Source organism: Aotus nancymaae, unplaced genomic scaffold (genome assembly GCF_030222135.1).
Source record: "Aotus nancymaae isolate 86718 unplaced genomic scaffold, 86718_ANA_hifiasm-v0.15.2.pri h1tg000058l, whole genome shotgun sequence".
Classification (NCBI taxonomy): Eukaryota; Metazoa; Chordata; class Mammalia; order Primates; family Aotidae; genus Aotus; species Aotus nancymaae.
Window position 1 is genome coordinate 9,407,791 of NW_026988472.1, and position 288,358 is coordinate 9,696,148.

Here is a 288,358-nt window from a genome sequence, read left to right on the forward strand (position 1 = left end):
CATGAAAATGTCTGCAGATACAACAACCTCCCCATACATCACCCCACTTTAATCTACAGGGTAACTTCAGAGGGTTTCCCACAGAAGACATTCTAATCCCAATATACCATAAAGAGGATACTAAGAATCCTAATATTCATGGGAGGACTGTTTGGATATCCTCCTCCTTGTACAAAGTAGCTGTAGGCAAGAGGCCTGTCAAAGCCCATGACCTTACATCATTAAGAGCTCAAAGAAAGAGAAAAATACAGCTCCCAGCTAATTTTCACATCATCAGGAAAGTATCACCAATGTATGAGACAGGAACAGTTAAGTAGCCATAATGAATGAGGTATCTGGGTATCTGGAACATCTCCAAAAATGCAAGCTGCCTCTCCTTTGCCTCCTTATGGTAAAGAGTATTACTGAGTCTGTAAATGTGAAAATAAGTATTTAATAAATCTTTTTAAGCAGTGGGCGTGTCAGTAGGGGTTTGCGGTTGTGTTTTATGCTACTGTCCACTGAGCCTTCCACTCTGCCTCTGTGGTTTTCTGATGAGAAATCAATAGCTACCAAGTTTAGGGTCTTTAGAAACACACCAGACACCAGGGTGGATAAGGCTGTGCTTTATTACATGCATAATTACAAATCTGTGCTAAGTGAAAATGTATAAAGCAATGGCGACCTGGGTTTAAGCCACACAGAGAAAGGGCTGGACGATCCATTAACCCTTCTGCCAATGTCCATTCCATTGCCTTTAACATGATTGTTTCCACTTCTTACAATTTGCATAGCACTTACTTGTCAAAGTTCTTTCAATTCATTGTCTCAGTTTATCCTCACAACAACCCTGTGAGGTAGGTAGGGCAATTAACACTATCCCCATTTGCAGATGGGAACACTGAGGCACAGAGCGGTTAAGATCTCGAGGCTAGTTAGTAGAAGCATAGGGAATAGAAACCAGGTCTCCCATCTCCCCAGTCCACATCTTCCTTTTTAGACTATGTTGTTCCGCATGACTAGGGAGTAGAATAAAGTGAGCAGTGAGCCATAGCTCTGGTTCAGGCTATGCCTAATAACAGGCGAGAATAAAGCTAAGAAAGCATGGCTAAGGGCTGGCAACACTCAGATACATAACTGCTCTGGACAGCTCAGCACCAAACTTCCTGTGGAAACTTGGGCTCTGTTAGCTTTGGTTGAAGCTATTTTCTGGATGCCTAGTTACTGCTGAACTTTCACCAACTCTCAGGCATTAAAATGTCGAGTCAGACAGGTTTTCTTTGGCTGCTGCAGTTGGAGCCAGCCCTACAAATGAGCTTACTACAGAGAGATTCAAATAGTGGCCCATGGGCTGGAACCCGGCCCCTCTGATCTTCCTGGTCTCATTGGCTCACCCAATGGGTGGTAGTTTTCCCACAGCCAGAAATGAATGGGCAGAGGTAACAGCAGGAGGCTGGCCTTGGTCAAATGAAGAAGTCTCACCCATGTGACATCACTGTCCTCTTAGTTCACATGACCAAGGTATTAACAGGGCCACCTCCTTTCTGGCCTGTACCTGGTTAGCAGCATAGCTTCAAAAGACAGTTTAAGAGAACAAAATATGAAACACAGCATTTTAAAATCTTGAATGGAATAAATTCTTAATCATCACATAGTCCTAAAGGACCAAATATATAATAAAAAAGTAAATACATACATATATAAAAAGCTGAGTGCTAAAAAGGCAGGACAATGGGAGAGAAAGGAAGAAGAGGGGACAAAGTGAAATGGAGGAAGGAAAAGGAACACACTGGAAGGACCATGTATTTTGAGGTACCCTTAATGTGATAGTGAGGCTGAACATTCCCCTCTCAGGCCACACCCTCTTCTTGATTTTGCCAGATGGCATTTCACTCAGTAAATCTTAGACTGCTTCTGAATTCCAACAGATTTGGACTAGTAGATAATACAGTTTAGCAGTAAATACTTCATATGTCTGCCTTGAGATGCTAAAGCCCTCAACACCCCCGACAAGTATCAATGACTTTGGCCCTCACAGAGATGCAAAGCCCTGTTGGTCCCATCAACTCAGAAGTATCTTCCATTTTCTGGTCTCAGAACAATCCTCTCCCTCCCTCAAAGTCCACATTCAAAACAACATGCCTATAAAAAAACAAAGAGAAATTTGAATTCAGGGCATGGTGGGGAGAGGGAAAGAGAACGAGACAGAGAGCAAGGTGGGACAAGGGAGAGGGAGGAGAGGCAGAGATCTTTTTTCTTTTTTAACTCTCATATTTTTATATTATCACATGCTGTTTTTCTTCAAAAGCCCAAACTTTAGGCAAAGCATTCATTCAATGAGTGTACACACAGAGGCTGAAGGCCTTTTGGCAGGAACTAAGAGGTAGGAATTTATGACTGCAAGATTGGGCTGGGTGACCTGATAGGTCCCATCCAAGAAATGCAAACCGTCATATACTTTCTTTCTTGGGTGATTTGGCAAAATCAGACTACACCATAGAAAAAGTAATTTTGTTCCCTACATCTATTGAAACCTTTACCCAGCTCCAGGTGTTTAGAAATGAGAATGTGGCCAGTAAACATTTGGGGAGTAACTTCAAGTTGCTAACACCCATTGTTCTCAGAACTTCTCTTCTTGGAGCAAGCAACTGAAATTTGAAACAAACCAAAGTCAGTGATCACCCCAGGACCACTACACCAGTTGAACTTCAAATTGACACAGCTCCTGAGCTCTGATCTGAGGATCTCTCACTTTATCTTTTGATATATAATAAGGACATACTAGAAGGCAAAAATATACATTTTTAAAAATTTGCTATCAAAATTCAAGAATATCTAAACCATATAGTTTAGGAAATGGCAACAGATGCCACATTTCTTCATGAGCAGATGTCTTGGGTCGGCCCTATCCATGAAACTAGACTACCCTTGAGACAAACATTGCTTTGAACCACTCATTTGCTTAGAAAATCTGGTCTTTGGAGGATTACTTAACTTTTTCTGCCCTTGAGGCACATGATCAAGCAGTTTATAAATGCCAGAATATATGTTACAGGGGTGTGGGATGGTTTTCCTTCCACCATCTTACACCATTCAAATATTTTCTTAGCAGGGCTTTTTCCACGGCCTGGAGAATAAACTCTTAGTTTATTCTCCAAAGGGAACCCAGGAAATCCCAGAGGTGGCTAAAAAAAATCAAGATTTGGGTGGGCACAGTGGCTCACGCCCGTAATCCCAGCACTTTGGGAGGCTGAGGCGGGTGGATCACGAGATCAGGAGATCAAGACCATCCCGGCCAACATGGTAAAATCTTGTCTCTACTAAAAATACAAAAGTTAGCCGGTGTGGTGGCGGGTGCCTGTAGTCCCAGCTACTTGGGAGGCTGAGGCAGGGGATTGCTTGAATCCAGGAGGCAGAGGTTGCAGTGAGCTGAGACTACAGCACTGCACTCCAGTCTGGTGACAGAGTGAGAGTCTGTCTCCAAAAAAAAAAAAAGAAAGAAAGAAAGAAAGAAAGAAAGAAAGAAAGAAAGAAGGAAAGAAAGAAAAAAAAAATCAAGACTTTAGGACATTTAAGTTCAGACCACATATTTAGACATCTAATTTCTTTTTAAAAAAGGATTCAATATTCTGCCTCCCACTTACTTTCTAAATTCCTAATTTTTCTCAGGGTTTTTAAGAGCTCAATGTTCTATGGACCACCCAAAACATGTTCTCTTGCTTTCTCTGAACTGATGGGTGGCCTGCAGTTGGCTCTGATCCAGTGTAGGGGACCCAGTTCTTCACAAGACAGTGTGGTCAGTCATTAGTAAGTACTTTGGCAATATAAAATATGCTGGCTGTTTCAAGTTCTCACCATTGTCTTCACTATCATTATTAAAAACATAATTTCAAAGATTGCACTGCTCATTTTTTTAAAAACAAAAACAAGAGATACTGTGGGATAACACGTACATCTTCCTATCCATCACCTAACAAAATAAATGAAAATCAAGATCGAACCGCAACACGTGATTGAACTACTTAAAACATAAGGCAGTGGTTAATTTCTATAATGGACTCCATTGCATACTACGTTTTTGAAAACATATTTGCCCCCCTCACACCTCAATGGTTTCACAAGATCTTGGTTGTGAATTACTTCACGGTCTTAGAGCTCACTAAGCCCCGGTTACTTTATCACTCTTACGTTCAAACAGAATTGAAGATCTGCTAGGAGATGTACACTATGCTCTGCTCTTCCTGTAAAGGGTTTAGATTCAGCCTTTGGTGCAAAAACAATTCAACTGTTTTTCAGTTCAATCACAAATTAATCGTTTGCTCCACCAGCTGGCAAATTCAAAGTATCATCAATGTCAGCTTATCTACCAGAGGATATCTGTTCTGTGGATCTTACCACTTCCACTCAACAGCTGGGCTGAGCCAGGATGCTGTGGCCAGAGAAAGAGGAGAGCATCGGAATATGTTTCTAACCAAACATCCAAGTAGAAATGATTTTTAAACTTGCCATTATTTTGTATTATCAGTCCCCTGCTTTTTACCCCCAATATAATGAATCATGCATTTTAACTATTTCAGGTTCTTTAAATTATTTAAATTGAAGATCTGAAGACACAAAATATAGCAGTTTGACTTTTACAAATCTATAGACTCTCATTCCTTTTATGGCTGGATGTCTACTAGCTACTCTTCCTTGGAAAATCCTAAGTCTGTTGAAGCACTAATAGGCATTCTTTTGTAAACCCTTCCCTTGTGTCAGACAATTTTCTCATTTAATACCAAAATAGTCTCATCTCATTAATTTTTAAATCCCAAACCATCTAGTGTTTTGCCATTGAGGTATGTGGCCATTTGACGCTGCTGACAGTCCTCCCTATACTGGCTGTGTTTGTTGCTGAAGCATGTCCAACTGTTAGAGTGGCAATGGCAGAAAAAACATTTTCCTTTTCCTCAAGACAAGAAACTTAGAGTGCCAAGGTGCTGAGCTAGCAGTCTAGTAGAGAGCTCTAGCTGCAATTAGCCAACCTTTGAGCCAAACCATAGGATTGGACATATAGTAGATACCATATACTATAGCTACTTCTAGCGTACAAGCTACAAGGATTCCTGAGAAGCTGAGGTTAATGAATGAGATGGATCAGGAGTGAGGTAACAAAGGGATATTGTCATTCTCTGGAGGGCCAATCGGTGCTTAGCATCTACAAAGTATACCTTGGCACAGTGTTATCTGATTTCTCGAATTTATTCTCTGAAGTAGCACCTTAACACTGGCTCATCTGTCTAAAATTAAGAACAGAGCCTAGAAGAAAAACAAAGACAAACTTAAGACACCCTCCTTATCGCTACTGCACTATGAAATACAACCAAACCTTTCATTGTCATTAAATACCAGAAATAGTAACATTTTCTGTTTTGCAAACTTTAATGGGGAAGGACAACTAATAAGACAGGTATTGGACCAGAAATGTACAGATAAGAGCTTTGATTTCTACACAATATACAGAGTAGTCAGGCAAAGAGTCTCATATGAAGGAATCAGTGGCATGGAAAGGACAAAATATGTGGTTACTGAGCCATGACTATGATATAATGTACCCCAGAGAGTTTTTTTCTTTTTCATTAAAATGCTAAAGTGATATACTCACAAGGAGAAACTCTAGTGACTCACTTGATTATTTTAAACATAAAAATAAAATAAAAAATGGCTACCCAGTTCTGAGCAAAAAAAAATAATTTCAGATTTTGGAAAGTTAAGAACTAGGGGTAAAAACATCCTAGATTCAGGGATCAGCAACTCTTAAAATGAGGTACAGTGAAGTGTTTGGGGGTAGAGGGTTGGTGGGACTATGCAGAATGACCGCTGATTCTGGGCTGCAAGGATGGTGGGAAGGGCTAGGAACAGAGATATAAAATGATCCAGGTTGAATTCTTACCCCGGCAGTGAAATCTCACTGCCATAGGCATCCAGTGTGGAAATGGAGGCATGGCAGCAGCAACTGGGCCACATGGCAAAGAAAATAGCTGTGTGTCACCTTTGGTTCATGTGTTGTGAGACTGATGAGCCTTGGTTTACAATTTAACTAGCCCTAGGAGTTATTTTTTTGCAGTAGTAATGATTAACTAGGAGCAGCGCTCGATCCCAAACAGAGGATTCAGTACTAAGGAGTAAGAAGGGGAACAGAATGGAGGGAGAGTAATTGCTCATAGGTAAAACTACAGAAAATGAAGTAGTGGTTGGAATGATGATGGTGGCTCTGTAATTCCACTGTGTCCCTAGAGTGTGATTTTCTTTTTAACTGCAATAAAGGTGGTATGAAATGGAGACAGGCACCTTTTCAATTGGATACAAGCACCTTTGGTGTCACCAGGCCTTGTCCATACCGCTGGCTCTTAGGATGGCTCTGCATTTTATTTAGAATTCTAAGAACTCTTGAGGGAGTCACAGCTGCCTATCCTGTTCCAACGCCTTGAATATATCTGCAAGTATTATCCCAAGCCTAATTCATGTTCATGGGGACAACACACTGGCCTGTTATATGTACTTATCGCTGTGAGGTGCAACGAGTGTCCAGTTATTTTAGTACTGGTGGTCTCTACAAAGGAATGCATGAGGATGCAGATGCAGTTCTGAATCTTCCCTGGTTTACCAGTATGCAGTCTAGACTTGGTTCCCTTTACTGTTCTTACATATTCCAGAAGCCTAAAGCACCATCATTCATGGAGGCAGCATCTGGGTAAGAGAATTAGTTAGGACCTCACCAAAAATGTGAAACTCCTAGTCATTGACTTTGCTTAGAAGTTTACTAATTATTCATTTCAAGGAAGCTGGAGGAAATCATTCCCTGCTACTAACAAATTCTTGGCAAAGTCCTTGTCTACCAGCTAACAAATACTACCTGGAAAATTACCCTTTTTGCAGACAAGGAGAAAGCTCTGTAACTTATCTTTGTGCACTTCAAAAGAGTACCAGGAACAAGCAAGCTATAAAAGTCAATCTCTCTACATTCTTTAGAAGAGATTAACCAAAGCAGCATTGTCTTATGATCAGAAATTAAAATAAACATAAACATACACACATAACAAACTAATAATGCTAAATATTGTAACAGGAACAAGGATAACATTTGAACTGAATCTTCACAGTCTAGAAAATACCATTACTCTTTTCCTTCTGGCTTTCCTTTCTCTGGTTTGAAAAGCAAAGCCCCTTAGTTTACACTTCTCTTCCAGTAATAACAGATCCCAAAAGAGTGACTTTTTCATCAGTTTCCTACAAGCTATAGGTCAGGACAGTTGCAATTTTTCTTGCATAGTTTTCAGTGATTGCATATTGGCTAACTACTTTTTAAGTTAAAAAAATCTTTAAAAAAAACAAATATAATTAAACCATAGCAATCTTAATTATTCTTTCATGAAATCTTCCTAATGTAACATCACGGAAGCCTAACTGTAATTTCTCCTAAAGAGAAAATTAATTTCCAGAGATTATGTAGTGCAATTGGTTAACTTGTAGGAAAGAGACAACACACTAACATGACTTCACCATCCAAATATGGAAAACGTGTTTTCGGTACCCCATTAATAAAACATATCCATGGTCTGTCTTCCTGCTTTACATCCAAAACCCTATGTCTGTGATTCTAGTTGAAGAGAATGGAATCAGGATCTTGGTTCGCCATCTGTGCTATATGCTTTAACACATCCTTTTTGGTAATGATTCCAAGCAATCGCCTAAAAGACAAACACAATACAACAAAACAAAAGAATATCTGTAGTTAAAATAGCATTGCCAAAGGTGATACTTGTCCTCCTAAGTCCTTTTCAACTTTGTCTTTGATCACTAGCTGCCCTTTCAGTATGAGATCACAGGAGCAGGACATGTGCCCCAGGCAAACAGGATGATGTGTGGGTTCCACAAGTGTTCCTACCTCTAGGTCTCCGACCCTGCAATTTCCTCTGGTTTAAATATTCTTTGCTACATATCTGAATCTTATCTACTGCAACCCAGTTCAAACACCCCTATTCCAGAGCACCTTCCCTGATTCTATGAGCCAGCAGGAATTCTGCCCTCCTCACAGCAACAGCATACACATTCTGGGCAGGCCTCCTCAATGGCACTTGTCTTCTTTGCTATAACCACTGCTAGTTTCTTGCCTTCCCTAAAACACTACACGTTCCTTGAGGGCACAGAAGGGTCTTATTCATTTTTGTGTCTCCCTGGAATCCAGTGGAATACCCTCTTACATGGAGCAGGGATTCAGTAGATGCTGAATGAACCAGTTAGGGAAAGTCCCCTTACTGATTTAAATCATGCAAGGTATCTGTTACACCATTTAGAAATTTCAGAGGTGAAATTCTTATATAATTGCTGGATTAATGTAGCATGTTGGGGAAAAAATCCACCCCTCTCCTCAACCTCCCTTCTTTTCCAATAAAAATAGAAGGGTTCCCTTTACTTGATAAAAACTATCCCAGGAAGGAAAGAGCCTTGGGCTTGCGAGTTAGAAGACTTGTGTTTAAAGACTTTCTCTACTATTTATTAGCTGGGGAACCTTGTATAAATCTCGCCTCACTGAAACTTGGTTTTCTCATCCTCAAGTAATAACAACAAGGAGACTGTAGGGGCCAAACACCACAAATATACTACTACCTGAAGTTATTATAATTTCAGTGCTGCCTGTGTACAAAACACAGCTGCTTCCTTTGTGAGGGAGGAACTGAGCTATTTATAATGTGCAATCTAGCAGTTCACATCTCTCAAACATGTGTTCTTTCTAAAACTCCTCTTATATTAATTATGATTTAAAAACCTATCCACTTTCATCTCAGAGCTTCAAAAAGTCCTAAAAGTGCCACTAATGTTCATTTAAACTAGGCTCTCCTTCTTTCTCTCTCTGCATTCTCTTTTCTCCCACAATCCAATTTGCTTTCACTCAAGACTTCTTACCCGTTGTGTGTAACCAGGCACTGCCGCAGTCCCAGCTTTCGGAAAATATCCACTACGATCTCCATGGGTGTAAGGTCAGTCACAGTGAAGGGGCTGAGATCCAGAATGTTCCGAAGCTTTAGAGTGGGTGGAGTGTATGGTGGCAATGGAGGAGAATGCTCCGTGAAATAAATGATGGAAGTGCTAACAACCCCATCCTGTTTCTTTCGAGCATTTTCTATTAGAATAGAAGGAAAAAGAAAATTGAAGATGGAAGTGCTAGTTCTATCCTTCTGGCTCCTAACCAGTCCCCTCTTCCCTGTCTTCCCTCATTTCATGCAAATGTATTGAGTTACACAGTAGATTCCACTATCCCCTTTCTGAAATCCTTACCAATTGAAATGATGAGATCTCTTCGGAGGACAAAGCCCACAAGTCTTTGGGACTCCCGGGATACCACCACTGGGAAGCCACTGTAAGTGGTTTCACTGATTATGGTCTCCACATCTTCCACAGTCATACTGTCCTGAGTAAGGACAGTCAACAAAGGATCATTTCTCCGGGGTTTCATCACATCCATTGCCAGGGTCTTATGAGCAAACTCTTCTTTGGCTTCAAGAAAGGGGTACCCATTGAGACGGATGTGGGCATCATAGATACCCTCCCGCCCAAGAGCATCTGCCACCCACTTGCTTGTCATGGCTGCAGCCATCAGTGGTACGATGTATTCTAAGCCACCAGTCAGTTCAAACATTATGACAACAAGAGAAACAGTCATACGAGTCACCCCACCTGCAAAGAAATAGACACAGTCTACTGAGGCAGGCAAAATACAGGATTCTTGCAATTATGGGCCCTTCCAGGAAAAGCTGACCTACCAGAAACAATGAGGTCTCACCTACAACTGTGCAGACCCCAGAGATTTCAAGAAAGCAAGGTTACAATGGACAAGATTCAGAGTTCTCAAAATACATTCACAAGATGCCTTCTGCTTTTCTTTTTCTTTTTTTTTTGAGATGGGTTTTGTGCTCTGTCACCCAGGCTAGAGTGCACTGACATTATCACTGCTAACTGCAACCTCCATCTCCCAGGCTCAAGTGATCCTCCCACCTCAATCTCCTGAGTAGCTGAGACTACAGGCACATGTCACCACACCTGGCTAAATTTTTATGTTTTGTCGAGTTGGGGTTTCGCTACTTTGCCCAGGCTGGCCTCAAACTCCTAACCTCAAGCGATTCTCCCTCCTCTGCCTCCTAAGTAGCTAGAATTACAGGTATGAGCTACCGTGTCCAGCCCAAGATGCCTTCTTGATTCTTTGTTCTTTCATTTTTCTGTTGCTTCTTTTCCCTAATTTGAGAATACATGCCCAGTGTGGAAAATCCAGAAAATATAAACGTTATTATCTATTAGCTCACTGCTGATAAATAAGCACAGTAAAAATTTTGAGTAACTTTTCAAGTTTCTTTCTATGCAAAAACGTATGTTCTTAAATAAGTGAGCTCACATTATATGTTTAATTTTCTGCCACGTTTCCCCCTCTACTTTATGTTGGGAACATTTTGCATATTACTACAAATTTATGTAACATTATATTTAAAGGCTGCATTGTATAACATCATATGGATGTACCAAAATATTTAACTGTCCCTCATGTGCAAATTCAGGTTGATTCTAATTTTTTGCTTATACTATGATACACATTCTTGTGCAGATATCTTTGTCCAAATTTCTGATTATTTCCCCAGTATGAGAGAGCGGAATTCACATTCTTTTTTATTATGATTTTTACTTGTTTTTTTTAGTTTCCTCATCTGTATACTAGATGCTTTCTTAATGTGCTTGGAGAATGGCAAACCTAACTGGAAAGGGATGGGCATTTAAATTTTCCTGCAGCCAATTGTGTTTAACCAGGCACTGCTGCAGTCCCAGCTTTCGGAAAATATTCATTACGATCTCCATAGGTATAAGGTCATAACCATGCTCATAACCAACTCTTCTGTTGCTTGTCACCTGGGTAGCAACTTCTTTGAAATTAAAGCAAATACTACTCACCTAAGCAGGCTGCAGCCCCAACCATTGCATAAAGGCCAGGGGTGATGCAGTCAGCTCCCTGACTACACCAGCTATTGAAGATGGTCCATTCCTGGTGGTAATAAGCCAGTTGTTCCATTCCTACTCCTAGAAGTCGACCTGCTATAGCACCAACAGCCATGCTAGGGATAAAGAGGCCAGAAGGGATCTGCAAAGAGAAAGCAATAGATGGTTAGTGAGAAATGATGCAACTGCTTGGTACATGGTAAGGGCTGGAGGACTGACCCTCTGCAAAGCAAACAGGCCAATTACAATTTAACTATGCACTATGCTAGCAAGTGGCTGTAAAGATCTGTGTAACACTACAGGGACTAGAGGTTCTCTGGGATGTGCAGGCAAGGATGACTGCAAAGAAGCTTACCCTGATTCGGGGTCCATCAGGCAAGAGCCTGAACTCTCAAGACCAACACAGAACTGGAGGCAGAAATTAGGCCTTTCCCAAAGAAAAAGGAAAATAGATGGAGTTTCTCATATATGCAGACATTTCCACCAATTTTGAATTCTTATCAACAAGGACTACCGTTTATTGAGTACCTACCATGTTCTATGCTGGATGCTCTACATGCAAGATTCATGGGTTCTTTACAACCCCAGGAGGTAGGCATTATTATTCCCAAATGCCACCTAAGGTTCAGAGAGGTTAAGTAACCCACCAAAGGTCAAGATATAGTAAAGACTGGTGATGGGATTTAAATGCAACACTCATAACCATGCTCATATATTGAATCTTAGCCCACTGCTCACACAAAAAGGATGGCACATAAGGTTTCAGTCTATTTTATAACAGTATCAAGAAAGATTAAACAATTAAAATTTTTAAATGAGATGACTACGGTTACATGATTAACCAAAAAAGTAAAGGTCATCTATTTCCCCACTCTTTTTCTTGACTCCTAGGATATTATAGTAAATTATTAATATTCTGTACTGAGAGAAGGAAATGATGATAAGGATAACAAAACAGCAGATTCTTTTTAAATAGCCTGTGTTTGATTTTGGAATGCATTTGAAGCTGGTGTTCTGATGGTTTACACATTCCCTTTAAGTGAAGGAATGCAGGCATGAGGTGAAAATTAACTCAAGAAGCACTGCAAAACTTCCCAGGGTCTCCATCCCATCCCAGTATTGAAGGGATGAATGGTGTCATCTTAGAGATTATAGTATTGCCTAAACTGAATTGCTATCTCTTCTTTTCTGGCTTGAATCTCCATTTCTCTAGAGAATAGAGGAAAATTACTTGGTACTTAGGGCGCTAAAGAAAAGAAACAACCAACCAAAACCTAGAGAGGAGGAGGAAAATACCTTAACAAATTTTCTTGTCTGGCTTCTTCTGAAACATGGAAATGGTAACAGGTACCGAAAGTAAAACATGCCAGCCTGATATCCGCTTTTGATAGCTTAAATATTAACTAAGGTTCACCTGTGAAGTGGATCCCACTTATTGACAACTGAACATTGATACGAACTGTAAAAAATATATTTAGCTATATATTGGGTTGAACCACAGGAAATTGCCATTTTAGCAGTCAAAATGGTTGAATCCCAGGAATTTCTTTGATTCAATCAATATTGTGCTTTATTGGTAAACTCTAAAGCCACCCCATACGGACTAACACTGTGCTAGTCAGATATCGTTTTAATATAAAATGTACTGGAATAAATACCTCACCATCCTTTTTGAGGGGCAAAATATGTTTTCCAGAGAAAAGGAGAAAACATTCTTCCTAAAATTTCATCACTGAGGCTGGCATTTGGGCAACTCAAGGCTTGGACAATTTGAGATAGAAGTACAATTGTCTAACAAGTTACGAGAACATGTGGGGTAAAAGGAGTTTTGGGGGTAAGGGAATAATGTGAGGGGGATTTGAAAGCACCATATGAGCTATCAGGATTGTATGATACCTGAGCTTTGCCCTCCAAAACCCACAGGCACGCATGCAGCCACTGAGTCCTAAAAGAATTCCTCACCTTCATGCCAAAGGTGAATATAGTAATAACAATTTTCAGTATGAGTGTTAAAGCCAGCTGCCACATTGCACTGTAGACTCCCACGCCAGCCGGTCTGTCAGGCAGTTCACCCCCCTTGCTTGTGTTGAAACGGTTCTCATAATCACAGAGCTTGGAGGAGTCCAGAAGGCCACAGTCATTAAACAGCTCAGAAATGAGCTCACTTGTGCTCATCCGAGTGTATTCATTGGGGAAAGCCAGGACGGCAGTGATGGCTGTCACGACGAGTACCTCTATAACAGGATACTTGCCCAACTGGGTGGTCTTTCGCTTCCGACACCAGGCAATGTTTGTGCGGATAAACAGCGCTCCCCAAAGACCACCAAATATTCCCAGCAGAATGAATGGCACGAGCTCAAAGAGATGCCATGGGGTGTGAAACTCCACATAAAATAGAACCAGGCGGCTGTTCCCAAATGGATTGATGGAGCGTAGAGTAAATGCTGCCACCAAGGCAGCAAAAAAAGAACGCCACAACGTTTTAAGGGGAAAATAGTAGCTGACCTAGAAGAAAGAAGGTGAGAAAGTAAACTCAGTCAATATGCACAAACTCTTTCAGGTGAAAAGCTGTGCTTCAGGCATTAGAGTCAACTCAAGAATGAAAACTGCCCAGGGAATTTTAGTCGCATGGTAAAGCACCAAGTTGGGGAGAGCACTCAGGGACTGTGATAAACACAGATATTGTACATGATGTACAAAATTATTGTGCTGCAAGGTACAAAATTCCTGACACAAAAGCATGCACATGGTATACAATGAAAAGTTGTTACCTCTTCAAGGCTGAATAATACTCCACCTATAGGTGCTCCAAAGGCTACAGATACACCAGCTGCTGCTGCAGCTGACAAGACCTACAATCCAAAACTCAGAATTAGTGATAGAATAATGGTGCTCTCCTCCACTCAATCACATTTTTAGAATGAATGTTAGTGGTTACAGAACATTAAAAAAAACCTTCACATGCTCCATATCATCAAAAACAAAGTTCAAACACTGTGTCCTGAATTTTGAATACACATGCATAGTTCACATGCTTGACCAGGTAAGAGGGCCTTTCCTTTGTAATTCATTTAGCCATGTGCTTTATTCTAAATTATGCCCCCATCTCCCATACTCTCAATTCAGTAACTGCATTTGAGTTTCTAGACCTATTTGTTCACCATCTAAATGGTGTACTTACAGTGATGTATTTATTTATATAGCACTTTGTAAAGGAATGCTTTTTAAATGACATGTTCAAGAAGGCTCTAATGACATAAAACTGAAGTCACAATCGGTTCACAGCTATTCAGCAGCTGAAAGTATTCATGCAATAGGTATTCAGAGTTTCCTGTACCCTGTGTCCTACTCTATGCCCAATATACCTATGGACATAGAAATAAGGGGGCAACTAGATTTTTAAGAGAAGACTTAAGGTACGGCAAGGAAAGGGATTAGAGGAGAGTGGGAGAGGAAGAATGAGCCAAAGGAAAAAAGCGATAAAGAGAGAAAGAGACTAGTGATACTCAGAGAGCTCCAGCTCTGTGTAGGCGTGTGTGTACATGTAAAATGTACATGACAAACACTAGTAATGGCAAACAAACCAAAATTAACAGATGGACCAAGTCCTTTCATTGGATTCTGGTTGCTATGGAGAGAGAGATGATTTGGAGAAGTAAAGAAATATTTTAGAGAAAGTTGAACAAAATTATGAGTTTTAAGGAATAAAAAGGTCCTTGGCAAAATACATATAGGATCCTCTGGGAGAGTAGGATGGCTCAGGAAAGTGATGGGGAGGAAAGAGTGGAGTCTCTGGTGCTAGCTGTAAGGGGTTTGAAATTCCTAGCTACACTGGCTTTCATTTAAGAAAGATGAGGACAGCCAACATGCAATTTGAGAAAGGGGATTTCAGTGACTACGTTTAGGAAGAATTAACAGAGAGAAAGAATCAGGGTGGCTAGTTTAATTTTATTAGAGTGGAGTCTGTCTACACCCTTCTTTCTCAAGTCTGTTTTACTCTCAACCATCTGACCACTTTGACAAGGCCATCAGACAAAAAAAGGTTGCCACTGATGATGAAAACAACAGGAAAAAAATAACTGGAAAGTCTAAATAAGTACTAGAAAGTAAATTTAAGATTCAAATACTGGGTGGTTGTGTTAGCTCATGCCTGTAATCTTAGCACTTTGGGAGGCTGAGGCAGGAGGATCACTTGAGCCCAGGAATTCAACACTAGCCTGGGCCACATGGCAAAAGCCAGTGTCCACAAATTCTAAAAATTAGCTGGGTATAATGGCATGTGCCTGTAGTCTTAGCTACTTGAGAGGGTGAGGTAGGAGGATTGCTCAAGCCTGGGAGACGGAGGTTGCAGTGAACCGAGATCACACTACTGCATTCCAGCCAGGCCAACAGACTGAGACCCTGTCTCAAAAAAAAAAAAAAAAAAAAAAAAAAAGATTCAAATAGTGTTACGTACCATATAACAATGTTTCAGTCAATGATGGACCACATACAACATGATGGTCACATAAAATTATAATATTATATTTTTACTGAACTTTTTCTATGTTTAGATGCACAGATATTTACCATTGTGTTGCAATTGCTCATAGTATTCAGTATAGTCACATGCTGTACAGGTTTGTAGCCTAGGAGCAATAAGCTATATCATAAAAATAAAACCTAGGTGCATAGCAGGTTAGACCATCTCAGTCTGTGTAAGTCCAATCTATAATGTTTGCACACTGATGAAATCTCCTAACAATGCATTTCTCATAACGTATCCCTGTCAATAAGTGAGACATTACTATATTCATATGAGTCTAGCTGGAGAAATACATGGCATCTGTACAGAAAAACAGCCAAATCAAATTCCTCTCTTATTTTATTAGAAACTATTTGAACAAAAATGCTAATTGTATAATATGAAAGTCCCCAGCAATCTGTAGTTTCAAACTCACCTTCATCCATGCAAAACCAGCAACAATTACCACTTCACTCTTACTCATTAAAATATTTTTTCAAAAAAAAATTTAAACACAGAAAAGGTGAAAGAGTAGCACAAAGAATTCCTATATATCCTTTATGTAGATTCTGCAGTTGCTACCATTACTGCATTTGTTTCACAATTCTCTATTTTTTTTTCTGAAGAATTGAAATTTCACTCAGAAAAGTCAGTTGCACATATAAGGCTCATGTACCCTGAAATGCTTCAGTGCATTTAGGGTATAAATACTTTTATGTCTGAAAAGCAAAGACAGTCTCTTCCATGGAATCACAGTTCAATGATCAAAATAGGAAATTTACACCAACAACTGTTATTTGATCTATAAATCTCATTCAAATTTCATAAATGTTCTAAAAAAGTATTTCTAGAAAAAAAATGTTTTTTCAACTCTTCCCTTTTGTTGAACCCATTTAACAACCTCACCAATTTAACACTGCCTTTAAGTCCCTTTACCGCATGACAGGTAGCTAAACAATCTACTCATATTTCCCTATCTTCTCTCCTGCTAGTTTTCCTCTCCTTTCTAACTGTGCCAGGAACTTTCTCCCTTGAACCATCAAAGTTTATTCTACATTTGAAATCTCAATCTCTTTGAGTTTCCTTCTGGGTCTTATGGTTAATTTTTTTCGTTTGTTTTCCTAAGAAATCATTAGGTTCCTGTTTTGTGAAAAATCCTTTTTAATGAAATGACCTTGCTCTTGACCCATTCCGTATGTAATGTCTTTGTAATTTAAAGAAAATAAAGTAAGAGCCATTATTTTCTTAAGCCCTTAATTATAGCAAGAAAAACAGTAAACCAATGACTTGGAACTTAAAAAAAAAATGTCCTTCCTCCTCAAAACAGCATACATTAACAACTGCATAAACATGACAACCACCACAGAGTTGCTGTGGCGGGACTAACTGAGTTGGGCTGAAACAAAAGGCAGAGAGAGGTCCAATACAGAGAGAAACTAATTCAAATATAGTGCTGGATAGAAAGAGAAGGTGAAAAAACTGACATCTGAAACATACACTGCACTTAGATGTGCTATGCCATAGGAATAAATAACGTCTTTTAAAATCTTTCTGTAACTTACTTTGTAAGAGAAGCAACATATACTTGAATACAATTATATAAAATAGTTAAAATCCTTACATCTTCTTCACTACCACCTCACTCTCCAACTCACCATAGATAAACATTTTTAACAGTTTGGCATAGGCCAGGCATGGTGTCTCACGCCTGTAATCCCAGCAGTTTGGGAGACTGAGGCAGGATTGCTTGAGCGCAGGAATTTGAGAACAGCCTGGGCAACATAGTGAAACCCCGTCTCTACAAAAAATACGAAAATTAGCTGGGTGTGGTGGTGCGCACCTGTAGTTTCAGCTACTCGGAAGGCTAAGGTGGGAGGATCACCTGAGCTGGGGGAGGTCGAGGCTGCAGTGAGCCGTGATCATGCCACTGCACTGCAGTCTGGGTGACAGAGTGAAACTGTCTCAAAAAAAAAAAAAAAAAAAAAAGTAAAACCAGTTTAGGGTAAAACCACTTTCCAGACATTTTCTATTAATAAGTGCATATACACTTTCAAAAAATATGAACTATATGTATTATTCAAAAACTGACTTTCAAAATCTAATGGTGTTTCATAGTCAGAATTCCAAGTCAATATATATAAGGTTATCTCATTTAATGGTTACAAAGTATTCTACAGTATGAACAGAATAGTATTTATTCAATTAGTTCCCCATTCATGGACATTTTTGTTGCTTCAGGTTTTCACTACGTTGACAGACGAGGCACTATCCTTATATGCCTTTGTGCACATATATGCTAGGATGTCTGTAGGATAAATGCCTAGAAGTGGAATTGCTGGGTCGAAGGGTGTTTGCATTAACATTGGTAGAACCCCCAAATTCTCACCCCCTAAGATTGTGTCATTTATGCTCACAACCAAAAAGAGACTATTAAGGCCATTTGTTATTACCTCTCTGCGCTTGGCTTCATTCTTCCTGTATTTGTTGAAGCAGTGGCACAGGATGTTCCCACAGCAGCAAGCCACGTGCACTAGAGGGCCCTCTTTGCCCAGGCTCAAGCCAGACGACACTGCCAGTACCAAGGTGATGGTTTTGATAACCAGAGTCCACTTACCCAAATAGCCCCTAATAATGAAACCACTCAAGATAGTTTTTATCTGCAGGTCAAACACAGAAAGATTGAATATAGACTAAGGAAGTCAACAAGGCTAAGAAGCAAAAATCTGGACCTCATTAGAGAAACTGCATCTTTTGAATAAGTAACATATAAATGCTTGACCTACAGTGATCCCTGTTTGGAAGGGAGCCCAGGAGCCCCAGAAAGCAAGAACTGTTCTTTAAGCCTTCATGTTCCCCCTCTTTTAGGGGGAGGGGAGTGACAGCTGGGCAAGGATGTATTGTAAGTATGAGAGTGTGCATATATGAAGGAGGAGCTGGAGAGGGAGGGATAGGTGTTTTCCTCAAGTTAAAACATGGTAGCCCAAGAGGCACATTCTGAGAGGACAAGGCTAATGTCCCTGAAACAACCTTAAAGGTTAGGTATAGTCTTGATTCCCTGGCAAAAAAAAAAAATAAAAAAGAAAAGAAAAAAAAAATTGCGACTTATTACCTGGTCAGGAAACAGGAAGGGGCAAAGTCATCCTGGTAACCTAAGTCTCAGTGTCTTCAGTCACTGTCAAGCAATCTAAGCCAAAAGTAGTTAGTAACAGGGTTTTAACCACCCCATGTAACCTGAATCATATTGTGGGAAATGGACCAAGTGGTTTTCTTTCTTTTGCTCTGAAAAAGCTGACAATAACACTGCTTTTTCAGGTCAGAATCTTGGGATTTACTCTGGGAGCTTTTTGGAGAGGGAACAGGGGAGTTTTTCCAGAGCCTGACTCAACAGGAACCCTTAGGAGGCTAAGAATCAACTCCCTTTAATTTCCAGGTAGCCCAGGCTGAGAGGGACTTGTGGAAAGACCTAGGCCTTAGATGGCCTCAGGATCAAATCCTGCCTAACATTCATCAAATTGTGGTATGTGCTGGAATACATATTAAGAGATTTTAACCAAAAAAGATTCATATTGTAACCATATATAAACCATTTTAACAGACTCACCTCAGGGATTCCGGAGCCACAGGCATAAGGCGCAAACACCTTGACAAGAGATACGGCAAGGAAGGCAAATAGGAGAGCCCAGAGGACGTACATGAAATAATTGACTATGTAGGCAAAGGCTCCCTGGAACAGGGGAAAAAAGAAGCTTGTTTTAGCCTAGACAGCTTCAGTGAGGCATGCAGCTCTTCTAAGTAATGGTTTTTCAGGAAAGAAGGTCCAGAAAAAACGACCAAGAATAAATTGTTCAAGATGTTTCTTCCTGAATTGTCAACTACTGAAACACTGTCAGGCCACTTAGTACTGAAATGACATGCTTTGCTACACCCAAAGGAAATTTACCATGAATTCTAAGGACAGACAAGGAGAAGAGCAAACTAAAAACCTTGAAACCAAATTCTTTTTATATATGAGTGCTTTGATGGGTTTTGTAGTCAAATATACATGATTCCATGTCATTTTACCGAGAGTCTTAACAGCACCCTCCCTTTTATTTTGGAATGGCTGAACCTTGGCTTTACATTTGAAGTGAAGAGTGGATCTCAAGTTCCAACTAAATTTACCTTTGGCTACTTACCTTGGTGTCAAATTCTCATAGATTATAGTAACAAAATTTCTGGGTGTTTTTTTTCTTTTATTCTTTATTGTATATATTTAAGGTATACAACATGATGTTTCATATACATAGTGAAATGGTTACTACATTCAAATAAACTTACAAGCATATTACCTTACATAGTTACCTTTCTATGTGTGGTAAGAGCTTCTAAAATCTACTCTTAGCAAATTTTTAGTATACAGCATTACTGACTCTAGTCCTCACGCTGTAAATTAGCTCTCTAGACTTATTCACCCTACCTCACTGCAAACCTGTACCCTTTGGCCCACTTCTCCCTATTTCCTCCTCCTCCACGCCCCAAGTAACCATCAGTCTGCTCTCTGGTTCTGTTTACTCAACTTTCTTTTTCAGAGTCCACAAAAGAAAATTTTGGTACCACAGACTCAGCAACAACCATATAAATAGAAAGTTTCAGGCCCTGGTCATACCAGATATAAATAAATAAAATGGAAACAATTATTTTTAAAATGGAAAGAATATACATTTTGAAACTATTCCCCTGTGATAAATGAAGCATGCCACAAAAGAAATCTAGTTTTGACCAGCAGTAAAGATTCATCCATATTAAAGGGACTGCAAATAGTCATGTCTTACAAAAAAGCAATTTTGATTAGGAAGTTATGCTTGCTGGTAGAAATATTAGGAGTTGCAACTCAGTCAACTTACATAAAATACAAAACTCAATAGACTTTTGAGTTTTCAAAACATGGAACACTATTAAAGTAATTCACTGACCTAGACAAAGAGAACCAGAATATGCTCAGGTTTTTTCTGAGTTGTAAATTTGACACAGGTTTTCCATTATCTTAGGCCCTCAGAGGAACACATGATTGCTATTTCTTTGCCTTTCCAATGTAGCTAAGGAGGAAGAAGACTGCAGAGGTAGGAAACAAAGAGGGTAAGGGAGTGAATGGAAAAGTACCTCAAACTGGCCAAAGGCAGAGACCAGGAGGTCAAATTCCTGGCATTTGCAGAAGGCTTCTTAAAACCTAGAGGACTCTTTTCCCAGGGAAGGATTTCACTCATAAAAAGAAGAGCCAGAGAAATTTGTCTCTAGAGCAAATCTCAAGCTCTAGTTTGAAAGTAATTGTTGGAAGTCTTACACACACACAGCTATGAAGGGGCAGTATGAGAAAGCCCTGCAGTGATAGTACAGTTCTAAATCTTGACTGTGGTGGTGGTTAAACAAATGTCCACATGGGATAAAACTGCAATGAACTACATGCGTGTGCCCATATACACACAAATACGTACATACACACATACATACATACATACATAAATCAGTGTGTGTAAAACTGGAGATATAAAGCCTGTGGATTGTACCTATGTCAATTACCTGGTTTTGTTATGGCATTACAGTTATGCAAGCTGTTGCCATTGAGGGAGGGAAGGCTGGGGGCAGGGTACTGAGGACCTTCTTATACATTGTTTTGCAACTTCCTATGAATCTGTAATTACTTTTGTGTGTGTGTGACAGGATCTCACTCCATTGCCCAGGCTGGCGTGCAGTGGCACTATCATTGCTCACTACAGCCTAGATCTCCTGGGTTCAGGGAATCCTCCCACCTTACCTTCCAAGTAGCTGGGAACTACAGGTGGTTGCTATCACCTATATTTTTTTAGACACAGGGGTCTCGCTATATTGTCTAGGCTGGTCTCAAACTCCCGGCCCCAAGGGATTCTCCCTCCTCAGCCTCCCAAACTGCTGGGACTACAGGCATGAGGTACATCTCACTCAGCCCTTGGAGGAGAGGATTTTTGTTTTTTTTTTGAGATGGAGTCTCGCTCTGTTGCCCAGGCTGGAGTGCAGTGACGTGATCTCGGCTCACTGCAACCTCCGCCTCCCGGGTTCAAGCAATTCTCCTGCCTCAGCCTCCCGAGTAGCTGGGATTACAGGCACCTGACACCATGCCCGGCTAATTTTTGTACAGTTTTTAGAAGAGACGGGGTTTTACCATGTTGGCCAGGCTGGTCTTGAACTCCTGACCTCAGGTGACTCACTCACCTCGGCCTTCCAAAGTGCTGGGATTACAGGCATGAGCCACCTCACTTGGCTAATTACTTTTAAAATAAAAGAATCCCCCCAAAAGCAAGGGAAATTCTCTCTCTCTCTCCCTAAGTTGCAGGACTTCCCGAACTTTTCTACCCAAGTTCTCCTAATCTAGGAGAGAGTAAACAGAGGCATCAGAGTATGGGACAGCGTACCAGGAGCAGAGCTGAAACAGTTTTTTTTTTTCTTAACAAGTATGAAATTTTGCATTCCATTTTTAAATAATTATTTACACATAATTTTTGAAAAACATTTTCCTAATATTCAGGAAAAAGTAATGCTCTGGGAAGGCATATAATGTTTGTCCTGTAGTTTCACCTACCCTCTGGCATGCTGACCTTACCCTAGTTTGAGAAGCATAGACCTAACCCTCTCAAACATACAGCACGTATGTACTCCTTTTATTGAACCCTTTACCTAAGCCAATACGCATGGTCGTATATGCATATAAACACTCCTATTTCTATCTTTATTCTTTTCCTAGCCTCCTTTTCCCTGGACTGTTTGTATTTGTGTATGTGCCTGCACATGCCACCTCAAACTGTTTTAGACCATGGTGGGTAATATAAATGTTGGCAGAAGTCAGGGTAGAATTGGGAGTCGAGACTTTTTTGTTTTGTGTGATTTTGTTTTCAGTGGGAGAGATCAAACATATAACTGAGTGGTAAAAGAAAGGTAAGTAACTGAAAAATAAGCAAAGTTACCCTGGCATCAAAAAACATATGCTAGGCCAAGCACAGTGGCTCATGCCTGTAATCTCAGCACTTTGGAAGGCCAAGGCAGGAGGATAACTTGAGCCCCGGAGTTCGACACCAGCTTAGGCACACAGTAAGACTCCATTTTTACAAAAAACAAACAAACAAACAAACAAAAAATTATCTAGGTGTGGTGACAGACACCACACCATAGTCCCAGCTGCTCCATAGGAGGACTGGTGAGAGGATTGCCTGAGTCTAGGAGGTTGAGGCTGCAGCAGTGAGCTATGGTCGTGTCACTGTACTCCAGCCTGGGTGACAGGGAAAGACCCTGTCTCAAGAAAAAAAAAAAAAAAAGTGCTAGAAGAGAAGGGCAAATGAAAATATTGATTTGATTGCAAAATGGGATGATAGGCAATTTTATTCTTGGGTTTCTATTATTTTGACATGGAATGCATTGTAATTTTTTCAATGTTCTAATGCAATGCTCAGGGAAAATCACTTTTCCAATCTATATGCATAAACACATTTTTAACCCACTCTATCCTTCATTAGAAATTATAGCTCACCTGTTGGCTGCCTCTGACATTTCTTTTGAAATTATTAGAAAACGAGAAATTCAGTCACACTATGTATTAGTGTCTAAGAAGAAACATCAGGCTTATTAAAGCAAACAAAAAACCATTTTAAACATAAGCGTCAAATGACTCCACACATCAGCAGAGATGGAAATAGAGCTGCACTTAAACCACAGAGAAAGGCAGCTGGTACTGGTTCCCCTTTCTGTGAAAAGGAAAATAAAGGAAGATTCCACAATTGCTGTGAGTACAGTATAAGAAATAAAATAAGTAAGAATAAAAGTCAATGGCTCATAAAACATCACTACATGTTACCTCATCTGTGCTGATGATAAGCTGGGACCAGCTATTCCACTCTGGGCATTTGTCTCTCTCTTCAAAGGTGACATGCTCAGAGTTCCAGCAACAATGTTCATGGTTAAACCAGAATCCCCCTGTGCATATACCTTCTTTTAAATCTGTCATCCAATGAGCAGAGATGTCTATCAAACCAGCTAACGAACCTGATTTGTGGGAAGGGAGGGAAAGGCCAAAGTTAAATTGAATCTTGAAACTGTTCTTTGGTCATCAGAATAAGCTTTGTCAGAGAAAATGAGGGGAAGGGAATCAAAGTAAGGGATGAGCACATACTTCCCCATTCCACCTGCAACCTCTGATTGTGCGTCTGCTTGATTTTCACTTATTATCTCTGCACTAAACATTGGCATTGGTAGAATTTCTATATAGAAGGGAGTTAGGGAAAACAAAATGGTTGAGTGGGAGCAAGGGGCTAGTAGACCTATCTTTAAGCTGAACTAACAGAGCAAAAACACTGTTTTGAGTTCAACTTTATGAATTTGATCAATAAAGAGTCAAGTTTATTAAATATTATTTTATTCTCACCTATATATATATGCAAGATTCAGAAAATGTGAATTGCCCAACATTGAGGAATATTCTATGATGTTTATTTGAGATTGGTTAGAGAGGAGAGCTGACGAAGATTATGGGGAGAAGGGCTAAGCCTTGATAGCAGGATTGTGCTCCGTGGACAAGGGAATTTGAACAATGGCAGGAAGGCATTCTAGGCTAAAGGAGCTGAATTTATCAAAGCATAAGCTGTGATGTGCATGGAAGGTGAGATGAAGCTTTAGACATGTTGAAGCCTCCTGAACCTAGGACATGAACATACTAAAGTTTTCTTGCTGAGAAAGAGCAAATAGGATCATACACAGAATATTCGCCACAGAAAATGATGAGGAAATGGAATCGTGAACTGGGGACTTATACACTGTGGCTAATAGACTGATAGGGTTAAGACAGTTATAGTACTTTAGATTCTGGCCTTCTCATCATTTCTGTCATCCAGATGAAGAAACTCTGGCATAAAGAAATTAAATGGCCCAGAATCATGCTTTAGGGAAATAGTAAAGCCATCATAAAATTCACAGCCCCTGAATTCCCAGACTGTTCCAGCATTCAGACACACTGCTTCTATTGTTGCTCTCCAATGCTTAAAAACAAAATACCCTGTGTGTACAAGGAAAGAAAAATATTCACTGACCACCTAGTGACAAGAAATACATTAAAAAGTTGAGGATATTATGCCTACATTCCAACAGGCGGGAAGCCATGTCATGTGTGTGTTTTGGTAGGTGCTAAAAGTGTTAACACAGGTTATTTACATACTCAAAGAACCTAGTCAAATCTAACACACTGTTTGACACCTATTCTTGCCTACTCCGGCCCACAATCTTCTCTGCCTTTTAGAGTTTGGCTTATTCTCTGGTTGTTTCATATGTGCATGTCTTATTTCACCTAATACTGGTACCCTCCATCATGTCTTCTCCTTCTAGCTCTCCTCCTCCCCAGAGTCAGTTCTTTCTTCTCTGGTTACAAATTTTATTAGGTTCCCCCTACCCTGAAGAATAAAATGTTGTCCCTTGTCCTTGTTATCATTTCAAGCCTTTGCCCTTCCTCTCTTCTCCTATGACTATGAAAACTTCTACAGTGGTTGCCTTCCCTTGAAATCTATTAGGTCGGTGCAAAAACAATTGCGGTTTTTCACCATTAAAAGTAATGCTGTTACTTTTGCACTAACCGAATACATTTAGCTCCTAATATTTTTCTGAGATGGCTTTTCAAGGTCATTGCTGTGCTCCTAACTGCTATGTCATATAACCTTTTCTCAGCCATCTTCCTTCTCCTCAGCATCTCTGCAATACTTAGCATTACAGACCACCCAGTCTATTATTAGGCAGCTCCAAACAGCCAGACCATGTTCTCTCTCCTGTAAGAGCCAGAAGGGGCAGAGTTAACACCCTAGGCCATGGGTTAGCAAACTATAGCCCAAGGGCCAAATCTTGCCTGCCTCCTATTTTTGCAAATAAAGTTTTTCTGGTCACAGCTAGGTTCGTTTGTTTACCTATGGTCTATGGCTGCTTTCGTGCCACATCAGCAGAATGGAGTGGGTGCTATAGAGACCACTTGGCCCACAAATCCTAAAATATTTACTATCTGGCTCCTTTACAGCAGAAGTTTGCCAATCCCTGCCCTAGACAATTTTCAAAAACCCAGCTATAGATAAGCCATTCCTCATTTGCTACAGTCACATTCTACTCCATGGTTCATGAATTATTCTCTCTTGGTAACAGCAGCCGCAGCAGCAGCAGCATTAACAACTGGCTGCTGTGCTAATGAGTGCTATTATGTGCTGTATCTCATTTAATCCTCACAGCAAACTTCTAACATTCAAACTTTGATTATCACCATTTTACAGATCAGTAAACTAAAGCTTCCAGGGATCAAGAAACTTGCTCAAAGCCACAAAACTAGTGGGGCTTGGATTCAAATCCAGGCAGCCTAAAACTAGAGCCTCTGCTTGCTGTTAACTACCACTGTATACCCTCCATCTCCAGGTTTCTACCTAACTTCTTTTCAGCTCAAGATTCCAGATTTTCCTAGGCTGTATCTTTAATGCCATGAGGACACACCTCTTACCATCTCTACCTAGTGTCCTTGGTACTCTGCTTCCCCGGCCTGGTGAGAAGCCTTCTTGGGAACTTGGTTGAAAGCTGTATTTGTACAGCAAGTATACCATTTTTAGGGAGACTATATATCATTTGGAGTGGCGGGGAGGTTGATGGAGTTTATAAGGCAAGGTGGCACCATTCCACCCCCAGCCACTGTGAAATAATGAGATCATAAGCTTCTTGAGAGTATGAGCCATATCTTACATGCTTTTCTGCATCACCAAATGAGAGAGTAGATGTTTAAGAAACACCCACAAAATGTCTCAGGAAGTCCTCTTCCATATCTTCTCTCCTAAAACCCATGCAGCACATATTTCTTTAAATAAACTGTCTCCAACAGAAGGGCTCTTCCTCAAAACAAGCACCAAAGGGCTAACATCATCTTAAAATGGATACAGTATTTTATAGTGTACAAAATGCATTTAATGCATTTCCTCATTTATTTAAGGTAAGAATTGCAGGTATTAGTACCCTGTACAGATGAGGACATCAAGCTTCTAAAAGGTTCACCAGCAGTTCATTAAAGGTAGGAAATAGGAAAGCACAGTACCTGACTCAGCTCATGACTTGGGGGAGGAACATACCACAATTTTGGGAGATTTGTTTTGAATACTAATATTTTACCATACCTGATAAAAGCCCAATAAGGAGCATCAACAACCAGCCGGAGAAAGCATCACTCACGCTGTGAATTAAGGCCCATGTTGACTCTTTGCTTTTATTGGTAATCTAGGGGAAAATTAGAAAACATTGGTACACTCTACACACACCCTTTTTTCACCTCAAAACTGTTCAACAAAGAAATACAAAGACAAATCATTGGAGAATAGACCAATTTAGAGCTACCTCTCACATCATCTTTAGCTGAACCAGTTTCACTAACAATTTTGAGGTTTACTGAAACCCCACCTTCATCTACAGTATTGTAATACCCACAAGTCCCTTATTCAGGGCTTCCTCCCAAGCTGCTCATTTCTTATAGCATCAATGTGTCTTGCTAATTGCAGTGGTCTCTTTCTGTCCTGGACATCAGATATTCCAAGGGCAATCTCTTGACTCACAGCAAATAGTTTCAATGTTTTTCACAGAATAAACAAACACAGGCTTATTTGAGTGATAAAAGTACAAATTGAGGCTTTACTACCTGGGGCTATAGTTCAGGTCAGGCAAATTCCCAGACTTAATCCCACAAACCCCTAATTGTACAGTGGTCACAGATACTAAGTGATAGCAACAATGTATCTCTTTCATTTTCAAAAACCTGCAGGTAACATCAAGGCTATCAGGAGGTGCAGAAAGTTTTATTTTTTAAGTCCTAGCCTTGACAATTTAACCCTTCAGGGCCCACATTTTAAAAATCAACATTCTGACAGTTTTGTGTGGGTACCTCCCCTTTCTCTGTATCTCTATTTCTTATCTTTGAAATGGCAACTTAGCTACCCCACTTTATCTACAGTAATGTCACAAACAATAAATTATTCTGAAAATTTCAAAAGCATTTTAAAAAACAGTTTTGACCTATGACTTTAAGTTTCCAAGTGCTGAAAAGGAATGAAGTTACATTTTTCCCTATGACATTGTTTCCCTTCTGATAATGAACAGTTAATACCAAAAAAAAAAAAAAAAAAAAAAAAAAAAAAGCCCCCTTGGGCTAGTTGATAAACACACTTTAAGTGGTTTTGGATTACTAATTGGCATCATTTGCCTCAGATGCAACCATTAATATAAAAGGAAGTGGGGAAGAGAAGATGGCCGATTAGGAGGAAGTCGGGATCGCAGCTCCGAAAGAAGGCGCAGAGGGTGAGTGGACGCCGCATTTCCAGACAGATTTTTACTGACCACAGACCAGGGGATTAACAGGAGGAAGAGCCACACGGGTCACCAGCGCCGCTGGTTTGAGCGGAGCGGCGCGCCGCTCGGCCTACGCCCTGAGGTGGGGGGCGGCGGATCCACGTACAGAGCGAGAGAGACTGAATCACCTCTGAGCCAGCAAGGGGAGCTGAAGCAGGGATTCAAGCCAGGACACTCCCGGGAAAGGGCGCACCACGAATCTCAGAGCCGCTGCTTTGACTGATGCAGCGGCTCACAGGGCAGTGGATTTTTACTGCCCACAGACCAGGAGATTCACAGGTGGCGAAGGTCCACGGGTTGCCAGCGCCGTTGGTTGGACTGGCGCGGCTGCTCTGCCTGCACCCGAGGCAGGGAGCAGCGGCCCCTTGTGCAGAGTGAGCGAGACCGGATCCCCTCTGGGCAAGCAAGGGGAGCTGAGGCAGGGACTCAACCCAAGAGTTTCCTGGGCAAAGAGGACGCCTCCGGAAACACGGCTGAACACGGGACGGTCCAGCTCTGTGGAGGAGGGGCGTCACCCACCAGGAAACACCCTGCAGTTCCCAGGACAATTTGCCCACAGCAGCTCAACGAAGCCTCTGCAGGCTGAGTGTGACTAGGCTGCCACCTTGTGGGCAGGGAAAACCATTGCAACAGCGGAAAATCATAACGCCCTAAATCCCCGGGACAGACCACCTAGGGGGAAGAAAAGGGGGTTTATGAGTTCAGCTACTACAGACTTAAAATTACCAAAATCAGAAAGACAGCAACTACAAAGTCGATAGGTGGATAAATCCACAAAGATGGGAAGAAACCAGCGCAAAAAGGATGAAAACACCCAAAACCAGAACACCTCTCCTCCTACAAGGGAGCACAACTCCTCACCAGCAAGGGAACAAGACTGGATGGAGAATGAGCGTGATGAAATGACAGAATCAGCTTTCCGAAAGTGGATAATAAGAAACTTCCGTGAGCTAAAAGAACATGTTCTAACCCAATGCAAAGAAACTAAGAACCTTGAAAAAAGACTTGACGAAATGTTAACGAGAATGGACAACTTAGAGAGGAATATGAGCGAATTGATGGAGCTGAAAAACACAACACGAGAACTTCGTGAAGCATGCACAAGTTTCAACAGCCGAATTGACCAAGCAGAAGAAAGGATATCAGAGGTCGAAGATCAACTCAATGAAATAAAACGAGAAGGCAAGATTAGAGAAAACAGGGTAAAAAGGAATGAACAGAGTCAACAAGAAATATGGGACTATGTGAAAAGACCTAATCTACGTTTGATAGGTGTACCTGAATGTGATGAAGAGAATGCATCCAAGCTGGAAAATACTCTTCAGGATATTATCCAGGAAAACTTCCCCAACCTAGCAAGGCAGGCCAATATTCAAGTCCAGGAAATACAGAGAACACCACAAAGATATTCCTCTAGAAGAGCAACCCCAAGGCACATAATCGTCAGATTCGCCAGGGTTGAAATGAAGGAGAAAATACTAAGGGCAGCCAGAGAGAAAGGTCGGGTTACCCACAAAGGGAAGCCCATCAGACTTACAGCAGATCTCTCAGCAGAAACCCTACAGGCCAGAAGGGAGTGGGGGCCGATATTCAACATCCTTAAAGAAAAGAACTTTCAACCCAGAATTTCATATCCAGCCAAACTAAGCTTCATAAGTGAAGGAAAAATAAAATCCTTTGAGAACAAGCAAGCACTCAGAGATTTCATCACCACCAGACCAGCTTTACAAGAGCTCCTGAAGGAGGCACTACACATAGAAAAAAACAACCAGTACCAGCCACTCCAAAAATGCACGAAATGGTAAAGAACATCAACACAATGAAGAATCTGCATCAACCAATGGGAAAAACAGCCAGCTAGCATCAAAATGACAGGATCAAATTCACACATAACAATATTAACCCTAAATGTAAACGGACTAAATGCCCCAATCAAAAGACACAGATTGGCAAATTGGATAAAAAGCCAAAACCCATCAGTGTGCTGTATCCAGGAAACCCACCTCACAAGCAAGGATACACAAAGGCTCAAAATAAAGGGATGGAGGAAGATTTACCAAGCAAATGGAGAGCAAAAAAAAGCAGGAGTTGCAATTCTCATCTCTGATAAAATAGACTTTAAAGCAACAAAGATCAAAAGAGACAAAGAAGGACATTACATAATGGTAAAAGGATCAATGCAACAAGAAGAGCTAACGATCCTAAATATATATGCACCCAATACAGGAGCACCCAGATACATAAGGCAAGTTCTTAAAGACTTACAAAGAGACCTTGACTCCCACACAATAATAGTGGGAGACTTCAACACCCCATTGTCAATATTAGACAGATCAACAAGACAGAAAATTAACAAGGATATCCAGGATTTGAACTCAGACCTGGACCAAGCAAACCTAATAGACATTTGCAGAACTCTCTACCCCAAATCCACAGAATATACATTCTTCTCAGCACCACATCACACCTACTCTAAAATTGACCACATAATTGGAAGTAAATCACTCCTCAGCAAATGCAAAAGAACGGAAACCATAACAAACAGTCTCTCAGACCACAGTGCAATCAAGTTAGAACTCAGAATTCAGAAGCCAACCCAGAACCGCACATCCTCATGGAAATTGAACAACTTTCTCCTGAATGTTGACTGGATAAACACTGAAATGAAGGCAGAAATAAAGATGTTCTTTGAAACCAACGAGAACGAAGACACCACATACCAGAATCTCTGGGACACATTTAAAGCAGTCTCTAGAGGAAAATATATAGCAATAGGTGCCCACATGAGAAGAAAGGAGAGATCTAAAATTGACACTCTATCGTCAAAATTGAAAGAGCTAGAGGAGCAAGATCAAAAAAATTCAAAACCTAGCAGAAGACAAGAAATAACTAAGATCAAAGCAGAATTGAAGGAGATAGAGACACGAAAAACCCTACAAAAAATCAATAAATCCAGGAGCTGGTTTTTTGAAAAGATCAACAAAATAGACAGACCACTAGCCAGACTAATAAAAAAGAAAAGAGAGAATAACCAAATAGATGCAGTAAAAAATGATAAAGGGGATATCACCACAGATGCCAGAGAAATTCAAACCATCATCAGAGATTATTACAAACAACTCTATGCACATAAACTAGAAAACCTGGAAGAAATGGATAAATTCCTGGACAGTTGCCTCCTCCCAAGCCTAAACCAGGAAGAAGTCGAAACCCTGAATAGACCAATAACAAGGTCTGAAGTCGAGGCAGCAATAAAGAGCCTACCACCCAAAAAAAGCCCAGGTCCAGATGGGTTCACAGCCGAATTCTACCAGACATACAAAGAGGAACTGATACCATTCCTACTGAAACTATTTCAAATAATCCAAAAAGAGGGAATCCTTCCCAAATCATTTTATGAGACCAACATCATCCTAATACCAAAACCCGGCAGAGACTCAACAAGAAAAGAAAATTACAGGCCAATATCCATGATGAACATAGATGCAAAAATCTTCAATAAAATACTGGCAAGCCGATTGCAACAGCACATCAAAAAGCTTATCCACCATGATCAAGTAGGATTCATCCCGGGGATGCAAGGCTGGTTCAATATACGCAAGTCTATAAATGTAATTCACCACATAAACAGAACCAAAGACAAAAACCACATGATTATCTCAATTGATGCAGAGAAGGCCTTCGACAAAATTCAACAGCCCTTTATGCTAAAAACTCTCAATAAACTAGGTATCGACGGAACGTACCTCAAAATAATAAAAGCTATTTATGACAAACCAACAGCCAATATCATACTGAATGGGCAAAAACTGGAAGCATTCCCTTTGAAATCGGGCACTAGACAAGGATGCCCTCTCTCACCACTCCTGTTCAATATAGTACTGGAAGTTCTAGCCAGAGCAATCAGACAAGAAAAAGAAATAAAGGGTATTCAATTAGGAAAGGAGGAAGTCAAATTGTCTCTATTTGCAGATGACATGATTGTATATCTAGAAGACCCTATCATCTCAGCCCAAAATCTCCTGAAACTGATAAGCAACTTCAGCAAAGTCTCAGGATACAAAATCAATGTGCAAAAATCACAAGCATTTCTATACACCAATAATAGACTTAAAGAGAGCCAAATCAAGAACGAACTGCCATTCACAATTGCTACAAAGAGAATAAAATACCTAGGAATACAACTAACAAGGAACGTAAAGGACCTCTTCAAGGAGAACTACAAACCACTGCTCAACGAAATAAGAGAGGACACAAACAGATGGAGAAACATTCCATGTTCATGGTTAGGAAGAATTAATATCGTGAAAATGGCCATACTGCCCAAAGTAATTTACAGATTCAACGCTATCCCCATCAAGCTACCAATGACCTTCTTCACAGAACTGGAAAAAACCACCTTAAACTTCATATGGAACCAAAAGAGAGCCCGCATAGCCAAGTCAATTCTAAGCAAAAAGAACAAAGCAGGAGGCATCACACTACCGGACTTCAAACTCTACTACAAGGCTACGGTAATCAAAACAGCATGGTACTGGTACCAAAACAGAGATATAGACCAATGGAACAGAACAGAGGCATCGGAGGCGACACAACATATCTACAACCACCCGATCTTTGACAAACCTGATAAAAACAAGCAATGGGGAAAGGATTCCCTGTTCAATAAGTGGTGTTGGGAAAACTGGCTAACCATATGCAGAAAGCAGAAACTCGACCCCTTCCTGACACCTTACACTAAAATTGACTCCAGATGGATTAAAGACTTAAACATAAGGCCTAACACCATAAAAACACTAGAAGGAAACCTAGGCAAAACCATTCAGGACATAGGCGTAGGCAAGGACTTTATGACCAAAACACCAAAAGCATTGGCAACAAAAGCCAAAATAGACAAATGGGACCTAATCAAACTCCACAGCTTCTGCACGGCAAAAGAAACAGTCAATAGAGTGAATCGGCAACCAACAGAATGGGAAAAAATTTTTGCAGCCTACCCATCTGACAAAGGGCTGATATCCAGAATTTACAACGAGCTAAAAAAGATTTACAAGAAAAAAACAAACAAGCCCATTCAAAAATGGGCGAAGGATATGAACAGATACTTTACAAAAGAAGACATACAAGAGGCCAACAAACATATGAAAAAATGCTCATCATCACTGGTCATTAGAGAAATGCAAATCAAAACTACATTGAGATACCATCTCACACCAGTTAGAATGGCGATCATTAAAAAATCTGGAGAAAATAGATGCTGGAGAGGATGTGGAGAAATAGGAACACTTTTACACTGTTGGTGGGAGTGTAAATTAGTTCAACCACTGTGGAAAACAGTGTGGCGATTCCTCAAGGACCTAGAAATAGAAATTCCATTTGACCCAGCAATCCCATTACTGGGCATATATCCAAAGGATTATAAATCGTTCTACTATAAGGACACATGCACACGAATGTTCATTGCAGCACAGTTTACAATAGCAAAGACCTGGAACCAGCCCAAATGCCCATCGATGATAGACTGGACAGGAAAAATGTGGCACATATACACCATGGAATATTATGCAGCCATTAAAAATGAGGAGTTCGCGTCCTTTGTAGGGACATGGATGAACCTGGAAACCATCATTCTCAGCAAACTGACACAAGAACACAAAACCAAACACCACATGTTCTCACTCATAGGAGGGTGTTGAACAAGGAGAACACATGGACACAGGGAGGGGAGCACTGTACACGGGGGTCTGTTGTGGGGGAGTGGGGGGGGGACAGCGGGGAGGGGAGTTGGGGAGGGATAGCATGGGGAGAAATGCCAGATATGGGTGAGGGGGAGGGAGGCAGCAAATCACACTGCCATGAATGCACCTATGCAACAACTTTGCATGTTTTTCACATGTACCCCAAAACCTAAAATGCAATAAAAAAAAAAGAAAAAAAAAAAGAAAAAAAAGAAAAAAAAAAAAAAAAAAAAAATATAAAAGGAAGTGTGGGCTTGTCATATCACAGGTGACTCTCATAATCTGGATAACATGTTGAATATGTAACTGATGACAAACTGCCAAATTACAGACGGCAGAAATTCTAAAGCCTGCCTGATGAATTGATATATACATACGATAGAAAGAATATGTGTATACGTTCCCAAATGGCAGAAATCTTATGAAAAACATGAAATGTTTTATAGTGATCAACTTTTTGAGTTGTGACAAGAAAACTCAGTGGAATCACCAAATATCCCAGGATTAAGAAGGAATTTCTCAAAACCTGTACTTGGGACAACCTGACTCCTGGGTTCAGGTGGTCGTGAGAAAACCAGTCAGGAGCTGGAAAGGATTAAGAATGAAAAGCAACCTCCACCTGACTACTCAGGAGATTTGTTTGACTCTAAGAGGAGGAAATTAACTTGGGAGAGAATGGGGCAGCTTAAAAAAAATCACATTTCAAATCTAGAGTCCAAGCAAAAAGAGTAAGAAAGAAAAAAAATAATACCTATTGTGGGTTGAAGAAGTGACTCACCAGATGACCATCTACTGGGAATCTCTGGGATTGGACACCTATTTTTTAAATAAGCTTTCTATGTGGCGCTCATACAAACCAGAAATTGCGATTCCCTAATTTAAATGATACACAGCAACAAGTTAAAGGCAAATGACCTTGGCAGGTCTCTCTGAGAAGTTTTCACAGTACTTCAAAAATAGAAAAGTGGGGAAAGTATCTTGCTAAATTCAAAAGAACCTATACCATAGCCATAAGTGCCATCATTTACCTATTACATTAAGTTAATCTCCCTAATTTGAATTTGATTGGTCTTGTGCTTTTATTGGGAGTTGAAAGCATAAGTTTACTTTGGTTTTATGGTTGCACAAGACCAATAATCACAAGGAGTTTATTTTGTATGCTTTAGTAAACACTAAGGCTCTGAGATTTCTTTCTTTTATTCCTTTAACAGAAGACCATTTACTTTACTTAGTTATGAATATCCTGCATTGAGGGAAAAACCATAAAAGAGGGATGAGATGGGAAAGGAAGATCTTTGACATTTATTTTGCCACCTTCCTCCAAGTTTGTTTTCACCTCTCTTCAGAGGCATTTATATCCATTTCGCTGTAAAGATCCTTTTCAACTATTTACTATAGGAAGACAAATCATTAAATGCAATTTAAAATTTTTAGGATAAACATTATGTCCAAGATGTCTTTAAAAATAAATTTAAAAAACGAAACCCTATATTGCCAACAGAAACCGATTCAGTCACATCCAGGGCTGAAAAAAGGAAATAACAGAAAAAACAGATATCTTCAATTTCTTCCCCTGTATTTCCTAACAATTATGTGTCATCTTTTGTCTTACCTCTCGGTGCCTATCCCGGTCTCGAGACTTCTCTCTCACCCAATCAATTGTATTGAAATCATCATAGGTGCCTACACCAGGGATTGGCTCCTCCAAGAAGTCCATGATCCTATTTGAAGAACCTATTCCTCCACCATTGTACGACTTGTCCTCTGTATTGAACAGGAAACAGACATTAGTACTTCAGACACTGTTAACATTTTTAATACCTTCTTTTTGGGTTCCAAAAGGTGAGCCCTTAAACTATTAGATGACTACAGTTGGGGCTGATAAAGAAATAGTCACCTGGTATGAACATCCATCCCATTCAGAGGTTTCTGTGGTGTAGGCACAAAATGATGAGTGGCTAAAAGCAGTGTCAATGGAAAGCAACAGATGAGAGTGACAGTACAAAGAGAAAAATGATAGGAGTTGATGTGCAATGGAAAGCATTTATGAAACAAAAGACAAGAAGGAGGATGGAGAAGCTTAGGTATTACAGTTTATGGAAGGGAGACGAAAGGGTCAAAGGCACTTGCAGCCATATCACATCAAGAACCATTTTACATTTATAAGGCAGTAATGCAATCCTATAAGGTGGTTTTTGCCTGACTGGGGACTCCAAATGAAGTGTATGGGCCTCTTCACAATTTAAGTTGGCTGGAATGTACAAATTTCCCTTCAATAGGTATAAGACTTGATCCCTGACATAATGGGCTTGTAGAAACTCTAAGTATGTCAGCACAGTCTAAGATTTACAAGCAGAGATTTAAAGAACAGTGCATGATTCAGTGATGAAATGTCCCTCCCTGATCATTCAACTGGAAGAAACATATCCACCTGCCCACCCATCATAGTCCCTTATCTACTTTGCTTTGGGTACTTCCATTACAATTACTTATATGCATGCTTTCTCTTCCTTTCTAGACTAGAAGCTTTTTGCTGGTAGCCCAATATCTGATTCATCGTTGCTTTCTCCACAGTGTCTAGCACATATCCAAGAATCCGTAAATATCACCTGAACTAAAATTTGTTTGATGAATGGTGGGAATGGGGGAGAAAGTTTTAAACTCACAAGCTATCTCACACAAGGCTTAAACTTGATCAAAATATTTCTGCAACATTGTTTGATGGAATAAGATTTTGCTATTAAACAAAAAATACAAAGCAGTACTGAGGAATCTATGCAAATGCACACTGGGGAAAAGTGCAGAGTAATGCCATCATTTAATTCACCCAGCCAGAGCTCACATTTGCAGTACCAACCTTGGCAGGGACAAGGCTTCCTCCAGACTGTTTGGTAATACATCCCTCTGCAGAGGAGGCCCAAGTGGGCCTGAGCTGACTCCCTCTCTTTCCATCTGCATCCACATCTTTACTGTAAACTCCAAACACACAACTTTAGCACTCATATGGGGTAAGTCTGAAGGAACACTCCAAGCTGTACTTACAATTGGTTTACCAATTGTAAGTCTTCTGAATACCTAAGTCAGCATGCCTTTCACAGGCAAGGTGCACATTTGAAAGAAAAAGCTCTGCAGAGTCCAAATCATCTGTAGGGTGGGGGTGGGGTGGGGGTGGAGTGGAGAAGGTGAACAAGTTAATCTTAAAACCCCAAACCAAAGTCCTTTCCATATCTTCATTCGTATCTTGCTGTAAAATGGATGGCTGCTGAATCACCAGCCCATCATTTCCTATCATGTCAGTGTCATATTGATAAAGATGAAAGCTGGTGTGTTTCTTGAGAGCTTAGAGGGAAAAAGCCAGCTAGGAAATGAGGGCAGAAAGAGGATAAAGTATGTGTGTGTGGAGGTGGGGGAGGGCAAGCTGTTTCAATTCTCAAGTCCAATGCTGATATGAACATCAGGACACCAAACAACCAGATATTTACTTTTTAAGGCAGGTTAATGCCCCAATTGAATTTACTCTGGTTTAAGAGTTCTCCTTTCAAAAGGGAAAAACAGGATTTTGTGAAACTAATTTTAAAAATCATCTGATAGCTATCTAATGTTAAACTATATATTAAATGAGGCCCCCACCTTTAAGGATATTAAGGCAAAATGAAGATCTGCAACAGCTTCTAGCAGGAAAGAAAGAATTCTATTACATCACTAGGTAACATGAGCACTGCATCATCCTCCTTTGTAGTCCGGTTTCCTTAGAAACGCAATTGTCAGGCCCCTCTCAAAGAGCAGGCAGTGATTAGAATCCTACAACAGACTGCTTGCGATTCTCCAGATCCCCTGCTCCCGGGGGGGCATGCTTCAGTCCTTAGTTGGGCTCAAGTCTGCTTACCTTCAATCACAGTTTTCTCTTTTTCTGCCTCAAGGAAGAAATAACCTTGGCAGCCCGCATTTGGTCATTTAGGTTGGGGAGCTTTTACAAAAGAAGCCCCAGTCTGAAGTGCTTTAGAAGGGCACTTGCTGCATTCTCTGCCTTTCACGGCAACAAACGCCACCTAAAGAACCACCAGTGTTCCCTGGCGGTCAGAATGTGATGTCACTGTTGGAGTCATGTGACCAGACCTTTGGACCAGCCTGGGAGAAAGGAAGATTTTTAACTGGGCACGGAAGCCTTAAAGATGTAGTCTCATCTAAACAAATGCCATCAAACCGGTGGCAGTCGGGTCAGCTCAGGAAACCTGGGTCCAGACAAGTCTTAATCTTCATTTAGCAGAAAGTACGAGAAGGTAAAGTAGAAATAGCCAAAAGAATTTAGAGTTACAGAGGTCCTAAGTACAAAAGGGAGAAAGGCAAATATAAAAAAGGCTTTTTAAAAAATGCACTGGATAGCAACAACGTAGGTAAAGTCTCACAAACCTAATGCTGAGTGAAAAATACCAGACACAAAAATGCACATAACATTCATTACGATTCTATGCCTCTAAGTTCAAAAACAGGCAAGCCTAACTTATATCATTTTACAACAGAAATGTAAGTGATTACATTTCAAAGAGAAGCAAGGAAATAACAAAAGTAAAGACAGAAGCTACCCAGAGAAGAGGGCTGTCATGTGGGAGGGGCACATGGCAAGGGCTTCTGGAATCCTGGTCATTTTTCTTGATCTGGGACGTGGTTTACCTGAGTGCTCATTTTACAATTATTCTTTGAACTGTATACATGTTTTATGCTTCTTTATGTACAAATCATAATTAAAGAAAAATGTAAAAAACTGAGCTGCATATAAACTTACTATACAAGGTCAGTTCTTTAAAAGCACCTCGTCACTTAAAAACCCCAGAGTACAGTCAAGAAAATGAGTTGTTTCTGAGTAGTAGTGCTCTACGCAGAAAGCAACAACTCTGATACTCATTAATCCAACCTGGATGAAAGTAGCTGTTTCAGCCTGACAATAAATTCACTATGATGTTTCCATGGTTTTAAAGGGTTGTGAAGGCTATTTTAAAGCAGGTCTTAATTAATTGTGCAATTTGGCCAGTCCAGTAAAGAGTAAAATTGCTATCTCCCAACTCTCTACATTGGGAGGATTTCCTAAGGAAATCTGAAGGACAGCCACTGTTAAACATTAACCCAGTCATATTGTGCTCTAATAACTGGTGTGTGTAGGGCTTTGAAAGGGTATTACTCTCATCAATTCTTAAGGTTCAATACACCCTGAAATGTTAATACAATAAAACCTTATGAAATGTGAGGCACTGCATGGGACCCGTATGCTTTCAGTTCATCCTTGCTATATTATCTCACTCACTTGATGAACTAGTCTAGCATTAATGAGGAGGATTGAAAAGGTAGTGGCAACTGACTGTATTAAGTGGCCATGAGCTACATTGCTATAGCCATGAGCTACCACATTTGTGGTCCAACTGTGAGTGTCTTATTCGATTAAACTTTTAGAAAAGTATGTGTACCTCATTCAAAAAGGGTAACGTGCCCAACCTCTTAAGCCTCCTTCCAAGTTGTTCTTTAGTAAACACAATTTTACCTGTAATTGTATCTGAAGACCACTACAGAATTCACTTATATTATCTAGTATGATTTACATTATCTATTAGATTATTTCACACATTAGCAGCTATATTATTTAGCAGTCACTAATTATATATTATTATATATACCAAAAAAGATAGATAGTATCTATCTTTTTTGGTATATAAAAATGTATAATTCAAAGGATTGCATAGCTGGTGCCATAACTTTTAATGAAAGTTCACGTGTTTTTCAAATGCTTTATCAAGACTTCTAAGGGAGGGGCTTCTTTTTATTCCATTCACAGTTACTTCCTTTGAGAACCAGAGGGCTGGTAGCTATGATGAAGTCCTCATACTAAAACAAGATTTAATTAGAATTTAGATTAAGAAATGAGGCACCAGTATCAGAGTTTGACATGCTTTATTTCTTTTATTCTTTTCTACTCTCCATTCTCTTCTCTGGCAAACTTGTCATCTTTCGAGTGTGTTCGTTATACAGACTGCCCAGTGTAGGTCAACTGATACTACTGTAAAAATAAGACAAATAAATTCTTACCAATTTTTAATGCATCCTATGATAAAAACACAATAATAGAATATTTTGAGATAAACAGAATTCTTTCTGAAACACTGATCTGACCAGATAATATCCCAATTTTTACTATGCCAGTGGCTCCTATAGCAATATTTTGAAAACTTTTAGCCCATGAAGACCTCTAAATGGTTATTTGACACAAGAGTGGACTGTGAATTTAAAAATATTCATCATACTTTTTAGAATAGGAAAAACAATATATTTTAAAATGTATAATAATAATGACAGCCATTGCTGCTATTTTAGGTTTCATCAATGAAAAGGTTTAACTTGTTCACACTCTTTCATCAAGGTATCTATAGCTGACTTGATGACAAACAGCTTAAGTCAATGGTCATATTCCACATCTAACTGGTTTCTTTTCTTAGCTTTTTGAGATGGAGCTTTGCTCTTGTTGCTTAGGCTGGAGTGCAGTGGCATGATCACAGCTCACTGCAACCTCCACCTCCTGGGTTCAAGCAATTCTCCTGTTTCAGCCACCCAAGTAGCTGGGATTATGGGCACCTGCCATGCCTGGCTAATTTTTTGTATTTTTAGTAGAGATAGGGTTTCTACATGTTGGGCAGGCTGGTCTCAAACTCCTGACCTCAGGTGATCCACCCGCCTCGGCCTTCCAAAGTGTTGGGATTACAGGCATTAGCCACCACGCTCGGCCTTTTCTTAGCATTTTTTAGTAGAAATTGGAGAGATAGCATGGGGAGAAATGCCACATATAGGTGAAGGGGAGGAAGGCAGCAAATCACACTGCCACATATACACCTATGCAACAATCTTGCATGTTCTTCACATGTACCCCAAAACCTAAAATGCAATTTAAAAAAAAAGAAATTTAGTAAATTTAGAAGAAAGAAAATAAATATTTAAAATTTAGCTGTCAAGAAAGGCAGTAGAAATGATCTACCCATTAACTAATGAAACACAAAGTAACAAAATGCAAAAGGCTTTTCAAAAAACAATGTATTCAGAGTTAAGCTTCTGGTGTGTAAATATGCTGCCAAGAAAGGCAGAGCAAAATTGAACGATGAGCCTACATGTCAGGTTGAAGTATTTAGGTGAGTGTAGATTTTTTTGCCTCTAAAAGAAAAAAAAGTAATACTTCTCTCAAATTTTGAAGGCATAGTGAATGTTGTATATTAAAAAACTTAATGCCCTAACAGAAAAATTATTCGAGTTAAAGTACAATTAGACCTCAACTTAAATGGCAGAACAAAAAGCCCCCAAAAGGCTAATGTGCACTGCCTGAGTCCAGGAAAAACATACAGTAAATCAGTCAGAGAAAAAAGTCAACATTGAAACAGCTTTCCCGTAGGGTTACACTCGGGTCTAAAGACTTAACAACAGGTCTTTAGAAACACAGTGCTTGAATGAGGAGGCATATAAATGAATGTATTTAACTCAGTTCCCATCATGGAAACTACTTTCTAATTTTTTTTCTAAAAAATCACATGATGTTTAAAACTAGAAAACCCCTTAAAATACAAGAAAAAAAAAACCTGATTTGAGAATAATGTTTATTTAAATCCCTAACCAATGTGCCATTAGAAATTTACCTTGGGGGCTGAACAGTAACTGATTAAGTGAACTAGTTAAACACTAACAAAAACACAAGGGGAAAAAGGATAGGAAGAAATCTCATACACAGACCTTGAAGAACTGCTTTAGTAATATCACAGCTGCATGAGGGCTCACTAATTGGCAACAGCCTAAAGAAATAAATAAGCATTCAAAGAAATGGGGCAGGGCTATTGCTATATATCACAGGACTTGAAAACAGTCCCTTTTAAAAATATTATTTCAGTTTTACAGGGATATATTATATTTTTGCAAGGCTGGAACCATAGGTACAAAAAATTCAACATTATGCCTAACACACATCAGCAGATACTCATCCTGTGGTCATTTAAACTTTACTTGCATTAAACAGCAAATACTAAGAGCCTATTATATATGCCACTTCTTACTTCCATACTTGCACCCCGCTTCCCTTCTTGTACTGGTTCATCCATTCTAGATCTCCCAGTAAGTCACATAAACTCTTTCACATCCCATTTCATCTATTTGTCTGATAGTACATTACAGCAGAAGCCCTGATAATTAATCAATATTTGTAGGAAGTTTCTATCTAGCAACTTGTGCCTTCATTTTGCTACTATTTTGTTTTCCCACTTAACTAAATCCAGTGACCAAAAAGCAAATGTTGTTGGAGTAGCCCTCCCATCTAAGTCCTGAATAGACATTACGCTTTAGTATACTCTTAGTTTGAGCCCGGGGACACTTATTCAGGGCAGCTATTCTGTTGGTATGCATCTGTATGCCATACCAGTTTGCTAAATACTGAAATACTTCAGTAGCTACAGATAAATAACCACTTTTTCCTGAGGACCCTCCTCCCCCACCTCACCCTACCCTAGAAACTCCTGAACTTACCCATGATCCAGCAGCTGGAATACCAGGAGGCTCCAGGACACTGCCCCAGTGCTATGTCTGACAGACAATCTGATTGGGCTGTGCCTGTATTGTTTTGAATCTCATCCCTGCACTCATTTCATTTAGCGATCCACTGCTTTGGTTCCTGTTCACAGCAGGTTAAAACTTCAAAGTGCCTAACATGCAGGAAGGACAACAAAGAAGAAACTCTATCCTGACTCTGCTGACAGCTAGACAATAAAACGGATGATGAAGGATGTGGGAAATGGAACTGTAAGAACCCCAACAAATCTATGATATTGAAATGAAGTTTGACAGTTATGAGAGAAATACAGAAAGGTTAGGCATGGCAAAAAGGGATAGGGAAAGCTGTAGAGACAAGCATGAATTGAGGTTCTAACACCTTCTTCTGACTCTTTATTTCCATTGGATATAGCTCTATCTTCACTGGGTTGGAGATACTTGCTTGAGGAGTATCTCTTGTAGTCCTCTCATTCCCAGCATCTGCTCAACTCTGGAAGTTCCTGACTCAACCCACTTTCATGACCAATGGAACCAGGGTGCTAATTGCCAGAGTTATCAAAGTAACCAAAACAGAATGAGGACTTCGGCTTGGTATCTGCAGGCTCCTACTGGACTAAGATGTCACAGAAAGTAATGTAGCAGTGAAGTAAAGGGGCTAGATTTGACAAAATTGCTGAGAGGGCTCTCCATAAAAAGCAAACAGCACTCCACTCCCTTACTTGCTCTTCCTTCCTTCCTTCTCAATTGTACACATTTATGGGACTGACAAGAGAATGGGGACTGTGATGGGTAGGGAGACACTGCCCTAAAATGCACATTACATACCACAGTGTTGGGAAATCCTTTGGGTAGCATGATCCTAATAACTTCTAATTATTGTTTTAGAAGCAGCAATTATCCAGTTCTTCTGTCCTAAGTCTACATTGGTTTCTCTCTATTAATTTCCAAAAGGAAACTGGGCACACAAGACTAGCAATTACTCTTTAGCGGGGGAAAAATTTCAAGAGAGAATATACCAATTGTGAGATTCTCCTTGGATTAATAGGAATTGTGTGATGCCATGAACAGAAAAATAAGTTTTAAAAAAGCATATATATATAGTGAGAATTACCTTAAAGACAGAGTTGCACCTGTGTACACCAGTGTATCTATGTTATTAATTGCAGCACTGTTTGTAGTAGCAAAAACCCAGAAACAATAAAAGTGTCTAGTAATAGGGAAATAGTGCAAGGAAAGAAGTAGACTGATGTGTACTGAAATAGAAAACTATTCCAGACATATTACGTGAAAAATCAAGTCACAAAATAAGCAGAATATGTCTTTTTTTTCATATGTGTCTGGATAGAGAAAGAACTGCAAAGATCATACTGAATTATTTTTGGTGGTTGTCTCTGGAGTGGGACGAACAGAGTAGACTTTCACATTTTAAAAACATGTGTATTGTTTGAATCTTTTATAGTGAGGCATATTTATGTGTTATATAAGTGATTTTGAAAAGAAAAAAATAATAGCAATGTAACTGGAAGAGTAGAGACAGGACATTGCAAAGAGCAGACCTATGTTCTGGGAGGCAGATTACTGGCATACTTGTGGACAAAGTAGGTGATAGCTTCTGGTGAACACCAAGAGGGAAAGCCTGGAGAGGAAGATGGCTTATTTGGTTTTTAAATAAAAGTTAATAGGAACAAAATGTACTCAGACCCATTGTCCTGCAGGGAGAAGATGTGGATTCCAATCCTAGCTCCATAATTCACTAGTTGTGTCACCTTGGGCAACTGCCTTAATCTCTGTGGGTTTACAGGTTTGCCATCTGTAACATGAGGAGGTATTAGCAAGTATAATGTTAAGGTCCCTTCCAAATTCATACTCTATCATTTTAGTGATGATTTTTTTACTTGGTCATTCTTATATTGGATTGAATGAATGACTTCTGAGAGGTCTTTATCTTTGAGGAATTCCAAATGATAATTTGATTGCACAGTTAACTGAGAATGCTCTACTGGCAAGATCATAAAATCGTGCTTCCAGTCCTTAGAAAAGAAAGGTAAGACTCAGTTCATCAGTGAAGTATAGGACAATCTAGTATTTCACTGAGACCCAACATTTCTGACATATGGGTAACTACACAGAGCTTACCCATACGGCTACAGTATCTCTGGATTGCCTGGTAATCCAGATTTTAGAAACATGCAGCACATACCCCCTGAAGCATTACAGTAACCCCTTCCTCTACCACGTGTCATAAGTTGGAACAAAATGGAGCTGAAAATATATTCCTTCAAGAAGGGACCAAAGTGGTTTTATTAAATGAAAACGGGGAACATCTGGATTCAGCTCCTGCAAGCAAAGAGCTTAGAAGTTATTACTCTCATCCTTACAACAAGAAAAGGTTGGATAAACTGAAAAAAAAAATCAGTGATCTTTCTTGGACCCACTGGAGAACTGAGGTTGCAGAGGAAACTGCCACCACAAAATCTGAAGAGACAAGCTTATTTAAAGAGACACAGCTAAGATCTGCTTACCTGGTGTAGAAATGGCTGGAGCTGGTAGAAACACAAATGGCAACTTGAACAAGTTGCTGAAGGCTGAATGTGGACTAGCATGAGTACAAGAAACTCCTGGGGACTACAGTGTTAGGTGAGCTCCCACATCAAAGCTCTACCTCCACGAACCCCACCAAATTCTCACAGTGAAGATCTAAGAAAGAATCCCTCCTAGCTCTGACAAGGGGAGGGAAAGAGAAATCATTGCGAAATTTGTCCAGAGATTTCTCCATAACAAAGGCCTCAGGGGAAAATACTTTGCCTGAGCCTTATCCCAGTTGAGAGAAGAGCATTCCTCCCACTCCAACCCCCTCTAGCCTTCTTATCTCACCTAAAGCAGGGGAACAAACTCAACAGGGTGTAGGGCTTCAAGTAAACACATTGGGAATGCTGCAGTCAAAGAAGAGAGTGGAGGGCAGGGAGGACAAAAAGCTATACTACTGGAGAAAAATGTGAATGTCATAGCCACCAAACACAGTTCCATGAAACAGTGATATTTAATCAGAGGACTATAAAATTACTACCTCCCCCATATTTTACCACCACCCCAACAGGGCTACAGTATAATAATAGGGGATCACAGTTGAAAAGCAGTAAGACACAGACTCTCTAGAGGAGTTGTCCTCAGGGAAACTCACAATCAAGAGGAAAGACAACAAGGACACTAGAGGAATTTGAACCCTCTGGTGCCTGGTTACACCAAACATGAAATACAGCCTAAGTCCTAGCCAGTTTGCCATAAATCCTAACACAATGGAATCGAACTGTTAATAGAAGCCAATAACAGAAAAATAGCTGGAAAATCCTCAAATACCTGGAAATTAAACAACACATTTCCAAATAACCCATGGGTCAAAAAAGTCTCAAGACAAATTTAAAAATATTTTGAAATAAATGAAAATATAATACATGTGGGACGTAACATTGAGGGATGCAGCAAAAGCAATGCTTAGAGGGAAATTTTTTTTTTATTGCATTTTAGGTTTTGGGGTACATGTGAAAAACATGCAAGATTGTTGCATAGGTGCATACGTGGCAGTGTGATTTGCTGCCTTCCTCCCCTTCACCTATATGTGGCATTTCTCCCCATGCTATCTCTCCCCAACTCCCCACTCCCTGCTGTTCCCCCCTCACTCCCCCCCCCAACAGACCCCAGTGTGTAGTGCTCCTTAGAGGGAAATTTATAGGATTAAATGTATATATTAAAAAAGAAGATCTAAAATCAATAACCTAAGCGTTCATCTTAGGGAACTAAGAGGAAAAGAGAACAATATAAGCCTAAAGCAAACTGAAGACTTTTCTTTACAAAAAGAAATTTAGAACAGAAATAAATGAAATTGAAAAAACAGAAAAATCAACAAAAAGCAAGTTACTTGAAAGGATCAACAAAACTGACAGACTGCTATCCAAGCTAACCAAGAAAAAAAAGAGAGGAGACACAAATTACCAATATCAGAAACGAAGAAGAAGTCATGACTCCTGATCCTACAGACATTAAAAGGATAATAAAGAAATACTATGAACACAAATTTTCTAACTTAGGTGAAATGGACCAACTACTTGAAAGACACAAACTACCAAAACATACACAGGAGAAACAGAAAATCTGAACTACCCCATATCTATTATTATTTTTTCACTGATTAACTGAACATAATTGACATTTATCAACTTCTTCATCCAACAGTAGAATACACAGTCTTCTCAAGTTTATACATATTTTCTAAGATAGATCACATCCGGGGCCACAAAACACATTTTTTAAAAAATTAAAAGATTAGGAATCATACAAATTATGGTCTCTTACCAAACTGGAATTAATGTTTGTCTCTCTATATAAAAACCAAATAGAGGCATTACAAGAAAGGAAAAGTACAGCTTAATATCTTTCATGAACACAGATGTAAAAATCCTTTAAATATATTAGAAAATTGAGTTCAGTGTTGTATAATACTAATTATCTCCAACCAAGTGGAATACCAACCAAGTGAAATTTGTTCCAGGTATGCAAAGCTGGAGCAATATTTCAAAAATCAATGTAATCTACCATAACAATAGGCTAAAAAGTCATATGATCATATCAATTGACAACAAAAAGGCATTTGACATAATTCAATATCCATTCATGATTAAAACTCTCAGCAAGGTCAGGCCCAGTGGCTCACGGTTGTAATCCCAGCACTTTGGGAGGCCAAGGCGGGCGGATCATGAGGTCAAGAGTTCAAGACCAGACTGGCCAACATGGTGAAACCCTGTCTCTACTAAAAAATACAAAAATTAGCTGGGCATGGTGGCTTGTGCCTGTAATCCCAGCTGCTTGGGAGGCTGAGGTAGGAGAAGTGCTTGAACTGGGACCCAGGAGGTAGAGATTGCAGTGAGCCAAGATCGCGCCACTGCACTCCAGCCTGGGCTACGGAGAGAGACTCCATCTCAAAAACAAAACAAAACAAAACAAAAAAAACTCTCAGTAAAGTAGGAATAATTTCTTCAACTTAATAAAGAACATCTCCAAAAAAAGCCCTACAGCTAATACCACACTTAACAGTGAGAAACTAGACTCTTTTCCCCTAAGAGCAGGAACAAGGTTCTCTATTCTGTTCTCTTGGTCTATGCATAATAGACCAACAGATTAATAGGCTGTCTTCTCTTACCACTCATCTATTAAATATCTTTGCTAGTGAAATGAGACAACAAAAGGAATTAAAAAGTATATAGGTCAGAAAGAAAGAAAGAAAACTGTCTTCATTCACAGGTGACATAACTGTCTATGAAGAAAATCCCAAATAATCCTAATGAAATCCTCAAGGGGAAAAAAACCCAACCTCCTGGAACTAAACAACACAGTAAGACTGTAGGATATAAAGTCAATACACAAAAGTCAATTGCTTTCCTTATACCAGTAATGAACTAGAACTGCAAATTTTAAAAAGCAATTACTATTTACAAGGGCCTCCCCCCCAACTCCAAATTAAATACTTAAAGGTCTAAATCTAAGAAAATACATACAAGATCTATATGCAGAAAACTACAAAACACTGATTAAAAGAAATTAAAGATCTGAATAAACACCCTATGTTCATGGGATGTAAAACTCAGTACTATTGAGATGTCAATTCTTCCCAACTTGATGCATAGATTCAACACAATCCCAATCAAAACCCAAGCAAGTCATTTTGCAGCTACAATAAACTGATTCTAAAGCTTCTATGGAAAAGCAAAACATCTAGAATATCCAATACAATACTGAAGCTGAACAATTGGTAGCTGAACACTACCTCATTTCAATATTTACCATAAAGCCATAGTAATCAGGACAGTATGATACTGTCAAAAGAAAAGATGCATAGACCAAGAGATCAGAATAGAGCCCCAAAATAGACCCACACAAATACAGTCAACTAATCTTTAAAGAAGGTACAAAGGCAATTCAGTGGAGAAAGGACAGTGTTTTTAACAACCAGTGCTGCAATGACTAGGCATAAGTATGTAAAAAAGAGAATCTAAACAAAGACTTTCCTCCTTTTATAAAAATTAACACAAAATACACCATTGACCTAAATGTAAAATGAAAAACTGTAAAACTTCTGGAAGATAACATAGGAGAAAATCTACATGATTTTGAATTCAGTGATGACTTTTTAGATATAACACAAATAGCATAATCCAGCAAAGAAAAAAAAATAAGTTACTCTTCATTAAAATTAAAAATTCCTGCTTTGCAATAGCTATTGTAAAGAGAATAAAAAGACAAGCCACAGACTAGGATAAGACATTTACAAAATATATATCTGATAAAGGATTGGTATCCAAAATGCAAAGAACTCAAATTCAACAATAAAAAAAAAATCCCAATTTAAAAATAGGCAAAAAACCTGAACCTCACCAAAGAAAGATGTACATATGGCAAATACCATGTAAAAAGATGCTCAACTTCATTTGTCATTAGAGAAATGTAAATTAAAACAATGAGATACCACTACATATCTATTAGAATGGCTAAAATCCAAAACACTGACAATACCAAGGATGCAGACTAACAAGAACTCTCATTCATAGCTGGTAGGAATGCAAAATGGTATAGCCACTTTGGGAAACAGTTTGGCACTTTTTCTTTTTTTTAACAAAACAAAACATAGTCTTACCATATGACCCAACAATCACACCCCTAAATACTTACTTGATTTGAAAATTTATATCCACATAAAAACCTGCACACAGATGTTTGTAACAACTTCATTCATAATTGCCCCCAACAGGAAGTAACCAAGATGTTCTTCAGTAGGTGAATGGATAAACAAACAGTAGTATATACAGACAATGGAATACCATTCAGCAATAAGAAGGAATGAACAATAAATCCACACAAAGACATGGATGCATCTTAAATGCATATTGGTAAGTGAAAGAAGCTAGTCTGAAAAGGTTATATTCTGCATGATTTCTTTTATGTGGTATTATGGGAAAGGCAAATTTATGGAGACAATAAACAGGTCAGTTGTTTCCAGGGCTCAGAGAAAAAGGGATTGAATAGGTAATGCACAGGGGATTTGTTAAGGCAGTGAAACTATTCTACATGATACTGTAATAGTGGATACACTATACATTTATCAAAACCTATAGAACTTCACAGCACAAAGAATGAACCCTAATGTATGCAAATTTTAAAAAATCATTTAGGAGACTGAAGATCCCAGGATAGAATGAAGCACGTGAAAAAAGAATCTATATCTTATGAAACAGCCTCACTGAAAGGGATAAGGGTGGGAAAGTGCTGACCCACAAAACTGTGGAAATGAATAAAATTTGTAACACTAAAGCAAAAGGAATGATGCATAAACACTACTCTTTATTTTATTTCTTTTTTTTATTGCATTTTAGGTTTTGGGGTACATGTGAAAAACATGCAAGATTGTTGCATAGGTGCATACGTGGCAGTATGATTTGTTGCCTCCTTCTCCTTCACCTATATCTGGCATTTCTCCCCATGCTATCCCTCCCCAACTCCCCATCCCCCCGCTGTCCCCCCCACTCCCCCCCAACAGACCCCCGTGTATAGTGCTCCCCTCTCTGTGTCCATGTGTTCTCCTTGTTCAACACCCGCCTATGAGTGAGAACATGTGGTGTTTGATTTTGTGTTCTTGTGTCAGTTTGCTGAGAATGATGGTTTCCAGGTTCATCCATGTCCCTACAAAGGATGCGAACTCCTCGTTTTTAATGGCTGCATAATATTCCATGGTGTATATGTGCCACATTTTTCCTGTCCAGTCTACCATCGATGGGCATTTGGGTTGGTTCCAGGTCTTTGCTATTGTAAACTGTGCTGCAATGAACATTCGTGTGCATGTGTCCTTATAGTAGAACGATTTATAATCCTTTGGATATATATCCAGTAATGGGATTGCTGGGTCAAATGGAATCTCTATTTCTAGGTCCTTGAGGAATCACCACACTGTTTTCCACAGTGGTTGAACTAATTTACACTCCCACCTACTCTTGATAAAGTTGTCTCTTATGGAGAGTAAGAGTTAACAATTCTGAAACCACTATACATGTACAGTAATGCATTGCTTAATGATGGGGATACATTCTGAGAAATGTGTTGTTAGGTAATTTCATCATCATGCAAACATCATAGAGCATACTTACATAAACCTAGATGGTCTAGCCTACTACACACCTAGACTGTATGGTATAGCCTATTGCTCCTAGGCTAGAAACCCGTATAGCATGTTACTGTACTGAATACTGTCGTCAACTGTAACATAATGATAAGTACGTGTCTAAACATAGAAAAAGTACAGTTAAAATTTGGTACTATTTATACTACAAATTATTAAAATGTGGTATCATATATGTAGTCTGTAGTTGACCAAAATGTCATTATGCAGCATGTGACTGTATACCAAAAGTGAACAGTTAAGTAACAGATGGTGAGTGGTAGGAACCAGGTTTCTCACTGTTGGAGTAGGAGGTTACAGACAAGCAAAGGGAGGAGGCTAGAGTGATCCATGTGGTAAGAGATTAGAATCAGAGACATCAGTATGATCTCATATTTAGCTTACTGTAGATGTAGGTGGTTACATATAGATATATTCATAGATATGTGTGGATGTGTATATATATATGTATGGGTCAGTACACACGTATTTCCTTATTGCATTGGCTAACGGGGCCTAGGAGCAACAAATGCCTCAGTAGAAAGGAGCGTACCTAGTGCCAATATCATGGTTTCTAATACCATTCTCCAATAAAAGGAACCAGGGTTCCTTGGAGAAATAGCTGATTCTAGCACTGGGGCAGGAAATATATAATAGGAGCCTAGAGCATATTGTAGTGCCAAAAAAATAAGGATATGCTCAAAAAAGACTCCACAATGATAGGAGTTTGTCAAAGGGAAATGGAGCTCCCAACAGCCAAAGCTGGAACAATTTGAGCAACAAAATGAAGTAGTAATGGATTATAACTCAAAGTACAAAATAAATAAGCCATACCGATATAAATGATTTAATAAATAGGAGAGAAAAGACAAATCTCCCATGCAGAATTCCAAATAATTTCTGTAGATATTTCACTCAGATGGAGGTGAAACATAATTTCCTAGTCCTACGTGTGATCTAAACCAGGGGGTCCCCAACCCCTGGGCCCTGGACTGATACCAGTCTGTGGCCTATTAGTAATCAGTCCACACAGCAGGAGGGGAGTGGAGGGCAAGCAAGCATTACTGCCTGAGCTCTGCCTCCTGTCAGATCAGTGGCAGCATTAGATTCTCAGAGGAGCATTAACCCTATTTGTGAAATGCGCATGCAAGGGATTTAGGTTTCACACTCCTTTTGAGAACTAATGCCTGATGATCTGAGGTGGAACAGTTTCATCTCAAAACTATCCTCACCCCCCAACTGCTGGTTTCACTGAAGATGAAATTGTCTTCCATGAAACCGATCCCTGTCCCTGGTGCCAAAAATGTTGGGGACTGCTGGTCTACACAGTGACTTCCTTCTGAAGAGTCCAGTATGGAAAGGGAAAAAAATAGCTTTACAGTGGATAAACCTGGCAAACGTTACACCTCAGCCAGGTAATCGAGGTCAACATCAACAGTGATAAGTCATAATGATGGTACATACTCCTTAATAAGACATAATGAGAAAGACATTTCAACTCTGTGGTCTTCCTCTCCAAAATTCCAGTGTAATCATGAGAAAAACATCAGATAAATCTCAATTGAGAGACATTCTATGAAATACCTGACCAGTACCCTTCAAAACTGTTAAGGTCATCAAAAACAAGGGAAGTCTGAGAAACTGTCACAGCCAAGAGGAGACCTTAGGCTCCTTAGAGACATGATAAATATGTAATATAGTACCCTGGATACGACATTTAGGTAAAAACTAAGTAAATCTGAAGAAATTATGTCCTTTAGCTAATAAAAAACACAAAAGTAAGTGGAGGAAAGATTAGAGGATATCAATTCTAAAATTTGGCCATTTTCCTAATTAAGTAACCTAAATGAACCCTTTAAAGCCTGTGGACATCATCATAGGTTTCATTTTAAAGATTCAGCATATTAAACTGATGTGGTTTATAGCCCCACAGAGCTTTCCATATAGGCCATTTTTTTTTTAAGTTCAAAAAGCAGCAATAATTATTGCCATTCTTCCAGGCTAAAGTGTTTAGGGAAGTTCAAGTGTTATAAGAATGATTAATTTCAAAATACCTTTTCTTTTCCTCCCCACACAATCCACACAGTTGCTCTAGTCAGATAGCTTTGGGGAAGCCTAACTAAGGTGATGATAGTAAATTTCTCCATGAGCTGGAACCCAAGACATTTTAGTTTGTTTTCAGTTTCTCTCTGGAGGAAAAGTATGCCATTTTTTTACAGTGTGGCAAAACAAATAGAAATGTTTTGCAATTTACTTCATAAATTTCAAATACCCTCAGGTTTCTTATTCTATCACATTTGAATATTAAGTTTTTTTTCTTCTCTGGGATTTTGGTAGGTTATGTTGAAACTCATCAGATGGTATGGGGGAACACAGCCTACCCAATATGATGCTTTGGCTTTGAAGTCATCCCTGACTCTTTTCTATTTTATTTCCCATATCTAATTGATCTTATCGATTCCCCCTCTGAAATTTGTCCAGAACTTATTTCTTCCTCTACATTCTTGCTGTCTTCATTTAGGCCTTGTGATCTTTTGCCTAGATTCTAATAAAACAAGTTTCACTGACTGGTCTTTCCATCTCCAACCTACACTTTCCCTCAAGCCACCTTCCACACTGCCAAAAATTCTCTAAAACTCAAATGTGATCATATCATTCCTCTGCTTTTAAGTCATTTGATGGTGCTTTGGTTACAAATGAGGTCGAAAAGTACACAATCTGGACCCCACCTAGATTTCTAACTAGATCTCCTCCTACCCTAGCCCCTGCAGTCTTCCTTCTTGCTCCAACTGCCACCACCCTTCCAACCCCAGGAGCCTTAGACCTCAGATACACACACTCTGCTTCTTGAATATAAAAGGCTCTCTGACACTGCTGTACTTTTACCTGTGTTGCTCTCTCTGCCAGGAATGTCTCCTCATTCAACAGTTAGGGAGTAGCAAGGCACACTAGGTAGAAAGACAAGGAGGTGAGGAAAAAAAGGGAATCAAAGAACATTACTAAAACAGCACAGTGCTAGGCTCATATCTGGGTGTTCCATAAACATCAAATGAATAAATGAATGAATGAATGCACTGCTGACCATAAGGTAAAGGCTGCAGAGGTAGGCAAATGAGAACGGATGGACTATGAGAACAGCTCTCCGTGTTTTTCTGTTACTCAAACTCTTTTTCTATTCCCTCCACCTTCTTTCAGGTCTCCATGTTTATGTTTCTTCTAATTTACAGACTACTATAACACTACCTCAGATGCATTTAACCATGCCATGCATAATTTATTCATTCATTCCTCATAAATCAAGCCCTCTAGCCATCTGGAAAACAAGAACCACTTTTACTGCCTTTCAAGCCCCTTCTCACTAATCTTTTTAGTACGTGCTATTGTGCCTGGTACAAAATGTAGAATTTTATGCAGTTTCACCACTGAGTATCAAGGACATTGTGACCTTTTTGTTGTTGTCTTTATTAAGAGATCCCACGTGAAAACATTAAATAAAGTAAGAGCAATTAGAAAGCAAAGCAAGAAAGTTATATGACTGCAGAGTGGGCTGTAAGTGGGCCGACTTTCATGTGTGGCTCATGAAAAGCAGCCTCATTTTATGGTTAGATCTTGTAAACTAGAAGCAGTAATTCTCCTGTAAAGGCTAAAGTGATGAAGGACTATTCATGTGAAAATACATTAGACAATCATAGGTCATGTCAAAATCTCATTCTGCTTCAGTTTTCTAGTCTATGAAATGGAAATAACATATAGTAACTTGCTCCAATCATCTACTGAGAGCAACATGAACACACAAAAATATTTTGCAGTTATAGATGATGGATGATACCATTTTCTATTAGAAGCAACAATGATAACTAACTACTCTGGTTCAACCAGAGGCTTTAAGTAGAGGTAGCTGATGTAAGCTTATGGATCTCCCTAACTGACCACTTCACTAAAGTCAGCGGGTATAACTGACTCAATATGGTTATAACTACACATAAGTGGAAGCAATATGCTAACACAGCTCTCTTTTGTATAAGTAGGTAGATGACCACTAAATACAACACCATGAGTACCTTTCCTTTATGAACTTTAAATTCAGGGACCTTCTCCTACTGTCGCTTTCCTGACATATCTTTCTTCCCAAGGCAAATTCCTTGTTTTTCTTTTTAACCTGTGGCTTTTATATTGGTATGTTCATTCCAAATTAGTCACCTCCTCAGAGAAACCTTCCCTGACCTTCCTAACTAAAGTGTTATTCCTTAATTATCATCCACTGTCATTCTGTATATTTTCATCCTGGTACTTATCATGATGAGTAATTAACAAAGTAACTATTTACTCATTTACTGTCCTCCCCAACTAGATCTACATTCCGGGTCAATATTTGTCTTAATCCCACCACTGTATCCCCTGTGCCTACAATAGTGCCTGGTTCACAGCAGGTGCTCTAAAACTATTTGATGAATGAAATGATGAAGGAGTTTCATTCTCACAGTGACAATAAGGTTAATTCAAACTTATTAGCACATTCAAGGCCCCAACTAAGCTATCTGGACTTATAATCTGCCTTTTTATACCTCCATATATTATGCCTGTTGATATCTCTGTAAAAGCATGCTTTCTGCCTAAAGTGTTCTTGCTACCAAATAACTAATCTTTCAAGATCTTGCTTCAAAACACCTTTTCTTTCTTTTTTTTTTTTTTAATGATCAAGTTTCCTTTTATTATTTCAAAATCAGTGGTCAATGAAAATCCTCAAGTTTCTGTTTTAATGTACAATCTGTTACCCTAGCATTAGTTTCACATCATCAATGCCATATAATATCTATAAAATATACACTCCAAGCTACATGAAAATTTTTTTATCAGAACACATAACTAATAGGGACATGTTGGTTCTGTAACCCTTGGTGCTAGTCTGTGCAAAATTACAGTGGTAGATTTTCACTGTACTAGTTCTAAATCATCATATACAAATTAACGGAAAAATACACTCTACTAAACATGTTGCACCTATTCAGTTTAACAATAAAACTAACAGAATCAAAGGCTATTGTTTTTCCTAAAATGACTGGTTTTGAGTCTGCTCAACACGTTTTTCTAAAACAAATGAGACGCTGAGGAAGAAATTGAGTAGTGCAAGGCTTGGCAACCTCACCACCATCATCACCACTTTTTCAAAGGGAGCTCCTGACTTCTAAGCTTCATCTCACACTAAAGCTTTCCGTTAACATGATTTCACAGCTGAAAGATACCACGTTTACATTCAGGAGGTGTGCATCAATGCCAAATTTTCATGAATGTGTAGCTAGATCAGTTAATTACCATGACAACCAAGAACATATTACTTCAAATACTTGGCTAGCAAATGTCCACGTGATTTTTCAAATACTGTATTTTTATACAGCTGAGATAAACAGTATTCTGTACAATAAAACAAATGCTGATGCCTGTAAATGGTCTAACAGTAACCTCCTGAGAGGTTGCCATGATTCTTTTTTTTTTAATTGCATTTTAGGTTTTGGGGTACATGTGAAGAACATGCAAGATTGTTGCATAGGTGCATACGTGGCAGTGTGATTTGCTGCCTTCCTCCCCCTCACCCATATCTGGCATTTCTCCCCATGCTATCCCTCCCCAACTCCCCCAACTGCTGTCCCTCCCCTATTTCCCCCTAACAGACCCCAGTGTGTAGTGCTCCCCTCCCTGTGTCCATGTGTTCCCATTGTTCAACACCTGCCTATGAGTGAGAACATGCGATGTTTGATTTCGTGTTCTTGTGTCAGTTTGCTGAGAATGATGGTTTCCAGGTTCATCCATGTCCCTACAAAGGATGCGAACTCATCATTTTTGATGGCTGCATAATATTCCATGGTGTATATGTGCCACATTTTCCCTGTCCAGTCTATCATCGATGGGCATTTGGGTTGGTTCCAGGTCTTTGCTATTGTAAACTGTGCTGCAATGAACATTCGTGTGCATGTGTCCTTATAGTAGAAGGATTTATAATCCTTTGGATATATACCCAGTAATGGGATTGCTGGGTCAAATGGAATTTCTATTTCTAGGTCCTTGAGGAATCACCACACTGTCTTCCACAATGGTTGAACTAGTTTACACTCCCACCAACAGTGTGAAAGTGTTCTTATTTCTCCATTTCCTCTCCAGCATCTGCTGTCTCCAGATTTTTTAATGATCGCCATTCTAACTGGCTTTTCTATGAAATCTCCAGTCCTTCACAGACATATACAAACATACACACACACACACACACACACACACAAAATGCTTATTCTGCTAAATTCCTTTTTTTTTTTGAGATGGAGTCTCACTGTGTCACCAGGCTGGAGAGCAGTGGCATGGTCTCGGCTCACTGCAACCTCCGCCTCCCAGGTTCAAGTGATTCTTCTGCCTCAGCCTCCCGAGTAGCTGGGACTACAGGCGTGCACCACCACGCTCAGCTATTTTTGTATTTTTAGTAGCGACGGGGTTTCACTATGTTGGCCAGGATGGTTTTGATCTCTTGATCTGCTCGCCTTGGCCTCCCAAAGCACTGGGATTACAGGCATGAGCCACTGCACCTACCGGCTATTCTGCTAAATTCCTATAAAAGCTATAGCACTCATGATACAGGGTTGTAGCAATAATAATAATAAATGATACCAAACATGTTACTGAGCACTTAACTCTATGCCAGGTATAGTTATGTGCACTATATATGTATTATCTCATTTAATCCTGAAAACAACTCTAAGGAATAGGTACTATCATATGTATTTATGTGGCTATTTAGCTAACTATAATCAACTTCATGAAGGCAGGGATGGTGTCTTCAAGCCTTGCTAATTTCCAGAGCTCAGCAAAGTGTCTACAGTGTCATATGTACTTAATATGAATTTGCTAAATAATGAATTTGACAGCAGTTTCTTGTCCTCTGTCTACTTTGAGAATGGCAATCCCAGTTAAAGAATCAGATGGTAGTTTTAAAGTAATTATACAAATTAATCTTAAAGTGATACTGTCCTTTTTAAGTATAATAAGGAATTCAGAAATCATAAAGGAAAGGGGCAATATACCTGGTTAAATAAACATTTTAAATGTATGTAAATTTAAAAAGCCAAAGTTAAAAAAGACAAACTAGAAGTGGATAAAATATATTAAACCTATATCAGACAAAAGAGTAATAATAGTATTTCAAAGACTCTAATAAATAAGAAGAAATAATCAGCCCGTTAGAAAAATAGGAACATCACATGAACAGGAAACTTCCAGAGAAAGAAATTGAAATGGTCTGTAAACATATAAAAATATGCCCAACCTCATTAATTAAAAAATGAAAATTGAAATAATGAGAATTATTTATTTATCCTATCATATTGTAAAGGTGAAAAAAGAATGATAATGTCAGCACTGGTAAGGTTGTGAGGAAATAAGCACTCTCATACACTCATGTGACAAAAATGCTCTCAAATGCTTAGAAGAGATAGATACAAGGTTGTTTGTTGCAGCATTGTTTGTAATAGCAAAAGATCAGAAACAACTGAAATGTGCATCAATAGAAGCTTGGTTAAATAAACCATGGCACAAACATACCATGAAATTGTATGCAGCCATTGAAAAGAATATGTAGCTAGGTAACAGATAACCAAGGAGGGGGATTTTAATTTTACAAATGTATTCCAGTTAATAAAAAATCAAATTATAGAAAGAGGAAAGGATTTCAACATACACTTCATCAAACATATATAAGGTGGGTAAATATGCACATGAAATGCTATTTCACATAATTGGCCATTAAGGAAACTAAATTGAGACCATGTTGAAATAACACTACATACCTATTATAATAGGATGGCTAAAATATCAAGTGCTGTTAAGGATGCAGAGCAAGCGGAACTCTCATACATAGCTAGTTCAGATGCAAAATGGTACTGGCACTCTGGAAAATGGTTTGTGAGTTTCTTGTAAGTTAAACATATTTACCATACGACTCAGTGATCCTACTCCTGGGTATACTACTACTCAGCAAGAAAAAGAAATCAAAAACTTAGATAAATCTCCAAGGCATTCATCTGAGTGAAAGTCAGTCTCAAGAAGTGACATACTATGTGACTCCATGTATATGACATCACTGAAAAGAAAAAACTATAGAAACAGAGAAAAAGATCACTGGTACCAGGGGTTAGGGAGGAAGGAGGGCTGACTGCAAAGGAGTAGCAAGAGGGAATTCTTTAGGGAGTTGAACTGTTCTGTATCCTGTCAGTGGTAATTATAAGAATCTAGCCATGTGTTAAAAGCTCACAGGACTGTGTGCCAGAAAATGAATAAATTTTACTGTACATAAATTTTTTAAAAATTAAGGTAAATTATCATCACTAGTAATTATACCTTCTACTTCTCGGTCTAAGGGAGGAACATCATCTCTCATGGAGAAATCCATAGCAGTCCCTGGAATGTCCATCAAGTCTTCATCACTGGAGCTGTTCTGGAAGCTACTAAAACTCCCTTGCTGAAAGCCTCTGTTATCCATGGCACCTGTGCAGAAAGAAAAATAGGAGGCTTATAACAATGAACTTCAAGTCCCTTTGAACCATTTTGAAGTATACAATTCCGTAGCACTGAGTATACTTACAATGTGCAACCATCACCACTATCCATTTCCAGAACTCTTTCAACATCCCAAACAGAAACTCTGTACCCAGCAAACAGTAACTCCCCACCCCCCAGGCCCTGATAACCTTTATTATATTTTTTGTCTCTAGAGATTTGCTGATTCTGGATATTTCATATAAATGAAATCACACAATATGTGACACTTTTTGTCTGGTTTCTTTCACTTAGCATAGTATTTTCAACATCCATCCATGTTACAGCATGTATCAGCACTTATGGCTAAATATTATTTCATTGTATGGATAGATCACATTTTGTTTATCTATTCATCAGTTGATAGACATCTGGGTAATTTTCACCTTTTGGGTTGGCATTTAGTCTTATGTCTTCTTTCATGCTCTTACATGAATATATTCATGTAAACTAAATATATTCAGTTACCCTCTAGATATAATGTACCTCTAGCATTACCATGTAGTTGATGGCAATTTTTTGAGAACCATTCAAATGAGCATAAAACCAAATGAAGGCATGTGTACAAATATAATGGTAGTTCACAGGTAATCAACTGAAATAAAAACTAGACATCGCTATTGAGAAATGTGCTGGTCATTTAGGAATGGAAAAAAAATTATCTTTTTATTGCATTTTAGGTTTGGGGGTACATGTGAAGAACATGTAAGATTGTTGCATAGGTACACACATGGCAGTATGGTTTGCTGCCTTCCTCCTCATCGCCTGTATCTGTCATTTCTCCCCATGTTATCGCTCCCCAACTCCCCACCCCCTGCTGTCCCTCCCCTATTTCCCCCCAACAGACCCCAGTGTGTAGTGCTCCCCTCCCTGTGTCCATGTGTTCTCATTGTTCAACACCCACCTATGAGTGAGAACATGCGGTGTTTGATTTTCTGTTCTTGTGTCAGTTTGCTGAGAATGATGGTTTCCAGGTTCATCTATGTCCCTACAGAGGACACAAACTCATCGTTTTTTATGGCTGCACAGTATTCCATGGTGTGTATGTGCCACATTTTCCCTGTCCAGTCTATCATCGATGGACATTTGGGTTGGTTTCAAGTCTTTGCTATTGTAAACAGTGCTGCAATGAACATTCATGTGCCTGTGTCCTTATAATAGAATAATTTATAATCCTTTGGATATATACCCAGTAATGGGATTGCTGGGTCAAATGGAATTTCTATTTCTAGGTCCTATTCCTCTGACTCTCCCAGACCTCTTAATGCAGTGTACGTACACAGAAATACTAGTTGACCGACATGGGGAAAAGAAACATAGTGTGCCATTCAATGCTGTTCTTAAGAATTTAATATTAAAGGTGAAAAATTTTCTTCATCCCAAGTGTAATCCTGCAGATTATAAATTTTAATGGCCAGGTGCGGCAGCTCATACCTGTAATCCCAGCACTTTGGGAGGCTGAGGCGGGTGGATCATTTGAGGTCAGGAGTTCAAGACCAGCCTGACCAACATGGTGAAACCCCATCTCTACTATAAATAAATATGAATTAGCCAGGTGTGGTGGCACATGCCTATAGTCCCAGTTACTTGGGAGGCAGGAGAATCACTTGAACCCGGGAGGTGGAGGTTGCAGTGAGCTGAGATTGTGCCATTGCACTCCAGCCTGGGCAACAAGAGCAAAACTCCATCTCAAAAAAAAAAATTTACTTAAAAGTATTAGTGTACTGATTTTTTTTTTTTTTGAAAGCATTATGGCCAACCTTATGCAGGCCCACCCGCCCTATTTTTTAAATGAAATCTTAGTCAAAAATCATGGCCAGCAAAGTTCTATTGAATTACACAAATATTATGTGTTTTAAAGTTTCCAACTCTTTTAACAAACTTCTTGTCCTAGGTTGTCAGAACTAAGTGTGATAAATGTGGTAAAAAACAAATAGGATAAATTAAATAAGAGGTCTTAAATATTTAGCATAAAGGAGAAAGAGCCAACATTTACCAGGTACCTGTCAATTTCTAGGCACTGGGGCTATGTGCTTAAAATGAATTATTTCCTTTAATTTTCCCTACATTCCTATGCTATGGCATTATCACTCCTAGTACAGGTAAAGAAACAGAAAGCTGAGAGAGGCTAACTTGCCCAGTTAGTGTTTTCTTTTTTTTTTTTTTAAGTTAAGGTCCAAATCATGTATTCAATTTCATAATACCTCATTTGTGATAAAGAGACCAGCTTGATTGAAGTGTGAGTGACATTTATGAACACCTATTATTATGAATCATTGTGGGATAGTGGGCCAGATAGAAAAATGATGCTGAATAGGCCAGATGAGATGACGACTGAGAGGCGAAGACTTGGGCGTTAACAACATCAAGGTGATGATTGAAACTAAGAGAACAGATAATCCAAGGGAAATTTCCTGTATATATGTTTGAGGTGATGGATATGCTAATTACTCTGATTGGATCATTACACAAAGTATACATGCATTGAAACATCACACTGTACCCCATGAATATGTACAATTACATGTCAATTAAAAATAAAATTAAAAAAGGTAATCTCAATGTTCTTCTTTAGTATGCACAAATAACTTGAAATCTGTGTAAATGTGAACTGAATAACAGGTTATACTGGAACACTACCATGCATATATGATAATATATGGTCAGGTAGGGAAGGATACAAAGTTACCCCAAGATACTAATAATGTACAAAATTATTGACCATAAAACCATTTCCTCAACTACAAAATCTAACCTTGATATGTGGATCAAATGGGTGCTGGGATACTAAAAAGCCATGTTTTACAGCCTCAGCCAAGCTCCCCTGCTGCTTACCAATCCAACCTTGCTGGACTTTTCTGCCTTTCATTATCCTGGTTTCTTCAATCCCTTTCTCCTGAGAGGACTCTCTCAGTAAAGCACTCACACAAAATCCTGTCTCTGCTTCTGCTTCTAGGGAACAAGGCCTATTACAGGATTGTTAGCAGGTTTTTTTCTATTACCAATAACTCAAGCGAAATCGACTCTGTCTTTCTTCCCTCCTGTCATTCAGGAAGAAGTGCCTTTACTTTTTATTTAAGAAAAAAATCAGCTGGGCACAGTGGATTATGCCTATAATCTCAGCACTTAGGGAGGCCGAGGTGGACAGATCATGAGGTCAGGAGTTTGAGACCAGGCTGATCAACATGGTGAAACCCAATCTCTACTAAAAATACAAAAGTTAGTCAGGCATGGTGGCCCCCACCTGTAATCCCAGCTACTCAGGAGGCTGAGGCAGGAGAATCGCTTGAACCCGGGAGGCAGAGGTTGCAGTGAGCCGAGATCTCACCACTGCACTCCAGCCTGCGCAACAGAACGAGACTCCGTCTCAAGAAAAAAATAAAAAAAGAAAAAGAAAAAAAAATCTTTCATTCTGTGTTTATGTTGGTCAGATTAAGAGTACATCCAAAAGCATCTTTAGTTTGGGCTTTTGGGCACATGCCGGCTCATATAAGTTCATTTTCTTTTTTAATGATGAAAATATTTTGTCTGCTTTATAAATAACTGTATCTTATAGTGAATATTGGAACACACAACAGGTATAAGATCAGTAAACATTGTTGGGTAATATTTAAACATTTGGATCTCCTAAGCAAGGTTAAACAGCACCACACAGAATCACGTGACAAAACTGCCAATATAAGGGCCTATTTCTCTTCTGAAGCTTGTTATTTCTTGGAACACCACTTATAAGATCTATATAAAGTATACTATGCATATAAACATATTACTATTGATCTTTTTGGGGGTTTTTTGGTTTGTTTTTGAGACAGGGTCTTGCTCTGTCACCCAGGCTGGAGTGTGGTGGTGCCACTACTGCTCACTGCAGCCTTGGTCTTCCAGGCTCCAGCAATCCTGCCACCTCAGTCTCTTAAGTAGCTGGGACTACAGGTATGCATCACTGTACCCAGTTAATGTTTTTTATTTCTTTGTAGAGATAGGATCTCACTATGTTGGCCAGGCTGGTCTTGAACTCCTGGGCTCAAGCTATGCTCCCACCTCAACCTCCCAAAGTGTTGGGATTACAGGCGTGAGACACTGCACCCTGCCTACTATTTATCTCATTGGCAAGAATGACTCACTGTTAGCAGCAGACAGGACCATGGACATACACATACAACACGTAACACCTATAACCAAGGTTAACTGATTAAAGGTTAAGTGATCATGAGGTCAGGAGTTAGAGACCAGCCTGACCAACCTGGTGAAACCCTGTCTCTACTAAAAATACAAAAATTAGCTGGGCGTGATGGTGCCTGGCTAACTTTAAATCATGACTTTCTCTCTTATAAGCCCCTGGACCTCTTCCTGGAAATGTTGACAACCTTCGACTCTATGCATCGATGTTTTCTGCTTTTAATGTAACATCAGCAGATTCCTTCAAACCAGTAACATTTCTATGTTGATTGCTAATTTGCTCCCACTTTCCCAATTTGTCAACTGACTTTTGGGGAGAATCAAAATTTGTAAAAACATAAACTTCCTGAAAAGTGCTTCAAGGAATACCCTCATGAAATTGCTACTTGGAACAGATCCTGTTCCAGGATTATGAGGTTCATGATCTTGACACTTTTGAGGACTACAGGCCAATTATTTTGCAGACGATATCTCAATTTGGGTTTGTTTGATGTTTCCTCACAAATAGACTCAGGTTATACATCTTTGGCAATAATATCAGAGAAGTGACGCTGTGTTCTTCTATTTGCATCCTGTTAGAGGACACATGCTTTTTATTTGGCCCACTAATGATGATACTTACTTGATCACTTGATAAAAGTGATATCTTTCAGGTCTTTACATTGTTAATATATTATTTGTCTCTTTGTAACAGTGATTATTTTATGATGAGGTACTTTGACACTAAGTCGATAAACCATTTCTTATAAAACATTTCATTCATTCAATCATTTATGTATAAATAAATCCTAATTTTTTCAATGGGTTATAATCCATTGCTATTGTTTTCATATTCAAATTTCCAAAACTTGTCCAATGGGAGCCTCTTCAAGCTAGTTTCTATGTTCTTTTGACATATCTCCATCATGCTTTGAGAATTTCCTTAATTTCTGTCACAAAAGACATTCTAGACTCATCTTGTATTTTCATGCTCCATCTCCAAAATGAGCCACTGCTTCCAGGAACTCTGAGTCCTTTTAGTTAAGGGTGGTATTTAAAAGACATGATCTGGGTGCTCATTGTTACTCAGGTTGCTGCTCTCCAATGGTCATAGGTAGGGAACGCACACACACTTTCACATATATTTTCATATCTACCTATGTATATTGACAACATATATTTTACATATATGAATATTTATACATATAAAAAACATAAGTTTTCACTTAAATCTCTGATTCCAATCCAACATGACAAGGCTCAATCTAGTCTTTTCCTCTATATGTACCTTCCCATTCATTAACAATGAAAAATCTTTTAATGGTTTTACTTTCTTGAACAATCCCCCTGTATATAACCAGTCTCCCATCTTTTCTTCAACTCTTCTCTTCACGGTTGCTCTCCTCATACCTGTGAGGTTGACTCACACAACTGACTACTACTCCATGTAGATTCCTTCTTCACCCTGCTCAGCCTCTGACACCCACAGCAGGCCATATATCCATGTGGCAGTCCAGACATCATCTTCAATGTATTTAAGTTCTAGTGTTCAAGCCAACCATCTGAGTGGGTGCCCTTCACATATCACTTGGGCTCTGACTCCATAAGCAAGGCCACCTACATGCACAGATGTCCTCTTTAAACAGACAAAAGAAAAAGAAAACAAATAGTCCCTCCACTTTGCTCTGGATCTTAGCTCCTACATGACTCAGATAACAGATATTTCCCAGATTTAATCTGATTTATTTTATTAAGGAAACCTACTACTTCTAGCTCTCATTTCTCCCTCAAGCTACAGTCCTGAATTACCGGGAACTCCATTTGACACTTATTGCTACTTTAACCTTAATAGAAGGAAAAGGGAAAAAATAGTGAAAATAATATTAACCTAAACACAAATAATAAAATCCAAACAAGACATATTCCTTCCCCTCACCCCCAAATCAACTTTCCTTTATAAATGCAGGCAGCATCAGAGTCAATATTTATGGTTAATGTTTGTCTAACTCTGAGATTTACATTTGACAAACCTACAAAAAGCACTCAACCTCCTAAGTAGGCACTCAAGGTTTCCAGAAATCTTAGCTAAATACAGTAACTATTTTAGCTGATGAGAAGAACTGAAGCTAAGAGAGTAGCACAACTCAAGAAGTTTTATTTTAGTGTAAATTTATTAAATGCACATGAGTCCCATATGGTGACTAGCACAGAAAGAAAAAGCAAGAAAATTTGCAAAGTAATGCAGAATTCCCTTCCCTCTCTCTCCCCCCGCTGGTTATGTGTTTCACTCAGGAAGTGATTTAAAATACATGGTTCCAGCAACTCTATATTAGCCAAACAAATCATAGGAAGTAAAAGTGCAGGGAGTCCAAAAATAATTTATCTCTGGCTTTGGAATGTGTCCTGTAGTCATAGTTTCAGATGGGCGTATCTATTGTTCTGGGAATTCATTAAAATGAAATAATGATGCTATAACATGAAGACCCAACAAAGGACAAGCTGGAAAACTTTTGTTTCCTCATAGAGACCTTATGAACTTCTTCTTGTAACCCACTGACACAGAACAATCCACCTAAATTAAGCTGCCTCACTTCAAACATTTCCTGGAGCAGCTATCTGGTTCACTGTTTGGGTTATAAAGTGTCCCCTTAATAAATGCAGAGAAAGAAAAAGGCTCAACAAAAGAAAATTAGAAGAAGCAAGTAAATCAAACAAAACAGATGTTATGAATACAATCAGTAAAAGTGAAAGTGGTATTTGCCCACGGTGAAAGTGATATTGCCCATTTTGATACAGTCTTTAGAATGTTCGAGAGAAAAAATTAAAGCTGCAGAACAATGAGAAACCAATTCAATGTTCCTTAGACTTGAGATTTGAACCCATATCTAGTTGAACTCCAAGCCCAGTGCTCTTTCCATAACACACTGGGGCTTTGCTATGACATGTCAGTCCAGAGAATGCACATCTGGAAGAAATTAAACTTCTAGATGTCCACAAGTCTGAGGTCAGCCAGAATTTGGGGCAGGCCAAGAACAAATGTAATGGGATTTGATTTATTTTCCCAGCTAGAGGATTACAGATAGGACTTGTCATGCAATTGAGAACTAGGGAGGAGAACAATCAGGGGAAATTGTTGTTTGTTTGATAATTGTGGTACAAAGCTGACATGCCCTTTGTCACTTTCTTGCTTAAAATTATAAGCAGGTTCCCCATTTCCTATAGAGTTAAGTTTAAACTTCTTTGCATGGCATTCAGGGCCCTGTCAAATCTGGATCCCATCTACACCAACACTTATCTCCTGCCACAAATTTGCTATACCCTACCTAGGCCACGTACTTTCAGGGCTCCATGCCTGTGCTCAGGCAGGCTGCTCTACGTGGAATCACACCCACCCCCACCTCCATTCTTTTTTCAGTATGGTAAAAATCCTATTCAACATACCTAGGGCCAGCTCAAATAGGCTTTCCTCTCAACATTCCCTTTGTTCATATATCTATGTTGACTGCATAAACTCTTCTACTTGAGTCTTGTGACTACACTATGTCCTTCTCACTTCCGTTGTTCTAGCAACACCAGTTTTGTCTCAGAGTAGGTGTTCAATAAATGCTTACTGAGGAGTATTCCAGTTGGGGAGGAAGGGTTAACAGGTAATCAACATATTTATATGGCTGACACTCAATAAATCTTTACCTTGCCCTATGAGGGAAGGGAATTAGGGATATAAAAATAGTTTATTACTTTATCATTAGTCTCAAGGAATTTATGATCTAATTGGGGAGAAAACCTTCACACCATGCAATTACACAGCAGCTAGGTGTTAAATTGTTAGAATAAAAATACAACTGGCATTCAGAAAATGGAATGGGAGATTGTAAGCTAGAGACTTCATAGAGGAGAGAGGGTATTCCAGGCCCAGGAAACAAAATGGCCAAAGACTTGAAGAAATGAAGAATGAAGAAAAAAGAATGAAGGCGGCATTTGTGCTTGGCTAGAAGACCAAGAAGGTGTCTATGAACAAATGGATAGAGACAGGTCATGAAGGACCTGGGAAGTCAATGGAGTCACTGAGATTTTTGAGGAGCAACATGATAAAAACATCATTTTAGGAGGTAAGTGTGGCAGCAATAGGCTGGAAGAGAAGAGGAGGAGAGAGCTGATAAGGCAGTTTGCTATTTCCAATTTCAATGTAGGTGATTTAGGTTGGAAGAGAAAGACGGGAAAGGAAAGGAAAAGTACACATTCCCAATAATCGTATTAAGATCAAGACAAGAGCCCTTGATGGGGGTGGATGGGATGGTGCTAGTTTGTGGTACGGCTTACTGGCATCCTGTTTTACTAGTGACATTGACATGTATTGGTTCAAATAAATTAGTACCGTCTCAACTAACCCATTTGGCAAAAACAAATGTATAAAACAACAGGTGAGCTGAAACACATGACCCCGCAAATGAAAATATAAAGCATGTCACATATTCCAATGGTAGCAAGCACAGAGAAGCAATAAACTTTTCTCTTTCTTTTTTTTTTTTTTTTTGCTCCACAAAAGTATCTGTTGACCTATACATGGCATTCTGGGTAAGTAATATATGCCAGATACTGCAAAACATAGAAAAGCAAGAATGCAAGATGAAGAAGGGGATAAGAGATGCATTATACAATTAACCAAGATACCAGTATTGTCATATAATTTAAAATTAAAAAATAAAAATAAAAATAAAACATTAAGACAATCTGAAGTATAACAGTGAAAGCAATAGGAACTGGCACACACATAAAATCACCTTCTTTCTACCCACTATACTTTGAGCTACTCAAGGACAGAGTTACTTAAATCTGTGCTCCCAAGTGCCTGACAAAAAGAGAGGGCTCAGAAAATAATCTAGCTTATACATTTCCAGTTTTAGTTACTTTATTTTGAGAAATGGAAATGAAATACAAATCTTGCATGTTAATCTCTGAGTGCCATAGAACGTGCTTATTTCAGAGGCTTGGACTAATTCTTAACCCACAGCATTTTCTCTACCTGTTAGAATTTCAGATATTTCTGGCTAGAATTCCAGGAAGAAATAATAGTGCTTCTTCTTACAGGTAGTCTTCATCCGGGAGCCATCCTTACAGATGAGTAGGGGTTATGAGAAAAAGATAAGGACTCTGAACAGGCAATACCAGAGCAGCAGTTCTCAAACTTTTTGTTCTCAGGATCCTTTTAGTCCTCACAATTACTAAGGACCCTTAAAGAGCTTTTATTTATATGGATTAAACTATAGGTATTTATTGTATATGAAATTAACAGAAAAATGTTTAAAATATATAATGATTTATTTAAATGTCACAACACTCAATGTGTGGGTTAAGAGAGGGTTGCTGGATTCTACTTAACATACTGTATTAGATCTCAGAGCAATGACATCTTCATTTATACTGCAGTCTCCAGAAAAATCCCACTGTATATTCACGAGAAAATAAGTAAAAAAGGCAAATAATATATTAATATGAAAATAGTTTTTACCTTAAAGACCCCCTAAAAGGGTCTCAAGAACTCACAGACTATACTGTGAGAATGTCTGAAGTAGAGAAAGAATTCAGCATGGACAAATTGTACTTGGGCAACACCCACAGCTGATGAGAAAGAGGACAAACCAGTCAGAAGAGACCATGTGGACAGCTGGGAAAATGAAGCAAATGACCAAAGTAATATTTCCTGTAAATTCTCCCAAAGGACTAACAACCTATAGAAAGAGATTGTTTAAATCATTAAAATTGGATTCTAACAGATGAATAGGCGAAAGACATTGGTAGATAATTTGTTTTTTAATGGCTTTAAAAATTCAGGTAAATTAAAATTAAAACAATAATATGCTATCTTCCCTTAGCAAATCAGCTTTCCTTTGGTGTTATCTTAGAGATTCTTCAGATATGATAACAAATACCCTGTTATACAGGCTTTCAAGAGTGTGATAAATGGGAAGTGTAGAGAAGCACCCTGGAGGATCAAGGACAAGGGTCTACCAGGCCTGACGAAGACAACATTAGAAATGTACAGATCACTTTCACTTTGGAACATACATGTAAAACTCCTAAAAAAAACTCTAACAAACTAAATAAAGCATCAACTTGAAAGATTTGCCTGCTATATATAAAAAGGAATTATTCCAGGAATGCAAGACCAGTATCACATGGGAAACTACCAACATAAGTTATCAGATTAACAGATAAAACTTTAAAATCCATAATTACCTCAACAGATGTCAAGAATTGATTTTCAAATCTACAGTCATTCTGTATTTAAAATTTAAAATGTTCCATGTAGACGATTTCTTTTTTGACATGATATAGAACATCTAAATTTAAAAACCAAGAAGCAAAATGCCATTGCCCTTAATACAGGAAGGCAATGATACCTCTTGTTGCCAATCATATTTAATGTGGTACAAGAAAAGCTTTAAAAGGACAAAAATGAGGAATGCATACAGAAAAGGAAGATATATGGTATTCCAGTTTGGATTATATGAATGCATACCTATACAACTCTAAAAATACCAACTAAAAATGGCAAAAAGTAATATACGAACTCAGAATTATAAGGTAAATATACAAAAAACTGCATTCCTACATATTACCATAGAACTAGAAAATATAATGATAAAAGAATTCATATGTCATAGAGACATAAACCTGAAACACGATATTACTTTAAAATTTATAAAAAGCCAAATAAAAATGAAAAGAGGAAGATATAAATCAACAGAGATACAGTATGCTCTTGGTTGGAAAGTCTAAATATACCGAGAATGAAACAGACTCTAATATGAATTATGTTACATCTGTATATTAATTTAAAGTCCCCATGGCATCCTTTATATAACTTGACAGATTGGTAGTGATATTCATCTAGAAGAATAAGTAGGCATAGATACTAGTATATGTATTTTCTTAAATATAAATATGGCAAATTTATCCTGTAGATTTTGTTCTTTTACAAAGAAGCAATCATCAAAACCTTATGGCACTGGGTTAAGAACAGGAAGTTTGGCAATGGATCCAAACTATTTGAACTTAACAGTTGATAAACCAGAAGCAACACAAATATAAGGAATGAATCACTTTTTAGTAAATAGTTGAGAAACCACTCGGTATCAAAATGGAGAATGCAGAATTAAAACATATACCACAGTACAAACATTCCAGATGGGTTTTTAAAAAGTTGATTTAAAAAAAGAAAAAACACAGAATAGTATATTTGTCCGAGGTGAAGAACAGACAAAATTAGTTCTGATCTAGAAAGATATAAAATTAATTCATATATACTAAAATAAAGAAATAACTTCTTGCATCAGGGAATGTATGCAATAAAATGAAGTGAAAGGAACAGAAAAAGGACATATCTGCATCAACACTGACACAGGCTAAAGAAAAGGTGGATGCGAATAGCCAAGTAAAAATCAAAGGAAGACTTCTAGTTTCCTGTCCAGTGTATAAGGAGCTTGGAAGTCATCATTTCCATCCCCACAATAAAAAAAAAAAAAAAAAGACAAAAAAGTTGAACAAAATGAAAATCAACAACTCTTCTTAGCTCCATCAGAGAACTGAGATTACAGGGCAAACTGCTGCCCCCCAAATTAGAGAAACAGACAAAAAGATACAGAGAACCATAACTTACGTGAACAGAAACTTCCATAGGAACACGAACAGAAACTTACAGTTATGTTCTCTGGGATAGAAAAACTTAAACTTTAACTGAAAAATAAATAGCTAGAGGCTGAGTGTGGATAAGTTCAAGAGTTTAAAAACCCCAGGGGGGCCAGTCTTAGGAGGACATCACACTTTCAAGAGTTTTACCTCCAAGAGCCCTAAAACATTCTTGTTCTTACAGTGAAGATCAGAAAACAATCTCTTCCTGCTTCCAGCAGGGGGAGGGGAAACAGTCATTTTGCAATTACAACCAGAGCATTTGGTTCATAAGGCATATATCTTCATGAGCAACTATTTTACCAGAGCCTAACCAACTTGGGAGAAAGCCAATATCTAACTCTATCTCCCACCAGCATTCCTATCTCACCTAAGTGGGGAAAAAACAAAACAAACAAAACAAAATGGAGAAGCATTTGTCAAAGTCATAACTGAGGGCAGAGGCTCACTAAAAAACTGAAACCTAATCACATGATTATAGACTGCTTCCACTAACATTTTATCACTACTTCTATAGAGATCCTGTATTATAACGGGAATGTGACTGAAAGAATTGTACATTTTAAACCTTAGTTAAGAAGTCTCTAGGGAAATGGAAACCCAAATACACAAGAGACAAAAACAGACAAAACAGACACTAGTGGAAATCTTAGCCTCTGACACATGAAGTTACAGCAAATAGTAAACACAGCCTAACTCCTATTCAGATAAACATAAACCTTACACTAAAGGCCTATTTACCTCAGTCACTTTTATTCAGTATATCGTGTCTAGCTTTCAACAAAAAAATACAAAGTATATTAAAGGACAAAAAAAGAAAAAAAAACACTGCATGAAAATAAAGAGTCAGATATGGAAGTAATGTTGGAATAATTATAACAGCAATTTAAAATATCTATGTTTAATATGCTAAAGGCCCTAATGGAAAAAGTGGACAACATGCAAGAGTAGATGAGCAATGTAAGCAGGGAGATGGAAATCCTAAGAAAGAATCAAAAGAAAATGCTAGAAATCGAAACCACCATAACGGAAATATAGAATGTCTTTCATAGGCTCATCAATAAATTGGACACAGCAGAGAAAGAATGAGCAAGCTTGAAGAAATGGCAACAAAAACTTCCAAAACTGAAATTTTAAGAGAAAAAAATGAAAAAGGAACAGAATGTCCAAGGACTGTGGAACAATTACAAAACACATATAACGAGAATACCAAAAGGAAAAAAAATAAATAGAAGAAATACATAAAGTAATAATGACTAAAGATTTCTCCAAATTAATAATAGATACCAAACCACAGGCCCAGGAAGCTCAGAGAAAACTGAGGAGGATGAATACAAAAAAAAATCTACACCTAGGCATATCATATCCAAACTGCAGAAAATCAAAGGAAAAAAATCTTGAAAGTTGATGGGGTAAAACAAATACCTTATCTTTTACCTACAGAGAAGCAAGGACAGAGACATCTTCAGAAATTTTCTCTTCAAGGAGACAAAAAGATATAACATGCTACTACTAGTCAAAACAAATGTGGAGTAGGTATATTAATTTCAGACAGAGCAGACTTCACAGCAAGGAAAATTATCAGAGATTAAGAGAAGTACTGCATAATGATAAAGGGGTCAATACTCTAAAAACACATAATACTCTAATAAACATGCACCTAACAACAGTGTCAACATATGAAGCAAAAACTGATAGAGATACAAGGAGAAACAGATGAATGTACTATTATAGTTGGAGACTTCACCACACTTGTATTAGTAATTGACAGATACAGCAGACAGAAGATCAGTAAAGACATAGTTAAACTGAACAGCACTATCAGCCAACTAGATCAAGTTGATGTCTATAAAATACTTCACTTAACAATAGCAGAATAAATATTCTTCTCAATATCACATAGAACATTTACTAAGACAGACAATATTTGGGCCATAAAATATACCTTAACAAATTTAAAAGAACAAAAATCATGCAAAATATGCTTTCAGACAACAATGGAATTAGACTAGAAATCAGTAAGATGAAGCTGAAAAACTCTCAAATATTTGGAGATTAAACACACTTCTAAATATCACATTAAAAAAACATTTTGAACTAAGTGAAAATGAAAAAAACCACTTATCAAAATTTGTGGGATACAGTGAAACCAGTGCTTAGAGAGATGAATGTACATATTAGTAAAGAAGAAAGATCTATAATCAATAATCTAAGCCTCCACCTTAGGTAATTAAAAAAAAATAAAAGAATTGAATCCAAAGTAAGCAGATAAGAAGAAATAATAAAGATTAAAGCAGAGAGCAGAAATCAATAAAACTGAAAACAGGACATCAATAAAGTCAACAAAACCAAAAGCTGGTTCTTTGAAAAGATCTAACAAAATTGATAAACCTCTAGCCAGGTTAACTAAGCATTAAAGAGGGAAGGCACAAATTACTTATATCAAAAATAAAATAATGCCCTGATCTGACTGGTATAAATTGTATGTATTAAAATATCACTGTGTATCCCACAAATATGTATAATTATATGTCAATTTAAAAACAATTAAGGAAAAAATAAAATAGAGACCATCACTATCGATCACATGGACACAAAAAAGATAATAAAAGAATATTAACAATTTGATGCCCACAAATTTGGTAATTCAGATGAAATGGATCAATTCTCCTTGAAATACACAATCTACGAAAACTCATGCAAGGAGAAACAGATCATGTGAAAAGGCATGTATCTATTAAAGAAACTGAACTACTAATAAATAAACTTCCAAGACAGAAAGCCCTAGACCCAAATGGATTCACTAGTGTATTCTACCAAACATTTAAAGAAGAAATTGTACCAGTTCTCTACAATCTCTTTCAGAAGAGAGAAGCAAAGGGAACATTTCTTAATTCATTCTACAAGGCCAGCATTACCCTAATACCAAAACTGAATGGAGAAATTACAAGAAAACTAAATTACAGACCAATATTTCCCATGAACATAAATGCAAAAGTCCTGAACATATTAGCAAATTGAACACAACAATATATAGAAAGAATTACATATACATCATGACCAAGTGGGATTTATTTCAGTTATGGAAGGCTAGTTCAACATTCAAAGATAAATTAGCATAATCTAGCATATTAACAGACTTAAGAAGAAAAATCACATGATCATACAAATTGACATAGAAAACACATCTGACAATACCCAACACCCATTTGTGATAAAAACTAATTATTAAACTAGGAATAGAGGGGAACTTCTTCAACTTGATAAAGAACATCTACAAAAACCTACAGCTAACATTTAATTGTACAAGACTCAAGGTGTTTCTAATAATATTAGGAACAAAGCAAGGATATACCTTCTCACCAACCCATTTCAACATCTTATTGAAAGACCTAGCTAATGCAAAAAGACAAAGAAGGGAAGTAAAAGATATACAGAGTGGGAAGAAAGAAATATAACTTTTTGTTCATTGATGACATGATTGTCTATGTAGAAAATCTAAAGAGTCCACAAAAAACTCCTGAAACAAATGAGCAACTATAGCAAGGTTGCAGAATACAAGGTTAATATACAAAAATCAACTGCTTTCTCATACACTAGCAATGATAAACTAGAATGTGAAAATTAGAACACAATGTTATTTACATTAGTTCCAAAAATAAAATAATTAAGTATAAAACTAACCAAAATATGTACAAGACCTACATAAGGAAAACTGCAAAACTCAGATGAAACAAATCAAAGATTTAATAAATAGATATTCCATAAACATGGATAGGAAAACTCAATACTGTCAAGAAGTAAGTTTTTCTCAACTTGATCTACAGGTTCAGTGCAATTCCAATCAAAATTCCAGCAAGTTATTTTGTGGGTATCAACAAATTGTTTCTAAAGTTTATCCAGAAAGACAAATGACCCAGAATAGCCAACACAATTTTGAAAGAGAAGAACAAAGTTAGAGGACTGACACTATCCAACTTCAAGGCTTACTATAAAGCTACAATAATCAAGACAGTATGATAATGGCATACGAATATAAATAGATGGAACAGAACAAGTCCAGAAATATACCCACAAAAATATAGGGATCTTTGACAAATGAGCAAAGGCAAAACAATGACATAAATATATTTTTTTCAATAAATAGTACTGAAACAACTGGATATGCACATGCCAAAAAAATGAATCTAGAGATGGGTATTCAACTTTCACAAAAATTAAATCAAAACAGATCACAGACCTAAATGTAAAACACAGAACTATAAAACTCCTAGAAAAATAATATAGGCTAAAATCTAACTGACCTTAGGTTTGATGGTGACTTTTCAGATACAACACCAAAAGTATGATCCATGAAAAGAAAAAATTGATAGACTGCACTTCATTATAATTAAAAACTTCTGATCTGCAAAAGCCACTGTTAATTGAATGAAAAAGCAAATCACACATGGAAAAAAATATTTGCAAAATACAGATTTGAGAAAGGGATTGTATCCAAAATATGTAAGAAACTCTTTAAGTTCAAAAATAAGAATACATACCTATTAGATGCCTAAAATCTGAAACACTAAGAAAACCAAATGCTGATGAGGATATGGAGTAACAGGAACTTTCATTCACTGCTGATGGAAATGCAAAATGGTATAGCCACTCTGGAGGACAGTTTGGTGGTTTCTTACAAAACTAAACATAGTCTTACCATATGATCCAGCAACACTTCCTGATATTTACCCAAGTGAGTTGAGAACTTATGTCCATACAAGATCCTGCACACAAACACTTATAGCAGCTCTACTCATAATTGCCAAAATGTAGAAGCAACCAAGCTGCCCTTCAGTGGGCGAATATATAAATAAACTTTGGTACCTCTGGACAATGGAATGTTATGCAGTGATACAAAGAAATAATCTGGTTACTATATGGGAAAATGGGGAAAAAATGAAAGACAAGAAATGAGCTATCAAGCCATGAAAATATATGAGGAGCCTTAAACGCATAGTGCTAAGTAAAAATAAGCCATTCTGAAAAGGCTGTATAATGTGTGATTCTTAACTATATGACATTCTGGAAAAGGCAAAACTATGGAGACAGTAAAATCATCAGTGGTTGCCAGGGTTTTAGGGTGGAGGAGGAGGGATAAATAGGCAGAACTCAGAGGAATTTTTGGGCAGTGAAACTATTCTGTATAATACTATAATGGTCATACACGCTTTTATATACTTGTCAAAACCCATAGCATGTATAACACAAAGAGGAAACTCAAATGTAAACTATGGACTTTTATTAATAATAATGTTTCAACACTGGTCCATCAATTTTAACAAGTGTACAACACTCATGCAAGATGTTGATAGCGGAAACTGGAATGGAGAATATATGACAACTCTGTACTTTCCATTCAATCTTTATGTAAACCTAAAACTGCTTAAAAAAAAAGTCTATTAAGTTTTAAAAATCAAAGGAAACTGAAAGAACAATTTACACATAAGAAAGTTTTGATGCTAAAAATCATCCTGTGTAACACAGGCATCTCCCTAGTAACTACAGAACAGAAATTTTAAGTCTTTTAAACCAATGGTTCTCAAACTTTAGTATGCATCATAATCACCTGGATTATGTTAAAACAGATTGCTAGGCTCCACCCCTGACTTTCTGATTACCTAGGTCTGAGGTGAGGCCTGAGAGTTTACTTCTAACAAGTTCCTGGAGGGCATCAAGAGAGATGTAAAGTCTGAGAAAATAAGACTAAGGCTGAGCAGTAACCAAAATGAGATTTTAGAGTATGTGAAAGATAAGGAGCACATATTAAATAACCTGAATCTTTACTGCAGATTAGATTGGGAGAATCTGGGAGAAAAGAAGCACCAAGGATCAGAATCTACAAGTCCCACCTGTTTAAGAACTTGAGAAGGACTGAAATGGAGTGTCTGTCTCTTTCTGTCTCTGTCACCACTATTTATAATACCATATTGCTACATTGATCTGAACATCACAAATTTGCAATGGGCAATAGGCAAAAGTGCTAAGAAGGGTAGGAATGAATAGATTAGCTTCACTAAGTAGAGAGTAAAAACTGAAGAATACTGCTGAAGTCACAGTAGAAAGCACTCAGGCTCAGGCACTAAGGATGGGAGGAGGGGAGTGAATCAGATCATGGGCACCTGTACTCCCTAGGTGAGAGACAGACAGAAAAACTGTCTGTCAGAGAGAGGGACAGACTGAAACAAAGACATATATAGTCCATTTCTATGTGACTAGAGTAAGGTAATATAAAGATATAGGCTTTTCTCATTTTCATATTGTGTGATGTGCATATAAGAGTCTGTTGCTCTTCATCCCCTCTCTAATTCAAGAGGAGTCTGTAGTAGGCATCTAAAGGCAGATCATAGTTCTGCCTGCATGTCCTGGAAGATAAGGGGCAGCTTAAAAGCTCAAACTCCTATACATCTGTAAGTGTACAGCTTCATGAATGTGTGTATCTCCCTGTCCTCAGAAGGGATGGAGTTGGGGAAAGAGGAAGACTCTCTCTTTGGCCCCCCATCTTTGGGCCCACCTGTCTGAAGTTCATTCTCCTAAAGCTGACCATCCACATCCCGTGATTTTGTCTCTCTTGTTCATCACTGCATCCTTAACACTAAAAAGAGTACCTGTTATACTCTAGAAACTCAAGACATACTCAGGAAGGCAAGAAAAGAGATATATATGCACTCGGTCCATATATATACATATAGGTAGGCAAGGCTCCCTCTCATTGAATCCTTGACTTAATACTTGAGACAGTACTCACATCTAGGTTGGAAGGAAGTGAGGGAGCTAATCTGAAGACTCTGGTTCCTGCCTACCACCCTGTGTGTAGAAAGCAGATGGGGAACACAGAGATACCTGCACACACGGACATTATTTAATAAAGACATTTATTGTAACACACAGACAAGCCCACCAGAGCACCTGAAGTCCCTAACTATTCTGTTCTGTGCTTCCCCAACGCACACTCGTCACTCAAAAACTATGACAGGGGAGAGAGGAAAGGGTGATGTCTAGGCTCTCTGTCCTTGGTACAGTCAAGCTCTCCCTCTCTGAATCCTTGCCCAGGTGCATTGCATTGAGACAGCACTAGCACCCAGATAGCAAGGATTAGAGAGGGGGAGCAGGGAAGAAGGCTTGGGCACCTGCTATGCTCGAAGCAGAGAAGGTTCCCTGTTACACAGATCTGTGTGGGAACAGGAATAAGAGTCTTGCATTGTGTATGTGTTGGGAGAGGGTGTCAATAACAAGTCCCATTTTGTGGCTCACACAAACTCAGCACATGCAGGAACACTAGGTGACAAAAAGTCAATTCTCCTACACATATTCTTTGAGGCAAGAACCAAGTCCATCTTGTGTGCTACCATATGCCCACTACCCTGGCAGCACAGTGTCAGCATTTACTAAGTGCTCAATACTCATGAAAGGGAGGTAGAGGGGAAAGAGAGGGAGGAGGAAGTGGTGACTCACAGGCACTTTGTCTGTCTACAGGCAGAAAAGGACCCCTCTGAGAGTCCTGGAATAGGTGCTGCACTGAGACAGCATGCACATCTAGGTGCCAAGGATATAAGGGCAAGCAGAGCAGCAGGTTGAGGATACGCACACAACACGCATTTGCACGGGGTACCCACGTCTGTGTGAGGGGGATAAAGAGCAGCCTGATTTCTGGCACCCTGAGCCCATGTATCCACAGGAAGTTGGATGACATAAGGATGTTTATTCTCCATGAGCCTAGTCTGCTAGACAGTAAGGTCAGCATCTCTAATAGGTTAGTCTACTGTGGCATTCCCAAACAGCAGGAACTGAGTAACTTTGTTAAAGGGATGAATAAATGAATGGACCAAAACTATGCACACACAAATGACTGACTGAAAGAATGAGGAAAGGAAAGAGAAGGGATGGACAGGCTGTGTCCTACACATAGGCAAGGCTCACAAGCTGGTATCCTTGCACAAGCCCATTGCCCTGCTAAGACAGCACTTGTGCCTAGGCTGCAACACTAGGAGAGGGCAAGCAAAAATCAAAATCCAGGCAGCTGCACACCACGCATGCATCTGAGTGTGTGTGGCAAGGAATTTCACACTCCTGCAGGCAAGTATAGATAATAAGAAGGCTCCTTCCTTTCAGCTTTGTACAGAAATGTTTCTACACTTACACGTGTGCACATGCATTCACAGTGCATGCATGTGTATTGATAAGAGAATGAGAATGCTCAATTCCTGACACACCAGCGTGTCTGCTGTCTAGGTCTAGGAAAGTCTAGGTACTTAACACCTCCACTAGATAGGAAGTCTTGTAGAGAGACACTGTCCGTTATTCAGCAGGGTACTCCCAGCACAGCTCATGGCACATCAAAAGTGATCAATAAACACAGGCTGCTTGAATTGTTCGGCAGAAGATTCACGACGACAGGGCTCACCCTCCTGTAATCCATGCACACAGGAGGTGTTTTGAGAATTCACAACTCCGATATGCAATGGGTATGGGAGAAGGAGCAGTTCATTCTTCTGCTGCACATGGGGAGGAGGGGGGCGGGGAGGAAGCGGGGGGAGAGAGGGGGGGAGGGAGAGAGAGTGAGTTTGTTGTGTGTTCACTTAGCCTCATGTGTTCACTGCTCACTGAATGTGTGGTTATGGAGGAGGTGGAGAGAGTAATGAAATGAGGACCTCCTTGCCACAGTCTGCACAGACTCAACATTGGGAACATACATGAGCAATGCAGGATCTCATTCTCTTCCACCATTCACCTGACAAGCTTATCGCTGTCCCTAGCATTTACACTAAATCAGTCATTCTCAAACTTAAGTGAACATCAGAATCAACTGGAAGCCTTGGTAAAGTACAGATTTCCATGGTTTATGACGTAGTAGGTCAGGGACAGGGCCCAAGAATTGGCATTCTGAACAAGTTCCCAGGTGATACAGATGTTGCTGGTCCAGGACCCACACTGAGAACCACAAGCACTACTCTAAATGTACCTTAAGGAAATGAAGAATGGGATATAGAGGGGTGATATAAAGACTCTATGCCTTTAAACATGGATGAAATTCCCTCTCTGAATTATTGTACAGGCAATGGACTGGAATAACATTTGTACCCAACTACCAAGAATGAAAGAGAGTGACAACCTGAACAGAAGACTCAAGCATCTTCAGATCTATAAGAGTCTTCAGATCTATTGTGTTTGTGTGTGTGTGTACAAAAGAAACAGCACTCCCTGGCTCATGGGTGATTTGCCTATGACCATACAAAGGTAAAGTGTCTTTTCTTCATATGCATATGTGAGATGAGTGACAAGTAGGGCCACTTTCCTTCAAGCTCTGGTTGCGTAAGGAGCAAGTAGAAAGCCTACTGCCTTGCACACCAGACATGAGTGAGAAGATGCTGTTAATGACACTCATTATCCTATGCACACTGTGGCTGCAGCTCTGTGTACAGAGGGGACACACCTTTTGTGGTTCTCTACCTGAGCAATGTTGGGGGGTTAGGGAGGGGATGATGGGAAGACTCATTCTCTGGCACATGCGTATGCATGAACAATGTGGGCGACGGAAGTTCCTTCTCTTAAACATACTCACTAGGCACGTGAGGATGAGTTTAGTGTCTTTCTTAGATACTTTGTCTCTCCATGTCTGGTGCATGATAGGAGCTCCCCCTCTGCTTGTTAAAGGCATGAATGAAGGATGGGGATTATGAACAGGTGTTCTTTGCTTTAGGCAGAAAAGGCTTAGCCTTGGAATGCTTGCCCGGGTGCACCGCATTGACACAGCACTTGCATCCAGGTACCAGGATTCAAGAGGGGGAGCAGAGCTGAAGGCCCAAGCAGTCACACAGACTACGCGTGTGCACATGTGTGTGTGCACACGCATGTGTTCACATGAGTTTACAGGGAAGGCTCACTGCATATAGTGTGTTCATATGTGACTGTACAAAAAAGTAATGAAAAGGGTCTCTCCCATACACAGCAGCAGCAAGAAGGAAAGTAGCAGTAAGATGACTTCCCTTATTTAATCTCTATTTATGGGAGAGCAAAAGAAGCTCACTGGCTTGCATGCTGGGAATGGGAGAGAGGAGAGCACGACAGGCTCCATCTCCTGCCGTTTCAGTATGTGGGGTTGTCTGCATGCAGGGCCGTGTGTCTGAGTGTGTCTAGGTGTACAAAGAGGGGGGACATTTGAGAATTTCACTCGAGCAGAACCTGAACATGCTTGTGCATGCAGACTGGGTAACAAGGAACATACAGATCGAGTTCATTCTTTTGAACAGTGGCCTATTCATCCAAAACATTCATGTATAGTGTGTTTATGAGCCCCTACCAGAATGTAGGGTAGCAACCTGTCCATTTTGATCTTTGTTATATCTTCGGTGATGAACATAATACCTGCTGTCTAGTAGACACTTGAACATCTGTGGACGGAAGGGAAAGGAAGAAGGAGAGTTGATGTGCAAAAGCTCTGTCCTTTTAAATGTAGACAAGGTTTCTTCCCTTGGAGTTCTTGAACAGGGACAGTGAGTCAAGGCTGGCACATAGGCTGAAAGAATGTGGGTGATGTACCAGGTCAGAGGGCCCACTCTGTGAGGACATGTCTCTGTATGTCTCTGTGTGCATAACCAAGTCGGCCACCTTCTCTTGCACACAGTGTATTTATGTGTGATTGTACTGAGGTTTACCAGATTCTCCAACAAGTAACTGAGTGACACCAGGTAGTGTATATGTGTGTGTGTGTGTGTGTGTGTGTGTGTGTGTGTGTGTGTTCGGAGGTGCTCAACAAGTCCCAATCTGCACCCCACCCACCCTCAGGACATGCAGGCATAATGAATGAGAAGGAGTCCATTCTCCTCCCTGGACTGTACACTCCATGAAGGTAGGGAAACAGATGTGACTCATTCTCTCGTGGGCCAACTGCCCAAGACAGCACCTGCAATAGAGTAGGTAGGTACTCAACAGATAGTCGTAGAAAGGATGGAAGGAGGAGGTAGAAGTGCTCTGTCCTATGGGAATATGACACTCCCTCTTGCAGAATCCTTCCCTGGGTGCATTGCATTCAAAAAGCACTCTTACCCAGGGACAAAGGATTAGAGAGGAAGAGCAGAGCAGAAGGCTGAGGCACCTGCACCCTGCATGTATATCTCTGTGTATACTTCACTTTCATAGTCCGATCCCTGCAAAGTATCTCTGTGTGCATTAGCTAAGACAGATGCCTCTCCCCAGGGATAGCATATGTATTCATCCCCATGCACAAGGCCACATGGACATGCTCTCTCAGACAACACCTTGGACTAGAATAAAAGATGCGAGTGGCATCTTTTTCAGATCACACTTGAGGGTCTGCATGTGCTGGATGTATTTGGGGCCTAGCCAGGAGGCTGGGGCAAACTGTGTATGTACATGCACATGTTGGAAGATGGTACAGAAAATGGGGATACTTTATTTCCTTCTGTTCCTCTGGTAAACTATAAGCTTGTTGAGAGCAAAGACTGGCTGTGCAAGTCTCATCATCCAATGTGTGTTTCCCCCTTACAGTATCTGACACTTAGTAAGCTGGGAGTAAACAGAAAGAGGTGCAAGCTTGTCCAGGGCAATGATGAAGTTCATTCTCCCACAGGTGCCCTCTACAGAGCCCAGGGACCTTAGCTGTCTTATTTACCATTGTATCTCCACCACCCAGTGCAGGATCTGGCACCTCACCACAAACACGAACATGTGAAAGAAGGGGACAGGTTGTTGGTCCTTCTACATGCAGACAAGGCTCAACCTCTTTGAATCCTTGAATAGGTGTGTTGCATTGAAATAGCACTCACACCTAGGTTCCAAGGATTCGAGAGGGGAAGCAGACAAGAAGGCTCTGGCACCTGCCCTTCATGTGTGTTTGTATGTATGCATGTATAGCTACAACCAAGTCTCACTCTCATGTATATACAGTGTTATTTACTAGGGACTGTACACAAAGGCAGAGAATCTTTTCTCCTGCAGAGTTCCATGTGAGATCAGAGAAGATTCATGTTTTGTGTATGTTTATGGGTGACAGTGGTAATGAGAAGTCCACTTTGTGGCCCACCCACTCTCAGGGCATGTAGGTATAATGCCTTATGAGGAATTCCATTCTTCTTCCTCAACTGTAGCTCCACGAGGGTAGGGACCAGGTATGTCTTGTTAGCAACTGTATGCTCATTGTCCAACTTAGTATCCAGGAAGGCAGAGGCCAAGTCTGTACAGAAAAGGTAGTCAATAAATACTTGTGGAGTAGATGATAGGAGGATAGAAAGGCACTCCATCCTACATGAAGATGAAGCTCTCGCTCTCAGAATCCTTGCCCAGGTGCATTGCATTCAGACAGCACTCTCACCCAGGTAGCAAGGATTAGAGAGGGGGAGCAGAGCACAAAGCCCTGCCAGGGTTCAGCGAGAGGGCTCGTTCTTCTTCACACAAGGTACTTACTTGTGATGATACAGAAGTAAAGAGAACAGTTCTTGAGCTTTGCATTAAAGATGTCTAGTTGAACACATATTTTGTCTGTTCTCTCAGATAACAACAAAAGAGTATAAACCTACAAAGACAAAGAGACTGGGAGGAGAGAGAAGTGTGAGAGGGAGGAAAGAGAGAATGAATGTAACACCAAAGCTCATGACCCCGCAAATGCTTTGTGTGGCTATGCAACAAGAGGGCAATACAGTTTAGCACAGTTGTTCAACATGCACCAGAATCACCTGAGGACCTGGGTAATATACAGGTTACAGAAGGTTCTGATTTGGTAGGTCTGGGGTGAGACCCAAGAAATTGCATTTCTTGTCTCAGGTGACGCTGATGCTACTGGTCCAGGGACTACACTGGGAGAATCACTAATGTAGTGGGAAAACCATGCACTGTGGTATCTACGAACCTTGGCACACTCTACCACATATTAGCTTAGAGAATCGACCTGATTTTCCCAAGGTAAAGTTAAACACTTTTGAATAATGAGGGCAATTTAAAGCCTACCTCTTAAATGGTGTCAAGAAAATGAAATAAAGTATAGTACCTGGCACACAGCTGTCACTACTTTTACCTCTTACTCTCTATTTTAATGTACATATGTGTTTGAATGAATGTGCATTTTTTTTTTTTTTTTTTTTTTTTTGAGACGGAGTTTCGCTCTTGTTATCCAGGCTGGAGCGCAATGGCGCGATCTCGGCTCACCGCAATCTCCGCCTCCTGGGTTCAGGCAATTCTCCTGCCTCAGCCTCCTGAGTAGCTGGGATTACAGGCACGCGCCACCGTGCCCAGCTAATTTTTTGTATTAGTAGAGACGGGGTTTCACCATGTTGACCAGGATGGTCTCGATCTCTTGACCTCGTGATCCACCCGCCTCGGCCTCCCAAAGTGCTGGGATTACAGGCTTGAGCCACCGCGCCCGGCCAATGAATGTGCATTTTTAAGGGGGATGGTGAAACTCCTGCATGCAAGGGACATGTGAGAGAGAAGAGGTCTGAATATCTGTGACTGTGAGTACCTGCCAAGGGGGATAAACAGATTCATCCTCTTGAATTCCTCATGTGTGGGTTGATGAGGTTCTCCTTCAATCCCCCTAGGTCAATAAAGTTCATGCCCCTTCACATAACGGATATGATGGAAAACATCAGAAGTTTCACTCTTTGACTGTGTGTGTGTGTGTGTGTGTGTGTGTGTGTGTGTGTGTGTCTGTGTGTGTGTGTGAGAGAGAGAGAGAGAGAGAGAGAGAAAATGAGTAAAGATGGGGGCATCTGGCCCTGTGAGTATAAAACAAAAAGAGAGACAGAGAGAGATAAGACCATCTGGCCCTGTGAGTATAAAACAAAAATGCTCCTGTCTCTCCTGTCCCTGTATGCTCACATGTCTGTGTATGCCGGGCACCCACCCTTGCATGCTCATTCTCCTGTCTGCCTTGCTTGTGCACATGTGCATATATGAGCATTTGTGTATCTGTGTATGTGGGAGAAAGCATTAACAAGCAAGTGCCTCTTCATTCCACGCTGCTTAAGGGAAGAATGCCGAGACAGCTCACTGCCCTTTCTGGGAGGACAAAGAGAGCAGAGTTAGGGCAGGAAGGACCCATCCACCACATACCTGATCAGTGGGACTGTGTGTATATAGGTCTACATCACCAGATGTCTATCCATCCTGGGTGACAAGGTGGGGTGCTTGGGGAGTGGAAAGTAAAGTAAATTCATTCTCCATTATCCCCAGCATGTGTGCACACCTACACGGTGGGTACAAATGAGCTTTATCCTCCTATATGTGCTAGCTAGGCAGTACACTCAGGGGACCGTGGCTGTCCTGTTCTCTTCTGGCTCCCTACAGGAAGTAAACAATACTGGCAGGCAGCAGGAGAGGAAGGCGATGTACAGGGACTCTGTCCCTCCATCTGCAGATAAGGCTCACCGCATCTGAATCCTTGCCAAGGTGCACTGCATGTAGATAGCACTAGCACCAGTATCAAGGATTAAAAAGAAGGAGCAAATGAGAAGGTTCAGGCACCTGCACCCCAAGGATAGCATGGCAGGAAGGAAAGAAAAAGCTCCCCTTTTCCAGCCCCTTGAACACATGAAGGCAGGCTGAATGCGAATGAAGAACTGTGTTCTCTGGTACAAGCTCACCCCACAGTAAACCCAGGGTCCCTGATGCTCTTCCCACTATTGGATCCCCAAATCCAAGAGGCATTCAAAAAGCTCTCTGAAAGGAACTAGGAGAGGTGACAAGCACTCTCTGCTCTCTGCATAACATACCATCTGTGAGTCCTTGCCCAGGTGTACTGCACTGGGACAGCATTTGCATCCGGATGCTACAGATGAAAGAGGCAGTGTCAGCGTATGTACCCAAATCACATGTTACAAAGAGGGAAGAAAGGGCTCAGTCTTCCACTCCTCTATCTCTCACACTTCACATGTAATGTATCAGTAAACTCAACTGGCTGTAACTATAAAATATATCCACATCTGACCACTTTTTACTACCTTCACCATGACCACCCAGATGCAGGCCTCCATCCATGTCTCAACTGAATTATTTCAATGGCCTCCAAATTGGTCTCCCAGTTTCTTCACTTTCTCCTTTTATTTGCCACACACTAGTCAGAACCATATTTGTGAAGCAAAGACCCAGAAAACTGTAATCCTGATTTTGAATTAGGAGTATAATTGAATCATGATGTATTTATCTAGAAACAAGAAAACACAACAACAAAACTTTTTTCTGTTCTTATCATTGGAAAAGCCTAAATACAGTGACCAATCCAGAGGCAAATACGGTCTTTGAATATCATGTCTAACTAAAAGAAGCCAGGGCTTCTTGAAGACATGGCAGATTCCAGACCTGGGGAAGGTATCTGCAATGAGCTTTGTACAATTTTTCATATCTGAAAGCAGAGAAGCTATCAGATAACCATGGAAGCCATGTCAAAAGGCCTGAGGAATCAATTTAAAGAAGCTCCTACTGGCTAAAGATGGGGCATTGGAGCTTCAGTGAAGAACTGCAATGGATTAAAAGTCCAAATATATTTAAATCTATGAGTTTATTATAACAGTTTTTTAAAGTCCTCTTTAGAGTAAGTTAGTGAACCAACTCATTATTCTGAGTACTGTTAAATAAAGAGAATCAAACATTTATCCTCTTTCCTATAAAGACTGCAACACTAGGTGATCAAATAGCAGATGAAGGGAAGTTTTTCTTTATAGAAGTATTCCAGCTAATAAACAAGAGAGAATAACGGGATTAGAATATCATCATTTTGGAACCCCTAATGAAATAATGGCTCTATGAATTGAGGCATCTGTGGCAACTAACAATCACAGAAAGATGACCATCAGTCATTGTGTGCCTCTTAATGGAAGCAGTTCTGCTCCCCCTTCCTCAAAATTAAGGCTGAATTTGATCAGGCTTCCAGATGCAACTATCAATTTACAGGAAGTACAAACAAGGAAAAGGAAAATGTAAACTATATCACAGGGATCTGATCACAAAATTCCAGAGTATGGAAAACTGTGTAGGATGAATGGCCCACTTTCTTCCAACAAATAAATTATAAGAAAAGGAAAAAAAATGTAGATGGAAGGGAAAGATATAATTCAAAGGGACTTAAGATACATATCAACCAAATGCAATGCATGGACCTTACCTGGATCCTAATTTATGATATTTCTGAGACAAGCGGAAGTGTGAACAATAGATATGTGATGATATTAAGAAATTATTCGTCATTCTTTTTTTGAGACGAAGTCTTGCTCTTGTTGCCCAGACTGGAGTGCAATGGCACCATTTCAGCTCACTGCAACCTCTGCCTCCCAGGTTGAAGCGATTCTCTTACCTCAGCCTCCTGAGTAGCTGGGATTACAGACTATACATCATGCCCCATGTATAGGAGTCCTGAGAAGGTTCTCTCTCCTTCTCTAGTACCCTGCCACCACACTCAACTAATTTTTGTATTTTTAGTAGAGACGGGGTTTCATCATGTTGGCCAGACTGGTCTCGAACTCCTGACCTCAGGTGATCCATCTGCCTCAGCCTCCCAAAGTGCTGGGATTACAGGTGTGAACCACCATGCTCAGCTGGTAATTATTTTTAGCTGTGATAATGGTATGATTTTTTTTTAAAGAGGCCTTACATTTTAGAGACACATACTAATCATCAGCTTTCCCTCTTTTCCATTGTATCTTACTACTTCCCAGCCCTATGCTTCTGCCACAATGGCTCTTTGTTGTTCCTAGAACACAGTAGCCCTTTCCTGACTACCCTATTTGATTCTGAAACTCTTCTACCACCATCTCTGCTGTAACTGCCCCCACCCACCCTTGTCCCCTTTTCCTGCCTTATTATTCTCCAAAGCACTTATCACCAATTGACACACTATATATTTTTCTTACTTATTTGTTCACTGCCTGCCTCCCCCAACTAGGGCAGAGATTCTTCTCTTGTGATCACTGTTGTATCCCTGGTGCATAGGGGAGTACCCAACACATAGTAGATGTTCAATAAATATTTGCTGAATTAATGAGTGGATAACCAGATGAATAAGCTGCAAATCCTGGGTTTGGGGAGATAACAGAGAAAACTCACACTCTGACTCATAGCTACAAAAGTGTCTAAGAAGGGAGATCTTCATACATACTGTCTTGTGCAAATAAGTGTGCATATGGAAAGGCATGGCATAGTGAGTGGATTCTACTTCCTGAACCCTAAATATGTGTGTATATTGCACCCTTGCATATGGTTATGGTATAGACACAATTTTCCTCACAAACTGAGTTTGTGAGCATTAGCTAGAAGGCTCCCTTTTCACCATGCCCCATGTATAGGAGTCCTGAGAAGGTTCTCTCTCCATCTCTAGGTGCTGGCAAGACAGAACCAGGTCAAAAAGACTCCCCTTCCTTGTGGGCTGTCCCTTCCTTGTAGGCTATCCCTGAGTATGAGGGGCTGGACCATGTACAAGAGAAAGCTAAGAGAAGTCTCCCTCTCTTGCAGGATCTGTGTAAGACTGAGATGGGAGAAACGACACGGCTGAGAGTCATTCTCCTTCCCACCACCTGGGTGCCTGTTTCTCTTTGGATGAAGGGATGTGTATGTGTATGTGCACATGCACAAGAGAGCAAGGAAAGCTGAGGCTCACCATCCTGCAAACCCTGCATGTGGGAGGGGTTTTCAGAAAGCTCACCCTCCACCATGCAAGGGATGTGAGAGAGGGAGCAGGGAAGGGCTCACTCTCTTGGCATGATGTATGGGTATGCTCTAGGAAACAAGAGGCACCATCCTGGGGGTGCAAGTGGGCAGCAAGATAGCCACAGGAGGAGTGCTGATGAGTGAACCAGGAGTGCTGGCCACAGAAGCAGGACAGTCATCCAGATGGGATGGTTGGTAACAGTGTACCCCACACACAGGGCACATGAGAAAGGGCTACATCCCTTTAGTGTACCTGTCCATGTGCTCATGCCTATGCACTGGAGAGGGAAGAGAAGGCTCGCTCTTCTGCAAGCCTTGGGTGTGGGAGGGTAATTAAGATGCCAACGGTCCTACACTCAAGGCATGGAGGAGAGAAAGCAAGTCGGGAGGTTTGCTCTCCTGTACACTGTATGTACGTGTGTCCCAGATGCCTTGGACTTCTATGATTGTGCCCCAGACATGCTGTAATGAGAAGGTGTGTTTGTGTACATTCACATATGTACCTTCAGAAATGTTCACTATCAACAACATATTTGTTTTCCTTCCTTCTTTCTTTTCCTTTATTTTTATTCCTAACACCAGTATAGTATTTACATTTGCAGAGTACTGTTTTAAGTGCTTTTCACATATAGCTCATTTATTCTCATAAAATATCCATGAGGTGGTAATCATTATCCCTGTTTTACAGATGGAATAACACCAGACCACACATACAAGAACAGATGGTAAGAAAGCTTAGAATCTGGCATGCAGGTCATTAGAAAGAGGACTCAACAAAGAAGGCTCAAGTCCTCAGCCACCAACCACTTTGTGTTCACACACACACACACACACACGAGAGAGAGAGAGACAGAGAGAGACAGACAGACAGGCAGAGAGAGAGACAGAGAGAGAGGCACGAGATAGAGAGAGAGAGTTGCACTTATCAGCCCAGGGAAAAGCTAGGCTAGGGTGGAAATAATAGAGGAAGTGAGAAGTATAAGAAGTGGCTGTGTGGTCAGATTAGGCATGGATTTTGAAAGTAGAGCCAACAAGACTTGATAACGGTTTGTATTTGGAGAATGGAGGGAAAAAAGTGTCAAAGATGAATTCAAAACCTTTAGTGTATTTAAACTCTCCATATTCCTGGCCTATGCAATTGGGTAATGATGTTTGCTGAGTTGGAGAACACGGAAGGAGGAGTAGGGCTTTTGGAGAGAGGAGGAGGAAAACCAGAACCTCAGCTTTGGATGGGTTAAAGTTTTGACATACTTATTAGACATCCAGGGGCAGATGTCCGGTACATAGACATCCAGGGGCAGATGCCAGTTGGACACAGGCATCTGGAATTCAGAAGAGAAGTCCTGACTGGAAATATAAACACAGAAATCATCCAATTAAATGGTACTTAGAGATGCAAGACAAGATGAGAACAGCTGAGGACTAATGAGAAGAAAAAGAAAAGCCCAAAGACTAAGGCCTATATATCTTTAATACTTAGAATTCAGGAAGAGGAGGAGAAACCAGCAAGAGACTGAGAAACAGAGGCTTGTGAGGTAAGAAGACAACCTCATGAGTGTGGAATCCTGGAAATTAGGCAGAGTCTTCAAGGCAGAGGAAGTGATTAACTGTGTGCTGATCTGTCAAGTATGATGACAACATTGCCTAGTAAATTGGGGAGATGTGAAAGACACTGGGGACGTTGACCAGGGTCATTTGTTTAGGTTACAGTTTTACATGGAGAGTGTTTAAGAGTGGATGGAAGAACTAGAAGTGGAGATGAAATAGAGTCAGCTCCTTCAAAGAGGTTTTTTTTTTTTTTTTTCCTGTAAAGAGGAACAGAAAAATGAGTAGAAACCAGAGGAACTTTTTGGGTAGAGAAGGTAGTGCTTTTTAATTTTTAAAATTATTTTTAGATGGGAAATGTGGTAGCACATTTAAATATGGGTACAAACACTCCAGAATACAGAAAACAGTTGATGATGCAGTAAGGAGAGGGGGATCAATTGCAGGAGCAGTGTCACTGAATAGGTGACAGGGGTTGGAATCTAGTACACAAATGGAGGAACTGGTCCTGGCTACACGTGCCAGTAATTTATCTACCATAATGGGGAGGAGCTCACATTTAGGGACATGTGCAGGTAATGGAGGAGAGGTCAGGGGAACTTTGGAGGGTCCCTTCTGATGGCTTCCATTTTCTCAGGGAAGGAGAAAGCAAAGTCAGCAACTGAGAGTGAGGAGGAAGGAAGGGAGGTGACACTGCAGATCTGAGGACAGGAAAAGATTATGAAACAGTCATCCAAGGCAGTACTGCCCAAACATTTTCAAACAGTGGGACCAAGCAGCTTAGGTGTGAGTTTTCTTCTATTGAGAATGAGTTGCTCCAGGCAAAGCATGTGGATTAAGGAAGTTTATTACGTGTTACTCTCAATACATGCATCGCCTCCTTCAGTGCTTATTATAAACCTATATGGTTGGCACAATTAGTTACCCCATTTACATATTGTGAAAATTGAGACACAAGATAAGTAACTTGTCTAGGATTGCAAAGCTAGTTACAGATCAAGCCAGGAATTCTACCACAGGTAATCTGACTGTCAAGACAGTGGGCCTAACCAGTGAACCCTAAAGTTGTGTGTACCCACATGTGTATGAGAACTGAAAATGATAAGGACCAACTTTCTGGCACATCCTGGGCACACATATGTGGGAAGAGGAAGGAAAAGAAAGAGAGAAAGAGTGAGGATGGAGAATAAAGAGGCTCAAGCTCCTGTCATAAATGTGTGTAGGGGCATGCACAGAAAAGGAGTAATAAGGCAGCTGACACTGTGGCCCAGCCAGTGTGTGCACTGGGAGGTTGTAATAACCTCCCAATTGGCAGGTCAGTTTTATTTTAAGTTAAGCCATGTGTGGGGTAAGAGAGTGGCAGCAATAGAAGGCTCACAGTCCTGTGATGCTGGATGCAATGGGGCAGTTCATGTGTCTCCCTTACATGCATACCATGCATGTGTGCACATGAGAGAAAGATAAAAGCAGGATTAGAGACAGAGGCTGCAAGCAGGAGGGGGATGGGGAAACCCACAGTCCAACAGGTTTGGGGAAGCATATTTAAAATAAAAAGCTCACTGTAGTCCTGCATGGTCAAGGTGGGATGGGACAGCTTGAGAAGCCTGTACCCCTGTATGGGGCAGGAGAGCTGGGGTAGTGGAGAGCAGAGGCAGAGACAGGGTAGATATAGGAAGAATGTTCACTGATGAATCCTAGTAAACTTTTTAAATATCATAAATTTCATACCATTTTACCAATGTAAATAATTATCATTTAAACAATGCTCCACAACCTTTAAAACAACTAAAAACAAACAAGGGGCTTTTAGTGTACAGACTAAGAAAGAAAATGTATTCATTGTAGCATAATTCTCATATTCTATTCCTCAGGTATCAGCTGCCTGACAACACTAACTATAGTGAAAAGAGCCAAATATGTGTTCACCTTGACACTTTTTCTTTCATCTTTAAACTTGCTGGCCAACAGAGTATAGCTTAGAAGCTGCCCACCATCCTTAACGGATCAACTGCCATTTCTGATCTTATTTTTCCCCTAAGCTAAAACAGGCAGATTATTTTTTTTAATTCCTCAACATATCTACCATACAAAGCAAACAGTAACAGGCTGAAGGATTCTCCTCCCTCATGGTGTACATGCGTGTGTACACACATGAAGGTACATGTGCCTGTAGTCAGAGCCAGTATTTTTTAAGTCCACTATCCTTCAAACCCTTCAACTCAGAAAGTTAAAAAAAAAAAAAAACAACAAAACAAAAAGCAAAGTCCACTCTCTAATAATGCACGCTTGTGGGAAGGGCACTAAGAAGGCCTGCTGGGTTTAAGAGGCAGGGCACAGCTCAGAAAGCTTGCACATCTGTAAACCTCATGAGTGGGAGGGAACCGAGACAGCTCACACCCCAATGTGTGAGGCATGTGAGACAAACAGGTAAGGAGTCACCTCCTCTCTCCCTCAGAGAGGATGTACACAGATATAGGCCTATCTTCTTGTATTCCTGTGTGCATCATCTGTGTTGGGGATGGGGAGGGTGTCACCATAATAAAGCTCACTTTTGACCACAAGGTCTGTAAGAAAGGCACTAAGCAATCTTGGCCCTGGATGCTGGGTGAAAAAAAAGGGGCACACAGCCTATGCGGGGTGGCACTAGAAAGTTCACTCTCCTGTAAGCTGTGTTTATGAGTGTGGAATTGAAAAAGCTGACATGCCACCATTCAAGGTAAATGGGATGATGAACAAATCAGATGTCTCAGACTGTGTGTGTGAGGGTGTGTCTGTGTGTGTGTGTGTAAGGCTCAAGCCAGCAAACCCTGTGCAGTGATATGCATGTATGAAGGAGGAAAATAATAAGAAAGCAAGACAGCTCGCTCTCTGGCAGACCCCACAGCTAGGAGTGGGATCAGGAAAGCTCTCTCTCCTACAGTCAAGGCATACAGATGGATAATGGGATCAGCAGGTTCTTCTTTCTGACACTCTGAGTGTGAGAGGGAGGAAAGGAGAGAGGGAGGGAGGGAAGTGGAGAAGGCACATTAAGGTTCACTTGCCTGTAAACTTAAAGCGTGGGAGGGGGATTGTAAAAATCCACCCTCTGACACTTTGGGTCCGAGAAGTACCAAGCAGGTTAGAAAGCAGGCGTGCTGCAGGTCTGAGGTAGAAGGCTTGTTTATCTGCATTTTGTGTCAATCTGCTCAAAAGGAGGCTCACTCTGCAGCACTACATCTATGTGGGTGCCCAAGAAATGGCAGGAGCAGAGGGGGTGGTGAGACAGTAAGTGAGAAGGGTCCAGTGACTACACCCCATAAATATATATTCCTGCACATGTATAAGCAGGAATACACAAGCAGCAAATGTGGCTCAGGCCCCCACACACCTCCTACACTTCTGTCATTTGAGCAATACAGTGCATTCTCAGTTTTGGAATGCCTGGTTCTGCCATTAACAGCTGTGCCTAATCTCCCCACTGCATTTCATCATCTGTAAACTGGGGAGGGCAGGGAGTCCCTGATTCTTAGGGTTGTTGCAAAGATTAACTAGGACACTATGACGAGTGCCAAGCTCAGTGTCTGGACGCTGCGAGTGCCAAATGTTAACTATCATTGTTAGTATCAGCAACAGGAAAATGGGCCTCTCTTGGGAAATGTCACTCAAAGATCCCCATGAGTGTCCCTGACTCCAGCTGTTTAGCTTCTCCCTTATCTGGGGCCAGAAAGGAACTGATAAAGAGTAGTGAGTTCCAGACTTTATGTTCAACAACTTGGGGCTAAGGGCAAAAGAAAGAGAGAACTAGGGAGACAGACACAGATGGGATCTTCAACAAAAAAATGTTTATCATTGGCCAGGCATAGTGTCTCATGCCTGTAATCCCAGCACTTTGGGAGGCTGAGGCAAGATGATCACTTGAGCTAGGAGTTCGAGTCCAGCCTGGGCAACATAGTGAGACCCCTGTCTCTACAAAAAAAAAAATAATAATTAGCTGGGCATGGTAGCACATGTCTGTAGTGTCAGCTACTCAGGAGGCTGAAGTAGGAGGATGACCTGGGCCCAGGAGTTCAAGGCTACAGTGAGCTATGATTGCACCACTGCACTCCAGCCTGGGCAACAGAGTGAGACCCTGTCTCAAAAAAAGAGTTTATTATTATTATTTGGAAGTAAAGGAGAAGACAACAAAATGGATTGAAAACTGGGAAGGCCGTATGTATGAGTTCTGGAGGTGAGGAGGCATTGAGGTAAGGTGTGGAGGGTGGGGACTTACAACATGGACAAGTGGGAGGCAAGATAATAAAGGTAAGACTTTGAAATCTCTGGTGGAAACACTGTTGATCAGCAGAATGAGCTAGATAAATAAATAACTCCTGTAAAATCCTGAGATAACGGCATAATCAATTACTTCTGGAGTCAGAAAAACCTTAAAAGGGAGACACGCATTTGGGGCTTGATAGGAATAATGTCATTGCTGTCCTCAAGGAGCTTAAAGGGTCTACATCAAGTAAGAGTCCTATGAAAAGTTCTCTGAGATACATCTTAACTCCGACACTTTATGATACAATAAGGACAGAATTAGGCCAGATAAAATGAAATGCTGAACTAGTGATACAAGGCAGTAGATGCAAAACGCAAGAATTTAGAGAGGGGGAGGCACTGCTAAAGATCAGATGGGTTGGAGTGAAGAGTGACTGAAGGGAATGGGAAACACCAACACAGATCAGGAGGAAGAGGAGGTAGAGAAAGGTATTTCAGAAGCTAAGGAGGAGAATATGTAAAGTTACTACCTAAGGAGGACACAAAGAAACCAGTTTGGCTGGAGTGGAGAGTTCTGCCAGAGAGAAGAGGGTGAATAAGGTCAGGGCCATGCTGTGGTCCTTAAATGCTGCAAAAATAATAATGAGGTGGACTATCAGTGCAGTGAGCAAACTTTTAGGGGAGGGAATTTTAGGTGGCTCACCAATGTTATTCCTTTTAATGTGTCCATTTGACTGTGAAGAGGAATAAACTAAAACTAAACCTGACTCATGTTTGCATATTGCTTGCAATGAAGCTACATGTTTTAATATTTAAAATGAGCTGATTTAAAAGAAGATAACAAGTCCAGATGGACATGAAGACTGTGAAGACAGTATGAAAATGCAAATGATGGGGCTCACTGCTGCAAAATAGAGCTACAGGCAATGGGCAGTTACCAGAGTTTTATAAGTTGGAGAGTAAAATGCTTCTTCAGGAAGTTTAGTCTAGCAGCAAGTGGAAATATGGATTTGCACCAGGGAGATCAATTTAAAAGCTCAGCTCTCACAACCAACAGATGAGAGAGTTCAGGAGGGCCTGAACCAGGCTGAGTAGAGGTGAGAACAGAAAGGAAGTGATGGGGTGTGGAGTGAGGAGTGATTCAATAGATTTCAAGAGCAGAAACTGGCAACTCATCCTATGTGGTGTTTTATGAAGATGAATCTTACACAATCTTCAGCACAAGGGTTGAATGAGGATGACAGCTGAGCCAACAGATGAGATAAACACAAGGGACACTTTGAACAATCTACAGAACTTGAGTAATCAAGCTTGGGCATGATTATGTCAGAAAATGCCAAGGATTCCAGCATTAACAGAGAGACAGATAATGACTTAGGCCAAGATTTAGGTATCTGGAGTCTTAGCACCCTTCACTGAAATGGTCACACTGTATTGCAAAGCACTAAACAACAGAATGCCATATGCTACATGGATAACAAGGCATTTATTTTGCTACTCTTCAGCCTGGGCAAGCTACCTATCCTGTGCCGGTGCTCCTAATATGAAACACTCATATTTCCCTCATTTCCCAACCCCTCCAGCTCTAAAGCCAGTACATAACACATGATAAAACTGGCAGCTGAGTGAATTTTATTTTATTGCTCAAGGGAAATTTAAACAAAAATGACAACTTGGAAGGACTTTACTCATGAGCTCAGGTCTTCTGTAAAAATAGACACAGTTACACTATTCATCTGGTACATAAACTTATTACGTCTTACCACTTGGTGGATTGGCAGAATGAATAGATTCATTATCTCTTCACTGATGCTTTTCTTAGGAGCTGTCAAGCCCTTCCACTCTACATTTCCTCCAAGAACCCATTCTAAGAATGTCTCTGCTATGACTTGCTCACATAGCACTTAGACACATCCTGCCTTGCATTCCAGTTACTTGCACTGTGCTTTATGTCTCCCCAAGGGAAGAGACTGACTTCACCCTTGCTCTGAGGCCTCAGATACAAGGTAGAAACTCTGTAACTATTTGTGAAAGAATTCTGTTTGCTCACTTGAGTACAGCTGCTCCCTTTCTCTTTGAAGTATTACCATTTCACGGGCCCAAAAATGTCTTATCAGCAGCTATTCAAATTACTTCCTCTCTGCCATTATTGTGCAAGAATACATGGATAAAATGACTTACTAACTCAGGAACATTTCAGGGTGTGTCAGGTTTAGAGACACACGCTCCATCCTTCAGTCACTGTTCTGTCCAACCACCCACCCAAGGTGTGGTGACTACTAGAATGACAAATGCCACCTACATCTTACTCTGTAATTGTAAACTGTAAGCTTAGGAATAAGTCTTGATCTGAATTTAGGTCCAGGAGACAAGATATATTAAATTGAAGGTTATCTTTATTCTCTCAATGTGCTAAAGAAAAAAAACAAATTAGACAATCTGGGGAACCGGATTCTAGTTCCAACCCCATTTCACTGACTTGAGCTGAGCCTTCAGAGCGAGACACTAATGCTTCTGCATCTTAGTTGCATCATACCAAAGTTGATGTGAACAAATATTTGTTTGGAGGGGTAAAAAGCCTGCTGAAACTTAGTGGAAGAATTCACCCAATCATGTTTAACTGCTGTGACCTGCTGTATATCTTTTAAGAAAATACGCATAAACTTCTATCTTATGCTGTCCCTAGGGTTTATGCAGCAGAACAGAGTCATGGATAAGATGCTTCCAGGAATATCTACCCTCTTGGAATGGAGCACAAGACTGAACAGGAGTGTATCAAATTCTGTACTATTGTAGGTTGTGTTATAATTAGATTCTAACTTTGCAAGGCAAAGGGGCTTAATATACACTAGACTCTAATACAGCTAAAAGGATTTTTAACTTCCTATTCTCAATTTCTTCTTTGGCATCTGACATATAAGGTGACTCCCTAATTCCTGAAATGCCCTCATTTCAGCTTACATTATATGGTACAATATTGCAGTTCTCCTACTACCTCTCTGATCCTTCCTTCTTTTCAATATTTGTTGTCACCTCTTCCTTCCTCAAGGTTCCTACTGTGTCCAGCCCCCCACTACCACTCTACCTTGCCCCACCATACATCTGTTTAATCACCTTTCTCTGAATTCTATTATGGGTTACAGACATCATTATTCTCAAACTTCCAAATTCTAAAAATCTATTCCTGCTCTCCCATTCAAGCCATAGCATATTTTAAATAATTACCACCAAATAAAAAGTTTGACACTTGAAAAACACACCTAAAGCTAAACTCATTACTGCTCCCCAAAGTAGATTTCTTTCTCTGCAAATTCTCTGCAGTCACAATTGCTATTTTGATGTCACCTACTTAGAATGTTGATTCTCTTTTGCTCCCTCCTCTTTTAACCCCTGTATTTAATTTGTTACCAGGTCCAAACTTTGCTTGCAATATTTTGTATTTATTCCTTTACTTTCTATCCCCATTTTTCTCACTGATATCCTGGCCTTTTCCTTAGGTTATTACTCTCTAAGGCCATTCCCTGCTGTTGGCCACATTCCATCTCTAACTCCCCTGACCTGCCTACCAGCTGCCCCACAGATCTCTTCTCAAGTCAAGCCAATTTCCTCACGGTCAGCCTCTGCACCCACCTCTAACCAGACTTGTGTTACTGGGTGAGACTGAGTTGCCATCCTTCCTTTCTACATGCCCAAATATTAACTGTCTTTAAAGGCTAGCTCAAGTCTCACTTCTTTCATATTTTCCCTTTCCTAAACTCCCTTAGGACAATGCCACTCACTACTTTATTGTATTCTCATTCTCTACCTCTCCCCATTGCTTCCTGAATAATAAGCACAAGGGAAGAAAGAGTCAAGCAAATTTACTCAGATCCTCCTTCACAGTGCTAGATACACAATAGTTGCTCAAGAAATGCTTTTGGATTACATGACAATTACCATTCAAACTACATTCTTTATTTTAAAACCTCTGCGCTTATTTCTCTCCCTAGTGATTACATGTTGAATCCGAGCCCATTAGAGTCAGGACACTCTGGACCCCTCCTCCCCACTCCTGTCCTGGCTTTGGAATTTAGCACATGAAAAACACATATCACAGGATACTAAAAGTCCACAATTTTAGAACTTTAGTAACAAAGGACCACAAAATCCAGATAGATACTTCCCTTATATGTGGAAAAAATGTTTCTTTCCCCTTGCATTCAGATTTAAACAAAGCCCTTAAATTAAAAAGCAAGGACAACCGGAAACCCTTCCTCTCCAGGTCTCTTGAGAGATGCTGCTCTGAGGCTGACCTTGGTGGTGGAGAAGGTGGGTGTGGGGAGGAAACCTGAAACGTCTAGAATCCACAGCTCAAGTCAAGGAAAAAAAGAGACCCAAATCCACTGGGGCCAGCACATCTCTGTCTAACGCCAGAAATTCACAGGAGCCTCACTTCCTAACTAGTCCTGCTGCATTATTAAATCTGTTTAAACTCTTATATTCCTTAACCCATCACCCAGCCACCAAATAACAAGTCCTCCCTAGTTACCTCAAGGAAAGACAGCACACCAGTCACATACCCTACTGTACTCTGCCTAACAGAAACTACAACAGTTAGATTTTTGTGAGTCAGCAGAACTTTATAAACTACTTTATAAACCAAGGAAAAATTACAGCTCTACATATATGCAAACCTTTATCATTGCAGTATATCCCTTAATTAATCAAATGGGTAAGCAAATTACTTGCATTAAAAGCAACATAAAAAAGTTTTTGGCTTGCCTTAAGGTTAATAGAGCATTAAGAAATTATTGCTAGGGGGAAGAAAATGAAGAAAACAACATGCAGAACACTCAGCATATTGTCCTAACGAAGTGTTAGTTAAGCTGCAATAGACTTTAGCAGTGTAATCATTTTTCTCCTTGACATAAACCTAAGTACAATATTTAAGTATTTCTTCTCTTCTTCCTTTTTTATTCCTAAACTTTGGTTTGGAGATTCTGCAAGTGATGCACCTGGACAGTCGTTGGGAATTTTAACAGGGGTAATGATAAAAATGTTAACCCTACAAACCACATAGGGCCTTTAAGGAGAAAACAGGCAGGTTTTCTAGCCACAGGTACTTTATAAGAGTTGTGTTTAATCCTAGGGTAGGACATGAAATTGCATGACAGAATTCATCCTTTGAAAGCTCAAGAAAGCAGTAATGGTGGGGAAATGGGGAGCTGGGAACATTTTTGCTATTTTTCCAAGCTGAAATTTGGAAGGCAAGAAAAAGAGAAAAAGAGAGAGAGAAAGACCCCAAGAGAGAGACCTGGGACCCTTTTGCAGATTCTATGGCACAAGTCAAGAAGATGTAGCCAGCCAGCTCATAAATTTACTACTAACCACAACTAAATATAATTCAAAACACCTGGAAAGCTTTAAAAAAAAATAAATGAACTGAAAGACCCTATAGATTTGGGCAGTTGTCAGAATTTGTGCTGCCAGACAGATGGCGTCAATGCTCTCAGGACAATGAGACAAGTCAAAGGCTTAATTCATTCAACTGAGCAGCACCTCTGCACATGGATTACTATTTACACTTCATAACATACACTCCCACTAATGCCATATGTTTAAGAAGCCATCATTGGGGCTGTGAAAGAAAGGAAAAGAAAGTTCCCAGTGAAATTCTCACCATCCTTGGTTACATGGGTGTCTTCACTTTGTGGTAAATCATTGAGCTGTAACTCTGGATTTGTATACTATTTTGTAGGTATGTTATATGTTAGTAGAAAAGTTTAAAAACTTCCTGACATCCTTTGGCTAAACTTGTAGCATTATTAAACACCTTGTCAGAAAAACTCTTCTAGACAATGGCTTAGGCAAAGAGTTCACGACCAAGAACTCAAGAGTAAATGCAACAAGAACAAATATAAATAGATGGCACTTAATTAAACTAAAAAGCTTCTACACAGCAAAAGAAATAATCAGCAGAGTAAACAGACAACCCAGAGAGTGGGAGAAAAATTTTCATAAATATGCATCTGACAAGGGACTAATATCTGAAATCTGCATGGAACTCAAATAAATCAACAAGAAAAAAAATAATTCCCTCAAAAAGTGAGCTAAGGACATGAACAGACAGTTCTCAAAAGAAAATATACAAATGACCAACAAATATATGAAAAAATTCTCAACACCACTAATCATCAGGAAAAACAAATCAAAACCAGCATGTGATACCATCTTACTCCAGCAAGAATGGCCATAATTAAAAAATCAAAAAATAACAGATGTTGGCGTGGATACAGTGGCAAGGGAACACTTCTACACTGCTGGTGGGAATGTAAACTAGTACAACCATTATGGAAAACAGTATGGAGATTCCTTACAGAACTAAAAGTAGATCTACCATTTAATCCAGCAACCCCACTACTGGGTATATACCCAAAGAAAAAGAATTCATTATATCAAAAAGACACTTGCACACGCATGTTTATAGCAGCACAAATTTTCAATAATATGAAACCAGCCCAAATGCCCATCAATCAACAAGTAGATAAAGAAAATCTGGTATATACATACCATGAAATACTACTCAGCCATAAAAAGGAACGAAATAATGGCATTTGCAGCAACCTGGATGGAGTTGGAGACAATTATTTTAAGTAAAGTTACTCAGGAATGGAAAGTCAAACATTATATAGTCTCACTTATAAATGGGAGCTAAGCTATGAGGATGCAAAGGCATAAGAATGATACAATGGCTGGGTGTGGTGGCTCACAGCTGTAATCCCAGCACTTTGGGAGCCCAGGCAGGCAGATCACTTGAGGTAAGGAGTTCGAGACCAGCCTGGCCAAAATGGTGAATCCTTGTATCTACTAAAAATACAAAAATTAGCCGTGTGTGGTGGTGGATGCCTGTAAGCCCAGGTACTTGGGAGGCTGAGCCAGGAGAATTGCTTGAACCTGGGAGATGGAGGTTGCAGTAAGGCAAGAACACATCATAGTACTCCAGCCTGGGTGACAGAGCCAAGACTCCATCTAAGAAGAAGAAGAAAGAAGAAGAGGAGGAGGAGGAGGAGAAGAAGAAGAAGAAAGGGAGGAGGAGTGGGAGTGGGAGTGGGAGGAGTGGGAGGAGTGGGAGGAGGGGGAGGAGGAGGAGGAGGAGGATACAATGGGCTTTGGTGACTTGGGGGAAAGGTGGGAGGGGAATGAGGGATAAAAGACTACACATTGGATACAGTGTACACTGCTCAGGTGATAAGTGTACCAAAATCTCAGAAATCACCATTAAAGAACTTATCCATGTAACCAAATACCATCTGTTTCCCAAAAACTATTGGAAAAAAAATATATAAATAAATAAAGGGGGAAAATGCCCACTTTGCCATATAAATGTTTATTCCAGTAATTTGGAATAAACTCACTGGTTGAGATAGAAACACCACTGCTTATAGACTACTGACCCTGCAACTAAGTACATAAGGGAAAAATTATTCATTGATCAAAAGAGGGTGCGGACTGGACCACTTAAGCTGAAACAGGTTAATTCAGCAATTTCCAAATTTTGGGCAACTGTAATACTCTCTTAAAGGTTCCTCTAACCTCTAAGGGGGAAAAAAAAACAATGCATGGTGTGTGAATATGAATGCTAATAGAAATTGGCTAAACAGAAAACAATTTTTAAAGTTTCACAACATTCTCAACATGTAACACACCATGGAATCATAAAATCAGATCTGGTAATAACTATGAAAGGCACTAAACCAAAACCTATACAGTAGCCAAAAGGTTATGCCACAGGGCAATGTTGGAAAGTGAGTGCTCTGTATGTTCCCAGATTATAACCAATCAACTGAATATACTTCTTAAATAAATGTTTTAATGAAGTACCTACGATGTATTATAGAAGACACATTTTTTGGAGGAGAGAAATTATTTTCATTGGATAGAAGATTCATTTATTCATTTAACCAATATGTGTCAAAGGACTTATAAGGCTAGGTGTTAGGATACAGTATTTTTGTGGGGGAAGGAAATACACTTTATACCCTTTAGTATCTCAGGCTACTTGTAAAGGCATTGAGTGGGTGGGACTAACAGAGAAGGAACAATTATAGAAAAATAAAAATATGAGCCTGGGCAACATAGGGAGACCTTGTCCCTGTGAACATTTTTAAAAATTAGCCAGGTGTGGCAGTACATGCCTGCGGTCCCAGCTTCTCAGGAGGCTGAGGCAGGAGGATTGCTTGAGCCCAGGAGTTCCAGGCTGCAGTGAGCCACGATCATGCCACTGCGCATATATATATATATATATATATATATATGTGTGTGTATGTATGTATGTATGCATGCACGCATGCAGTGGCATATATGGTGTATAATCAGGCACTAAGAGGTATGATATTAAATGCAAGTAGAGCAGCAGGAGTTCAAGGAAGGGGTCTATTAAGTATAAGTTTGCATAGTTGCAGGGTGAACTCGCCTGAGGCTCTGTAGCATGGGCAGGTGAGGTTGCTGAAAAAGACAGGGCATTCCAGGCTAGGACAGGGAGAGTCCAAACAAATGGCAAGGCAGTGAGGAGGTACAGCTCAAGGACAGGTGCCAGCCCCCACACTCCTTATTATCAGTGTTTACAGAGATAAGGAAAGAAATTAATAAGCATTTATATTATAGCAATTTGATAGAGTAATCATGAATCTAATAAAAATGAAGCTTACATTTTATATGGCTTTATAATTTTATTCTTCTAATGACTTTTATTGTATTTTGCAGAAGTATCAATCTATGATGGTTTACAGTTAAAATTTAAAAGAGCAGGTCTTTCAGCACAGCAGTGGTGATATGTGTCATTCGAGGGGCTAGGCTGTGTATAGAGAGCCGGGGGAGGTAAGGATGGATAAATGAGGTGAAGCAAGATTACCAAGGCCTTGAAATCCAAGCACACAGAAGAATTTATACTGGAGCCAATAAGCACTGGAAAGTCACCCTACATTCATAAATAAGCAAGTGACACAAAGAATGCAGTTATTTTATAGGGCAGAGTCTGGCAGCAGCTTCTTGGGTTTGATTGGAAGGGAGAACAATCTCTCAGGAACCAAAGGGATTAGAGTAACTTGGAAATAGTAGTGAGGAGGCTGAACCCCTGGCCTGGGTGATGGACAATATAGCATTGGAGAACAAGAGGCAAAAGCTTAGATACGCTGACTTTCCAGGAGTAAAACAGGACATAGAAAGACCTTGCTTCTCTAAAAGAAAAAGTTAAGCCTTGACAGAGAATGACAAGTAAAGACAGACTAATGAGGAATGCAGGGGACTCAAAACACTGAATTACTTGGAGGATGGAGGAGCTTTTCTGCAGCAGCGGGAGGCCTAGGGGTATGGCCATAGAAAGCAGGAAAGGGCTTAACAGTATCACTTTAAACACTGAAACTCAAGTCTGTATAATCTGCAAATGAATCTATCACATTTCTACCCTGGGATTCCTTTGCACCGTAATGAGTATATTAAAATGGCCACTTGCACAGTACCATGGTTGCAGGAGGGCCTTTCTGTAAAGGTCTAAACAGCAATGCTTCCCTGGGCCTTCCTTTCACAGGTGCCGGCAACAGAAATGTTACCCAAGTTTTAATACAGTCTAATTAAGACGCCCCCTCTGTTCAGGGGACTTCCAGGAAGAATGTTTTATCACGCCTTGAAAACACCATCAATATAAAGTTTACAATTACAACACCAGTCATCTGTGAACATTCAGTTTATGGCACTTCCAAGGGCATCTTACATGAAGGACAATGGTTTTCCCCCTTGCCATACTTGTACCTGTCAGAGGTTGATGCTTAGGAATTTAATAAGCAGTATTTAATAGACTTGTTATACAAGTGTGTTGCTGTTAGTAATTTTCTAAAAGTACATACAGACAAACTTCTCCCCAAATCTGATTGAGAGAAGGTCTTACTGGATAAGATACCTTGTATGAGAAATGCACTGTTTACTCTCCAAAGGGTTTATCTTGACCTAAAGGTGGAGGGACTACTAACAACTTTGGACAAGTATAGAAGATAGCAAAAAACTATGCGGCTGCAGTCTCCTAAAAAGAGGTCATACTTCTAGAAATTTCAATAAACAGGTAATATCAATGGACTTTGGCCAGTGAAATATTTTAGCAATTGGGATGGGAGTACCTATGAGAATAAGAATATGTCATTTAAAAAAATGTGTTGGGCAATATAAGCTAATTCCCTCATCAGCATTCTGATGCTTTGGGCTTTTGGTTTATTCCACACCTGTGTTAATTGTTCCTGAACATGCCATGCATTTTTCCTTATTACATAATCTTCTGTTTTTGAAGATTATCAAGTTTAGCAGCCTCTTCTAAATAAAAGCAAGTATATATTACTTACACCAGCATTTTCTAAACTGTGAATTATGTAACACTTGGTTCGATGAGAGGTTTCTTTGTGTTCCTTAAAAAAAATGAAGTATGACTGTCCCATGGTCAAGAAAAAACTGGGGAAACATACAAACAGATTAAAAGCCATGAAAAGTCCCACAGTAAAGAAACATTGAATTTTTCATTTAACTCATCATTTTGGAAATAATCTGCTAGTGGAAAGAGGAAGGTAGATTCCTAAGCATTTTCTTCAATAACTAACTTTTTTGTAAATTAAAAATGAGAAAGGATGGAAAATTAAACCATAAATACAAGGGGAAACTCTTAATCATCTGAAAGTTTTACCACATATGAATGTGCTAAACATCGTATCTGCTAACATAAAGATTAAAAGACTTAAAGGATTTTAAAAACTTAAACATACAAATAAATCTTTATGTATGTTTAGCTAAGAAACAACCAACTTATTTTCATGTCACTAAAAGAAAATTCCATGTAGGTGTTTTAAAAACATGTTAATTGCTAACAAATAAAGAAAATGATTAAATAAAGTAGTACAAGAAGCCAGACATCTGAGCATATGGTAAACCAACGACACCTCTGCAATTAAATATACACCATTTTTTTAAATCTGGAAGAATAACAAGGATTATTAAATAAAAATAATCAAGATAGGACTCAGTTACTATAATTGTTTAAGAAGTAAGCCAGGTCCAATTTTCAAAGCTTTACAATACTAGAAGTAGATAAGCAAAGTCACCATGATAGAGTGAAGAGAGCATCAATTAAGATAACATAAGAAAGATCACAAGAAAAACAAACAGAATAAGATGGACAGCCTCACAAGTATATAAGAAAGACTACAGTTCTGTTCTATGGCAAATAACCAATACAAATAAAAGAATTGTTGCACACAGCAATAAAAGAAATTAAAGCAACAAGACAAATTAAGGAATTAAGGCTATCTTTTCATAACACTAAATCATCCCTCAAATCTACTGGAGTATAAATTTAAAAAGAAAAGTTCACTGCTAAGTTAAAAATATAAGAGAAATAATATAATACTAAATTTTATGCATTAAATATTAAAATAATTAAAAATTGGATTAATAAAATCTGGCTCTAGTTATAAAAATACATGTTTAAAATGGTTACTCTCTCCTTGAACTCTAGGTATTTGAAAAGTAAATAAATAAATGAATGAATTAAATGGTTACTCCCTTCAAGTTTCCTAATGCAAATAAAAAGAGCAAGACATTAGTCATAGACTCTGAAAAAAAAGCACATCTTAAACCAAAACACAAGGACACTATAAAACGATAAACAAAGGAAATAGGAAATGATCTTTTAAATACTCAGTAAATTTTGTAAAATCTAATAATTTTTTTTAAAACAAAAAACTGATCAATTCAACATGACAAACATAATCCTAGTTAGAGAATTATTCCATTATCTGAATGAGGAATCAAATTAGCAACAAAAACAACAATGAAAGAATTCAGTATATCTAAACAAGACAATACAATCATAGGCTTATATAAGTCACGTAAAAATTTTTGGGAAAATGTTCTTTTTCACAATAATTTGTCATCTACTCAAACACAAAGACATTCTAAATATGATATGGCAGAATTTCTACACAGCACAAGGCAGTAAGATAGGAAATGGGACATAAGAACACAATCCAACCATACAGAAATCATAAAAATATCTTTCTTAAATGGCAACTGAATAAAGAACTAATTAAAATACAAACAAGGAATCAAAATGTATCCATAGCTCTACAAGCCTGTCTTAAGGGGAAGTTTGAAAAAAACTAACGAAATTGATAAACTGCTACTACAGTTAAACAAAGGAGAAAAGCAGACAAATTATTGACTTTAAAGATATATTTTAGTTATACTTAATAAAAAAAACTTTTTAAATTATTAGGGAATTCAATATGTAAATATGCTACAAATCACAAAAAGGAATAAGTTTCTCAAACAAACAAACAAAAAAACAGCCCAAGTACCCAAAATGAGAGAAAGAATCTAAATAGACCAAAGAAATAAGTGATATTGCCAGGCACAGTGGCTCACACCTGTAATCCCAGCACTTTGAGAAGCCAAGGTGTGAGGGTATTTTGAGGCCAGGAGTTCGAGACCAGCCTGGGCAACATAGTGAGATCCTGTCTCTACAAAAAAAAATTCTAAAAATAGTTGAGTATGGTGGTGCACACCTATTGTCCTAGCTACTCAGGAGGCTGAGGTGGGAGGATCGCTTGAGCCCCAATATTTGAGACAACAGCAAGTTATGATTGCATCACTGCCTACTGCACTCCAGTCTGGGCAACAGAGTGAGACCCTGTAGAAAGAAAAAGAAAAAGAAAAAGGAGAGAAGAGAAGAGAAAGAGGGAAAAAAAAGAAATAAGCAATATTATCAACACACTTCAAAAGAAACAAAAAAGACACAAGTGGTTCAAATATTAAATAAATAATAATCTTATAATACAAATGGTTCCTAAAAGTGCTCTATCAAACTTATTTTCATGAGACTAAGGGCAGCTTGATTACTAAACCTGACCTGCAGCTAAAATCTCACAAGGAAAATTATAATTGATTGTTCCTATCTCTGGACACTGATGCAAAATTCTAAATACAATATTAGCAAGCTATACATCAACACTTGAAAAGAATTGTTTGTCATGATCAGTTGGATTTTAGTTTGAGGTTGCAAGGCTCATTTTAAATAAAGACAACGATTCATAAGAAAAATAGTAAAAATACAAATAAGTTAATAAATGAGGTAAAAAATCTAAAAATTCAACATGTTTCTAATTTTAAAAGTAGGATTTTCTTTTATTATCACAAATATGATATGTCTCAAAGAAGTCAACATTATTCTTAAGGGAGACACATTAGAAGTAGTCACCTAAAACAAAGAAGAAAAACCTCACAAAGATATCCAGTCATCATTCCTAATTAACTATGTTAGAAAATGTGGATCATTGTAATCCAGTAAGAAAAATAAACGAGTAATATAAGATAAAATAAAAGCAACAATATTTTCACAATATAATTACATAACCTAAAAGACCAAGATGTTTGAGAAACAAAATTAAAAATAATGAGTTCAACAAAGGCGAAAATTATAAGATAAAACCACAAAAATCTATTGCATTCCCACTCCAATAATAGATATCTACCGAATACAATTAAAAGGACAAAAATCTCTTTTACCACAGCAATAACCATCGACATTTTACATTTTTAATATGTATTAAATACATATGTCTATAAATATATTAATACATGTTTTATTATATTAATGCATTATTTAAAATTTAATATATATACATTATATATAAAATATATATTAATATACATTTTAATATATCTTATATTTTACCTGTATACATACACATTGTTGGGATTAAGCATGGCAAAGACGACAATAGTTTAGGCCTTCCTTTCCACCTGGACACTTGCCGAATCCTGTCAATGTTACCTCTGTAATATGACAATATGACACACAAAAAGCTTGCCATCTAAATACAAAGTTAATGCCAGTTCCTCAGAACAAGAGGTTAGAAGCAGATGGTTTGTGTAAAAGAAATGAATGAAACGAAGCACAAGTAAATGAGTATGAAGTACCATATTCACCCATTATGTTAGTAAAAAAAGATTAAACCAAATAACTGTGGGGCTACATGGATAATGAAGACACTCAAGAAACTGTTTACACTATGGCATATATCAACTGTACTGTTCTGAGCCAGTACTCCCAGTTCAGAGAACAGGTGTCCCCCAAAATAGACCTCTCATATTCCATCTAAAAGAGTGCTTTGTTCAAAAAATGTTCCTCATAGCTGTATTCATGATTTATTTTTAAAATCCCAGAGATGTGATTGAACCAACTCTGGTATAGCATTTATTCCCCTCACTCACTAATCATTCATTTTAAGTGATTTGCACCTGAACAAAACATGCAGTCTCTGCACCAAATTGTAATGTTAATTACATGCAGTTTTTTGTATACCAGTTATACCACAATAAAGCTGGAGGAAAAACATACAGTCTCTGATCTCAAGGAATCTATGTGATATTATTTAATTTAGCTATTAAAATAAGTATTTGTAGATATTAAAGATATTATTTAATTTATACTATTAAAATAAGTATTTGTAGCACATTAATACATGGAAATTAATGTACAAAATAACATTAGTTAGAAAAATCTATAACAAAAAAACTGCATACCCATGATAAAAACAATGTGAAGAGATTTTCTCTCTCTACACACACCAATAAAAACAAAGGAGAAAGACAAGAATTTGTAAGAGATAGACAATAATATAAATAGTTGTCATTTTAAATGTGTAGAATAGTTTTCAATACATGCACACAAGCTTTCACTGCATCTTTTAGAATGCTTTCAATAGCAATGTTTGGCATTATTTAGCTGCTTCTATTCTAGAGCTGTACCTCTTAGAGGGGGCCAGCCTTTATGTATATGTAACTCAGTATATTCCTCTTTTTCTCTCTCCCGTGTTTCTCTTTTAAATGCCAGTAACACAAAACTTAAGTACTTCTTGTAAATTACTTGCTGCATTTACTGAAAAGGGGGTTTTATGTTCTCTTTTCCCAATTTTAAAACCTGATGAATTGAACACGTTCTATTTCTTTACTTTGTAACAGTTGCTTTTTTCCCTCTCACCACCCTTAATTGAATTCTTTCAGTGGCCCTTGATTGAATTTTAAGAAAAAAAAAAAAGTTCTTCAATCTGGTTTTATATGATGCTGTTTGTTGGACTATAAAAAGAAATCCTGAAAGCAGACATTACAAGTCTCCCATCAGGGGCAGGAGGCTCCTCTACATTTATGCTACCCTGGGCCCTTCAAGTCATTCAAAGACATTTTATAATATTTATTCTCAAAACTGCCAACTGTCTTTTTTTTTTTGCCCCTAAATGCCACCTGCATTAAAAGCAATGTTTTGTCTCTGTGCTGCTTTGCAAAACAGCACAAAATTAGCAGGGCAAAACAGAGAAAGAAACGGCAGTAAAAGGGAAAAGAGAAACTGCCACTAAAGCCAGGATAATCACCCCCAGATCCCCTCCAATATAGGCTGACTGGCTCTAGTTGGAGACATTACGAAGTTCTAAGACTCAGAGGCAAAAGTACACTGGATCCGAAGGCTTAAACTGATTTCCTTAATGATGCACTACGAGTTTGGTGAACTGAATCTTGAGAACATTTATTACATTGGTTTCAGCTCATACTTAGCTTATACACAATTAATTGTAGTCCAAATACATTATTCTCTGAGTTCTTTCACTTTTCTCTCTCAAAAAAAAGTTCAACAGCTGCTGCTGTCTGGCTGCTAGTAATAGAAAGGAATAAATTTAGTAATATTTGGATTTAAACCCTGAATCTTGAAAGACTTGACTTTTGTACTTTAAAACTTAATTGAAAAAATATGTAAATAGGAATTAAAAACCTGCTAAGACTGAGATGTTAAAGCTGAGTCATGGAAAAATGAAAGAAAATATCCATGGTATTTTCTGATGCAATTTCAACATGTAGTTTTGTTTGTTTGTTTGATCATCATTTCGTGGTCGGGTTGTAGTATAAGAGTTGAGTTTCCAGTTTAAAAAGTAGAGAAATACATGTGTAAGGCTCAGAGACAGAGGAATGCATTAACCATGAAATCAGAAATTAGAATAGGATTCAAGCAACTTCAGCTGTGTGGGAGAATGGATGCTGGAAAAAGAATTCACAGAAACTTTTTGGATTATAGTGTAGAGAAATGATGGCTCATTGGGGAAAAAACTTTTAACAAATGTTATTGGGGAAACAATTAAAATTCATTCCAGATGAGTCAAGGATTCAAGCTTTTTTTAATTATGAAAAACTGTAAGAAAATGCAATGGTGCACTTACACTCAACATGCAAGAGAATTTTATTAATACCAAAGCAAAAAAATGAAATGGTCACCTATGCGTGATAAATATGACTACATAAGTACATTTTGCAATTATAGAGGCAGTACAAAATAAGTTCATTTTAAAATTGAAAAGTTTTAAAAAAAAGCAATATAGATAGAAGTAGCCATAATTTTGATGGAGAAATAACTTAATATAGAAAATAATAAAGTTCTGATACACCCTTATGGTTAATACTGCTTTCCCCTAGGTAAGTGGTTAAATATATAAAAATATTACACCAACAAGAAAGTAACACTAGAAAATGGTCAGCCTTATCAGCAATGAAAGCTCTGCAAAGCTATTAGCTTCCTAAAACTAAATGGTATATCATATTTTACTCTCCTGAAAAGCAATACCAGTTATTAAGGATACAGTACTCTATTAGCTCTGGATGAATTGGTCAAAGAAACAAATGCTGGAGAAAAATCCATACTTTCAGTCTTTGGTATTTTATATACTGGTCATTTCCATGCACCACTATGACAGTTTTGTAACTTTCAATGCATACTTTCAGCAGTTCAGATTCTTTCAGATTTTTTCTAAATTTCAGATTCATTTTTAGTAATCTATTTTTTAGGCAATCTTTCATACATTTTTCTCCATTTTATTTCAGCCATTAAGTGAAACTGCTTTTGGAAATTTGGCTGACATTAATGTTTCCAATTACAAGTCCATTTATCCATAAATAGTTTTTATATACTTTGTTATTTTACAGAATCTAAAACCCACTTTTTAAAAAGCATTTTGGGCTCTTTTAAATTATTTTGCTTCACTAAAGCCTGTATTCTAAAGAGCAACAGCTTTCAACAGGGTTGAGGGAATGACTGAATTTTTTGTTAGGTATTCCTAAAAGTAGCATTTGATTGTAGGTACTATGTTAACACTGTAATGTAAAATTAAGGGAGCCATATACAGACATATAATTAATTCAGCATTCCAATAATCATAGGAATATTTATATATTTAACCCTAAATACATTAGACAGTACTAGAACTTTAACATGACTAGTTAGTATTTATAAAAGTAAAGTTGCTTCATTATAAAAGAATTATAGAAAAAATAAAGTAGAGAAAGCAGAGCTAAAGAGGTAAAGTCAGCAAGGCAGCAGAATTTTTTTTTTTTTTGAATCATGTTGGTCAAAGGATACAAAATTTCAGTTAGGGGAAATAGGTTCAAGAATCTATTGTACAATAATGGTGACTACAGTTTTTAGCTATTCCACAATGTACACGTTTCAAAGCATCATAGTACATGATAAATATATACAATTTTTATTTCTCAATTAAAATGAATCACCTGAAAGTTTACCTAATATTGGAGGAAAATTTTAAATTTTAGGAAGACACTGACAAACACATTGAGTTGGCTGTCAGAAAATAAATTATATTTTGTTAATTAGGAAGAATGAACAGAAATGAATCAAAGCAGGTAAAAAGCTTCAGAACTACCCTGTGATACACAGAAATGAGCAATACATGAGAATTATAGACAAGTTCATTCAAACAAATCATCTGCTTCTCAAATGTTTTCTAATTGATCAGTAATTAAATAAACTCTGGCATATTTGTGAAGTACTAAACTCTCATCATCAAAAGTGAAAAATGATCAATGTGTGGCATATGGTGGGGAGTGTGGGAGAGGTGGGCTGTATGCAAGACTTTACTAAAATAAAGGGAGAAAAGAAACATCTTTTTCAGTAAAGATGACAAGGATACAAAGAGATTACAGAGTTGTATAAATAGTAGGTTCTTTGTAGGGAAGATATTGCCTTCTTTCTTTCAAGGTATTTCAGCCTACGTTTAAAAAATCATGGTATCTTCAAACTATTTTTGCTTGTTTCAGAGGAGGAAATTCCCCTTATCCTCTCTAAAGCTGGCCCCCTGTCCTGTGTTTTGATTATCTTCCTCCTCACCTTTGTGGAGGTTGTGCTTCAACTGTACCCACCAGATCTCTACACCTCCAGTGACGAATTTAAAATAAGACAACACCCCTTTAATCATGCTTTTCCCTCTCGCAATCCCCCACCCTTCCACACATACTTTGCTCCTACCTTTGTCTTCCACACTGGTTTTTAAAAAGTCCACCCTCTTGGGAGAGTCTACCTACCCTCTCTCAACATTACACTCACTAAATAAAAGGCACACTTAAAATAGGTTAAATAGAGGTTAAAATCATTCTGCAAGGATTTTCAAAAAGAGATTTTAAGATTAGCAGGCAGCAGCTACAAGCAGAGACAATTAATGTGGACATGTTTTTTTTTTAAAAAAAATCAAGACTATAAAGAAAGGAAATGAAGCCTTACATTATGTTTATATCCAAAGTGTTTTCCTATTGGTTAGGGTCAAGGAAACATTTTAGGTACATTGTATTTTTAGAAGTAATCTTAGACATGCTCTAATATAACACTTTCATTTTATAGATGAAGACACTGATGCCCATGGCTGTGTTAATGCTGGCTACCTTCAACTGAGCCCATGCTCTATGCCAAGCCAGTGCTTTACATGCATCCTCTCATGTAAGTCTCAGGACAATCCCCATTCAATAGTTCAGGAAACTGACTCAGAGCAGTTATTTCCCAAAAGTAGTATGGGACAAGCTATATAATCTGTGGGGCCCAGTGCAAAATGAAACTGGAAGGTCCCTTACTCAAAAACTATTAAGAATTTCAAGACGGTGATAGCAGAGGATTAAACCCTGCACATGCAGGCCCTTCCAAGTGCCTGGCCCTGTGAGACTGCACAGGTTGCATGCCCATGAAGTCCACCCTGGGTATACCATTAGTAAATGTGGTAGAGCTGGAGCTTAAACCTACTTTCCTCAGATCTCAGAGTCCTTATCTGTACTCACTACTTTATTCTGCCTCCTGGGGAATTTAAGAGATCGGCTTAACCAAGGTCATACCAACAGAGATAAAATCTGAATGCAGGAAGCTAGATTCCAGTTTGCCTGTGGCCACAAAAGACCCTTTTGCGCCCTGTCCTTCTCCCAGGTGATTGAGATCAGCTAGTTATGGGCAACTGGGGAGGAGCAGCTGTCACCATCACAGCTGAATCGGCTTGCTGCTGCTGGCTGGCCTGGCCCAGCCCTGCCCGCCACCTGCTCTACAACTCTAAAATCAGCCTGTGTATAGCCTGGGCTTCTACAGGGAAAAAGAAAAGACACTAGGAGATGAGAGGGTGAGTGTTCTTTTATTATTTTTTTCTCCCTCCAGAGGTCCTCTATGGGGGAAATCTGGACACAGATACTTCGAAAAACTCCCCTTATGGTCCTCATATACAACCTTGGGTAATGACTACTGATTTAGTCTAGTAAGAGGAGAAATGAAGGAGTCTCAGATACCTCTAAAAATGTGACAACATATGGCAACTGTGTCACTGCAGAAGTTTCACTAGATTTGGAGGGAAACATACCAGGGTTTAGAATTCCCACTCTGACACTTATTTGATGTCAGACTTTGGCCACATTGTTTCACTTCTTTGAGCCTCAATTTCTTCATTTATAAATTGCATATACAACATCTATTTCCCTGGCTTGTGAAGTGTGCACTAAATTCACTGCACTGTGCTTGACACATATATATTCATGAAATATTTAAAAGACTGTGAAAAAGTCCTGTATGCACAATAACTTTTTTTCAAGGGTATATTCAATGTTAGGGAGCACTGCCCTAATATATTCATTTTATAAGAGAAACATCCCTAACCTCAGTGCCTGTTTCAATTCCCCCTCCCTCAAAATAGATATACTCTAAAATCCCTCCCTGCTCTTCAACTCCACTCACTAAACAGCTTCTTTAGGAAATAATCCAATCCAAAGGAACAATCCAAATAAAATCTAGGGAACCACAGGGTTCTGAGATACCACTTTGGATATCTACTATTTATAATGCAAGCTTATTCTGATAAGAGACGTTTTCTTCCACAATGTCTTATCTGTGTCCTTGCTTCCTTAATGAGGCTTAAGAAACATTTCTTTCCTGGAGGGATTTTTATTGTTTTCTTCTCAAGTAAGCAAAATTAGCCTACGTGCATCTGCCTTGCTTTTCCTAGAACCTCAAATTCCACCAAACAAGCCTCCCCCCAAACAGAACAAACTAACAATGGGCTCAAGTTTATCTTTGCTGCCATATCAAAATGCTGTCTCCTGCTGTCGTAACCTTTGAAAACGCCTTGGTATTTACTGTAACAGCAGAACACTCCACTGTAAAAATAGTTATGTACACAGACAAAGTCTGAAATAAAACACAAAAATAATGAGAGCTGCTGTTTTAGAAGGATGTTAGTCCTGGCATGCTATTCCCACATGCCTGACATTAAATAGAAATTTTAAAGGTAGTTCTTTTGCATAGATGACTACAAATTAAAAGTTTTCAGCACCCTCTCCTTGCACAAACCCATCACTTTGTAACATCACCCTTACCTCCTTCCATTTCAGGAGTCTTAACTATTAGTGGCCGTCTCTTCTCCCTTTGCCTGTTCTCATATCTAGCAATATTTGATACCAATGATCACTTCACCCTGGAAATCATCACCTCCTGTGGATTTTTCTGACATTATCCCTCAACCATTTCTATGCTGGCTTCTCTCAGGGTTCTGATGCTGGCCTTGTTACCAACCAGATTTTTCACTTTAGGAGTGGTTCTCAAACTTCAGCCTGGGTCATAATCCCCTGGAGGATTTGTTAAAGTATTGGGCCCCATTCCCAGAGTTTCCCCTTCAGGGATTTTGGGGTAGGACTCTAGAATTTTCCTAACAATTCCCAGGTAATGCTGCCACAGCTGTGGGCCACACTTTGAGAATAACTGCTTTAGGTAAGAGAGAACTGAACAAGATTAGACCAGGATTTCTCGACCTCAATACTACTAACTTTGTTGTCAGGGACTGTCCTGTGCACTGTAGGATGGTTAGTGTCATCCTTGGGCTGCACCCACCAGATGCTAGTAAATACCCCCAGCCAATTTTGACAATGAAAAACATCTCCAGACATTATCAAATGTTCTCTGGAAAAGCAAAATCACTCCTGGTTAAGAACCACCAAGTTAGACTAATGATCGAGCTCTCTTTCCATGAAGCGATGAAGCCTCTTCTGCTTGTTCAAAGGATGCAGGTCTTTCTCATGATTTGGTCCTTTTTGTCTAATCATTCATGCATCCATCTTACTATGTGTCAGTCACTGTGGGGATACTTGGATTGATGAACATGTCCCAACTCTTAAGAGTACTCACAATTAATACATGAGAGAGTGTGATCAAGTAGGCCCAAGAGACTATGGGGACATGGAACACAGGGTGATGGTAAGTTTTCTGAAAAATGATAATAAAGATAGGAAGAGTTGGCTAGACAAAAGGGGTGGGAGATGAGAACTCTAGGAAGAGGACAGGGCGTATGCAAAGATGATGAGCAGAAGTTGAGAGTCAGAAAACTGCCAGCTATTCCATATGGCTGCAGGCAATCCTATTTTCTTCCCTTGTAGCAAGAGGGTAAGTGGAGGAAAATATTATCAACTCTTTACTTTCCTATGAATCACTTTTAAATCTTTTTATCTCCTATATCCATCTCTGGTAATTCTATGCCCTCATTTGTACTGTAAGCTATGGCTACTTTGAATTCTTTCTGCTAGCCTTAGAGCCTTGAAGAATCACTTTCACCAGATGCTTGAATTAACCCACTTATACCTAGTGTTCCATTATTGGAACACTAAGCATGTGGGAGTTATTTATATCCTACTGCTCAAGGTCATTGCCAAGATCTGATTTTTCACTCATGCAAAAAATTCAAAAAATTGCAAACTATGGCATAATGGGTTAAATCCTCCTCCTCTCCTATCATAGCACCCATCATGCTTGATGATCATTGTTTTCGTCTCTCTGCCCTACTAAGACCACAAGTTCCATTAGGGTGGTGACCATGGCTATCTTGTTCTTCAATGTATCTCCAGCATCCTCTACTGTGCCTCATATAGAGAAGCCAAGCTGAATGAATTATGCCCTTAAATTCCATTTGTCCAAAACTGAACACTCACCAACCCTGTTCTTCCCCAAACCAGGTTCTACCTTTGTATTCAATATCTCAGTTATGGTAATCTACCATCCTTCCACCTCTTGCACAACCCATTCCCATAGGCTCATCAAAATCCTGGCATTATTTTTCACTCCGTTTTCTTACTTCACACATCCATCTTTGATGTCTCAAGTGAGAAGCAAGATATGTCCTCTGAACTTCAATAAGCACTTCATCTAGGAGACAGCCTATGGAAAAAGCTTTGGAATCAGATAGAGATGCGCTTCTCTCACTTCTGCCTCTTAATTGCTGGGTAACTTTGAATAAGTTAGTTACACTCTCAGAGCCTTATTTTCCTCATCTTTAAATGAGTTTAATAACACCAACCTCATAAGGTTATTAGAGTTAAATGTGCACTTCGACATTACTCAATAAATGTTTCCTTTCTCCAGAGCATCCCTGGCAGGAGTAAGAAGTGGGCAGGAAAACAGGCAAAAAGACCAGTAAAGAGTTAAATAGGAAAGTCAAAAAAATGGAACAGAGTGAGAGGAATAACATGGAAGGTGGCTAACTCTATCCCCTCCAAGAGCCACGCTTACTTTTCTATTGTTTTTCTTTCAAAATTTAACACATGGCATTTATGCTAATCTAGGAACATAGTTCTACCCAAGATAAATGAAAGCGTATGTCCACCAAAAGACTCATACACAAATGTTCACACAAAATAATAGCAAAAAAGTGGAAACAACACAAATGCCCATCAACTGGTGAATGGATAAACAAAATGCAGTCTATCCATACAATGGGATATTATTAGGCAATAAAAAGGAATGAAGTACTGATACATGCTATAACATAGATGAACCTTGAAGATACTACGCTCAGTGAAAGAAGTGAGACACGAAAGAACACATGGCGTATGATTGCATTTATATGAAATATTCAAAATAGTCAAATCTATAGAAACAAAGTAAACTGATGGTTGGCAGAGCTGTGTGTGTGGGGGGGAGGTGGTGACTACTGATGGGAAGGGAATTTATTTTTGGTAAGACACAAATATTATGAAATTATGTGAATCAGATGCTCCTCAATTTATGATGGGGTTACGTCCCAATAAACCCACAGTAAGCTGACAATATTTAAGTAGAAAATGCATGGCTAACTAGAAGCTGCGGCTGGCTGCCACCAGCCAGCACTGCAAGAAGAGTACTGTTTCTACTGATTGCTATTGCTTTCACACCATCATAAAGTCAAAAAACAGTAAGCTGAGCCATCATAGGTCAGGGACCATCTGTATACTTATGATCATTGAATTATACACTTTAAATGGGTGAGTTGTATAACACGCGAATTATATCTCAATAAAGCAGTTAAGAAAGAAAGATACAGAGAATAAAAGACAGAAAAATGGCAAAAAAAATTCTAATTATTTTCTTCCTATATTCTACTACCTTGTATATTCCACCCTGAAGACTGCTGATTTTAACCACTGAGAAATCATCTGGCTGTAGATAAAGTCTCTCTGATACTAGCCATGACAAGAATTCATGAGCATTGCCAGAGAGATGGGTGAGGGGACAATGAGAGCCAGGTTTTTGTAGAAGTGAAGAGTAGGTGTTCTAGAGAAGTGCTTCTCCAACTTTAGTGCATATGCATTACCTTGGGGTCTTGTTTTCACCAGGTTATTGTGGCTCTAAAATGAAAGAATGAATTACAATGCACTCTAATCAGTAAAGCGCCATATAAAGGTTGTTAAGCAGAGAAGTCAAATATTTCTGAGGATGTATGGGGGGTATAATTTTGAGAGAAGGAAGATAACTGACAGTAAAGTTTCCTTTTTCCTACTGTGCTTAAGGGAGGGTTTAAGGATGATGACCACTTAACCTCACTGAACCACGATGTCTTCAATGCTGTATGTTGGAAGCATCCAGCACAGTTTTTATTATATGATCTTAAGTTGCCTTAAAACTCATAAAGTAGAAAAGTCGCATGTAGACAGCTGAGAGCTTACTCACCAAGGTAATTTAGTATGGAAAGAGTACAGACTCTGGGGTCAAAAGTCCTGGGGTTGAGGCCCAGATCTAACACTTGTTAATAAAAGTTTGTATCTTTAGTAAATTCCTTAGTGTTTCTTCATATGTGATATGAGTAGGGAAAATAAATCTTGCCTGTGTCACATGGTGATAGCAGATTCAGCTGAGCTGATACAATGAAAGCATTTTGTCAACTTCTGGATTGGTTGCTTCATAATTATTTTATTGCACATGTCTGTCAGTAGAAAAACATTTCAGCATTTACTCCCATGTATGTACCATTGCACTAATATTATATACAATATAAAACTTATACAAAAACAGAGGGAGGAAGGATGCTAAAAATAATTTGAAGATTAGAATTTCTACAGTAGAGAAGACAAATAATCAATGTTAAATTTACTGAAATTGATAACTGTACTATCGTTATATAGGAAAATGTCTCTACTCCTAATAAATACAAACTCAACTATTTGGGGTGAAAGGGCCATGAAGTATGTACCTTTATCCCCAAGTGTGTCAGAAATATGTACACACACACACCCCCCAGAGAATGCATATGATAAAGCAAATAGGGTGAAATGGTAACAATGGGTGAATCTGAAATCTGAGTACAGGGTGTAATAGTGTTCTTTGTACTTTTTTGAGCAAATTTTTTTGTAAGTTTGAAATTGTTTCAAAATACATTTTTAAAAATTAATGCTAATAGTTGACTGAGAGTTGCAGAATGGAAGAATAAGGAACTTGGCAGATTCTCTCCCTAAAAGCAACAATTTAACTGTCAAAAAATATTTTTTAAAGCAATCATTTAAAGTTTCTGGAAATTATCCTGAGGGCATACGGCAAACATACATTCAAGAAAATCTACTAAATCTTAGCACGAACCATAGAGCAGGTGGTATCTGAGCATCTACCTACTTCCTTACCACTTCCTCCAGCTCTTGGTTACAGAAGCTCCTCCATGGGTAGCCAAGAAAATGGAAGTTCCTCCCCTCAATCTCCACTGCAGGCACAGCAGGCCAAGGACACTAGGTCTTGATCACCTTCATCCCAGTTCACTCCCAGGGCAGAGGGTGCAATATCCTTTCTTGATAAAATCATTAAATAAAGTAGGAATAGAAGAGAACTTCTTCAAACTGATTAAAGACCATCTCTGGAAAACCCAGATCTAGTGTAATAATTAATGATGAAAAACTGAATGCTTTCCACCTAAAATCAGGAACAAGACAAAGTATGTAATCTCACACCTTCTATTCAATATTGTTCTAGCCAGGGCAATTAGTCAGGAAAAAGAAAGAAAAGGCATCCAAATTGGAAAGTAAGTAAAAACTATTTCTAAATACATACAACATGATTCTCCCCCTATATATATAATCCAAAAGAATTCACTAAAATACTACTAGAACTAATAAATGAGTTCAGCAAGGCTGAAGGATACAAGGTCAGTATACCAAAAAAATCCATGCATTTTTATATACTATCAATGAATAATGTAAAATGATATTAAGAAAACAACTGCATTTATAATACCAGCAAAATAATATAATATTCAGGAATAAATTTAGCAGAAGTACAAAATTTATACTCTAAAAACTCCAGAACATTGTTAAAAGAAATTAAAGACCTAAATAAATGGAAAGATATTTCATGACAGACAATAAGAAGTGTTGGCAAGGATGCGGAGAAATTGGAACCCTCATGCATTGCTGGTGGAAATGTAAAATACCACAGCTGCTTTAGAAAGCAGCTTGGCAGTTCCTCAAAATATTAAACACAGAGTTATCAAATGACCCAGAAATTCCAGTCTTAGGTATATAGCCAAAAGAAATGAAAATATATGTCCACCCAAAAACATATGTGTGAATGTTCATAGTAGCATTATTCATAATAGCCAAAAAGTGGAAACAAACCCAGATATCCATCAACTGATGAATGAATTTTTTAAATGTAGCATATATCCACACAATGGAATATTATTCAGCTCTAACATAGCTACATGTTACAACACAGATGAAGCTCTGAAAAAATTATGCAGAGACCACATACTGTATGATTTCATTTATAAGAAATTTGCAGAACAGGCAAATCCACAGAGATAAGAAGTAGATTACTGGTGGTAGAGTGCTCAGGTATGGGTACGAGGAGTAGGGACTGACTCCTAACGGGTATAGTGTTTCAAGATGATGGAAATGTTTTATTTTTTCTTTTTTATTTTTTTATTTTTTGAGACGGAGTTTCGCTCTTGTTACCCAGGCTGGAGTGCAATGGCGCGATCTCGGCTCACTGCAACCTCCGCCTCCTGGGTTCAGGCAATTCTCCTGCCTCAGCCTCCTGAGTAGCTGGGATTACAGGCACGCGCCACCATGCCCAGCTAATTTTTTGTATTTTTAGTAGAGACGGGGTTTCACCATGTTGACCAGGATGGTCTCGATCTCCTGACCTCGTGATCCACCCGCCTCGGCCTCCCAAAGTGCTGGGATTACAGGCTTGAGCCACCACGCCCAGCAGGAAATGTTTTAAAATTAGATTGTGGTGATGGCTGCCCAACTTTATGATAAAAACCATTAAATTGTACACCTTAAATGGGTGAATTGTATAATATGCAAATTATATCTAAATAAAGCTATTTTGAAGTATAAATGGTATAAACGTTTATACAATTAATGGAAGAAATCTATAGAGTAGATTTAGAAAGCAAGAACATATTAACTACATGTTGCCTACAAAACACCTAATTTAAATATAATGACACAAATAGGTTAAAAGTAAAAATCTAGGAGAGGATATATCACACTAACACTAATCAAAAGAAAGCTGAAATGTCTTTATAATACTGGAGAAAGAAGATTTTAGACCAAAGATTATTACCATGAATAAAAAAGGTCATTTCATGGTATTAGAAGGAGCAATTCATAAAAGTACATAGTGATCCTAAACATGCATGCACCTAACAACCAAGCTTCAAATATATGAAGCAAAAACAGAACAAGTAGAAATAGATAAGTCCATAATCACAGACAGATTTCAACACCACTCTCTCAATAATTGATAGAATGAACAAAAAGAAAATCAGGATATAGAAGACTTTTAAAAATACTAAAAATTTGGCCGGGCGCGGTGGCTCACACCTGTAATCCCAGCACTTTGGGAGGCCGAGGTGGGTGGATCACGAGGTCAAGAGATCGAGACCATCCTGGTCAACATGGTGAAACCCCGTCTCTACTAATACAAAAAATTAGCTGGGCATGGTGGTGCGTGCCTGTAATCCCAGCTACTCAGGAGGCTGAGGCAGGAGAATTGCCTGAACCCAGGAGGCGGAGGTTGCGGTGAGCTGAGATCACGCCATTGCACTCCAGCCTGGGTAACAAGAGCGAAACTCCGCCTCAAAAAAAAAAAAATACTAAAAATTTGACCCTACTGACATTTCTAGAACACACTACCCAACAACTGCACAAGCCACATTGTTTTCAAGTGCACACAGAACAATTTACTAATATAGACCATATTCTGGGCCATAAAACAAGTCTGAACGAATTTAAAAGAACCCAAAAGATACATAGTCTGTTCTCAGGTGGCAATGAAATTAAATAAACCAATAACAGAAAGATAACTGCAAAAGCCACTAATGTTTGGAAACCATTAACAGGCTTCTTAATGACCCATGAATCAAAGAAGTAAGCAAAAGGAAAATTAGAAACTATTTTGCACTGAAAGAAAATGAAAACATACCATATCAAAAATAGGGATGCTGTCTAAGCAGTACTTGAGGGGAAATTTACACCATTATTGAAAAGAAGTAAGGTTTCAGGCTAGATGCAAGGGCTCATGCCTGTAATCCCAGCACTTTGGGAGGCTGAGGCAGGCAGATCACCTGAGTTCAGGAGTTCGAGACCAGCCTGGGCAACATGGCAAAACGCTGTCTCTACTAAAAGTACAAAAATCAGCTGGGCGAAGTGGTGTGCACCTGTAATCCTAGGTATTCAGGAGACTGAAGGACGAGAATTGCTTGAACCCAGGAGGTGGAGGTTGCAGTAAGCTAAGATCATGCCAGTGTACTATAGCCTGGGCAACAGAGCAAGACTCCGTCAAAAGAAAGAAAAGAAAAAAGAAAGAAAAGAAAAGAAGGGAAAGAGAGAGAGGAAGGAAGAAAAGAAGGAAGGAAGAAAGGGAGGGAAGGAGGGAGGGAAGTTAGGTCTCAAATCAATGCCTCAGTTTGCACCTGAAGAAACAGAGATGGAAAGCAAAGGAAACTCAAAGTAAGAAAAAATAAGAAAATATTAAAGATCAAAGATATAAAAATCAATGATAGAAAACATTTAAAAAGGAAACATAAAAGTAAGAGAAAAATTAAGGAAATGCTTAGCTAGTCCTTTGAGAAGATCCGTAAAATTTATCATCCCCTAACAAGACAGAACAGACTAAAAACAGAGACTACGCAAGTTACCACTATCAGGAATGAGAGGGGACATCTCTACAGACTCTACAAATTTTAAACATGTAAGAAAATACTGTGAAGAATTTTATCACAAATTTTAAAACATAGATGAAATGTACAAATTCTGTGAAACACACAAACTACCAAAGTAGACTTAAGTAAAGAAGTAGATATCTTGAATATACTACATCTATTAAAAAATTGAATCTGTAGTCAAAAAAACATTCCCCTAAATAAAACTCCAAGTCCAGATGGCTTCACTAGGGAATTCTACCAAACACTGAAGGAAGAGATATACTAGTTCTAGTGAGAGAGTTGTTCTCTACCCATTCTATGAGACCAATATTACTCTGATACCGAAAGCAGGCAAAGATGCCTTGAGAAAAGAAAACTGAAGACCAGTATCACTAATAAGCATACATGTAAACATTCTTAACAGAATTTTAGCAAATCAAACAATATATAAAGCTTATAATCAAGACCCAGTGGGGTTCATCTCAGGAAGGCAAGGTTAACTTTGAAAACCAATGTAACTCACCATATTAGAATACTATTAACAAACCATATGATCACCGCAATAGATACAGAAAAACCATTTGAGAAAATCTAACATTTGTTTCTAATAAAAAAAAAAAAAAACTCTCAGTAAACTAGGAATTGAAGGGAACTTCCTCCAGCGGATAAAGGGCAACTTAAAAAAAAAAAAAAAAACCTTCAGCAAATATCATTCTTGAAGATGAAAGACCGGATGCTCTCCCTCTAAGATCAGGAACAAGGCAAGTTTCTCACCACTTCTTTTCAACATTGTATTGGAGATTCTAGCCAGTGCAATTAGGCGAGACAAAAAAATAAAAGCATCCAGATTGGAAAGGAGCACCTAAAACTCATATTAACAGGAGACAAAATCATCTATGTATTGACCCTACAAAAACCATAGTTACTAAAATTGCTAAGTGAGTTCAGCACGTTGCAAAATATAAGGTTATAATGTAAAAAATAAATTCTATTTCTATATACTAGCAACAATCGAAAATTGAAATTAAAAATGCCATTTTAAATAGCATCAAAACCATGAAATACGGATAAGTCTCACAGAAGATACTCAAGACCTGTATGTACACTGGAAACTACAAAATATCACTGAGATAAATGAAATACAACCTGCATAAAGATATCTGGGTATACTGTATATCATTATAGCTCAATAAAGCTGATAAAAACTGATAAAAATCACATATTCTCAAGGTGGAACAGAATCTCACAAATCATCAGACTCACCTTCAGCCCCTTTGTTTCTCTGATGCTCCTGATTTTAAGCTGAGGAGGAGTAAGCTGAAGTGACTTCATCTGTTCACCTTCCAAATGGAATGAGCTACACAAAACTGTTGACTGACCTATTTTGATCCTGCTGGGTGCCCTAGGAACACATATATTTTGTTGTACATGACACAGTTTTCAGTCATTGTACATATTGATATAGTTCAAGAAAGGTTTTCCCCTGAACTTTGGAGACTTGGTCACTAACAGATTGAGGCAGAATCAAGGTGTCCCATGTGCGGTCTGTAGGAGTCTGCTGTTGAAGGAACAATGGAAAAGAGAGGACTTGTGGAACTGAAAAGTGTGATGGCAGAAAAGAATGAGCTTCAGAGAGAAGTACCTGGTACATAGTAAGTGCTCTGAAAAATTAGCTTCAATAATATCTAAAAATAAAGATAAATTAAAAATAAATACAATTCAGAATCTGCCATAATGATTAGAACTAGGTAGAAAAAGATCTTTATACAGGGATAAAGGAGTTTGATAAACACATTAATAGCATAGACAAGACTTCAGGGGGCATGATAAATCCACTTAATTAACCTTATGGGCCACTTGGAAAGAACCTATTTGCAGCTCAGTATAGGTTGCACAGACTGTGGAAATAGACTGTCTGCATTCAAATCCTAACATGACAACTTAATAGCCATATAACCCTGGGCAAGATATTAAATCTCTATGTGACTCAGTTTCTTCATCTATACAATGTAGGTAAAAATAGTATCGGACTCATAAGGTGGTTATGAGGGTTTATGAGTTAATATTTGTTTTGTTTTTGTTTTTGAGATAGAGTCTTGCTCTGTCACCGAGGCTGGAGTGCAGTGGTGTGATCTAGGCTCACTGCAACCTCCACTTCCCCGATTCAATCAATTTCCCTGCCTCAGCCTCCTGAGTAGCTGCGATTACAGGTGCATGCTACCACGCCTGGCTAATTTTTTTGTATTTTTAGTAGAGATGGGGTTTCACCATGTTAGCCAGACTGGTCTCGAACTCCTGACCTCAAACAATCCACCCGCCTCAGCCTCCCACAGTGCTGGGATTATAGGCATGAGCTACATGAGTTAATATTTGTAAAGTGCTTAGAATAAAGCCTGGTACACAGTTCATCCTATTTAAGTAAAATATAAATAATTAAATTGCTACTTATTCATTACAGCTGTAACTCACAAAAATCTATTTCAAGCTATACTTTTCACTAACATGCAGTGCCTTTACTTATAATTGTATAGAGTTAAGTTTTTTTTTTACTGAAAGTAATCTCTTACTACACCTCCTGTGACAACTATTTCTGAAGAACATATCTTAGAAGTAGTTTACTGTTCCTATTTGAACAAAAGTTCAATTTTTCTCAACATCGTTCGATATTTTCTGGCACATGGTTGGTGCTCAATAAATGGTTACTGGACAAACATCCTTCCAGGCCAAAGCAAATGTACCTACTTAATATTGTTATTTATATAGTCAGAGTTTTAAAATGCAACATGCATTACATCCAAATCGGAAATGAAGAGGCAGAGTTACCACCTAACTGGTTAACCACCTTCAATGAATTTGCCCAAGATAAGAAAGGTGCTAATGTACTTCAAAAGCAGCAGAATTAAAGTTTTAGTTTCTGTCAAAATGACGATGCAATGCAGGCATTCCTTAGCACTCCTTAGTGATAACAAGAAAAAAAGACAGACTTAAACCTGGTCCACAAACAGGAAGAACATAAACTTACTATATCCTAAATGGCCTCAGTAGAAAACAGCACAGGTCTTCAGAATAATTCTGACATGGAACTCACTGGTCGTCCTTCTTTTGCAGGAAATACTGATTTGTAATATTTATCCTGATATGGCCTTCTAAGGAGGAAAATCAAATTCCCTTTTTCCAAATGTAAAGCCAGAATTAAGAAGGAGAAAATATCTTCTCGCTCTGAGTAGTCAAGATGAGCAGAAGTTAAAGACATCTTCTCTCCAGATAACAAGTAAAGTACTTTCAAAAGAAGCTGCCTGGTTTATATACACATATGTACTATATATCGATTAGGGCTTTTCAGCACAGGACATGCTCTAAGTTATAAATGGTTACCACCCTGTCCCAGATACTGCTAGATATGTCTATTCCTCCTCTTTTCTAGACTAGTTTTCTATGACTATGATGCCCACCTGTTTTAATAGTCTCTCCTGAAATCCTAATCAGCTTCTTCCTGACCCTCAAACCATATACTTCCCAGAAAAGATAGATGAACAAATGTAAAATTTCTTGCTCTTCGCCTCTCCAGTCTCAAAGGAAGGGCTATTGTTCCAACATGACTTGTTCGTTCTCACACCCATCCTTTTACACAAGTCATCATAATCTGCCCAGTCACTTGTTCTTACCTCTCTACCCTACTTCAACTCAAACACTTCCTTCAAAATATGTTTCAAGCCAATTTATGTCTCTCACTTCCTTCATCTTTCAGCTCCTTCTAGAGTCACCGGCTGCTCATTAAGTCTGTACCCCTTTTACCACCATGTATAGGACTGACCCAGGTATGTCAATTCCCTATTATCATTCTAACACTGGATTGTTAGCTCATGCTACAGCCCCTAGGCTAAGATGGCACCATATTAGTCTGTTATTATCACCATATCTGGACTGAGCCAAGAAGTGGGTGGGGGCTTTCATTTTCATGACAGAAAATACGGGACTGGGCCAGGCTTGTAACTAAATAGGTCAAATTTTCATTTGGGGGAAGCTCAAGGTGAGAATGACATTCAAAGCCTAATCAACTAAAGACCACCAAGGACAAGCCTGTAGTTTGACAGAGTCCGATCTGTTCACTCTTAAATAAGGACAACGCTCCAGAGGAATCACGGAATGTGTTCAACAAGAGGGAGGAGAAAGCTTCTTGTGGGTTCCTGGTGAAGGATTCTGAGGAAGGCCTAAGAAAAGCAGGGATTAGTTCTGGATTGGTTATGATTTCTGAGGCAGGAACAGTAGAAGCAGGAATAAACTAGGGATTCCCTGCTGTTATGGGCAAGGGCAGCTCAGCAAATGGGAATCCCCAGTAATGCATGGGAAGAGTCAAGTGGGTTTGGAGGCATCATTGATAAGAAAGCAGTAGTCACTGAAAGAGGGTGTCTTCATGGCATTTTCCAGTTGCTGCATGATGTTGGGAGAAACAGTGTTTTCTGTTAACCTTGCAATTTTTTCAGCCCCATTTACACCAGGAGATGCCTTTTTATTTTTCAGTCCCAGTTGGATCCTTATGTCATGGACCTTTTTGACTCTTTCAATAAAATAGACGTGGATGCTATACGTCTTCCAGTTTATTTTTATTCCTGCAAATGTTTAGATCTGGGAACAAATCACATAACCAAGAAGGACCTGTACTGTATCTCTACTGACTTTGAAAGCTTAGGTAGAAAACTGAAGACTTAAAGGGCACAGAGAAGCTTTTCACTGCTTCTTCCTGTTGAAGGTCATGACTTTTCACTAGGAAAGAAGACATGGGAAATGAATATCTTGTTACTTAGATGATGTCAAAGAATAGGATGTAGTTTTCTGGAGAACCACTTAAGATCTCAGAATGATGGACTTCTGGCCAGGGATGGAGGAAATTTCACAAAGAGCAGGAAGAAATTATTTTACTGTAGATTCACTAACATGATAAATATGGACTGAAAGGGAAATGTTAAGAGAAGGAAAAAATACCACCAACTGTGACAAAGAAAAACCATAGTGGAAGGGATATTCACTGCTCCTCAAGAGAAAACAGGGCAAAAAAGCTCGAAATCATACCTAGGACTAGAGGAGTCTATATATTGATTTAAGAGTACTAGTAACAAAGTTATTAGGGTGCTTGAAACAGTGAAAAGCAAAACTAATCTCACAGTTAAGATCATCAAGAGCTGGTAAGATGGCATCTGGCACTCGATCATAGAAGGCAATAGTGTAATGGTTAAGGAAGGTGTTTTCAAGCCAGGCTGACCAAGGTTCAACTCTCTTTGTTGCCTCTTACTTGTCATGTGATCTTGATCAAGACATTTGCCCTCTCTGAACCTTAAGTGGCCCATGGGTCAATTGGGTATTGGAATACTTACTTCACTGAGCTGTTAATGAAGATTAAAGTTTAGAATGTATTAAAATATCTATCACAGTGTATGTCACACAGTAGGTGACACTATCATCATAATCATCTGTAATGAAAAGGTAGCACTTCCTTGCAGAATTTAGCAAACCAGAAGGTAAAAACATTTGTCAATAACAAAAGCAAAGAGAAAGAATTAATGTGTTACTGGATCACACTATGAACTACCCTGGAATAGAAAAAAAGATGTAGTATCGAATTCTGTACCTCCTGCTTCATACTTCTTTTCTCATCTGAACAGGCCTGGGCAACCTGGTATGCGTGCACACAAACATCTTCCCTCCTCTGTTTTTTGTGTCTTGGGACACATAATCCACCTAATCTGAATGTGGAAGTCATGCTGACCTGTGAGAGGTCAGTTTTTAGTAGAGGAAAGGGTACAGATGCCAGATTTCATGAGCTGAAGACTGAAAGATAAGGAAGTATAGATGGCTCTTTTAACATACTTTGAAATAAAGGGAAAGAAAAAGATATCCCATTAGCCTGTGGGGGTTGTAGGATTAAAAAGAAGATTTTGGGGGAGGAAATGAAAGGGTGATTCTTGGATATGTCTGCAGGCAGAAGAAAAAGCTCTTTGAGAAAAACCCTAAAGATACGAGAGAGAGAGAGAGAGAGAGAGAGAGAGACAGAGAGAGAAGATACATGATTAATGGAACAGAATATCTTAAAGGATGCATCAGGGGATAGGTAAAAAGGAAAATAAGGTTAGCTTTGAAAAAGATGATATTAAAAGAATGATGATAAAAGTAGCCATGGAGATAAATGTTTGGGGGAAAGAGACAGTTTGTGACCAATGGACTCTCTCTTTTCTCCAGCTCCCCTCAGCAGGTAATCTGTGTAACTAGATTACCTGCTGAGGGGAAGCTGGGGATAGAGAGGACTAAGTTAGGAGGCCTGAGGGACGTGGTAAGAAAATGGAACAGTTGCTGTGGGAAACTGGAAAAGAAACCAACTAGGAATGTGTAAAAAAGGATTAGTGAACAGCCGTTGAGGATCCAGCTGTGGTTAGAAATCACAGTTTGGCCATGGATATAATCAGCATGGTGAGGCAATTTTCCCTACTACTTACTCAGCAGCCTGGGAACAGGTCAGAAAAAAAACAGATGCTGAAGTCCATCTAGGTTTGGAGATTGGCAGGGCAGGTGCAGCGGAACAAGAGGGACATGAGGGAATTGAGGATACTGTGGGAATTAATATCAAATGGTTGGCAGGGTCAAGTGGGGGTGGGAAATGGTTGCTGGATGGGAAAGAACACAGAAGCAGGAGAAGGCTGTAAGTCTTCCTGGGAGAAAGGGGAAGGAACTAGATGCACTGATGATGTCAAAGACATTCTGTGAGAGTCAGGGAATAGATGTGAAAAGCTGGAGGTTTTAGTCAAAAAACAACTTCAGAGTTTGAAGTATCAGAAGTAGAACAGTTCCAGATGGTGACATGATTAATAAGTATCCCCATATAAAGAGGTTGCTGAAGCAGAGTGAAAATGGAGGTCATATTATCATAGGTCAAGGAAGTATCATGCTGGGACATCTGATGATGCATCAGGGAGGCCACTGGCATGGTCTGAGATGGTGTAAGGAGTCAGAGGAGCACAGAAGACTAAGCTAGGTTCCAGAGGCCTCATAGAATGAGAGCAAGTAACCTAGAGATTGGTCTGTGCCAATGAAAAGAATAGGCATAATAACTGACAGCATGCACCTCAAAGAATAAGGGAAAAGGAAAGTTGTTGAGCAACATTCTGGCACCAGAAGCTAGCTTGACATTGAGGAATGATCAGCAAATGAGCAGGCTCCATTTAAGATGGTTGTGGAGAAAAGTGTCATTAAGGGAAAGAGTTCCGGAAAAAAAAATGGCTGTGAATATACAGACATGCTTGACCAAGGAACAAGAGTTCTGTGGGGCACAGGAGATCTGAGAAGGGAATGTCAGCCAGGAAATAACATGCTTATGAAAGGGGAAGGTCTGTATTAAATTTATAAAATGAAAATTCCATCCTTTAGGATCCTGAAGAAGCAATGAGAGGAACTACAAACTTTGTAACTAAGTTTGACCAAGAAAGAAGAACTGATTGGTAAAAGTAGAAGTGAAAGAAACTTTAGGAAATATAGCCATGTCATTTTAAGTATTGTTGGCTAATGACCACAAACAAACAAACAAATAAAAACAACAGGGAATGAAGGTATTCCCCAGATATTGAGAACAAGAATTTCTACAAGAGACCACAGTGACCCTTAAGTGGACTAATGTGTAAGAGGAATAAAATATTTGGGAGAATAGGTCTCATAATATTATCAATCTTCCATGATCTTAAAAAGAAGGAAAAAAAAGGAGAAGTGACTAAAGAACACAACATAAGCTACACAGAAATCATGCTTTTAGGCTACAGGAACTAATGTAACTATAGCAGGTGCAGATTTTTCAAAGTAAGATCATGTACCATAAGTAGAAGATATATGTGAACAGGTGACATAGCAAGTGAGCAAGCAAGTAGAATGACTCAGTTCCTATTTTTATTTCATCTTAAATGATAAGAATAATTTTTCAAACTGGAAACAGTAACACAGATGTGAATAAGAGTTCATCACAGTCCAACTGATGCAGAGATAGTGAGAGGAGCAAGCAGTTTCAAACGAACTTGGACCTGTGGACCCAGATAAAGTATATCCTGTAGTATTGAGATAACCTACATTCCTGATTGAGAGGCCACTGCTGGTAATCTCTGAAAAAAATCATAGCAGACTAGAAAAATTGTGCTGTTACTTGTAAAACTAAAAAGCAAGGACATTTCTGAAACAGCTCAGAAAACAAAGACTACTAATCTCAATGTGGAAAAAATCAGTTTATAATGAAGCAGTAAACAGATGGCTATGAATAATGATCAGGTGATGAGAATCATAGATTGAGGTAATGGTATGAAGTGTTTTTGAGTTTCAGTAAGTCACTGAAGACATTTTTTTCCCTATAGAATATGTTCATATGAGACAGGTATGTCTTGAACAAGTAGGTTGATTTATTATTAATCAAATAAGCTTACTCAACAAGAACGCTACTGGAACAAACTATTGCTAAATGCAACAACTGGGATGAATCTCAAATAAATTATGCTGAGTGAAAAAAAACTAATCTCAAAAGGATATATACTGCACAATCCCATTTATGTGACATTTGTGAAATAATAGAATTATAGAAATAGAGAACAGATTAGTGGTTGCCAGGGATTAGGGATGAGGAAGAAAAAAAGATGCAGCTATATAAAGAGATAGCACAAGGAAGTCTTGTAGTGATAGTAAAGTTAAGTCTCTTGATCATAGTGGGGATGATTACACAAAGGTACATGTGATAAAACTGCATGGAGTCTCTCTTGTTTCTCTCTCTCCCTCCCTCCCTCCCTCCATTCCCCTTCTCTCTCTCTCCCTCTCCACCTCTCTATCAATAAGCCCTGTGGATTTTATCAATGTCAATTTCTTAGTTTTAATATTGTACTATAGTCATGTATCATGCTATCACTGGAGGAATCTGGAGGAAGGGTACATGGGACTTCCATGTACATTTGTTTGCAGTAACCATAATTATCTGAATCAATAATTGTTTTTAAGTAAAAAGAGTTTTTAAAGAATACCAATTAATGGATCAATGTCAACCTCACAAAAGGAGATCAAGTTGCATGCTTCAGGGCTCTGTACTTGGCAATACTGAAATACCACTTTTAACCCAAGGTTAGAAAAGACAGTAGAAGCATAATCATAAAACTCATGAATGATATAAAACATGGAGACACAGCTAATTGTTTCAAACAGAACTAAAATCCAAAAATATCAACAGGCGAGGCTAGAAACTGAAAGGTAATGGAGATAAAGGTAGAACTCACCATTATATCCCCAGCATGCAACACAGTGCCTGGCACAAAGAAGACTCAAAAATTATCCAGTGAAAAAATAAGTGGATGCAAATTTTAAAATGGTTAAAAAAGGTTTAATGGGACTTCATCTAGAAAAGCTTTTCAGTCAACAGAATGATAATATTCCCTCAAACCGACAGAACATTCCACTTCATTAACAAGGTATGTTTTTTTTTTTTTAATTTTTTTTTCTTTTATAGAGACAGGGTCTCACCCCGTTGCCCAGGCTGGAGTGCAGTGGCACGATCTTGGCTCAATGCAGCCTCCACCTCCCAGGTTGAAGCAATTCTCATGCCTCAGCCTTTCGAGTAGCTGAGATTACAGGCGCGCACCACTACGCCCAGCTAATTTTTTGCATTTTTAGTAGAGACGGGGTTTCGCCATGTTATCCAGGCTAGTCTCAAACTCCTTACCTCAAGTGATCCACCTGCCTTGGCCTCCCAAAGTGCTGGATTACTGGCATGAGCCACCACATCCAGCCATAAGGTATGTATTTTTTAAGAGAGGGAAGAAGTAAACATTATATTATTGTTGTACTCTGCACTAGTTCAATTTCCTATAAAGGACCAAGTCAATTCCTGAGTGCCACATTTTAATGGAGACATGAATGAACTTGAGTGTATCCCAAATAAGGCAACTAAGATGGTTAAATATCTGGAAACAGTGTTATATAAAGAACACTAGAAGGAATGCAAGATATGTAATCTGAAAAAGATAAGATGTGGCACATAGAAAGGACAAGTTAGATAATAATTATAATGTAGGCTATAATCTAATGATAATATTAAATACCTTGTTGCAGATAACATATCACTTTACAGCTTACAATGTGCTTTCATACTTGTGTCCTAAACTGTCCCACATCTGAAAGGCTAGCAAGTGGGGAAAGGGTTATACTTTCTTCTGTGCAGCCACAGTCATTAGAGATAAGAGAGACAGGTTTCAGCTCAATATAAGGAAGGATTTTCAAACATTCCAATCTCCATGACAACAGAATCGGTAGTCTAGTAGACATTAGTACTATACATTGATTAGCTGATTCAATCATCCCAACAGTCCTGTGAGGCAGATACTATTATCCCCATTTTACAGATGAGAAAACTAAAGCACAGAGGGGTAAAATGTGGCTATAACCACAGCTAGTCAAGTGTCAGAGCTAGAATTCAAATTCAAGCAGACCCACTCCAGAATCACTGCTTGTGGGGTAGCTGGAACAATTACCTGCTAAGGCCACTGCAGGGTGAGTGGCATACCAGCCTTAGTCAGAGGCTGCACTAGATCAAAGGTAAGATAATAGGATTTTAGGAATCTTGGAAGATTTGGTCTGTTTGGATTCAAAACTCAGCGTGCAACCCTTCTGGAAGTGGCATGGCTCCAGTCTAAGGCTAATATTAGCTCTAAGGCCTAAAGCAGATTGTTTAGAGTGAAGGCAAGAGCATCAGGCTCAAAGAATTAAGACAGGCCTTTGGAATAGTGATACAGTTCTATACATATTGGGATCGGTTTTTGACTTTCCCAGAATTTGCCAATTTGAAGATCCATTAGAAGATCAGTCTCATCATAACCAAATCACAAAAATATCTGTATACTATTTACTATTCCAACCCCTGCCCCCATCAACTGATGCAACATATATTAAAATAGCAAAATTCACAACAGTTTGACAGTTTTAATTAACAAGTTCTCCCAGCTCAAACAACATAAATTGAGCTTTCTACCTCTGGGGAAATAGAGCAGTAGGGTTTTCCTTCATTAAAGATTAAAAAAAGAAAGAAAACTGACATGTTGAAAGTCAATTTAATAGTTGCTAGGTTAAACTGTCTTTGGAGTACACAGTAAGTACATCATTAAAAGTAAAGACAGAATATAAAATACTGAGTCAAATCTAGATGAATGTCAGAAAAATAAATTGAACAGTGGAAAACACACTAAGGTCATTGTAATAAACAAGTATTCAAAAGCAGTCAAATTAACTCAGACTTTTAACAGTGGCCATGCTTATGGTACCTCATGGGGGAGTCATGGGCTTGGGGGTAACTAAACAGCTAACCAGAAGCTGAAAAAAAAAAAATGCCAACTCTGTAAAACACAAATACTTTGTTGGGTGTCTACAGATATGTATATTCCCATACTTGGGGTTCTAGTTGGAGCTTAAGGGGTACAGGTTACAACTAAGGGCCATAGAATTTTGACTGTTTTAGAAACAGAGGCAACAGTCAGTCCACAAGACGAGGCAGGAGGCTGAGGTTGACACTGCCTACAATGGGCATAACCTGGAAAATGCAGCTAGTTGGGTGGAATGGTGGTGGCACAGGGATGGGTGGTGGGTAGGATTCTCTTATTTACTTAGAGACTCTGAGAGGTTAAGTGACCTGTCCTGTATAACACATGAAAGGTGAGTTAGTAACAGATCTCAGAGTTAAACCCACCCAGCTGCCCTAAAAAAAAAAAAGATCACTAGTCTATCAGTCATAAGAAACAGCTCTGCCACTAACCAGTCCAGTGGCTCAGGATCAATTATAGCCTAAGGCTCAGCTTCCCCATCTACAAAAGAAGAAGGGTGGCATTAGGGGGAAAAGTTCATTTTTTGATCTCATCTTATCCCAAAGGAAACGCCACAAAGATTCAATCTTTAACTGTAACTAAAATTATAACTATGACTATGAGAAATAGGTCCATTCCTAATATTTACAAGGCCAGGGGCAAGAATATAAATATAGGCTCTTAATTCTCCTTCCTTCTATCCACTACCCTACTCCTTTTTAAACAGCTAGGAGCCTTGGCCACAGTAGACCACTCAGTCCACACAGCCAAGCTCCATCCATACATTTCTACCACCAAACAAGCACCCCTTGGACCTAGAAGAACTCACACATGTGGCACAGTCTCTTCTTGAGAGGACAGAATCAGGGCAGAGGCCCTCACAAGCACTGGAAGCAGATTGAATAGAGATTCCTCAGCTTCCAAGTACCTAGTATGGTCTAGAACAGGGATGTCCAATCTTTTGCTTCCCTGGGCCACACTGGAAGAAGAATTGTCTTGGGCCAGACATAAAATACACTAGCCATAGCTGATGAGAAAAAAAAAAAAAAAAACCTTAAAATCTCATAACGTTTTAAGAAAGTTTATGAATTTGTATTGAGCCACATTCAAAGCTGTACTGGGCTGCATGTGGCCCTAGGACCGCGGGTTGCACAAGCTTGGTCTAGAAGAAACAAGCATAGAAACAAGCATGAGTTATGGGTGAGCACATCTCCTTGGCCCTTAGAATTCCTTGCTCTGTGGTGTGATATATGTAAAGTACAAACCATAGAGGAAAAGGCTGATACATTTGACTATATAAAAGTGGAAAACTCATAGACATTAAAAATAAGTCAATTACAAAGCAAATATCAAAACCGAGAGGAAACCTGTGCAAATTATGAGAATTATGATCCTTAAAAATAACTTATAAATTAAAAAGTGACTACCCAATAAAGAACTGTTAATAATATAAGCATATGAAGAAAGTCCAACATTGTCGTACTTAAAGGAATACACTACAACAAAAAGGCCTTTTTGACTTACCAAACTGACAAGGATTTTCCAAATGAGAATACACAGAATTGGCAAGAGTTCAGTTAACGACTGCTATACATTGATCAATCTTTACCCTCCTATCTATCTAATTCTTCCTTTTAGAATTTATACTAAAGAAGCATTAACTATATACAGAAAGATTTAAGTATGAGGACGTTTACTGTAGCACAGGTAATGATAGTGAACACTGTAAACAACTTAAATATCCAATAACAGTGGATTAATTAAATAACTTGTGGTACATCAATAAAATGGAGTAGTCAAGTGTTATTGTAGGCTGGGTGCAGTGGCTCACACCTATAACCCCAATGCTTTGGGAGGCCAAGGTGGGAAGGTAGCTTAAGTTCAGGAGTTCAAGACCAGCCTGGGCAACACACTGAGAAATCGTATCTACAAATAATTACAACATTAGCTGGCCATAGTGGCCTGCACCTATGGTCCCAGCTACTTAGGAGTCTGAGGTAGGAGGATAGCCTGACCCCAGGTGGTCAAGGCTGCAATGAGCTATAATCACACCACTACACTCTAGCCTGGATGAAAGAGTGAGACCTTGTCTCAAACAAAACAAAACAAAATCACAAACATGTTACTGTAGACGAAGAGGTGACAATATAGAAACATATCTACAATGTAAAGATGAAGAAGATACTTTACAAAATGATGTAATCCATCTTTTATTAAAGTTACACACACATATGGTCGGGCACAGTGGCTCACACCTGTAATACCAACACTTTGTGGGGCTGAGGCAGGCAGATCACCTGAGGTCAGAAGTTCGGGACCAGCCTGTTGGTACACGCAGAAACCCCATCTCTACTAAAAATACAAAATTAGCCAGGCATAGTGGCACATGCCTGTAATCCCAGCTACTTGGGAGGCTGAGGCAGGAGAATTGCTTGAACCTGGGAGGTGGAGGTTGTGGTGAGCCGAGATTGCACCATTGCACTCCAGCCTGGCCAACAAGAGTGAAACTCCATCTCAAAAAAAATAAAAAACAGTTACACATACACGATCTAGAAGTCTATATGCATGGGTGTTAATGGTTCTTTCTCTTTTTAAATCTGGGATGTTGAAATTTTTTGTTTCTTATTTATATGTTCTAATCTTTAAAACTAGTTATAATAATAACATATTACACTTATTTTTAATTTTTTAAAGAGAAGAGATACATTACCATTTTTGACTAAGGGACTCAGCTACTGTAACATTCTACAAGAGTATTCATTTGTAGCTTTAACATTTTAGAATTCTATAAAAGGAAAAGCCAACTAACTATAGAAGTGTCCTTTGGAGAGCAAGAAGGAGTCATTAAAGCATATTCTGTTAACGGGACAAAACTCTATTAGCACAAAACAAACAATGGAAAAAAAAAAGAAAACCCCACCTGGAAGATAAAGTCTGCCCGTCTGCAAATATAGACTGAAGAGTTCCTCCTACTTAAGGGCATAGGTTCTTTTCTTTCCAGGTTTTATCTTGAAAATGATATTCTTTTATTTCCCAATTTTTTTGGTAATGCCAAATGACCTCCATACACAACCAAACCAATCCATTTGATATACAATTGGTAGCTGGAAGGAAAGGCTGATTTGAACATAGTGGTATTGGTGGAGTGAAGAGAGTAGTATTTTTTCCCCCACTTTTCCCACTTCAAGGTAGAGAAACTTCTGTTAGAGCAATATTCCCAGACTCTTTCTGTCCCTTTCTTTATTCTTCCCCATGGTAGGAGCTACAATTATTTGCCCGAGAGATTCGACAAGAGAAATTCAAGTTAAATCTAAATTTCAAGGTGGGGCCATTTTAACTACAGTTTAAAAACGATTTATCTGCCTACCCATTAATCTATGCATAACTAGAAACATATGCGCAGGCATGAGCTCTATGTTTCATCACTTGCTGCCTGGCTGATCCAGGATGTCAGAAACCAAAACTTAGATAAGCAGTGTATTCTATGATTGGAAGTTTCTATGTATATGCAAGACAGGGGTCTGATGAGGAAGGCATATCAACACAAACTGGCCCTTAAAAAACCCACATGTCAAGGTATCTGACCTCTCTCCATTTTGTACTGCACAGAGTTTCCACTTGGTGAAGAGAAAAGCATGTCAGCTCAGTGACCTGTCACCTAGTTCTGCATGTTCCTCTGAGTATAGAGGGGACCTCTACTAAAATCCTACCCATCTTTCTCCAACCAGCTCAAATGTCACCTCCTTCCTAAACCTTCCCTCCTCATCCTAGCTGCAAATAACCTCTTTTTCTCTTAAGATTCTAAGCCTTTGTTTCTACCACTCCACTATATATGATATTATGTACAGTTGTGTGTGTAAATGTTCTTTTACTAGATTAAAAGCTCCTTGATGGCAAGCTCTAAGTCACTGATTTTTATATGAGCCACAGTATGGACACAGTACCTTGCACAGTTATTCAATAGGTGTGTATGGACTAAAACTCTAGAACGTACCTAAGTTTAAAAGCTTCCTTGTTCCTTATCCCTTAATAATGCAAACATTAGGGAACAGGCCTAATGTCACCTCAGAAACTTAACAGCTACAGCAGCAAACTTTAGTCCAATGTATTTAATTTTTTGGCTTCTTCAGCTTTTAATCTCATGTGCATGATATAAGGATGAGATATCACCCTCCTCCAGGAGCTAGATGAAACTCTCCAGAACAGTGCTGTCTAACAGAAATATAAAAATGTGAGCCACATATGTAATTTAAAATTTTCTGGATGCTACCTTAAGAAAAGCACAAATAAATGGGTAAAATTAACTTTAATACTCTATTTTATTTGATGCAATATATCCAAAATATTATTTCAATGAACATGGAGAGTAGAAGGATGGTTACCAGAGGCTGGGAAGGGTAGTTGAGGACTGTGGGGGAGGTAGGGTTGGTTAATGGGTATGGGTACCAAAAATAGAATGAATAAGACCTACTATTTGATAGCACAATAGGGTAACAATAATAATTTAACTGTACATTTTTAAATAACTAAAAGTATAATTGGATTGTTTGTAACACAAAGGATAAATGCTTGAAGGGACAGATACCCCATTCTCCATGATGTGATTATTATGCATTACATGCCTGTATCAAAACATTTCATGTACCCCATAAATATATACACCTACTATGTACCCACAAAAATTTAAAATAAATTAAAAAAACAAAAGCAAAGTATTATCATTATAACATGTAATCGATACAGAACATTGTGGAGATATTTTACATTTTTTATCACACTGTCTTTGAAATCTGGTATGTATTTTACACTTACAGTATATCTCAATTCATACCAGGAACTACTTATCAGCTGTGAAAGCTAGTTACTTAATTTCTCTTTGCCTCAGTTCCTCAACTTTGAAAGGGTGGTAATAATAGTATTTACCTTACAGAACTATATTGAGGTTTAATAATATAATATGTGGAAAGGGCTTGGCACCTGGTAAATTGTAAGGATTTGATAAATATTAACTACCATAATCCTCTACCATAACATCCACTTATGAAAAACCTTGAGCTAAAAAACCAAGTGTATTTCCCAATTTTATAAAGCAAATCAAATGCTGGTTCTATTCCCTGTCTTTCACATAGTTGTCTATTAAACCATGCAGGGCAGCTGGGAGCAATGGAAAATCCTATTTTTTACCCATTTAAAATTCCCAAGTGCTAGCCAGATGGAATTTGGGAGTCAGTCCAAACAGTAACATTCTTCAAAATGGTAGCTTAGAGAAAAGCCATCCAGCTGTGTTATACTAATGGTCCTTTCACCCTACCACTTCCTTTAAGCTCTGTCCTCATTTGCTATAATATTTCATCCATGTTACTAAGTGAAAAAGTAACATAACTTCTTGTGTTTTACTCAGCGTTATTTTGGGTTATTTTGTTGCTTTTTTAAGATAACTGATAATATTGAATATTCTTGCATAAATGTGCAAAATGTCCAGCACCTAAGATCATCCAATCTTCGACATACTTGATTATGATCATCAGGAGATTCAAAGCAGAAAAGATGTTATACAGATGCAATAGCCAAATAGAAGGAATAATGGCCTGGGAATCAAGGAATCTGATTTCTGGCCTTGGGTCTATGAATAAATCACTACATCACCTTAGGCAACCCATTTACACTTCTCAGCTATATCTCAGTTTAAGATACATTCACATACAGTATTTAGAACTAAGTATTAACATGCAATAACGCAACATAAAATCTTATCAAGTCTTAGCATTCTTGTTTGTCGCTCTTTAAATGTTCTGTCGGTAAGTTCCCCTTAAAAAAATCAGCATTAACAAAGTCTGGGGATAATTTACTTCAATATTCAAATAACTAGAACCTATAAAAGCAAATCAATGGTCCATCTATCTGATATGTATGCTGTTACTAAAAGCCAAACAATTGTCATATCCTCTAGCTTTCAACTAGGTAGCAAGGTTAAGAATTATAGGACATCAGCATTAATACAAAGAGGCATCAATGGTCACCTCCATGGATCTCCTGCCATACCCCAAATTCCCTGCATCAAGATTTCTCAACTTCAGCATTACTGACATCTTGGGTCAGATAATTCTTTGTGGTAGGGGATCGGCCTGTGCATTGTAGGATGTTTATCAGTTTCCCTGGCCTGTTACCACTAGAAGCCAGTAACGCCTCCCCACAATTGTGCCAAACAAAAATGTCTCCAGAAGTTACTAATCGTCCCTAGGGAGTAAAATTGCCCACAGTTGAGAACCACTACTATGGATCCTCTCCGTGATTACCCTAAATTTCTTTGGAATTAAGCTTTTACAGAGACTGGCAATTTTCAGTGTGTAATTACTTATGTGACACAGCCTCATTAATATAACATGCAATGATATACTCTCATTGGCAATCTTTCCAATTAATTTGCATTTAATACACATATAGTAGAATATACTTTTGCAAAATGACCCATTACACTACAGAGATTATCCATGTATCTTTTTCAGAGCCAAAACAATGTTTTTACATAATGGTGATTTTGGTAGCTAATTTTAGATTAAGATATTTATATTTTAGAACCCATTAATATTTATTTAATGTTAGTACCCTGGCTTTAATTTACTGACCAAAGTTTTCAATATACTACCCATCTACCACCCCATTTTCCTCTATCAAGTCCCCATACTTCCTGTTACCCACTGAACTGCTCATGTGTTCTGGTTCCCAATGATTAGTCCCTATACTCAGCCACCCAGTTTTTCATCTAAAGTACTGACAGAGGGTTATTTTATTTCCTTGGGTCTATGCATATAAGTAAATTGGGAAGGAGTACTAATGAGAGCTTATCAGCCGCAAAATAACAGAATCAACCAAACATGTAAGGAATGTCTACTGTCTAATGTTATGGAGACACAAAAAAAAATAAATATAAGACATGAAAGAACCACAAAATAAAAAAAATAAAAAAAAAAGAACCACATCAACCACATGCCCAAAGTCATTCAGCTAGCTGATTTTATATGCTGATAGAGGAACATCCAAGTAAGGGTATCCTGATTGCAGCTATAGATGAAAACTAGAGTTTAGAGCTACCTTTATAGACTTGAGACTCAATACCTGAAGAAAGAACACCAACCCGATAATGGTGGTTACCTCTGAGGAGGAGGTTGAAGGGGCATTTTCACTTTTTACTCTAGATGCTTCTATATTATTTAATAGGAACATGTAATTGTGTGTTAGTTCTATGATTTAAAAAAAGGTAAAGTTAGGAGTGTAGATGAAATATCTGAGGCAGTGAATATAAAGAGAGAATAGGCAAAGAACTTAACACCCCTGAATATGGACATAATTAGGAGGCAGAAAGAAACAAAAGCAATGGAGAAGCAGTGGCAGAGGCTGGCAGAAAAGGAACTAGAGGAGTATAACTCTGTGGCCAAGGGAGGGAAGTTTCAAAAAGGAACTGAACAAGTCAACACAACCCAGAACGGGAAAAGGTAGAGAAATAAGATAGCAGAAAAGAATTTAGATCTAAAAGAGCCTTCTTAAAAATCATAACCTCCTCCCTATATCATGTCCCTCAATCTTTGAGGAAATTGAGGCCCAGAAAGATTCAATGGCTAACTAGATAGGTATTGGTAGCTAGAAGACACAGCAAAGAAAGACCAGAACATGTTTATGGATGATAGCAAATGGGTCCAGTGGAAAGGAAGAGAAGAAGAAACCAGAAGAAAGGATGTATAATTGAATAAGTAGTAACTACAATAAACAAAGGTGGAACTGAAGCAGAAGTAGGCAAAATAATACAACTTTTCCTCTGAGGCTAGATAACTTGTTTCCTTTTGGTTTGTGTTGCTATATAAGAAGGCAAGGGAAATCCCTCAGAGTACCTGGATTTCCCCCAGAATTCTACCCTTGGCACCTTTCCCCTCTCAAAGTATACTAATATCCTAGGCTTCATATACCATCTATACATGAAGGACCCCAAATCTCTACTCAAGCCCAGACCCTCTATACCCCAGACCCAGGGGAAGTGAACATCTCTATGTGGATATCTGATAGGCACCCAAATTCAAATCATCTCAACTTTGCTCCCACTCCAGCACTCTGTCTCAGTGGAAGATCCCACACAATGAATGACTTCAGGCAAATTACTGAACATCATCTCTCATTACATCTTTGTGAGCAGATGAAAAAGAAAAAACATTTGCTGGATGACAGCAAAGTTAGAGTCACAGCTGGATGACAGCAAAGTTAGAGTCACAGCCTTACCCAGTGAGTGTTCATTGATGGATAACAGTAAGTTATAAAGTCTTCAATTAGCCTGATTCAGAGCTAAGCCAAAAATAGCAGACAGACCATTATCTGACCCTCAATGATGCCCACCTCCTGGTGTTCATGTCCTTGTTTAATCCCCTTTCCTTGAGTATGGTTGGGACCTGTAACTAGATTCTAACCAACAGAATATGGTAAGGGTAATGGGAAGCCACTCCCATGGCTAGGTATGTATGTGTATATTACTGATTACTTCTTGGGATCATGAGAGACAAACTGAGACTTTATCCCTCACTGGCCTTGAAAAAACAAGGTGTTGTTACATGAACTGCCTATGGAAAGACAACGTGGCAGGGAATTGCAGGCAGCCCCTGGTATCTGAGGGCCTCAATCCCACAACCACAAAAAACTGAATTCTGCCAACAATCACATGAGCTTGGAAGAGAACCCTGAGCTGAGATGAGACCACAGGCCCTGCCAACACCTTGATTGCAGCCTGTGAGACCCAGAGCAGAGGATCAAGTTGAGCCATGACACACTCCTGACCCGTGGAAACTACAAGATAATAAATGTTTGTTGTTCTGACCAACGAAGTTTGTGGTAACTCATTATGCAGCAACAGAAAACGAATATAGCAAACAATATTTTATTAATTACTTGGATAAAGATATTTATGAAATATATGTGATAATAAAGCTAAAACAAACAAAAGGAACAATAAATAAAAAATTTAATTCCATTAATATTTAACTTTGTCATTTCTTCCTTTGTACTTTGTGATATCTCTTATATTTATCACTTCCTTTAAATTACAAAAGTCACTATCTTATATACAGGTCCTTAGAATTTCTACATGAATCTTATTCAGCAGTCTTTTAACTCATCACCCTAATTCCAGTCTCTCCTTTCCATCTGTCCTTAATAGTTCTGACCATGATAGTTCTCTGTCCAAAGCCCTTCAATTGCATCCCACTGTATATGGAATGAAGTATGAATCTTTTAGTTTTGAAGCCAGAATTGGATTCAAATCCTCGCTCCACTAATTCCTAGCTGTGTGATGTGTGGCCTCATTTTCTAACGTGTTAAATGGGATTAATAATAACTGCCTCACAGGTCCTGGTTTTCCTAGGCCCATTTATTCCTATTCCATCTGACTAGTACTGCACTCTCAAAAGTGTCCTGGTTTTGACAATTAAATCATTCGGTCAATAAAGGGTTGTTACGAAGAGTTAATGAGACAATGCATATAAATGTAACAGGCCTGGCAGGACACTTTCAAGTTCCCTCAAATGTACCTGGTACTTTGCTGGCTAAAATCATATCTCTGACACCTCCAACTACAGAAGAAACTACCCATACTGCATGGTCTTCCTCAGATGCCACCTCCCACCTTTGTCGAACTTCTGTGGTAGTCCACAACTCTCTAACCAGGTCTCTAACATGAGCTTGGGTTATGGTTATTAGTACACATGTTTTAATTTCCTCAGAGACTAGCTTTTGGAAGAACAGTGTCTGCTTCTGAATCTTCTCAGTCCCACACATAATACCTAATAGTGTCTTCCCCACAGAAAACACAAAATCGCTTATTTAAATTTAGAAAGAATACAGAATTTTGGCTACAGAATTGTATTTCACTTACCCACAGGCTTTATTCAAGCCTCTACTTTCTTACTCCCTTGAAAACATCTCACTTGCTCATTAGGGCCACAGCAAGAGTACTCTAATAGGAAATTTCCTTCTTTCACAACTGGCCACCACCTTGATTGATTGGGGGTAGCAGCGAAGAAGGGATTCTGAGAGCTATGATCCTAGAAATAGAGAATAACTAAAAGCACAGGTTCCAGAACCAGACTGCCTCAGACTCAGGCTCTACCAGTTACAATTTCAGAATACTACCCAACCACTTTACACCTCAGTTCCTACCTCCTACACGGTTACTGGAAAGATTAAATGAGATAATCCATGTAAATCACTTTTAAAAGCACATGGTATGCTTGGCGTGGTGGCTCACGCCTATAATCCCAGCACTTTGGGAGGACAAGGAGGGTGATTACTTGAGGCCAGTTTGAGACCAGCCTGGCCAACATGGTGAAACCTCGTCTCTACTGAAAATACAAAAATTAGCCAGGCATGGTGATGCACGCCTGCAGTCCCAGCTACTCAGCAAGCTGAGGCAAAAGAATTGCTTGAACCCAGGAGGCAGAGGTTACAGTGAGCCCAGATCATGCTACTGCACTCCAGCCTAGGTGATAGAGTAAGACTGTCCCAAAAAAAGATCACATGGTAAGTACTTATAAATGATAGCTATTATCATTGGTTCTTTTCTTTCTTGACCTCAGTAAACTCAGAATACTTTATTGCGGAGTGAGAAATGTAAGCAATATCCTCCATGCAGGGCAGTCAAGTACAGGCTTTGAACACATACAAAGTCCAGCCCACTCAGAGCTTAGCATTGTCTCTGTCTGTCTTTCTAGGATGTCTGGTTTCTTCTTCCAATTCCTCCCTCCTTTATGACTGGTCCAAACTGGCCCAGTTCTAACCACTTCTGTGATCACCAGCAAAGATAAGAATCTTTCTGCCTCATTCTCTTTTTTTTTTTTTTTTGAAAGAAAGAAAGAAAGAAAAAGAATAAAGAAGAGGAGGAAAAAGGAAGAGAAAGAGAGAGAGAGAATGGGAGTATTGCTTTCTTGCTCAGGCTAGAATGCAGTTTAGTAATGGGTATTGAAAACCTCTTTTATACCAATAATTATACTTGATGTAAACAGGAAGGAATAAGGGAAGAAAATAACAACCGAGCAGCCAACCAATATTTCATTTAAACCTATTAAATGCTATGCGATTACTGAGGAGTGATTTACTTCCAATTGTGTAGTCACTTATGGAATAGGTGTGAGGTGGTAATGTATGTTTTATGTATTTGAAGTGGAGAGTTCTATAAATGTTTATTAAGTTTACTTGTTCCGGGTCTGAGTTCAAGTCCTGGATGTCCTTGTTAATTTTCTGTCTCGTTGATCTATAAAATCGTTAGCTCTTCTTGTTACATTGATCCTTTTGCCATTATGTAATGTCCTTCTTTGCCTCTTTTGCTCTTTGTTGCTTTAAAGTCTACTTTATCAGAGGCGAGAATTGCATCTCCTGCTTTTTATTTATTTGTTTATTTTTACTCTCTGATTGGCTGATAAATCTTCCTCCTTCTCTTTGTTTTGAGTCTTTGTGTATCGTTGCATGTGAGATGGGTCTGGATGCAGCATACCAATGGGTTTTGGCTTTTTATCCGATTAGAATATATATAACTTTAATACTGGCATTTGATGCTAGCTGGCTGTTTTGCCCATTAGTTAGTGTAAATTTTTCGTTGTGTTAATGTTTTTTTCTTTTTGATATATTTTTGGAAAGGCTGATATTGGTTGTTCCTTTATATGTATAGTGCTTCTTTCAGAAGCTCTTGTAAAGCAGGCCTGGTGGTGGTGAACTCTCTAAGTACTTGTTTGTTCGCAAAGGATTTAATTTTTCGTTCGATTATAAAGCTTAGTTTGGCTGGATAGGAAATTCTGGGTTGAAAGTTCTTTTCTTTAAGGATGTTAAATATTGCTCCCCACTCTTTTCTGGCTTGTAGGGTTTCTGCTGAGAGATCTGCTGTAAGTCTGATAGGTTTCCCTTTATGGGTAACCTGACCTTTCTCTCTGGCTGCCCTTAGTATTTTCTCCTTCATTTCAACCCTAATAAATCTGGCAATTATGTGCCTTGGGGTTGGTCTTCTTGAAGAATATCTTTGTGGTGTTCTCTGTATTACCTGGAGTTGAATATTACCCTGCCTTGCCAGGTTGGGAAAGTTTTCCTGAATGATATCCTGAAGAGTATTTTCCAACTTGGATTCATTCTCTTCATCACATACAGGTACACCTGTCAAACGTAAATTAGGTCTTTTCACATAGTCCCATATTTCCTGGAGACTTTGCTCATTCCTTTTCATCCTTTTTTCCCCAATCTTGTCTTCTCGTTTCATTTCACTGAGCTGGTTCTCGACTTCTGATATCCTTTCTTCTACTTGATCAATTCGACTGTTTAAACTTGTGCATGCTTCGCGAAGTTCTCGCGTTGTGTTTTTCAGCTCCATCAATTCACTTATATTCCTCTCTAAATTGTCCATCCTCGTTAACATTTCGTCAAACCTTTTTTCAAGGTTCTTAGTTTCTTTGCATTGGGTTAGAACAAGTTCTTTTAATACACAGAAGTTTCTTATCACCCACGTTTTGAAACCTGCTTCTGTTATTGGAACACACTCGTAATCTATTAAGCCTTGTTCCATTACTGATGAGGAATTGTGATCCCCTGTAGAGGGAGAGGCATTCTAATTTTGAGTATTCTCTGCCTTTTTAGGCTGGTTTCTTCCCTTCATTATATATTTATCCGTCTGTCATCTTTGTAATACCGACTTTCTAACTAGGTCTCTGAGCAGACGTCCAACTTGTTGATTCCCAGCACCGAAATCTGAGCAATCCACTGCGCCGGCCAAAACAGCGGTGTTAAGATTGATGGTGCTTTTCTGCCCGGGAATCTCCAGACTCTGCACCAAAAACTGGCGCGCTAAGGCACCAGCAAAACCGCCGCGCCGGCCACAAGAGTCGCCCTGGCGACACGTGGGGCTCCTCTGCTGGGAATCTCCTGGTCCGTGAGCAACAAATATTCGTCTGAAAGTGTGGCGTCCTCTCGTTCTCTGCGCTTTCACTGGGATCTACGAGCCCAAGCTGCTAGTGATCAGCCATCTTGGATCTCTCTCCTTTTTTTTTTTTTTTTTTTGTGATGGAGTCTCACTCTGTTGCCCAGGCTAGAGTGCAATGGCGTGATCTCGGCTCACTGCAACCTCTGCCTCCCAGGTTCAAGTGTTTCTCCTGCCTCAGACTCCCAAGTAGCTGGGATTACAGGTGCCTACCACCACACCCAGCAAATTTTTGTATTTTTAGTAGAGACGTTTCACCATGTTGTCCAGGCTGGTCTCAAACTCCTGACCTCAAGTGATCCACTGGCCTAGGCCTCCCAAAGTGCTGGGATTACAGACGTGAGCCACCGTGCCCAGCCCTTTCTGCCTCATTTTCTAGGCATAACCTCCAGGTCTAGGTTCAATTGCAAACCAAACTCCAGGTAGCTCCTCATATTCTGGTTCCCACAACCAGAAAAGTATCTTAAAAGTTGCATTCTTTATGATTCCACTCTTTCTACCCCTATTGACAGCCTGAAATTACATAGCTTTCTCCTTTCCCACAATCGTTCCCATTACTCCAGTCTCTACCACCCTTTCTCCATCAATATCCTAGAGTAAAACCTGTGTTGTGTTCTACCACCTATCTCCTGGCTAAAACCCCAAATGTTAGAGAACCAAGGTAACTTAATGCAGGATAGTGACTCTTGTCACTGAACATCCACGAACGGGTGAAGGAACTCTTCATTATGCCAAACCAAGAAGACATTCTGACAGAGAACCATTTGACTTCTTGTATCTCAGATAAAAGCCCTCTTTTTAGGGGGAGAGTAAGCTAAAAGCAGCCTGAAGAATTTGAAGATTTAACTTAATCCAAACTTTATAATGTAAATGTTAGGCAATTTATATCTTCTCTACTTCAAGCATAAGATTATACTTGCATTTTTCCTCAGGTCCTTAAGTAAAAAGCTCAAGAAATTGTAGCTTAGCATTCACTTACAATATTTAAACAAATTGAACAAGAATAACAGCTATTATTCTAGACATTGAAACATTTAATTTTGAAATTGTAGTCTGGAATACAATTATTATGCTATTTAGGTATTAAAATACCCAAAAAGCAAAACTAATGATATGATTACAATTGTTTCATCAAAAAAAACTAATTTTTACCCAATTTAATCTTACTTATTTTCTTAGCATTATGCTTTAACAAAGCAACATCTCTCCAAGTCCTCTGGCCACAATGATTCCTTGGTAGCTTTTAAAGACCCTTGATTTTATCAGACTCAGCCTCCTGTGCTTCAGACCTGATCTCTCACCTCAACCATGAATGTTCCTTTTATTTCTTAGTATAAATTGTCAAGGAAAGAATCTAGTGAGGTACAGTGTTTATTTAAATTTTAGTATTTGAAGGTTTTCCAAGTTATTGCAAACAAGTCAGGCAGTACAGAAAGGTGTCCAGTGAAAACTAAAACCCCTAGCCCTGCCACCTCTAATCTCCAAGGTAACTGACAACTATTTCTTGCACATGCGTCATCCTAGAAATTTTCTAAGCATATGCAAGAACACATATATATGAACTCTTATATCTATTCTATAATAGCTCTCTTCTTTGTGTTGTACAACTGGGATCCTACAATATATACCATTCTGCACCCCTTTTTTCACTTAAAAATTTATCTTGAACACCATTCCCTGTCACTATACATAGATCTACTTTACTGTTTTATTTTCTTATTTGAGATAGGGTCTCACTCTATCACCCAGTCTAGAGTGCAGTGGCACGATCATAACTCACTACAGCCTCAAACTCCTGACCTCAAGCTATCTTCCCACCTCAGCTTCCTAAAGTGCTAGGATTACAGGCGTGAACCACCACATCCAGGCTACTTTACCGTTGACAATGAAATGAAGAGCATTCCATAGTATGTAAATACCATAATTAACATGACTGCTCTCTCATGCTGGACATTAATGAGACTGTTGATAGTAAAAAGATGGCAACAAGAAGGCAACAAACATCCTTGCAACAAGTGACCTTTATGCAGTTCCTTCTGAGAACAGATTCATTGGGACAAAAGGTGTACAAATACAACATTTTGAAAAGGTCTTTCAAACTGCCCTCTAATGGATTCTACCAACCTGTATGCCTACCAACAGTACACAGAGCTGGGCTTTTAAGTCAATCATCTGAAGTTCCTGCAGCTTAAATAGGGAAAAAATATTTAACATAAAAATAGTAAGACACTAGTCATTTTGTTACGTCTTTTATTTAACAGTCTAGAAAACCAAGTGCCATAATTGGTAGCGACCACATCCTGATATGATTAGCCTTGCCACCAACCAAATGCAAATTCAGAGGGTGCTATTCCTCAGTATTAATCCAGCTCCTAAATAATGAATTATATAGGTTGAGAGATTTTTTTTTTTAATTATTACACTTTAAGTTCTGGGATACATGTGCAGAACGTGCAGGTTTGTTACATGGGTATACACGTGCCATGGTAGTTTGCTGCACATATCAACCCATCATCTACATTAAGTATTTCTCCTAATGCAATCCCTCCCCTAGTCCCCGACCCCCTGACAGGCCCCCGTGTGTGATGTTCCCTTTCTTGTGTCCATGTGTTCTTATTGTTCAACACCCACTTATGAGTGAGAACACGCAGTATTTGGTTTTCTGTTCCTGTATTACTCTGCTGAGAATGATGGCTTCCAGCTTCATCCATGTCCCTGCAAAGGACATGAACTCATCCTTTTTCATGGCTGCATAGAATTCCATGGCGTATATGTGCCACATTTTCTTTATCCAGTATATCACTGATGGGCATTTGGGTTGGTTCCAAGTCTTTGCTGTTGTGAATAGTACTGCAATAAACATATGTGTGCATGTGTCTTTATAGTAGAATGATTTATAATCCCTTGGGTATATACCCAGTAATGGGATTGTTGGGATATAAGGTATTTCTGGTTCTAGATCCCTGAGGAATCGCCACACTGTCTTCCACAATGATTGAACTAATTTACACTCCCACCAACAGTGTAAAAGCATTCCTATTTCTCCACATCCTCTCTAGCATCTGTTGTTTCCTGACTTTTTAATGATCACCATTCTAACTGGCATAAAATGGTATCTCACAGTGGTTTTCATTTGCATTTCTCTCTTTTTTTTTTTTTTTTAAAGACAGGGTTTCACCATGTTGGTCAGGCTGGTCTTGAACTACTGATGTCAGGTGATCCGCCCACCTCAGCCTCCCAGAGTGCTGGGATTATAGGTGTGAGCCACCACGCCTGGCCTGATTTGCATTTCTCTACTGACCAGTGACGATGAGCTTTTCTCATGTTTGCTGGCCACATAAATGTCTTCTTTTGAGAAGTGTCTGTTCATATCCTTAGCTCACTTTTTGATGGGGTTGTTTTTTCCTCATAAATTTGTTTAAGTTCCTTGTAGATTCTGGATATTAGCCCTTTGTCAGATAGACAGATTATAAAAATTTTCTCCCATTCTGTAGGTTGCCTCTTCACTCTGATGATAGTTTCTTTTGATATGCAGAAGCTCTTTAGTTTAATTAGATCCCATTTGTCAATTTTAGCTTTTGTTGTCATTGCTTTTGGTGTTTTAGTCATGAAGTCTTTGCCCATGCCTATGTCCTGAATGGTATTGCCTAGGTTTCCTTCTAGGGTTTTTATGGTTTTAGGTCTTACAGTTAAGTCCTGATTCCATCTTAGGTTAATTTTTGTATGAGGTGTAAAGAAGGGTACAGTTTCAGTTTTTTGCATGTGGCTAGCCAGTTTTCCCAACACCATTTATTAAATAGGGAATCCTTTCCCCATTGCTTGTTTTTGTCAGGTTTGTCAAAGATCAGATGGTTGTAGATGTGTGGCATTATTTCTGAGGCCTCTGTTCTGTTCCATCAGTCTATGTATCTGTTTTGGTAACAGTACATGCTGTTTTGGTTATTGTAGCCTTGTAGTATAGTTTAGAGGAAAATTTATAGCACTAAATGCCCACAAGAGAAAGCAAGAAGGATCTAAAATCAACACCCTAACATCACAATTAAAAGAACTAAAGGAGCAAGAGCAAAAAAATGCAAAAGCTATCAGAAGACAAGAAATAACTAACATCAGAGTAAAACTGAAGGAGATAGAGACATGAAAAATCCTTTTAAAAAAAAAATTAGTGAATCCAGGAGCTGGCTTTTTTTGAAAAGATTAACAAAATAGATAGATAGACCACTAGCCAGACTAATAAAGAAGAAAAGAGGGAAGAATCAAATAGACACAATAAAAAATGGTAAAGGGGATATCACCACTGATCCCACAGAAATACAAACTACCATCAGAGAATACTATAAACACCTTAATGCAAATAAACTAAAAAATCTAGGAGAAATGGAGAAATATGTGGCATATACACCCTCCCAAGACTAAACCACGAAGAAGTCAAATCCCTGAATAGACTAATAACAAATTCTGAAATTGAGGCAATAATTAACAGCCTACCAACCAAAAAAAAGCCCAGGACCAGATGGATTCACAGCCGAATTCTACCAGAGGTACAAAGAAGAGCTGCTACCATTCTTTCTGAAACTATTCCAAACAAAACAAAAAAAAAAAAGACTCCTCCCTAACTCATTTTATGAGGCCAGCATCATCCTGATACCAAAACCTGGCAGAGAAACAACAAAAAAAGAAAATTTCAGGCCAATATCCCTGATGAACATTGATGCAAAAATCCTCAATAAAAATATCAGCAAACCTAATCCAGCAGCACATCAAAAAGCTTATCCACCACGATCAAGTCAGCTTCATCCCTGGGATACAAGGCTGGTTCAACATACACAAATCAATAAATGTAATCCATCACATAAATAGAACCAATGACAAAAACCACATGATTATCTCAATAGATACAGAAAGGCCTTCAATAAAATTCAACACCCCTGCAAGCTAAAAACTCTTAATAAACTAGGTACTGATGGAATGTATCTCAAAATAATAAGAGCTATTTATGACAAACCCACAACCAATATCATACTGAATGGGCAAAAGCTGGAAGCATTTCCTTTGAAAACCGGCACAAGACAAGGATACCCTCTCTCACCACTCCTATTCAACATAGTATTGGAAGTTCTGGCCAGGACAATCAGGCAAGAGAAAGAAATAAAGGATATTCAAATAGGAAGCGAGGAAGTCAAATTGTCTCTGTTTGCAGATGACATGACTGTCTAGAAAACCCCATCGTCTCATCCCAAAATCTTCTTAAGCTAATAAATAACTTCAGCAAAGTCTCAGGATACAAAATCAATGTGCAAAAATCACAAGCATTCCTAACACCAATAATAGACAAATCATGAGGGAACTCCCATTCATAATTGCTGCAAAGAGAATAAAACACCTAGGAATATAGCTTACAAGGGATGTGAAGGACCTCTTCAAGGAGAACTACAAACCACTGCTCAAGGAAATAAGAGAGGACACAAACAAATGGAAAAACATTCCATGCTCATGGGGAAGAATCAATATCATGAAAATGGCCATACTTCCCAAAGTAATTTATAGATTCAATGCTATCTCCCTCAAGCTACCATTGACTTTCTTCTCAGAATTAGGAAAAAAAAAACCTACTTTAAATTTCATATGGAACCAAAAAAGAGCCTATTTAGCCAAGACAATCGTAAGCAAAAAGAACAAAGCTGGAGGCATCACGCTACCTGACTTCAAACTATACTACAAGGTTGAGAGATTTAGAAGTGAATTTACCATAGGAGAGAAAGCTATACTGCTCCTGTCACCACTACCCATAATTGTTTCTGACACCAGGAGTGCCACATAATGGTGTGATATAAGGTAGTTTCCGCTCACCCATAATTAGCTAAAGGCATTGATAAAAGAGACACACTGAATACGTAAGAACATAGTACATCAGCATATTCATGGCATGGAATGACCTAATTGAAAGATTTTGCTAATCTAACAGAGAATGGGGTTGGGGGGACGTGGTTCCTAGTGACAGTGATGACCTGTAAGCATCACTGCATATAACCTAGTGAATTATTCTGCAAAGCACCTTAGCATACCTTATCTCACATTTCATCTCCATGGCAATCCAGGTAGGAGGGCAGGGCAGTTATTACTCATTAAACAAAGATTCAATGAGCACATACTATGTGCTGGGTACTCTCTGCCAGGTATTTGGTATGAGAAGATGAATGACACACTCCCCACTCATTCACTGGTCACTCTGCTCTGCCACATCCAATCTATCTCCAAGGCTTTCATGTTGGTTACTTGGTAACATGGCCTACAAAACCTGTGTGATCTGTCCCCTGCCCACCTTTCCAATTTTATCATGTGCCTCTTTATGCCTCATTCACTATGGTCCAGCTGCAGTGGACCATGCTGGGAAAGGACCCAGGGATTCTTCCCACCTCAGAAATTTCCAGTTTGTCTCCTCTGCCTGGGATGCTCTTCCCCCAACTTTTTGCCTGGATAACTCCTCCTCATCTTTCAAGTCTCAGATGAACTTGTCACTTCCTCCCATTTCCTTCTTCTCTCTATAAATTCAGTCTTTACTATTCTTTTTCATACGACTTGACTTTCCTAGCACTCACAATACTTTATAAGGAAATATCTGTATATTTGTTTGCACTCCAACTCCCCCATGAGACTGCAAGGCTTCAAAGGGCAGGGGTCATGACTTTTGTGTTCACTGCTATAACCTCAGCATCCACTCAATGCAGTGCCTGCCTGGCACACAGCAGACGTGAGAACAAAAATATTGAACAAGTGCAGTCAATGCCCTCAAGGTCCATACAATAGATCCAGAGGCTAGTTTTACCAGAAGATGGGGGAGGCTTCAGGAAAAGCTCATTGCTGAAAGGTAAGCAGGTGCTTGCTAGAAATGCTACCTACTAAAATGATCTAGGCCACCAGGGGCAGACTGCAGGTAAAGGGGAGGAAGGAATGTATGGTGCCTCTTGGAATATGGGCTTTGACATCTGGGTCCATGGTGGTACAATTATTCAAAACAGAGAAATGTATTGTATATGGAGAAATGTAAGGTAAGGCAAGTCTGTTATTATGATGTATTACTGGGGTGCAAGACCCAAGGAAAAGAACAGCTTGACAGTGTTGAGAATTTGGATGGCAAGAACTCCCTTGCCTACCTGTCTCTCACCATTCTCAAAGCTAAATAGGAAAGATTATGATTTCAACCCGGGAATATTCAGTGCTGAGTCACAGGTGGCCACAGGTAAGGCCAGACCAAAGAGAGGGCGGTGGAAGGACCAGAAGATTCAGCACAGGGTTTTTTTCTGACATCTGAAAAGTTGTTAATGACGTGACTTAGTGCGCTTATTTTTGGGAGGGGAGGACACAGAAGAAAAGAAAGAGAAAACTTCAGTGTCTAGTATCTCACATGTCTAGTAATATCTATTTCATTTCCACTGGGTGGTCCCTGTCCTGAATTTATTTCTAATCGTTCTATGTTTTTTCTTCTTTTTTTCTCTTGTTTTTCCCTATTAACTTCAATAGGAATAATCACTCTATGTTTTAATTTCTATGCTGTTCTATATTCCTCTTGGATGCAGTCAGGGCAGAAATCCTAAATAAATACATTAAAATACCACCTAATGCCAAAATGGTATTGGGTTGAAAATCATTAAAGTATGCCATTACTAAGGGAGATACTTCATACTGTTAACTCCTGAACAGCTTCTTTGGCCTGACTGGAGGTCTATAAATACTGGGTAGTTAACAGAAGGCAGGAAAGAGAAGAAGAAGAATCTGGCATTCATTGCCACCAATAGTGAAACTTTCTAGTCCCACCTCCCCCAACCCTTGACACACAGAACAGCATTACATGAAACAGGAAGCTATGAATCATAATTCTGGTTAAATAATAAGAACATATAGTTTATTTCATAAGCTAACATAGTGAGAAGGGGGGAAAAAACCATCCTGGAAGCCTCAATGAAAAAACTATTTTTGAGAGGAGGGAAAAGAAGCTAAACTTTTCAGGGTAGCAGTAAAGCATAGTAGGAAAAGACTAAGATTCAACGGAAAACTGTAAGATATCCAAGTGTGGGGAAGGCAGTGCAATGCAATAGGACTAAATAGGTAGACAGACTGAAAGAGTGAGCTGGGCAGCACTGATTATCAGGAGCTCCGGGGTCTACTCCTGGGTCTGGGTACCATGTGACAGCTATGTAGCCTAAAATAAGTCTCATTGGGCCTCAGTTTCATCCTTTGCAAGATTATACATCTGAAACAGATCACCTCTGAAGATCCCTTCCAGTTTAAAAACTTCTCTTTAATAATATACCTAATTTTATTTTTCATGCCAGAATTTATAATTCAATCAGAACAGCTACAATGGGCCAGGCATTTTGATGACTATCTGACTCTCATGTAGAAGCATGTGCAGTAAATATTATCATAACCGTTCACATATTATAATAGTAAAGGCCAGCATTTGCAAGTGTTTTACTGCATTTGTATTCACTTGCTACATCCTCCCAATAATCCTGAGTAGGTATTAGTATTAACCCCATTCTACAGATGAAGAAGGTAAGGCACAAAGAGATTAAATAACCTGCCCAAAGTCACATGGCTAGCAGTGACAAAGTCAGGATATAAATCCAGGGAGTTTGTCTCCAGACATGACACTTGACCCAGATATGATAATTGAGGCTTTTGGAGTTTAGATAACTTTGGCTACCAAATGGCAGACCTGAGTTCAGATCCAGGTGTATCACACTCCAAGACCTGTGCTCCCTCCACAACTGTGTGCTTAGGAAAGAATAACTGACTCTCAGAGAATAATTTTTTTGAAAGGTTTTCGTTTACACTCTATGCAATGCCTTCCATCAGAATCCATCCCCCACCAATTTCTCACCCTGAAGAGTTACAGAAAGGCAAAAGGCAAACAGAGACAAAGAACTCATTTCTTTTTTAAAAAATTTTTATTTATTTCTTTATTTTTTCAACTGACAAAGAACTCATTTCTTGAGTATCTGCTGTAGGTGAAGCACTGTGCCAGATAGAGGAAAAGGGGTGGGGTGGGAGGGGCTGCCTGCTTCTTTATTCCTGCTCTAACAACCTGACTTCCTTTCAAGAGTTACCTACTTTTGTCTCAGTCAACAGGCAGGACCAGATGGCTTCTCTTAGGTGATAGTGGTCCAATTAGCAAGCCACACGGCTACCCAGATTTCACACTGAAGCTTTCTCGTCAATTCACTGACTGCTTTGTGAGGCTCCCTCTTGCTCCCCACCCCCCATGTGTTGGCTAAATCAGTAGAGTGTTTACAAATACACTGCGATGTGCCAAGAAAAATCTGCACAGTCAAAACATACACTTCCTTTCAATTTGAAGCAGAACTGTTTCTCATTGCAACTATTTTATTATGATTTTCCTCCGCCTTATTTTCGCACTTAGCCTCCTCACCTTATTCTGCAACCTGTACATTAGATGCAGTGCCATTTCTCATCTTTTGCACAATCTTCCAAAAGAGTTTTTTGTAGTCAATGGGAGAGACAGCCAAAAAGTACAAGAGTACTTGAGGTACTTGAGCAAGTATTAATAGCAAAAAACCTGCTCTCACCAAACCCTCAGGGGCCTGGTTTCTTCTCTTTCACACTTTTGTTGGAAGGTAGAGTGGGGACACAGAGTGGCTGAAGCAGTTGTCCAGGGGACCATATATGCTGTGCTCCTTGCTGCCAGGTACTTGTTGAGAGTCTACTGACTTTTTTTTTGGCAATAAAAAAATTCCAAATTTATCTAGTTTTTTTCACACTTTAAATTACAGGCATATCTTGGAAATATTGCAGGCTTTGTTCCAGACCACCACAATAGAGCGAGTATTACAATAAACTGAGTCAAACAAATATTTTGGTTTCCGAGTGCCCATAAAAGTTAGGTTTACCCTTTACTGTAGTCTATTAAGTGTACAATAACATTATGTTTAAAAGAGCAATGTACGTTCCCTTAACTTTTTTTTGAGACAGAGTTTTGCTTTTGTTGCCCAGGCTGAAGTACAGTGGCATGCTCTCAGCTCATTGCAAGCTCCACCTCCCGGGTTGAAGCAATTCTCCTGCCTCAGCCTCCTGAGTAGCTGAGATTACAGGCGCGCACCACCACACCTGGCTACTTTTGCATTTTTAGTAGAGATGGGGTTTCACCATGTTTGTTAGGCTGGTCTCGAACTTCTGACCTCAGGTGATCCACCTGCCATGGCCTCCCAAAGTGCTGGGATTACAGGCGTGAGACACCGCGCCCGGCCCATACCTTAACTTTCAAATACTTTATTGGTAAAAAATGTTAACAATCATTTGAGCCTTTAGCAATTCATAATCTTTTTGCTGGTGGAGGGCCTTGCCTCAATGTTGATGGCTGGTGACTAACCAGGGTGGTAGTTGCTGAAAGATGAGATGGCTGTGGCAATTTATTAAACAAACTAATAAGGAAGCTTACCACATCGATTGACCCTTCCTTTCACCAGAGATTTGTCTGTAGTACATGATGCTACTTGACAGCATTTTACCCACAGAACTTGATTCACTCTTATATCTCATTTTCAAATAACTTGTTTTCTGGTTATAAAAGTTATATATATTCATTGTATAAAACTGAAAATAAATAAAAGTATATTTTTTAAAAAAGAGAGTAAAAGTAACTTTCCTATCACCTAGAGACAGCCAGTGTAACAACTTTGGATCACTTTCTTTATTTCTGTATCTATCTTCATTTCATAAGTGTATATGTAACATGTAAACACAGATACATGAACCCACACTTGAGTTAAAAAGAGAGAGATGGGTCCAGGCATGATGGCTCACAACTGTAATCCCTGCACTTTGGGAGGCCAAGACAAGTGGATTGCTTGAGCTCAGGAGTTTGAGACCAGCCTGGGCAACAAGGCAAAATCCTGTCTCTACAAGCACTATAAAAATTAGCCAAGTGTAATGGTACATGCCTGTAGTTCCTGCTACTCAAGAGGCTGAAGTGGGAGGATCGCTTGAGCCAGGGAGTTTGAGGTTGCAATGAGCCAAGATCCCACTACTGCACTCCAGGCTGGATGACAGAGGGAATCCCTGTCTCAAAAAAACAAAAACAAAAACAAAGGCAGAAAGAGAGAAAAAGAGAGAGAGAGAGAGAGAGAGGATAATCCCATACTTTCCCATTATATCTGGGACTACAGGCATGCACCACCATGCCTGGCTAATTTTCTTTATTTTTAGTAGGGATGGAGTGTATGTTGCCAAAGCTGGTCTTGAACTCCTGAACTCAAGCAATCCTCCTGCCCTGGCCTCTGAAAGTCCTGGGATTACACGTGTAAGCTACCACACCCAGCTAGTCTTGACTTTTAATGGCCAGACATACTGTTCGGAACTACTATAATTTACTTACATTCCCCTACTATGAAAACTATGTCTTCAGTTTTTCACTATAAATATCTTAGTATATAAAGCTGGGTACATATATCTGATGTTTCCTTCAGAAATGATACTTTTTAAAATTAACAATCCATGTTATTTACAGAAAAATGGAAAGATATAAGTAAAAATAAAGTCAACTATAATCTCCTTTTTAAAATACTTTTGTATATATCCTCTCGGACTTTGCTTCATACTATCCATACATGGACACAAACACATATATTACAATGGGATCATACTATTAATAATTTTAAAATGGCAACAATAATAGTTATCATGTATTGAGTACTTACCACATAACAGGCACTGTGATTTTCTCATTTAATCCCTTCAACAATCCCCTCAACAACTGCTCAGCTTTCCCAAACTTGATTGCACATTGGAATCATCTGGAGAACTTCAACAATTCTGTTCTATGTCCCAGCCCCAGAGATTCAGATTTAACTAGGCTCAGTGAGGCCTGGGCTTGGGAAGTTTGAAAAGATCCCCAGGTGATCTTTGGGCACACTAGATAGGAACTATTAGGTTAACTACTATTTTATCCCTATTTTACTAATGTGGAAATCAAGGAACATTAAGACAAGTAACATACCCAACAGCATACAGCTGATAAAGGTGTAGCTGGGATTTGAATTCAGGTGAAAGCCCAGAGTCCATACTTCCAGCAACAGTTGACTCTTGAACAATACGAGTTTGAACTGCACAGGTTCACTTACATGCAGATGTTTTTCAACCAAATGCCCAGATGGAAAATACAGTAATCCCAGAATATGAAACCCATGAATATGGAAGGTCAAGTTTTCCTATATGCAGGTTCTGCAGGGCTGACTGCAGGACCTGAGTATGCTAGGATTTTTGTATATTTGGGATCTTCAAATCCCCCGAGTACATGGAGGGATGACTGTATCGACAGCTTGGAATCTGCTTTCCCCTGCTCCCCCACTCCATGACCCCTGGGTTTAACATTATGTCATGAACCTATTTGTACGTTAATAAATAGAACTCTACATTATTATTTTCAGTAATTACTGTATTCCATTGTATAGATGCATCAAAATGCAAGTGTTTTCAATTTTTCCCATTATAGAAAGTGCTGCAATTAATATCCTTATTGATACATCTTTGTGCACACTCTTAATTACTTCCTTAGGATAAATTCCAAGAAAATAAAATGCTGGGTCAAAAGGTAAACACATTTTTTAAAGCTTTTAATAAATATTGCCAAATTGACACTCCCACCACAAGTGTATGAGAACATCTGCTTCCTTGTGTCTTTGCCAACAGTGAGTTCTGTCATTCCTTTTTAATCTTTGCAAATTATACTGGAGAAAATGGTATGCCATTCTAATTCCCCTTTATTTGACTACTACTGAGATACATGTTTACTGGTCATTTGCATTTCTTCTTTGATGTATTTTCCTTTGCACATTTTCCCTTGTCCTTTGTACATTTTTCTAGTAAAATCGTTGCTTTTTTCTTATCGCCCTGTTAAGTCTTTGTGTTTCAGATAATGAATCTTGCTGCAATTGTTTCTAGTTTTCTCATTAACTTTATTTATGGTTTGTGCAGAAATTTTAAATTTTCATATAATTGATTATATCAGTCTTTTTCCTTATTATTCTACCTTTGATAATATACATACAAATATCTTCCCTATATATAGTCTTCCATATTTTTTGAGTTCCTTTATCATTACCCTCTCTTAAAAAAAAACAACCTTTATTTATTGCAGCAGCTCTCAAACAGGATTGCACAACAGAATTGCTCATAGAGCTTCTTTAAATGCTCAGGTCTTATGACTAAATCACAATCTAGGGGAATGGGGACCTGAGTAGGAATATTTTTTTAAAGCACCACAGGTAATTCTGATATCCCCTCCTTTAATAAGAAACATATTAATCCTTCTAAATTTATGCTGTCATTTTTTCCAAATTACTTCAGCACATTTGTTAAATACATCAGTTCATTAATTTGAAGTGCTACTTTTATCCTGGTTGATAAGCTCCATGATAGCAGAGACCATACCTGTTTCCACTGACCATTGCGTCTCTAGGGTCCAGCAGAGTGCCTGCTGCACAACTGGTGTTCAATAAATGTTAATGGAATACATAAATAACACCTGACAACACAAGTCTCCAACCTCAAACTGGCTGGAGGTTATTAATGATAACCCTGAGTTACCAAAAATATTAAATTATGCTCAGTACACTCCGTTTAAAGTGGCCAGAAAATAAATTAGAGGACTCCATTAAGTGAAGTCAAAATAATAATGCTAGCCCCATTTAAGAGGTATGAGAATTCAGATCAAATTCCCCGTGGAGGAACCAGACAGCAATGACCCAAGAAACTAAGGAGATTTGGGTTCCTCTAGTTCTTGGGGTTCCTCCACAAGCTCTAGAGACTGACTCAGAAGCTTCCTTGAGCTGAGAACAGACTCATGCATTCCCTCTTCCATGAGCCCATGGAAAGAATACTGGAATAGGGAATTAGGTGACCTGGATCTTAATACTAGTTCTAGGATCAACTGCTACCTATTGAACATTGGGCTTATCACTTAACCTCTAGGGATTGAGCTAGATGTTTTCTAAGGATCTTTTCAAGTGTAAACATCTACTTGAAGACCCAAATGGACAACCACAGGGAAGGGCTTCCAAAGACAATCTGAAATTACCTCCACAGAACAAGGTCCCAGTCCCACCCCAGGTTATAGGAAAATAATAGTGACAGTAGTAGTAATAACAGCTATTGCTAAATTTTACTGAGCACTTATCATATGCTAAACAATAATATCTTATTATTATATTAAAGGCACATACTTATATGGCATTTACTATGTTCCAAGTGCTCTGCATATATTAGTTTAACTTGTCTTTACAGCAAGTTTAGCAGGTGTTCTACTTCTCCCTCTTTTCAAAAATTGATATATAATAGCTGTACATATTTTGGGGGCATATGTGATATTTTGATACACGTATACAATGTGTAATGATCAAATCAGGGTAATTGGGATATCCATCACCTCTAACATTTATCTTTGTGTTAAAAACATTCCAATTTTTTTCAAGCCATTTTGAAATATACAATAAATTGTTAGCTGTAGTCCCCCTGCTGTACTACTGAATACTAGAACTTTTTCCTTTTCTCTAATTGTATGCTTATACCCATTAACCCACTTCTTTTCATTCCCCAACCTCCTTCCCTTCCCAGACTCTGGAAACCAGCATTCGACTTTCTACCCTCATGAGATCCACATTTTTTTAGTTCCCATATGAGTGAGAATATGAGGTATTTATCTTTCTGTGCCTGGTTTATTTCACTTACATAATGACTTCCAGTTCCATCCATGTTGCTGCAAATGACAGGATTTCATTCTTTTTATGGCTGACTAATATTTCATTGAGTATTTGTAACACATGTTCTTTATCCATTCATCCAGTGATGGATACTTAGGTTGACTTCCTATCTTGGCTATTGTGAATAGTGCTGCAAATAGACATGGGAGTGCAGCTCTCTTTACAATACTGATTTCCTTTCTTTCGGCTATATACCTAGCAGTGGGATGAGTTATATTACTATCTCCATTTACAGGAGAAAACTTGTACACAGAGGGATTAAGTGACTTGCCCAAAGCCTCGTATCTAACAAGTGACAGAACCAATGGAATGAAACTCAGATCCACACATTTAACTATCATACCACACTGCTTCCAAACTATCGTTGTACTTTGCTTGTTACTTCAGAGGTTGCCCAAAACAAAGGATAAGCTACAGTTATCCAAAGAGCTTACTTATATGGAACACACCCCTCTTTACTAATGCTAGAAAAATGAAGTTTCACTTCAATGTAATTTTAAGCACATCAGATTTCAGGGCCTGGGCTTGCAAAATACATTATTTACTAAGAAAATATGACATTTTGATTAAGAGTTGTTAAACATTAAGATGTTTTTATTATAAAATAAATCATTAACTGGTAATGACATTTCCATTAACTACAGAGAAAAAAATACAAGCTCTTTATGCACCATTAGGAACAAAACTTTAGATCCCCATCTGTGCCAACCTCAGTTATGAGTTTCAAAACTGTCTTTGAAACATAGACCTGACAGCCCACAGGTGTCTCAACCCCAACAGGTCATCCAAATCCAGTGCACCATCCCCTTCAGCTACCTCTCATGCTCCCCATCCCAGAGAATGGCACCACTGGCCCTCAGGCACCCAAGCTGGTAGTTAATCCAGGCCCACTTCTTGCCACATCCAATCACAGAACATTCTAGAATCTCATTCTCTCTAACCTTTCTGCCCTTGCTTCTGCTCAGACCCTTACCATCTCTCCCCTCAAGTATTCCAGAAACCTCCTGACTGACTCCCAGTTTTCATCGTCTCCAGCTCAGCACTGCTGCCAAAGTAATCTTTCTAAAACAAAATCTGATTATGTTACTTCCCTGTTTAGAATCTTTGTCTTCAGGATAAAGTGTAAAATCCTTCCTAGAACATACAAGGCTCTTTATTATCTGGCCTCCAACTACCTTCCCTGCTTCGTCTGAGGTCGTGCCCCTACACATCTCACATGAGGCAAACAGAGCAACTTGGAACTTCCCAAACAGTGCTGCTCTGTCTGCCCAGAATGCAATTCTCTTATTTGCCCATCTGGCAAACTCCTACTCATTTTTTTAGACCAGCTCAAAACTCAGACTTCAACAAGCTTTTCACTGGGCTTCCCTTGCTTTTTGTACCTCTCTATTCTAACACTTATTCAACATGGCAAAATTATTTGTTTATATGTCTGTCTTTAGATGGCAAGGAATCTTCCAGCATCCTGCAACTTATTGATCTCTGTATTTTGTTTGTTGAATGAATGCCTCAGGATTTAAGCAAGAATATCCAAATTGCTTTTGATAAATGCCCATTGTGTGAGTCAAAGCAAGCATACAGGCCAAATCTCATTTCCATAAATGTCTTCAAATTGATAATCTTTATACATGGAAACTACTTGTTACATTTGTGTGCCTAAGTCATAACCAACACAATGAAACATTTTTAAAAGGTACATTAGACAACCAGCTAACCAACCTGCTGAATATTTCTAGATATTCAAGCTATTTCATTCTACTCCATTTAAGGGGTCTTTAACTTTTTGTGGGTCACAGGCCAATTTTGGCAATGTTTGTCTACCATTTCTTAAACCCACACTCACTTTTCATAACCACAAAAATCCCACATTCTCCTGGAGATTCTGAAACCCTCCAAAGGGCACAAGCCTCAACCCCATTAAAAATAAAACAATTTTGTATGTGGCAGGAATTCGTAAGTTCATGAGAGATGTAATCCATCAGCTAAGATACTCCTGAGCTTTGCTCTCAGGTAGTTCATATATAAAAATAGGCATTTTCCTTCTCAATGTTTATATTCTATCAAATATAAACACTGTAACATTAAATACGTTCTTTCAAACTGCGTAACTCACAAGAAAGTTTTTGTTGGGAAAATGAAGCTGGAGAGGCACTGACATCTGTCTCCCCCACCTTATGGTGGGGAATCATGATAGAAATGTTCCAGAAACAAATGAAAAACACAAATGAGAAAAAAAAAATCCTATCTCCTGTCTTATAACCCCCCACGAGCACTTGTTTAAATGAAGGGAGTTCTATTCAATGCTGCTGGCATGCCATTTTCCTACTTCTCCTCCAACCCCACTTTTAAATAATTTGAACTTATAGTTAGCAGCAGCTTCTTTTAAACTAATGTGTTTTGTCCTTGCAAAGACAAAGGGTTAAATTAAAGAACAGCTGGCTGCCTGCCATTGGCTGGGTGGGAAACAGTTGGGTGAGGGTAGAGAACAGAGTAGGAGGAAAAACCAGTTAGAAGAATAAGTACTAATTTCTTACCCTGCCACATGGCCATCTTGATCCTATCTTCACCCACTCTGGGGTCACAGGCTGAGTTTCCCAGAGCCTCTCAGTTTTGTAGGGAGATTTGATGGAAAGGGAGCTATGTGGCTCTGTTTTCTGCAAGGTGCTAAAGCCCCAAACCTGAAAATGTAAACAGAAAAATAAATACCTAAAAGAAACTACACATTTCAAATGATTGAAAAGTATCTCCTGCCCCTCTCTGAACTTCTCTTTCAAAGATATGCAGGCACGGGTAGTGTCAAGTTTCCCTCTAAGCAGCAAGGTATCTCTGAAGAGAGGGAAAATTGAGAGATCTGGAGTGAGTTAATGTTGCCACTCAATGCTGTACAATTCTGCATGAATCACTGGAGCTTCAGTAAATGAGTTCTGAGTTTCAGCTGATGAGTTGCTGAATGAAATTACCAATAAGCACCTTTCCTACCTTGAAGTTTCATGCTTTGGAGACTGAAGAGCAACATTAACAGCCAGTGCCCTAACCAACCCCCAAATACCCAACTTTACATTTAAAAATCAGTAGAAGGAGAGAAAGTTTATGAATAAAGTTTGGAAACAGATCTTGTATAGGGGAAAAAAAGGAAACAGAATAAAAAGTGAAGAGTGATACCCTCTGAGTGGTAGTTCTTTCTCCTTGCGTCATTATACTTTCCTACCATTTGCAAATTTCATATAATGAGCATATATTGCTTTTATAATCGGGGGTAAATGAACCAAAGAAGAAAAATGTAAAAATGGAATACCAATTTAAAGAAAATCAAATTAATTCAGCTAATCCTATTGTTAAAACTTCAAATTCAGTCTTAGGACAATACTATTTGCAAAGACATTAAAAGAGTTAGGGACCAGGCTCGGTGACTCACATCTGTAATCCCAGCACTTTGGGAGGCTGAAGAGGGCACATCACCTGAGGTCAGGAGTTCGAGACCAGCCTGGCCAACGTGGTGAAACCCCATCTCTACTAAAAACACAAAAATTAGCCGAGCATGATGGCACACTATAATTACAGGTGATGCCTATAATCCCACCTACTCGGGAGGTCAAGGCAGGAGAATCGCTTGAACCTGGGAGGTGGAGATTGCAGTGAGCCAAGACTGTGCCCAGCCTGGGCGACAGAACAAGATCCGTGTCTAGAAAAAATAAAAAGAGCTAGGAATGAGACAAAATGAGGGGTCTGACGACTTAGTTTGATTTAGAGGTTTAACACTCTGCTTGTCCATTTAAACAAGATCTCAGGTCTTCCCTATTTAGCATACAAGCCAATCTGTTGTTTGTTTGTTTGTTTTTATAAAAGTCTTCACCTTTTTGACCTGGTCAACATCAAAGTAGATTATTTCCATATCTTTTATACAACCAACACCTCCACCCACTAAGTGCGCTAAAGCACAAACACTGAAGGCTAATGCCAACGTGATGGCCTTCTTTAATGACGTAAGGGTTAACGTGTACAGAAGTCCCAAAACATCAACAGAGAAAAGACAGTGCTTTGGACAAGGAAAAGTTGGCGAAGTCCAAGAAAAGTAGGAACTCACAAACTCCCAGGGTGAATTCACCAGGAAAAAGCGCTCTGATGACTTATATGAGACCTGGGACAGTCTATTTTGGTTTGCCTTTTTTTCTTCCTATTTCACATGCAGTTAAGAAGTAATGAACGGCGCCCCGTAAAACTAGGCGAAATTTAACAGCTCTTAAGTTAAATCCGAGCAGTTGCTAATAAATGTACGAAGTTTATGTAAAGCGGCTTTGTACTGGTTTTTTATGCTCCAAACTTCTAGATTTCCCTCACTTACCCGGGGCAGCTTCCACTGACGTTATTATCGCGCGGGCACAGGTACAACTTCGCTTGGAACTCCCGGCAACTGATTTGCTCTGAAATGTTAATCAAAGGAAACGTGCGTCAATGTAAAGGTAAAGTTCTCCCGTATGGGTCAAGGCGCTCAAGAGCAAGGCTCGAAATTTTGGAGAGAACCAGCTACGCGCGTTAAGTGGCAAAAGGAAAACAGAGCAGCAACTACTTTTCTCCACCTTGCTAAGTTTCTCCACTTCGCTAAGACCCATACAAAACGAGCGGCAAGTCCAGAGCCGGAGGGAGAAGAGTCGGGCCTCGGCTGAGTTTTGCCAGCCTAAGTCACCCTACCCCAGTCCAGGAAAGGGAACGCAGGCTGCTAACCACTCCGATTCAAAACCGGGGCGGGCTTGGCGCCTCTCCGCAAGGAAACTTCGCTCGGGCAGCCCAGGGACCCTTCTCCGAGAACAGGGTTGGGCTCCCGGGAAGACGCCGCTCCGCACTGGCTGGAACTAGCCTGTCTACCTCCTCCGAGCGCCGGGCTGCCGCCGCCAGGAACTGGGAAGCCCTATCTCCTGGGGGCCAAGCCAGCAGGGTTGCGCTTCCCCTGTGTCGCTGAGCTTAGTGGGTGCTCCGGGGGTGGGCCGGGGGCCAGCGGCCCGCCAAGGACCTGCTGGGGAAGGGACAGCCCGTTTGCCTTTACCTGTCGCTGAGGTCCGGAGCGACGGAGCCCGTGTCCGCCGCCGGTGGGCAGCGCGCTCGGTCGGCTCTGGCGTCCAGGACACCAAGTTGAGCGAGCGCCCCACGTAGCCGGCAGAGCTTCATTCACACAGCCCAGCCTGGGAGGAGGGGGAGCGAAGCGGGCGCGCGGCTCATGTGACAGGGCGCCTCGTAAGTATCGTCTCAGCCCAACCGGCGTCTGCGCGTGCGCGCCACGGCGGGCTCACACCCGGCGCCTCCGCCCAGCGAAGGTGAGGGGACGCCCGCCGGGGAGGAGCTGCCGGGAGGAGTTTCAATTTGCGCAGCCGCAGTAAGTCAGCCCCGCTCGCTGCCATATTTAATGAGGACTGGGCGGGCTGGTCCTACCTAATCCAGTGCTGGGCGTGTCAGTTGCCTTTGAAAACGCAATGCCCATTGTGTTTCACTATTTCCAGCCTGCAGTGCCTTTTTGCTGAGGGACATGGGTTGTCCTTAGAATAAAACTGTCTATCCTGAGCTTACGGCCCACAGAGTAATTACTAGTAGAAATCCAATACTAATAACATTAGATCACATAATTTGAGCTTCTTCTTAATATACAGGCACTCTTCTAAGCCCTTTACTTTTTTCATCTCATTTGATGTTCACAATAACCACAAGGGTATTTCTCCGTTTTTACTCATAAGAATACACAGGCACAAAAAGCTTAAGTAACTTGTCCAAGCTCCTATAATAGTAGCAATAGGAATAGTGATCAAACGTAGTGATGCTTTTAACAGCCAACTTGATGCTCCCAACAACACTGCAAAAACTATACTGCATTTATCTGTACTGTATTATCTCCATGTTAATCATTACAAAACAGAGGCTCAGAAAGCAAATATCACAGAACTAGTAAGTGGTAGAACTGGGAATCCAACTTAGGTCTGACTCCAAAGCCTTTACTCTAGGTTTGGAAGAAATAGCCCCCTGTTTTGCAGAAGAGAAAACTTAGACCAAATGGGGTGCATTGACTCACTTAAGATGATCCAGCTAATTAGTTTTTGGCAGACTTGAGACTGGAATCCTTATGATTAACCCAAGTAATCTAGCACCCGGATACTCTACTGCAGTGAACAATTTGGAATGGCTACTTTGGACAAGCTAAGTGTTCAGGGATTTAAAAACCCCTATCCTAGCCCAATCAGCATAAGGCTACCAGGGAAAAATCTGTAATCCAACATAGTCAGGCTTTGACCCATTGCAATATGAGAGACTGTACACCAGAGAAACCGTTGGCATCTCATCAAACAGAAAAACATAGAGTCATTATAGGATTGGGGAGAAGAGTGGAGCTTAGGTGAATTTTAGAATTTTAAACAAAGCAGTGTTTTGGTAAGCTCAAAGCAAAGCAGTACTGTCATTTGGGGTCACCATCAGGTCTGGACTGCAAAGTGAACCCAGAGTTGTGTTTCCTTGGGAACCACAAAATAAAGATAGATGTGGAATGTTGTGTCCAGATACCCCTTATCTGAAGCTCTGCACCTGGGTTGGAAATTGAGGCTGCTTCTCTGTGTCAAAGAAACTTATGTCCTCCAGATGCATGTGGGATGTTTCGTTCTTACTGATACGATTTCAAGCAGAAAAGTTTCTGATAATCTATGATTTTGGAGAACAAAGTCTCTCAGTGAATAAAAAAGTGGTGGTCACTGAAATAAAAATATCGTTAGTACTTCACAGCTGCAATATGTCCTCCAGAGAAATATTGTTCTCTGTTAAATTTGCATCTGGCTTTATCTGTGTGTTATTCCAGCCTGATGAATGGCCGGATTTTTGTTTTCTCAGTCCAAAATAATTTTTGCTTTCTGAGCTGGTAACAATCTCTTCCTTCAGGCTCTCATAGTGTGTGAGATAGCCACAAATGACTAGAAAGAATCAGTACAGGCCTTTAATAAAAGTAAATCCAAGTGGAGGTAACACCATTGGCAAAGGTGAGCAGACAAGAAGTTTTATGCGAGGACCCGTGAATAGCCTTAAGTGGTTGAAATTTAGGGTAGGGAAGTGCAGGGGAATTGTGGAAGACAATACCCAGAAGGTAAATTGGGTCCCAATTTTGGAGGATCCTGAATATTGGACTAAGACTTGTACTTAATTCAGAAAGTGACTGAGGAAGAATTGAGGTTTCTGAGCAAGGCAATCCCCTTTTTGGAATTCATCTTTTAAAAAGTGAATCTAGAGTAATTGTTCAAAGAGAGGTTTGTTTGTTTGCTTGATTTTTTTTTTTCTGTCATTGAAGTAGAAGAAACTGGAGCTCATATGTAGATCAAGCAGAAAAACTACTGGTGAAATCAACAATAAAGAGGCAAGAGGCCGGGCACTGTGGCTCACACCTGTAATCCCAGCACTTTGGGAGGCCAAGGAGGATGGATATTCTGAGGTCAGGAGTTGGACACCAGCCTCGGCAACATGATAAACCCCATCTCTACTAAAAATACAAAAATAAGCCAGGCGTGGTGGCAGGCACCTTTAATCCCAGCTACTCGGGAGGCTGAGGCAGGAGAATTGCTTGAACCCAGGAGGCGGAGGTTGCAGTGAGCGGAGACCACGCCATTGCACTCCAGCCTGGGCCACAAGAGCGAAACTCTATCTCACATACACACAAAAAAGAGGCAAGAAAAGGAGGGGTAACTAATGGAGTGAAATAATTGAGGGGAGAGAAATGAGATTTAAAACACAAGCTAACCTTGGACACCTCTTCCTCTGATACAAGAAAAAACGGGTTGAAGGATGGCAGTCTGGCTCGAAGGAGACATGTCACGAAGCTGCCTCTGCAGAGCAAACATATTTGCTTTACTTGGAGTACACAGGGGTTTATTTGGGAGAGCTGAGGAGGGAGTGGGAGCGGGTGGGAGGAAGCAAGGAGTTGCGGGGGATTGGAAGTTATGAGATGGCTGCAGTACACCCAGATTACCACTTGGTGTCGCCACTGACCGTGACAGCCTGGAGGGCTCCAGTTGGGGACCAAATTTCCCCTTACCCCGCCAAAAATGTGCATTTCAAAAAAAGAACATTTAATTTTTTTTTCGAACTGCAAAATACAACAGGGAATGAGTACTGGAGCCAGGCTGCCTAGGCTGGCCAATCATAATTACTAACTGTGTCACCTTGCTCAACTCATCTAACCTCACTGTTTTGGGTTTCTTATCTATAAAATGGGATGATAGGATTAAATGTATTAATAGATGCAGAACAGTTAGAACAGATTAAGCACTTAATAAATGTTAGCTTGTATTACTATTGATGATGATAATGATGATGAACAAGACTCCTTCAGCCTTTGGATCCCCAAGTTTTTCAGAAGCTACTTGTATAAATGCCTATACAACAATACCTTCCCAAGCGAAGTGGTGAGAGTGTGGTGCTAATGAGGCAGAGTTTACAGTTCAATCAAGAGGTACAGATTCTGTTAACTCATTTTCTTTTCCATGGCTCAGACCACTCTCTAGAGAAATCCAGCCAGGTGTCTCATGTGTCTGTGCCCATGGTCATGAGTGGGTTTGGCCAAGAAAGTGAAGATAGATCAACATAATGAGTCCTCTGCTGTCCTCCTCCTAGCCTGGAAAAAATTGAAAAGATGTTACCACCCCACCTCCCATGATGGTCAACAAACTGTTAATAGGTCAAGAGCCATTTCAGTTCTTATAAAGCAAAGAGTAAATTGTGATCTTAAAGCTTATTTTTAAAAAAGCAGGGAACTTCTCTGTATAATAAAAGATAGCATTTTAGACTTAATATTGCAAAAGAAAAGCCTTTAGAACAATAGATCACAGTGACACCTAAAGTATCATGTCTAAATGCAGCTTTAACTTTCATTTTTAAATTGGCATTGCAAATAGAGGCAAATAGTTAGATGAGTACATAGCCAGGTACAGTAGTAAGTGAATGTTTCTGGTATGGTTCTAATGTATTTGTTTCACATTTTTTGAGCCCTTACTATTATGCTAGCCATTGTGCTAGCCCTCGAGATACTGATTTTAAAGTAAAATTTCCCGAGTGCCTAAGAAATGCATGGGAAAAAAATGGGGCACAATAAAAGAAAATGAACAAAGTTCTCTAGCTCAGGGGATCTATCAAAACAGTAGGTTAGGAAATCCTGATAATAAAGTGATCTGAAGTCATTTGTAATTTCCCTGTGCCTAGAGAGCAGGGTATCAAAATTAACAAATGGCTTCTGTACCAAAAACGGATAGCTAACCTCATAATCGGAGAAATACTAATAAAAGCTACCATGAGACACTATTGACAAAGTTTTAAATATTTATAATACATTGTGTTGGCCGGGCACAGTGGCTCACACCTGTAATCCCAGCACTTTGGGAAGCCAAGATGGGCAGATCGCTTGAGCCCAAGAGTTCCAGACCAGCCTGGCCAGTGTGACAAAATCCCATCTCTACTGAAGATACAAAAATTAGGCAGGTGTGGTGGTGCACGCCTGTAATCCTAGCTACTCGGGTGGCTGAGGCAGGAGAATCGTCTGAACCTGGGAGGCAGAGGTTGCAGTGAGCTGAGACCACACCACTACACTCCAGCCTGGGCAACACAGTAAGACTGCCTGAAAAATAATAATAATCATAATACACTGTATTGACAAAACAGGGGTGGGAGGGTAAGTCCCTTCATAAATTGTTGGTGGGAGTGCAATTAGTCCATTGAAGGCAATTTTGCAATAGCTATGAAAATTACAAATATATAAGACTTTGATCCCAAAATTCCATTTCCAGAAATTTCTCCTTCAGTTATGTTTGCATGGGTATAAAATGTTATATGAACAAGGTTATTCACTGTAGCATTGTTTGTAATAATAAAAACTGGGAAGCAACCAGATGTCCCTCAATAGGGGACTGATCAAATAAATAATGGTGCATCTCTCCAATAGGAAAAAAAAAAAAGAATGAGAGGCCAAATGCGGTGGCTCACACCAATAGTCACAGCACTTTGGGAGGCCAAAGTCGGAGGATCGTTTGAGCCCAGGGATTCAAGACCAGCCTGGGCAATATGAGAACCTTCGCTAGAAATAATACAAAAATTAGCCAGGTGTGGTAGTGCACCTGTGGTCCCAGTTCCTCAGGAGGTTGAGATGGGAGGATCACTTGAGTCTCGGAGTTCAAAGCTACAGTGAGCCTCAATTGCACTACTGCACTCTGGCCTAGACAACAAAATGAGACCCCATCTCAAAAAGAAAAAAAAAGAATGAGAAAGCTTTTTATGTGTTTTACTCAAAATTCTCTACAATACAGTATGTGGATGTAGAGCTATGTACCTTCTTAATTTTGTGCCATGGACATGTATTACCCATTCAGTTATATATCTTTAAAAGTAATATAGGAAAACAAGAATAGTGTTTGATTGAAGGATAATTTTTGACAACTGGCTTTGATGAGAAATTTTAATTTTTAAAAATTCCATGTCAGGCCAGGTACGATAGCTCATGCCTATCATCTCAGCATTTTGGGAGGTAGAGGCAGGTAGATCATTTGAAGTCAGAAGTTCGAGACCAGCCAGGCCCACATGGTGAAACCCCCATCTCTACTAAAAATACAAAAAATTAGCCAGGCATGGTGGTGCACACCTGCAGTCCTAGCTACTCGGGAGGCTGAGGCAGAAGAATTGCTTGAATCCAGGAGGTGGAGATGGCAGTGAGCCAAGATCACATCCCTGCACTCCAGTCTCGATGATAAAGCAAGACTCCATCTCAAAAAAAAAAAAAAAAACCACGTCAGTCTGCTGCCCTCTATGTGAGAGAAGTCCAAGTCTAGCTAGAGTTCCTACTATTCTAAGGCAGCAGATATGAGGGTTTGTTTAGGGAATGTTTTTGAGGATTTGAAGATCTCTCACTTGTAAGTTCATCAGCTCTGTATAGACTTCTGTTCCATAGAGGAGTTAAAGCGCAGTGGAATAGTGGTAGTGGTTTCTCTGAACCACTCTGCTACCTGTTTGCCAACTAGCCTGCAAGCTCCTTGACGGCAGGCCCATGTCCTATATTTTCCTTTATATTCCTTACAGCAATGCTTTTCAAACTATTTGTGGGAAAAACTCATTTTCCCCCAAATCCATCGTGTATCAATACTTTTATAAAATACAATTCTAATAAATTACTAGAAAAATAAAATAAAAACAAAAACTCAAAATACAAGTGCAACTCTTTTTTTTTTTGAGACGGAGTTTCGCTCTTGTTACCCAGGCTGGAGTGCAATGGGGCGATCTCGGCTCACCGCAACCTCCGCCTCCTGGGTTCAAGCAATTCTCCTACCTCAGCCTCCGGAGTAGCTGGGATTACAGGCTGTGCCACCATGCCCAGCTAATTTTTGTATTTTTAGTAGAGACGGGGTTTCACCATGTTGACCAGGATGGTCTCGATCTCTTGACCTCGTGATCCACCCGCTTCGGCCTCCCAAAGTGCTGGGATTACAGGCGTGAGCCACGGCGCCCGGCCAAGTGAAACTCTTTCATGGTTACATTCAAAAGACATAAAATACTCTGTCAAATTCTTAAGGTTTTGAAACATTTACTCTCAATTTTATTCCTATTCGATTCAACCCAACAATAAGCAGTTTGTGGACCAGCAGTGGGCCAAGGACCACACTTTGAATAATATTACCTGACAGGACTACTGCAACACCCAGCTCATTGTAGGAATTCAATAAATCTTGGGTTTAATTCTGCATTTCTATAGAATGTTTTCTACTTTGTGTTTTCAAATCTATTTTCCTCTGCTATCCTCATACCACTTTCCGAGTTAAGTGGAGCAGATTTTGTCATTCCCATTTGACAGAAGAGGAAGTTGAGGCATGCAGATTAAGCGATTTCCCTGATCTGAAACAGCTACTTTGTGTCAGAACCCCAAATTAGTCTCTGACTCCTACTGTACCTTGTGGCAGTGGCATTAAGAAAGCCTTCCAGTCAAAGAGTCCAACCAATTAGAGTAAAACCTGCCTTAGGTTTTCCAAATAATAGCAAGTTGCCTGCCTGGTACAATAGAAAAAGCAGAGACTCAAATCTGGGTTTGTGCCAGTTTTACCTGTGATTCTGTCACCTTATCTCTAAAGGGGATAATAGCAACTTCTCCCAAAGCTGCACTAAGAACTGTATGGTGGCCGGGCGCCGTGGTTCACGCCTGTAATCCCAGCATTTTGGGAGGCCGAGGCAGGTGTATAACAAGGTCAGGAGTTCAAGGCCAGCTTGGCCAAGATGGTGAAACTCTGTCTCTACTAAAAATAGCCGGGCGTGGTGGCACGTGCCTGTAATCCCAGCTACTCGGGAGGCTGAGACGGAGAATTGCCTAAACCTGGGAGGTGGAGGTTTCAGTAAGCCGATAACACGCCACTGCACTCCAGCCTAGGCGACAGAGCGGGACTTCGTCTCAAGAAAAAAAAAAAAACTATATGGTGAATTAAATACCCGGGCTCGTAGTTCAGAAAGAATGGTTGTTATTAATATTAGGCTCAGTTTAGAAGCCCTGCCTTGAAGAGTTTGCTCCTTAATCCTCATCACATGGAATGCGCGCCATCTACTGGTAGAGCAGGGAACATATCTCTAGGAAGAGGCTTTGCTCTCCGTAGGAACGGATGTGAATCATGATCTTTATTTCTCTTTTTACATTGACTGCTAGAAAGTTTGGGGCCAAATATTTGGTATCCCCCACCCCCGGCAAGTGAACAGGATTTTAAAGATTGCATTTTATGTTAACTTTACCTCTAGTTCCATTTTATTTTACCTATCTGAAACCCTCCCATGGCTCCCAAATCATGGCTCAAGGAGGAGCAAAAGTCAAAGTCCTTACACAGGACTTACATGTACACAGCTGTGCATGATCGGGCCCCCTGTTAGTTCTCTGACCTCATCACCAAATACTCTCTTCCTTATTCATACTGTTTCATTTTATTTTTTCATTTTATTTTTTTCTTGGCTGGATTATCTCATTTTTTAATCAATTTTTGTAGTCACTTTGAATACCCTTTAGAATATGTAGAATAGTGATTTACTAAACTAGATAAAATTTGACAAGCATATATTCTAGCTTTTGTTATTGTTAGTCTGTTATCCTGGCCACCTCTGTAATCTAACAATAGATGCAAGAGTAGATAAGTTAACTCTAAAATATAATGCAGGTAAAATAATTACAATTTAAAGTAAATCTCTGTGACTCCAAGCATATGTAGATTTAAGTGGCCACCATCAAATTCACCACAACCTGAATTAAGTGATATATTCATTTATTTATATGCTGAACACTTACTATGTGCCATTCACTGTTCCAGGTACAGGAAATTTATCAGTACCAACCTGGCCAAATGGTGAAACCCAGTCTCTAATAAAAACACAAAAATTAGCTAGGCATGGTACATGTCTGTAATCTCAGCTGCTTGGGAGGCTGAGGCAGGAGAATTGCCTGAACCTGGGAGGCAGAGGTTGCAGTGAGCCAAGATCACGCCACTGCACTGCAGCCTGGGCAACAGAGAGACTCCATCTCAAAAAAAAAAAAAAAAAAATCATCCGTAAACAAAAAGACAAAAGTTCAGGCCTTCGCTGAGCTTACACTGGGGAAGGGTGGAAGTACAGACAGATGAGAAATAAGATAAATAGAATATTATATGGTACACGTAGAAGGTATGTGCTGTGAAAAAATAAGCTGTGAGGAGGTATATAAAGAGATCTGAAGAGTTACAAATTAAAATAGTGTAATCAGAGAACGCCTTGAGGGAAGGTGACACTTGAAAAGGTGACCCATGAGAAAGCACTTGCAGGAAGTGAAAGTTCCTGGAGGCACCTGGAGGAAGAAGATTCCAGGTCAAGTGAAAGCAAGCGGGAGGGCTCTTGGATGGAAGCATTGTGGCGTGACTGGAAACAGCTGGTGTGGTAGAAACAGCATGAGCAAGGAAGAGAACAGTTGATGATGAGGTCAGAGAACTAACAGGGGCCCAATCATGTACAGCTGTGTAGGCCAGTGTAAGGACTTTGACTTTTGCTCCTGCTTGAGCCATGGCTTGGGAGCTATAGGAGGGTTTCATAAAAAGGGTAGTAGGATCTGACTTCTCTTGTAAAAGGATTGCCCAGGTTACTATGTTTAGTAGGAAGGCAAAGGTGGAAGGAGAAGCAGCAGTTAGGAGGTGATTTCAGCAATGCAGGCAGATGAGAGCATGGTAGCTTGGACCAAGGTGATAACAATGAAGGTGATCAGAAGGAGTCAGACCGTGCATTTATTTTCAAAGTAGCACATCAGGATTAGCTGATAGATTGGAAACAGGTGTTAGAAAAGTCAGGCATGACCTCTCCTGTGGCCTTAGGAACTGGGAGTAATGAAGGACAAGTGAGTTTGGGGAGGGTAGAGGTCAGAAACTTCATTTTTAACATATGAAAATTTGAAATATATATATAAGAATACAAGTATAGAGATATTAAATAGGCAACTAGATGTACAAGTTGTAATTTAGAGGAGAGGTTTGGCCATAGTTATAAATTTGAGAGTTGACAGTAGATGGTGCTTAAAGCCATGAGATCAGATGAAATGACCAAGGGAGAGAGGAATGATGAAGACAAGACTTATTCCTGATCAGGAATCCAAGGAGGAATTGAAAAGAAAACTAAGAAAGTTGCCATGAGATAGGAGAAAATCCAGAACAGTGTCCTGAAAACAAGTGAAGAAAAATGTTTCAAGAAGAAGAGAGAGATCAGCTGAGTTAAATTCTACTGATGGGTTAAGCAAAATGAGAACAATATTGCATTTGGCAATGTGGAAGTCACTGGTGACTTTGACGAGATCCATTTTGGTAGAGTCATGGAAGATGAAAGCTTGATATGAGTGCATTTAAGAGAAAATGGAAAAGAGGGAACTTCTGATTGTATACAAGATGGAAGGAATGCACTCATCCCTATTCCTCCTGCTAAGAAAAACACTAGACATTATATGTAAAACAAACAAGAAGATTCTGAATGATGAAGAGAAGGCAGACCTACCAGGGACCTTTGGAACCTGAGGAATGACACAGATTGAGTGCTATCAGTGGAGGCCTAATGGAGAGTTTGGATTTTCACCCTTTCCCAATAGGAATGAGGTGCCTCTCCTGTCCCATGGTGAATACATGGTCTTCCATCTCCGACTAGAAATAACATGGTGGTCCCCTTCCTGGCAGGGTGTCTGAGAAATCCAGTTAAAACAGAAGATTTGAATAAGATCCAGAGTCTCATTGCTTAACATCTAATATGTCCAGGATACAAACAAAAATCACTTGTCATAACAAGAACCAGAAGAATCTCAAATTAAAAAAAAAAAAAAACCTATGTGACACAGATGTTGGGATTGAGTTACAAGGATTTTAAAGCATCTAACATCAAAACACTTCAAAGAGCAATTATGACCAGACTTGAAATAAATTAAAAATTAGAAATTTTCAGCAAAAAAATGATATAAAGGAGAACCAAATGAAAAATTTATAACCAAAAAAATACAATAACTAAAATTTGAAAACTCATTGGATGGATTCAACAGCAGAATGGAGAATATAAAGGAAACAATGGTAGAACTAGATGACAAGACAATAGAAATAAAGTAGTTTGAGCAGCAGACAGAAGTACACTGGGAAAAAAAACATGAGCAGAGCCTGTGGAACTATAACAACAGATATAGCATTCATATTACAAAAGATCCAGAAGGAGAGAAGAAAAAAAATGTGGTGCTGAAACTGTATTTGAATAAATAATGACAGAAATTTTGCAAAATTTGAGAAAGCAACTTACAGATCCAATAGCTGAGCAAACCCCCAAGCAGAATAAACCCCAAGAAACCCAGGGCAAGAAACAGCAAACTTTTGTAAACTAAAGATAAAGGAAAAAATCTTGAAAAACAGCAATGAGAAATGACACCTTACCTAGAGGGTGAAAGCTATTTGAATGAAGGTGTATTTCTCAGTGGAAATCATGGAGGCCAGAAGGAAAAGGCACAATGTTTTTCAAGTGCTGAAAGAATAGAATGTATGAAGAATACTCAAAATTGAACAGTAAAAGAAAACAAAAATCCAATTGGAACATAAGCAAAAGACACAAAGAGGCACTCCATTGAAGAGGATATATGGTTGACAGATAAACACATAAAAAGATGTTTAACATCACTAGCTATTAGAGAAATGCCAGTGAAAACTATGATGAGATATCACTACACACCTGCTAAAACAGCAAAACTAAAACACTGATAATATTAAGTGCTGACAAGAATGCAGAGAAACTGGATTTTTTCATACGTTTCTGGTGATAATCATAAAATGATATAACTATTCTGGAAAGTAGTTTGGCAGTTTCTTAATGAATAAACATACACTTACTATATGATCAGGAACAAGTTCCACATCCTGTATGGAAAGAAATGGAAGGGGTCCGTGTGTATCTCACAATGGCCACCTGGTGTCAGTCATCAGCCAGAAGAGTTTCCTGTGGATCCTGAGGGCCAGTGAGCTGACAGGCATGGCCTTGGTGGACACCAGCTATACATCCACCAGATGAGTGGTGTAAGGAACTTCATCTGGCTGCAGATGTCACTACCAGGAGGAGAGCAAGACACTGAGCTACCTGTCCCAGGACGCCAAGTTCCTCAAGGTGTACAGCATGGACTTCATGGCAGCCGGTGTCCTGGTGTCTGGCCAAGACCACAACCTTATGGTGTACATGTACCCATCAGAACCCAAGGAGAGTTTTGGGGATATCAAAACTGCTAAGCTGGGCAGACTTCCATGTAGCCACCCGCATGTATACATTCTGGAGGACCCTGTGCCAGGTAGTCCCCCAGGGCCCATCAAACAGTCAGTGCAGGGGTGGGGAGAACACACTGGACGCCACGTGGTATTGGGAGTCTGCTGCTGGTAAAGAAAACCTCCCAGAGGCTGCTGATGCTACAGAACGCTCTGACCACCATGCTGCCCCACCTCACCAGCCTCAACCTCCTATGCCTTCCAGGTGCTACACATGGACCACTGCATCCTAGAGAACACCAATTAGAGTGTCCTCAACCAAGGACTGCTCAACCTCTACCTTTGCCTCAGCACCATGGGATGTGTGATGAGCTGACCAAAAAAATCCACGCCACGCCTGACATTGTCCTGAATCACTTGTAGGAGGCATACAGTGTCACTGCCACTTCTAGCCCATGGATCCTGCTGCTGCCCCTGTACACTGCTTCCCAACCCCTTTTTGTACAAAACACAAGGAAAGGGGGAGAAAGGAAACATGATAGACACATACATTAACAAATGGATCTCAAGGACATTACAGTGAGTGCAAAAAGGCAATCTCAAAAGGTCACATATTGTAGGATTCCATTTATATCATGTTTTCTATTTGAAAAAATTACAGAGATGGAGAACAGATTAGTGGTTGCCAGGGAATAGGGATGGTGGGTGGGAGGGGAGTAGGTGTGGCTATAAAGGGGTAGCAAGAAGGAGTTCTTTGTGGTAATGGAACAGTTCTGTATCTTGATTGCTGTGGTGGTTACGCAAATGTACGTATATGATAAAATGGCATAGAATTATTCACACACATTGTACCAATGCCAATTTCCTGGATTTGATATACTGTAGTTTGTAGGATCTGACTACTGGGGAAATCTTGGTAAAGTTTACAAAGGGCCTCTCTGTATTATTTTTGTGACATCTTGTGGATCTATAATTATTTCAAAATAAAACGTTCAAAAAATGAGCAAAGAGAAATGGCAGAGATTGAATACAGAAAATTCTAGCAAGTAATTTTGCTAAAAAGGGGAGCGGAGATATGGGGTAAATAATGAGCAAGGGATGAGCTAAAAAGATTTTTTAAATTTTTGAAGGAGAGCAATAATAGCATGGTTAAAGTTGATGCGAAATAACCTGTTGGTGGCAGGGGTTGGGGTGGGATTTATGCTACAAGGGCGAGAGGAGAGGACTGCCAGAAGCGAATAGGATCTAGTGAACAAGTAGTGGGGTTGACCTAGCTAGGAGCAGAGATGGTTCATCCATCATAACGGGAGAAAGGGTAGAGTATATACACAGATTTACATAGGTAAAAAGATATGGTGGTAGAAATTCGTAGGCTTTGTTTTCTGATTGCCTCTTATTTTCTCAGTGAAACCGGAAGCAAGGTCATGAGCTGAGAATGAGGATGTGTGCTGAGGTATTAGAGGTTTGAAGGCAGAGGAGAAGGTATAAAATAGTTGTCTAGGAAACCAGCAGAGTAAATGGACTAGGATAATAATATGTGATTTCCTGGCAACATTAAGTGCCCACTTGATGTTTGTGGGCTTGAATTTAAAGTGACAGTGTCATTTTGTGTTTTTCCCTAGCCACGTTCAGCTCTGGGGATGGAGGAGAGGAAAAGGAGTTACTGATAAGGACAAGAGAGAGGCAAAAAGCTGCAATTAGGTGGAGGACAAAACTGGAAGCGGGGAGTTTCAAGGAATTGAGGGGTTGGGATGTTGGAAGGATCAGGTATTGAGATATTGGGGATCATAAAGAATTAACACAAGATTGACTAGAGAGAGTAACAGTGAGACAGGAGCCAAAATTTTTGAAAAACTGGAGAGACACTGATGGTCTATAAATAACAGCAAGGTAGGATGGTAGATAATATATTCTGTGACAAGGAATTCAAAGATTGGGGATTATTAGGGAGGAGAGGAGAAAGGGAGAATGATCTGGAAGTGGCAACAAGGGACCTCAGGATATGGGAGAAAAAAAAACACTGCTTGACAGAGCTGTAAAGTCCTTGGATGGATCCAGATTTCAGTTAACTCAAGAAGGTGAAGGGAGCATTCAGCAAACAGGGAATGGTTATAGGTGATTTTGCTGATGACTTTGAGTTCTAGATGAGGTAACTGTATAATTAATCATACAATCTGGGACAATTTAGAGAATGACAGATGCCGGAGAGTGGCACACCATACACTGAAATTGTCCTGGGCAAACCAGGATGATGGTTTAGGGGACATGATAGAACGATTTCAGAATCTGGAGAGGGCTAAGAGGTTAGAATAGGGAAATATGCAAAGTTGTATGAGGATTAGAACATGAGACACACAGGTAGTAGCCAAGGAGTTCCAGGGTTCTTGTCATGACTGACATTAAAGAAGTTGAAAGGTAAGGGCTTAGTTCAGTGATCTTAAGGCAGATAGTCATGGCATGTCTGTCATTGTTGATGGGGAAGAAGTGGGTGGGTGATTAGGGCTTGCTCTTCAATTCTGTTCGTGGAAATGCAGAGTCCTGGAGAGGCGAGCTCTATTCCCAGCCAATAAGGACAGCAATTCGATCCTGAGCCCCACTGAATAAGATCTAGATATTTCTGAAATCCTTTATGCTTCCACTATGAATTGTTTTAAAAACTGGGACTGGACTGACTACAGATGAAGAAATTAACTGACCTAATGACAAGCTAAGGATGGCAGAAACAAGAGACTTAGTGATGCTTTTCACAGAAACTATAGGAAAACACACTGACATTGACAAATGCAGAAAATATCAAGCTGAAGAGGAGAAAGAACAGGGTCCATTACTTAGATCCAAAACCTAACAGATTAAGAACAAAATGGTTGACATGCTGTTTAAATACTCAGGGTGCTCAGTCCTTATTTGTCTTTGTCTTTTCTTTTCTGTTTATGTTCATTCCTCAGATTACTTTATCCAGTCTCCTGATTTTAATTACCATCAAGAAGCTGATGACTTCCAAACTTACCTCTTTAGACCTAAGTTCTCTCCTAAATTCTAGATCATATATCTAACTGCTTTCTTTACATCTCAACTTGGATGTCTAACAGATGTCTCAAACTTAACACTTTGAACACTGAACCGCTAAGTTTTCCTTAAAAACTTGTTCCATCCCCAGCATGCTTCATTTCAGTCTATGGAAAACTATCCTTGCATTCACTCAAGCCAAAAACCTTGAAACTACAGTCGACCCTTATCCGTGAAATAACCAACCTCAGATTGAAAATATTCAGGGGAAAAAACAATTAAAATGTGAATAAAATAAAATTTAAAATACAGTACAACAAATATTACATGGCATTTACATGGTATTGGATATTATAAATAGTCTAGAGATGATTTAAAGTATACGGGAGGATGTGCATAGGTTACATACAAATGCTACACCATTTTATATAAAGACTGCAGCATCCACGGATTTTGGTAGGGGAAGAGCTGGAACCAATCCCCCGTGGCAGATATGAAGGGATGACTGTATTAGCAAATCCCTTTGCTTTCTCTTCAGAACACATTCAGAACTGAACCATTTCTCACCTTCTCTACCACTGCCATACTGTTCCCAGACACCATGATCTTTCACTTGGTTACTGCAATATTGTTCTAACTAGCCTCCCTGAGTCTATGTAGCCTTACCACCCTATATTCTATTCACAACACAAAAGTCAAAATGATTCTTTTATAACACAAATCAAATTACGTTACTCCTCCGTTCAAAACCCTCCAGTGGCATTACCATCTTACTCAAATGAAAATCTATACTCCTTATGTTCCTATGATAGCTTACAAAGAAGGCCCTACAATCTGTTCCATGCATAACTGTATAACCTCATCTTCCATCATTCTCCACCCCTCCTCTAGCCACAGTGACTTCGTGTTGCTGTTTTTAGACCTGCCACGCTCTCTCCACCTCAGGGCCTTTGCCCTTGCTGCTTTCTCTGCCTACAAAGCTATCCCTCTCCCTTAGCCCCACCTTTGCAAGCTCCCCCACTTCACTTGGGTCTCTGTTATATGTCTTCTCCTTTTCCTTCTACCACTTATTCTAAAATACCAACCCTTTTGTCCTCTATTCTTTTAACTTTATTTTTCTACAATGCTGTATATTTCACTCATTTTATTTCTTATTTCCTTCTCTCACTAGAATATAAGTTTCACGAGGGCGGGAACTTTGTCTCATTCATCACTGCATCTTCTAACAACAGTACTTGGCACATGGGTGAGTACTCAAAATTTTGATTGAATGGAGATTAAAGTATAAATAATTAAATAGATCAAATAAATTTTAGATGAGATCATTTTAATATATTAAGTAAAATATTAGTTTTAGACTTGTTCCCAGATACCTTATAGAGTTTTATTCTCCTGCAAATGAGATCCTTCTTTAACAATTACATTTTAACTGCTAATTGCTACTATATAGGAATTCTAATGATACAATATGAAATTCTGTATCTAGCAACCGTGTTGAATTCTCTTTCTAAGTTTGTCTATAGATTCTCATAGATTTTATATATAACCATATCATCTGTGAATTTTTCTTCTTTTTCTTTTTTTCCTTTTTGTCATTTTAGTGCATTCATTAGAACTTTCAGTATCATGTTGGAAAAGAATGGCACTATGTTTGCTGTGAGTTTGGAGTAGCTGTCTTTTTTCACTTCTGTGTCTGTTATGTTTTGTTGTTTGTTTTTAAATTATGAATGAATGTTGAATTTTAGTTGCTTTTCTACTAACATAATCATATGGTTTCTCTCCTTTTTATCTATTAATGTGGTGAATTACATTAGCAGATTCTCTAATTAAGCCACTCTTGAAAAAAACCCTACTTGTTTATATGTTTTAAAAAAACATTCATTAGGGAATAAATCTGCTTGTATTTTAGCTAGGATTTTTCACTTATGCTTACAATCAACATTGGCCATAAATTTTTCATGTACTGTCTCAGTCAGGTTGGGGCATCAAGATTATTCTAGCCTCAAAAATATGTAACATTTTCCTATTTGCCAAGAAAATTGAGGTTAGATATTTTTTGCAGATTCACTAAAAAAAAAAAAAAAGGCTATGGTGAAGTCGTTTTGGCCTTCTTTGGGTGGATTTTTTTTTTTCTAACAGTCTGACTTATTGAATGGTTACTAGTCTATTCAGCTTTTGAAAATTCTTTATATATTTTGGATACAAATTATTTATATTGAGTATAGATTTTTAAATATTTTATACTAGCCAGCAGCTTGTATTTTTATTCTCTTAACTATGTATTTATAAAAACAGAAGATTTAATCTAATTTACTGTTTTATTTTATTTTATTTTATTTTTGAGACGGAGTTTCGCTCTTGTCCAGGCTGGAGCAATGGCAGGATCTCAGCCTACCACAACCTCCGCCTCCTGGGTTCAAGCAATTCTCCTGCCTCAGCCTCCCGAGTAGCTGGGATTACAGGCATGCACCACCACACCTAGCTAATTTTGTTTTTTTAGTAGAGACGGGGTTTCTCCATGTTAGTCAGGCTGGTCTTGAACTCCCGATCTCAGGTGATCCGCCCACCTTGGCCTCCCAAAGTGCTGGGATTACAGACGTGCCACTGCACCGACCAACTAGTTTATTCTTTTATGGACTCTGCTTTTGGTGTTATATATAAGAAATACATGCCTAAACCAAGGTGAAAAAAAATTCTACTGTTTTCTTCCAGCAGTTTTATAGCTTTTATTTTATTTATTTAGACATATGACCATTTTGAGTTAATTTTTTAGTATGGAATAAGACATGCATCAAAGTTTATTTTTTCTATATGGATATTTAATCATTTGAGCACCATTTGTTGAAAACACTATCATTTATCTAATAAATTGCCTCTGCATCCTTGTAAAAAATCAATTCTGTGGGCCTCTATTTGGACTCTCTATTCTAGTCCATTGATCTATTTACCTATATTAATACCAGTACTAACTGTCTTGATCACTGTAGCTTTATAATAAGTCTTGAAGTCAGTTGTAAGTATTCCAATATTATTCTCCTTTTTCAAAATTATATTTGACTATTCTAGGTTCCTGGAATTGGTATATGGATTATAAAATCAGGTTGCCAATTTCTACAAACAAATCTGATGAGATTTTGGTTAGAATTGCATTGAATCTGTAGATTAATCTGGGGACAATTGACAAACTAACAATATTGAGCCTTCAGCTCCATGATCATGATACACCTCTCAATTTATTTAGGTCTTCTGTAATTTCTTTCGGCAATGTTTTGTAGTTTTCAGTATATAGAACTTACACACATTTTGTTAGATTTTTATCTCTAAGTGTTTATATATATATATATGTAGTTATTTTTTTCCCGAGACGGAGTCTCTCATGTCACCCAGGCTGTAGTGCAGTGGCACATTCTCAGCTCCCTGCAATCTCTGCTTCCTGGGTTCAAACGGTTCTCCTGCCTCAGCCTCCTGAGTAGCTGGGACTACAGGTGTGTGCTACCAGTCCCAGCTAACGTTTTTTGTTTTTTTTTTTTTCGTATTTTTAGTAGACACAGGGTTTCACCATGTTAGCCGGGATGGTCTCGATCTCCTGACCTTGTGATCCGCCCACGTCGGCCTCCCAAAGTGCTGGGATTACAGGTGTGAGCCACCGTGCCCAGCCTATGTTTTAAGCTATAGTTAAATAGCATAGACTTTTTTAATGGGATCTGAAAATTCGCAGCTAGTATATATAGAAATGCAATTGATCTTTGTGTATTGATCTTGTATACTGCGACATTGCTATACTCCTTTATTAGTCCTAGCAGCTTCTTTTGTGAATTCCTTAGGATTCTCTAATGACTGTCATGTCATGTGAGTATAAAGAGAGTTTTACTTCTTCCTTTCCACTCTGTATACCTTTCATTCCTCTGACTTGCTTTATTGCACTGGCTAGAGCCTCTAGTAGAATAATGAATATAAGTGGAGAGCAGATATTCTTCTTTTGTTCCTGATCTTGGGGGCAAAGCACAAATATGCTTTCCCCACAAATATGATACTACATGTAGATTTTTTGTGGATGTTCTATAAGTTTCCATGTTTGTTTCCTAGTTTGCTGAGATGATTTTTATCATGAAGGGTGTTGGATATTGTGAAATGCTTTTCCTGAATCTACTGAAATGACCATATGGCTTTTTAAATATCTTTTAATATGGTGAATTATATTGATTGGTTTTTTTAATGTTAACCCTTCCTGATATTCTCGAATTAAATCTCTTGTTCATAATGTATTTGATGATTTGCTCAAGTTTCGTTAAGAATTTTTGCATCTATGTTCATGAAAGATAGTGATCCATAGTTTTTTGTTTTTAAATTTTTTGTCTCATTTGGGCATTAGAGTAATGCTGGCCACATATCATTAGTTAGGAATTGTTCACTTCATTCCATCCTTTTATATTCTGGAAGCATTTATATAGAATTTGGGTTTTTTCATACTTTTTTTGTAGAATTTATCAGTGAAGCCATCTGTGCCATGAGTTTGAGAAGGTTTGTAAATAAAAACTTAATTTCTTTTTTAGTAATGGGGTTGTTCAGATTATCTGTTTCCTCAGAGTGAGCTTTGGTAGTTTAGGTCTTTCAGATTATTTGTCCATTTTATCCATGTTGCTGGATTTATTGACATCACATTGTTCATAATATGCCCTCATTATCCTTTTAGTATCTCTAGGATACATAGTGATATTCCCCTTTCATTACTGAATACCAGTAAATTGCATTTTACTCTTTTTTTCCAATTAGTCTGAATAGATATTTATGAATTGTATTGAGTTTTTTGAAGAATCTACTTTTGGTTTCATTGATTTTTTTTTTCTGTTGTTTTTCTATTTCATATTATAGTGATTTCTGCCCCACTGTTTATTTCCATCCTTCTGTTTAATGTATGTTTGACTTACTTCTTTTTTTCTGGCTTCCCAAGATGGAAGCTTAGGTCATTTATTTGAGACCTTTCTTCTTTTCTGATGTAAGTATTTAATGCTATAAGATTTCCTCTAAGCACTGCCTTAGTTGTCACCTTCAAATTTTGATATGCCATAGTTTCATTTTCATTCAGCTCAAAATGCTTTCTAATCTCCTTTATGACTTCATTTTAAAATCAAGAGGATTTTTTTAAAATTAAGATACAACAGAAAATATAAAGAAAAAATATGAAATAATTTTATTTTCACTGAAGATAAGTAGTATCTCTAATATAAGCTCATAGATATCAGGATTCATATATTTTCATATTTGTATTCTCAGTATCTAGCATAGATTATGGCATGTGGCAAATATTTATGTTTAATGAATTAAAACTTTAGGACAGAAACGAGTTTATGCTTTACATATTCAACTCTACTCCCAAATTTTGCATGAGTTTAAACAACTAACAACTTTCCCCTTCATTTTTATTATCAAAAAATATGCTAAATAATGTAGTTTGAGTTCCAAAAAATCAAGGTATTTTTTTAAAAAGAAAAAATATATGTTTATCTGAATAGTTACCTTTTTCAGTCCCTTTATTTCTTTACGTAGATTCATTTCTTTCTTTAAGTAGATATTTCTCTATATTTTGTATAGACCTAATATTTTCTTTCTACTTTAAGGACTTACTTTAATATTTCTTGTACTGGTCCACTAGTGATGACTGTTTCAGCCTCTGTGTGTCTGCAAAGGTCTCCATTTTTCCTTCTTTTTGAAAGTATTTTGGCCAGGTAGAGAATTCTAGGCTGACAATACTTCCTTTCATTCTTTTAAATATGCCACTTCATTGTTTTCTGGCTTACATGGTTTCTGATGAAAAATATACTATCATTTTTGTCTTTGTTCCTCTGTACACAATGCGTATTTCTTTCTGGTGGCTTTTAGGATTTTTTTCATTATTACTATTTTTTGAGCAACTTAATTTTGACATCTTTATATTTCTTCTGCTTAGAGTCTGTTGAGTTTCTTATATTTGTGGGTATATATATTAATCAAAAATTTTGGCCATTATTTATCCTAGTAATTTTTCTTTGCCCTCCTCTTTCTCCTCTCCTGGAAATTACACACATATAAGGCTGCTTGCAGTCATCTTACAGCTCACTAATGTCCTGTTCATTTATTTTCAGACTTTTCCCTGTTAATGTTTCTTTTTGGATTATTTTTATTACCATGTCCTCAAGCTCACTAATCTTTTTTTATTGCAATGTCTAATCTGCTGTTAATCCCATCCAGTTTATTTTATATCATAGACATTATATTTTCATCTTTACAAGTTCAATGTGGATCTTTTTTATGTCTTCCATTTTTCTTCTTAACATGCTTATGCTTTCCTCTACATATCTGGGATATATTTATAAGTTGTTTAATGTCCTTGTCTATGAATTATATCATCTGTGCAAATTTGGGGTCTGTTGCTATTGATTTCTTTTTCCTTATTATGGCTTATTTTCCTGTGTCTTTGTATACCTGATCATTTTTTTGTTAGATGGGAGACATTGTGAATTTTATATTGTTTGGTACTTAATTTTTTTTTCTTTTAATAATTATTAGCTTTTTCTGAGAAGCAGTTAAGTTACTTGGAAAGAATTTGATCCTTTTGAAGCTTGCTTTTGATCTTTGTAAGATGAAATCTGGAAGAGTAAATAAAAATAAAATTGAACTTTTCTTGTTGCCAAAAGGGAGAGGACCTTTTTTCTCTCCCCTTTTGGTAATGTTTCCTTGAGAAACTTCACATTTGTGAATCCTTCCTCTGTCCCTTTGATATGTATGTAAATCTCTTTAAAGACTAAATAAGCCTCTTGCCAGCCTTATAACTCAGGAATGTTTTTCTTAAGGGACTGGGAGCCATCTCTTTGAAATGTAAACATCAAGGAAGATAGCAGCCCTATATCTCGCTGTCATCCTGGGAGTTTAGCCTAGGTGCTTTGCTCTGAACTGTAAGCACCTGCTTGTCATAGAGATATGAGAAGTTTCATATTTCCTTCAGATAAAGGCAATTAACCAGCACAGATGGCTACTCCAATTACCAGGTGAACTTAGGATGAACTATAAAAGAATGTATAGCCCACAGTGCTGTCAAGTCCTCTTATATAAGAACAATTTATCATTTACCTTAAGAACATGTTTATAATGGATACATTACATACATAAGAATGGGGTTATTTCTGTTTTTGCAATCTCATTAGTAGATTGCCTGTGATGCAAAAGAGTCTAGTTTAATGCTTATTCAATAAAAAAACCAGTTTTCTTTCTTTTCTACCATTCATAGAAAGTATTTCATGGGTTGGCAGCAACTTTTACTTTTAATTTTTCCCTAACAGATTAGAGCAGCAGTTTAAGGCTAATATTGCCCTCCACTGAAGCAGTACTTCTCTGAGTACTCAACCCAAAGCCCAGTCCCTATTTGAGCTCCAAAACATGTTCTCCATGCTCATTTTTTGTGATTCATTCTCTGGCCTTGGGTAATTTTCCCACATGCATGTGCCAACTGGTATTCAGATAAGGACTCAAGGAGACCCTGTATTTCCAAACTGCTCTCCTTTACCCCCTTTCTTTCTCTTCACCACCCACACCCTATCCTGTGAATCTCCTCACTTTGTCCTCCTTCTTGAATTTGCTTTTCTTCTTGCTTTTTCCCCAGCTTTATTGAAATATGACTGACAAATAAAAATTATGTATATTTAGCATGTACAACGTGATGTTTTAGTTTTTGTTGTTGTTATTCTTCTTTTTTGTAATTTGTTTTTTCCTTTTCCCCACCCCCTCCCATGCACCTCTTTATTGTGAGCAGGGAGGGAGTGGGAGAATGGTCACACCACGGGAAAAACATGATGTTTTGATATATGTGTACATTATAAAATGACTATCATAATAAAGCTAGTTAACATTCATCACCTTACCGTGTGTGTGTGTGTGTGTGTTTAGAACTTTTGAGATCCACTCTTTTAGTAAATTTCAAGTATACACTATCAACTATTGTCACTATGCTGTACGTGAAGTCTCCAGAACTTGGCTACTTTTGTCTCCTTGACTCAGGGAGTCTGCCAGATTCTAGTTAGATTCCCTCTGCCTGTGCTGTGACCTGAAAGTGAGCTGAGATGATCATAGGGCTCACTTTGTTTCCATCCTTTCAAGGATCAATGTCCTTTGCTGCCTGATGTCCAATGCCTGATAACCATTGTTTTATGTAATTCGTCCATTTTTAGTTGTTTAAGACAAGAAGATAAACTCAGTTTATTTTGCTTCATCATGAGCAGAAGAGAATGTTCTTGTGTTTTATTTTCACCATATTTTGTTCTCCCACCACCCTTTCTTGACTCTGTTAGTTTAATCACATTTAGAAAAATCCCTGCCTATTTCCCTAATGATTTTGAAATTATTAATTATATGCTCTTTCTTTTAGACATGACAATTTTTCCATTCATCATCCTAAACAAATGGTGAGCTTTCTTGACATATTTCTGGCCCTGGAGGTGAAACGTTACCAGTTTTCTTTGTATAAAAGGGTGGCTCATGGCTTAATGGATGGAACTCAGTTCCTGCTTTATGACCTCATCATTTGTCTCTGTCAGCATATTAAAACTTCGTCCCCTAAAATGTAATGATTCTCAACCTCAAAAATTATTGACTTTTGTTCTGGGTAAAATGAAGTGAGCAAACTGCACAATGTCTCCTTCACTAAATACAGTTATAAAACATGGACAGAACACATATAGCAGCTATTTGAGTACTTTTAAAGTAAATAGTAGTGCATTGGAGAAGACTAGATTTCATAATACTCTAAATTATCAGTGAGTTTACCACTTTATTTTTTCATGAGTTCTTTTGGACTCATGGCAGTCCAAAATCCAAAAGTGTATAACAAAAACTACAAAATGCTGATGGAAGAAATCAGTGAATGCCTAAATAAGTGGAGGGACATATCAGGTTCGTGGATTGAAAAATTCAACATAGTAAAGGTGTCAGTTCTCCCCAGGTTAATCTATATATTTAATGCAATTCCTGTCAAAATCCAAGCAATATTTTTGTCAATATTTACAAGGTGTATTAGTCTGTTTTCACATTGCTATAAAGAACTTCCCTGAGACTGGGTAATTTATAAAAGAAAGAGATTTAAATGACATACAGGTCTGCATGGCTGGGGAGGCCTCAGGAAACTTACAATCATGGCAGAAGGGGAAGTAGGCACCTTCTTCAAAGGCAGCAGGAGAAAGTGTGAACATGTGAAGGAGTAACTGTCAAACACTTATAAAACCATCAGATCTTGCGAGAACTCACTATCATGAGAACAACAGGGGGAGCCACCCTCATGATCCAATCGCTTCCTTTCCTCAATACATGGGAATTACAGGTCCCTCCCTTCATACGTGGGGATTACAATTTGAGATGAGATTTTGGTAGGAACACAGAGCCAAATCATATAATTTCAGCCTTGCCCCCGTCATCTCATGTCCTCACATTTCAAAACCAATCATGCCTTCCCAACAGTCCCCCAAAGTCTTAACTCATTCCAGCACTAACCCAAAAGTCCAAGTTCAAAGTCTTGTCTGAGACAAGTCTCTTCCACCTAGAATCCTGTAAAATCAAAAGCAAAATAGTTACTTCCAGGATACAGTGGGGGTACAAGCATTGGATAAATGCTTCCATTCGAAATGGAAGAAATTGGCCAAAACAAAGGGGTCCCATGCAAGTCTGAAATCTAGCTGGGCAGTCATTAAATCTTAAAGCTCCAGAATCATCTCCCTTGACTCCATGTCTCACATCCAGGGCATGCTGATACAAGGGATGGAATCCCATGGCCTTGGGCAGCAGCTTCACCAGTTGGTGTTGAGTGCCTGCGGCTTTTCCAGGCACACAGTGCAAGCTGTTGATGGAGCTACCATTCTGGGGTCAGGAGGATGGTGGCCCTCTTCTCACAGCTCCACTAGGCAGTTCCCAAGTGGGGACTCTGTGTGTGGGTTGAACCCCATATTTCCCTTCCACACTGCTCTAGTAGAGGTTCTTCATGAGTACTCCACCCCTGCAGCAGACTTCTGCCTGGACATCCAGGCATTTCCATACATCCTCTGTAATGTAGGCAGAGGTTCCCAAACCTCAATTCTTGACTTCTGTGCACCCACAGGCCCAACACCACATAGAAGCTGCCAAGTCTTGGGTCTTGCACCCTCTGCAGCAATGGCTCAAGCTGCACCTTGGCCCCTTTTAGCCATAGCTGGAGCTGGAGCAGCTGGGACACAGGGCACCATGTCCCAAGGCTGCACAGAGCAGCAGGAGTCCTGGGCCTGGCCCAGGAAACCATTTTTCCATCCTAGGCCTCTAGGTCTATGATGAGAGGAGCTGCCACAAAGATCTCTGACATGCCCTGGAAATATTTTCCTTATTGTCTTGGTGATTAACATTCAGCTCCTCATTACTTATGCAAATTTCTGCAGCTGGCTTGAATTTCTCCCCAGAAAATGGGTTTTACTTTTCTACTGCATCATCAGGTTGCAAATTTTCCAAACTTTTATACTCTGCTTCCCTCTTAAATGTTAAGTTCCAATTTCAAACTATCTCTTTGTAAACACATAAGACTGAATGCTTTCAGAATAGTCCAGGTCACATGCTCTGCTGCTTAGAAATTTATTCTGCCAGATACCCTAAATCATCTCTCTTAAATTCAAAGTTCCACAGATCTCTAGGGCAGGGGTAAAATGCCACCAGTCTCTTTGCTAAAACAGCATGAGTGACCTTTACTCCAATTCCAATAAGTTCCACATTTCCAACTGAGACAACCCCAGCCTGGACTTCATTGTCTCCATCACTATCAGCATGTTGGTCAAAATGATTCAACAAGTCTCTAGGAAGCTCCAAATCTTCCCACATCTTCCTGTCCTCTTCTGAGCCCTCCAAGCAACCTCTGCCTATTACCCAGTTCCAAAGTTGCTTCCACATTTTCAAGTATCTTTATAGCAGTACCCCACTCTCTGTGGTACCAATTTACTGTATTAATCTGTTTTCACACTGCTATAAAGAATTTCCCTTAGACTGGGCAATTTATAAAGTAAGGAGGTGTAGTAATACCAAAAGACAGTTGCAGGTGGGCAAAAAAAAAAAAAAAAGAGGTGTAATGGGCTCACAGTTCCACATAACTGGGGAAACCTCAGGAAGCTTACAATCATGGCAGAAGGGGAAGCAGGCACCTTCTTCACAAGGCAGTAGGATAGAATGTGAGCGTGTGAAGGAGGAGCTGTTAAACACATAAAACCATCAGATCTTGTGAGAACTCACTATCATGAGAACAGCATGGGGGAAACTGCCCTAATGTTCCAATCAGCTCCCTCCCTCGACACATGAGTATTACAGGTCCCTCTCTCGACACGTGGGGATTATAATTTGAGATGAAATTTGGGTGGGGACACAGAGCCAGACCATATCGCAAGGTGATACCAAAATTTATATGAAAAGACGAAATAATGAGAATAGCTAAAATAATTTTTAAAAGAATAAAGCTGAAGTAATCATACTACCTGACTGTAGGACTTTCTATGCAGTTACAGAATCCAGACAGAGTGGTGTTAGTGAAGGGACACACATGTAGATCAATGCAGAACAGAGTGTTCAGAAATAGGCCCACACCAATATGGCCGTTTGATTTTTGATAAAGGTGCAAAGGCAATTCAATGAAGAGAGGATTATATTTTCAACAAATGAACAAATGGTATTGGAACAACTGCACTCTCATATACAAAATCAACAATATCTCTAAATGTAAAACATAAAAGTGTGAAACTTTTAGCCAAAAAAACAGGAGAAATATCTCTATAATCTGGGATCAAGTAAAATTTTTTGGCATGACACCAAAAGCATGATCTATAAAAGAAAAAAGATTATAAGTTAGACTTCATCAAAACCAAAACCTTTTGTTATGTGAAAGACACTATTCAGAGAATTATATGAGAAGTTACAGATCAGGAGAAAATATTTTCAAATTACATATCTGACAGAGGACTTGTATCCAGCATGTATAAAGAACTCTCACAACTCAGTAGTAAGAAAATTTAAGCTCCATTTAAAAATGGCCAAAAGACTTCAACAATTGCATCAACAAAGAGTGTATAAAATAAGCACATGAGGCTGGACACAATGGCTCACGTCTGTAATTCCAGCTTTTGGAGGCTGAGACGGGAGTATCACTTGAGCTCAGGAGTTCGAGACCAGCCTGGGTAACATGGAGAAAACCCGTCCCTACAATAAAAATATACAAAAATTAGCCAAACGTCGTGGTGCACGCCTGTAGTCCCAGTTACTCAGGAGACTGAGGCAGGAGAATCACTTAAGCTCAGGAAGCAGAGATTTCAGTGAGCCAAGGTGGCAACACTGCACTCCAGCCTGGATGACCAACTGAAGGCCCTGTCTCGAAAAAAAAAAAGAAAAACAAAAAAAGAAAAACATACAAAATGACTATCAGTATCAATAGCCATTAAGAAAATATATATTAAAACCATGATGAGATACTACTGCATACCTATTTAAATGCCTAAATTAGAAATATTGACAAAACCAGGCTGGGCATGGTGGCTCATGCCTGTAATCCCAGCACTTTGGGAGGCTGAGGTGGGTGGATCACTTGAAGCCAGGAGTTTGAGGAATTTGGGACTAGCCTGGCCAACATGGTGAAACATGGCGAAAAAAAAATGCAAAAATTAGCTGGTAGTGGTGGCAGATTCCTGTAGTCCTAGCTAGCTACCTGGGAGGCTGAGGCAGGAGGATCACTTGAACCTGGGAAGTAACGGTTGCAGTGAGCCAAGATCGTGCCACTACACTCCAGCCTGGGTGACAGAGTGAGACTCTGTCTTAAAAAAGAGAAAAAAGAAATACACACAAAACCATTGTTAGCAGGGATGCAGAGCAGCTGAACTCTTACATTTGCCCTTCAGAATGCAAAATGGCACAGTCACTTTGGAAAGAAATTTGAAGTTTCTTATGAAATTAAACATACACTTACCATGTGATCTGGCAATCCCACTCCTGTGTATTCACCTTGGGAAAATATTCAAATGAAACCTGTACATGAGTGTTCACAGTAGCTTTTTTTGTAATAGCTCCAAAGTGGAGATAGCCCAAATATTCTTCAGTGGGTGAATGAATAAACTGTAGTAACACTTGGCAATGAAAAAGAACTATTGATTCACTTACAACTTTATTGGATCTCAAAGGCATTATGCTAGGGGAAAGAAGCAAGTCTCAAAAGGTTGCATATTATAAAACTCCATTCATATGACATTCTCAAAATGTTGTAATTATAGTGATGGAGAGCAAATCAGTGGTTGTCAGGGATTGGGGTGGAGGTAAGTTGTGACGAAGAAACAGCACAAAGGATTTTGAGGGTAATAGAACTGTTCTTTATTCTGTTTATAGTGATCGTTACATGAACCTATGCAAGTGCTAATATTCATTAAACTGCATGCCAAATAACTCAATTTTACTATATGTTAATTTTAACATAAAAATAAATTATTTTGAACATCCTAAAGAGCTTTTGTTTATGTGGGTTGTATCTATCAATATTTGCCATAATAGAACTGAAAAGTGATAAAATTTTTAAATATTAATTTAATTCATTTAAAATAATACTGAAAACACAGTACATGTTACATAAATAACATACTTTTATGAAAAATAAGTATATATTCAAATATACAAAACATTTAATTCAATAGTTTTACATTTTTACAAATCTGGCTGGATTCTCATATCTCCTTCTATATTCAATCTATTGTAATATCATAGCCCCAGGAAAACTGCACTGTGTACTTGATAAAGAAAGAGATAAATTCAAATAAAATCTCAGTATTATTGTGAAAATAGTTTTGACTTTGAGAACCCCCAAAAGGATCGTGGGGTCTCCAAGGGTCCCCAGACCCCCTTATCATTATCACTGCTAGTATATGCCAAAGTACCATACCCTCCTCAGGCAGTTCAGCTTCAGCTCAGGGTCATCGATCTAAATTTGCCTTCCCTCTTTGTCCCTGGTACTCATGATCTCCTTTTTTGACTGTATGTGGCTATACCTATCTTATTTCCATTACATTTTATACAGCATTTATTTATTTGGGCTGAGATAAAATATTTCTTTATTTGGGGTGAGATGAAGGATTTCTCACATCGACTTTATCTACCTTATTGCTATAGTTCTCTTTATAATTATAATGCTATTTGCTCTCTTCCATTTTGTTTGGTGTGATTTCCTTGAGCTTTTTTACAGTGTTTCCATTTTTTTTTTTTTTTTTTTTTTTTTTAGCTGTGAGGTTTGTTTGCTTGTTTGCTTCTCAGGTGGCTTTGGAATTTATTTTTCTTTTCTATTTTGTTCTGAGATTTACAAAGTTGGTTGAAACATTATCTTAATTATCTTTTTTGAGCTCGTATATTTCTTCATTATGCCATCTGAGCCATTGTGATTCTATGATATCTATATAACATCATGATATCTATAATACTTCGTGTTTCCTTGGGTAAACTTTCTCATTTGCTCTTTGCTTATGTTCCTTTTTCTTTTCCTCATTTTCTCCCACTTTCTATGCATAGGTCCTGAACTGGTTCCTTTCCAAATATCACTCATATTTTCATGGGCTGGCTACCCATTGAAAAATACTGTAAAGCAGTCCACATCCTCAACGTAAGTTTCTTATATCAAGGCTGGGCACTGTGGCTCGTGCCCATAATGCCAGCATTTTGGGAGGCTGACGTGGGCAGATCACTTGAGCCCAGGAGTTTGAGACCAGCCTGAACAAAATGGCTAAACCCCATCTCTACAAAAAGTACAAAAATCAGCCAGGCGTAGTGGTGCACACCTGTAGCCCTAGCTACCTGGGAGGCTGAGGCAGGAGGATTGCTTAAGCCCGGGCGTTCAAAGCTGCAGTGAGCCATGATGGTGCCACTGCACTCCAGCCTGGGTAACAAAATGAGACCCTGTCTCAAAAAAAAAAGTTTCTTGTATCAAATACTCTGTCTCTAATTTATATTAATTTATTTTTTCTGAGAGAACATCTTTCCTTTATTTTTGTCATTCCCTACCAGAGCAAGAGTGGTAGGAACAGCCTTCTGTGCGGGGTGGCAAGGCTATAAAGAGGTGTATTGTTCTTAAATACTTTTAACAAATAATAAAAACAACTAAAATGTGGTTTGCTTTTTATTTTCACCAAGCACCAGCAATTCTAAATAATATCAGTGATACATAAAGATGGAAATAATTAACAAACACTGAAGACTATGCAAACACTGGGGACTCCAAGTGGGGAGAGGGTGAAATGGGGGTGAGGACTGAAAAATTACCCATTGGGTACAATGCTCGCTATTTGGGTGATGGATACACTAGAAGCCCAAACCTCACCATTATGCAATACATCCATATAACAAACCTGCATATGTAATGTCTGCGTCTAAATTTTATTTCAACATTATATCAGTGATAGAATGCTCTTCTCCCCAAGGAAATTGCTTCCCTTTCACCACCCTCCATGCTGTTGATTCATCAGATCCATGTGATTCAAGCCCTTTATGACATAATATCTTTATAAAAGAGACCTCCTTTTTTTGCTGGGCTGCTTGTGTGTATTTGGGGTGGCAGGGGGGGCAACAGACTCAGTTGTTCCATAGACAGATCTTTAATCCATTTCCCCATTTTTCAGTACCATTTTTCACTCCTACGAACTGCCAAATCCTATCTAGAATTCCACTGCCAAGATGGGCTTCAACTTCCATTTCACTTTTCTTGTAAAAGTATTCTGGACTTGAGCATCTCCTCTTCCTTTGAACTGTAGTCTCCATGAAGGCAGGATTTTCATCTGTTTTGTTCACTGCTATATCCCCAGTGTCTGGTACATAGTAGGTGATTATCAATCTATCTGCCATGATCATAGTTTTATCTGAATTGCTGTGTGGTGCATCTCAACAGATAGTACCATAGGCAGCATTATGAAAGAGTATTACAAATCCCAAACATGGCATGGATTCACCAGACTCCATGGGGCCTTTACGAGATTTACTCAGTGGCAAACTATGTGGACCAATAATTGAGGACTAGCTGTCAATCTGTCATATCCTGGCACTAGGATATAAAGATTGTGGCACCATCTTGGTGGAAGACTGGGATAGGTCCGAAATAGTATTACTGGTGAAATGAATTATTGAAAGTGAAGTTATATTTATTTTCACATAGTTTTTTGGACAGAAATTAATACCAAGTACACATATAGAGCATACATAATTGAAACCATATCTTTGGAATAGATAATATATTCACATGCAGTGGTAGTATTTTATGCTTACTGTTCAGCCTTTTACTTTTTTTCACTTAATGTATCTTGCCAATTACTCCATATCAGTACATAAAGTTTACTTAATTTTTTTAACAGCTGCATTTTAGTCCATTGTGTAGATGTACAATAATTTATTTAACTAGTCCTCTATTGATAGACATTTGGGTTGTTTCCAGTGTTGCAATAAAATGACCTTACACATACATCATTTTGTATGTGTGCAAGTATATTTGTAGGATAAATTTTTAGAAGTGGAATTGCCTAGTATAAATATGTGCATTTGTAATTTTGATTTATCCTCCTACTCCTCCTACTCTTTCCCCCTCCTCCTCCCTCTTCTTCCTCAAGAGAGAATTGTACCTTTAATTTATCGAGCACTTAGGATGGTGCCTCAAATTGTAGTAAAGACTATGCATGCATTATCTCTTTGGATGTTCACAACCCTTTGAAAAAATTCTATTATTATAATCTACATTTTAGATTGAGACATAACTCACCTACTATAAAATTCACCCTTTAAAAGTGTACAATTCAGTGAGTTTTAGTATATTTGCAACAATCACCACTAATTCCAGATTATTTTCATCACCCCCAAAAGAAACTCTGTATCCATTAGCAGTCACTCCCATTTTCCCCATCTCTAACCCTCAGCAACCACTAATCTAGTTTCTGTCTCTCTGAATCTGCCTATTCTAGACATTTCATATCAATGGAAGCATTGAATATGAGGCCTTTTGTATCTGGGTTCTTTAACTTAGCATGACACTTTCGAGGTTCATCCGTGCTGTATCATATATCAGAACTTCATTATTTTTATAGCAGAATAATATTCCAGTATATAGATACACCAAAATTTTTAATCCATTCATCAGTTGAAGGTCATTTGAGCGGTCTCTACATTTTGGCTATTATGAATATTGCTGCTGTAAACATTCATGTACATGTTTTTGTGTGAACATATGTTTTAATTTCTCATTAGTAATGAGAAGGTATATATCTAGAAGTAGAATTTCTGGGTCATAAGGTACCTATGTTTAACCAACCTTACACCATGGGATAAGTACCATTTTGTCATGGTGTATAATTCTTTTAATATACTGCTGAACTAGTTTACTAATATTTTGTTGAGGATTTTTGCATCTATTTTCATAAAGTATATTGATCTATTGTTTTCTTGTCATATCTTTGTCTGATATTGGTATGAAACTGTATCAGAGACTATACCTCTGGTATTGGCACAGACTTCAAAGAATAAGTTGGAAAGTGTTCCATCCTCTTCTATTTTTTGCACTTGTGAAGCATTGTTGTTAGTTTTTTTAACATTTGGTAAAATTCACCAGTGAAACCATTTTATAATGGGGTTTTCTTTGTGTGCTAACTGCTTCATAAACAATTTTTCAATGAAGCCTCCTATTTTTAGTCCCGCCATCACTCCTACTTTCAGAGGTTCTTGGTGCCATTAATTCCTGAGGTTTTTTGAGAATCCTATGGTATAAATCATGTTGTTTCTCTACTTATTATACTGCCATTTTAGGATTCAACTTTCTTGAGATTGCTAGGTCAATTATACATTCATCTGCTTTCTCTGGCTTCCTTCAAGACTCTGTCTGGTTCTCAGAGGTTTGTATATATCTAGGTGTGGGCTTTTTGAGTTTTCTTTGGTTCTGTGTTTAACTAGCTTTGTGTTCTCTGAGCTTTCTGAATCTGTGGTTTGATGTCTGTCATTAATTTTGGAATGGTTTTGGCCATAATTGCTTCAAATATTTCTACTGCCTTTGTATTGATCAGAGTTTTCCAAAGAAACAGAACCAACAGAAGATGACTGATAGATGATCGATACATATGTACATGAATACATACATACACACATGGGCTGGGTTTAATGTTTGCTGAGGCTATAGATACCAGAGGATTCAAATTTCTCCAATGTCCTTATTTTTGCCTCTCTTCCTAGCTTTGGGGTTTCTCTTTGTATTGCTCCGCAGAGATAGTCTGTATCTTCTTTTAGCTGTAGGTCACTGTTACACTGGAGGCTTGTTGGTATGGTGGTAGGTTATGGGGGAAGGGAATCAGTCTATAATCTTCTGATTAATTCTCAGTCTTTGAGTGTGCCTGGGTCTCGGGGGTTGTGGCCTACACAAATGTTTCCATCCTTCCTTCAGGAACCTAACTCCCCTCTTCCTGATTGCAGCATTTCCAATCTATTTCCATTAAGCCTTCTCCCTATTGACTATGTTTTTTCCCCTTTAGGTGATTCAGAAAGCCTGGAGTGGGGTGGAAATCCCTTCCCCAGGTGGGATAAAGTTTCAGTACTACCTTAGGATGAAGGATTCCCCCAACCCAAGGATAGATTTTTGTTATGGAGATGTATCTGGGTGTTAGACAATAGCTACACTTCCCCCTACATCAGCCAGATCTTTAGGGGGATTTTTCTCAGATCCTTACCATTAGAACCTGGTGAAGTTATTGGAGGGAAACCCTCAAAGTGTGGAACCTCTCCTATGAGTGTGGCCTTCAGGTACTCTCAGTCTCATGCTAGTCCACACTCAGTTTCCAGCAATTTGTCAAAATCACTAGTCAAGTGAGTGGTCCCACCACTTATGGCTGTCACCAGCTTTTATTCTAGGTAAGCACAATCTCCAGTGCTGAATCTCTGTATCTCTCTGTCTCTCCAGACTTCAGGGTAGTAATTTGCCCTGTGACTTCAATTCTCTGATGGGTCTAAGAAAAACCATCTATTTTTAGTTTACCCAGCTTTCTTACTGTAAGGACAGGCATGATGATTTCCAAGTTTTTTACATGTTGGAGCTGAAACCAAAGCTGCTTTCTAGACCCCCCAATTGTATTGCTGCTGTATACACTCTCATTCTTCCTGTCTCTGTGGATTTTTTTATCCCTTTTTATCATTCTGTTGCCCCCCTCTGCTAGTGTGTAAGTTAGGAAGTTGTGCCCTCTGTTTCTATTTTTTAATGGCTACTTCAGAAATAACAATATGCATGATTAACTTACAAAAGTCTAAAATTTGAAGAAAAAATCCTTTACCCTTCTTTAGGATAATTCAATAACTTAAAACTCATATGCTAATGTTGTCTTGTATTTCAAGTCTCGATTGCTTTTTCAAATCCCACTAGCAATGTTTGTGATTGTTTTATACTTCAATATTTATTTACATTTGTCCACGTGTTTACTGTCACCTTTACTTTTCATTCTTTCACCCATCACAGACCTCCTTGGGATAATTTTCCTTCTGCTTTCTACTGAATTTCCCTTAGTGAGGACCTGCTGATGAAGAACTATCTCAATGTTTGTCCGAAAATGTCTCTATTTTACTCTCATCCTCTATAAATATTTTTTCTAGGTATAGAATATTAAGTTAACAGTAATCAATTGAAGATCATTTCACTATTTTCTGATTGTTGAGAAGTCAGCTGTCAGTCTAATTGCTGTTCCATGAAATGAGAGTTCCTCTGGCTTCATTTTCTCTTTTTCTTTGTTTTTCTGCAGTATCTGGGTATAGATTTCTTTTTATTTATCCTACTTGGGATTTGTTGGCCTCCTTAAATGTGTGAATGGATTTCTTTCATTAGGTCTATTAAAATTTGCAACCATTATTATTATTACCATTAATTTTTGAATTATTGAATATTAAGTATATGAATAGTAACTATTCATAATCACACTCTCTTTCTCTCAGATTGTGATCAGTGTATGCTAGATTTTCTCATTATATGCTCCACATCTCTCCTCTCTATCCTATATTTACTATTTCTTTTCTTTCCATGCGGCATTCTTGATCATTTCTTCAGGTTTACCTTCTAGTTTATTAACTCTCTCCTCACTTATGCCCATATTTCTGCCAGATACATTCATTGAGTTGATATTTTTCACTTTTAGAAGTTTTTTCCCCTCCTTCCCCCCAATATGCTATGTCACTTTGTATGGGTTCTTCTCTGCAGATATTTTCAAATTAATAATCTGTTGCTTTAAACATAGTACATATGGTTGTTTCAAATGCGTCTAATAATTCTATGATCTGCAGCCTATGCAAGTTTGTTTCTGTTGTTTTCTTTCCCTGCTGGTTCTAACTCAAGTTACCTTGTTTCCTTATGCAACGATTATTTTAGCCTGCTTTCTGATAATTGTCCATGACAGTTTATTTGTGGGGGTTCCCTGAGGCCTGAGATAGATTTATTCTCCTCCAGAGACTTTGTATTGTTTCTACTGAGCACCTTGGAGTGCTACCTGTCTGGGACCCACCCACAACTAAGTTCATGGTTTGAAGTTCTGTAGCTGACCCAGGCCATGGATAATAGGGGAGTAAATCTGTCTCAGGGCTGGAGTGTGGCTTCATCTTCTCAGGAATAGATTTGTTTAGCCTTCTTTTTAACCCTTTCTTTTTTAGCAAGATATCTCTACTTGGCACCAAGGCAGGCTTCTGTATAGTTCTCTGGGATTATTGGGAACAGAGGCTGCTATTATAACTAAATCTATAATAGGCTTAGTTCTGGATGGCCCTCAGGCTGCAAAGATAGTCCCTTGGGGTCTCAGCTTAATGTGGAGATGGTCTCCTATTAAACTCCTACCTTGGGTTGGTCCTGAGCCTTGCCTTCTTTCCCTCACTTCTGTGTGGCCATTGCATCAAAGCTCAGGTGGGCAGTGAAGCCAAATGCCCTCAAAGCAAATTGGCTTTGATGCCTCTATATTCTGTTTACCTGTTTGGTTACAAGCTTTCATCCAGAAGTTGGCATAGAAGTTTTCCTTTGTCCTCTCAGCTCTTCAGTGCTTTTAACGTAGTTTTGAAAGGTTTTAATTCAACATTTTTTTCATTGCTTCAATAATAAAGCCAAGTCAAACAACTAAGTCTGCTATTGCCAGAACCTAGAAGTCCATACTCTTAAATGTTTAAACATTCATACTTGATTTATCAAGGTCTAAATTCAAGCAATATCTCCACTGTCCTTCCAAACAATACAACAACCTTAGAATGCTTTAAATATGAATAGTGCCCTGCTTTCTTACACGTTAGCTTATTTTTCTTTTTATGAATACATAATAGTTGCACATATTTATGGGGTATGTCCTTCATGTTTTTGTGTTCCAATGTTTTTAGTGCCAGCTTGTTTTAATACTCCCATATTACTTAGAAATATTATTGCCTTATATAACTGATGCTTATTTAGATTTCTCCACATTTACAATTTTTGTTTACTGTTCCTTGCCTCCTATTCACCCCTTCTCTCTACTTTCAAGATCCTCCTTCCTGAAGTATATCTTGTGGTAGTTCTTTATTCTTGTGAGAGACTATTATTGCTAAATTTTCTTAGTTTTGTTTTGTTTTTTGTTTTTCCTGAAAATTTCCTCTTCTCAGTAGCATTTCTTGGGGGTACTAATTCTCCTTATGGGAACTGGTGACTCTCCTTCATTATGTATCATTTATATGCAAGGACTTGATTTTTATTGTTGCTTACTTCTGAGTCCCATCTTCAGCAGATCCTTTCTTTTTCTGTGGGGTTCCATTGCCATGGATCATAAAAATGTATTGCATTTGCTTTTGCTGAGATTTTATAGGTTTCAATGGTTTTGTCTCAACTTTTATTTTAACTTTTCAGCATGTGAAAAACATAGGTGTGGGATTTTTATTTCTCCTTGTGGTTCCAGAGACAACATAAGCTTTTTCATTATTTATTCTCCAACCCCTTTTTAATGGACAAGAGAAACTACTAAAGGCTTTACCTAGAGGTTTCAGCTGCAGCTCCTCTGCCTCTGGTGGACCTGAAGCTGTGTTGTCAGCATCTGCATGGGTATTGAACTCCCAGCTCCAAGTCCCGAGTCCTTAAGGCCTGATATATGGAACCAATACCACACAGGACACTGCAGTATCTGTTTACAATTACTACACTGCCTCTTATTTTTCCTTTTGTTTCCCTAGAGAGTTTGCTTACTGCTTTTTAAAGTTCAGCTAGAGATGTAAATTTTTGTTCTAGTTGAACTAGTGTTAATCTGTGTTGGTAGTGGGAACGAGGCACTAGTCATATCATCTTAGTGTGCTGTGTTGCCAGAAGAAACCATGTTTTATACACACAATTTGGTACCTTTTTATAATTAAGCATTCTTCCTTATCATTTACATCCTCATAAATATCCACTTCTTTAAGTTTCAAAGAAATTAAGTCCCCCCTCAGGACCATCTAGATTGTGAGTGCTCATGAGGCCAGGCCTCTGTAGCTGGCTGGATTACTTTCCAGACAGAACACCATGTCATTTAAATATATCATTCCCCTGGGGTCTAAAATTTTTTACCACAGTGAGTTTCAGCTTTAAAATATTTTAGTAGCAGAACCCTTTCTGCAAGTATTATCTGGAACCCCCAAATATCAAACAAATAAGAGGAGAGCTTCTCTGGTTGAAGTGAGGTTGAGAGTTCTGATCTCACCAACTTACTCTACTCCTTGTTCCATGAAGTGCTCTCCAAGGTGCTCCCTGGGCTATCTTCATAGACTTCTTGGATTTCAGGAAAGTGTGAAAATAAATAGACCAGTGGTTCTCCAAGGGTGATCCCAGAACCAGAAGTATGGGCATCACCTGGGGATGTGTTAGAAATGTAAATTCTCAAGCCCCCATCCCAGATCTACTGAACCAGAAACTCTAGGTATGGGACCCAGCAATCTGCGTGTTTATGAGCCCTCCTGGTACATGAGGACCTCTGATGCATATTAAAATTTGAGAACTTACCAGAATAGTGTATTCAGGAGCTACTGGAACAAGGCTGAAGTATTGCCCAAGATTAACATTTCTTGGGTGCTTAAATTAACCCAAACTTCTCTGTAAGTGTATTTTCCATCCGCCATTTTCTTTTACGTGAGTTACAGACACTCTTGAGACATTTTCTTGTACCTGAGTGAGATTATAGACATCCTCAAGGCAAAGACACAACTTTGTAATGACCTGAGTCCCTCTGAATTGATTCAATATCAGGAGGCTGAGGTGGGAGGATCGCTTGAGCCCAGGAGGTCAAGGCTGCAGTGAGCCATGATTGCACCATTGCACTCCAGCCTGGGTGACAGAGTGAGACCCCATTTCGAAATAAAACAAATAAATAAATAAACAAATCATGGGGACATGTAGGGATTCCTACCTTACTTCATTAGACAGAAATAATAAAGTTCCTCCTAATTTTTCTTGACAAAAAGACTTCAGGTTGATCTCATTTCACAGAGGTCTCCTGAGAGGGTATTATTTTAAAAATAAATAAATAAATAAATAAATTTTTAAAAGACTTGAGGTCTGAAGCTCATAAAATGATTATCGAGCAAATGAAGCCAGACATAAAAGAGTACATGCTGAACAATTGCATTTAGAGAAGGTCTAAAGACAGAAAACACTAATCTCCAGTGAAAGAAGTTAGGATAGGTTTCTTTGAGTTCTGGGGAATGTTTTGTTTCTTGATTTGGATACTGTTTACAGGGATATGTTTACTTTGTAGAAATTCATCAAGTTACATATGATATGGGCACTTTTCCTGTATATTTGATTTACTTCAATACAAGAGTTTAAAAATGGCACTGGATCCGTCACAGCAACAGAAAATGGACTTAAGACAAAAAAAAAGAAAAAGAAAAAAAATGGCACTGGGTCACCTGCAGAGCAAGTGGGTAATGACACTCTGTTGAGTTCTGGGCTACATACTTTCAGAGGATCTGGGCCTTCGTTTCTGGGTGTGAAACATACATTTGGAGGAAACACAGGTTTCTGGTACCAGGTCTACTGCATTCTGAAAATAAGAGTTGCATGGGGACCATTCTGTTTCTTGACTAGAAAAAGGCCTTTTGGTTGATGGCGTCCCTGATCAGAATTCCCTGTGGATAGTGAAGAAGTGAGACAGTTACCAATGTGACCTGTAGGCCAGAGTCAGTTTCAGCTTCTGGTTACTACAGGAAATGGTAAATGGCAGAGCTCTGGATTTCTAATCAAATTATGCCAAGAAATTGTGGGAAGGAATGTGTAATGGGTGACAGGGCAGTAACACATTGTTTGGTACATGGTTCTGAACTGTATGAGTGGTTAAAGCCCCTAGTTGTGAGTACCCATATTTCACCTGTGCCCTTCTGAGTCCAGATCACAAATCTACATACAAGCCAAGTCTCCCAGTCCTACCAGTTGGTGGGTGTAAATGAAGTCTCTGCTAAAGAATTAGCTTAGCTGGGCATGGTGGCTCATACCTGTAATCCCAGCGCTTTGGGAGGGCAAGGCAGGCGGATCACCTGAAGCCAGGAGTTTGAGACCAGCCTGGCCACCGTGGTGAAACCCCATCTCTACTAAAAATACAAAAAATTAGCTGGGCATGGTGGCAGGTGCCTGTAATCCCAGCTACTCAGGAGGCTGAGGCAGGAGAATTAATTACTTGAACCCAGGAAGCGGAGGTTGCAGTGAGGCGAGATCATGCCATTGCACTGCACTCCTGCCTGGGTGACAGAGCGAGAGTCTATCTCCAAAAAAAAAAAAAAAAAATTAGCTTAAATTTCACCAGTTCTTGCCCATCTGCTCATCTAGGAACTCCAGCCCATATGAAAAATAACCCATTTGTGTTTGCAAGTCCCAAGTAGGTCACAAACCAATCTGTTTTCACCATCTTCCATGTTCTTCCTTACTTATTATGGGCTCCTATCTTTGTGTACATTGACCATGAAGCTGTTTAAGAACTAGTTACCCCTTCCCTCCCCACCTCAGCCACTGCTGTATTTGTGCCCACTGTGGAAATATTGGTGAAAGTGCCAAGGGTACTACATCCTGATATCCCTAAAGGCCCTGATTGTGGAGGTGCCTGACCATGTGCCAGACGTTCTCAAACATACGTGGATCTCAGTTTCAGCTCAAGGTTAACACATACCTGCTAAATACATGATGCCTTGGGTCCCACGGTGGTATGATCTGAAGGCAGGCCCTGGCTACTGTTACATCCTATGGCTCAATTTGGGGATTAGTGACTGGTAGAGGCATAGGGCTGGCTTTGAATGGCTGCCTTGTTGCTAAGGGACAATGCTGTTTTCCAGATAGAGGAGGTGTGAGGTTCAATTAGGAAGTGCCGGGCACAGCTGCTCCCTCTGGCGGTCTGTGCCTTCCATCAGCGGAGACCGGGAGGTCAGCTTCAGCAATCTCGCATCGTTCATAGCTCTCAGTGAGTTCCTCTTAGAACTACTATTGAGTGCAGGGTATTTAAAAGCATTTTCTGTATCGGACAAACCCAAAATGAGGAATGCGCTGTTAAAAATGTGAATGCCATACGAGATGAAGAAAGGTTGTGGAAATCTTCCAGATTAAAGGAGGCTAAAGAGAGATAACAACTAAATGCAGTATCTCACCCTAGACCAGATCCTGCAATAGAGTGGGAAAATGCTATAAAGGACATTACTGGGTCAACAGACAAAATTGAAATACAAATGGTAGATTAAAGTATTGTATCAATGTTAAATTTTCTAAAGCTCTACTGTAGTGATGTGGGGATATGCCTATTCTTAGGAAATGCACACTGACATATTTAGGCATGAAAGGCCATAATATATGTCATTAATTTATCTTCATACGGTTCAAAAATATACACACCCCATTTATAAAAGATTGCACATGTGCAAATGATAATAAAAATAAGGTAAAATTCTCAACAGGTAAATCTGGTAAAGACCATACAGATGCTCTTTATACTATTTTTTTAAATAATTTTTCTGTAAGTTTGAAATGATTTACAAATAAAAATGTTTAAAATGTTAAAGGTCAGTTTCTGTGCAAGCAGTCAGGATCTGGTGGCACAGGCCTGCCTGAACTATTCCCCTGGCAGAGATGAAGAATGAGGACATGGCTGTGTCCTACCAGGTAGGGCTACCAGACCCATCCCAAAAGGTAGTCAGACACCCTGCATGAAGTTGCCAAGTGCCATTTAAAGCCACCCATCTCTTGATCTCCCCCATCCTATAAGACACCAAAAATAATAACTTTTTACATTTTCTCCTGAAAATTATGAGTCCTGGGTGTTAATGAAATCTTGGTTATGAAAGGAAGGTGTATTGGTTCATTAACTCATCCATCCATTCATGCATTCATTCATTCAGTAAATGTTTTGAATACCTACTTACCATGTGATAGGAGCTAAGGGACTGACAATGCAGCCCAAGGTACAAGAGGAGACACGACTCCTGTCCTAAAAAAGCCTATGAGATAGTTGTGATGCACCCATAGCCACATAAACATATATTTCCAAATGAGTTGACCATGAAGTAGACTTGGGAAGCCATGGAGAGCTTAGACTTTTACCAGAGCCAGTGGATCCAAGCCTCATGGATCTGATACATGTTCAATTCCCTCCCCCCCAGGATTTTCTATGTAATAATTGCTTTTGTACCTGATGCTGATGAGAGAAGGACTCATAGTGCTTACCCCATCCTGGGTTCATCCTATCTGTTTTGGCTTAGCTCTCTGCCGGCTGCTCTGCCCTGTCAGGATAAGGGAAGGGGCCAAAAACCCACTCTATCAATATCCCTGGGCTGATGGGCCAGTGAACTTTGGAAAACAGTCTTTCTACTGATCTGTGCCAGTGAGTAAACATAGTAACTGAACCCATAATGTTTTTAGAAGACGAAGACCACCAAATTCTCTCATGTACAAGGCTGGCAGCCTCCTGGCCATAAGAGTCCCATCACTGGGATCTGAATCATGAAAGCAATATGACTGTCCTCCAAAAGGACAGAATAATGACCTTATGGGACAGTTGTGGGTCTTCCCACCCCCAATCCCAGGTGGCACCCACTGTGATGCCCTGTACTCAAGGGACAAAAGTGGAGTTCATTGGCTTGGTGCTCTAAATAGACAGCATCGGGGAGGGAGTTGTGAAGAGTGTGTGACTGCATGTGACATGATGTGTGTCCCTTCTGTCCAGGGGTTTCAGGTGGGACTGACCCCCACCTCTGATGCCTTCTGGGCCTGGTCCAAAAAAGTTTCAGGTTTGGATCCAACAAACGTTTACTGAATCCCTACAAAGTTCCAAGCCTTTTACTTTATACTTTGACACATTTTTATATCATTTAATCTTTAACAATAACCCTTTAAGGTAGGAATTATCTGCATTTTACAGATGATAAAACAATCGCAAAGAGATTCATTGATTTGCTCAAGTATATCATACAGCTTTTTTTTTTTTTTTTTTAAACACACACACTATACTCTTAGCTGAGGCCTGTCTGCATTGGTTGCTTATCTTACAGCATTTCTTGTCTTCTCTACTTTTGGAGCAACTGCTCCCCTTATACAAGCCCCCTTATTTCCTCTCCTTTTCACTAGCCCAGGTGGGCTTTTCTTGTTTTAATACTGCATTTAATAGCACAAAAAATCACGAATACAAAGAAACTGGCAAAGGTGTTTGTCAATGATATCCCTGCCTCCTCCACTTTTCTGCTTTCATACCCATATATGTAATGGGCTACATTTTTTAGAAACTTTTCTTTTCCCCCCCAAACATATAACTGTTATGTGATTGGTCAATTGAAGCTGAAACACCCATGGAGAAAGATGTTTTACGGTTACAAGGGCACACCCCCCCACGCCACCCCCCACCCCCCACACTTTCCCACACAACCTTTTGGAGGAATATAGGATATGTACCAGTGTCAGCATTTTCCTGCTCCTGCCTTCCTCACCCAGAGCATTTCTGCCATTTAATTTCCCTTTCATCAACTGCTTAGACTAGAGCCTCTTCTCCCTCCCCTTCTATTTCTCTTCAAATCAGGACCTTTTGGACACTGGGTACTGTTCAATTCTTACTCTGTCAGGCCCATGGGCCATGGTCAAGTAGGTCCTTTAGATCTCGATGCCAGTTGTAGTGTTGGTGTCATCATCTTTCATTGCAGGTAGGTCTGTGTGTCACTTCAGTAGGCTTGTGTATTCATTTCTTTCACTTTTTCTGACTCATGTTCCAGCACCTGTTTGTGATAGAACAGTAAATACCCTTCACTGTCCAGTACGTCCTTAATACTGGCCTTAGTGATGACGGCATCATCACACTTGAACCACTGGTCCTTGTGGTGCCGGATGAAGCTGGTATAGTGGCCACTCTCCAAGGTTCCTTGGTGATTAACCACAGCAAACAAGGAATACTTATTTTCGTTGTTTCCACTATTGGTTGGCAGCTGCAATTGTCCATTCATTCTGCTCTCTTTACTTGAGGCCATAAACGGTGTCATATCTAGCTCCAGAGGAAAGGAAATGTATGTAGTGATCTTGCGCCTCTGTTTCGCTGAATGTTCAAACCGTTTGAAATGAAAACAGGCAACGACAGGTAATTTATTCATCGTGAGCTGTTTGGTAGATTCCTGGTAGCTTTGGCAACTACCACATTTGATTTTGGCACTGCTTCCTAAGTGCTCTGGCCTCGTAAACCTCCGCAAGCAGTCCGTGAGGGTGGTGATTCCTGGTATGTGGCTTTCCCCGTTCACACTGCTCTCCCTCCCTGGGCTCATGGGCCAGAAGGAGGTGCAAGAACCAGGCAAGTCCAAACTAATGTCCCAGCATGGGTCTATCGTGGTGGAGACGCCATGGCAGGCTTGACAGGTGACATCAGACTGCAGGCCACCTGTGAAGATTTGGTCTATGATGCAGTTACAGTGGTTGGGATTGTTGGCCGCCTTCCCGACCTCATCGCCTTTGCAGTGCCTGTGCAGGACATCTAACGCCGCAATGAGGAACTCGTGGGCATCCTGTTGCCTGTACCCTGCTAAATGGCGGGCATGTATCCATACCAGGTGCAGTAACTTATAGGGCACATGAGGAGACGGGTTTCCAGAATACAACTCGCGAAACAGCGACGACATCTCACAGACCAGACACAACTCGGGACTCGGCATCTCACATCGGTGCCTGTCAGAGAGGAAGAAATCTCTCAGTATCGGCGTGTGGGTGAGGGCCTGGACAATGCAGTTCATAAAGCACGTGTTGCCAAGATTGATGAGTCCTCTTAAACCAATCGTAAAGCTGGAGGTGATTCTTCTTCTCCTCGGGTTGTGCCCTAGCAGTTCTAATTCTGGTTTGGTTGTTTCCCAGGTTGGGAATTTCTCACCGAGGCCTGGCACTGAACATTGCTGGTGAGAAACCTCTGTTGAGGTGGAGGCTTGTAATTTCAAAGCTTCTCCTTGCTCTTCTTTGGCAATTTGCTCAATGTCTTTGTCATATACATAGTCCTTACACATAAAGCAGTATATACCTCCGTAATACAGGTCTACAGCTAAGTTGTGTTGTTTCGTCTCGGCGTGCTCGTGAATGTGTTTCTCCGTGAAGCAGCCAAAGAAGACACAGGAAAGGCAAGAGTGGAGTCTGTTCAAATGGGTGCCACACACATGGCAGATGCACGACTTTGCCTTGCTTTTCCTGGTCTCTGGGGTTCCACACCACACGAAGCACTGGTAGATAACCCGCAGTTCCTGCCTCCAGTTCTCTCCCACCTTAAAGCTGTTCACGTGGGAACAGCCTGGTGGCCCCACGGCAAAATCCACATCCAGGCATCCGCCCCCAGGGCCGCGCCGGGGCCGGGGCCGGGGCGGGGGCCGGGGCCTAGGCTGCGGCGGGGTACGGAGCCGGGTCTGGGGCCGGGGCCGGGGTCGGCGGCGCGGGGCACGACTGCGACGCGGAGAGGGATCGGGGGGCCGCGGTGGGTCGGAGGGAAGGGTGGGGGGAGGAACCTCGTCGCTGCTGCCGCCACCGCCGCTCCGCGCTGGGTTCTCATCCTCCAGCTCCTGCTTCGGCTCCTGCTCCGCCTCCCGGATCGGCTCGGGTTCGGGCTCCAGCTTGAGCTCAGCTCGGCGGCCTGGACCCTCCGCCGTCTCCACCTTACCCGCCGTCTCCACCTTCTCGGTGGCGTCCACCTTCCCCGCTGCCTCCACCTTCCCCGCCGCCTCCGCCTTCCCCTCCACCTTCGCCTCCGCCTCCACCTTCCTCTCCGCCTTCTCCGCCGTCTCCGCCGTCTCCGCCTCCTCTACCTCCTCCGCCTCCTCTGGCAGCGGCTCCTCCCCCTGCTCGCCGGGCTCGGGCGGCCACTGGGCGTGGCGGCGCGGGGGCCACGCAGACCTGTGGTGTCCCCCGCCCGGCCTGAGGGAGCGCGGTGGCTGTGGCAGCTGGACCCAAAAGGGACTTTCACTGAAGGAGGCAGCGGCGGAAGCAGGCGACGCCCCCGGGAATCCTCCCGCCGAAGCCCCCTAGTGGAGGCTGCTTCTGCAGCCAGGCCCCGTTTCCTTTAATTCAATATTTCCCAAACTTGCTTGTTCACGAGAATCACGTGGGGAGCGTGTTAAAATTACAGATACCTCGGCTCCACCCGCAGGCCTACTGAATCAGAATCTCGAAGGGAGCTACTCCGGAACCTGTATCTCTAACTAGGGCCCCAGAGGCTGCTTATGATCAGGCAAGTTTGGGAAACACAGCTCTAATTCATTGAGACTGGCGGGAAGGGGGGCGGGGACCGCGCAGTCTCTTTAAGGAGCTTCCAGCTCTCGGCTCCAATCGCTGCTCTGACCCCCTTCATCGTCTCCTCCCCTCTCCTCGTCTTTCCCGGGTCTACGCAGGCTTCCCTCAGCCACTGCCGGGCCAGGCGCCGAGCGAGTGCCAAGTCCAGAAATGTTTCTGAGGCCGTGAGATATCCCCTCTGAGGGGGGTCCTGAGGAGCGCAGGCAGAAGCCGTGACAGGCCATCATTTCGGCAGCCGAGCCTGCCTCCAGCCCCGTCCCAGTCTCCCCTCCCACCCCAGGTCTTGCCCTTCCCGAAAAGGCTGAAGCTCCAGCTGCAGTTCTGGGGAGGCCTGGACCCCAGCTCCGGAGGGTCCGGGCTCCCAAGGCTGCTGGGCGAGGAGAGGCACGTCCCTGGCCCATCTTATCAGCGCTCTGCAGAGTCTGGGCCCGATCCTTGCTTACTCCTGGGCTCCCAGGGCCATGGGTGGGTTGATGGCTTGACAGCCGGCCTCCTGGTCCAGCGGATGCTAAGCAGCCCGGGGGCACAATCCAGCTTTTCTCTCCAAGGCCAGCAGGAGGGGCGACACACGACAAGGCCATCCCTACAGCTGGCACCTCCCCTACAGCTGAGAGGGGCCTAAACTACAGGACACAATCCCAAGACCCTTAGGCCCTGGCAGCATCACTGGGTGGGCAGCAGGTGGAAGTGGAAGGAAGTCTGTGGAGCTGCCAGCAGGGAGAGGGGGTCGAGCACGGGGCTGAGGGGCCTCTGGGAACCCCTGTGCCAAGGGGCTGCTGGCACTGGGCAGCAGCACCCCAAAGCCCATGAGGAGTGTGCCCAGAGTGAGTGACTCAGATCTTGGGCATAGCTCGGGGGTGTCATGCTGTAGCTGCTGGTCCCAGAGAGTGCAGACCATGGCAGGCATCAGGACATAGATAGGAAGAGAGAGAGTGTTCTAGGAAGAGCCCAGTCCCCAAGTCCTGGTGGTGGCTGGCCATGGCCTAGTGCACGCTGTCTGGCTTATGTGGCTGTGCTACCTGACTACACCCTATAGCAACATTCTCCTTGCTCGCCACTGGACATCAAACCTCCACCTAGCCCCTTCTTCCAGGAAGGGGACAGGGAGACCTCCTAGGATTAGCAGCAGGAGTTGGTCCTCAGGAATCAGGAGCCCTTGAAAGGACGATGCCTGGTTCCTATACAGCTGAGGATCGCCCTGGGCCCTGCCCTTCCTGAGTCAGCTCTTGCTTCAATTCCTTGAAGCACCCTAGCATCCTTTCAATAAATGCCTGCCCTTTGTGGCCTGCAACCAGAGGAACTGCAACTAGTACACTAACTGAAGAAATCCTGCTGCTGCTGCTGCTGCTGCTAAACACAACCAAGGTCATAGAAGAGGGGGTGGAGGATACTCTCATCCCACCTCCAGATTGACAACAAAAAGATCTAAAAACCTCTGTGTACCTGGGACTATCTACCATTGAAGATTAGCCACGGTAACTTGTTGACTTAGTGATGAACTTCCTGCAGAAGCCCATAGGTCCACCTGGACTCTGCCCAGGCCAGCATGTTCTGAAAATGGAGGGCTCTGTCACCATTCACTCAACAAATGTTTATTCTGCACTGACCAAGGGCCAGATGTACTAAGAGCTGTGGACACAGCACTCCAACTTACCCCAGGCTACTGAAATCAGGGATGGCTTCTGCAGAAGACACACTAAGGAAAGTCCATGTCATTAGCAGAGAAGAGGCACCAGAAACAAAAAATCAAAAACAAAAAAATACCAGAAACAGTTTGACATTTGATTTTTTTTAAAGTAGTCCTCGTGGGAAAATCAGAACTTTGTTGTACTTCCTTACATTCATTTCCTGATTACATGATGCTTTTGTTTTGAATTACGTGTGGAGGGTGTCACCAAAATCTTTAGATGCTTTGTGCTTATGTGGATCTGGACCCAACCCCAGGCAAATGTTACCATTTCTGCCTCACAAGGATCTGACAGAATGCAGACCATAGAGGCTATCCTTAGGAGAGACAGCTCCTCTTCGCAGTAGGTACACCTAGGTGATAAATCCAACTCTGACCACAAGGTGGCAAAACAGTAAATGACAATTCCTTATATATTTTTGTATGTTTATATAAAACTATTGGTTTATATAAAATACTCGCTAAAAATATTTAGAAAAACGTGTGCTCCTTCACACATTTTTGGGTTATCTGACATTTTGCATCATAAATGTCAATTGGCTATAATGTAATTTGTGACAAATGTTAATATTCAAAAATAAAACTTATGCCACTGTCACTATGTTCACATGAATCTGGTGACACCTAAATACCTTAGTGATTTGAGAGCCACCATCATGTGTTTTAAAAATTTATAACTGAACTCTTTTTTGATAGTTGGAAGTTGTTCATTTTTCCTTTTCTCAGTTCTTAATTCAATTCTATTTTTCCAACAGAATTTTGTCTCAATAATTGTCTGATTTGCGCTTGAAATGTTTTCGATTATCCTATTTCTCTGCAGCAAAAATGTGTATATATTTTTATATTTAAATGCTCTTTAAATGTTCCTCTGATTATAAGGCTCTAAGTGTTGTTTAAAATTTTGCTCTTGTTTGATTTATCATGACAATTAGTATTAGAATAAAATGGATCAAAACATTTTGAATATATTACCAATTTTGATAGGCAATTATTAAACATAAAACAAAAGTTCATCAGAGATAGATAGGGCTTTTTTCAAAAAAAATTAATGGGTGTATCCATGGATAAACATTGCTTTTTGCTAGAATGAGATAGGCTTCAGCATCAACTCTCTTCCTATTTTTTGTTTGGTTAAATGTTAGCACACAGAAACCTCATTTATATGAATAAGTGAACAGGAATGGACATTTTGTTTTAGTAATGCATGCAAGTCTTTGAATTCCTTTGGAGATATATATGGGGGAATTACACAATGATTTATCTTCAAAATTATTTCTCATTATTTATCAGCTGATAACTTCATTGGGTTTTTCTTCAATTCTATTGGAAGCAAACAATTGGAGACTGAGTTGCAAAAGGCTTTGATTCCCATTCATTTGTTAGAGCAAGTTGTTTGTTTACTATCATCAGCAGTGTTTGGAATTGCCTCTCTAGTGCCCCGAGGATTTTACATGGCAGGGCAGTGCTCCCAGGTAAGATTCAGGATAGGTAAAAGATATGCTTTTTCTTTTGTAAAGTGCAAAAGGGACCATTGTGAAAGGGGATTTAGAAAAAGAGTACCACCTTGATTCCTACACTGCAAGTGTTTTCTCTGGCAGATTGATTTTAAAAGACAGCACAGGAAATTTGAGGATGTAGAAATTGATCCCCTTAAAACTCCTATACTCCAGGGTGATGCACATTCCACTTTAAAAGTTGCTGGTTCATATTTATTATTATAAAAGTAATATATACAATATTTGTGTTTTTTAAATAAAAAGGTATAGAAGGCATAACATATAAAGTTAAAGCTCTTTCCCTCCACCCGCCAATCACACCCATTTTTAGTCCCCTGAGATAACTACTTGTTAGCAGTTTCACATTTATCCTTTAAGAAATTGTCTATGCAAATGCAAGCAAGTTTTATACATGCAGTTGGCCCTCAGTATCCGTGGGAGATTGGTTCCAGGGCCCCCCGTGGATACCAAAATCCATAGATATTCAGGTCCCTGATGTAAAATGTTGAGTAGTATTTGCATATAACCTACATACAGCCCCTCATATACTTTGAATCATCTCTAGGGTACTATGAATCATCTCTAGGTTACTTTTTGTATAATACCCGATAAAATGTAGATGTTATATAAATAGTTGTCATACTCTATTGTTTAGGGCAGCAATCCCCAACATTTTTGGCATCACCAGGGACTGGCTTTGTGGGAAGACAATATTTTTACGGGGGATGGGGAGGGGAGAGAGGGGCTCCGGGGACGAGGGTGATGGTTTCCGGATGAAACGGTTCCACCTCAGATCACCAGGCATTAGATTCTCATAAGGCGCACACAACTTAGATCCCTCGCATGCGCAGTTCACAATAGGATTCGCGCTCCTGTGAGAATCTACTGCCGCTGTTAATCTGACAAGAGGCGGAGCTCAGGCCATAAGTCTTGCCTCCTGATGTGCGGCCCCATTTCTAGCAGGTGGCCCCAGGGTTGGAGACCCCTGGTTTAGGGAATAGTGTCAAGAAAAAACATCTGTCCCTGCTTGGTACAGATGCAACCATCCATTGTCTTCCTGAATATTTTTGATCTCTGGTTGGTTGAATCCCACGACTCGGAAGCCATGGATAGGGAGGGCCAACTATTTCTTTTTAATGAAATAATTATACTGTAATATATAGACGTCCTCTCCTAATTGATCTACACACCCAATGCAATGCCAGTAAAAATTTCCAATGAGTTTTTTGGGATAGACTTTAAAAAGTGATCCTTAAATTACCATAGAAGGCTAAAAGGGATTTTCCCCCTTCCTGGTTTCTCTTTTTCTTTCTGGAAATTAGGACTTAAAGGCTATAGCTGATAGCCATTTTGCAACCAATCATGATGGAAAGACCAAAAAGCTGATCACCTCTGTACTTATTTTTACATGAGAAAAATATATATCATATTTTGTCAACTCTAAGAGGTACATCTCTGCATGTTTCAACATCCCCGAAATCTTTAAATGAAAATTTATGATTCTATTTGACAACATTTTTTTTCTTTCTTGGTGGCACATATATACTGGAGTGTCTCACAGGCAATGGTGTCTTAAGATCAGTGTAATGCTCAAAATGTCATCCTTCTTAAGTCTTTGTTATTTGGATCCTGGTTGTATGTAGCTGAATACAATATTCCTAGGTGATAGCAGGCTTCCTATTTCACTCCTGGTAGAGTTTCAAGTTCTTTTCCAGGCCTTTAAGGCCCTACTAAATCTGCACTTAGACTCTTAGACTTCACTTTTTATCAACTTAGCATTGCCTCAAACAAACTCGATTTATTGATGTTCCTTGAATAAGCTAAGCTGCCTTCTGCTTCCAGGCCCATGCCCTTATTGGTTTTTGCTTTTCTTTCTTTCTTTCTTTTTTTTGGAAAGCTCTTTTCTTAGACACCATCACCACATGATATGTTAAATCATCACCACATGATGTATTAAATATTATACATACACATAATTAATATAAACTCCACGAGAGTAAAATGTTTACTATTCTATTCCCAATGCCTCATTGTCACTTAATGCATAAATATTTGTGAAATGAACAAATGAATGTTTTCTCTCATGCATGAAATCAACCATATCTTCATATGTTTATTGATCATTTTGTATTACCTTTTTTGCAAGCTGCCTAGTGACATTCTTTGCCTATTTTTCTTGTGGCTTATTAATCATCATCATAAGTAACACTTGTATGGTACTTAAATTATGCCAAGAACTGTTCTTTTAAATTACTTACCCTCACCACAATTTAAGAAGTAGGTGTGCTGTTATCAGCCCCATTTTACATGTAAAGAAACTGAGGCACAGAGAGATTGAGAGACACCCCAGAGTTTGGGCTCTTACCTACTAGCCCATTGTGTGTCAGAGTCTAGTGTACATACATGTTTTTCCCCATTTATCCCTGGCTGTTGTATTTTTATTTTTACCATACGATGTTTAAGATTGATATGTAAACACGTTTCTGAAACTTTTATTTATGGATCCTGAATTTTAGTGTCTTATTTTTGTAAAAGTTTTTTTTTCTGATTATAAAAGTATACAGAAAGGGAAAAGGGCCTGAGACCAAAAAAAAAAAAAAAAAAAAAAGGTGGGGGGGCTTGATGATTTCAAGAAATATAAATAAGGCCAGAAGGACTTGAGCTTAGTGACCAAGAGTGAGGAGAGTGGCATAAGTCAAGGATGACGATAGAGGTGCAGGCAGGGACCAGATTACCTGGAGCTTTGTAGACAATTATATAGAATTTGAATATTGTCTTAATTGCAATGAGAATCATTTGAGAGGTTTTAAGCAAGGAAATGACATGGGATTTATGGTTTACATACAATAATTATAATCAAATAATAGTAAATAACATTTATGAATTGCTTATGATATGCCAGGAAGTGTTTTATAAGTGTTTTATAACACCCTGATGGGGTAGGTACTAATATTATTCTCACTATACAGATGAGGAAACTGAGGCACAAAAACATTAATCACATTCAATTTGCTTACACTTACTTTTTGCTTCTATGCCTCTTCCCATTCAGAATATACCTAATTTCAACAATGAGATGTCTGATGCCTACTTTTTCCAGGCCCCTGATGTCTCAGTAGTGGTCTGTAAGTCTTCACCTGGGTAAAAAAAAAGGGAAAGAGAAAAGCCACTTAGCACCAGGGCCCCTAGGTCTAAGAGCTAAACAGGTAGGTTCCTCTCATCCGTTTTGACCATGCCCATCTGCTCAGGCATAGCCATGCTGCTGGCCCATTCATGATGACCAAGGGAGTCAGCTCAGCAACCCCTGCTACCATTGCAGCAGGAAATGCCTTGCATCCTGTACTCCTATAGCCATATCAGCAATCAGAGAACTGAGGAATGGGGTCATCAGGATCAATCACAGGCTTCCAGGAGATTCCAGCCCTACAGAAAGAAGAAGCAAGCCTAGTGGTATGGAAGGGGCAGGGAATGGAGGAGCCCAAGGCTTCTTTTAAGCATACATCTAGCTCTAGGTGGCCTGCACCCATGTGATTCCAATGGCCCAGGCCCTTCTCTGGCTGAAAGAAAGAAAAGGCTTAAAGAGAGAGCAAAGTCATGGTTGTAAGGGATGACAGCAATGATGTAGATTATACTGCATCATAACCAGACCAGCTATTTCCCCAGTTTTCACCACATAGTGCCTGCAGCTGGTCTGTTTCTTAGCATCCCTCAGTATTCAGTACCTCTGATTGTACCCTTTCAGAATGATGCCCCATTTGACTTATACTGTTGATTCTCTACCTAGCTGCATTACATGGGCTCTGTATCAGCCTCCTGCATGCTGGCACAACACCTGGCAAACTGCCTATCTATCTTGCCCCTGCCTTTTAGGAAAACCCTGCAATCCCCAAATCTGTGTCCAGTACTGGAGGTTAGCCCTGTGGGATATAGCTTGGCCCTGGACCTGAGGTTAGACAGAAGCACAACGAAGAACACATTCTGCAATTTTACTCAACAAAGTGTGGAATCTGACTTCTTGTGCTTGTCCTAAATGCCTCTTTCAAGTTTGAAGAGTGGGGAAAGGTATATTGCACCCAAATTGGCAGATAACAGTCTCATTCACACTTTTAATTCTTTTTCCAAATATTAATCCTTTTCAAACCACAAAAAGCAATACAAATAAAATTATATAACCTCAATAGAAGGAAATTCAGCAACGTCTAGCACAATTACATGTGTATGCACTATTTGACTCAGTAATCCAACTTCTAGGAATCTAACCCAAAGATACAAAATGACATATGCACAAAGTCATTTGTTGCACGAGGTCACACATTGTTATTACAATGTATAATAACAAAAGACTGGAGGAAAAAAAATGTCCACCACTAAGGGAGTAGTTGAATAAATTGTAGTGGAGCCATGAAATGAAGTACTATGGAATGAGACAGATTTCTATATAGTGAAATTAGTATTAACCACTGGAATATATTGTTAAGTGAACAAACCAAGTACAGATCACTGTATATAGTATGCTACCCTTAGTGTAAGAAAGTTGGGGAAATACAAATATTTACAGAAACATTTACTTGCATCTTAAATGGTACAATGGAATGTAAAGTAATTTAAATTGTTACTTATGGGGGAGGGCAGAAATAGGGTGGAGGGAACAGGCAAGAAAATGAGATGTTTCTAAAGTCCCTTGTTTTACAGCTTTGACTTTAGAATCCTGTCAATTAAAAAGAAAAAAAAAATCCCTAAAAGCAAATGACCCTAACTGTGTAGCAAATTGGTAGTATAACCACACAGAGAAAATGATTATTTCAAGTAACCCTAGAAACAATGTTTTCACTATACATCTCCCATGGGATATACCCTAAAGAAAAAAGGAACCCTGTTCAGTAGTCTTTTGCTAGTAGTATTACTGGTATTGTTATTTTGAAACTGTTAAATGTATGTTGTAGGATAAAACAAATAAGTATTATAATAATGTTGTCAGGAATCAAGGTTTTTAACATAAAGTAAGTAAAAGCATGCAGTTATAAAATTTAAAAAAATCTGTAGTCTTTTAGAATACAAATATCCACATGAACTTATAATTTATTTTTCTCTTCTAAAAAGTACATATTTCCTAGTTCTGTCCACTGAAAAGACATAACAGAATGGTCTCTAAATATTATTTCCTACCAAAAGGAGCCAATCCTCCTTAGAGAAATTATTGTTTTCAGGTCTGTAACAGGAAAAATACAAAATGAATCTGGAATATCTTGGTTTGCTAGAAAGAAAATGAGATATCAAAGACTAATAGAGTTATGTCAAAAGAACACAGGAACCATGATGGAGGGGTTCTCACTTGCCTATATTGGGACAATTAAATCATTTAAAAGTACCTGCAGTTCAAGAAGCATCAAATGTATAAAATACATGAGTTCATAATGACATTAAAAAACATTGGTTACCCCTGAGTGATACTAGGGCAACAAATCATTATTGCAAAAATTTAATAAAGAGAAAAATCAAGAATTTACGTCACCTTTCCAGTATGAACTGTATTTCAGGGTAACCAAATAGTTAAAGATGTTCTTCTGTATGCAACAATTCCAAATAGCAAATGCAGGAGAAATTGTAGAATTAGTATATCCCTCTTTGCAATCCCTAATGAAATAACAGATCCAGGCCAAGGTTGCTTAACCCTGGCACTATTGACATTAGCAGCTAGATAATTATCTGGGGGCTGTCCTATGCACTGAAGGATTTTTAGCAGCATCTCTGGTACCTATCCATTAAATGCTAATAGCACTCCCCCTCTGCCACCCCCGCCAACCAGTCATGACAATCAAAAATGTCTCCAGACATTGTTAAATATCCCCTGGGGGACAAAATTTGAGAACCACTAATCTAGGGCAATGATCATGAATGGATAAAAAAGATTAGGTAAAATAGTTGTTGGGAACTTTACAATGGAGGGATCAGGTTGATACCACCTGAACCTATCAATCAATTTTAGCATCACTGAGTGGAAGAGCTACATATTATGTGCTTCCTGATATGATATAATAGGAAGCATGCAACATCACCTGTGATGTGTTGATAATGCCAAAAATATAAATTGAACCTAAATCTAATCAAATGTCTAGCTCTCTAATTCCCAGTTTATTGTGAATACAGGAGATAGAAGAACGAGTTCGATGTTAACACTGGGAAATAAACAGCCAAATCCAGAATGTGGGATATTTTATAGGAAAAATGACTTGATTAACAACCAAATACAATGCTACATTTGGTTTGGATCCTATTTTTTAAATCAACTTTAAAAATACTTCTTAACACAATCAGGGAGATTTGAATATGAATTTTTTTTTTTTTTTTTTTTTTTTTGAGACGGAGTTTCGCTCTTGTTACCCAGTCTGGAATGCAATGGCGCGATCTCGGCTCACCGCAACCTCCGCCTCCTGGGTTCAGGCAATTCTCCTGCTTCAGCCTTCTGAGTAGCTGGGATTACAGGTATGCGCCACCATGCCCAGCTAATTTTTTGTATTTTTAGTAGAGACGGGGTTTCACCATGTTGACCAGGATGGTCTCGATCTCTTGACCTCGTGATCCACCCGCCTTGGCCTCCCAAAGTGCTGGGATTACAGGTGTGAGATGAATTGGGTTTTAACTATATTTAGGAAATATTATTAAATAGAAAATTGTGATAATGGTATTGTAGTTATATAAAAAATATTTTTCTGTTAGTGATGCATACTCACATTGAGTGAAATGATATAATATCTAGGATTTGCACTTAAAAGACTCCAACAAATCTTGGGATGCAGAGGATAAATGAAAGAAGATTTGCAAAATGTTGAAAATTATTGAAGCTGAGTAAACAGGGTTCATTTTACTTATCTCTCTACTTTTTATGTATATTTAAATATTTCCATAATAAAATGACTTTTCAAAACAGAGCAATGGAATTTCTGTTTCCAGAAAGATACAGTAGGTGTATTTTCCCTATTCTATCTGCTAAGTACAATTATAGACCCTGGATATTGTACAGAACACAAATATAAGAAGACTCTGAAGAGTAGATAGTATAAGGCAGAGAGCGATAGACCTCAGAATGACACAGGAATGACACAGCAGTGAGTTCCCTGAGGGTGTTTTTCCCTCATGTATCCTGGACTGGGTACTGGAGAAGCTGATAACCTGGAAACATCAATGAGCATAGACCAAAAAAAAAAAAAGCTTTAAGTCTTAAAAAAAACTCCTGCTCTCTCTAAGCAAAGGAACAGTAAAGGGGCAACTTTTCATGACAGAAGAGTTTTCGGTAATAACCACCACTCTTCTCCAAACAAACACCACAGAAAAAATTGCAGTACCACTCATGCCAACAGAGGCCAAATGGGAAACTTGGACTTCCACCCTTGCCAGGCTGTAACAAAGTGCTCAAACCCCCCATCGCAAAACTAATTTGCTCTGGGTGATAACAAGTCCCCTCTGACACAGTGTCAGTGGAGACTACATGGGAAACCTGGACTTCCATGGCCACCTGGAAATAAGGAGGGGGTCCCTCCTTTTTTACCCACTGGGGTGGTATCAGAGGAGGCCTAGTGGAAAATCAGCACTTTCACAACCAGCCAGCAGTTACAAGCACACCCTCCACCATTACCACCTTGGTGTCAGTCAAGGACATAAGGAACCATAACAAGGCATCCCTGTCCCTCTCGACTTGGGTGCTATCAGCAGATGCATGGTGGGGAGCATGAACTCCCACCTTGCCAAGAAGTAATGAGGAGACCCTCCTCCCAGTATCAAAGGAGGCTGAATGGAGAACCTGGACTTCCACTCCACCTGGCACTAATGAAGTGGCACTCCCCTTTCCCTGTCAGACCAGTGTCAGAAGGAGCCTGATAAAACAGAAGATCCTCTTCAGCAAAGTCTCAGGATACAAAATCAATGTGCAAAAATCACAAGCATTCCTATACACCAATAACAGACTTAAGGAGAGCCAAATCAAGAACGAACTGCCATTCACAATTGCTACAAAGAGAATAAAATACCTAGGAATACAACTAACAAGGAACGTAAAGGACCTCTTCAAGGAGAACTACAAACCACTGCTCAACGAAATAAGAGAGGACACAAACAGATGGAGAAACATTCCATGTTCATGGTTAGGAAGATTCAATATCGTCAAAATGGCCATACTGCCCAAAGTAATTTATAGATTCAACGCTATCCCCATCAAGCTACCAATGACCTTCTTCACAGAACTGGAAAAAAACACCTTAAACTTCACATGGAATCAAAAGAGAGCCTGCATAGCCAAGTCAATTCTAAGCAAAAAGAACAAGCGGGAGGCATCACACTACCAGACATCAAACTATACTACAAGGCTACAGTAATCAAAACAGTATGGTACTGGTACCAAAACAGAGATATAGACCAATGGAACAGAACAGAGGTGTCGGAGGCAACACAACATATCTACAATCATCCGATCTTTGACAAACCTGATAAAAACAAGCAATGGGGAAAGGATTCCCTGTTTAATAAGTGGTGTTGGGAAAACTGGCTAGCCATATGCAGAAAGCAAAAACTGGACCCCTTCCTCACACCTTACACTAAAATTAACTCCAGATGGATTAAAGACTTAAACATAAGACGTACTTACATAAAAACCCTAGAAGAAAACCTAGGCAAAACCATTCAGGACATAGGCGTAGGCAAGGACTTTATGACCAAAACACCAAAAGCATTGGCAACAAAAGCCAAAATAGACAAATGGGACCTCATCAAACTCCACAGCTTCTGCACGGCGAAAGAAACAGTCAATAGAGTGAATCAGCAACCAACAGAATGGGAAAAATTTTTTGCAGCTTATCCATCTGACAAAGGACTGATATCCAGAATTTACAAAGAACTAAAACAGATTTACAAGAAAAAAACAAACAAGCCCATTCAAAAGTGGGTGAAGGATATGAACAGATACTTTACAAAAGAAGACATTCATGAGGCCAACAAGCATATGAAAAAATGCTCATCATCACTGGTCATTAGAGAAATGCAAATCAAAACTACATTGAGATACCATCTCACGCCAGTTAGAATGGCGATCATTAAAAAATCTGGAGACAACAGATGCTGGAGAGGATGTGGAGAAATAGGAACACTTTTACACTGTTGGTGGGAGTGTAAATTAGTTCAACCATTCTGGAAGACAGTGTGGCGATTCCTCAAGGACCTAGAAATAGAAATTCCATTTGACCCAGCAATCCCATTACTGGGTATATATCCAAAGGATTATAAATCGTTCCACTATAAGGACACATGCACACGAATGTTCATTGCAGCACAGTTTACAATAGCAAAGACTTGGAATCAACCCAAATGCCCATTGATGATAGACTGGACAGGAAAAATGTGGCACATATACACCATGGAATATTATGCAGCCATCAAAAACAATGAGTTTGTGTCCTTTGTAGGGACATGGATGAACCTGGAAACCATCATTCTCAGCAAACTGACACAAGAACACAAAATCAAACATCGCGTGTTCTCACTCATAGACGGGTATTGAACAATGGGAACACATGGACACAGGGAGGGAAGCACTATACACTGGGGTCTGTTGGGGAGGAGTAGGGGGGACAGCGGGGGGTGGGGAGTTGGGGAGAGATAGCATGGGGAGAAATGCCAGATATAGGTGAAGGGGAGGAAGGCAGCAAATCACACTGCCACATATGCACCTATGCAACAATCTTGCATGTTTTTCACATGTACCCCAAAACCTAAAATGCAATTAAAAAAAAAAAAAAAAAACAGAAGATCCGGAGTCTCATAACATAACACTACAAATACCCAGGTTTCAATTAAAAATCATTCATATCAAGAGCCAGGAAAATCTTAAATGAGAAAAGACAATCAAGAGACACCAACAACAAGATGACACACATGTTCATAAAGATCCTTCAACAATAAATTACAAACATAATCAAGACAAATGAAAAAGTATAAAGTCTCAGCAAATAAATAGAAGATATAAAAAGAATTAAATGGATCATTTTGAGGGGGAGTGTTCATTTGTTTGTTTGAGATGGGGCCTCACTCTCTCTCCCAGGCTGAAGTGCAATGGTGCAATCTCAGCTCATTGCAACCTCTGCCTCCCAAGTCCAAGTGATTCTCCTGCCTCAGCCTCCCAAGTAGCTGGGATTACAGGCAACTGCCACCACACCCAGCTGTTTTATTTTATTTTATTTTTGTATTTTTAGTAGAGATGGCCAGGCTGGTCTCGAACTCCTGACCTCAAATGATCTGCCCACCTCGGCCTTCCAAAGTGCTGGGATTATAGGAGTAAGCCACTGCACCCGGCTGGATTTTTTAAAACTGAAAAACATGACAAATTTTAAAACGTAATAGATGGATTCAATAGCAGAATAAAAGGGACAGAGGAAAGAATCTGTGAACTTGAAGATAGAAAAATAGAAATTACCCAGTGTGAATTACAGAGAGAAAACAGTCAAGAAAAAAAAATAATAAACAGAACTCAAGAACATATGGGACTATAATAAAAGATCAAACATTTGTGTCATTGAAGTTAAAAAAAGAGAGGAGAAAAAAGATGAGGCTGAAAAAGTATTCAAAGAAATAATGGCTGAAAATTTCTCAAGACATAAACCTACAGATTCAAGAAGTTAAATAAGCCTCAAATAGGATAAACACAAAGAAATCCATGCCCAGAGACATCATAGTCAAACTACTGAAAACTAAATCTTGAAGGCAGTAAGAGAGAAACACCACCTTGTCTATAGGGGAAAAACAATTTAGATCACAGAGAATTTCTCACCAAAAACCATGGAGGCAAGAAGTAAGTGGCACAACATTTTTCAAGTGCTGAAGGAAAGAACTGTCAATCCAGAATTCCATATCTAGCAAAAATACCCTCAGGAATGAAGGGGAAATCAAGACATTCTCAGATATAGAAAACTGAGAGAATTTGGCACCAGCAAATCTGCCCTAAAATAATGGCTGGGCCGGGCACGGTGACTCACGCCTGTAATCCCAGCACTTTGGGAGGCCGAGGTGGGCGGATCACCTAAGGTCAGGAGTTCAAGACCAGCCTGGCCAACACGGTAAAATCCCATCTCTACTAAACATGCAAAAATTAGCCCTGTGTGGTGGCACGCACCTGTACCCACAGCTACATAGGAGGCTGAGGCAGGAGAACCACTTGAGCCTGGGTGGCAGACTTTACAGTGAGCTGAGATCATACCACTGCACTCCAGTCTGGGCAACAGAGCAAGACCCTGTCTCAAAATAAAACAAAACAAAAAACAAAAAATATGGGTAAATAGATTTGTCTTTTTCCTCTTGAGTTTTCTAAATTGTGTTTGATACTTAAAACAAAAATTATAACACTATCTGATGTGGTTCTCAGTGTATGCGGAGGAATGATTTAAGACAATTAAATTATAAAGGAAGTAGAGTAAAGAGAGGTAAGGTTCTACACTTCACCCAAAGTGGTAAATTGTGAACACCAGTAGAATGTGATAAGGTCTATATATATGATGTAATACCTAGAGCAACCAATAAGAAAAGTGATACAAAGAGATACACTTTAAAAACATTATAAATAAATAGAAATTCAATTCTAAAAAAGAAAAGTTTGAGTAACTCACATGAAGGGAGGAAAAAGAATAGAGAAACAAAGAACAAATACATCAAACACAAATAAATAAATACAATGTCGGACTTAAACCCTAACATATTAATATCAAAAACTGGAAACAAAATTAGCCAGGTGTGGTGGCATGGGCCTGTAGTATCAGCTACAAGGGAGGCTGAATTGGGAGGACTGCTTGGGCCCAGGAGTTCAAGGCTGCAGTAAGCTATGATCACATCACTGCACCTACACTCCAGGCTGGGTGACAAAACCTGTCTCAAAAACAAACAAACAAAAAAAACCACCTGGAAACAACCAAAATGTTCTTTAATAGATGAATGGTTAAACACAATGTGATACATCCATACTATGGAATACTATTCACCAATAAAAGGACAAACTATACACAGAATAATTTGGATAGATCTCAAGGGCATTATGTTGAGTGAGACAAAAGCCATTTGCAAAAGATCACAAACTGTATAATTCAATTTACATGACATTCCTGAAGTAATAAAATTACAGAGATGGGAAACAGATTAGTGGTCACCAGGGGATAGGGATGGTGGGTGGGAGGGAAGTGAGTATGACTACAAAGGGGCAACAGGAGGAAGGCCTTTGTGGTGATGGAACAGTTCTGTATCTTGCTTGTGGTGATGCTTATGAGGATCTACATGTGATAAGATGATGTAGAGCTATACACACAACATTGTTCCAATGCCCATTTTCTGTTATACAAGATGTGACCATTGGGGGAAACTGAGTGAAGATTACACAAAACAAAACAACTATAATCACTTGAAAAAGAAATGTCAAATAAAAATAGGAGGGAATTGAATTCTCAGCAGTAGTTGTCTACCACATCATTTTCAACTGGAATGTCAAGGGTTTTTTTCTCCTCCTGAATGCAGAGGTTACCAAGTATCTCCAGAGGTTCCAATAAGACTGATCCCAGTCCTCAGGTCTATGTGACACTATGTCCTTTGCTGTTCCCCTAGGCAATATCAATAGACTATAGGAAGCCCAAGTCTTCATCCAGAACCACAGCTGTTGGAGTGTCTTAGTTCATTTGTGCTGCTAAAACACCTAAGATTGGGTGATTTATAAGTAATATAAACTTATTTCTTGAAGTTCTGGAGGCTGGGAAGTCCAAGATCAAGGTGCCAATAGGTTTGATATGTGGTGAGGGTCCTCTTGCTGCATCTTGACATGGTGGAAGGCAGAATGGCAAATAGGACCTAGGCTAGTTCTCTCCAGCCCTTCTATAAAGCATTAATCCATTCATGAGGGCTCTCTCTGCCTTCGTTACTTCCCCAAAGACCCCATCTATTAATACCACCACAGTGGGTGCTAAGTTTCAACATGATTTTTGGAGGGGATACATTCAAAACATGGCAGGAAGTAGCCCCAAGTACCCTATGGGCTCTCACTAGATGTATCTCCAAAATAAGGAGACACAGGATCTCTTCTGTTCTCCTTCAGACTACAGGTCTCCAGCTAGATCATAGTTAAATCCCCTCCACCCCAGCCTAACTGGTGAATATGATCTTTTCATGTGAACACACACCTTTATTCACACAAGAGTAATTTGTATAAATTAAATATAACCACCATGTTTCCTATCCTGGTCGGCCCTCTGCCATTTCCTGACCCTAAAGTTAAAACTAGATTTGGGAATTTCTTACATTCTGTGTAAAACAACAACAACAACACACACACACACACAAAAATACTAGCAGGGCTTTCAATGTCTACCCATTTTTTGATGCAGATAAATTGAGCTCTGTTTTGTCTTCTATCTTCAGATTGGACACTTACCCCATACTTAATACTACTTCAAGTGTGGGAAAGGCCACCATTCTGAGGCTTTTATTTTATTTGCACTCAGAAGAAAAGGTCCTCCAGCATCAGGACTTATTCTTTTTAGAGGGCAATGAAGAATTGTAAGTCACAACTTCCTGCTTCTACTACTTATATAAAATAAAAGTGAGCATAATTTTCACCTTTGCTTATAAGGGAGATGTGCTCATAGGCATTTCATCCAAGAATTCATTGAAATGGACATGATCAAATATTTATTTGGAATAAATATAAACCATATATCAATACAATGTAAAATCTAAGTGATTTCACTGAGTGTTTAATGTTACTGGAATTCTTGAAAACGTGCATCACTAATAGAATCAATTACACCAAAAGGTGGTTCATCCAATTCGAATTTAGCAACACTCTCATATTTCTCTGATAACACAAAAACTGATATGTATAAAGTCCTATTGATAGTAGTAGTGGTAGTAGTAGTACTGGGAGTAGTAGTTTTAAGAATTGTCTCACATTTAAAGTGACTTAGATTAATTGAAAAAGTGGATTATAAGTGATTAGAGACTCATATTAAATAATATACCCATTGCAATAATGTCTGTGTGAACAATAAATATGACTAGGAGAGTACTTCTCAGCCAATTACATAAAAATACAAAAGCAGGGGATGGGACCTAGGCCTCACTAACTTTAAAAAAAATTTTTTAGAAATAGTATCTTGCTCTTGTCTGGAGTGCAGTGGCATGATCACAGCTCACTGCAGCTATGGTCTTGCAGTCAAGCGATCCTCTCACCTCAGCCTCCCAAGTAGCTAGGACTTCAAGCATGCCCTACCAAGCCCAGCTGGCCCTCACTAACTGTGTCCTCATTTCTGGATTCTGCCAAGAGGTGAAAAGACTTAGCTTACTTGAGGCTCACACACACTGATATAATGTTCACTGGCTACCCTTATTGCAGGCAACAACAGACTTCCTCATTATTGAAGACTTTGACACCGGGCTCACTGTCTTCCAATCCTCTTCTATTTTTGTCATCAATCCTGGTGACTTTACACTCATGTGGATGACCAAAATGGAGGGAAAATTTCTTACCTGTAGCCAGGAATGAGGAGATATGCTTGAGAAGGGGATTGGGACAATTTCTATCATTTATATTTTCCATACACACCACACTTGAGCTTCTTTTATTTTTCAAGTGCCCAGTTTAAAGACCTACTTGTTCACTGTAATGGTGGTCCAGGGAAAAATAAACAGGCAGTAATACAGAACACAATTGTTATACAAGAAGTCACATATACAACATATGGCAAAACAGGTGAAGAAAGATGGCATAGGTCAGCCTGGGTTATCAGAAGCTCTGTAGATGAAGTAGCATTTGACATGGGATGAGAAGAAAACGTGAGTTTGTGAAGCAGACAAGTAAGGATTTTGGGAGAGGGAAAAGTAAGTGAAAAATCCTTGGTCATAAGAGACCTTCTTGGGTATATTTTAAGAAATTGCAGGTAGGTCAATATTGCCAAGGGAAGGAAATGACAGACTAGGAATCTAAAGCCATAAACTGGATCCAGATCATAAAGGGTCTTGCATACCATGACAAGGAGTTAGCAGGCATTGGGTGACAATAGGAAAACTAGAAGTACTGTGCCCTGGAGGCAGATCATTTTGCTTGCAGGCACGGAAGAGGTGGAGGCTGTCCAGTTCATCCTGATGAGGGCTGGTGATGGCAAGACCCCAAGCAGTGGTCGTGGTCATTTATGGGAAGAACTGATGTTTAGTTAGAACTAAGATTGATGTGGTGTAGAGACTGGGAGAGGAGACTGCCAAGAATTATGACGTAGAGGGGAATTCACCATCCTGGGGGAATTTGGGGCAAAAGATTCTTTGGGTTCTGGTTTAGACCCAGTTGTTCCTAGTGGATAGGCAGGAAAATAGGATTAGATCAGATAGACCTCCCTCCCCCTGCCACTATAGATTGAATCCAAGATTTCTTCATGGGCAACAGTGCATAGTGGTGACATTTGCTGAGATAGGCAATACAGGCAGAGAAACAGGTTACAGGGCTGGAGAAAGTTGTGTTCTCAGGTCAGTGTTTGTTGACATTGCCCAGGGATCTGCTTATCTACTCTTCCCAGAAGAGGCAGCACTAACCAAACAAAGATTCTCTCAGTACAATCAGACCAGTGCACTCACCTGGGCCCCTCACAGCCTAAGACAGCTTCTGGCCAAATTTCATCTCTACCTCTCAAATCAAGAGCAGCCCCAACCTGTTCAAGAATATCACCACTGTATCTCAGGCCAAGAAGCATTTACCCAGTTAAAAATTCACCCTGGCTGCTGCTTATTAATATTATTCCAATTATAACTATTATTATCGATATATATAATTAACACATAATAATATTATATATATATATATATATATATATATAGAGAGAGAGAGAGAGAGAGAGAGAGAGAGAGAGAGCAACTGCAGCACAGATTAGAATTAGCCAAGCTCTGAGTCCACAAATAGATCAGGTAAACCTCCCTCCCCTTTCTACCAGAATTGGAAAGACCTCCAACATCTTCACACTGTCGGTACCAGTTTGGGGAGCCCTAAATGTGCCAGAAAAGCTACTGCCAAGAAATGTGACATAGAGGGGAATTCACCATCCTGCAGGAATTTGGGGCAGAAGATTCTTTGGGTTTTGGTTTGGACCCAGTTATTCCTAGTGGAGAGGCAGGAAAACAGGAAGATTAAAAACAGAGAAAGGGATCACATTACCAGAATTCGTGACAAAGCTTTCCCTCTTATTGAGGTGTACAGAGGGAGCACGAACAAACTGAATAAAGTATGGGACAATACTGACCTATTTTTTGTGAACAGATGAAAGTGGCAGGCCAGTCAGTTTCCATTCTGGAGGTCAAAGGACAACAGTTCTAATATATGGAGGGAAAATTGTGGGGAGCTACAAAGATAGTCTTGATGATTCACTAGGGAATCTTCCCTAAGATGTAGGGCAGAGTATCTTACTCTAAGAATTAAATGGAAAGAATGTATCTGAAAGTGATGAGGTATTTAGGGAGTGCCAAGGCAAGGGACAAACTTTTGTCATTGTGGTGCACCCACCCACAGCTGAGCTCCACTAAGAAGGCATGTCTGCACATGAAAATGTTAAGGCAAATCAAACAAGGAAGACGGTTTTCAAGGCAAACAACATGCAAGGGGCGGGGGGACAGAGTAGCCTAGAGACAGCCCCAAAAAGCTGCTCTGCTCACCAATCCACCCACCCTGAAGTGGGATGGACATTTGTCATAGAAAACTTTGAAGTCCAGTTGAGTCCAAGAAAGTTTTCAGGCAAGGGAACATGTCCTAAGAACTGAAAAGTCTTCCAAGTGGCTGATGGAAGTAAGATAAGATATGGGGCAACATACAACTAGAGATAAGAGAAAATTGTAGTGGCCTTTGCTCAGAGAGTTGATATGGGGATATGTAGAAGTAGGTCAGAGAACATGTAGGGAGCATCTAAAGATGGGATCAATCAGAAAGCAATGGTGAATTCTAAGAGAGGTCTTCATAAGAATTGCTGGGAAGAATTTTGCTAGTCTTCACAAAGGTCCTCCAATTGGGATGGAACCCCTAGGCTTCCCAATCCCAGGAATGGCAATAGCCACTCAAAAAAAAACCCATTTGAAAATTTGGCACTTAGCCCATTATGTTAAATATGGCAACACTATATAACTTTCTGATTATTACAACCCAAAAAGCTAGAAAGTTAAACCAAATGATCGATGGCAACTACTTTCTTTAAAACTGTCTAGAAAACAAACTTTTGATGGTGAACTAAAGGCTTGGGGATTATGAACCCCAAGCAGTTACCTCAATAGTAGTTACCTTTTCAGAGAGGAATGGCCGAGACTGGGGAAGAATAAGAGGATACGTTTCTTATAAAATCAAACTTATGCTTATCATATGACCCAGTGATCCTAGTCCTACAAATTTACCCAAGAGAAATGGAAATGTACATTCATCCAAAAACCTGAATATGAATGTTTATAGAAACTCAAAAAACAACGCAAACACCCTTCACAGGTGAAAGGATAAACTACCTTTAGTATGTCCACACAATGAAATACTACTGAGCAATAAAAGGGAATGAGCTATTAATACACACAATAATATGGATGAATGTCAAATGCATTCTGATGAGTAAAAGAAGCCAGAATCAGGTGGCTACATATTGTATGATTCCATTTATATCCCGGAGAAGGCAAAACTATGTGCTAAACATTAGTGCTTACCAGCAGCTGGTGGGAGCAGGGAAGAATTAACTACAAACGGGCACAAGGGAACTTTTAGAAGTATGGAAATATTCTATATTTTGATTGTGATGGGGGCACAATCAGTTGTACACAACTATACATGTTTGTAAAAACTCATAGAACCATATTTCTTAAAAGGGTGAAGTTTACTGCATGTAAATTATGTCTTAATAAACCTGACTTTTTAAAATTTTGGGTTAAAACAATTTTTATCTGATTATCTAAAGAGGGATACATTGGAAAAAGGACACCAATCTGGTGGGTTCAGATGTGGACCTAGTTTTAGATCAAGGGCAGTGCCCAAACCAAAACTCCCACATGAACTGAATTATCATTTCTAGAAAGAGAACAGTGTCCCTACCTTTCAGGGAGAGTGGGTATGTCCTGAGGCCCCATGATGAGCAATAGTTTGCCTGCCTATTATTGCATCTTACATATAGGTCTCTGCCTCCAAGGGACATGCAAGAAGTTGTTTTGGTTCTGAGCCAAGAATACCCAGAGATTTCTGACCATTTCACCCTCACAAATTTCAAAGAAAGCAGAATTACAGAGTCCCCAGCACATAACTGTTTCCCAAGGCCACACAGGGTTGATGGGAAGAATACAGAAGGAAACAAATACCTGGACTTTCCCATTGAATTCTGGGTATAGATTTAATTTATTAACATTTCTTCACCTGTAGGCATTTTTTATGAGATAGGAAAATTGGCAGCAGTACCCAAAATTCCACAAGCAGCATCCAAGATTGAATTGGGCTTGAAGTGTATATATCTTAGGAACCACAAGGGTTTCTTCTTTTCTTTTTCTAACTTAACAGAATTATCAATCTTCATAATAGGGTGTGGAGAAAGAAGAAGCTGCCACAACATAATTAATTTTGATGGAGAAGTCAGCTAGATAATAAAATCCATCAAAGGGGTCATGTATTCATACAACCTGAGCTCAAATTGGTATAAGGACATGACTACCTCAAACTCTAACAGAAACAAACCCCATTGCTGTTGATGACAGAGAAGAAATGAGAACAACAGTCCAAAAATTGTTGGCGTGGAAGTAGAGCTATTGCCAAGGCCCATCCAGAAACATTCCTGTCTGATTGATTAGAAAACCAAATGGAACTTGGTGAAGGAATATGCTCTATTATTTCAGTTTCAATTTGAGGTTTCAATTTGTCTATAAACCCTTGGCACTAGTAGTACCCTATGACAATTGATTGGATAGATTATTGGGGAAGCCTCCAACTTCTCCATGGTCAATAGCTATATCAATATCTATTGATGTCTACGTCTAACTTATTTATTCTATCATCTAAGTGATCTTGAGAGAGAACTACTAACTGCACAAGAAAACAAATTTTACTTTGAAGATGACTCCTTTGCACAGGAAAAGCTGGACTGGGGTTTCAGGGACTAGAATCTAAATAAGCTCCCTTGCATAATGGAATTGTATCTAGGAGGTTGAAATTGTGGCCTTTGGGCTTCCAGAACAACAATCTAACTTTGAGGATGTCCAGACACCATGGTAACAATGACTGCCTATTTATTTCTGACAGTCAGTAGATTGTAGGACTAATGGGGCATTCAGTACTTGGTGAATTCTATTTGGTGTGATCTCTTCGATGTTTCCCGTTGGAAGATCAGTCTGACCTAACAGTTAAGTGCACAGACTCTGGAGCCATTGTTGCCAGCATTCAAATCTACTTCTGTCATTTCCTAGTTAGAGGACCTCTGGCTGATTATTTAATACCTCTTTACTTCAGCTCCTTCATCTGTAAAGATAAACACAGTAATAATAATGATCCTGTTTTAGCATTGTTGTGAGTGGTGACTTAAGGTAAAATCACCTAGAACAAGCAAGAGCTCTTTCTATTAATATTACTATATTCATTTCCAGGGGCCCAAAGTATAATTGTGAATGGAGAAATAAGAATTGAGAACATTGGATGCCTTGGCCAAAGTGTGCAGTGAGATTCTTAACTATAAAGACCTCACGACCAGAGACCTAAGCTGAATCCTCTTCTCTGCATTTTTGTTCCTGGTTGTTAGAACTTGGAGAAGCCCCAGGAACACCAAAGTATCACACACATTGCTCTCTGATGAGTGTGTCCCAACTTTTCCCTTTACAGTTCTGGAAACCCTAGTCATAACTAACCAGTCAGTACAGAATCTGTTAGTTTTCTAGAGCTGTTGTAACAAATTACCATAAACTGCGTGGCTTAAACAGCAGAAATTTATTCTCTCTCACTTCTGAAGGCTAGAAGTCCAAAGTCGGTGTTGGCAGGACCATGCTGTCTCTGAAGGCTCTAGAGGAGAATGTGTTCCATACCTTTCTCTTAGCTTCTGGTGTTGCTGGCAGTCCTTAGCATTCCTGGGCTTGTAGACACACCACTTCAGTCTGCTTCTGTTGTCACATGGCATTCTCCCTATGTGTCTGTCACCATGTCTCTTCTTATAAGGAGATCAGTCATATTGGAATAAGGGCCCAACCTCATGACCTCATCTTACCTTAACTGTAAAGACCCTATTCCAAATAAAGTCACATTCACAGGTACTGGAGATTAGGAGTTCAACATATCTTTCTGGGGACACAGTTCAATCCATAACAGAATCTGAGGCTATAGACATTGTAATGTATCTGAAATCATAATGCTGTCATACATTAGATGGTGGAGAGAAGTAAACATTGAAAGAAATCTGGTTTTCTACTTGCCTAGAATGATTCCTGTGATGGTCCCAAACCAGCCTCCCTAAGAATTGCTTTCAGGTTACCCCTAGCTGGGACATAACGTTAGGTAAACTTTGTCAAATACTTCTCAGAACTGGCTCTTGTTGGAGGTAATTCCAAGCTACTCTTGTTAAGTCGAGGTCATTCTAACTATGAAGGAGAATGTCCCCACAACTAGAAACCACCCAATTAAGATATTTTGCTGCTAGGGAAAGGTAGAGGCACTTTCAACTCAGAAACACCTGGTGAATAGCAGACTTCACAGATATCTCATATCTCCAATCTTGTCGAAAAATAAATCAGGCCTAAAGGTTGTGAGGTCTTAAGGTGCAATTGAGCTAAAAGCTCTTCCTTTCAGGTTGATGAGCCTGAGAAAGCAAAACTCATACATATTAGGGCCTGAATGACAACTGTGTATGGAGGCCTTAATACATAATGGGCTCCAAGGGTGGGAGTCAGGGGTAAAACACAGTTTTGCAAAGAGTTATAACAATTAGTCTAGGGTTTTACATTTTAAATCAATTAGCTATATGATACAGTCCAAAGTCCAGGCCAGGACTTTACTCAGGCTGAAGAGAGGGTCCAAAATGATTGAGAATTTGTCATGGCACATTGCTAGATGCCATTTCTGTTCCCAGTCTTGAGTGGGGAGTGGGAGATGACGGAATCTCTTCTTGGTAATGTGGAAACTGGTTCTGTGAGTATACAGGTGGGACTGGGAATCAATCAGCCCTACTTTGTACATGCATTGCTGTTAAAGTGAAATGGAGTGGCTCACACCTATAATCCCAGCACTTTGGGGGGTCAAGACGGGAGGATTGCTTGAGCCCAGGAGTTTGAGACCAGACTGGAAAACATGGAGAAACTCCGTCTCTACAAAAAATTCAAAATTTAGCTGGGTATGGTGCCTTAAACCTGTAGTCCCAGCTACTTTAGAGGCTGAAACTGGAGGATCACTTGAGTCTGGAAGGTCGAGGCTGCAATGAGTCACAACTGAGCAACTGCATTCCAGCCTGGTTACAGAGTAAGACCGTGTCTCAAATAAGAGAGAGAGAGAGAGAGAGAGAGAGAGGGAGGGAGAGAGAGAGAGAGAGAGGCAGAGCCTTCATTCCTTTCCCCAGGGATCAAAACCACAGATAGAAGTGAGGCTTTCTCCTAGAATGCCACATGTAATGGCCATAAAAATATACCACTGAGATCTCCTGCTGTAGGAAGCATAGTTGACTGATAGCCCCAGCTGCCACCTGACTTGGTCCACCAGCATGTTTGCACTGAGGTCATGCTTCCCCAAGGCCACCAATAGTCACTGACTGAGCATGGTACAAGTACTACTTCTGGCTCATTCTTGCAAGACACAAGCTTCCTGTAATTCATCTGCCTGGCTCAAAGTTTCTTTGAACTATGTAGCAGTCTGGAACTCTTCCTATCCAATTCCTTCCTACTTCCTTCCTTCTCTCATTTCATAGATGTCAGATCTGGATTGTATTATGAAGGCCCTCCCTGCCTACTTCTGCTTCTTCCTCTCTATTACCCAGAGGCATTTCCCCCAATACATTTCTTGTACATCTAATCTCATCTTGGCATCTGTTTCTTGAAGGTTCTGGACAGATATGAATTGTACTGTTGATGAAGTCCAAGAAAACAGATGGTCAGGTGGGGTTTGGGGACTGGATCACTCATCACCTGATGGGCAAATTGCTGACGGGAACAAATAGTTACCTAAGTTGCAGATGGGAACACATAGTCTTTTCTGTAAGATGATGACCTAAATGCTAAAGATTTCACCAGTAGTGCCCTAGGAAAATGTCTGGTGGAAGGGAGCACCTTGTAGGTACAATGATTCTGGTATTCGAAAAACAAGTCAGCAAAGTTGGCTGGTTAGTACTAATTTGTATTGATGCCCTACAGAAGGATAATGAAATTGAGGGCTGTTAATAAGCAATTAATGGCTAAATGTAAGAGCCACAGGATCTCATTGGTAGCTTATAAAGATGCCCTTTTCTCTTTCAGTAGAAGAGTAGACATATCAGAGAGGCAGACTCAGGACTTGATAGTTAGCGACCAGAGTTCTCAAAATGATTAATTAATACTCATCCCAGACATGTCTGTCAGGGAAAAGTCAGAGCCTTGGTTTGAAAAACCTGAGACCTGAAAAAACAAGATGGAGACATCCCAGTAAGAGCTAGAATGCCCCTTGTGCTGAAAGATACTAGTGAGGCCTCTTCTCCATGAAGCAAATGGTTCCCCCTTCAGGATCTGCCCCAATCTCATCTCCTAGCAGCCAGGATAATGACCTGGATTAAGCTCCAGCATAATCCACCTGGAGATGTGGGGTGCATGATAGGGAAGGAAAGAGATTATGTGCTGAAGGGGCTGGAAAATTTAGCTAGCATATGTTAGCATGAGCCAGGGACTGGAGTTTGAGGTGTTTGATCAAGGTAGTTAGAATATAAGATTGAATAACCCAGAATTCATCAGTTTGAGGGTACTTTCTTATGAGGTAAATTTAACACCTAAGCAAGTGCATCAGAATGGAGCAGACTCATAGCTAGGGTGACTCGTAGAAGCCTGCAGTAGGCAAAGGTTCATGCCGAGTAAAGTAGAAATTGCCCAGAGGATAGCAGAGGAAGGAATAAAGAGGCTGAAGGAATTGGACATGTTGAAATGGATATATGTGAGGTCAGAAATCCTGCCAGAGGGTTATATTCCATAGGGGCCCAGGAAACACTACTCACCAAAGCCGTAAGGAATGTATGGGTGATAAGGGTACCAGCATCACTTAGAAGTTCAGTGGCGGCTCTCACCTGCAAGCTAGGGCTGAGAGTAGGAGCCGTGGTCACGGAGCTGGGCTCATTAATGTCCATGGGGATCATGGGACTTTGAAGTAATAGAGGCCAGGTGGCAGGAGTTAACTGCCAGAAGCCAGGAGGCTGCAATCATCATAATAACTGGCAAGGTCAGGAGAAGGACCAAGGGGGTTTGCTGTGGAAGGAATTGTGGAGATGATTAATAGAACATGGCATGCTTAGGAGAAAAATAGGCAACAAAAGGTGCTGCTTAATATGTATAATCAGAAAAAGTCAAGAGTGGAGGGGGAGGAGGCTGAGGACAGTTACCTCAGTGAAAAGTGTGACTGTAAAGGAGTAACAGGAGGAAGATCTTTGTGGTGACAGACACTTCTATATCATGATTATAGTGGCTATACAAATCTATACTTATAAGAAAATGTCATAGAATGATCCACAAACATACAAAATAGTGCACATAAAAACTGGTAGAATCTGAGTAATCTCTGTAATTTAGTTCATTGTATTGTGCCAATTGATTGCCTGCTTTGGAAAATGTACGATAGTTATTTAAGATATCACCATTAGGGGAATCTGGGTGGTGGGTCCATGAGACCTCCCTGTACTATTTTTGCAACTTCTTGCAAGTCTGTATTTCAAAAGTTAAAAGAAAAAAGAGAGTTTTCTAGCAAAGGTCAAATCTCAGAGGCATATTAGCATAAAGAATAATAGTGGGGCCGGGCGCAGTGGCTCAAGCCTGTAATCCCAGCACTTTGGGAGGCCGGGGTGGGTGGATCACGAGGTCAAGAGATCGAGACCATCCTGGTCAACATGGTGAAACCCCGTCTCTACTAACACAAAAAATTAGCTGGGCATGGTGGCGCATGCCTGTAATCCCAGCTACTCAGGAGGCTGAGGCAGGAGAATTGCCTGAACCCAGGAGGCGGAGGTTGTGGTGAGCCGAGATCGCACCATTGCACTCCAGTCTGGATAACAAGAGCGAAACTCCATCTCAAAAAAAAAAAAAAAAGAATAATAGCGGCCCTCAGGCTGGAAACAGAAATCTGTGTAACTGGTTTGTTATGAAGCAATAGTTACCTGAAAGATGGAGAAATTGTTACAATTCCACATTTTTGTGCAGAGCAACAACAAAGTGTGTTTTAGGTCCAAAGCAAAGAAGATGCCGACAATAGCTGAAATTCTGTTGGGTTTTGTTATTGAGATACATTCAACAGGATACCTTTTCACAGGCCAAGCAACAAAGCCCCACATCAAAACTTGCAGTTTAGCAGCAACTTGGAAGAAAATCCATGGACAATAGTGGGCCACTTTTTTAAGAAATGCTGCATCACCAGCTGTCTTGACGGCATGGAGTACAATGTTGGGTGGGAAAACACAGACAGTTCCAGCTCTGAGCTGAAAAGTGATTTGGGATACTTAGGTTCTAGATGTGAAGAAATTCTAGAAATACTTTAAGCAATTTACATTGCTTATATTTTTTATGTACTTACAAGAGTGGTACATGGAAAGATAATATATCTATATAAGCCTCAAAGAACTCTTTTGACAAATAAAAATAAAAAATTACAAGTACTGAGAAAACAGCATGGCATGCTTTAATTGGCAGCCTTTTTACTTAATGTGTTAATACATAAAATAATGGTGTATCTTACACTCGATGGCACCTTAGATTTGATGAAATACAGTATCTGGGGATGGCCCCTGGCCAGGCCTCAGTTAACATCTTTTCCCGCCCCATAGCCCAGCCCTGACCATGGCTTTCACCTCTGCCCTTTACACCTTGAAGATGCTCATGCCTAAATCAGGACCCACACACCAGACACTCCTGGAATGAGGCAGTCCCAACCTAGAACCTTCACTTCACCATGCTGGAGGCTTGACTTCTGCTCCCCAGAACATGAGGCATTTGCACCCTTCAACCTGCTTCAACCCCTATATCAGGGGCCTCTTCTGTTTTTCATCCATACCCCACCTAATTACTCCACCCTGCACATGGGAGACATTTGCAACTAACAATAGGAGCTATGAGTCACCTCCAGGAGGCAGCAAAGGGAACAAGGCCAAGGTTGACCATTGTCATCTCGCTGCAGCAGCCATCTGGCTGGGGAAGCAGCTAGGGTTTTCTTCCCATCACATCAGTATCATCTGCACAGCCACAAACTCTGGAAGGAGATACTGGTTCAATTCATGGAGAGAAAATGATACAGAGGAGGAGGAGAACCCTAGGTCTGGTTGGGAACTGTTGGGTTCTCTCCTAGGCCTTACTGTAGGCAAAGGCTATTTCATGATGGGAAGGGCAGACCTGATAGCTTCAGTTTTGGCAAAGTCATCCCATGGCATGAAAAGCAAAAGTGAGAGCCCTGATCTTTATGTGTGTGGAATGTTTCAGTTTGTAAGCGCCAAAGGGATGCCTCCCAGCCTGCTCAGCAGCTGCCTAATCATGTGAGGGCTTTACTGTAAATAGGATACAGGGGAATTTGGAAAAGAACAAATTTTAAGGGGTAGCATTTGGGCAATTTGGGCAAAACTATGAAATTTTAAATTGGTATAAAATGAAATGTTTCTAATAAATAATGTATGATCTTTCAGTAAACTTGAATGACTTGGGGTTCAATTTTCAATGATTTTATGAGTCAAGTAGATTTGTTTCCAGTTTTGAGGAAGTTTTCTCTGTGTGATTCTTTTGATATTTTTGTTTTTATTTCAATTTCATTTTAACACAAGTAATCTGATTCTGTCTTTGGTTTATAAATTTTTCATATGGGCTGAAAACAAATATCTCCCAAACAGCAGTTTATACTTATATAATTGTTTACTGAGTTCATTTTACAACAATTTTGCTGTTCTGGCCATTTAAAAAAAATCATCAACAATGTTTCAATGATTTTGCATTGTATGTTCCTTTTATATTCAATAAGTTTTTTATTTACACTGTCTCTTTTTGATATCATACACTTTTGTGTCAGAGTTGACAATGTGAATGTTCCTAGACTTTCCATTTGGACATTTGATTAAATTTTAAACCCTATGTGGCATTTTTAAGCTTTATAAAAATTATATATTTGCATGTCTTTCAGAATTTGAGGAACCATTTTTATATATTTTAATTTTTATGTTTTCAATCTAATTTATGTAAGTATATTATACATGTTCTGTTTGGCAGTTTTATGAAATTTTTAGTTGCAAATTAGTTTAAAATGCATGCCTCCAATCACCATTTATTTTTCTTTTTCATTGTGGTAAGAAGACTTAATATGAGATTTACCCTCCAAACAAATTTTAAAGTATACAATACAGCATTGCTAATTATAGGCACAATGTTGTACAGATCTCTAAAACTTCTTCATCTTGCATTACTGAAACTTTATACCCATTGAAGACCAACTCCCCATTTCCTTCTCCCCCTAGACCCTGGAAGCCACCATTCTACTCTCTGCTTCTATGAGTTTGGCTATTTTAGATACCTCATATAAGTGGAATCATGCAGTACTTGTCCTTTTGTAACTGGCTTATTTCACTTAGCACAAGGTGCAGGTTCATCCATATTGTCACATATGGGCAGATTCCCTTTTTCAAAAAGACTGAATAATATTACATTGTATATATATATATATATATATACACACACACACACACACACACACACATGCACAATGTGTATATATATATATCCACATACTATATAATATTTTCTTTATCCATTTATTTATCCATAAACATTTAAGTTGTTTCTATATCTTGGCTATTGTGAATAGTGCTGTAATAAACATGACAGTGCAGATATCTCTTTGAGATTCTGACTTTAATTCTTTTGGATAAATACCCAGAAGTGGGATTGCTGGATCATATGGCAGTTCTATATTTAACTTTTTGAGGAACCTCCACACTGCTTTTCAAAGAGAATGTATTTTGCATTCTCATCAACAGTACACAGGGGTTCCAATTTCTTCACCAGCACGTGTTCTTTTTGTTTAAATATTACCCATCCCTGAGACAATCCAAGATGGCCAAATAAGAACAGCTCTGGAGTGCAGTTCCCAGCAAGAACACAGAGGGTGAATGATCACTGCATTTCCAAACCAATTTGTACTCCCCACAGACCAGGAGATTCCTGGGCAGAAAAGTGCCATAAGTCTCCATCATGGCTGTTTCAGAAAGCACAGTGGGTCTCTGCACAAAAGCTCCCAAAAATCTGGGTGCCATTTAAACTGGCACCTGGAACACCTGGGAGAAAGAGTTGCCCATTCAACCGAAAAAAAGGGGGCTGAAACAGGGAGCCAGGTGATCTGGCTCGGCGGGTCCCACCCCCACAAAGACCAGCAATCTGAAATGCTCTGGATTGAGAGTTTCACAGCAAGTACAGCTGGACCCGGGAGGGTCCAACTCTGTGGGGAGAAGGGCATCCGCCATTACCAAGGCAGTCCACCATTACCGAGGCAGTCCACCATTACAGAGACAGTCTGTCATTACTGAGGCAGACTGCCATTACCGAGGCAGTTCTAACTATACCTCTATAAACAAAACCACAAGGAAGTTCACACAGCAGCTGTGCAGAGCCCACAGCAGCTCAGCAATGCCTCTGCTGGCAGACTATGACTAGGCTACCTCCTCTCTGGGCAGGGCATCTCTGAAAAAAGGCAGTAGCACATCAGAAACTTATAAATAAAGCCCTCACCTTCCCAGGACAGAGCACCTGGGAAAAAAAGGTGGTTATGAGTTCTGCTGCAGCAGACTTAAACATACCTGCCCAGCAGCTCTGAACGGAATAACAGAGCTCACAGCTCAGCACTTGAGCTGCTATAAGGGACAGACTGTCTCCTGAAGCAGCTCCCTGACCCCTGTATATCCAAAGAGACACTTCATAAAGGAGAGCTCAGGCTGACATCTGGTGGGTATCCTTCTAGGACAAAGATAACAGAAGAAGAAACTGGCAGCAACCCTCACTGTTCTGCAGCCCCCATGGGTGGTTCTCAGGCAAACAGGGTCTGGGGTGGACCTCCAGCAGTCCTACAGCAGAGGGGCGTCTTAGAAGGAAAACTAAAAAAACTGAAAGAAAGAACTTCATCATCAACAAAAAGGATGACCACTCAAACACCCCATCCAAAAGTCACCAACTACAAACACTACAGGTAGATAAATCCACAAAGATGGGAAGAAACCAGCACAAAAAGGATGAAAACACCCAAAACTAGAACGCCTCTCCTCCAAGGGATCACAACTCCTCACCAGCAAGGGAACAAGTCTGGATGGGGAATGAGTCTGATGAATGAGTCTGGGTAATAACAAACTTCTCTGAGCTAAAAGAACATGTTCTAACCCAATGCAAAGAAACTAAGAACCTTGAAAAAAGGTTTGACGAAATGCTAATGAGAATAAACAGCTTAGAGAACAATATAAATGAATTGATGGAGCTTAAAAACAACACGAGAACTTCGTGGCGCATATACAAGTTTCAATAGCCAAATTGACCAAGCAGAAGAAAGGATATCAGAGATTGAAGATCAACTCAATGAAATAAAATGAGAAGACAAGATTAGAGAAAAAAGGGTAAAAAGAAAGGAACAAAGCCTCCAAGAAGTAGGGGGTTATGTGAAAAGACCTAATCTACGTCTGATAGGCGTATCTGAATGTGACAGAGACAATGAATCCAAGTTGGAAAACACTCTTCAGGATATTATCCAGGAGAATTTCCCCAACCTAGCAAGGCAGGCCAATATTCAAGTCCAGGAAATACAGAGAACACCAAAGATATTCCTTGAGAAGAGCAACCCCAAGACACACAACTGTCAGATTCACCAGGGTATAAATGAAGGAAAAAATGCTAAGGCAGCCAGAGAGAAAGGTTCGGTTACCCACAAAGGGAAGCCCATCAGACTCACAGCGGATCTCTCAGCAGAAACCCTACAAGCCAGAAGAGAGTGGGGACCAATATTCAATATCCTTAAAGAAAAGAACTTTCAACCTAGAATTTCATATCTTGCCAAACTAAGCTTCATAAGCAAAGGAGAAATAAAATCCTTTACAAACAAGCAATTGCTCAGAGATTTCATCACCAACAGACCTGCCTTACAAGAGCTCCTGCAAGAAGCACTAAAAATAGAAAGGAACAACCAGTATCAGCCACTCCAAAAACATACCAAATGGTGATGAGCATCGACACAATGAAGAAACTGCATCAACTAATAGGAAAAGCAACCAGCTAGCATCAAAATGGCAGGATCAAATTCACACATAACAATATTAACCTTAAATGTAAATGGGCTAAATGCCCCAATCAAAAGACACAGACTGGCAAATTAGTTAAAAAGTCAAGGGCCGGGCACGGTGGCTCAAGCCTGTAATCCCAGCACTTTGGGAGGCCAAGGCGGGTGGATCACGAGGTCAAGAGATCGAGACCATCCTGGTCAACATGGTGAAACCCCGTCTCTACTAAAAAAATACAAAAAATTAGCTGGGCATGGTGGCACGTGCCTGTAATCCCAGCTACTCAGGAGGCTGAGGCAGGAGAATTGCCTGAACCCAGGAGGCAGAGGTTGTGGTGAGCCGAGATCGCGCCATTGCACTCCAGCCTGGGTAACAAGAGCGAAACTCCATCTCAAAAAAAAAAAAAAAAAAAAAAATCAAAACCCATCGGTGTGCTGTATCCAGGAAACCCATCTCACATGCAAGGATACACATAGGCTCAAAATAAAGTGATGGAGGAAGATTTACCAAGCAAATAGAAAGCAAAAAAAGCAGGAGTTACAATCCTAGTCTCTGATAAAATAGACTTTAAACCAACAAAGATCAAAAGAGACAAAGAAGGGCATTACATAATGGTAAAAGGATCAATGCAACAAGAAGAGCTAACGATCCTAAATATAAATGCACCTAATACAGGAGCTCCCAGATACATAAGGCAAGTTCTTAATAACTTACAAAGAGACCTAGACTCCCACACAATAATAGTGGGAGACTTTAGCACTCCACTATCAATATTAGACAGATCAGCGAGACAGAAAATTAACAAGGATATCCAGAACTTGAACTCAGATCTGGACCAGGCAAACCTAATAGATATATACAGAACTTTCCACCCCAAATCCACAGAATATACATTCTTCTCAGCACCACATCACACCTACTCTAAAATTGACCACATAATTGGAAGTAAATCACTCCTCAGCAAATGCAAAAGAATGGAAATCATAACAGTCTCTCAGACCACAGTGCAATCAAATTAGAACTCAAGATTAAGAAACTAACTCAGAAAGGCACAACTTTGTGGAAACTGAAAAACTGGCTCTTGAATGTTGACTGGATAAACAACAAAATGAAGGGAGACATAAAGATGTTCTTCGAAACCAATGAGAACAAAGATACAACGTACCAGAATCTCTGGGACACATTTAAAGCAGTGTCTAGAGGAAAATTTATAGCAATAGATGCCCACAAGAGAAACAAGGGAAGATAAAATTGACACCCTATCTTCAAAATTGAAAGAGCTAGAGGAGCAAGATCAAAAAAACTCAAAACCTAGCAGAAGACAAGAAATAACTAAGATCAGAGCAGAACTGAAGGAGATAGAGACACAAAAAACTCTTCAAAAAATCAATAAATCCAGGAGCTGGTTTTTTGGAAAGATCAACAAAATAGACCACTAGCCAGATTAATAAAAAAGAAATGAGAAGGCCGGGCGCGGTGGCTCAAGCCTGTAATCCCAGCACTTTGGGAGGCCGAGGCGGGTGGATCACGAGGTCGAGAGATCGAGACCATCCTGGTCAACATTGTGAAACCCCGTCTCTACTAATACAAAAAAATTAGCTGGGCACGGTGGCGCGTACCTGTAATCCCAGCTACTCAGGAGGCTGAGGCAGGAGAATTGCCTGAACCCAGGAGGCGGAGGTTGCGGTGAGCCGAGATCGCGCCATTGCACTCCAGCCTGGGTAACAAGAGCGAGACTCCGTCTCAAAAACAAAAAAAAAAAACAAAAAAAAAAAAAAAAAAAAAAGAAATGAGAGAAGAATCAAATAGATGCAATAAGAAACGATAAAGGGGATATAACCATCAATTCCACAGAAATGCAAACTACCATCAGAGATTACTACAAACAACTCTATGCACATAAACCAATAAATCTGGAAGAAATGGATAAATTCCTGGACACTTGCACCCTCCCAAGCCTAAACCAGGAAGAAGTTGAAACCCTAAATAGACCAATAACAAGGGCTGAAGTTGAGGCAGCAATTAATAGCCTACCAACCAAAAAAAGCCCAGGTCCAGATGGGTTCACAGCCAAATTCTACCAGACATACAAAGAGGAGCTGGTACCACTCCTTCTGAAACTATTCCAAATAATCCAAAAAGAGGGACTCCTTCCCAAATCATTTTATGAGACCAACATCATCTTGATACCAAAACCTGGCAGAGACTCAACAAGAAAAGAAAACTTCAGGCCAATATCCATGATGAACATATATGCAAAAATCTTCAATAAAATACTGGCAAACCGATTGCAACAGCACATCAAAAACCTTATCCATCACAATCAAGTAGGCTTCATCCCAGGGATGCAAGGTTGGTTCAACATACACAAGTCTATAAATGTAATCCACTACATAAACAGAACCAAAGACAAAAGCCACATGATTATCTCAATAGATGCAGAGAAGGCTTTCGACAAAATTCAACGGCCCTTTATGCTAAAAACTCTCAATAAACTAGGAATTGATGGAATGTATCTCAAAATAATAAAAGGTATTTACGACAAACCCACAGCAAATATCATACTGAATGGGCAAAAACTGGAAGCATTCCCTTTGAAATCTGGCATGAGACAAGGATGCCCTCTCTCACCACTCCTATTCAATATAGTATTGGATGTTCTAGCCAGAGCAATCAGGCAAGAAAAAGAAATAAAGGGTATTCAATTAGGAAAGGAGGAAGTCAAATTGTCTCTATTTGCAGATGACATGATTGTATATATATATATATTTTTTTTTTTTTTTGAGACGGAGTTTCGCTCTTGTTACTCAGACTGGAGTGCAATGGTGCGATCTCGGCTCACCGCAACTTCTGCCTCCTGGGTTCAAGCAATTCTCCTGCCTCAGCCTCCCGAGTAGCTGGGACTACAGGCGCACACCACTGACATGACTGTATATTTAGAAGACTCCATTGTCTCAGCCCAAAATCTCCTGAAACTGATAAGCAACTTCAGCAACGTCTCAGGATACAAAATCAATGTGCAGAAATCACAAGCATTCCTATACACCAATAACAGACTTAAAAAGAGCCAAATCAAGAATGAACTGCCATTCACAACTGCTACAAAGAGAATAAAATACCTAGGAATACAACTAACAAGGAACATAAAGGACCTCCTCAAGGAGAACAACAAACCACTGCTCAACGAAATAAGAGAGGACACAAACAGATGGAGAAACATTCCATGTTCATGGTTAGGAAGAATCAATATCATGAAAATGGCCATACTGCCCAAAGTAATTTATAGATTCAACGCTATCCCCATCAAGCTACCTATGACCCTCTTCACAGAACTGGAAAAAAACCACCTTAAACTTCATATTGAACCAAAAGAGAGCCCGCATAGCCAAGACAATCCTAAGCAAAAAGATCAAAGCTGGAGGCATCACGCTACCTGACTTCAAACTATACTACAAGGCTACAGTAATCAAAATAGCATGGTACTGGTACCAAAACAGAGATATAGACCAATGGAACAGAACAGAGGCCTCGGAGGCAACAGCATACATCTACAACCACCTGATCTTTGACAAACCTCACAAAAACAAGCAATGGGGAAAGGATTCCCTGTTTAATAAATGGTGTTGGGAAAACTGGCTAGCCGTGTGCAGAAAGCAGAAACTGGGCCCCTTCCTGACACCTTACACTAAAATTAACTCCAGATGGATTAAAGACTTAAACATAAGACCTAACACCATAAAAACCCTAGAAGAAAACCTAGGCAAACCATTCAGGACATAGGCATAGGCAAGGACTTCATGACTAAAACACCAAAGGCATTGGCAACAAAAGCCAAAATAGACAATTGGGATCTAATTAAACTCCAGAGCTTCTGCACAGCAAAAGAAAAAATCATTAGAATGAACCAGCAACCAATAGAATATGAAAAAATTTTTGCGATCTACCCATCTGACAAAGGGCTAATATCCAGAATCTACAAAGAACTGGAACAGATTTATGAGAAAAAAACAAACAAACCCATTCAAAAGTGGGCAAAGGATATGAACAGACACATCACAAAAGAAGATCTTGATGAGGCCAAGAAACATATGAAAAAATGCAAATCAAAACCACAATGAGATACCATCTCACACCAGTTTGGTGATCATTAAAATATCTGGAGACAACAGATGCTGGAGAGGATGTGGAGAAATAGGAACATTTTTACACTGTTGATGGGAGTGTAAATTAGTTCAACCATTGTGGAAGACAGTGTGGCGATTCATCAAGGACCTAGAAATAGAAATTCCATTTGACCCAGCAATCCCATTACTGGGTATATATCCAAAGGATTATAAATCATTCTATTTTAAAGACACATGCATACGTATGTTCATTGTGACACTGTTTACAATAGCAAAGACTTGGAACCAACCCAAATGCCCATGCATGATAGACTGGACAGGGAAAATGTGGCACATATACACCATGGAATACTATGCAGCCATAAAAAACGATGAGTTTGTATCCTTTGTAGGGACATGGATGAACCTGGAAACCATAATTCTCAGCAAACTGACACAGGAACAGAGAATCAAACACCACACGTTCTCACTCATAGGCGGGTGTTGAACAATGAGAACACATGGACACAGGGAGGGGAGCATCACACAGTGGGGTCTGTTGAGGGGGACTAGGGGAGGGACAGTGGTGGGTAGGGAGTTGGGGAGGGATAACATGGGAGAAATGCCAGATATAGGTGATGGGGATGGAGGCAGCAAACCACATTGCCATGTATATACCTATTCAACAATCCTGCATGTTCTTCACATGTACCTTAAAACCTAAAGTGCAACAAAATATAAACAAATAAATAAATATAAAAAAATAGTATCCATCTTAACAAGTGTGAGGTGCTATCTTATTGTGGTTTTGATTTGCGTTTCCCTGATGGCTCGTGATGTTGAGCATTTTTCATATACCAGCTGGCCATTTTTATGTCTTCCTTGGAGAAATGTCTATTAAAGTCCTTTGCCCTTTTTTAATTAGACTGTTTAGTTGTTTTGCTATTGTGTTGTGTGTGTTCCTTATATATATTTGGATATTAACCTCTATTAGATGTACGGTCTGCAAATCTTTTCTTCCATTCAGTAGGTTGCCTTTTCACTTTGTTGATTGTTTCCTTTGCTGTGCAGTAACTTAACTTTTGGTAAGTTTTATGTATCCTATTTAGATATCACAAAATCAGGAGTTGAGCTATTCATACTGTACAGATCATGGCACACTTTTATCATCAGTCAACACAGGCTATTCTCTTTTTTATTTATTTTTTCTCTTTTACTCAAAATCCCTATTCTCATTGTCCTCTCTGTAACACAGACAAATACTCTAAATGTATTTGAAATATGTCCTAGATATGTTGGTGTCTTTAAAAATATATAGTGTTGCTTGATGTTACAACTTTTTAAGGCACTTTTTTCTCAAATATGATTTTTCAAATTTTAGTTTCTATTTCAGACAATAATATTCATTTTACAGATCTGGCCTTGTTATATTTTTTGATTGTGCATATCACTTACATCAATCCAGGTTTTCTCAGCATAATGTTTCCCAGTCCAGTGACATTATGTTGCTATTTTGGTGCTTTCAAAATTGAAGCTTTTGTCTCATTGGGCCTGTTTCATATCATGAAAGGCCAGTCTTGGAGGGTCAGGGTCAGGGATGAGGGTCTGTTTCTAGATAGGGAATGACTGGTGGTGAAGTCTATAATTAGCTTGCTAAACATCTCCTCTAAGCCCTCTCTAGTGTGTCTTCCTTTATGACACAGGCTAGAAAGCTAAAAACTCCATTACTCCTCTGAAACATGGCAATAGACGCAATTTAGATTCTACTAATCAGTTTTACTCATGTGGGAATTATCTTTCAAAATCTAGTCAATTGGGGAGAGAGGTAGTAATGGGAGAGGCTTCAATTTCACTGCTGTGGATCTAGCAGGCATGGGGTGGCTCTGGGATAACAGATTCAGTAACAGTTTCCATTTCTGATTTCAGAATCACAGCAAAGGTGGCACGTTCCTAGAGCCAACAGCTGTGGTGGCAGAGTCCTTAATCCAATCCTAGGATGTGGGGTAACATGGTTTGATTCTGAACCCAGCTGTCAGGAAAAAAAAAAGTTCCTGATTTCCCACCTTTCTGATTGTGGCAGAGATAGCCATTTTTCTGGTGTGGCGGTTCTTTTGTTGTTTTAGCAGTCATTTCCGAGCTTGGAAGTTGCTCCTTCAAGCCTTTTTGGTGATTTTGTAAGCACCTTACTCCCTATGTTAAATCCATATCCCGTTAAAATAGCTAGAGTAATTTCTGCTATATGCAACTGAATTTTGACTGATATGCATACTGATCAAAATAAAGTTCTTCCTATAAGAATACTCTTATAGGAAGAGTATTTGCTACTACAAACACAAAGACTGGTGTCCTTTCAGACAACTACCCACAACAACTTATTCTTATCCTGAGGAGCCCCTATTAAGGCATTTCAGGTACTGCTATAGTTTGAATGTGGTTGGTTTGTCCCTACCAAAACTCACGTTGAGGTTTAATCCCCAGTGTGGCAGTGTGGGGAGACAGGGCCTGGTGGGAAGTGTTTGGGTCATGGAGGCAGATACTTAATGAATGGCTTGGTGCCATTCTCCCAGTAGTGAGTTCTCACTCTTGCAAGACTGAATTAGTTCCTAGAGGGAATGGATTGTTTTCCACAGGAATCAATTAATTCCCTCGAGAGTGGGTTACAGCCTCTTATTGGCCATGTAGTAACTCTCATACTCCACTGGCAAGTACTAGTCACCTGGAGTGGCGGAGAGGGGGCACTGAGAACTGTAATCTATGGCTGGGCAGCTTCTCCTATCAACAATTCCATGCCATGGAAAGAGAGCATGAATCGTAGATAGCCACCAAGTTATTTTGGCCACAACCCTCCTTATTCTTTTTCAAAAAATTAGTTTCCAAATAAATCATAGCTGGAGACAAAATTTTGGATTTTATAAAAAGGCAGTGAGGCAAAATTTTCTGAAAATAAATTAGAAATAAACTCTTTTTGGATCTGAAAATTTGTCCAACATATAAAAGAAAACTTGAGAAGTTTTAAGACTTTTTCATGGTACATAAAAAATTGCATCCTCACTTTTCACCAATATTTAAATCATTGGACACGAAAGCTTAAATGCAAAAAAAAAATTAAGGGTAAAAGTCTCTGAGCTTCCTTTTGGTATACAACATTTTAAAATATTTGAAAAACATTGGTGTTATGGACTGAATGTTTATGTCCCCTTTCAAACTCATATGTGGAAATCCTAACTCCTAATGTGATGAAATGAGGAGGTGGGTTCTTTGGGAGGGGATTAGGACATGAGAGTGGAGCCTTCGTGAATAGAATTAGTGCCCTCATAAAAGGGACTCCAGAGAGCTTTTACTACTCTCCACCCTGTGAGATACAATGAGAAGATAGCCATCTGCAAACCAGAAAGTGGCCCCGCACCAGACACAGGATCTGCTGGCGCCTTGATCTTGGACTTCCTAGCCTCCAGAACTGTGAGAAGTAAATGTTTGATTGTTAAGCCACCCATTCTATAGTAATTTATTACAGCAGTCCAAAGTGACCAAGAAAGATAATGGATAATAAAATAATTGTTTACTCTGGTTTCTTTTTTTTTTTCCCATTGAATAAATACATTTATCTTTTCAATGTTTTCTTTCTTTTTTTTTTTTAATTGCATTTTAGGTTTTCGGGTACATGTGAAAAACATGCAGGATTGTTGAATAGGTATATACATGGCAATGTGGTTTGCTGCCTCCATCCCCATCACCTATATCTGGCATTTCTCCCATGTTATCCCTCCCCAACTCCCTACCCACCACTGTCCCTCCCCTAGTCCCCCTCAACAGACCCCACTGTGTGATGCTCCCCTCCCTGTGTCCATGTGTTCTCATTGTTCAACACCCGCCTACGAGTGAGAACGTGTGGTGTTTGATTCTCTGTTCCTGTGTCAGTTTGCTGAGAATTATGGTTTCCAGGTTCATCCATGTCCCTCCAAAGGATACAAACTCATCGTTTTTTATGACTGCATAGTATTCCATGGTGTATATGTGCCACATTTTCCCTGTCCAGTCTATCATGCATGGGCATTTGGGTTGGTTCCAAGTCTTTGCTATTGTAAACAGTGTCACAATGAACATACGTATGCATGTGTCTTTATAATAGAATGATTTATAATCCTTTGGATATATACCCAGTAATGGGATTGCTGGGTCAAATGGAATTTCTATTTCTAGGTCCTTGATGAATCGCCACACTGTCTTCCACAATGGTTGAACTAATTTACACTCCCACCAGCAGTGTAAAAGTGTTCCTATTTCTCCACATCCTCTCCAGCATCTGTTGTCTCCAGATTTTTTAATGATCGCCATTCTAACTGGCGTGAGATGGTATCTCAATGTAGTTTTGATTTGCATTTCTCTAATGACCAGTGATGATGAGCATTTTTTCATATGTTTGTTGGCCTCATGTATGTCTTCTTTTGTAAAGTATCTGTTCATATCCTTCACCCATTTTTGAATGGCAAGAAAAAGAAATAAAAGGTATTCAATTAGGAAAAGAGGAAGTAAAATTGTCTCTATTTGCAGATGACATGATTGTATATCTAGAAGACCCCATCATCTCAGCCCAAAATCTCCTGAAACTGATAAGCAACTTCAGCAAAGTCTCAGGACACAAAATCAATGTGCAAAAATCACAAGCATTCCTATACACCAATAACAGACTTAAAGAGAGCCAAATCAAGAACGAACTGCCATTCACAATTGCTACAAAGAGAATAAAATACCTAGGAATACAACTAACAAGGAACGTAAAGGACCTCTTCAAGGAGAAGTACAAACCACTGCTCAACGAAATAAGAGAGGACACAAACAGATGGAGAAACATTCCATGTTCATGGTTAGGAAGAATCAATATCGTGAAAATGGCCATACTGCCCAAAGTAATTTACAGATTCAATGCTATCCCCATCAAGCTACCAATGACCTTCTTCACAGAACTGGAAAAAACCACCTTAAACTTCATATGGAACCAAAAGAGAGCCCGCATAGCCAGTCAATTCTAAGCAAAAAGAACAAAGCGGGAGGCATCACACTACCAGACATCAAACTATACCACAAGGCTACAGTAATCAAAACAGCATGGTACTGGTACCAAAACAGAGATATAGACCAATGGAACAGAACAGAGGCGTCGGAGGCAACACAACATATCTACAACCGTCCGATCTTTGACAAACCTGATAAAAACAAGCAATGGGGAAAGGATTCCCTGTTCAATAAGTGGTGTTGGGAAAACTGGCTAGCCATATGCAGAAAGCAGAAACTCGACCCCTTCCTGACACCTTACACTAAAATTGACTCCAGATGGATTAAAGACTTAAACATAAGACCTAACACCATAAAAACCCTAGAAGGAACCTAGGCAAAACCATTCAGGACATAGGTGTAGGCAAGGACTTTATGACCAAAACACCAAAAGCATTGGCAACAAAAGCCAAAATAGACAAATGGGACCTAATCAAACTCCACAGCTTCTGCACGGCGAAAGAAACAGTCAATAGAGTAAATCGTCAACCAACAGAATGGGAAAAAATTTTTGCAGCCTACGCATCTGACAAAGGGCTGATATCCAGAATTTACAATGAACTAAAACAGATTTACAAGAAAATGCTCTGGTTTCTTAAGAGAAAATGTATGCTTATTCTTGCTTATAAGCCACTCTTCTGGATCTGATGAGACCATCCCCAGCAGAATTATGGGCAGAATTTGGTGGGGCACTTCTGAGCGGTCAGCATGAGGAGGAGTTCCAGGACCGTGTAGGCTCTCATTAGAGAAACTCCATTTCCGTCCTCCCCCCAAGCCTCCCGAACCTACAGTCCTCCAGCTGGGCACAGTAAATACCCACCATCCCCTGCCGCTACCTGGTAAGTGAATTGTGAACATGAGATCTTTCTATGCAAAGATGTCCCTTCATTCACACAAGAGTATATAAGCCACATGTCTGCTAACCTGACTCATGGGCTTTGTTTTTCTCCATATCTAAATCTTGGAACACAATTTTATTCACATTCACCATAGAGAATCCATGCCCACTAAACAGTGAGCACTGTAGAATTAAATGAAAATTTCCCACGGGAGATGTATTAAGAGCATTTCCCCGCACAGAATTTAACTAGAAAGTCCCCATTAGACGTTATTTCTTCTCCCAAATCCTTCTTTTCAGTCTCCACTGATCAGATCCCCCTCCGCTGACTCCCTGCACCGTCTCCCAAACAGGCTTCCATTTTCCCTGGCTTTGGTCTCTCCATCAGAGATCTTGCTTTTGCTGGGAAGTTTAAGTGTCTTCCAGCTTCTATATTCAAATTCGTACAGTCCACTCACTACTGAACACTCTCTTCAGACCTGTGACAGGTCATTAATTATATTGAGGTTCATGACTTTGTATCTAACCCCACCCCCAAAAAATCTCCTGTTAACAGGGCCTACCCTCCTTAGAAAGTTGTGGGGTTTATATCTAATTTTCTCTTCTGCTGCCTCATAAACATCCTGATATTTTTCAGCTGATTCATAGGGAAGACACTATGTTTTTGGGCACTCTATCTGTAGAAGCCAATTAACTGGATATTGTCAGATATGAAGTGGAAGGAAATACAAATTATGGACCAAGTAAAATGTAAAACACATGCAACATATTTTCACTGAAAGCTGGCCAATGTGCCTGTTCTTATAAATGAGCATCACTGACTGACACTTGAAACTGTTCAGTCCAGAATGGAATTCAAACACACAGTTTGTTTACTCCAGCTATCAGAATCAGACAACTACACTGAAGTCATATTAGATGAAGCAGCTTTACAGTGGCATGAATGAATTTAAAAAGGGATTCATTTTGAAACTGGTTGGTGACTAATATAAACATAGTAAGGTCATATGCATTGTAGCACTGAGAATGCTACAATGAATATGAGAGACTATTATGACAGCAGTATGTGAGTTGGGTTATTTAAAATGATGAAATAACTTTGGGAGAAGATACTGCCTTGATTAAGATTTTCATCTAGGTAATTCCTAGCTCCCAAGTCTCCCCTGGATCCTGCAAAGATTATGGGCTTCTGATCCTAAGCCAGAAAGGGTGCTTAAGTCAGCCTATGGAGATGTTGGATGGGCCTGCACAATAGAACAAAGGATATTTCTTCAGCCATATGCTTCCAATCAGGGAAAATCAAAGGCCTAGAAGAGCAATCCTGAGAACTGACCTCCCTAAACTGCTATAAATACAAGAGCTTGTTGGAAATGTCCACAAATGAGAAAGAAAGCAACAACAACAAACAATGAAGCTGCCCCTAGGGAAGGGATTAGTTTTGTGCTGAAGCAGGCTCTGATGGACTCGAGAGCCAATTGTGGGCATTGCTTTCCAACTCCACATTCTCTTCAATGGCATCACATTGGTAGTTTGAAATTGGCCATAGTATGAGTATTTACACCACGGAAATAGGCAAATGCTACGAATCAAGGCTTTTCAACCCCTGAGAGCTGTTTTACCCGCACACCACTGCCTGTGGGTATTTGTTTGTCTAGGGAGGAGACAATCTTCCCCCATGACAGCCCCTTTGAATGCACAGTGCCAACCCACTCACTACCTGGAGTGGACACCTATTGATAGATTCTGTCTGCAGCATCTCTGCTTGTCTTCCTTTAGTCACAACACTCCAGTCTTTTCCTCGATCCTGATAGTTTATTTATAAATTTCTGTTTTACTCTATGGATTTGCAGTGAGCCCACTCATACTATGTATAAAAGAAAGTGGGCCACAACTATACGAATTAAGTCCAAACTGACTGCTACATCAGAGCATTTTACTACAGAACAAGGAAAGTTATAGTTCCACTAACTCCCATGACTCTTAGTAGTACAGGTCACAGCTACTGAGCACCTACAGTGTGCAGGTACTTTAAATGAATTTTTTCCTCCAATTCTCACATCCACTCCAGGTGCTGGATATTATCATCTCTCACTTGATACATGGGGAAACTGAGACTCGGGTTTCTAGGTGAATGACCAAAGGAGACACTGAGCCAAATCCCAACGCAGAACTTGAACCCAGGTCTATGTGAGTCTAAATTCCGTGTTTGCAACCACTTCACTGCTCTGCTTTTAACACATTTATCAAGCATCATGGTAACAAACAGTGTTGTGTGGGAGGATGGAAAGTGCTTGAGGACTGCCATCCTCCTTTGCCTAGCCTCAGTCTCATTATACTTCAGACAGCGTGTGGCGAGAGTGCTGAGGAAAAAAAGCCAGCTGACGCGTGGGATTGCCAAGCAACAGCTTATGAAACGAATTTAAACCATGGCAACCAAACACTGCGGACCCAGCAATAGCCTCATTTCATTTACAAGAGTAAGAGGAAGGCTTTGTCAACAACCGATGAGGTAAATGAGAGGACTACTGGCTACGCAAGTGCAAGGAATTATCATTATCATCATCATCATTATCATCATCATTATTTTAAAGCACACAATGCCAAATAATTGATGAAAATGATTCTTGAAAACATACAGGATTGGACACATCATTATGCCACATATATAAACTATGTACACATACATTTTTTAAAAATACGTATCTCTGATATCCAAAATGTTAACCAATTGCTCTTTATTTAGTAGAGCTATTTATTAGGGGGTAGGGAAGGGAACACATGAATGTCTCATTTAAAAATCAACTTATTTATAAAGTATCTTTTCATTAATTCCCCACAATAATGTTGTGGGCTTGATATTGTTTGTTGATTTTTTTTCCACTCTACAGGCAGGAAAGGTATGACCTGAGGGTTATAAATGAATGTTGATAGGATACACAGTTAATAAAGCACAAATCCAAGAGTCCCCATTGCAATAGTGGCTTAAGACTCAGACCCCTTGGAGAATCTGATCACACTGTATCTCTTCTCCCCTGAAAAATGCACGAAAAGCACCTGGTGTAGTACATTTGCCTGTAATTCAATGGGACTTTATGGTTCCCCTGATGTGCATTCATGCAACTCAGATGGAGGAACAATAGTCAGTTGCTTTTAACCATAATACACACTGCTCTCAAGGCATGTTATTTGTTTTCTTTAGTGGTTTCAGAAAGCTTCCCCAAAATTCAGAGGGTTGTTAAATTAGGAGCCATGCAGTGTTAGTAGCTGCAGGCAGAAGGGATTGAGCATCACCAAGTTGTTAATGATTTTGACCTGCTCCAATTTTGATCCCTGAAAATTCAATCTTGACATCATCCTTTGCTCACTGCATTGGCTAGGCACCCTTGCACTGAAATGGAAAACCCAATGACTCTCAGTGAACGGCTCTGTCTCCGGGTATGTAGGGCTATTTTGTTCACCTGTTGTTATCTGAACATTGTCACCTTGCTGTCAGGAGATCTTTTGGCTGTTCCAGCAATGGGAGGAATGAGGTCTTTACTTGATTAACACCACCAAGCCAGTACCACAGTGTCTTTTTTCTCAGAGGCCCTAATGTGGTTTTCTGAAGACCCACATAGGAAAACTTCAAGTCTTTGATACAAGCCTTTGGTTTCTAACTTTTCCTGCTCTAATGGATGGTGCTAGTGTCTGTAAACACCACAGATTCTCTTTTCTTTCCTCAATCCCAAGGCCCAGACTGAAAGCTAATTGAGTGGCCTTTCTAGCCTTCCAGGAAATATCACTGTGACACTTGGAGATGAAAGGGAACCCAAATCCAGTCGGGAGCAGGGAGAGGAGACAGTGAGTGAGTGTGGTAAGTGTGTGTGTGTGTGTGTGTGTGTGTGTGTGTGTGTGTGAGAGAGAGAGAGAGAGAGAGAAAGAGAGAGAGAGAGAGAGAGAGAGAGATTCTCCTTAAGACTTCAGCATAGTCTGAAATGGAGGTTGAAATCCCCGGCCTTGAATGTCATCAGTATCTCTCTGCCTCCGTGTCAGCCCTCCCTTTAGTGTGTGGGAGCTTCATCTGGTCTGAGATGGCTGGAAGTACCTTGGACAAACCATGTATCCTTGTATTCCTGTTGATAGGCCAGGTCCTTAGCTCTTGATACTCAGGTCTTCCAACTCAAAAAGCCTTTCTTTCAGTTATATTTTCTCAGTGGACATTTTCTGAAATCTCTTCTGTGACTTAAAAGCTGATCTTGGGCTCTTTGCTTCTATTTGCATCTCTGCTGAAATAACTCTACCCTGGGGCAGAAGCCTTGGGCCTGTCATCTGCAGCAGGACCAAGAGTACAAGGGCAAGCTGGAGCTTGGGATGAAAAACAAATGTTAATAATTCACAATATCACACCTTCACAGGAAGAAGGAGAAATAGGTTTGTCAATAAAGTGATAAGCTCAGGAAAAAAAGAATGACCCAGGCAGATCCTAAAAGTGAACCTTTGCCTCTTCTCTTATTTCTCCCCCTAAAAGGAAGCTCCATATTGAAACAGGAGACTTTAGTCTTGTTTTCCTTCCTACTGGATGTTCCATCTCCTAGCACACTAGCCGTTGTGATATGGAAAGCATTGTCTTACACATACATGCATTGTATGTATTCTCCCATTTAAATCTATAAGATAGTGTGTTATATCCAGAAGCAGATGAGGAAATGAGACTTACGGAGAACAAGTAAGTTGCTCTTGGTACATAGCTAAGAATTTAAACTGAAATATATTTTCTGTCAAGCCCTATGCTTGAGTGAACATGACCTAACAGTTTCCTAGGCCTTGGCTCCTATCCAGGTTGAAGCATGGAAGGGATAGCACTGTGCAGTCCCAAGGTCAGAATGTGTATGCCATACTGGAATCTGGGTTATAAGGCATCTTTGTGGGCTGAGCCCTGGGTCCAGTTGTTTATGAAGTCCAACACATTATAAGCATGATAGGGGCTACAAGCTATTGGAAGAGGCTATCCATTATCACTCATGATGCCGCCTTCCTTTAGACATGCATGAGTATGCAGAAAAGAGTTAACATAGCATCCCTGAGACTGTTATCTTTAGAAGACCCTTGGCTGGCATCTAGGAACTTGGCACTCATGGTAGGCAAAATACTGGATACACAAGGATGTCCATGTCCTAATCCCTGGGACCTATGAATATGTTACTTTACATGACAAAAAGAATTTTGTAGACATGATTAAGGGTAGGGGCTTTGGGATGAGAAGATTATCCTGGATTAACTGGGTGTACCCAATTCAATCACAGGAGTCCTTAAATGTGGAGAACCTCTTCCAGCTGTGGCCAGAGAAGTGACTTGAGAAGGATTCTACTCACGTTCTGGCTTTGAAGATGGAGGAAAAGGCCACAAGCTAAGGAATGTGGTGGCCTATAAAAGCTGAGAATGGCCCTCAGATGACAGCCAATAAGGAAACAGGGACCTCTGTCCTACAATGTCAAGAAACTGAATTCTGCCAACCTGGAATAAGCAGGAAATGGATTCTCCCCTAGAGCCTCTAGAAGGGAACACAACCCTGCCAACAGCTTAATTTCAGCCCAGAGACCTATGCTGGTCTTCTGACCTACAAAACTGTTAGATTATACATTTGTATAGTTTAAGCCTCTAAGTTTATGATCATTTATCATGGAAGCAATAGAAAACTAAGACAGCACTTGACATGTTCCCTAATTGAGAAGGGTGGTTCACAGTGCCTAACCAGTTTGTACCAACAATGTAGTTTATTCTGAACACGTGCTTTCCTTCCAAGAGTCTGGAATTTGGGTACATAGTAGGCAGGGGGTACCTAATGACCAGACCCCAATAAAAATCTGGGACACTGAGTGAGCTTCCTTGGACACAACATTACCCACACATTATGCATTTTCATTTGTGGGGAAGAATGTGCTTGGCGAGCCCCCTCACAGCCTGTGCATGGACTTCTCCAGACCCCACTGTTCTTTTTATTTCTTGCTGATCATATTGTACAACCTTTTGCTGTAATAACAGCCACGAGTACAATAACATATTGAGTCTCATGAGTCCTAGCTAATTCACTGAATGTCTGTGTGGTCTGGGGGACCCCTGAAATGTTAAAGAATCACAGGCCACATTTTGAGTGGCCAGCAATTCCAAAATGCTACAGTAGATGTGATCTGAAGCCAGGCCTTTACATTCCATGTCTCACTTGGGTTGGTGACTGATAGAAACATGGGGCCCTGGATGACTAGCTTCCCTGTTGCTAGGCAACAGTGGTGTTTTCCAGAACAGGGCAGGTTGAGGGGGGTGGCAAACAGGAAGTGCCATGTTCAACCATGGAAGAGGCACACCTGCTCCCTCTGGTGGTCTGTGCCTTTCAGCTGGCATGGCCAGAGATGGGCATTTGCCATCATTGATTCATAAAAGCAAATATGAAGGCCACAGGCTAAGCCACCTGCTGGAGGTCAAAGTTCAATTCCAATAGGCCTTGAGGCCCAACAGTTTCAAGCAATTCCACTATGGGAATATTTCATCTATTTCTCCTGGAAATATATCCTAAGTGCAGAATTGTTTTAAGAAAATATCTGGATGGGCCGGCCTCAGTGGCTCACACCTGTAGTCCCAGCACTTTGGGAGGCCAAGGTCAGTGGATTACCGGAGGTCAGGAGTTAGAGATCATTCTGGCTAACGTAGTGAAACCCCATTTCTACTAAAAAGACAAAAATTAGCCAGATGTGGTGCTGCATGCCTGTAATCCCAGCTACTCAGGAGGTTACGGCAGGAGAATCGCTTGAATCTGGGAGACAGGGGTTGCAGTGAGCTGAGATCTCACCACTGCACTCCAGTCTGGATGACAAAGTGAGACTCTGCTCAAAAAAAAAACAAAAACAGAAAATGTGTGGATGGTGAACTGTAGAACCTTGTAGCACACACTTGATTGCTCTTTCCCTCTGAATGGCGACACTAAATGTGGAGGGGAGTCACCTCTTGGAGGGGAGTCAGAAACCCTACATGAAGGCATAGTTTGGTATGAGTGGAGTTACCTTTCTTGATCTCCCTTATCTAACAAGACACCTCCAAAACACATCTCTTAGGTTTCTTCTGAAATTAGGGACCCTAAGTGTCAGTGAAATTTTACAACTACAAATGAAAGGTGGCCAGCTTAGTTTGTTCTTTTATTCCACCATTCTTTCAGTCATGTGTTGAGGCACCAAGCTGGCTGCTGTTGAATACAATGGTAAAGCAGTCAGCCATGGCCTCTGTGCCCCACTCCCCGCGTGCAGTTCCCTGTCCAAAGAAAACCCTCCCATCTGTTATCACTGTGATCTGTCCACCAATAATCAATATGGAGTCTGCCCACCAATTTTTTCTTGAGAAACACGGTCTTGCTTTGTCACACAGGCTGGAGTGCAGTGGCATGATCATAGTTCACTGCTGCTTCAAATTACTGGACTCAAGCCATCCTCCCACCTCAGTCTTCTGAGTAGCTGGGATTACAGGCATGTGCCACCATGTCCGGCCTGCCACTGAATCAAATAGACCTAGATTCCCAGTACTGCCTGGGTCATATGTAGAACCTACAGCTAGATAGACAGGACCTAGAGAAGGGACATGGGACTCTGAAGCACACATGCTCAATGCCCTTTCCCCGAAGTCAGAGCATCATCGTCCCCTGCCCTACCCAGGCTCTTCTGAATATCCCTTCTAAAGTTTGAAGAAGCCCTGCATTAAGAGTCCTTCCTCCCTAAGACGGAAACCAGAACTCAGCCTACAGCAGAGGCGTGAGCCATAGGCTCCACCAGTTAGATGTTCCCCATGCAGATTTTAGATCAGGAGAAACACATGAAGAGACCAATGGAAATCAGAGTAGTAGAAGCCATGCCTGCAGACAGTGGCAGATCGTGGCGGAGAGACACTGAGTTTTCACAAGCAACTGTAAAAGATATCCTAGTGCCATGGTCCTGGACTCAGCCTCAGCAGCGCCTGTCTCCAGAGGAGGTAGGATTGCAACTCGTGGCAACCTAGCTCCCAAACCAGATTCTCTAGCTTGTTGGAGGTTTCCCAGAGCTAACTAATAGCTGTTCAAAAAGCCCTTCTGCGAAAGCAAGCTAAAATTGGTTCTGTTGATGCAACTAAGAAGCCTGACAGAAAAAGAGGAACCTGAAAAAAAAAAAACCAGGTACTGGCCAATTTACTTTCTTTTTGACACTGACAGGGCTAGGGATCAGGAGCATCTGCTATCAAAGATGACTAGAATAGGGGTCTCTAAGTCCCATTCTGGCTACCCATTTGTAAAGTTATTTGTTTATTTCTTTAAGCTCTTTTTCAATTTTAAAAGTCCTACGTCCTCCATCCCACTAATGCCTGAACTGCTACACTTACCTATGAAGAGGACTGAAAACATGCAAAGCGAACCCACACTGCTAATTGGCATTAATGTTACTATGCAGCCTGTGCTCCACTGACCACAAGATGGCGAAAGAGATTATCCCATTGAGCCAGCCTGTCTTCCTCCACCACCTCCACACCAGTGTTAGCCTAAAAAGGGGAACATTTATTGAACACTTACTGTGTGCCAGGCACCGTTCCAAGGACTTAAACGTATGAAGTCATTTAATCCTCACAATAATCCTATGAAACAGGTGCCATTTCATGTGAGGAAACCAATGCACAGAGATACCTGAATGGTTTAGCTTTTAGCTATTTTATATCGTTTATCTCCCACTATTGTACATCGATCATCTACCTATATCTACATATTATTATCTATATCTTTTGATTTTAAGGTTTTTTAAATTATAAAAGTAGCACATGTTCATGGCAAAAATATTCAAATGATAATGATTAGTAAAAATACAGTCCTCACCCCTCCCTATTTATCATCCCTGTAAAACTAGTAATAACCATTGTTAACAATTTTTGTGTATTCTTCCATAAATTTCCTATGAATATGCAAGCATATTTTATACCTATATCTTACACACACACATAAACAAGACCATATCCACATACTGTTCTACAGTGCTTTTTCCACTTAGTTTTGCATCTTGGGCATCAGATGTGGGCTGGGATGGCTCTTGCCTGTGGACCTCATTTATAGGCCTTGGATATGACACTGGCTGCACTCACCTGTGTACCAGGGAGGAAGTAGTGTCCTCTGGTGCACCAGAGCCCCAGGTGACAGTGAGTGTGGGAGATGGGGGAAGTTGACAGGCTGCAGGGGGTGAGGAGGTATAATGGGATGTGGGGTAAGTTTGTTGATGGTTCTCAGGGAGGCTGGCCCTCACCTCTGGTGTATTCTGGCCCCTAACCCTGGTCCCAGACAAAAATCAGATTTGGATGCAACCAACATTCACAGTGCCTTTAGGACAGGCCTAGCTGTTTACTTTGCACATTCACATTTTTTATCTCAGTCTATATGGAATCTTGGGAGGGAGGAATTATTTGCATTTTACAACCAACAAAGCTGAGACTCAAAGATCATCTACATGTCATTATGCAAAGCTTTTCAGAAGTAGAACTGAAAGCCAACTCAGTTCTTTTGATCCCCATCCAGGGTACTGTCCACTACACTTCAGCAAAGGCTTCTGGGATAGTACATTGTGCCTCACACAGTGGTCGTGGAGTACAGGTTTTGCATCTCCTTGTACAACTCTGACCTTCCTCCCTTATTCTTCCCCTCATCCATGCAGGCTTCCCCCAGCCACTACAGGGCTGGGGGTCAAGCAGGTGCCACATCCAGACATGTTTCTGAGGCCATTAAATGTCCCCTCCATCATTTCAGTGGCCGAGCCTGCCTCCAGCCCTGTCCCAGTCTTCCCTCCCACCCAAGGTCCTGCCCTTCCTGAAAAGGATGAAGCTCCAGCTGCAGTTCTGGGCAGTCCTGGCCCCCAGTTCCAGAGGGGTTGTGGCTCCCAAGGCCACTGGGCATGGAGAGGTGCATCCCTGGCCCATCTTATCAGTGCTCTGCAGAGTCTGGGCCTGCTCCTTGTCTCCTCCTGGGCTCCTAAGGCCATGGGTGAGTTGACAGCTTGGCAGCTGTCCTCTTGACCCAGCAGACACTGAGCAGCCTGGGGGCACAATTCAGCTCTTCTCTCTAAGGCCAGCTAGAGGGACGAGGCATGACAAAGCCATCCCTACAGCTGGTACCTCTCCTACAGCTGAGAGGGAGCATGAACTACAGGACACAGTCCCAAGACCCTTAAGCCCTGGCAGCATCACTGGGTGGGCAGCAGGTGGAAGTGGAAGGAAGCCTGTGGAGTTGCCAGCAGGGAGGGGGGTCAGGCATGGGGCTGAGGGGCCTCTGGGAACCCCTGTGCCAAGGGGCTGCTGGCATTGGTCAGCAGCACCCCAAGCCCACAAGGAATGTGCCCAGAGCAAGTGGCTCAGATCTTGGGCGTGGCTCGGGGGTGTCAGGCTGTAGCTGCTGGTCCCAGAGAGTGCAGCCCATGGCAGGCATCAGGACATAGATATGAAGAGAGAGAGTGTTCTAGGAAGAGCCCAGTCCCCGAGTCCTGGTGGTGGCTGGCCATGGCCTAGTGCACGCTGTCTGGCTTGTGCGGCTGTGCTGCTTGACTACACCCTATAGCAACATTCTCCTTGCTCACCACTAGACATCAACCCTCCACCTGGCCTCTTCCTCCACTGAGAGGACCAGGAGGCCTCCTAGGGTTAGCAGCAGGAGTTGGTCCTCAAGAGTCAGGAGCCCTTGAAAGGAGGATGCCTGGTTCCCATACAGCTAAGAGTCACCCTGGGCCCCACCCCTCCTGAGTAATCTTGAAGCAGTCCAGCATCCTTTCAATAAATGTCTGCCCTTTTCGGCTTGCAATGAATCTCTAAAACTAGTTCCTTGCTGTCATGACACACCGGGTTTATTAAGGGCACCCAGCCCTTTGCTTCCATCTGCCACCTCTCTCTAGCCCCCAGATGGCACATGCAGAAACTAAAAATGATATCCAGGTTGTACTAGATTTCCTTGCAAACCTATAACAATTCCAATACCTAGTGATGGACTGGGAGGAGTAAAACCCAAAGGAAAGACCAGGAACCCTCTAGCAGGTCTGCTCCACAGCCCCTCCTCAGGGTAGGAATCAGTGCTAGGCTACCTTAAAGGCAGACAAAGCCAAGTGCTTAGTTTTCCAGTAGGGAAGAGCCCCAGCTCCTTACTGCTTTTTGTCCGCTTGTTCTCTCAGTTACCAACTTCTTCTCATATTCTGCCAATTTTCCCAGCATATTTTGAAGCCACATTACACTCATAATTAAAATTAAATCTTCCTAGTGAATTGAACCTTTTCTTTGTGAAATACTCCTTTTTATCCCTAGTAATGCTCATTTGTTAAAGGCTAATTATTTTGTGCAGAATATATTGTGTCCATCCTTTTACTTTCAACTTCTGTAAATTTTTATGTTTTGGTTGTATCTTTTGTAAACAGATATTATCAGTTATCTATACTGTGTAACACAACAACAGCTACAAAGTGTTCAAATGTTTGGAAGAAATACACTTCTAAGTAATCTATCATTCAAAGAAATAATGTGAATTAGAAAATATTGAGTTAAATAACAAAAATACTATATATCATAACCTGTGGAATGCAGCTAAAGCCCTCAATAGAGAGAAAGTTATGAAGTATACATTAAAAAGAAGACTGAAAATTAATGAGCTAAATATCTATCTCAAGGAGTTAAAAACAGCAAATTAAACACAAAGTAAAAGAATAAACATGAGAGCCCAAATTAGCAAAATATAAAACAAAAAGTCAAAAGTTAGTTTAGTTTGAAAAGACCCTAACCTTGATCAAGAATACAAGAGAGGCTGGGCACGGTGGCTAACACCTGTAATCCTAGCACTTTGGGAGGCTGAGGCGGGTGGATTACCTGAGGTCACGAGTTCGAGACAAGCCTGGCCAACATAACGAAACTCCATTGCTACTAAAAAAAAAAAAAATACAAAAATTAGCCAGGCATGGTGGTGGGCGCTTGTAATCCCAGCTACTCAGGAGACTGAGGCAGAAGAATTGCTTGAACCTGGGAGGCAGAGGTTGCAGTGAGCCAAGACACATTGTGCCACTGCACTTCAGCCTGGGCAAGAAGAGTGAAACTCCATCTCAAAAAAAGAAGAAGAAGAAGAAAAAAGAATACAAGAGAAAACAGGCATTAAGAGGATAAGAAGAGGATATTATGGACTATTTTGTATAAGAAAAATTTAGATAACATGGACAAAGTCCTAGAAAAATAAAACCAAAGCGAAGAAACAGAAAATTGAAATAGTCCCAAAATGACTAAAGATATTGATTCAATTTTAAACTTCCCTACAAACAGAACTCCAGACCCAGATAGCTTCACTGGCAAATTCTATCAAACATTTAAGAAAGAATTCCAATGTTAGGTAATCATATGAGAAAAATAAAAGGAGAATATACATCCTAGCTCATATTATGAAGCTAGAATACCCTTGATACCAAGGCCTGAATGGAGCATGTATTAAAATATTATAGGTCAATCTCATGAACAAAAGTGCAAAAATCCTAAACAAAACATTAGGAAAAGGAGCCAGTAATACATAAAAGAACAATATATCACAACTCAAATTGATCTTATTCTAGGAATGCTATGTTAATGGCTTCATGGAGAAATGGCCTACACCTCAATAGACGCAGACCAAGTGTTTGATAAAATTCAACATATATTCATGGTAAGCATGGTAAGTACTCAGGTCCCAAGGCCCTTAAGCCCTGTCAGTGGCCCTGGGTGGGCATCAGGTGGAAGTGAAAGGAAGCCTGTGGAGCTGCCAGCAGGGAGAGGGGGTCAGGCATGGGGCTGAGGGGCCTCTGGAATTGCTGTGCCAAGCAGCTGCTGGCAGTGGGCAGCAGCACCCCAAAGCCCATGAAGAGTGCTCTTAGAAAACTGATATCTTTTTGAAAAGTGCTTAATCTAATACAGGTTGAGTATACCATCTCTGAAATGCTGTTTCAGATTTTTGAGTACTTCCATCATACTTATTGGTTCAACATCCACAATCTGAGAATCTGAAGTCTGAAATTAGCACTTCCTTTGAGCATCGTGGAGGCACTCAAAAAGTTTCAGATTTTGGAGGACTTTGTATTAGCTATACTTAACCTGTAGAAGGAATCTACATATATTTTTAAAACCTATCATAGTTAAATGTTGAAGGTTTCCCCCTTGACATCAGGAATATGACAAGAATTTACACCATCATCACTTCTAATCAACATTGTACTGGAGGGGTCTGGCCAGTGTCATAAGGAGAAGAAATGAAAGTATAAATCTTCAAAAGGAAAAAAACAGAATTATCATTATTTACATGTTGTATGATTATGTATGGAGAAAGTCCAAAAGGATGTAGAGATAAACCAACAGAATAAGCAAGTTTAGCAACATTGCCTGACACAAAATCAGTATACAAAAATACATACCAGCTGTAAACAGAACACAAGGATTTTTCTAAAGATACCATCTACAATAGTATCAACTTCCTAGGAATAGATTTTACAAAAGACACGTATGACTTCTTCAGAGAAAACTCAAACTTTATTGAGAGAATTTTCCAATTTTCAGTCACATTTTCAATGTGACATCAGCCATGTGTGTAGCTTCAGCTTGTCTTCTTTTTAACTCATGGCTGCTCATCTCCTAAAACATAAACATAACAGTGGAGTCCATTACTTAGCAAAACTTCACTGAAATGATGCTAAAAGCACACAAAGAACACTAGTTTTGGTTTTTTAAGGTGAAATTAAAACCAGAACCCTAACCACTGCGTAGACTTCTATGCTAATGTACATTTTCGGGCATATGTGTACTCATTTTTAAAATGCATCACTCGAGTGGTATGAGGAAACAAAGACTTCTCAAGCCAGAACAGATTAAATGCTATGAGCCCATTTAAAGATAATTTTAAGTAGAGGGCAAAAACAGCCACCGATTTCAGTTTGTTTTGTTCGTTTGTTTTCAACCAAACAAAAACTCCAAGAAGCAAAAAACAAGCAAGCAAACATAGTGTCACTCAAATGTGTTGACTAAAAACACTCTACTAATTATATATTAGCTAAGGAATTGTTTAACTGACTAAAGAGAGGTCAAAGAATGGCATTCCATTTGGTTTGTCTCTTGTGTGCAAAAGTGCAAAAATAATTCATTGACCTAGTTAAATCTTTATGTGGACTCTTTATAACAGGGTGGCCATTTGTCTCATTGGCACCTGTTAACCTGATGTTGTATTCATAGCATTCCCTTTCCCTCTCAAAAGTGTCCTGGTTTAGATGATAAAAATTACATGGTTAGAGACCAAATATGCCCCATAAAAGAAAAAAAGAAATACATGATCATACTGGTTTATTTAAGCCACTACCATATAGATGACATTAAAATGTGATGGAAAATGCTACTGTTTCTCAGTCTAGCTCACAATTTTAAAAAACCAACAAACCAACTTGGAAAATTCAAAACATAAAGATCTATCTTACTTGTTAGTGCCTAAAAGCAATTTGTGATAAACAATTCTAGTCATTTTTTTTAAAAAAGCAACACTATGTGTTGTTTAGATACCCAGTTGCCCCTGGGGTATGTTAAGTAATGTATATACTTTTTAAAGTATTTGATCACTTGCTTTGAGTTTTGGAAGATTTCTACTCCAAAGTAATAATACTTTCATATTTCATAATTCAATAACATGGCTTTGACCTAATTCATTTTTTTCCCTGACACTGTCTTTCAATCAAATATTTGGTATCTGAACTACCTTTCAAATAATCTTTGTATGTGAGATTTGTTATTAAAGCATATTATAGAAGAAGAGTAACCCCATGACTTCCATTCTGAATGAATAACTTACCTGCTTCTGGAATCTTAGCATTCTCCAGATTAGGTGGAGTCTTCTCTTCTACACCAGGGTCATCTCCATCCTCATTGCCAGTGTTTTCCATATCCATTTCCTGGCAATCACCTTCAACTTTACGTTCTTATACAAATAAAAAAGTTATTGATATAAGTAAGCAGTAAATCATAAATTAGTGTTATTAAATAAAGCCATGTGGGCTAGTATTCTAATAAATGAGATGCATGAGTGCAATTGAAATTTTCTGCTAGAAAATGGGGAAGAATATCCCTACTATGAAGTTCTCTTTTCCTACAACTGTTTAAGACAACTTAGTTGTCACTTTCACAATCTTCATATACTTCTGTTATGGTAAATCACTCATTAGAGCAGTTATTTGTTTATATGAATTTCCCTGATTGGATTGTGAGCTCAAGACAGAAATCATTTCATTTATATACTCAGCATAAAGTACATTACCCGGTACCTAGTAAGCCCCAATAAATGAATGGGAAAAAAAGTCTGCAAAAATATTAACATGAGACAAACCAAAATGAAAGAACATTTTACAAAACAACTGGTTTGGATTCTAGTTGTCAATGTCATGATAGGCAAAGAAAGACTGAGGAACACCTCCAGGTTAAAGAAGAACAGAGAGATATGACAACTAAATGCAATGAGTGGTCTTGCATTAGATACTGGATCAGGAAAAAAAACCCTATAAAGGACATTCCTAGACAAATTCACAAAACTGCAACGTACTATATATTAGCTGTTTTCTCAAAGTTAATTTTCCTGAATTTGTTAATTGTTCTGAAGTTTTTAAGAGATTATCCATATTTTTAGCAGATACATACTGAATTACGGCGGAAAGAGTTGTGATATTTGAAACTACTCTCAAGTGGTTCAGCAATAATATATTGATATGGCAAAAAGAGAAAGATGAGTGGCAAAATGCTAGCAATCAGTGCATCAAGGTGAAGAATATACAGGAGTTCACTGTATTTAGATAACTTTTCCTTACATTTTAAATCCTAAGTAAAGAGTTAAAAATGAATACATGATTATGATAAATAGATTACGGTTCAGAAAGACAAAAGTATTGAAGACTTTTAACGGCAACTAAAAGAATTTTACATTTTTATTTCTTTGAATTATGACGTTTTCTAAAAATTGCTCTGTAAGAGCTAACCATAATTTATCTAGGTTTGCTCAAACTTTTATTGCAATGACTTGTGCCCAGAAAAACAATATCCCAATAAAAACAAGTTTAACTCATGAAACAGTTTACAATTTTGTCTAAATTTAATGTAGTTTCCTTGTGTTTGCTAATATAGAATCTTGGCAAGGATTGTATTTTCCAAGTATGCCAAAGAACTCTTAAGATACAGGATAAGTAAAATGCTGACGAGAAAACTTATCACAAGAAGGACTACAGCAGCTGAAACTACACCGTTTTCTTACCAAGGATTACGTTACAGGTTTCCAGCCTATTTTTAGGGGATGGTTTATTTATTCCTGTAACTAGTATAACATCATACATGAAATACGAAATGCTCCTCTATGCCCTTCTCACCTTCAATAGGAGGTGTTCCTTCCCTCTCTAGTCCAGGTTCAATATCCTGATTCTCAGTTGGTGGTTCCTCTTGCTGAGATTCACGGGGCTTTTGGGACGTGGGGAAGAATAGATGCAAATAGAATATTGTTATTAATACCATGCCAATAGAAGTCACAAATATGCATACTATGTGAAGATAGCTGATCACAAATATATCTGAAGAGGTTTTTCCTATCCTTTCTGTAAGTACTCTTAAGAAAAAATTATTCTTCCTATATAGAAAATACTTTAAGAAGTTACCTGCAAGGACCAATAATTCTGGAACCCATTTTCATCTTTTCTGGGCTGTATTATTTATTAATAAGCTTGATAGGAAAGTTGTAAGGACTATTTCCAGACTCTTAACAACATACATATGCAGACAATACCAGAAAATAAGAGAAAATAAGTCTCCTTGCTCAATGTCTCATTCATGTGACTTAGTTTGCAACCATTTTCAGCAGGGAAGTCCTTTATATAACAGATCTATATTGGCTCAACAATGTTTTTTATTTTCTTTCAGAAAAATACATTTCTGCCAATGGAAATAAGATACTGAAAGGTACTCACAGCCATGAATGCAATCACATCGGGAGCCTCCTGGCCATCTCCTCTTCCTCTGGATCTTGATCTCACTCGTGCACTCATCGCTGCAACTAGAAGATCGTGAACTGAAGACTGCAATAAAAAGAAGTAATTATACTCGACTCTTTCCATGGCCATCTGCTGATTGTAATTTTTTTTTAATTTTGCTAGATTTCCATAACAGGTCCTGAGTTAATAATAACTATGCCTGGTTTCCAATCACATCAAATAAATCTATCTGCAAACTGCTTTGTTTCTTCCACAGCCAACTTGGCAGAGAAGTGATCTTCAAGTCCTAGATCCAAAAATGGGGTCTTTCCTAAAGCGACTTAATTTCATAACTGAATTCCATTATAAAGAGATTTTTTAACCTACAGCCACCCCGGGTCCCCTCCTCCCCAGGTCCCCACTGAGAACTCAGAAACTTGTCCTCTTTCGGCAGTTTCAGGTGCCTCTGGGACTCAAAGCTACCTCAGAAAGTACCCGCAAGTTTTGCTCCATCTGATCCCTCTCCCTTCCGTGGTCCAACTTCCTCCCTCCCCCAGGCCCTGTTACACAATCACAAGGTCACGGCGGCGCCACCACCTGTGAGGAAAAGAATTACGACCTTGAGGCCCTTCCTCCTCCAAGGCCAGGGACTGTGCTGCCCGACCCGCCTGAAGCCCACCAGCTCCTCCTCACACTTCAACTCCCAGGAGGATCCGTCGGTGGACCCACCCACTGACTCTCAGTCTCGGAAGAAAGAGTCCCGACCGTTGGAACGCGAACAGCACCCTCACAGCTCTGCGGTGTTCACCTCGTGGGCGAAGGGGCTGATGAGAAGATGCCCAGTGAACATGCACACTGAGGCAGGCGCTGACAAGCGCGGGCCGTCCCACCCTTCCCTGGTCCCCACTGAGGACTCCGGCATCTGTCCTCTATGGGTAGTTTCATATACCTCCAGGACTCAAATAGTGTCCCCCTCCAAAACTCACACCATCTTGGCTGACCCTCCACCCCTCCACGGCCCTCCTTCTTCCCCTGTCTCGGCCCTGCCGCATCACCTCCTGCTAAGGAGAAGGATGAAGACCTCGAGGCCCTCCCTTCTCTGAGGCCAAGGACCACGGTGCCCGACCCACCCGAAGCCCTCAGGCTCATTCACTCACACCTGTTCTCACTTACACTTGACCCGAGTCAGCAGAGAGCCTGGGGAAGAATGAAGAAAGGAACAGAAGTAGCACCTACCTACTTCTGCTTCCTTACTTAAACCTCAGCAGTGTCAACCCCACCAGCCAATCCCAAACCTCGGGGGTGTGCCATGTGGGTTGTCTTTCCATCCCTCTCCCGCCTCCTAGAGGCTCTGTGCCACCTGGAGGAAGGGCCTGCTCAGTGCTGGGAAGGGCTTATATCTGGCTTCTCGCCCCTCCTGCAAAATGTTCTGTCCTTCTCGGTCTAGGAATGTTCCCAGTTCTGTACTTCACCTGCAAATTTACCCTCCAATTTTTTGTCACTGCTGCTGCCTCAGTGGCCCTCAAGAGAATATTCAGTCTCCCCCAAGATGTGTGAAAGCTTAGGTTCTCAGAGACTGCAAAGCCATTTTAAGCATGATAAGAATCCAGAAAAAAAATGTAAAGAAGAAGGGTGATAAACCCACATACATAAATAAGCCTAACCATTTGCACAAAAATCCAGGCCAGGTGCAGCAGCTCACACCTGTAATCCTAGCACTTTGGGATGCTGAGGCGGGTGGATGGCTTGAGCCCAGGAGTTTGAGACCATCCTGGGCAACATGGCAAGACCCTGTCTCTACAAAAAAAAATAAAAATAAAAAAATTAGCTGGGCATGGTGGTGCACATCTGTAGTCCCAGCTACTTGGGAGGCTGAGGTGGGAGGATAGCTTGAGCCCGGGAGGTTGAGGTTACAGTTAGCCAAGATCACACCACTGCACTCCAGTCTGGGCCACAGAGCAAGACCCTGTCTCAAAAAATAAAAAATCCTGTGACCCAGCATTTCTATTTCTAGGACTTTAATGTTAAGGAAACTGTCCTGAATGTTGACAAATAGTCTTTGCTTGGCCAGACTTTTAAGTCAGGCTTCTGAAACTTCTCCTAGGCCCATCTGTGCACTTCCTTGTAAAACCCAGTTTTAGCAAAGAGCCCTGCTACATCAATGTGGCATGAACCCTCCATCCTCAATATCTGATCAACCTTGCTATCCGATGGGGCTCCTTATCTTCCACCATCCCCTAGTTAATGTCTGATTACCCTTGGCCTGTCTTCAGCAAGAATCCTGCTAGGTGGGTTGAGCCAGAACCCCCCTTACCCCCTTAGAGCCGGTTATGTAGCACTGTATATGTACAACATCATCTCAAAAGAAAAGAGAGGTTCACTAGTGCTACCACACCACCAGCCTCCTCTCAGACAGTAGTGTGCTTAGTTCTTGCGCAGCCAGCATGTTCTGGGGCTCCAAAGACGTATGGTTCTCTCCAAGGGGAACTCAGCAGATAAAATGCAGTGCTAGGGATCATAGATCTCCTGCACCCGGTGCATGTCAAAGCTTTACCATCACCTAGGCAGTCTGATCCTCTGTTGTCAGAGAAGGTGTGGGGGGCGGGGACAGAAGCCCACTGTTACTACTTTGGGCAAACAAAGTTAGATGGGTGCCTGCAGGACAGAAAGGAGCTTGCCCTGACATCCTTGTCCACCCCCTCCCGCCCCCGCTAAACCCCTGGGGGAAAAATATCCTTTCTGTCCTCGCATGCCTGGACCTGGACTCTTCTCAGACTGCAGGTTACCCTTAAAGAAGCGCACATTCTTTGAGAATTAGAAAGATCCCCCATGGCAGAAGTAGAATTGCCAGATCTCCCTCTCCTTCTCTCCCTCTCTCCTACAGATAAGATATAGAGTCAATACAGAGCCAAGTGTGAGGAATATATAATTCTTCCTTGATCTCACCAATGAGGGATAACCACTTTTTGTATCTAAACAGGAGCTGCTCCTACTACTCGGATCTTTATGTGGATTAAATAAAGATTTATTGAAAGACTGAGATCTCACATTCTGCTATCAGCATAAACTGTGGGCTCTAGTCTCAGCTTCCTGTTTCTCAGGTAAAGCTCTTAGGTGTTCCCTGTTATCACTTAGAAAGGCAATCTGCAGCCTGCTGCCTCCCTGACTTATGTGCCTGTCGGTTGGCAGCTGCTGTGTTCTCTGCATGGGATCAAGTTTCTCTAGGATGCTGTGAAGGAGTGAGAGGACAGGTAAGGTCCTTTTTGTATGAGAGCTTAGATTTGAACTGAAAAAGAAATCCCAATTTGCCCAGCACCATGAGCCTTCCCAGAGAACCTCACCCTCAGGCAACATTAGTGCAAAGCGACCACTCTGATCAAGGTTATGTAGGGGTTCCCAAGCCCCTGTTTGTATCATTGTGATGATTTCGGATGTCACTTTCATTGTATTTATTTTATGTCACAGGTTATATCTGCTCCTTACAAATAATCCAATCACTAAGAATTGACCGGTTCTACTGTTTTCTGCTATTTGATGGGAGAAAACACCACACTAGTATTTGAATTTACACTTTTGATAAAAAATAAGTTTGAACATTGTTATTCAAGTAATTCATGCTCATAAAAAATCCACCAAATTAGAAAGAGGAGAATTAAGAAACAACTCTGGAATTCCAGCATTCATTAAAAACCTCTCTTCTATTTGTCATTTTAGTGCATGTGTTTCCATACATTTATCATTTTAGATGATCATTTATGCTGCAGCAAACATCCTCATGGATCATTTTCTGTCCACTTCCTTAAACAATTCCTCATGAAAAAAATTCCTATATGAAGAAATAGGGGTTTGAGAGTATGCACAACTTGCCTAATGTCACACCCTCTGGCAAGGTATGCCTGGAATTAAATCTGTATCTTTCCCATTCTGGTTTAAGCCTGAATCATAAACATAAACATGTATGCTTCTTCACCTTGTGCTACCCATGGATCCAGTAGTTCCTTTGAATCCCTCAGCTCAAGGAGAAGCTTAGCAACCTTATGAGCACCATCCACAGGAGGTGATGTGGTGTAGGTGCCCACACGTGCAGAATGCAGAACTGGAAGAAGGAACATCGTGTGCTAAGTCTTGGAAGCATGCTTGCAAACTGCAAAGGCCACTGGAGCTGGAGACTGAGGCTGTGAGTCAGAGGAGGATCTTTTCTCTGGTGTCCTTTGTCCCACAGTAGGTCACAATAAGTGCATGAATAAGTATTATGAATATAAACATTTTGTGAGATGATTTTTCTAAACACTGACTGGTAAACATGAAGGACATTTTCGTGATTGCAAAGGAGAGTTCCTGGAAATCTTGATAATGGATTGACAAAGTACGTTATTTTAAATTGTTACTCCAGTGATCTGTGAACTCCTTCAAATACTACTCATGCCCATTCAGTTGCTGCACACATGCTCACATCTATTCAGATAGCTATTACTTAGCTTCAGTATCTCCGAGTAGTTCACCTGAAGCAAGTGGAGAGGAAGGAAGATTCTGTCCTTCATGGCTCCACCATCAGAAGGAGAAGCCCTAGTTTCCCATTCTCCTTATACAAAAGCCAGCAGGTTCACCTTTCTGTGCCAACTGAGCCCCATTTTATAGTTGAGCTTGTCACTTCAGTCTTCACTGATGGTGTGCAGGCTTCTCATTTGTGCTAGAAAGCTCATCTGGCTTTGGACTTCTTTCTCTTGGGCAAGCCTCCTCTTAGACATGTATCCCCTCATAGTTAATTAGTGAGGGTACATTGGTTATGCTGGCCTTTGCTGGTTCTCATGTCTCTATCTGCATACCTTTGCCAAAAATCAGTTGTTTGTATATGTGTGAGTTTACTTCTGGACTCTCTGTGCTGTGCTAATCTACTTGTTTATCTTTATCCCAATGTCACACTACAGTGATATAGTTTTGTAGTAACTCTTGAAATCCTATTTTGGCTAATCTTCTTCCTTTGCATTTCCATATGAATTATAGAATCAGCTTGTCAGTTTCTACCCCCACCTCCCAAAAAACTTCAGTGCTTTTGATTGTGAATGCACCAAATTTATAGATCAATTTGGGGAGAATTGACATCTTAATATTGAGTCTTCAAACCCATGAACAAGATATATCTCTTCATTTATGCAGGTCTTTTTTTTCCTTTTTTTGTATCTTTCAATTATGCAGCTCTTAATTTCTCTCAGAAATATTTTGTAGTTTTCAATGTACAGATTTTTCATTTTTGTCAGGTTTATCCTTTATGTTTTTCATGTTTTATGATATTGTAAATGGTATTGTTTTTATTTCCATTTTATTGTTTGTTGCTAGTAGACAGAAACACAACTTATTCTTTATAATGAGCTTGTATCCTGCAACTTGGCTAAACTCTCTTGTTGGTTAGTAGCTTTTTATTGTTTTAATTAGATTCTATCATGTTTACTATGTAAACAATTGTGTTATTTGTGAATAGACTATTTTACTTTATTCCTAACCTGAATGTATTTTACTTACTTTTGTTCCCTGACTACACTACCTAGAACCTCCATTACAATGTTGAATACAATCGGGGAAAGTGGAAATCTCTGTCTTGTTCCTGATCATAGGGCAAAAGTTTTCAACATTCTGCATCTATTAAAGTAATTATATGTTTTTTCTTTTTTAGCTGTTAATATGGTGAATTTTATTGATTCATTTTCAAGTATTAAACCAGCCTGCATTCCTGAAATAAATTCCATTCAGTCATGATGTATTATTCTTTTAATGTATTGCTGGATTTAACTTGTTAAAATCTTGTTTAGAATCTTTGCATGTATATTTATGATGGATATTGATTTATACTTTTCTATTAATATATTTGTCTAGGTTTGGAATCAAGAAGTTCTGGCCTCGTAGAATGAGTAGGAAAGTATTCTTTCCTCCTCAATATTTTGGAAGATTTTGTGTAGAATTGCTGTTCTTTCTTCCTTAAATATTTGGTAGAATTCTTCAGTGATGCCATCTGGGCTTGGAATTTTCTTCGTAAGAACATTTTTAAGCTACAGTTTCAATTTCTTTAAAGGGCTATTCAGATAAAGGGTTATTCAGGTTACCTATTTCTTCCTGAGTGAGCCTTGGTGGTTTGTGTCTTTCAGATTATTGTCTACTGTATCCTTACTGATTTTCTGCCAACATGTTCTATCAATTATCGAGTAAGAAATATTGTAGTCTCAGACTGTAATTATAGATTTGTGCATTTCTTGTCATGTGTTTTATGGCTCTGTTACAGTGTGGCGATTCCTCAAGGACCTAGGAATAGAAATTCCATTTAACCCAGCAATCCCATTACTGGGTATATATCCAAAGGATTATAAATCGTTCTACTATAAGGAGACATGCACACGAATGTTCATTGCAGCACAGTTTACAATAGCAAAGACCTGGAACCAACCCAAATGCCCATCGACGATAGACTGGACAGGAAAAATGTGGCACATATACACCATGGAATATTATGCAGCCATCAAAAACGATGAGTTTACATCCTTTGTAGGGACATGGATGAACCTGGAAACCATCATTCTCAGCAAACTGACACAAGAACACAAAATCAAACATCGCATGTTCTCACTCATAGATGGGCGTTGACCAATGGGAACACATGGACACAGGGAGGGGAGCACTATACACTGGGGTCTGTTGGGGGGAGTGGGGGGGGACAGCGGGGGGTGGGGAGTTGGGGAGAGATATCATGGGGAGAAATGCCACATATAGGTGAAAAGGAGGAAGGCAGCAAATCACACTGCCACGTATGCAACTATGCAACAACATTGCACGTTTTTCACATGTACCCCAAAACCTAAAATGCAATAAAAAAAAGAATCCTAATATAAATGTAAGAATCCTCAATAAAATATTACCAAATTGAATCCAGCAATAAGAATAATACAGCACAACCATAGGAAGTTTATTCAAGAAATGCAATGCGAATTCAATATACAATAACCAATCGATTTAATCTTTGATATTAACAGTCTAAAGAAAAATCATGTGATATCAATTGATGCAGAAGAAGCATTTGACAAAATGCAGCATCCATTCGTGATAAAAACCCTCGGTGAAGTAGAACTAGAAGAAAATTTTCTCAATTTGTAAAGAGATCTGCAAAAAACTGACAGCTAACATTGTATTTGGTGGTGAAAGACTGAATGCTTTCCTCTAACGATCAGAAACAAGACAAGGATTTCTGTTCTAACCACATCTGTTTAACATCATGCTGGGAGTCTTAGCTAACATAATAAGGCAAGAAAAAAGAAATATAAGGCATTCAGATTGGAAAGGAAGAAGTAAAAATTGTCCTATTTGCAGACAACATAATTGTCTACATAGAAAATCCCAAGAAATCTACCAAAAAAATAAAAAATAAAAACCTTTCTTAGAACCAATAAGTAAGTTTAGCAAGGCAGCAATACACAAGGTCATCACACAAAAATAAATTGGATTTCTATACATTAACAACATAAAATTGGGGCCGGGTGCGGTGGCTCAGGCCTGTAATCCCAGCACTTTAGGAGGCCAAGGTGGGCAGATCACTTGAGGCCAGGAGTCCAAGACCAGCCTGGCCAACATGGTAAACCACCATCTCCACTAAAAATACAAAAATTAGCCAGGTATGGTGGTGCACACCTGTAGTCCTAGCTTCTTGGGAGGCTGAGGCAGGAGAATTGCTTGAACCTGGGAGGCGGAGGTTGCAATGAGCAGAGATCTTGCCACACTGCACTCCAGGCTGGGTGACAAAATGAGCCTCTGTCTCAAAAAAACAAACAAACAAAAACAACATACGATTGGAAACTGAAATTTAGAAAACATTTACAATCAGTCATAACATTTATGTACCTAGATATAAATCTCACAAAGTATGTACAGGATCTTTATGCTGAAAACTATAAGACACTGATCAAAAAAGTCAAAGAGGACCTAAATAAGTGGAAATACATGTTGTGTTCATGATTTGAAAGCCTAACATCGTAAAGACAAATTGATGTATAGATTTAACACAATATTAATCAAAATCCTAGGAAGACTTCTCGTACGTATAAAACAGGCTGATTCTAAAATTTACAAGGAAAAGCAAAGGAGTTACAATGGCTAAAGCAATTTTGAAGAAAAGGAAGAAAGTTGGAGGAATCTCAGTAACCGATTTTGAAGATTGCTTGTCAGGTAATTTTTTTTTTTTTTTTTTTTTTGAGACGGAGTTTCGCTCTTGATACCCAGGCTGGAGTGCAATGGCGCGATCTCGGCTCACCGCAACCTCCGCCTCCTGGGTTCAGGCAATTCTCCTGCCTCAGCCTCCTGAGTAGCTGGGATTACAGACACGCGCCACCGTGCCCAGCTAATTTTTTGTATTAGTAGAGACGGGGTTTCACCATGTTGACCAGATGGTCTCGATCTCTTGACCTCGTGATCCACCCGCCTCGGCCTCCCAAAGTGCTGGGATTACAGGCTTGAGCCACCGCGCCCGGCCGTCAGGTAATTTTTAGACTGCCCCTCAATTTGGGTTTAATAGATTCTCATGATTGGACTAGGATAATGGCTTTTGGGGAAGAATGCTGTTGAGGTGAAGTATCCTTCTCATCACATCATGTCAGAGGGTATATGATATAAACATGATAATTTTTACTGGTGATATTAACATTCATCATTTGGTTAAGATGATGTATGTCAAGTTTCTCCACTATAAAATTACTATTTTCCCCTTTTCATATTCTATTCATTAGGAGTATATCACTAAGTCTAGCTCACACCCAAGGGGAAGAGAGTTAAGCTCCACCTCCTGGGGGAAAGAATATTAAAAATTTTTTGTATATATGTTAAAATCTCTACAGTAACTAATGCATATTTGAAGGGAAATACTTTCAGGAAATGCAAATATCCCTTTCCTCCTTAAAGTATAGCCATCTAATTTTAGTATTAATCCATGGATCTTACCTGGAGCAATTATTACTATGCTGTTCTAATAGTGATTTTCTATTTCATTCCTTCCTTCTACATTTATTATTTGGAATTATTTGATAAGGAAGATCTGTCCCCTCTCCATTTATTTACTTATTAAATTGTTTATTTATATCAGTATGGACTCACAGATTCCTTTTCTTTTTACAATGCTGTGGAGACTTTATTTCAATAAAGTGCATCTATGTTTGCAATTTCAGAAGAAAGCACATGTCTTTCGAGCTTATTACTTTACATAATGGTCTCCAGTCAATGGAAATTGTTTTAAATATCTGATAAACATTGACACTAGGGAATTTAAGTAATGAAATTATTGTTTTTTATTTATTTTTCTTTTTTAATTTAATTTTTATTCATACATAATAGATGTATACATTTTCAGGGTACCTGTGATATTTTAATATATTTATATATCTTATAGACATCAAATCCATGTCTTTGGGTTATCTATCACCTTTGTCTTTTCTTTTTTTTTATGTTTTGAGTTCTATTCCAATACAATAGCCATGCATTTTGTGACTCAAATTGTTCTAGCTTAGCCATTGGGACCTCTTTCAGATTGGTTCCTATGCACTTTTGATATCACACTCATCTTTTTAGTTTTTGTTTTTCAGCTTTTGTTTACTTCCTGGCACTGCATGATAAGACAAGTTCACTAGCTCTAGAATCAGCCATTTCTCCAGGTTTCTTGCTTCCTTGTATTAATAAATGGTATTTAAGAACTAAGATCTGGACACTGAACAATCTGATTTTTAAAATTGTAAAATGATAGTAATCAAGGCACATAGATCAATGGAAAAGAATAAGATCCAGAGATTGGCCTACACAAGTATGCCCAGTTGGTTTTTGACAAAGTGCCAAAGCAGTTCTACAGATAAAAGATAGTATCTTTAATAAATGGTATGAGGAAAACTGGATGATCATATGCAACAAAAATTAACCACTATTAAACCTCACATCCTATATCAAAATTAACACAAAATGGATCATATATCTAAATGTAAAATGTAAAACTGTAAAACTTTTCAAGAAAGTTTTATAAAAAGAAACCTTGAGTTTATCAATGAATTAGACATGACACCAAAAGCACAATTCATCAAAGAAAAAGTTGATAAATCAGACTTCATAAAAATTTGATACTTTTGCTTTGTACAGTGTTAATAGAATGAAAATAAACGCTTCTCTAAATGCAATGTGGTATCCTGGAATCTTAAAAGAATATTGGTGGAAAAATTAATGAAATTCAAATAAAGTTTATCATTTAGTTAGTAGTATATTACCAATGTCAACTTCTTCGTTTTGACAAATGTACTGTGGTTATACTAGATGTTAACATTAGGTGAATCTGAGTGAAAAGTATATGGAAATTTCTGTATTATCTTTGCAACTCTTCTATAAATCATTTCAAAATAAAAATGGGTATTAAACACAAAATGTAGCCAAATCTAATAATAAAACGATTAGAGCTACTGCACTTGAAGCCAGAGAGGCGAGGTCAGAGGTTCATCATCTCTATCCCTGCAACTCCCAATCTCGTAGGCAGCCTCTGGGGATCCTCTACAGCAGCATTCCCCAACCTTTTTGGCACCAGAGACCAGTTTCGTGGAAGACAATTTTTCCACAGCCCGGAGAGGAAGGAGAGATGGTTTCAAGATCAAACTGTTCCACCTCAGATCATCAGGCATTAGCTATATTCTTATAAGGCGTGCACAACCTAGATCCCCTGCATGCGCAGTTCACAATAGGGTTTGGTCTCCTATGAGGATCTAATGCCACCAGTGATGTGACAGGAGGTAGAGCTCAGGCCATAATGTGGCTTGCCCACCATTCACCTCCTGCTGTGCAGCCTGGTTCCTAAAAGGCCACGACGAACCTGTACTGGTTCATGGTCTTGCGGTTGGGGACCCCTGCCCTATAGAACCCCTGGGTTTCTTGGAGTATGATTCCTAAACCATCCAACTTAATCATTAATAAGGCTATAAGATAGAAATAGAAGCCTAACTTAGGCCTGAATAAATAAAAATTTATTAGTTTCTCTTGATCATTAAGACTTTTCTATCATAGAAGATCATTAAGTTGAATTGATATAATCTTTTCTTTACAAGGTCAAACCTTTTGCTGTCCAGCATTTTGACCTTATAACTTCAAATCACTTGATTCATTGTTCAAGGTGTCTTTAAAATGTCAAAGCTAGGGTAATTGGCTTCTGATTATGCAAGAGTAGGGAGGATTCGGCTATAATTTGAAGAACATACATGTATGATAAAATTCTATATGTTTAAATTTTCATGAGGGCTTTTCAATGTCCTTAAAACAATAAAATACTAACTTTAAAAAAAAAAGACAACTACAGACTGGGAGAAAATGTTTATAAATCATCTATCTGACTAAAGCCTTATATTCATAAAATTTAAAGAACTCTAAACTCAATAACAAGAAAACACACAACCCAATTTGTAAGTTGGCAAATGTCATGGTCACTAAACCAAAGAGAATATACAGATGGAAAATTAGAACAGGAAAAGATGCACAGCATCACTGGCCATTTGGGAAATGAAAATTAAAACCGCAAAAGATACCATTACTAACTTACTTGACTCACTGAAAGAAAAATTACTGACAATACCAAGTACGGGTAGGATGTAGAACTACTGTATCTCTCATATGTTGCTGACATGAATGCAAAATTCTACAGCCACTCTGAAAAACAGTTTGGCAATTTCCTATAAACTTAAATATACACCATATGACCCAAAAGTTCAAAGATGGAGCACTGAAAAAATTTTGCTTCTATTCCATCCAGGAAAAAAGCTGGTTAGACTGTAAATTAATGACTTTTCTTTTCTTTTTTTTTTCTTTTTTTTTTTGAGACATAGCATTGCTCTGTCACCCAGGCTGGAGTGCAGTGGTGCAATCTTGGCTCACTGCAACCTCTGTCTCCCAGGTTCAAGTGATTCTCCTGCCTCAGTCTCCTGAGTAACTGGGATTACAGGTACCCGCCACCATTTTTTTTTTTTTTTTTTTTAGTAGAGACAGGGTTTCACCATGTTGGACAGGCTGATCTCGAACTCCCTGCCTCAAGTGATCCACACGCCTCAGCCTCCCAAAGTGCTGAGGTTACAGGCATGAGCCACCGCGCCCGGCAGACTTTTCTTTGACTCATCAGAGAACCAAGGTCATAGGGTAAATGCTATCCCAAAATCTGGAGAGAGGCAGGCACCTACAGGAAGACACAGGATTCTGTGCCTTATGCTTATAAGGGGAAGAAACCAGTATGTAGTTTAAAGAATAAATTTTGATGAAGTCCTGGGGACCTAGTGTGAGCTAGCATGAAAAGGTGAAGCTCCCAGAAGACTTGCTCATGTGAGGTTACCCTGTTGTAGGTTTTTCCCTAGGACTACCACTAGGCTCACACAGAGAATCCAGAGAAAGTTCCCCCATGGTGCTGGCCAAAAACAGCAGCTCCTGCCAAACTCCACCTTGGTGCATTTCTCCTATCTCCCTTACAGAAAAAAAGGCTTAATCAGGCATGGTTATAGTATAGCAATTAAGGAAGATGGGTCTGGGCAGTTTCAATGGTGGCTTCCATATTTTCTCTTAACTGCTGTGGGGTTGTAGCAGTGACCTCAGGCAATAGATTTTCTTCAGCCTGTGAATTAAGGCTTTTGTTTTATGTGGGGCATTGAGAAGACTGGGCAGTGTGGAGTTTCAACAGTGACTTCTGTCACCCTTTCTTAGTCTTCTCAGGATTCTCCCAACCTTCCCTGTCAGTGCCTCCTGGAGTTGCTAGAGGGAAAGCCTGCAAGCAGGTGCACAACTGCCATGTCTGCAGCCCCCAGGACCTCACACTCTCACACTAGCCCACACCCAACCCTTAGCAAGTTATCTGGAAGTTTCTACCTTAATTTTCTTACTGATGTATGTGGAATTCAGAGGCATCTGTCTCAGATAATCAAATGCTTAGGTGCTTTGTCTCTCTATAGGTGTTTGTCTTTCTAGATTTCAGATTAGTTGTTTTCCAAGAAAACTTATTTCCCTGATGATTTCAGGAAAAGTATTTAATTTGAAATTTGTCCAGCATTTTTCTTGTTGTGAGGATGGAAGTGATGCCCTGTCCAGCCCTCTGTATCTCTACACTGAAACCAGCTATCTTTTTACTTTTATCCTACCTATATCATTGTATTTGCAGACAGCGTATAGCTAGGTCATGGTTTTAAATTCATTTTGACAATCTCTTTTGAATGGTGTGCTTAGACCATTTAAACTTATTATTGATACATTTGTATTTAGACCTACCATTTTATAATTTGTTTTCTGTTCGTTTCATCTGTTTTACATTCCTCTGTTTTACCTTTCCTGCCTTCTTTTGGGTTATTTAAAACTTTCAGTATTACATTTTTGGCTAGCAATATGCAGAAAGCTGAAACAAGATCCCTTCCTTACACCTTATACAAAAATTAACTCTAAATGGATTAAAGATTTAAACATGAGATCTAACACCATAAAAACTCTAGAAGAAAACCTAGGGAATACCATTCAGGACATAGGTATGGGCAAGGACTTCATGACTAAAACACCAAAAGCAATGGCAACAAAAGCCAAAATAGACAAATGGAATCTAATTAAACTAAAGAGCTTCTGCACAGCAAAAGAAACAATCATTAGAGTGAACCAGCAACCAACAGAATGAGAAAAGATTCTTGCAACCTACCCATCTGACAAAGAGCTAATATCCAGAATCTACAGAGAACTTAAACAAATTTACAAGAAAAAAACAAACAACCTCATCAAAAAGTGGGCAAAGGATATGAACAGACACTTTTCATTTATGCAGCCAACAAACACGGAAAAAAAGGTCATCATCACTGGTCATTAGAGAAATGCAAATCAAAACCACATTGTGATACCACTACACGCCAGTTAGAATGGTGATCATTCAAAAATCAGGAGACAACAGATGCTGGACAGGATGTGGAGAAATAGGAATACTTTTACACTGTTGGTGTAAATTCATTCAACCATTGTGGAAGATGGTGTGGCAATTCCTCACAGATCTAGAAATAGAAATACCATTTGACCCAGCAATCCCATTACTGGGTATATACCCAAAGGATTATAAATCATTCTATTATAAAGATACATAGATACATGCACACGTATGTTTATTGTGGCATTGTTCATAATGGCAAAGACTTGGAACCCACCCAAATGCCCATCAGTGATAGACTGGATAAAGAAAATGCGGCACATATATACCATGGAATACTATGCAGACATAAAAAAGGATGAGTTCATGTCCTTTGCAGGGACATGGATGAAGCTGGAAACCATCATTCTCAGCAAACTGACACGAGAACAGAAAACCAAACACTACATGTTCTCACTCATAAGTGGGTGTTGAACAATGGGAACACATGGACACAGGGAGGGGAATATCACACACAGGACCTGTCAGAGGGTGAGGGGCTAGGGAAGGAATAGCAGGGCGGGGAGATTGGGGAGGGATAGCATTAGGAGAAATAAGTAATGTAGATAACAGGGTGATGGATGCAGCAAACCACCACCATGTCACGTGTATACCTATGTAACAAACCTGCACAATCTGCACATGCACCCCAGAACTTAAAGTATAATACATTTTAAAAAACAAATAAATGCATGTTTTTATGGCAAAATGAAAAAAAACTTTCAGTATTATATTTTAATATATCTGTTATGATTTTTACCATATCCTCGCATACACAGTCATTCCTCAGTTTCTATGGAGAATTAGTTCCAGGACCCTTGTAGATACCAAAATCCACAGATGCTCAAATCCCCAACATAAAATGGCATAGTATTTGCATACAACATACACACATCCTCCTATATATTTTAAATCATCTCTAGATTACTTGTAATACCTGATACAATGTAAATGCTATGTACATAGTTGTTATACTGTATTGTTTTTACTTGTATTACTACTATTTTTTTAAGAGTCAGTCTTGGTCTTTTCAAACAGGCTAGAGAGCAATGGCACAATCTTGGCTCACTGCAACCTCTGCCTCCCGGGTTCAAGAAATTCTCCTGCCTCAGCCTCCCAAATAGCTGGGATTACAGTCGCCCGCCACCATGCCTGGCTAATTTTTGTATTTTTAGCAGAGATGGGGTTTCGCCATGTTGGCTAGGCTGGTCTGGAACTCCTGACCTCAGATGATCAGCCCACCTTGGCCTCCCAAAGTGCTGGGATTATTATGTTATTATTTGTATTATTTTTATCATTTTTTTGTGGTTTTTTTCTGAACATTTTTCATCCTCAGTTGGTAGAATTCAAGAATGCAGAACCTGCAAATATGGAGGGCCAACTGTAGATTTTTTTGTAGTTACTCTAGGAATGACTGCTGCCAAACGCCACCCTGGTGCATTTTTCCTATCTCCCTTACAGAGAGGGAGATACATATTTAACTCTCCACATTCTACTTGGACTCAATATTTTGTAATTTCAGTTGGAATGTAGAAACCTTGCTACCTTATAGGCCTCTTAACCATCCCTTGTTCACACTCTAGTTGTCTTACATATTACATCTGCATACATTGAAAATCCCATCAGACAATGTTATACATTTTACTTTCAAGCATCAAACATATTCTAAAGAACTCAGAAGAATCGTCTATTATATTTACCCAAATATTCACCATTTGTGACTCCCTAGGTTTGAATCTGAGTTATGTAGGATGAGTGTTGAAAGTATGAGGGCTCTGAATACTTTATCTGTTTTTAGGGTGTGAGGTCTCTGAAATCTTGAGAGTCTCTGTTCTGAGGTTTGATTCTGAATGGTTTGGAGGTCTATGTTCAGGGTGTGAGTTCTCTGAACTCTTTAAGGTCTGTAACTCAAGGTTTGGACTCTGAGCTATAGTATTTGGCGATCTGTGT

At 39.6% G+C, this 288,358-nt stretch overlaps 3 protein-coding genes across 5 annotated transcripts; all 3 read right to left on the reverse strand.

The window, feature by feature from the left end:
* Window positions 1-589: 589 nt before the first annotated feature.
* CLCN5 (chloride voltage-gated channel 5) lies at window positions 590-167,471 on the reverse strand. 2 transcript variants are annotated; one of them, XM_012471577.3, is made up of 15 exons: window positions 167,275-167,471; window positions 166,576-166,654; window positions 164,768-164,911; window positions 58,790-58,936; window positions 35,261-35,412; window positions 26,689-26,788; window positions 23,364-23,551; window positions 19,107-19,229; window positions 17,956-18,162; window positions 13,773-13,853; window positions 12,964-13,506; window positions 10,957-11,143; window positions 9,298-9,696; window positions 8,926-9,142; window positions 590-7,709 (listed from the first exon to the last, which is right to left on the reverse strand). In XM_012471577.3, the coding sequence occupies exons 3-15, from the start codon at window positions 164,781-164,783 to the stop codon at window positions 7,619-7,621; spliced, it is 2,451 nt and encodes an 816-aa protein (XP_012327000.2). In that variant the 5' UTR covers window positions 164,784-164,911; window positions 166,576-166,654; window positions 167,275-167,471; the 3' UTR covers window positions 590-7,618. The 2 variants fall into 2 exon arrangements, with proteins under 2 accessions (XP_012327000.2, XP_012327002.2); XM_012471579.3 differs by lacking the exons at window positions 58,790-58,936; window positions 164,768-164,911; window positions 166,576-166,654; window positions 167,275-167,471 and adding an exon at window positions 37,535-37,703.
* Window positions 167,472-209,151: 41,680 nt separating this feature from the next.
* On the reverse strand, window positions 209,152-211,765 carry USP27X (ubiquitin specific peptidase 27 X-linked). Its single transcript, XM_021667561.2, has one exon. It carries the CDS (start codon window positions 211,514-211,516, stop codon window positions 210,200-210,202), a length of 1,317 nt encoding a protein of 438 aa, XP_021523236.2. The 5' UTR covers window positions 211,517-211,765; the 3' UTR covers window positions 209,152-210,199.
* A 56,906-nt stretch (window positions 211,766-268,671) lies between these two features.
* Window positions 268,672-273,718, reverse strand: PAGE4 (PAGE family member 4). Of its 2 annotated transcripts, none has more exons than XM_012471567.2 (5): window positions 273,682-273,718; window positions 272,443-272,550; window positions 271,852-271,939; window positions 270,294-270,419; window positions 268,672-269,092 (listed from the first exon to the last, which is right to left on the reverse strand). In XM_012471567.2, exons 2-5 carry the CDS (start codon window positions 272,518-272,520, stop codon window positions 269,076-269,078), a joined length of 309 nt encoding a protein of 102 aa, XP_012326990.1. In that variant the 5' UTR covers window positions 272,521-272,550; window positions 273,682-273,718; the 3' UTR covers window positions 268,672-269,075. The 2 variants fall into 2 exon arrangements, with proteins under 2 accessions (XP_012326990.1, XP_012326989.1); XM_012471566.2 differs by having other exon boundaries at window positions 273,619-273,689.
* Window positions 273,719-288,358: the final 14,640 nt, after the last annotated feature.

What these genes read in the sequence shown, in the direction of transcription:
- PAGE4 (XM_012471567.2), bottom strand. Translation starts at nt 272,520, where the DNA reads ATGAGTGCACGAGTGAGATCAAGATCCAGAGGAAGAGGAGATGGCCAG. An exon ending in ATGTGATTGCATTCATGGCT is followed by an intron (nt 271,940 to 272,442) that starts GTGAGTACCTTT and finishes ACGTCCCAAAAG; the next exon opens with CCCCGTGAATCTCAGCAAGA. An exon ending in AGGAACACCTCCTATTGAAG is followed by an intron (nt 270,420 to 271,851) that starts GTGAGAAGGGCA and finishes TATTTGTATAAG; the next exon opens with AACGTAAAGTTGAAGGTGAT.
- CLCN5 (XM_012471577.3), bottom strand. An exon ending in GTGGCTCCGGAATCCCTGAG is followed by an intron (nt 18,163 to 19,106) that starts GTGAGTCTGTTA and finishes TTTGACCTGCAG; the next exon opens with ATAAAAACTATCTTGAGTGG. An exon ending in TATTATTCAGCCTTGAAGAG is followed by an intron (nt 13,507 to 13,772) that starts GTAACAACTTTT and finishes TCTTTCTTCTAG; the next exon opens with GTCAGCTACTATTTTCCCCT.
- USP27X (XM_021667561.2), bottom strand. Translation starts at nt 211,516, where the DNA reads ATGTGTAAGGACTATGTATATGACAAAGACATTGAGCAAATTGCCAAA.